This window comes from Lutra lutra, chromosome 6 (genome assembly GCF_902655055.1).
Source record: "Lutra lutra chromosome 6, mLutLut1.2, whole genome shotgun sequence".
Lineage (NCBI taxonomy): Eukaryota > Metazoa > Chordata > Mammalia > Carnivora > Mustelidae > Lutra > Lutra lutra.
This window is the reverse complement of record NC_062283.1, coordinates 68,495,681-68,779,455: the sequence shown is the minus strand read 5'-3', so window position 1 is coordinate 68,779,455 and position 283,775 is coordinate 68,495,681. Positions and strand designations below refer to the sequence as shown.

The 283,775-nt window shown below is 49.0% G+C and overlaps 6 protein-coding genes and 1 non-coding gene across 19 annotated transcripts; 4 read left to right on the top strand and 3 right to left on the bottom strand.

The window, feature by feature from the left end:
• Nucleotides 1-3,679: 3,679 nt before the first annotated feature.
• Nucleotides 3,680-3,752, bottom strand: TRNAR-CCU (transfer RNA arginine (anticodon CCU)). Its single transcript has one exon. It is a non-coding gene; the product is annotated as a tRNA-Arg (tRNA).
• Nucleotides 3,753-25,473: 21,721 nt separating this feature from the next.
• Nucleotides 25,474-33,726, top strand: CDKN1A (cyclin dependent kinase inhibitor 1A). 5 transcript variants are annotated; one of them, XM_047734214.1, is made up of 4 exons: nt 25,474-25,566; nt 27,220-27,514; nt 29,991-30,446; nt 32,164-33,726. In XM_047734214.1, the coding sequence occupies exons 3-4, from the start codon at nt 30,002-30,004 to the stop codon at nt 32,211-32,213; spliced, it is 495 nt and encodes a 164-aa protein (XP_047590170.1). In that variant the 5' UTR covers nt 25,474-25,566; nt 27,220-27,514; nt 29,991-30,001; the 3' UTR covers nt 32,214-33,726. The 5 variants fall into 5 exon arrangements, with proteins under 5 accessions (XP_047590170.1, XP_047590171.1, XP_047590169.1 ...); XM_047734215.1 differs by lacking the exon at nt 27,220-27,514 and having other exon boundaries at nt 29,997-30,446; XM_047734213.1 differs by lacking the exon at nt 27,220-27,514.
• Nucleotides 33,727-45,958: 12,232 nt separating this feature from the next.
• On the top strand, nt 45,959-79,704 carry RAB44 (RAB44, member RAS oncogene family). Of its 3 annotated transcripts, none has more exons than XM_047734209.1 (14): nt 45,959-46,032; nt 50,785-51,002; nt 61,678-61,789; nt 62,979-63,153; nt 64,450-64,596; nt 65,249-65,339; nt 65,677-65,772; nt 67,631-67,845; nt 68,396-69,843; nt 73,234-73,315; nt 74,582-74,696; nt 75,794-75,895; nt 77,442-77,518; nt 79,085-79,704. In XM_047734209.1, the coding sequence occupies exons 2-14, from the start codon at nt 50,796-50,798 to the stop codon at nt 79,173-79,175; spliced, it is 2,958 nt and encodes a 985-aa protein (XP_047590165.1). In that variant the 5' UTR covers nt 45,959-46,032; nt 50,785-50,795; the 3' UTR covers nt 79,176-79,704. The 3 variants fall into 3 exon arrangements, with proteins under 3 accessions (XP_047590165.1, XP_047590164.1, XP_047590166.1); XM_047734208.1 differs by having other exon boundaries at nt 68,387-69,843; XM_047734210.1 differs by lacking the exons at nt 45,959-46,032; nt 50,785-51,002 and adding an exon at nt 61,321-61,438 and having other exon boundaries at nt 68,387-69,843.
• Nucleotides 79,705-83,498: 3,794 nt separating this feature from the next.
• Nucleotides 83,499-84,566, top strand: LOC125101609 (allatostatin-A receptor-like). The gene has a single exon (XM_047732000.1). The coding sequence runs from the start codon at nt 83,499-83,501 to the stop codon at nt 84,564-84,566; it is 1,068 nt and encodes a 355-aa protein (XP_047587956.1).
• Nucleotides 84,567-87,156: 2,590 nt separating this feature from the next.
• Nucleotides 87,157-176,617, bottom strand: CPNE5 (copine 5). 3 transcript variants are annotated; one of them, XM_047735045.1, is made up of 22 exons: nt 175,948-176,617; nt 161,070-161,110; nt 160,225-160,271; nt 139,354-139,457; nt 137,918-137,957; nt 137,387-137,463; nt 135,591-135,650; nt 133,417-133,467; nt 133,060-133,123; nt 121,448-121,551; nt 116,772-116,876; nt 109,651-109,692; nt 107,539-107,614; nt 101,701-101,754; nt 98,070-98,131; nt 94,076-94,122; nt 92,417-92,598; nt 91,468-91,595; nt 91,119-91,221; nt 90,475-90,532; nt 89,967-90,040; nt 87,157-88,820 (listed from the first exon to the last, which is right to left on the bottom strand). In XM_047735045.1, the coding sequence occupies exons 1-22, from the start codon at nt 176,040-176,042 to the stop codon at nt 88,602-88,604; spliced, it is 1,833 nt and encodes a 610-aa protein (XP_047591001.1). In that variant the 5' UTR covers nt 176,043-176,617; the 3' UTR covers nt 87,157-88,601. The 3 variants fall into 3 exon arrangements, with proteins under 3 accessions (XP_047591001.1, XP_047591003.1, XP_047591004.1); XM_047735047.1 differs by lacking the exon at nt 133,417-133,467; XM_047735048.1 differs by lacking the exons at nt 116,772-116,876; nt 121,448-121,551; nt 133,060-133,123; ... (6 more) ...; nt 161,070-161,110; nt 175,948-176,617 and adding an exon at nt 110,174-110,230.
• A 12,981-nt stretch (nt 176,618-189,598) lies between these two features.
• On the bottom strand, nt 189,599-209,606 carry PPIL1 (peptidylprolyl isomerase like 1). Of its 2 annotated transcripts, XM_047734630.1 has the most exons (5): nt 209,326-209,606; nt 208,264-208,352; nt 206,591-206,745; nt 191,370-191,438; nt 189,599-190,815 (listed from the first exon to the last, which is right to left on the bottom strand). In XM_047734630.1, the coding sequence occupies exons 3-5, from the start codon at nt 206,742-206,744 to the stop codon at nt 190,595-190,597; spliced, it is 444 nt and encodes a 147-aa protein (XP_047590586.1). In that variant the 5' UTR covers nt 206,745; nt 208,264-208,352; nt 209,326-209,606; the 3' UTR covers nt 189,599-190,594. The 2 variants fall into 2 exon arrangements, with proteins under 2 accessions (XP_047590586.1, XP_047590585.1); XM_047734629.1 differs by lacking the exon at nt 208,264-208,352 and having other exon boundaries at nt 209,326-209,605.
• Nucleotides 209,607-216,833: 7,227 nt separating this feature from the next.
• C6H6orf89 (chromosome 6 C6orf89 homolog) lies at nt 216,834-265,467 on the top strand. Of its 4 annotated transcripts, XM_047734626.1 has the most exons (9): nt 224,114-224,213; nt 231,449-231,561; nt 236,759-236,966; nt 238,048-238,261; nt 252,202-252,356; nt 252,497-252,636; nt 253,921-254,050; nt 256,846-256,969; nt 260,056-265,467. In XM_047734626.1, exons 3-9 carry the CDS (start codon nt 236,778-236,780, stop codon nt 260,148-260,150), a joined length of 1,047 nt encoding a protein of 348 aa, XP_047590582.1. In that variant the 5' UTR covers nt 224,114-224,213; nt 231,449-231,561; nt 236,759-236,777; the 3' UTR covers nt 260,151-265,467. The 4 variants fall into 4 exon arrangements, with proteins under 4 accessions (XP_047590581.1, XP_047590580.1, XP_047590582.1 ...); XM_047734625.1 differs by lacking the exons at nt 224,114-224,213; nt 231,449-231,561 and adding an exon at nt 216,834-216,934; XM_047734624.1 differs by lacking the exon at nt 231,449-231,561 and having other exon boundaries at nt 224,084-224,213.
• Nucleotides 265,468-283,775: the final 18,308 nt, after the last annotated feature.

The window sequence follows — 283,775 nt, the reverse complement described above, 5'->3', positions numbered from 1 at the left end:
CTACTATGCATGGGATTTGGTTAGGACTCCAGACCGTTTGCAGTCTCATTGTTTTGCAGATTTTTAGGAGTCAGAAAAAGAGTGACGGTAGCTTTCACTGTTGCAAGGTGCAAAGCCCTGAAGCAGGAAACTCCTTAGAGGGGGTGAGTAATGGAGTGAGAAGCCTTTTGACCTCTGGTCACAGAATCTTTGTCCCAGCTCATCTCACACCCAAGGGGCAGGGAACTCCAGCTACAAGGCGGAGGAAGAAAGGAAGAACACGTTTAGTGAGCAGTTGCGATGAGCCAGACCCTGTGTTAAGTACTTAACAGAGTTCTTTCATTTAATTCCCACCTTCCCCCTGCAAGGCTGGTACTATTATCCCCATTTTACAGATGATGAAATCAAGGGTTACAGAGGAGGAGGGTAATTTGTCTGAAGTCTCACAGGTTTCAGATGAGCTGACCTGGAATTTGAGCAAAGTGTGCAGGATCCCAGAGACTCTGTATGTAGGAGACCACAGAGCCTTCAAGGGGAAATGCCACCTGCAGGCTTTACCGAAGCTGGCAGGTCCCATTATTTGCTCCTAGACATGGCTCCTCTTCCTCCTCCCTCGTTCCTGATCCTTTCTTGGCAGTTCCTTTTTTTTTTTTAAGATTTTATTTATTTATTTGACAGACAGAGATCACAAGTAGGCAGAGAGGCAGGCAGAGAGAGAGAGGTGGAAGCAGGCTCCCTGCTGAGCAGAGAGCCACGCAGGGAGCCTGATGCAGGGCTCAATCCCAGTACCGGAGCTGAAGGCAGACCCTTAATGACTAAGCCACCCAGGAGTCCCTGTTTATTTTTCTTTATTCAAAAACCAACGAACAAAAAATGGTTTCAGTGACAAAAATAGGTGAAGAAATCACAAGAAGGGTTTCCATATGCCTACATACATGGTTTATCTACAGGAAAAAAAAAAAAACAAAACCTGTTATTGCTTTTCGTCAATATGATATATTGAAGGAATTCCCATCATTAAAGCTCCTGTGCATAACACTGAGCAGCCATCAACCACAGGACAAAAGTGTTGCTTTCCTGGTGGACCCCCCCCACACCCAGCAGTAACTTCCTAAGACTCCCCTGTGGGCCTCCTTCCGTAGGCTGCAGAGAGCAGAGTGGAGCGCTGTGGGCATTACTGTGTAAAAGACCGGTATCACAAGGGCAAATGCAGGCGAGAATCCAAAGTTGGCTTTAGAAACCCAAAACTGCCTGTGTCAACAAATGACACATCGGAGAGGCAGGGCAGGCTGGTGGAGGCGGCGTTGCTGAGGCCAGTGGAAAGGAAGCAGGTGGATGCTATCATCGACTCGAAGATCGCCACCCCATCACTCCGAGGTCATTGTGGGAGTGGGAGAGCTTTGGCAACCCGGGGACATCTGGGCTCGAAGTTCCTGATTCTGTGCTGCTCTGTCTGGAGCTCTCGCTTATGCCCAGTGTCAGCCTTCTGTTTCTGGCTAGAAGGAGTTAACAGCCTCGATGAGGGGGTGTTCTAGAGACGTCCTTTCCTGTATGCCCCAGCCACACCCCTTCTGGGGGACTTCTTCCCTGGAAACCCGCCCCCCAGGGTCCTAGCTGATGGCTCCAAGGCACACACCTGACCAAGGTCAGTTCTGCTGTCATAAGTTTCTGCTTTGTGGGGCCTTGCTTAGTAAAGAGGAGCTGTTCCAATCCACTCCGTTTTGAGAATTGGGAACTGGGAATTCCAGGAACGACCTCTGAACACTAACGGCACTTGAATTACAAAGGTTGTGATACAGCCAGGGCCTAGGAAGTAGGAAGAGGTAAAGAGCCGCTTCTGAATGGATGAGTAAGGAAAGCAAGCCTACGGCATTAGAAAAGAGTAAGTGTGCAGAGTGGTGGGAAAACGAAATGCCTGTGTAGGGCAGCTGCAGTTTCCATGAGGCCGTGAAAGGCAGCGGTTCCTGGTCTTGGACTCCCATGAGCCTGCAATTTCCTTTCATTAAAACCCCTTTTTCCTGAGACAAACTGAGTGGGTTTCTTCTTTCTTGAAACCAAAGAAGCTTGGTCTGCAGCAGAAGGAAGTAATTTACAATGTCTGAACTTCCTGACAGTTGGCAAAGGACACCTTTGGGTTAAGGCTCCCAAAGATCGCTCCAGCCAACACCTGGAACAGCTTTTAAGCAGGGTCTGAAAAGTAGTGACACGGTTTTCCCGTTATACTGCTGTGAATACCATCCCAAACGAGATGCGTAAAACAATTATTCATTTGGCTCCTAAACCCATAAACAAGACCAATTTGTTTCTGTTCCACCTGGCATCAGCTGGGCTGGCTCGCAGTCTGGGACCAGAACCACTGGAAAGCTCACCGGCTCACTCAGATGGTTGGAGATTGGTGCGGACTGTTGCATGGGGCTCAGATGTCTGCCACCACCCATACATGGCCTCTCCATGTGGGTTTACCCCTTCCTTATGGCACGGCATTAGGTTCCAAGAAGAAGCATTCCTCGAGGGCTGAGTGGAAGCTGTATCATCTTTTACGACCTTGTAAGTCACATAGCATCATGGACCCACTCAGATTCAAGAGGAGAGAGCATACAAGACAGGTGGAAGGTCAACATCAGGGACACCTGGGTGGCTCAGTCCATTAAGCGTCTGCCTTCAACTAGGGTCATGACCCCGGAGTCCTGGGATCGAGTCCCACATTGGGCTCCCTGCTCAGCAGGGGAGGTCTGATTCTTCCTCTCCTTCTGCTGTTCTCTCTCTCTCTGTCAAATAAATAAATAAAATCTTTAATTAAAAAAAAAAAACAAGGTCAACATTACATTGTAAGGAGAGCTTGTTGGATGGGATATGTTGTAGTGTCCACTTATGGAATAGTCTGCCAGATTATATAAGTGAGCTATAGACTTAGTAAGATAAAGCCCTCAACCCATAATCAAACAAATGCATATTAAATGCAGCAACAGATCAAAAGGCTCAACAAAACTGTTTCAGTGAGACAGAATTATTAAAAAACAGAAGCATAGAGCATAACAATGTGGGATGATTTATTATTTTTTTAAAGATTTTATTTTATTTGAGAGAGAGAGCACAAACGGGGGGTGGCGGTGGGAACAGGCAGAAGAAGAAGGGGAACCAGACTCCTTGCTCAGCAGGGAGCCCCATGTGGAACTTGATCCCAGAACTCTGAGATCATGACCTGAGCTACCCAGGCACTCCAGTGTGAGACCACTTAATGCAGATGCAAATAGCCTAGCAGACCTCAGTAACTCCTAGGAGTCTAAGACTAAGGAGTCTACATTAACACATTAGTGTTGACTAGGGAGTAGTGTTAATGTTGAATCTGAACCTTCTGTTAAGAAGTGAAGGATGGAGGGATGCCTGGGTGGCTCAGTCGGCTGAGCAGCTGCTTGTAGCTCTGGTCATGATCCCAGGAGCCTGGGATCGAGTCCCAGTATTGAGCTCCTTGCTCAATGGGGAGCCTGCTTTTCTCTCTCCCTCTGCAGCTCCCCCTGCTTGTGTTCTCTCTCTGTCAAATAAATAAATAAAATAATAAAATAAATAAAATCTTAAAAAAAAGAAAAGTGAAGGGTACGATGATATACTTTGGAATGAGTTCCATCAGAAATCATTAAAATAATGTTTTTATTTTTATTTTCATTTTCAAAATTTTTTTAAAGATTTTAAGTAATCTCTATGCCCAATGTGGGGCTTGAACTCACAGCCCTGAGATCAGGAGTCACATGCTCTACGAATTGAGCCAGCTAGGCACCCCTGTTTTGGTTTTAATTTTTAAAGATTTATTTATTTATTTTGAAAGGGGGGCCACATATGTGAGTAGGGAAAGGGGCAGAGGGAGAGAATCGCAGACTCCCCACTGACCATGGAGCCAGATGGGGCTTGAACTTACAACCCATGAGATCATGACCTGAGCTGAAATCAAGAGTCAGATGCTCAACTTGACTGTGCCACCCAGGTGCCCAGTTTGGTTTTTAAATAGTTGATAACTTCAGTAACACATTAACTTTCCCTCATCATGATATATAAATATTACTATAGTATCCTACAATTATTTTATGTTCTACCTTTCATTAAGCAACTTACCTTAGAATTCTCTTGGAGATATCATTCCATTATCTTCCAGTCTCCATTGCTGTTGAAGAGAAGTCTGCTGAAAATCTATTTTGGGTCCTTCGTAAGTTATCTGTCTTATTTCCCTGGCTGCATTTAAGATTTTTTTTTTCCTTCGGTGTACTGTATTTGCTCTTATATATATGTCCACCTGTGAAATTAAAAAAAAAAATTCTTCTTGGGGCACCTGGCTGCTTCAATTGGAAGAGCATGCAATGCTTGATCTCAGAGTCATGAGTTCAAGCCCCCAGTTGTGTGTAGAGATTACTAAAAAAAAATAAACTTAAAAAAAAAAAAAAAACTCAGGGCGCCTGGGTGGCTCAGTGGGTTAAGCCTCTGCCTTTGGTTCAGGTCATGATCTCAGGGTCCTGGGATCGAGGTCCACATCAGGCTCTCTGCTCAGCAGGGAGCCTGCTTCCCCCTCTCTCTCTGCCTACTTGTGAGCTCTCTCTCTCTCTCTCTCTGTCAAATAAATAAATAAAATCTTTTAAAAATATTAAAAAAAAAAACTCTGCTTAGGGTTTAATAGGATTCTCTAATCTGATGACACATGTTATATAATAAAAAATTTGGTCTTTGTCCTGGGTTCCTGGAAAGGAGCTTATAAACACTTCCCAATTTTTCTGGTGGAGTATCTTTGTTAATCATGGTGGGGTCCTTAGATCACATCTGAGTTTATGTTAATGAGTGACGCTGAATGGGGGCTGTTCACACCAGAAAGACTAACCACGTGATTAAAGGGTTGGGTATTTTAGCCATATGATATTAGTCCAACTTCCTCTCGGGAAGGGAGGGGGCTGGAGAGTTAGCTCAATCAGTCACGTGTATATAATGAAACTCCACAAAGATTGTGGGCAGCCCTGCTGATGTGCTGGGAAAGTGGCATGTCCTGATTCCATAGGGAAGGGGGCATGAAAAGTCTCTGTTCGGGACCCTTCCAGACCTCACCTATGAGTCTCTCCATTTGACTGGTTCTGATCTGCATCCTTTATAACAAAACCATGATTAAGTATAGCCCCTTCTTGAGTTCTATAAATCATCGTAGCAAATTAAGGATCCTGAAGGGGTCATGGGGACCTCTGAATTTGTAGCCAGTTGGTGAGAAGTGAGGATGGTCTGGGGACCCCTTGAACTGGCAGTTGGGGTCTGAGTAGCGCAATCTTATTTGGACACTGCGCTCTTAACTTATGGAGGCTGTGCTAACCCTGAGTGATTACTGCCAGAATAGCTTTGCAGTCTTACACACATCTTTCTTCACTCTGCAAAGATTTCAGTGTTGCACACCTGTGGTCATCAAATACTATACTGGCTTATGAAAGAGCAGTAATGACTACCCAGTGCCTATTGTTCCAAGTGGAGCAAACGGTGGACCCTCTCTCTGCCTGGCATCAAAGGCATGCCATTCACCACAGAAGAAACAATGCCATGCCTCTGATGTAGAAATAAGACAGTGTAAGGTAGAGGCAGTGTGGCCAACGGCATTAATGTTTCTTTAGTGGACCTTACTGGAGCTCAGATCTCTTTTCAGATTCTGGTCCTTCTCTTGATTTCTTTGTGACCTTGTTTCTAAGAGCCACACACCTGAGACTTTTTTTAAAAAGATTTTTTATTTATTTGAGAGAGAAATCACAAGTAGGCAGAGAGGCAGGCAGAGAGAGAGACGTGGAAGCAGGCTCCCTGCTGAGCTGAGAACCTGATGCAGGGCTCGATCCCAGGACTCTGAGATCATGACTGGAGCTGAAGGCAGAGGCTTAACCCACTGAGCCACCCAGGTGCCCATCTGTGATTCTTTTTAAGGGACTGCTCCTGGGCTGCTTCACCCAGGTTTAGAAAGCCAAAACTGCTCCATTGCTTATGTCCCCTGGGACCAGCCCTTAGCCAACGACTGACACCTGTGGAAACAGGCAAGCCTTGCTCCCTGCCTTGAGTTGGGATAAACTCTGAGGCATGATTTATACTCCAGAATCCCCTGCAGAGTGAGGCTCAGCCCAGGACTTTGCCTGATATTATATCCTTACTTAGCTTTGTCTCATTCTCTGTTTTGTTCACCTACTCCTTTTCTGGATTCTCCTAGGAACACTCCATAGTAAATCACTTACCCACAAATCCTTGACTCAGAGTCTACTTCTGGGGAACCTAACCTAAAATAGCTCGCAATTATTCACTGCCAAGAATGCCTGCCATGTGACTTGCAATGCCTGGGGGGAGGGTAATCTATTTTTCAGTCTCCATTGAGTCAGGCTTGGCCATATGATATGCTCTGGCCAATGGAATGTGATGAGAAATAATGTATGCTACATGTTACTTGAATCTTAAGAATTATCACATGTAACTACTAGAATTGCTCTTTTCTCTGGGGAAAGGCCAACATAGGGGTTGCTCCTTCAGCCTGGGTCCCAGAACAAGACATGGGAAGAACCACAGCTGACACATAGCCAACATGTAACATGAGCAAGAATAAAACTTTACTATTGAAAGACAACAATGGGGCGCCTGGGTGGCTCAGTGGGTTAAAGCCTCTGCTTTCGGCTCAGGTCATGATCCCAGGGTCCTGGGATCGAGCCCTGCATCGGGCTCTCTGCTCGGCAGGGAGCCTGCTTCCTCCCCTCTCTCTCTGCCTGCCTCTCCGCCTACTTGTGATCTCTGTCTGTCAAATGAAATGAATAAAATCTTTAAAAAAAAAAAAAGAAAGACAATGAGATTTGGGAGGTTTTACTGCAGCATAACTTACCAGCTAGAATATAGGCAGCGTAACATAGTAGTTAAGAGCATATGTCCTGGTGTTAAACAGCCTAGGGTTAAAGCCAAACTCTACTGCTATCTGTATAACCTTGGCCAAGTTGCTTAGCCTCTCCAAGCCTCATCTTCTCCATTTGTAAAATAGGGAAATTAATGATATCCACTTCATAAAGTCATTGTGGAGATCAAATGAAAAAGTGCTTCAAACAGTGCTTGGCACATGGTAAATGCTTGATAAATATTAACTAAAGTGAACTATAAATATGAACTGTGGATATCTCATCCCCAATTTTTCAATGTTTTCTCCCACAACCACTGAGTTTGTTCGTTTCCTCCCCAGCATACATTCCACTCTTCCCACAGTCTTGATTTCTATCTGAAGATCTATCAGGTCCTGGGGAAGCTGATTTCACTGTGACTTCACTTGGCCCAAGACGAATCAGTGTGTTGGTAAACTGGATCCCAGAAGGGTGGGGAGGGAAGGCAATTTCCACAGTGTAAATACACCCTACATAGTCAATTTCAAGCTACCAAGGGAATTGGCTTGCAAAATTCTTGAATATTTAACAATCACCTGGGGAGCCAGGACTAGTTGGCCCCAGTCCATCATAAGCCACCCCTCTAGCCCTAATACATAAATTCAAGCTGCTCTAATCTGTGAGAATCTCAGGATTTCTGCAACTCTAATCAAACATAAATAATTCGTGCTGTAAAACAGAAAAGAACTTTCCAACATGTATTATGTTGAATGTAAGAAATTGCCAATATTTAACTAGTTTTGATCTACGTGAGGGAAAATTTCATGATTCAACTTAATGTAGAGCGAATACACAGGAAAATATGGCAGAAGAGCAAGGAATGAGGAACGATGGAAGGAAAGAGGAGGAGGAGAAAATGGAGGAGGAGATAAAACCCATCAAAAGAAATAAATGTGAACTATGACCATGTGGCGTTCAAAGAAAGATGTTAATTCTTCACTCCACAATGGGTATTAAACATAATTTTGGATAATCAGCTTCTTTATTATTGAACTATAGACACTCTGGGAAGTATCCTATTTTACCTCACAAGCCTTTCCAACATCTTCATTCTTCCCTCTTTGTTTTTATGGTACTTAACCTAGACGCCCTTTCCATCATGGGCTAGAAATTCAGAAAAGTATCAGGAGATATTTTGGCCAGTACCTTGCGGCAGGTTTGGGGGCAAATCAGGTTTACGCTCTGCAGAGAGTTCCACTTCCCTATGGCGTTTTTCTCGCTTCATGTGCCTCGAGTTGGGGCGTGAGGGACCCGAGTGCGGGCCAGGTCCTTCACCTGCCTGAGTTTCAGGTCACTTCCCTGTGCGGTGGGGAGAACTCCCCTCGGTGGTGGGCCGTGAGGACTAACCAAGGAAATTCAGGTAGCGGGCAGGGAGCTCGACCACGAGCCGTCCTTAAATAGGACAACGTAGTCACCCCGGGGATGCTACAGCGCTCAGCCCCCAGCAGGTCAGACCACCAGGGCCAGGGACCCAATGCATTTCCAGAGCGCCCGCCTTCGCCGCTTCCCAGCATCCCCTGCGGTGGGCGTGGCCCCGCCTCCCAGAAGGCCCAGCAGATGGGCTCGGACGCGGCCACAGAAGCGTGAAGTCCCCTGGGGGGCGTCAGGTCCGTGGGACCCCGGCCCCGCCCCCCCTTCCTACCGCGCAGCCCCCAGGGGCAGCACGCCCTCTGGGCACAGATAACACTAGCACACACCTCTTCCCACGACAGCGGGCTCTGCTTTCTGCCCACGTATTGACACACCTCTCCCCCATGCTGAACGAAGGTACCGCATCATGGCACTCGGGGCATGCGCACACCGCAGCACGGGGCATGTGCATACTGGTGGCACTTGTCAATCCCCGACGCCGATCGCAGTATTTGCTCAGCTCGCGGAAGACGACATAATTCACACGACACAGCACACGCAACACATACGTTAGCACACCAGTTACACAAGCACACGCTGCAAACACCATGTTTTTTTTTTTTTTTTAATTTATTTACTTGACAGACAGAGATCACAAGTAGGCAAAGAGGCAGACAGAGAGAGAGGGGGCAGCAGGCTCCCCACGGAGCAGAGAGCCCCATGCGGGGCTCTATCCCAGAACCCTGGGATCATGACCAGAGCTGAAGGCAGAGGCTTTAACCCACTGAGCCACCCAGGCGCCCCCAAACACCATGTATTTTGCAGAGATTACACGAGTCACTCCCATCACACACAACAACACACGTTCCCTCCTCACATAGATGACATGTGTACATTGCACACTACACCAAAGACAAAATATATGCTTTTTTTTTTTTTAAACATTTTATTTATTTATTTGAGAGAGAGCATGAGCGAGGAGAAGGTCAGAGGGAGAAGCAGACTCCCCATGGAGCTGGGAGCCCTATGCGGGACTCGATCCCGGGACTCCAGGATCATGACCTGAGCCGAAGGCAGTCGCTTAACCAACTGAGCCACCCAGGCGCCCGACAAAATATATGCTTAAACCTCTGATTAAAAAAAACACATGATTACACACAAACGACATGCATACTACCCACACCACACTAAATAAAACACATTACACAAGTCCTAAACATAACCCACGCATCTTACAAACACATACACCATAGCACAGCTTCACACACTTAGCAACATGCACAGGACACACAAGACCCAAATGTACCGGTAAATCCACAGTGCACCCACCTAATATGAATAATCACACACACTCTCTAGGAGCAGAGAGATGGGGACTGCGGAAGCACAGAGCTAAGGGGACTCAGGTGTGGCTCTCTGAGCGCTAAGTTCCATCCTCTGACTTGTCTGTAAAGGGAAATGCAGCTGGGGGGAAATGCCTAGCTCTCTGCACCTTCAGAAAAGAAAGAAAGAGAGAGAGGAGGAGAGAAGGAAGGAATGAAGGAAAGGGAAGGGAGGGAGGAAAGGAATGGAAGGAGAGAAGGAGGGAGAATCTAACCACACCTGACTTTGGGGTTTTACCCTTGGCCAAACACTTTTACTGAAGTTATCTCATCTTACAAAACCTGTGAAGTAGGTAGCGTAGGTGCTATTATGACAGTGATGCTGGAGTAGCACGGGCAGCTGCCTGAGGTCACAAAGCATAGGTCAGGCAGAGCAAGTCTGGAAGCAGCCCCATCTCCCAGATCACCCCACCCAGGCTTCCCCCTCCTGCCAGCTGTCTACACAGCCCCCCTCCTTCCCCTATCCTGGCTGAGACACTGTGGCTACAATCAAGAAGCCACCTGTCTTGAGCCACCGCCTTCAAAAGCCTTTCATTCCGTCCTAATGGGGCAAGGCGCCCAGGCCGCCCCACCCTTAGGGTGGATTAGGCCTCCGCCTCCCTGTTGGGGTTTAAGGTACATCAAAAGAGCTCCCAGCGCCAAAATAGCTCTCACAGGCCCTGTCTGGTAGCTTGAAATCACACCATGAGAGATCTCGTTTAGGTAAAGTCATTGTGCTTGGAAGGCCCCTGCTCCAAATGCCCCCTGTGTCCCCGAGACAGCCTCCCCCACTGCAGCTTCCAGGACCGCCTAGCTGCTGTTGTCTTTCCTGTCACTCTGTGCATTGCAACAGACATTGCCTAACACCAGCTTGCCGATGGGACTGGATTGTTTCTAGCAATCCTGTGGGAATGGGGCACAGGATGGAGAAGTTTGATCCTGGGTGAGGGAAGTGTGAGAAAAGTGCAGAGTGAGTTGGAGAGGGGAAAACAGGATCCGATGGGTATGGGGACAGGATGGAGAAGATGGGGACACACCCTTGGGAGGAGTGGAGGAGACCCTGGGTCCAAGAGTCAGAGCGAATGCCATGAGCTTTCCGGAGGGGGTGGTGGTAAAAGAAGGTCGAATGTATATGGTGGGCAAATGTGGGGGATGGGGAGGTTGATGGGAGAGAGCTATTTGTGGGGGTCACTCTGGCTCATTGCTGGCAGCACCCCAATCAGGACACTTGAACAATCATAGGTTATTCCTCAATGGAAGTTGCAGAAGAAAATGTAAGTTCATGGGAAAATGTTTGTGATATATTGATAGTGAGAAAAAAGGAGGTTTCAAAACAGGAGGTAGAATGGGGTTCCTATTTTGTAACACTGGCTGGAAAGATATCAAAAAGTTCACCGTGGTTATCCTTGCTCTAGGGAGGATGACTTCGCATTTCCTCTTAGACCCTTTCTGTATTTTCCAGATTTTCTACAATGAACTTGGAATATGACTGTTGTCCCTATCAGAAAGAGTTATTTCAGATGAAGGAAGACTCACTGAACCCTTACAGAGTGCTTATTAAATTCTGCAGTGCTGGCACCCCACATAAGGCAGAGAAATCTAAGCCATGACCGCTGTTCTCAGATTACCCTTAAGTACAGTCATAGCACAGGGATTCAGTTCTGTGCACAAAAAATGTGGCCTCTGGAACCAGACTGCCTGGGTTCAAGTCCCTCTTCTGTAGCTTCCTAGCTGTGTGACTTGGGGCGAGTGCCTTGACCTTTCTGTGCATTGGTTGCCTCATCTGTAAAATGGAGTAATAATAATACCTGTAAGAATTAGTTGAACTGATCCACGTGAACCCTTAGAAGAGCAGCTGGCAGTAGCTAATCGCCACGTAACTGTGAGCTGTTATTGCTATTAGTGGATAAGAGCTTTGCCTCTGGAGCCAGCCTGTCTGTATTCAAATCCGTGTTCTGTCTCTGTCTGGTTTGGGCAAATGATTTCATCTCTGTTTCTACCTCAGTTTCCTAGTCTTTAAAGGGGGGATGAAAGTGATGGTTCATAGAGTTGTTAAGAAAACTCACTGAGTAGCTATGGATAAAGTGCTTAGAACCGTACCTGGCACATAGGAAATACTTAATAAGTGTCAGCTGCTATAATACTATTGTTGTTATTACCACTGGGGAGGCGGGGATGGGGGCACCACCAACCAGAGCGCTGCAGGTAGAGCCAGTTGTGGGGCGGTCCAGGGTACATGAGATGAGCTGAGCTGAGCACTGAGGATGGATAGCCCCATCCACTCTCTGGCCTCTCTGGTATTCTCCTGCAGCCCATGTTATTCTGGCCTTTAAGTTTTATTGTTTTATTATTTTTTCTTATTAATGATTTTTATTTACTTATTTATTTTGGTGGGGGTGTAGAGGCAGAGAGAAGCAGACTCCCTGCTGAGCAAGTAGCCCAGTGGATTGGGGGGGGGTTTCCATCCCAGGACCCTGCCTGAGGTCATGACCTGAGCTGAAGGCAGATGCTTCACCGACTGAGCCCCACAAGCACCCTGGTCCTTTAAGTTTTAAAACTGTACCCTGCCTCCCATGGTGCCAGTCCTTGCACATACACCACTACCTCCCTGAGATTTATTTAGCTATAAACACTGTAGATTTATGATGAAGCTGATGAAGGGAGGCTTTCAGGACTTATTTGCATGGGAAGGGCCTGACAATGTTATATTTATAATTGTGTGTTCTTTTTCTTTCCATCATTACATAAATTTCAGCCCCACCTGGATCCTCCCTTCATTTTAGGAAGGGGGCTCCTAATTCAGACTTCTGATAAAATCCAGTGCCTTTCTTTAACTGGGCCTGGTCACTGAGAACTATCCGGGTGGGATTTTTGTCCATGGGAAGCTGTTTTCCTTTGTGACTGGTGCATACTACTTTCTATTTTTTCCTGCAGACAGAGCCTCTACCTGTGGTAATGTCATGAATGAATGAATGGATGGATGCATGCGTGCATACACTCTAGGTCTGTTTTGTTCTCAAGGAAAACCAGCAGAAAATGGCTTTGTTCTTGGAGCAAAGCCCCTGGCAGACAAGTGAAGCTGGAAGGCTTTTCGAATCTCTGTGGAACAAAAAGCCTCTGAAATCCCAGAGTGGCTGGCAGCTTAGGAATTTGACCACAGGTCTAGCTGGGAAAATGTGTTAAGTCTGGAGACTTCCAGAAGCTGAAATTGATGAATAGTCACAGGTCAGGGAGAGAGGATTCCTATCATACCTGCGTTCTTTATAGAGAGCTCGTGTTCTCCTTATATGTAGGCTTCATTAATACTGCTCGGCTGGGCCACTTTATTAAAGATTTATGTTGTAATTTAAAAATGAGCAAAAGCAACAGGAGAGGAAGCTTGCTTGTCTGAGTATTAGGCATGAATTTCCAGTGTATCTCTGGCTTTCTGGACTGTGTTTGAGGGGACTTTGTCAGGCCATGCTCACAACCTTGCAACTAATTCCATACTGAATGCTTCGCAGTCTTTGTGATCGTTTTGTGTCCCCCAGCTTTATCTCCTCTGTGACTGTTAACTCTGGGAAGGTGGGGACTTTCACATCGTGTCCTGGACAAACACTCAAAGCTGAAGAGTTGGGGTAATAAATAGGAACGATGTTTAATTTTGTATCAACTCAGTAGCCACCTGTTTGGTCAAACAGCAGTCTAGAAGTTGCTGAGAAGGTATCTTTTAAACGTGATTACCACTTGGGGCACCTGGATCGTTCCATGGGTGAACCGTTTGACTCTTGATTTCAGCTCATGTCATGATCTCAGATGGTGAGATCAAGTCCCATGGTGAGCTCTGTGCTCAGTGAGGAGTCTGCTCTAGATTCTCTCTCTCCCCCCACCTCGCCCCTCCCTCTGCTTGTACACACTCTCTCTCTTAGAATAAATAAAATCTTTAGATGTGATTAACATTTAAATCAATAGACTTTGAGTAAAGGTGATTATCCTCTTTAGTTTGGTGGGGGAGGGGGACTCCTCCAGTCAGCTGAAGACCTAAGAGAAAAGATGGAGGCTCCCACCCCCACTCCAAGAAAGGAATTCAGCCTCTGGAGGGCCTTCCAACTGGAGACTGTAAATGGACTCTTGCTGAAATTGCCAGCCTGCCCTACGTTGTGGACTCAGTTCCCCAAAAGCATAAAACCCCAATACCTTACAATCAACCTCTCTGTGTCTGCCTGTCTCTGTATATATATCGAGAAAGTAGAGAGTTTTTATTCAAACTTTTATAAACTGAAATGGCATAAAGCAAAGAAGCAACTTTCACAAACTTATATAGAAACATTTTTTAAGGTTCCCAAACCCCCTGATAAACCTCTCTTAGCTTTTCTATGATATTAGGACACATCTTGCTAGTGGATGCACAAAATAAATTGAGATAAGGCACAAACGTTCACAGTTCAAAGCTAGGACAGCTTGATGCTGAGCAGCTGAGTGTAGTTCCCAGGGGAGGAGCTTGGTGGCGCCATTCTCGCTGCTTCCTCGCGAGGCCTCTGTGACCACAGGTTGCAGAACAAACACAGAGCGCTGTTTTCACTTTTAGCCTCTTTTTCATAAAAGCGATAGTCCTCTTCAGATTTCTCTTGGCTAGCAAAAACAGGTACAAATGTAGGTCTTTCATAAAAACAAAGTGCGGTAGGACAGACTTTTGAAAAGGGAGGGATACCTGCCTATATATTTCATACGTCTCTAAAATTTGGTTCTGTTTCTCTAGAGAACAATAGTACAATAGGTCTGAAGATATGTTGTTTCCTTGCTCGGGACAAAATCATTCTTAATACCCCTTCCTTCCTTCCCTCCTTCCTTCCTTCCTTCCTTCTAGCAGGGAGTCTGCTTCTCTCTCTCTCTCCACCTCTCACCACCGCTCATTCTCTCTCAAATAAATAAACAATAAATAAATAAATAAATAAATAAATATCTATAATTAAAAAAAAAAAAAAGAAGTGAAGTTAGTTCTTCCTCAGCTATGCACCATGTAGTTAGCCAAATCTAAAACTACGTGTGTCAGATGACTGAGTGGCTCAGTCGGTTAAGCATCTTAGGCTCAGATCATGATCTCAGGGTCCTGGGATCCAGTACAGAGAACCACATCGGGCTCCTTGCTCAGCAGGGAGCCTGCTTCTCCCTTGGCCTGCCTCTCCCTTCCTTGAGATTGAGCGTGTGCTCTCTCTCTGACAAATAAATAAAATCTTTTAAAATAATGGAAAATATTCCTCTAAAATAAAAGACTACGTATGTTTGCAATGACAAAAGACTGTGGAGACAGCCAATATGTCCAACCACATGATGTAGTACCGTGCAATGGTCAAGGGAATGGGGGTCCTTCTCGGGACTGATGTAAGATACACTGAGCGGGGGAAAAAAAGCAAGGTGCCCCGCACTGGGTTTCTATTTGGATGGGTGATAGGAATCTATGCATACTTGCTTACAAGTCCACAGTCCCTCTTCCACAATCCCCAAATCCAAAATCTGTGAAAACCAAGTCTTTTCTTTGGTTTGTGGCAAATTTGCGTGGTAGCAAAACCGGACCTAAAAGGATGTGAAGACATTTGTGGTTGTTCTTTATTCTGTTATCGTCCTGTTTTCCTGGGACTGACAGGGTTCCTTGAGCAGAGCTGGAACTTTCAGTGCTCAAACCAGGATTATGAGTCATCCTATACAGAACCTATAGAGAGGGTGGGGGAAGGGGGCATAACTGAGTACATGTAGATGTTTGTCCTTATCTGTCTGAAATCAGAAAAGCTCTGGATTCGGAAACCGATCTGTCCCCAAGGGTTTGGGATGAAGGACTGGACCTGGACGTTGATGGTCTATCTCTGGCAGGAGACACGGGAACCAGCCCCAGGGCCTGGGAAGGAAATGGGTGGGTGCAGGGCGGAGATAGGCTGCAACATTTTCCCCCCGCATATTATTTCGCATCTTTTGACTATGAACCATGTGAAGGCATCATCTCCTAACAAAAATAAATACAGGAAATTATGGAAAAGCAGAACTCTCTGCACGTTTGACTAAACTACAAATAGAATCTGAAAGATTTGGAAAAACTGAAATCTCGGTGCTACCGTGGTGGGCGCCGTCCGAACAATATTTGTCTTTCTGATTCTGCTGATTCCAGCGTATCCTGTCCTCAGAGCCACTTCGACCACGGAGCCCGGGTTTGGGAGTCCAGACACTTGCTCTTAGTTTGGTAAACTAGGAACGCTGAGTGCGTCTCTCTCTCGCTCCGGGAGCAGCAGGTGGCCCAGGGCTCTGGCTTCAGGAGCCGGCTCCGCAGCCCCGGGCGATTTTTTTCCTGGTTAGTAGTGGTTATTATTATTTTGAAAAATCAAGAACAATCGTGCAGAGCAAGTAGAAACAGGCTGGGTCAGCTGAAAAAATGCCCACACGCTGCCGCCCCGGGTCTCTGGGTGATATAATTAGCCGGTTGTATCCAGCGGTGAGTGGGCGGCTCGCTCCCCCAGCACCGGCAAGGCCAAGGAGATGATGTAACAAAAGGCTAGCCCGGGCAAGGCCGAGCCTGAGCTGGGCCTCGGAAGATGCTGACGCGACGCTCTGTGGCGGGAGCGGGAAGAGAATGGCAGAGGGGGGCGGGGGACGGGGGAGAGTGGAGCCGGGGCGGGCGGGGGTGGGGGGTGGGAGTGGGAGGCGGAGAGCGGGGGGGGGGGGGGGGGGGGGAGGGGGGGGTGGGGGCGCGGGTCAGGGCTGCAGGGGTGGGGGTGCTGACGGCCCCGAAAGGGAAAGCCAGTCTTCTGTTCCACCCAGCCTTGCGCACCCCTCCTGCCCCCCACCCTTACTTGTCTCATGCTCACCCGGGTGGAAAGGTCTGACCAGAGCTTCTGGAGCCGAGGAGACTGGCTGGACTTCATCCGGGTTCCCAAAGCTGTGAGGGTGGAGAATGGGGATGATTCAGCCACCGGGGAGATTTTTCAGAACACCTGTGAACTTGTGTCACTGGCTGCCCCTCGCCCAATTTTAATTCCAGAGGTTCAGATAGGACCAGACATTGGAATATATTTTTTCATCGTAATATTGACTATTACAAAAATATATTATGAGGAATCAACCTACCTTGCTTCCTAGAACCCCCTGCCCAGGGCGGGGGGTGGGAGGAGGGCAAGCAGGCGATACACAGCACACCTCCAGGGAACACGGTCCACACAGACCCTGGATGTGGGTGACACAGTCCTTGTTTATTGTGTCTTCTTCCAGAGAAAGCCCGTGTGCTTGTGGGATCTGAACATTTTTCAGAAGGGGGTTCCCTTTCCTCCCAGTCTGGAGGTTGAGGCACACTGAGCTGAAAGGAACAAGTTCTAATGGGGGGTCTGGCCTCTACAGAGTGATAAAGGAGGAGTGGGTTCTTCTTCAAGTCTTCCCACAGCAAGCTCCCCCCACCCCCCACCAGGTCAGGTCCAGGCGGGGCCCACAAACCCTGGGCAAAAACCTGTCAGGGTCTCTATATCCTCATTTCAGGCAATAAAAGTCCCTCTCTTAGTAATCCTCCTAGGCCCTCAGGCAGTTTTCAGATGGATTTGCTGAGTAAGGGTTTTTCCTGCATTTCAGTGTTCTCAGCAGACTTTGATGTTGACTAGTAAAAACAAAACAAAACAAAACAAACCTGTGTACCAGAGAGGGGAAACTGGGTCCTGCTGTGCGGCTTTAGACAAGTCACACTGTCTCTTTGTGTCCTGGTTTCCTCCTTTGGAAACAGAGGTACGTCAGGCCTACCTCATGTTTTTTCATACTCTCAGGGAGGTTGGAAGATCACGGATGTGAAAGCACCCATTTTACAGATGAAGATATTGAAGTCCAAGTTAATGCAGCTCAGAGGTGGCACTGTTCCTCTTGTGGTGAGATCCAGAAACTCGGCAGGAAAACATCCTCTTATAGGAAGATGGGAGACAGAGCGAGGGGCTCTGATGTGCCTCTGTCCCCTGCTATGGTAGAGACAGCCTGCAGGTCATCACCAATCTGAGCCCCCATCCAGCGACAACATAGACTCTTGCATCTAGGCAGGGATGCATGACAAATTCTCACCTATGAAATATGGGTGGGAAATGTTGCATGTCACTTCAGAGCCAGATGTGAAGAAATGCATAGGCCTTCTTCCTCCTTCCTCCAGCTGGAAGCAGAGATCCTGATGTCCTAGAGGATGGTAGAGCCAAGGGCCAGAAAGAGCCCGAATCCCCAAATCACCTCATGGAGCTCGGCTACTTGCCAACCAGAACACCTTAGTTGTATTCATGTGTGTGGGAAAAATAAATGTCTCTGGGTTGTCTTGAAAATCAATTTGAGGGGCACCTGGGTGGCCCAGTCTGTTAAGCATCTACCTTTGGCTCAGGTCATGATCCCGGGGTCCTAGGATCCAACTCTGTCTTTGGGCTCCCTGCTCAGCGTCTCCCTCTCCCACTGCCCCTCCCCCTCACTCTTGCACTTTCACTCTCTCTCTCAAAACAAATAAAATCTTTTAAAAAATCAGTTTGAGAGTTTATCTGTTACCATGGCTAGTGACATCCTCATACACACCCCCATTTTCTTCCTAAGCCCAGCCCTGAGCTGCTTTCATGTACTCAGGAGGAGACATGGACAATTTTTCCTTCCAGCAAGGGCAGGGTTGTTAGAAACCACCAAGTGTGGGGAAAGGAAGACGTGGTCTCCTCTTTAGCTCTGAGATTGGGGCCACCAGGATTTGGGGCCTAGGGGTTGCAGCTGTTGGCATTCTGCGATGGCTCTGGTGACATTATGACCATGGTTGACACTCAGACACATCCCAGGGAAGTATAGACAAGGACAAGCAGCTGATGGGAGGGTGGGGCCGCAGCCAGAGCCTTGGATCTCCCCCTCAGCCCCAGCCAGCACCTCCTGGGACCTCCATTTACCCCATCTGTAATATGAGTCAAGGAATGAGGAGCAAGGGAGGGGGGATGGTGGGGAGTGAGGTAAGAATCTGAAATCACTTTCTAAGACTCCACACTGCTGTGCCATCCAAAAAGCCAAACCCAAGACCCTTAGGATTCTGATTTATGCAGGGGATATTCCTTGGAAGGTGCTTAAAGATAACTCATTAGGGAAGAAAACAACGGAAGGTCGCACAATTCCGACTCCTTGGGGAATCATCCAGAAGGTGATTCTAAGCTAAGAGGCCTGGGAGACGGGTGGCTTGGGGGCATTGAAGGCCAGCTTAGAGGACCGAACTCTGTGTCAGTGGGCAGTTCCCCTTGCCATCATATGCCTACTCTCAGGTGTCCAGTATCTGAAATTCTACCATTAGTGCTTCATTAATTTGGATGCTTGTTTGTTCCTCCACAAAAATGCAAGCAATGATAATCCCCAACATTTGTTCCATGTCTTAGATTTGTTCCAATAATCCTGAAAGAGGCCCAGACATTGGGGGTGGCATTTCTTAATCACTTCCCCTGACAAGAAGATGGCGGGCAATTCTACTCCTAGGTGTATATCCAAGACAAACGCTTCCACAGGTACTCCCAGAGAAATGGTTAAGGATAGTCATAGCAGGGGCGCCTGGGTGGCTCTGTCTGTTAAGCCTCCAACTCTTGATCTCAGCTCAGATCTTGATCTCAGGGTCGTGAGTTCAAGCCCTGCGTCGGGCTCCACGCTTAAAAAAAAAAAGTCAGAGCAGCCGAGTGCTTGATAACATAACGTTGGAAGTAACCCAAGTGCCCCTTGAGAAGCAATGGGGACCACTGGATGTTAAAGAATGGTGAAAATGATCAAACCCCATTTTAATTAAATATTACGACACAACAAACCATGCTACAGCATAGTGACAACCACAATCTTTACTTTCTCACAAGTCTATAATTTAGGCAACAGCACATTGGGAATGGCTTGTCTCTACCCCACAGGCCTTTGACTGGGGAGGCTCACCTGAACGATCAACTTTCAGGATGGTCCCACTCACAAGGTGGGTCCATCAAGCCTGGCCGTCAGCCAGGAGATCAACTGGGGCTATTCGGGGAGAGTGTGTGTGGCGGGGGTAGGGGTGGGGGAGGGGCTCAGGGATCTTGCACGCGCCTCTCCACATTACTTCTCACAGCATGGTGGTCTTAGAGTCCTCAAATGTCCCACATTTATCTCAAGACTTCAAGAATGTAAAAGCAGAAGTTGCTAGATCTCCTTTCAGGCTTAGGCCTGGAAGGGGTACAGGATATTTCTGTCCCATTCTGTTGGCCAAAAGAGCATGAAACAGACAGATTTAAGGGGAAGCAGCTACAAAAGAGTGTAAATACCCAGAGGTGTACTTTGCTGTGTGCCACAGACTTCTATGAACTGCAACTGCCCAGAGCCACATGGATAAACTTTTTTTTAAAAAAAGATTTTATTATTTATTAGAGAGAGAGAGACAGAGAGAGAGCATAAGCAGGGGGAGGCGCAGAGGGAGAGGGAGAAGCAGACTCCTCAGTGAACAGGGAGCCCCACACAGGGCTCAATCCCAGGACCCCAAGATGATGACCTGAGCTGAAGTCGGACGCTCAATGACTGAGCCACCCAGGTGCCCCCCAACCCCATGGAGAGATTGTAGGTAGGTTATCGTGCAGTAACAACCTCCACATTTCAGTGGCTATGCAATAAAGGGGTATTTCCTTCTCACATACATTCCCCACATGAGTCGGAAGGTCACTCTGTTCCACATGATCTCTGAGGAACCCAGGCTGCTGGAGGCCCCACCATGTTGACATGGCATCATCTGGGACATGAAACCTCACCTTTGCCACAGCCATGGAGGCCAGAAAGCCTGGAGAGTTTCACTTGGCCTCAGCCCTGAAGAGACAAAAGTCACTGAAACTCACATTTCATTGGCCAGAGCAAGTCACATAACCCTAACATTCAAGGATGGGCTGGGAGCACATAGAACAGTGGACCGGCATGACTGTCTTGGCCACATGTGATAAAACTATGGAAAACAAAGGAAAGTTCAACATAGAATTCAAGGTAGTGTTTACTACAGGACAGGGAGGGACTCACAGGAAGGTGTCAGTGATGTTCTAGTTCTTATAATGTTCTAGTTCTTGGGGTGAGCAATGAGTGTTAATTGTGCGTGTGTGTGTGTATGTGTTAATTATATATATATATATATAAGTGAATGAATGAGTGAATACATGAATAAATAAAAAGAAAGGATTCAGAAGCAGTGACATTGAAGCCTAATCTCAGAGTACAGGCTAAAAATGGCACTTTCGTAAATATTCAGTGAACTCTGGCTGAGGCTGCTAGGCCTCAAAGGTACAAAGATGAATAAAATATGGGCTCAACCCCTCCAGATTCCTGGCTCAGGGAATACAGTTGGCACACAAACCAAGCAAGCCAGCAAGGCCCAGTGGAATGGATTGCTCACCAGGAGCTCTGGGAGCCAGAGGGAGCCCTGAGAAGGCCTCCCTCTGAGGGGTCATGTAGGTTGGGTCTTGCAGCTTGGGTCATGCAGGATCAATAGGAGTTCAGCACGTAGAGAAAGGAGTGGAGGTGGCGTAGGTTGGTGAGGAACAGGGAACAATATATGCGAGGCATAGTGAGCCCTTCATTCCTCAGGTGGTCTGTGTTCACAGCACTTCCTGTGCCACCCAGAACCCTCTGCAGGACCCAGACACTCATTCTCCCTGCTGGTTGTTGCTAATGCTTACAGGAATCAGCCTCAGATAAGGGAGCTCTCTCACCCAAGCTCATCCCATCCCCTAATTCAGGGGCAGCCACATCCAAATGATTGGTCAAAGCAAGAGAATAAAGGCCCAGCCCCCTTGCTTCAATTCAGGGAACTCTGAAGGACATCCCAAATCCAGAGCTCCCTGTGGGATCAGCTGGAGCCTCTCTAGGGCCTCTGATCTCTATCACAGCCCAACTCATCTCTCTGTCGGATCCTGTTTCTTTTACATCCCCACAGGTGTTGAGTGGGGATGCACTCCCCAAGAAACCTCCTTCAAGCATATCTCCACTTCAGAGTGTTTTCTAGGAAACCTGCCTAAGATACTCACTAAAGTGTAAATGATTACTCAATTTCAAGGGATGCTTTCCTGAGGGTGCTTGTATAGCAATCAGTAATAATAGCTAATCATCACAGAGTGATTTCTATATGCTAGGCACTATGCCTATATGAGCTTATTTAATAAAGAAAAGAAGGAATCATGCCAAAGGAATGAATTTCTAATGGTGAAATTTCAGACTTAAGGAAGGTGAAATTGTCAGGTTAGACAGACTGGAAGTGTTTGTGTGACCCATATTCTGTCACAGGTTTCTCTGTCTCACTGTTTAATAGTCCTGATCTTTTGTACTGGTTGACTGGCTGGGCAAAGCCCCCAGCAAGTCAGGGTTGGGGCTCTCAAACTCATTCTTCCTTAAAAAAAAAAAAAAGAAGAAGAAGAAGAAGAAGCAGGACTTCTCCTCAGTAGTGCAATAAATATTTCTGTTCTGTCTTTTTTCTAGGGTCTCACTTCTTAGGAGCCTGTGTGGAGGTGAATTCCTCTGAAAGCCTAGTACCCCTATTCGGGACTCCCCGGACATGTTCTGAGAAATGGCGACATTGTTCCTAGTACTTCCTCTCCCTTCCTGGGCAGCTCCTGTAGCCACCCTTACATCTTCCTTCTTTAGACTTGGGCTTTCCAGCTTTCCCTTCTGTTATTACCTCCCTCCTGGTGGAGGGGCTGACCTGAAACCTCTTGCTCTCCAGGCGGAGCCTCCCTCCATCCTTAAGCCGACACCTTCCTGGGGAGCATGCCCGGGCAGCAGGCTATAGCCCCGACTAGCCCTCCAGTCCTCAGGAACATGTCCCAACATGTTGAGCACTGGCCTGGAAGGGGGTGGTGGCTGTTCTGTCTTTCCGGCTGCCAGCTTTGGGACAAAGGGGCAATGGTAGGACACAGGAGACCCCCAGAGACCCCAAGGAGACTTTGGTCTGAATTTCTCTAAACAGAAATATGAGGTTTGCAGCAGATCCCTTGGGACTAGCCTGGCCTGGGATCTGGTGTGTGTGTGTGTGTGTGTGTGTGTGTGTGTGTGTGCGTGCACACAGGCAATTTTTGCATTAGATCTTGTGTGTGACTTCTAACAACCTGCTCTCTTGCCCTCTTCATGGCAGAAGTCCTCCTTTAAGGACATACCTGGCTATACACTCAAGTGTATGGTTGGAAACTTTTTTTAAAAAGTACTGAACAGCATTAGATACTTAGTAGGTACTTAATAAATATTTGTTGAGTTCTGTTGCAGTGGTGGTGGTGAGCTAGAAGTTATAAAAAAAAAAAAAAAACCCACAAAATTCACTTCCCAACAGCAACAACAAAAAGAATTATTTCATTGTGAAGTTCAGTGCCACAAAACTTTAAATAATTCAATACAAACCTTCATTAAAAAAAATTTTTCCCCCAAAGTAAACAGACAGACAATATCGAGTCTATTTGAAGTGCTTGAAAACCAAGGGGATTCAAGGCAGTTGGAGGATATGCTTGTCTTCTGCTGGACATTTGACAACCCAGCTTTTGGGTATGTGTGTGTTTTGGGGATGGGGGCGGGGAAGGGATTGGTCCTGGGGTCTTGGCCTTTGTGAGGCCCTCCTGATGTCCAGGTATAGTCCTGGTCTGAGTCCAATATCAGGCAGGCAAGGGAGGCTGGTGCTATGCCTTCCCACCCCTACTGGGGCTCCTATGCCAGCAGCAGAGAAGACCTGTCCTCCCTGAGGGTCAGCTGCGTTAGAGGAAGAAGATGGGGCATGTCTGGGCAGAGATTTCCAGACACTGAACAGTCCTAGATGTCAGTAATTGTAGCTGCTCCAAGCCTGGGTTCTATTTTTTAGAGGGATTTCTGTTCAAAGTAACATTCTGTTCTCTGTAATTAAAAAAAAAAAAGATTTTATTTATTTGACAGAGAGAGAGAGAGAGATCACAAGTAAGCAGAGAGGCAGGCAGAGAGAGAAGGAGAAACAGGCTCCCTGCTGAACAGAGAGCCCAGTGCGGGGCTTGATCAGAGGACCCTGAGATCATGACCTGAGCCGAAGGCAGAGGCTTAACCCACTGAGCCACCAGGTGCTTTCAAAAGATTTAAAAATTTATTTTAGTGTTCTATTTTTTGTTTGTTTGTTTGTTTGTTTAAAGTAAGCTGTATGGGATGCCTGAGTGGCTCAGTCCATTAAGGGTCTGCCTTCAGCTCAGGTCATGATCCAAGGGTCCTGGTATAAAGTCCAACATCGGGCTCCTCGCTCAGCAGGGAATCTGCTTCTCCTTTTGCCTGCTGCTTTCCCCCTGCTTGTGCTCCCTTGCTCTCTCTCTCTCTCTGGCAAATGAAGAAATAAAATCTTAAAAAAAAAAAATAAAGCTCTATGCCCAACATGGCCCTTGAACTCAGACCTTGAGAGAAAGAGTCATACATTCTCCTGACTGAGCCAGCCAGGCACCCACCCCTGTTCTCTGCCATTTTTTAAAAGCAAAAACTACAAATGTTTTAGGTGAAAGGAGGAAACAAAAATGGGGTGCAAGAGGGGCTAGTGGTGGGAAGTGGGTGGGAGGAAATGGTCACCTCACTTGCTTCTGACCCACCAGTGAGAAGCACAAGTGGACGTTTCCAGAATTATCTTTCATCAGTGTCACCTCTGTACACTGCCTGAAAATGAGGGGTGCTGGGGCTTCCCTTTCTAGATCCACTTTTAATAGAGAGGGCAACTAGCAGAGAGCTGGGGGAGGCAATAGGCCTATGCTCCAGTCAGAGCTATTTATTTACTGTGTGACCTGAGTCAGGTCACTGAACTTCTCTGAGCCTCAGTTTCCCCAGGAGTGTAAGTGAATTGTTTGGGAGAAAATCCAGGAGATAATTTGCTTACGAAATCCTCTCCCCTTCCTAGCCAACAAATCTGTAGCAATCAGGGGCATCTGGGTGGCTCCGTGGGTTAACCATCTGCCTTTAACTCAGGTCATGATCCAGGGGTCCTGGGATTGAGCCCCAAACTGGACTCCCTGAATCAGCGGGGAGCCTGCTTCTTCTTCTCCCCTTCCTTCCCCTCTCCCCTTCTCTCTCTCCCTTTTCCCCTGCCCCTGCTCTTGCTTCTCTCTCTCACTCTCTCTCAAATAAATAAGTAAAATCTTTAAAACAATCTCTTGCAATCATAGAGATCTCTGCTGTTCAGGTGAGGAGGAGGTGGATGTGGGCCTTGAGGAGGAGGGCATAGGGAGGTTAGTTAGTTCAAGGTATGATTTACCCCATTTCCTGATTTCCCGTAGAAACCTGGTTGGCCCTTTTTTGAGAAGGATTCCCAAATCCCTCCTTCCTTGAGACTTTTGACAAGCAACAGCTTCACATTCCTTTAGTTCTGAGGACCTTGATTTCCTCACTGTGAAATAAAGGGGATCGAATCCTGTTCTGGTCTCCAAGATGCTTTGCTGGGTGTCTGGGTTCTTCAGGTGGTGCTTAGGGAGGGGGTGTCCAGTGAGGGATCCGTGGGAATATCGGTGCTAGAGTGGGCTTTTCCGGGAATTGCAAAGCGAGGTACATCCTTGTTATTATTTATGGAGTTTTATCTATTAATGTCATACCTCGTGTTTTCAGGGCCTGAGAAAGGGCTCACGTCCTAAGAATGCCATCGCTTCGTGGGGAGTGCCAACTCACAGCCCAATTCAAACAACCCGGATTTGGGGCTCCATTGGGGGTGACATGTGTCAAGCACAGAGGCCCAGGCGCGGGCTCGGGGGAGGAGGGAAGCGCCCGTCTGCAGCACGCGACGTTGGCATCAGAGCTCAGAGGTTTCAGAGCTCTGGCGGGCTGCGCCTGGTGACCCGCGGCTGCAGAAGGGGCGGTCCCCGGCCCTCGGTGGGCGGAGCCCTCGGACGTCAATCCTATATAAGGGCAACGCCGGGCGGTGCCAGCCGAGGTGTGAGCTGCTGCCCGAGACCGTGGCTTGGAGAGCGGGAGCCAGGCGCTGATTCACCGAGCCACCGAGACCCTCCGAGGAGGTGAGGGAATCGTGGCAGGCAAGAGCGAACGCTGGGCTGGCGGCTCGGAGCGGAGCGGAGGGCGTCCGTGTGTGTGTGTGTGTGTGGGGGGGGGTCTTCACAGGTGAACGCCGTGCGTGGGTCTGTGCGTGGGTCTGGGTTTTGCTCCCACGGGTGTCGCTGTACGGGGCGCTTGTGACGGAGGTCGGGCTGTGTCGGAGACCCCGGCCGGCGAGAGACAGGGCTCCGCTGAAACCGAGCAGCGGTGAGGGGAGGCGTGGACCCGCGCGCCCCGGACCCCCGCGCTGCTCCCTGTGGCGGCGAGCGGATGAAGCCCCTGAGCGCCGAGCCCCGGGAGGGGCGGGGAACGCCGCGCAGAGCAGGTTCACTCGCTATCGGCTCTAGGATCCAATCGGCGCCGTCTCCGCCCAGACCCCTGAGGTCTGGGTCCCCAACGCCTCCGTGTCCGCCACCGGCTGGGCGCTGAGGTCAGCGCGGGCTGTGTCCCTGGTCCTTGGGAACGTGTTGGGACAAGTCCTTTAAGGGCAATCGAGGAGGTGACTCACGGTGACAAGGAGACCCCGGGAAACTGGCTGGGTGAGGTCAGAGCTCCGCCCCTGCTGGGGGACAATGGCCCCCCAGAAATCGGCTTCGCGGCCCTCCGCGGTCCCTGTCCTCTCGTCAGCACAGTGACTGTTTGGCTGGCAGCCAGTGTTCTCAGGGAAGCCGGGACATCAGGAGGGCCAGTACTGGTGTCCGGTCCCCGCCTCAGAGAGCGCCCTCGAGGTCCCAGAGTTGTGGCCCTGCGCGGGGTGGGCTTGCGCCAGGAGTCAGTTTGAGAAGAGCAGGAGTGTGACACACTTCTCTTCCATCGCGCCCGCAGAACCCCCGCCCAGCCTGACCTTGGGTCTGGGCGCCGTACTCCGCCGCAGGAGCCGAGCCCTGCACTGCGGGGCAGCGGGGCGCGCAGCCCACGCCCGGCGAGAGAAGACGCTGAGAGGTCACATTGGAGGGTGGGACTTCGGGGGGCGCGACGCTGCTCAGGGACTCTGACAGCCGCGTCCGGTAGCCCCCGGTGTCCCCCATCAAACTGCCCTCTCCGAGGGCGACAGGTCTTAGCAGAGCAGGAGGACGAGTCGTTCTTTGGGCGCCGCCGCCCAGAGCGGGCCACAGTGCATCCGCCCTGTCGGGGGCCCTCGGGGGACACTGGCGCCCTCTTTGTGCGAAAAAGAATCTGGGAATTTGGTTTGGCACTTTAGGGTGCCCAGACAGCTACCCCCCCTTCCCTCTCTCCACGTCGCGTTTCGAGTAAGACTTTGGAGCGGTTTTGTTTTCCTTGCTTTCGTCTATTTTTAATTTCCAGGGATCTGACTCATCCCGTGCTTTGGGCGTGGAGATAAGGTGGAGGGACCAAACCTCCGCGCGGCTGTGCGTGCGGAGTGTGTGTGTGTGTGTGTGTGTGTTTCTGTCACAGAGGAGCGCGCGATTTCCCAACAGTGGCGGGGCTTTCGGAAGCCTGGCTAGCTCAGCGTGACGTGTTTGCGGCCCCCGGCACCCCCCCTTCGCCCCTCCCTACCCGAGGGTGACGCTGCAGCCGAGTGGAAGCGAAGTTTTGGCGGGCGGGGAGCACTTTGCAGGAAACTGACTCATCACAACTCCCTGCTGCTGTCCAAGTCTCTGCCCACGCACCTCCGACCCTGCGCATGATTTCCTGGCGACCAGCGCCCCCTTCCGGCCCCGGCGCGAATAGCAAGCACGCCTTCCCGCGGAATGCCGCTTCACCCGCCTTTCCTTCCCGCCTCGCTTCTCCTGGGCTGAGCGGCATCTGCGAATGCCCCTTGAAAAGAGTACCCATTGGTTCAGCAATGTGTACCGAGTTCTTACTGTTTACTTCGGAATTAAAATTGGTTGAAGTCTGAGGCACGAAGGCTAACAAAGGAAGCTATTCTCAGTTACCTGTAAAACAAGGGTTTGTGTTTCAGAGTTTTTCCTGTACTGGGAGTTATGATAATGGGAGTGAGATCAGGTTTTGATGGGAAGCCTATGAGAGCCATAAGGGCAGGGATGGTAGGAGAGAGGATCCTGCCTGGATTCGGGTCCAATCTTCAGCTCCTAGAAGCCAGGGAACATCCAGCTTCCTGAAAAAATTCTAGGCAGACTCCTCCTCCTAGAGCCAATGAGGCACTGAGACCCAGAATGTCCATTTGGGCCATCCTGTGTATCTCCCTTGAATGGCACACTAAGAGTGCCCATCTGGGAAACTGCCAAACACCTGCTTAAATCCCTTTTAATATGAGTTAAGTTAATTTGGGGAGAGAGGAGCCTATCAATCTGTATTTTTAAAAAGCTCCCTAGTGATCCTGCTGGGCTGAATCACAAAAACCCCTTCCTGGGCTAGGAGCACAAAACTAGAGAGGGAGTGGAGATGAACACCAGAGCACAGCTGGGTTCAAATCCTGGCTGTGCTGCTGCTTGTGAGCTGTGTGACCTTGGGCAAGTTACTTAACTTCTCTGAGGCTTAGTTACTTTTGTAAAAAAAAAAAAAAAAAAAAAAGGAGCAAATATACCCCTTCTCAAATATATCCACTCCTTTAGGAAAATTAATATTGGTAAACTTATTAGAACGGGCCCTGGCACATAAAAATATATAAATAAATCCTGACCCTTGCCCTGAAGAGAGTGGGTGAAGGTTATTTGAAGGTTCTGCCCACTGCACTGTGTAACCCCTCCATGGGGCAGTGGCCCTTGGCCTTTCTGGTTTTCTGATTTAGGGGCAAGCTTCATATCTCTCCAAATTCTTGCCCTTTAAACTTGCTCTGAGGTCACCTAGTGCCTCCACCTCTCCCATAAGCTGTGAGAGGTGGGGTAGGGAGGGGTAACTGTGGCAAGAGTCCCAGGCTTCCTGACCCAGGAGATCACTCAGCAGAGCTTTCACCCTCCGACCCTGCAAAGCAGGACTTGTCCTCAGGAAGACCCAGTCCCTGCCAAGGTTGCCCAGCCGCTCAGCCCTGGCGTCTGGCCAGAGCAGGGCAGGTGGGGGCCGGCGCCTCGTCATGAGCACACTCACCCTCGCTTTTCCCTCTTCTGAAGTGGGAAGGGAGGAACCCAGTAGACCGGCCACCTCTAATTTTCTTTGCCTGCAAAACGGGTTCCTGGGACATAGCAAACGTGGGGCAGGGGCTTCCAGGCTGTCTAGACTACAGATCACCCAATGTGCCTGGCAGGATGTGGCTCAGCCTGGGAGAAATCCTCACCCAGCCCTGTCCAGCCCTGCCCCTCCTCACCCCCAGGCCTCCTGCCTGAGGACATCCTTGGGAAAGGCCTTCAGCACATAGCACCTGTCAGCTGGTGTCTGAAGGAGCTGGTGGCCAGGGGGGAGCGACGTAGAAAAGGCTCGGGAAGAACTGAACACAGAAAGAAATAGTAACACTTCTGTTTTCCAAGCCCTTCCACATCCAGGTGCTTCTCTAAGCATGATACCTACAGTAACTGAAGTTAATCCTCACGTCTGTCCTCTGAGACATGCAGTTACTGTCTCCATTTTACAGACGAGGCAAATAGAGCCCAGAGAAGTCAAGCTACTTGTCCAGGGTTACCCAGCAGAGCCTAGATTCCAACCGAGGCCATCCTGATCCAGAGCCCTGGCTCTTAACCACAAAATACAGCCTCTCACCTCTGTTCTATTGCCTTGCCTGAAGGGACTCCCTGACCGATTGCTTGAGTGTGCTTCTACAGTCCCTTTTTATAGATGAGAAACCTGGGGCCCAGAGACATTAAGTGACTTTTAATTTTTTTAATTTTTAAAAAATTTTAAGGGATTCTTTAAAGTTTACGTAGAAAGCAGCAGAGCTAGGACCACTAGGTGCTTTTTTTGTTTTGTTTTGTTTTTTGTTTTTGTTTTTATCCCAAAGACCAGGGTACTTTTGAATTTCAGAACAGTTATGCCACATGGACATCTGGGTGGAGGGATTCAGGAGCCCAGAGGAACTGTCAGCCTGTCCTTTCCCTTGGGACCTGACCTTTTGCCCAGTGCTGGGGTTGGGAAGCTGCTGGACTCTGGCAATTCACACGTACTTGGGGCATTCACGCCCTGAGGGACACCTCAGGGGGCAACAAATTGATTTTAGCTGATAATACCTGGTAGTAAACAGGACTCTGATCCCTGCTATTGCAATAAACTTGTCTTTGTTGACATAACTTGTCCTTCAGCTGCCCACTCCCCCAGTGATCTTGCGGTGCCAGGATGGCTGAGTTCTGTCCCCACCCAGTAGCTGTTGACTGGGGGCTGGGGGCGGCCTCTGGGAAGGAGATGGTAACAAATCAACTGGAAGGAGCCAGAGAGACCTCATGTTCTCATAGGAAGGTGTCCTGCGAGCTTGCATAGCAGAGCATGACCTGGTAAGATAGGGCGTGACCTCCCGAGTGACTGGGGCCTTGTGTCTCAGCCACAGGTGACATGGAGGAGCCATCCAGGGAGGACCGGCAGATCCCTCGGGGCAGCACAGCTTGCCGCCGGCTCTTCGGCCCAGTGGACAGTGAGCAGCTGCGGCGAGACTGTGACGCGCTGATGGCCGGCTGCGTGCAGGAGGCCCGGGAGCGATGGAACTTCGACTTCATCACTGAGACGCCACTGGAGGGCGACTTTGCCTGGGAGCGTGTGTGGGGCCTGGGCCTGCCCAAGCTCTACCTGCCTACGGGGTCCCGGGGGGGCCGGGATGACCTGGGAGGGGGCAAGCGGCCCAGCCCTTCGTCTGGCCTGCTGCAGGGGACTGCTCAGGAGGACCATCTGGACCTGTCGCTCTCCTGCACCCTCATGCCTCACTCCCCTGAGCGGCCAGAGGGATCCCCAGGGGCGCCTGGCACCTCTCAGGGCCGGAAACGGCGGCAGACCAGCTTGACAGGTGAGGATGGGTGCAGGGAAGGACACTGAGGGGGCCTCTCAGAGTTTATGGTGCAGGGGGCTGGCCTGTCTGGTCCAGCTTGCTCACTGGGCCAAAAGGGAAACAGGCCCAGAGAGGGGAGGCAACTTGCCTGAGGTCACACAGCAGGTTTGCAGCCAAGACCAGCTAGCTAACATTTATTGGGAACATTTAATATATGCCAGTTCCCTTATAAAATAGTCTTTCTTTCGTTCATTCTTTCTTTCTTTAGATTTATTTATTTATTTACCAGAGAGAGAGAGAGAAAGAGAGAAAGAGAGAGAAAGCATGAGCAGGGGGAGGGGCACAGGGAGAGGGAGAAACAGACTCCCCACTGAGCAGAGAGCCCAACATGGGGCTCAATCCCAGGACCCTGGGATCATGACCTGAGCCAAAGGCAGACGTGTGACTGACTGAGCCACCCCGGTGCCCCTAAGGTGGTTTCTAAGGTGGGTTTCATTTAATCCTCATAGCAGGCCTATACCATATGGCATTCTTGCCACTCTTTTATAGGAGAGGAAATAAGGCTCTGAGTGGTGGAGTGGTGGAGTCGTTTGCCTAAGGTCCCACAGCAAATTTACAGTGTAGAGAAAACTAATGAGAGCAGTCTCCTGGCTACTCTATCCAAACCTAACTCACCGTCCCCATCACACACACACTTGCCATCTGCCTTCCCAGCCTAGTTTTTTTTCTCTTTGGCATCTTGTTCATTTGTCTGCTTTTACTCTCAACAGCTACTGCCTTATCTGGGTGTTGTCCATCTCTCTCATGAGCGTATTATCTCCATGAGAAAGAGATCTGCATCTCTCTTGTTTGTTGCTGAATCTCCAGCACCTAGGACAGCGTCTGGCATATAGTAGGTGCTTGATTAAAAAAAAAAATGAATGAGCAATGCTGACCTTTGAGGCACTTCTTATGGCAGGGCCCAGACCAAAGCCATTAGAGCATTTCATTCGGTCCTTAGAGCACTCACCAATGTCAGCTTCATATTATACATGAGGAAACAGGCTCGGAGAGGAGAAGTCAAGAATCCCATGGCACCTGGGTGGCTCAGCTGGTAAAGCATTTGACTCTTGGTCTCGGCTCAGGTCTTGATCTCCGTGTCATGAGTTCAAGCCCTGTGTTGGGCTCCATGCTGGGCGTGGAGCCTTCTTAAAAAAAGAAAGAATCCCATGGAAACTTGCAGCTGGATCAGAACTAAGAACACGGACCATAATAATACTAGCTCACATTTATGTGGCTGAGTCACTGCAAAGAAGACTTGCCATGGATTATCTAACAGCATTTCTGGAGCAGTGCTGTTTAATGGAATTCTGTGATGATGCAAATGTCCAGTGCCAGCGGGCACAAATAGCCACTGAGAATTTAACATGTGGCTGGTGTGACTGAGAAACTGAATTTCTCATTTTATTTTATTTCATTTCATTTAACTATATAGGGCTGCTGGCTGCTTTAGTGGTGCAGGTCCACGCATGGAGGTCTGGTTATTGTTGGCCACTTCTGTGAAGGGTGGTGGGAGGCTCCCTGTAATGCTCTCCTGGGAGGCAGAGTGGAAGTTTCCAGAGTCCTCCCCTGCACTTGGCAATGTGTCCCTTTGGCCCTAGGGAGGGGTCCCTGCCCCCTCTGTGTGTGCTTTAGGTGGATAGCTCAGCTGGGCCCTCTGCCTCCTGGTTGGCTGATTTCTGTTTTCTCTTTCCAGATTTCTATCACTCCAAACGCCGGCTGATCTTCTCCAAGAGGAAGCCCTAATCCGCTCACTGGAAGCCTCAAGCTCCTAGATATGAGAGTTCCATTCCCGACCCCCCCATAGCCCCCCTACCCTCCCCTTCTACACCTTTTGCCTTTAGCCCTTCAGTTTGTGCGTCTTAATTATTATTTGTGTTTTAATTTAAACTCCTCCCCTTGTATATATCCTGCTTACCACCACCATCCCCCAACGCCTCCCCAGCCTTTGGCCTTTAGAATTATTTAAAAAACCATTAGACAACAGAACGATAGGCTTATTAGAATGCTAGGTATTTAAGATGTCTTCATCTTATGGGGAATGAAGATGTCTTCCTCCCCATTTCCGTGCTCCCAGAGGTCAGGTGGGGCTGGCCTGACCCTCCCCTGCTGGGTGGTGCTCTCTGGAGGAGCCCACTGCCTCTGCTCACCGCCTCATAGGTGTTATAAAATCCCACCCCTTTCCTGTATTCCCAAACCTTATAAAATTCTTTATAATTTGAGAAGTAAATAGCACTTTGAAGGGGGCTCCACAGGATGGGAGCATCATCAAAACTTTGAAGTCCCCTCACCTTCTCTAAGGTAGGACAGGGTGACCTTAAAGTGGGCATAGCCTGGAACATGGCTGGGGACATGGCACTCTCCTCGCCTTTGATGCCCCACTCTGTCCTGTGAAGGCCTGGGAGAAGGTAGGGTCCTGTAGCAAACCACCCCACCTCCCCTTACCCCCTCTGCCACCACAGGGGAGCCAGTCTCAACATTTGGCCTCCCTTGCACTTTTCTAGAAGCCCTAGATGCCTCTCTTTTCCAGCTGGGCTTTCAGGTCCCTCTTTGCCCCCCCCCATACCCTTTCCCTCTAGTACCTTCTCAGCCCTGGGTGGCAGCTCTGGGGTGCCTATCCCCCCAGCTCAGTGGATTGGGAAGAGAAGGGGTATGCTAGAAGTAGGGGGTCCCTAGTTCTACCTCAGGCAGCTCAAGTGGCGATCATCTCCTCCTCTTGCCTTCTGGGGCAGAGGTCTGGGGTGGTCGGACAGGCCTTCTTGAGTGGGGATCTCTCGGTCAGGGGCATGTTGTTGGGGGGAGCAGAATTTTCTAGGAAGGCAAGGGTGACCCCAGCCCCTGGAACTCACCTGAGGACTTTTCCCACTGCCCCCCTCTCTTCCCCCATTTCATTGCACTTTGAATAGCAGCTGAACAAGGAGTCAGAGGTTTTAAGACGGTGGGGGTAGAGGCTGTGGATAGGGCTTGCTGAGTGGGCTCAGATGGGCCTGGGAGCTGTGAGCTGTTGTCTTTCCTGGCACAGAGCCAGGAGCCCCTGGAGGCCCCAAAGCACTTAATCTGACCCCAAACACCTTAAGCTCCCAAACATCCTGGCCTGGACTGTTTCCTCCTAGCCCCTTATGTGTCCTGGTTCTCCTGTCTCCATCTAGACTGTAAGCCTCTGAAGGGCAGGAACAAGTCCTGTACTGCTCTGTGTCCCTCACAGCCTCTCCCACAGTGCTGGGTATACAGCAGGTGCTAAATAAATATTTCTTAGTGACTTGACTTGTACTGTGATCATTATACCTCATCATTTGTAAAACCGAGTAGGTGGAAGTTTTTTGGGTTATTGCTACAGTTCTAACAATCGAGCATTTCAAGTTTAAAAAAGGCAGACAGCTTAACAAACAGAAAGACCACGAGGCAAAAGACACAGCAAAACAAAAACAGTAAACATCCACACCTTGGCAAAGATCATCCCGGCCAATATTTGGGTTTATTGTTGGGCCTTTTTAAGTAAAGAACATACTGTTAGTCACCAGGGAAATGCAAATCATTACTCACTGGGGGAAACGCACATTAAAACCACAATAAGATAGCGCTGTGCACCTACCAGAATGACTAAAACAAAAAAGACTGACATTGCCAAGTGTGGGCAAGGATAGGGAACAACCGGAACTCTTAAATCTTATAGACGGAAGTATGACCTAGCTCACCTACTTTAGAAAACTGCTTGACAATACCTTCTAAAGATGGCTCCCCTGGGCACCTGGGTGGCTCAGTTGGTTGGGCATCTGCCTTTGGCTCAGGTTGTGATCCCCAGGTCCTGGGATCAAGCCCTGCATCTGGGCTCCCTACTCAGTGGGGAGCCTGCTTCTTCTTCTCCCGCTTCCCCTGCTTGTGTTCCCTCTCTCACTGTGTGTCTTTCTCTCTGTCAAATAAATAAATAAATAAATCATAAAAAAAAAAGATGGTTTCCCTCATGTCTGCTGTGTGACACAGGAATTCCATTCCTAAGTTTGTTCTCAAGAGAAATCAGTACATATTTCTACCAGATGACATGTTCCTAGCAGCGTTATTCTTGACAGACCCAAACTGGGAACAACCCAAATGTCCATACAAGAATAGATATGTAGGGGGGCCTGAGTGGCTCAGTCAGTGAAGCATCTGCCTCCAGCTCAGTTCATGTTCCTGGGGTCCTGGGATTGAACTCCTCATTGGACTCCCTGCTTAGCGCGGACAGCCTGCTTCTCCCTCTCCCTCTGCCTGCCGCTCTCCCTGCTTGTGCTCTCTCTCTCTCTCTCTCTCTCTCTGTGTCAAGTAAATAAAGAAAATCTTAAAAAAAAAATAGATGTATAGATTGCGGTAGCTTTCTGTAGTGAAGTACTACACAACATTAAAAAGAACAAAGTGACCCACAACTCTAATCTTCAGTGAAGCAGGAAAGAATATCCAATGGGAAAAAAACACAGTCTCTTCAACAAATGGTTCTGGGACAACAGGACAGCTACAAGCAAAAGAATGAAACTGGGCTACTTCCTCAAACCAAATAAAATAAACTCAAAATGGATAAAGGTCAGATGTGAGATGGAAATCCATCAAGGTCCTAGAGAAAGCAGGCAACAACCTCTGTGACTTTGGCTACAGCAACTTCTTACTAGACGTGTCTCTGGAGGCAAGGGAAACAAAAGCAAAAATGAACTACTGAGACCTCATCAAGATAAAAAGCTTCTGCACAGCAAAGGAAACAATCAGAAAAACTAAAAGGCAGCCTATAGAATGGGAGAAGATATTTGCAAATGATGTATCTGAAAAGAGCTGGTATCCAAGATCTATAAAGAACTTATCAAACTCAACATGCAAAGAACAAATAATCCAATCAAGGATGGGGCAGAAGACATGAAAAATATTTTTTCAAGGAAGACATCCAGATGGCCAACAGACACATGAAGAGATGCTCAACATCACTCATCATCAGGGAAATACAAATCAAAACCAGGATGAGATGTCACCTCACACCCACCAGAATGGCTAAAATTAACACAAGAAACAATAGGTGTTGGCAAGAATGCAGAGAAAGGGGAATCCTCTTAGTGACTGTTGGCGGGAATTCAACTGGGGCAGCCATGCTGGAAAACAGTATGGCGGTTCCTCAAAAAGTTAAAAATAGAGCTACCCTATAACCCAGCAATGGCATTACTAGGTATTTATCCAAAACATACAAAAATAGTGATTCAAGGGGGCACATGAACCACAATGTTTATAGCAACATTATCAACCATAGCCAAATCATGGAAGGAGTCCAAATGTTTATCAACAGATGAATGGATAAAGAAGATGTGGTATAGATATTTATATACAATGGTATATTATTCAGTCATAAGAAAGAATGAAATCTTGCCATTTGCAACAATGTGGATGGAACTAGAAGGTATTATGCTAAGCGAAATAAGTCAGTCAGAGAAAGACAAATACCATATAATCTCACTCATATGGGGAATTTAAGAAGAAAAACATGAACTTAGGGGAAGGGAAGTAAAAATAAGATGAAAACAGAGAGGGTGACAAACCATAAGAGTCTATTTAAGAGAACAAACTAAGGTGAACCAGGGTGGCTCAGTCAGTTAAGTGTCTGACTCCAGATTTTGATTCAGGTCATGATCTCAGGATTGTGAGATCAAGCCCAGCGTCAGGCTCTGCACTCAGTAGGGAGTCTGCTGGAGAATCTCTCCCTCTCCCTCTGCTCCTCCTCCCAACCCATGAGTGCTCTCTCTCTCTCTCTCTCTCAAATAAATAAATAAATCTAAAAAAAAAGAGAATAAACTTCAGGTTGTAGAGGGAGGGTAGGGGGGATGGGCTAATGGATGATGGGCATTAAAGAGAGCACATGTGATGAGAATTGGGTATGCTACATAATTGATGAATCACTAAATTCTACTTCTGGAACCAGTATCACACTATCTAGAATTTAGATAAAATTTTGAGGGGTACCTGGGTGGCTCAGTAGTTAAGCATCTGCCTTTGGCTTAGGTCATGATCTCAGGGTCCTGGGATCAAGCCCTGCATAGGGCTCCTTGCTTGGTAGGAAGTCTGTTTCTCCTTCTCCCACTCTCCCTGCTTATATTACCTCTCTCACTGTCTCTGTCAAATAAAGGAATAAAAATCTTAAAATAAATAAATAATAGAGTTTTGAAAAAATAAAAAGAGAACAAAGTAGTTTACATGCATGTTCTGATTATTTATTCATAACTAGCCACTTCAAGACTTTAGTGGCTTAAAATGATAATCATTTATTTGCCTCTGATTCTGCAATTTGGCCAAGAACTACTTTTCAAATGTTGGATAATTCTCTGCTTTTGGGTGCATGGCTTTGTTCCAGAACCCCAGTGGTCTGAGTTAGGGCTCTCCCACTGGGGCATCTCAGAGACTTCACACTGTCTACTCATCTCCCATGGATATTTCTAGTACCAGGGGATACACTGGCTCGTATGTCCCGAGGGCTTGTCCTATCGCAGGGACTTGGCACGGAGCCCTCTTCTGTTCTGGACTCCACTCAAACATGGCAGCTCCCATGTCATCCAGCCACTTGGCCGGAGTGGTAATAGAGAGCTTTCAAAGCCCAAACTGGCTCACAAGTGCTATGCCTCTTTTTAGGGGGAACATGTCCACAGTACAATGACTCGTCCTTTCCTCTAGAGGGAATGTCCCAACATGTTCCAGTTCATCTGACCACTGAAAACATTATCTGGCAGGTCTCTGAATTTTTGTAGGAAATGTGAACATGACCCTTTTTTTTTTTTAATCCCCTTTACTGAAATAGATTGGAAAGAATGCACTGGCCATATTATGAGCTTCTTCCAGTCAGAGGCCATGTAGACTATTCTAGCAAAGATACCATATCTGATACAATATCTGCAATTAGGGCTACCATGTGGGTAGCTGTGGATTGCCATGCTTCACTTGCAGCATAGGGAGGACTGAGTGGGGGTCTGATGGGGACCTCCTGGCATACTCTAGGGCTTTGAGAGTAATGCTCATCTCTGCACTTCTGCTTGCTCTGTGGTATTGCTTCCTTTTTTTTTTTTTTAAGATTTTATTTATTTATTTGACAGAGAGAGATCACAAGTAGGCAGAGAGGCAGGCAGAGAGAGAGAGGAGGAAGCAGGCTCCCTGCTGAGCAGAGAGCCCGATGTGGGGCTCGATCCCAGGACCCTGGGATCATGACCCGAGCCGAAGGCAGAGGCTTTAATCCACTGAGCCACCCAGGCGCCCCAATGTGGTATTGCTTCTAATGTACCGTCTTGACTCCTAGGATAATTTTAGAGACTTCCACTCCATCCTTCTTTCCATAATGGTTCTTCCATAAAGAACCAATCGTGAAGGTTCTGCCAACTGCTAAATATATCTGCCCCAGTTTGCACTCAGGGGCTGGGAGAGGAGCACAGAGTCAGTCCACCAGCCCCCCGAGACTCTGAGATGCACCTGGCTGGGACTCCGTTATCACCCAGCCTCGCATGTCCCCCTCCTCCAAAAGGAGGCTAGGACGGTATTTTGGGTCACCCGGTACTGGTCTAAGCTCAGACTCTGTACCGAATAGACCTCAAGAGAGCTTTTCCACACCGTGCAGCTATTCTGGTAAATAGCCAGAGGGCACGTTGAAGGGAAGAATTGAGGAAATATTTTAGTATACTTACAGTGATCTTATAGGTCTTTTTCTTCAATCAGTGAGTCTGGGTATGAGAACGGGCTCATACTTGGCAACTGGGTGAGAGATTCTGATTTTCTGTCATGGCAGCTGGTATCAGCTTCTGCTCACTGCCCCTCCCCCCCATCAGGTGGTTCAGTCAAGCAATGTTCCATTAAATACTCCCCTCTCTTACCCCTGGAATGCCCCCCTCCGTCCCCCGCCACAGGGCTCTGGTTACCCATCAGGCCTTGCATCTACCTTGCCTCTGATGATTAAGTGGTTCCATGCAGCCTCTGCTCCTCCCGAATCTTAGTGTGTCCGTTGACAGTGGCCCCGGCATTCCATGACAGCATCTCCAAGCCAGCACCGAGATGCGTCCTTTATTGCTTTGAGAAGGGAGGGTCTTCTGGGGGGATGACAGTGAGCTGGTGGGTCCTCGCACACAATAAGTCCATTCTATCTTGGCACTTTCTAACCCATCCCTGCTCTCTTCCAAGGCGTTTCAGCATCGCCCCCTGTCCAATAGCAGGCCATCGCTCTGTCAAGCTTTAAGCACTAGCCAACTCCCCCCTGGTTTAGGACCAGCTCCAGGAGGCCTTGCCAGGATGTTCAATCTTGAATTAAGAGAGATTGGCCTCCATCCAAGCTCTATTTACCCAGCCTGTATTCCCCATAGCCTTGAGATCACCCATGTGTGTTTCCCTGGCCCTACCCGTACTTACTTATTAGCCAGACTGTAGCCTTTTTTTTTTTTTTTGGTAAGTGATTTCCTCCAGTGATTGAGCCTATACTTTCCTGGTTCAGCAGTGCTGAGACCTGACTCTAATTATTCATCTAGAGAAGGGGGAGCAAAGCACAGCTCTGTGAACCGGCTACCTGTTTTGTATGAAGTTTTACGGGAAAGCAGACATGCCCACTTGCTAACCCTGTTGCCCGTGGCCGCTTTTGCCCTATTGTTTTAAGGCGTGCAAAAGCTGAGCTGAGTAGTTGCACAGAGACCACGTGGCTCACAGACCTAAAATATCTGCTATCATGTCCTTGATGAAAACATTTGCTGCCTCTGGTCTAGAAGCCAGAGGGGAGGTGGGATGGATCTGGGGGAAGACAGGCATCACCTTGTATGGCACTGGCCCCCAGTGAGTCCTTTGTGTGGGCTGCAAACGGGGAGAGCCTTGTCCTCTAGCAAGGGAGGGGTGCTTTCGCAGGCCTGGAGGGCTCGGGGGGATACGGGGTACAGTTTCCTGAGGGCATCCGTCCACATATCTCTATTCCAGGTCTTAGGGCACCCCCCTCCCCTACTCTTCCTGCTGACTGGGACCATGCATTGAGTCTCCCTGTAGCTCCTCCACTTTATGATGAAATCCTGGGCTGATTATCAACACAACCAGCCCGTGGGTCACAGAGATGAGGGCCATTTAGAATGCTCTGATGGGGGGCACCTGGGTGGCTCAGTCAGTTGAACATCTGCCTTCTGCTCAGGTCATGATCCCAGAGTCCCAGGATCGAGTCCCGGGATCAAGTCCCACGTCAGGCTCCCTACTCAGCAGGGAGTCTATTTCTCCCTCTGCACCCCCCGCATCCCCCCCCCCGCTCGTGCCTGCTCTCTCTTGCTCACTCTCCCTCTCAAATAAATAAATAAAATCTTAAAACAAAACAAAACAGAATGCTCTTAGAGAGTTCTCCCATCTCCCACAAAGTGCTCTAAGTTGAGCAGATCATTCTCTTTCTCCAAGACCTCTGGGGCAGTTAATCAAAACCAGCCGAGTGCACGCTTCTGGTTGTGACCACCAACCCCCCTCCCCGCCCCATCTTTCCAGCGTTAGACCCACCGCATAAGTAAGTCAGTGTTGCCCTGGAATCCCACCTGTTCCCCATCCCAATCCATCTCACACAGCTGATGTCGGTCTTCGTGCGGCCCCGGACTACGAGGGTGGTCACCACCCTGCTCCCCACCCGCAGTCCTGTGCCCCTTGTTATCTCACTGGCAAGGGATCCATCTTCAGAAGCCCATCCTGTTTCTGTCATTTCTGGTACCAATCATCTTAGATTTTTTTTTTTACCCTCAAAAGGAACCTGAGACAGGGACTTGTGTGCGGAGGAGTTTCCTGGAAGCACAAGGAGGAGAGAAAATAATGTGAGAAAGGGAAGGGAAAAGCCACTAAGGTGCTGGTGAACAGGTTCTGCTGTGTAGAGCTGGGACTAGACCCACCAGGGAGATCGGAGGAACCGTGTGGAACGTACTGGAGAACTGTCCCTCTGGGGTCCTTGTCTAGGTAGCTGTGGGGTACTTCACTGCAGACTTGCCATCTAGCATTGCCCAAGGGCTTCCCCAAGGGCAAGTTTGGGTGTTCCCTCCCAGATGGCGCAGGTCCCCCTGATGCCAGAGCAAACTGGAAGGACATCAGCATCTGTATCACTGCCAAGAACCAAAGCTTCAGGTGAACACAGATGTGGGTCTAGGGGACACGGGTGGCGCATCAGCAGCAGCTTCTGGAACTTCCCTTCAACTGACTTCATGCTTAGAGGAGCCTGTTGGCAAAAATCACTGCGGCTTCCCCTTCTCCCACCAGCCCACAGAAATGTGAGCTCCACAAGGGGAGGACCATGTCTGTTTTATTTGCTGCTGGATCCTAGCACCTAAAAACCACCTGACGAAGGGCAGGTGGCCGTTAAATATTTGTTAAATGAATGAATGATTCCCTGTGGCTTGAATTTCCTGCCTGCCCCAGGCATTCATCTCTAAAAGCCCACCCCAGCCCTACCGGCTCCCAGAACCCAGGTCTCCGCCCCTCGTGGCTTGACAATCAGTCTGGCACATGGACGGAGTCATCTGCTAATTGGGAGGCTGGACAAGCCGGAGCTTCTCTAACTCAGTGTCATTCTTTTAACAGCCATAAAAATAACAACAGCTACCACTGGGGATCACCCACCTAACGCGGTTTCCCAACGCTTAGTGTGGTTTCCAGTGTTTAATCCTGACCACAAGCCCACAAGGTGGGCACTGCTATTGCCCTTGTTTCACAGGTGAAAAACTGAGGCAATAAACCCTAAAGTTGCTCACCAGAGGCCACACCTCTAGGAAGTGGCGGGGAGCCGGAATATTCACACTGATGACCCAGGTCCATAAACCAGAAAGGGGAAGTGCCTCACCCAGGGCCACTACCATGGTGACAGTTCTGCGGAGGCTTGTGGGCACCTGTCTCCCCGGGGGCCCCCTCCTCCATCTCGGAAGTAACTCAGGTTTTCTCAATCATATGTGAAGTGTGTTTTATAAACACAAATTTGCACCAAGCTCCCTGGCCCCAGTTCCCTGCTCAGAACGGCCAGCTGCTAGCTCTAGAAGCTCTAGTTTCTCAAGCTAGTTGGGAGCCCGCAGCTGGAGGCAGGGGAGCCCCAGGTCTCAACTCCACACCTCAGCAGATAGCATTTTGCTTCAGGGCTTACTGACCTGTGAAATGAATTCAAGCATCTTTTGGGAATTGAAAAACAGTGAGTGCAAAACGTTCCCATTCATAAAATAGTCTCCCAGTCTTGGATCCTGGTTCATTCATTCAGGTTTTGAAAAATATAGTTTCTGAGCTCAGGGTTTTTAAGTGCAGTGACACTGTATTTTAAAATTAGCTCCCCCGTTTCCAAAAAGGCCTGGATCTAACATTCTCCTCGGCACTTGGCTACAGGCTCCGGCCAGCTGGCTCCTGGGCAGATTCTCTCCTGGGGCTGCCATGGAGGGTGGCCAGGCTGAGCTCTGACCACTCGGGCTCCAGCAAGGAGGGCTGGGATCACCCCTGCCTCCTCCGTGCCCCCTTTATGTCCATGGTGAGGAGGTGAGTCGTGGGGATGGGGGCGGGGCAAATGAACTGAGGATGCTTTGAGGTCCTGGAGGCTGGGTCTTAAAAATCCAGCCTCATTCTGCTTCCCAGGGAAATGGTGAGAGCCCAAGGTCTTAGATTTGTTGTGGTTGCCCTATCCGGCAGCAGACATTGTTGGCCCTACTTCCAAAATATATCCATAGTCCTCTCGCCGTCACCTCCACCACTGCGCTCCTGGTCCAAACCATCTCTTCTTGTGTGAATTATCTTACCAGCCTCCTCAGTGGTCTCCCTGCTTCAGCCCTTGCCTAGTACAGTCTGTTATCCACAATGAAGGATCATGTCACCCTCCAAATGGCTTCTACCTCACAATAAGAACCCAGGTCTTCACGTGGCTTATAGGTCTTGCTCTGTTACTTCTGGCCTCATCCTCTCTACTTTTCCCTCTTCCATCCATTACCTGCTCCAGCTACACAGGTCTCCTTACTGTTCCTCAGGGACACAAAGCATGCTCCTACCTCAGGGCCTTTGCACTCCCTGTCCCCTTTCTCTGAACACTCTTCTTCTAGATCTTCTTCTTCATATTTTCTCTTCCAATATCACCTCCTCAGACAGGCCTCCCTCTCTCAGCCACCCCATCTAAAGTATGTTTCCCACCATTTTATGTATTCACTTTGCTTTACTTTTTCCATTCACTTATTGCTACCAGACATCATATGACATATGGTGTGTTTTTTCCCCTCAGTTTTGTATCCTCAGTGCCTAGCACAGTGTCTGGCACATATTAGGTGCTCAATAAATATTTTTGAATAAAAAAATCAATGCCTTCTTTAGTTCAAGAAAGCTATAGAAACTCTCTTGAGTATCAATTTCCTCAAGCCATGAAAATGGGGTAAAAAGGATGGTTTGTTGGGAGAATATATATTACTCTAGAAATTAAATTTATTAAATTTCAAAATTTTTGTTTTGAAATAACTTCAGATACACAGGAAAGTTGCAAATATAGTAAAATAATTCCCATATTATACCCTTCACCAATAGTCATTACATGTGAACGTTTTGCCACATTTCCCACCTCATTCTCTGAATACATACACATTATTCTTAAATTTACTTTTGAGCAGATAATGTATAAAGATGGTACAAAATAAACAGTGGAACATAAACTTCCCTCCTTCTCCATCCCACTTCATTCTGGCCCAGCTGCTACCATTTTCTTATATATTCTGTCAGAAATATTTGGTGTGTTTACAGCCATATAGGAAAGCACATGTATTTGTAGAGCATAAACTTCATCCACACACTTTTTTTTCTTCATGCAAAGCATACCAGACTCACTGTTCTACCCCTTGTTTTTTGTTTGTTTGTTTGTTTGTTTGTTTACGTAATCTCTATACCCAATGTGGGGCTCGAACTTACAATCCTGAGATCAAGAGTCCCACAGTCCACTGAATGAGCCAGCCAGGTCCCCCTGTACCTGGCCTTTTTTTTTTTTTTTTTTAAAGATTTGATTTATTTATTTGAGAGAGAAAAAGAGAGAATGAATGGGGGAGGGGCAGAGGGAAAGAATCTCAGGCAGACTCCCCACCAAGCATGGAGCGTGATGAGACCTGATTCTATGACCCAGGAATCATGTAAGCTGAAACTGAGAGTCTGATGCTTAACCGTCAGGTTGAGCCAGCCAGGAGCCCTTGCATCTTGCTTTTTCTATTCAACAATGTATTTTTAAGGTCTTCACACTGGTCCACCTGTATGTTTCTCCTCCTTTTCTTCACAGCCTCATGGTAGGTCCCATACGGACATATTTGAGCTTCTCTAACCAGATCCCCATTGATGGAAATTCAGGTTTTTTCCAGTCCTTTGCCGCTATAGACAATGCAGTCATGAAATCCTGTCATGTTGTCATTTGGGGCATCACCGGCAGGACAAATGACTAAAAGTGAAATTGCTGAGTAAAAAGTTCTCTCCTTTTCGATGTGGACAGATATCACCATGTTGCTTTTCAGGAAAGCTGCACCAGTTTATGTTCTTACCCACAACATGTGAAAATGTTTTCCTACATCCTTTATAACACAGCATGCTATCAATAATTTTTTGCTTTGACAGTTGGAAACTTAAAATATCACACTGCAGTTTTATTTTTGTTTCTTTTATTATAAGTGAAGATATTTTTCACATGTTGAAAAGCGATTGATACTATTTTTTATGAATTGCTTACTTATATGGTGGTGATTTCTCTAATGAACTGTTGCTTTTTCATTGATCTAGAGGAACTCATGATCTATGGAAGAAATGAGCTTGTTTTCTGGAACATGTGAATTTTTTTCACTGTTTGTTTGCCTTTTGACTTGTCAATGGTGACTCTTCTTTTTTTGCCATTCATTTATTTATTTTTTATTTCTATTATTTTTAAAGATTTATTTATTTATTTGAGAGAGAGAGAGAGAGAAAGAGAGCACGAGTGGGAGGGGCAGAAGAGAGAATCTCAAGCAGACTCCTCACTGAGCACAGAGCCAGACTCGAGGCTCCATCCCATGACCATGAGATCACCACCTGAGCTGAAACCAAGAGCTGGACGCTTAACCAAATGCACCACCCAGGTGCTCCTTCAGTAGTTTATTTTTTACTCAAAAACTTCTGTATAGTCAAATGTGTCAATCATTTCTTTTATGGCTTCTAATGCTTTATGATAAGGCTAGAAGGTCTTAACTGCTCCAAGATAATTTTATTTATTTATTTTTTTAAAGAGCTCAGATTTTTTTTTCCAAAGAGATTTTATTTATTTACTTGACAGAGAGATAGACAGAGCCAAAGAGCACAAATGGAAGGAAGGGCAGAGGGAGAGGGAGAGGGAGAAGCAGGCTCCCCACTGAGCAGGGAGCCCTACCTGGGGCTCGATCCTAGGACCCTGGGATTAAGACCCGAGCCAGAGGGAGATGCTCACCAGACTGAGCCAACCAGGTGCCCCTCCTTATCTAGTTTTAAAGTCTATTTCCTAAAAATTTTATTTATGTATTTATCTATCTATCTATCTATGACAGAAAGTGTCCTCACAAATGGGGTGGGGAGCAGAGGGAGAGGAAGAGCGAATCCCAAGCAGGGTCCCGCTCAGTACGGAGCCCAGCACAAGGCTGGAACTCACTCCCTGAGATCATGACCTGAGCCAAAATCAAGAGCTGGACACTGAACCACCTGGGCACCCAAGATCTTACTTATTTTTAAGTAATCTCTATGCATGACGAGGGGCTCAAATTCACAACCCTGAGACCAAGGGAGCCATCTAAGTAGCCCCAGCTGGGATTATTTTAAGAGTTAGAGCTCCAGCTTTGCTTTTTGCAATTCTTCATATGGTTTATTGAATAAACTATCTTTTATCCGCTGATTTGAAATGCCACTGTTAACACATGTTAAGTTCCCATATGTGCTTGAGTCTGTTCTTGTCACTTCTGTGCCATTGCTCCTTCCCTGTATATTCATGCAAGGGTCCCACTCTCTTCGGATGGTTGTAGCTTTCCAGCATATTTTGGTATTAAGTTAGACTATGTTCTATAAGATGATTTGGATGTAAGCTTCCCCTGGTTTTCCTCACCACCTGAGGGTGCAGACCTGAGGGAAGGCATGGTGTAAGGTTACCCCAAGACAGTCTGTATACCCAGCTTTAGACATAACGGTGCCTATTGACACTTTGGCTGGGATAAGGCATTGCATCATGCTGGCAACCAGAGACTCGGGTCCAAGTTCTGGCTTTGCCACTGAGAGCTGAGTGACTTTGACCAGCCCATCTTGCCCTTCAGAGCCTCTCCTTAGAGAAGGGCCTCCCTCTCATTTCCAGCAGTCTCCAGTTCTAAGAGCCTAGGGTGAGGGGCCTGGGGAGTACCAGGCAGGATTATGAAAGGACACCCTGTGCTCACTTCTACAGGAAGTCCCATAGATAACACAGGAGATTGGCTCGCTGGGGAACGGAAAGAGCCATTAAGCAAGAGACAAGACTGTTAACAGTCCCAGAGCTCGTGGGTTCTTGGGGGCAGCGGTTGCCCCATCACCAGGTCCAGGAGGCCAGGACTGTGTGCACGACTGGGAGTCTTTGAAGGTGGGAGCCCTCTGGAGTTGCAATGCTTCTTTTCTTTGGAGGGGTTGAGGATGGGAGGAGGAGTTGTCTGGGTCCCCATCTGGCTCCAATGACAAGGCTGAAAAGGTCTGAGCCCACTTTCCTCAAGAGTTTGGTCTAACAAGGGCACTTGGGCAGGGGACTGGGATAGATTGCCTACCTTAAATGGCCCTGTGACCTTGGGCAAGTCACCTGGCTTCTCAGAGCTGTGGGTTCTCTACTGAGTTAGGGGAGGAGAGAGGGTAACTAGGCTAGAGCAAGGCAGTAGGTGGTCTCTCAGACCCACCAGCTTGGACAACCTGGGTTCAGTGACCATCACGATTACTTGCAGTTAGTAAAGTAAGTGGAGTGAGGAGCAGACCCAGTTCCTTGCCCCTTTGGTGAGACAATGAAGGAATTGGGGGAAAGCCCAGCACAGTTGTCCCCTACCCCATTTTTCTTATGGGCTTTCCACTCCCTGACTCCAAGCCTGTCGTGCCTGCTCCCCTAACCCAGTCCCACAGCAGGGAGCTGGGATTCCCACAGTTGCCTGGGAGTAGGATCTATTTGCTCTCAAGTTTGGCTCCCAAATTCGTATGCTTTCTTGGGCAAGGAATGCGGGGAGAGGTGGGTAGACTTAGGGTGGGATGTGTGTTCCTGGTCACAGGGGCTTTTAACTTCAAGGGTGTGAGGCCACCTTGATCCAGAGAGGGGAATGTGGTGGAGGATGGAGGGGTGCCCTTGTGGGCTGGCTCCGAGGGGTGTTGCTCTGAGCAACTCTGAGCGGGCAGGGACCTTCGTACATGTGAACGACCTGTGAGGAATTGTCCTGTCAGACCCGTGAAGGGGTGGTCGGTGGTGGGAGCTGGCTGAGGAGGTGTGTGTGTGTGTGTATGTGTGTGCACCCATGTACACACATGTGAGGAGGGACTGAAGTTGTCCCCACTATCTCTGGTTAGTCATGCTTGGCCATGAAAAGGTGCAGACTATTTTTAGGGTATGCTATAAGGCTGTGAAGGGAGAGTTTGCTATCCCTGACTGATGGTGTTTGCACTTTGAGGCAGTGTTGGTGGTAGGGTACCTGCTGCCTTTCCACTCCAGGCCTCCTAACAAGCAAGGGGTGCCTCTGAGTGGCCCTCCAGGGAAAGAAGGACTGATCGCCGAGGCTGTGGAAGGGTGGGAGCCAGTGAGGTGTCCAGAAGGTCCTCCTTCTCTCCCTTCCTTCTTTCTTTCCTTCCCTCCTTCCCTCCTTCCTTTCTTGGAGAGAGAGAGAGAGAGAGAGAAGCAGGGGAGGAACAGAGGGGGGAGAGGCAGAGAGAGAGATAATGTCAAGATTCCTTGCTGAGCACAGAGCCTGACATGGGGGTCGATCTCACGACTTGGAGATCATGACCTAAGCTGAAACCAAGAGTTGGATGCTCAACCGAATGAGCCACCCAGATGCCCCAGAAGGTGCTGCTTTCTTATGAAACGCCAGCAGACTATTAGAAATGGGCTGTGGAGGTGCAGCCCGACCAGGAACTCCCTGAAAGACATGTCAAGAACATCCCATATCCTGGGATATGGCCACAGGGAATGTACTTTAGGATTCTAATTCCCTTTACTTGTGGGAGCCTGGCAGACTCAGTTATATGGCACATATATCATTATGAACTCTTCCCCCAGGGCTTCAGTTCTAGAAGCTTCTGTACTGAGAATCTTATCTTGCTGCCTCTTGTATGTTATCTCCAGCGGAAGTACATGTGCAACTTGAGTTTCCAAGCCTTTTTCCTTTTTTAAAAGATTTTATTTATCTGACAGAGAGAGAGAGAGAGAGAAAGAGACTGAAAGCCCAAGCAGGGAGAGGGGCAGAGGGAGAAGGAGAATCAGACTCCCTGCTGAGCTTGATCCAGGGACTCTGGGCTCATGACCTGAATCAAAGGCAGGTTCTTCACTGACTAAGCCACCCAGGTGCCCCGAGTTCCCAAGTCTTACACCAACAAGCAAAGCAGGCTCACTCCGCCCTGCTCCAGAAGCCCCGTCCCACACATGCTCTGTCCCGCATTCCACACAGGGGCCTTTGGCCACCAAGGAGGTCCCTCTCCAGGAAGTGGTCTTAGGAGAGCCTACGCCAGTTCTGCTACTGAGCCTTCCTCCCTCGGTTTCCTCACAGGTCAAGTGGGAGGAAACTTTATCTGCACAGTACTCAGCTCAGCTTTGCCGAGGCTCCAGTGGAATGTCACGTGCCCCACACCCCCACCCCCGCCATGGGATGACCACCATTGTGAATGCCAACTTTACCCAGCAGACCCTGTGTGGTGGAAAATTTACAAGCTAGACGAATAACACACTCTCTGAGAACATGACTCATGCTAAGAAAAAGCAAAGCGGGAAAGGGAGGTCGGCCATGCCGGGAATGGGAGGTGGTGTTTCAACTTCAGTGATCCGGTCCCATCCTCACGGCAACTCTGTGGGGTAGATATCAGGCCAGTGTTCCCGTAAGGAAGCCAAGAGGCGGGAAGGTTAAGTGACTTGCCCAAGTTCACACAGCTCGCCAGAGGCAGACCTCGGAGAGGCAGAGGTCTGTCTGACACAGAGCACTGGGACTGAAAATCCCTTCCTCTCTTGGGCCTCCTTTCCCACATCCATGAATCAAGATGGTGGGATGGACTGACAGGGAGAAGGCACACATCTTCCCAATTTATCTACTGGAACCAGTGTCTCATAGCAGGATGGCTCACTGCCGTGCCGGCATTCAGCTGGTACTCAGTAAATGCTTGTCACTCAAGCGCACATTAGATCATGGGAACGGTTTGGGCAGAAGGACGTCTTTTTGGCGGAGGTATGCTGTACTGCTAACTGTTCTTTGTGGGGGGAGAAAGCCCTGATTTGTAGTGTTTGCTGGCTTACATGGTGCAAATACTCCCATGGCGGCTGAGCTAGGAAAAAAGGCGCAGAGTTGGCTTTTGCAAAGCCCCTCAGATCTGGCTCCTCAGTTTTCGTCGGTGATCTTAAAACTGCATCTGGGGGTGCCTGGGTGGCTCAGTTGGTTAAGCATTTACCTTCGGCTCAGGTCATGGTTCTGGGGTCCCGGGATCAAGTCCCGCATTGGGCTTCCTGCTTGGTGGGAAGCCTGCTTCTCCCTCTTCCTCTGCCCTTCCTCTGCCCTGGGTGCAGTCTCTCTCTCAAATAAACAAATAAATGAACACTTAAAACAAAAAAACCCTGCATCTGAAACAGACTTGGAAGGCTCCAAGAGAAACAAAGAGACAGCAAGTTGGAGAGAAACAGATGGAGAGATCAAACACCCAGGAAGAACCGGAGAGAAAGACTGGTGGAGAGAAAGAGAGAGAGACTCAATTTCACTTTAAAGCTTGGGGGGGGCCTCCACAGGCTGAGGGATTGCTTTAGTCAAATCCTGTGCACCCTGTGCCCCAGGGGAGGCTGGACCAGTGGTGCCAGAGCCCAGGGAGAAGCCCATCATCCCTCCCAGTCAGCCTGTCTGTGACCTTTCACCTCAGCAGAGAAAGCCGGGAGGGGTCTTCTTGTTCCTGCTGCCTCATGCCGCACATGTTCCTTTGTGCAAGTTGTTCACTGCTTTTAAATCCTACCTGCCTTCCTTAGGGCTTGGCTCCCGCCCTGGGCCATGCTGGAAGCTGCCTGCCCGTGGGCACATCAGGCCCCTCCCACTGCCCACTGTTGTAGGTGCCCCCCTTCCCCGCTTATTCCCCTTCCCCACCCCAGGGCAGGCCCAGAGAGTACCTCTTCCAGCCTCCAGCCTCCCTTTGTTCTGTCTTTGGGGGTCTCACCTAGACAAATCTTTATCCATCAGAATCCTTATCAATAGACCAACCTAAGACTTTCCGTAAGAGTTGGGAGGACCCCAATTCGTGAACTGGACAACGCTTACATGAGCGCCTACTGTGTGCTAAGGAGTGGGGAGCAATGGAGACCAAGCCACACAGTGACATCCTTAGGGGGAGCCCAGAGCATCATGGGGCCACAGTCTAGGGGGTACTGAACCCTGCTTGAAGCATGGGGGTGGCTGCAGGAAAGCCTTCTTGGAAGAGGTGGCCTCTTAGGTGAGGGAGGAAGAGGCATCAGCTGGGTGGGGGGATAAGAGAGTCAGGGAAGTTGGGGCAAAGGGAGCAAAGTAAGAGAGGATCTGATATTCCAGGAATGGAAGTGGTTCAGCAGGCTTGATGGGTGTGGGAGGGAGCAGGGTAAAGCAGGGGCAAGGCCGTAAGACCCACTGATTCCCTCCTGTGTGTGTCCAAGGAGCAGTCAGATGGTGTTGAGAAAAAGAGGACTGGAGGTCAGGTGAGAGGGTGGTGGGGGGCGGGTGGGGAGGCAGCGGTGGAGGGATCCTCCAAGGTGAGATTGAGGGAATGAGCTGGAGGAGTGGCAAGAGAGACAGCTCAGACAGTGAGACCCTGGACAACCCTGTGTCCCCATCCTCATCTCGAAACAGAATCAATCCTGCACAGGGCTCTTTCATATAACGGCCAAGGAAGACTTTTGATGAGCAAAGATCTAAAAGAGATGAGGGCACGTGGATAGCTTGAAGGAAAAGCATTCCAGACAGAAAAAACAGAAAGGACAAAGGCCTCATGCTGGAGGCCAGGAGGTGGGAGAGTGTCACGAGGTCCGAGAGGCCAGCTGGGGTCCAAGCAGCTCATCAGCTATGGCGTGTTTTCTCCAGGAGACCTGGGAGGGTTTTCAGCAGAGTGACTGTGTGCAGCACCCCACAACCCCTCACTATTTCTCTGTCCCCAGGCCCAAAGAGCATGGAGAGTGGACAGAGAGTACCCCGGAAGGGCCGCAGGCTAGGCTCCAGCCGCCGGCGGCAGATGCGAGAACCAGCTGACGGCCAGGATGCCCCCGTGGCCCCAGAACCGGAGTCCTCGTCCTCCCTGGCAGCCGCTGAGCTGCAGCGTTTCTTCCAGGACTGCGGGGCCAAGGAGAGGGGCTTCGTCACCCGTGAGGACCTGGCGGTGAGTCGGAGTCCCCAGCTCTTCCCCTAAATCCCTTTTTGGTGGCCTCCTGAGACTTCCTATCCCATAAAGCAGGGGAGGCCTGCTCTTCCCCCTTTCTCCCATCCAAAATATGCTCTCAAAGAGGAACTCCCATGCATTGTCCTTGGGAATGCAGACTGGTACAGCCACTGTGGCAAAAGTATAGAGGTTCCTCAGAAAATCTGAAATGGAAATACCATACTAGGGATGTACCCAAAGGAAACAAAAACAGTAATTCAAAAAGATATATGCAGCCCTATGTTCCTTGCTGTGTTATTTACAATAGCCAAGATATGGAAGCAACATAGTGTCCATTGGTACATAAATGAATAAGGAAGATGTGGCATATATACACAATGAAATATTCCTCAGCCACAAAAAAGAATGAGATCTTCTATTTTGTGACAACATGGATGGACCTAGAGGGTATTATGCTATGTGAAATGAGTCAGACAGAGAAAGCCAATGCTATATGATTTCACTCAGATGCAGAATCAAAAAACAAATGAACAAACCAAAGGCAGAAACAGACCCATAAATGCAGAGAACAAGTGGTTGCCTGAGGAAGGTGAGTGGAAGGACAGGCAAAATAGGTGAAGTGGGGGACACAGACTTTTAGTCGTGGAATGAGTAAGTCATGGGGATGAAAGGTACAGTACAAAGAATATAGTCAAGGGTACTGTAGCAGTGTTGTATGGTGGGAGCTACACTTGTGAGCACAATGTAACATACAGACTTGTCAGATTACTATGTTGTACACCTGGAACTAATGTAATACTGTGTGTCAATGATACTTCAGTTAAAATTTAATTAATTAGGGGCACCAGGGTGGCTCAGTTGGTTAAGCACCTGACTCTTGGTTTCAGCTCAGGTCATGACCTCAGGGTTGTGAGATTAAACCCCATATTGGGCTCTGTGCTGAGCATGGAGTCTGCTTAAAATTCTCTCTCCCTCTTTCTCTCTGCTCCGTCTCATTCTCTCTCCCTCTCTGGAAAAAAACAATAACACCCATTAATTAATTAATTTTAAAAAATATAAAGATCAGTAGGCAAAAAGCATAGTTTGCATATTGGTGTTTATGCTCCTCTGCAAAGGAATATTCTTTGTGTTAAATGACAAGCACACATGTTTTCTGAGACAAATCAATAAATGTCATAAAATTTGCCCTCAGATAAGTTGAGGAATTTGTTTATACTAATATGTAAATGGCTGATAAGGCAGTATGTGTTCTGCTCTTTCAGAAACATTTGCATTTTAACAAAGGAAAGGACTTCAAGCCAAAGAAGGAACTTGCAAGTGATACAATTCTAGGCCTATGGAGCAGGGAAGTTTATCCTGGGGAGCAGAGTCCTGAAAATCAAACCATGTCAATGACTAGAAACATCAATGACAAGACCAGCCATGGTTGGTCCCTATAAGGAGTCTTAGGCTCTGGCCCAGACCAACATTGACCAATTTTTCTTTGGTTTTTCCTCATTCTCTGCAAAAGGGTCTATGTGGGTTGCTGGAGTCTTCCTGGGCCTACCGTCTCCTCTGGATACTGCTCCATGCTCCAGACTTTGTCCTGCCCCCATCAGAACTGAGTTTTCCTGTGGTCTGTCCTCGGGGCCACAACAAGGAACCAATGGATGTTGTTGAAATAGAATTTTCAGGGGTGCCTGACAGTGGAGCATGTGCCTCTTTATTTCAGGGGTCATGAGTTCATGTCCTATGTTGGGCATAGAGATTACTTAAAAATAAATAAATAAAGAATGACTTTCTCAGAGGGGCCTTCACCAACTCCCTTGAGCAGAGGGAGCAGCAGGCTGAGGCAGAAGCAAATTGCCTGCTGAGTGAGGAGCCCGATGTGGGGACTAGATCCCAGGACCTTGAGATCATGACCTGAGCTGAAGGCAGACACTTAGCCAACTGAACCCTGCAGGCATCCTTATATATAATTTTCAAAAGGGTAAAAAAAGTAAATATAAAATCAAGTAAGTATAAAATCAACACTTACCAAAGGTTTTATCTAATTAATTTTTATTACTAATTAATGAAGGAACCAATAAGATGTTACAACTGGCCCAAAAAACTAGCATGTGAGAAGCTAGGCTACAGTATTTAAAGGCAATTTGACAAGAGACTGTTAGGATAAGATTGCTGAGTTCAATTTTTAACATGGCTGATGTCCAACAGGTCGTAAATCTTTAGGGTTATCTGTTGTCCTACACAAAAATTTTCATCTCTCCCAGGCAAAAATCTGCAAGTTAACAAGTAACTTCAGCAAGTCTGGGACTTTAATTAAAGATAAACAATGAGATGGACTGAGTGCATTCCTCTAGTCTAGACAATGCTTGAGAGGACATGCTCTCTACCTTTTGGCCCAGTTTCCCAGTTTCCAATTATTCAGATAATTTTCTGTGATGATAAATGATCTCCTGATATAAAAAAGCCTATTCTCATTCCCCCTATTTCCATCAGCTCAGCATCCTTGAGTTTGCTCTACAAATCTAGACTTTGAAAGTATGAAGTCATTTTAGCTTCTGTCCCTAAGTTTTCATACAGAATCTTAGCTTAAAAACCCCTGGTATTTGCTCTTCTACCTAGAGTGAATGTCTGTTCCAGTTTGCCTCAGGCTGAATGGATGCCTGGGATGTGGAACTTTCAGTGTTAAAACTGGGAACATCTGGGGCAGACTGGGTCCAGCTGGCCACCCTATTTCTATCCGCAGGACAGGAAACTAAACCCAAGACTCTTCAACTTTCACCTGTAGCCCCTATAAATGCAAAGGGTTTCCTTTCTTCTTGAGAGTCCCAATTTTTCTAAGGTTCTCTTCCTGCCTGGAAGCAGCCTTCCTTGTCAATTTTATACTTATTCGCCAACCTTCTGGGCCAGGCTGCTGGGATAAATAAAAACTTATTTAAAACCATCAACCCTGCTGGGAGGGTTTTGCAGACATTGGCTCCATGGCTGTTCCTTACAGCGGACTTGTCACATCTGATTAAATGAGAATCATTCTTCAATGTGACACTCTAGTTACACAATTGATTCATCCAACTATATCCCAGCAAAAAAAAAAAAAGGACAGATTCTTATTGAATCAATAATTCTATCTCCATGGAAAGTCAGGAGGCCAGGAAGTGTCAGTTTCTGAATCAAGAGTGGGTCAGTGAGATTCAGATAACATTTACAATGTTTAACTTCAGTTTACAAAAGCAGTCAACTACCAAACTGAAGGTTAGAGATGGTTCAAGAAGACAGAGAAAAAACTTCCTCTTTGATCCATAAAGGTAGAACAATTAAAAAATAGTACCAGTTCTATCCCCGACAAATATCCACAACTCCATTTCCTTGAACCATTCATTCAGCTCTATGTCATTCGTTCCTGTTCTGTTGGATATTGAATGAGCTGGCCGTTTCTGGACTCAAGAGTCCTGGAAATTGTCAGTCTGCCAGCTTGGCTAAAGGTCCGCTAACATCAGCTCAGAATCCTTGTATCCAAGGGAAGCATCAATAGCTCACAGAACTGGGTCCAGTCCTTTTCTGCAAGGTGTTGGGTCTATCCCTGGTGGCCTGCAGCTCTCAACTGAGACTTTAGGCCAACATAGGAAAGGAGAAATAACTAGTGTTGGTGGTGAGAATGTAGAGAAAAGGGAACACTCGTGCTCTGTTGTGGGAATGTAAATTCGTGCAGTTACTCTGGAAAACAGTATGGTGGTGGCTCAAAAAATTAAAAATAGTTCTACCCTCGGGAATCCAGCAATCCCACTCCTAAATATTTACCCAAAGATAACAAAAACACTAATAAGAAAAGATAATCTGTACTGCCATGTTCACTGCAGCATTTTTTACAATAATAGCTAATGCACAGAAAGAACCTAAATGTTCATAGTCCTTCCAGGGTAGGAAACATTTTTGCTAATGAGACTGAAAAGCTGTGGTTATTTATTACATCACTAATAATATCAGAGTGGAAGAGAGTGAAGTTCTCTGTTGGGATACAACACAAAACTATTTTGTAGGGTTTGATTAGTGTTTCTCCTGAAGATAAGCACATATCATGGATCAGCAAACACACTGAGCAAACTCCAGGCCTTCCCATAAAGCAAGCAGTTTCTGAAATATTTATATGAATCGCATTTTATCTATGGAAACTTAGCCTAGGAAAGCCTGAACATCTCTGCTGATTTGACGGTTCTTCCCATGATGTTTTTTTCTCAACCCAAACCATATGTATCATATGTATATAAATATACATATGTAAAAATATATATGAGGTTAAATTTTAAAAAATTTTTATTTTTATTTATTGAATTTATTTTATTTTATTAAAGTTTATATTTATATTTAGTTTTTAAGTATATATATTTAAAAGTACGTATATAGGGGCGCCTGGGTGGCTCAGTGTGTTAAAGCCTCTGCGTTCGGCTCAGATCATGATCTCAGGGTCCTGGGATCCAGCCCCACATCGGGCTCTCTGCTCATCGGGGAGCCTGCTTCCTCCTCTCTCTCTCTCTGTCTGCCTCTCTGCCTACTTGTGATCTCTATCTGTCAAATAAATAAATAAAATCTTTTAAAAAAAGTACATATGTATACTTTATATATATATATATACTTTATATATATTTATGTGTATGTGTGTGTGTGTGAATATATATATATAAATTTAACCTCCACCCTCCTAACCCAAGCCATATACAACATTAGATTTTGTTACAGGTTAAACCCTCAGTTTTTTTTTTTTTTTTTAAGATTTTATTTATTTATTTGACAGAGAGAAATCACAAGTAAGCAGAGAGGCAGGCAGAGAGAGAGGAGGAAGCAGGCTCCCTGCTGAGCAGAAAGCCCGATGTGGGGCTCGAACCCAGGACCTGGGATCATGACCTGAGCCGAAGGCAGCGGCTTAACCCACTGAGCCACCCAGGCGCCCCTAAACCCTCAGTTTTTATTTTCATCTACATGCAACAAATACAGCAAGATTTATCTTTAGCGATAATAATCAGCTCATTATCTTTTAGGAGCGGGTGTTAAACGTAACACAGTATTTAATCCTTTTATCATATTAATAAAACTTAATGAGCTTTTAAAATACGTTGTAAGTTATCTATATTACCCAAAAGAACATTAGAAATAATTCAGCATCGGGGATTTGAAGAATTTCCTTATAATTTTTGAAAATTATTTTTTCACATATTTTTTATTGAGGCATAATTGATATAATATTATATTAGCTTTAGGTATACAGTGTCATGATTTGATATCTGTCCCTGCTGCAAAACGATCACCACAATAAGTCTAGTTAACAGCCTTCACCATACAGTTACAAAATTTCTTTTCTTGTGATGAGAGCTTTCAAGATTTATTCTCCTACTTTCAAAGATGCAATTCAGTATTATTAACTATTGTCACCATGCTGTACATTACATTCCCATGACATATTCATTTTATAACTGGAAATTGTACTTTTTTTGACAACCCCCCCCATCCGCCTCAGGGATTGCCCAATGTGTTCTCTGTATTCATGAGCTCTGTTCTTCGGTTTATTTGTTGGTTGGTTGGTTGGTTGGTTGGTTGGTTGGTTGGTTTTAGATTCCACATATAAGTGAGTTCATTCAGTATTTATCTTTTTCTGTCTGGTATAATTCACTTAGCACAGTGCCCTCAAGGTCCATCCATGTTGTTGCAAATGGTAAGATTTCATTCTTTTATAGGCTGAGTAAGGTTCCATCCTGTATATATGCCATATCTTTATCCATTCATCCTTCTATGAACATTTAGGTTCTTTCTGTACATTAGCTATTACTGTAAATAATGCTGCAGTGAACATGGCAGTACAGATATCTTTTCTTATTAGCGTTTTTGTTATCTTATGTACATATTTAGGAGTGGGATTGCTGGATTCCCAAGGGTAGTTCTATTTTTAATTTTTTGAGCCACCACCATACTGTTTTCCAGAGTGACTGCACGAATTTACATTCCCACAACAGAGCACGAGTGTTCCCTTTTCTCCACATCCTCACCACCAACACTTGTTATTTATTGCCCATCCTGCTCTTATAAGTGGTGAAGTATTTAATAGATACAGAGGATATCCTAAATTTTTTTTTCTAGATTTAGGATCTTATATTGGGAAGGCAAAATCAGAAGAGCTATCAGAGAACATTTTGGCCACTGGATTAAGATAGGATCATAGGACTCCTCAAACTCAACACACACAAAACAGACAATCATATTAAAAAAATGGGCAGAAGACATGAACAGACACTTCTCCAATGAAGACATACAAATGGCTATCAGACACATGAAAAAATCTTCATCATCACTAGCCATCAGGGAGATTCAAATTAAAACCACATTGAGATACCACCTCACACCAGTTAGAATGGCCAAAATTAGCAAGACAGGAAACAACATGTGTTGGAGAGGATGTGTAGAAAGGGGAACCCTCTTACATTGTTGGTGGGAATGCAAGTTGGTGCAGCCACTTTGGAAAACAGTGTGAAGATTCCTCAAGAAATTAAAAAATAGAGCTTCCCTATGACCCTGCAATTGCACTACTGGGTATTTACCCCAAAGATACAGATGTAGTGAAAAGAAGGGCCATCTGTACCCCAAAGTTTATAGCAGCAATGGCCATGGTCGCCAAACTGTGGAAAGAACCAAGATGCCCTTCAACGGACGAATGGATAAGGAAGATGTGGTCCATATACACTATGGAGTATTATGCCTCCATCAGAAAGGATAAAAGCCCAACTTTTGTAGCAACATGGATGGGACTGGAAGAGATTATGCTGAGTGAAATAAGTCAAGCAGAGAGAGTCAATTATCATATGGCTTCACTTATTTGTGGAGCATAACAAATAGCATGGAGGACAGGGGAGATGGAGAGGAGAAGGGAGTTGAGGGAAATTGGAAGGTGAGGTGAACCATGAGAGACTGTGGACTCTGAGGGTTTTGAAGGGGCGGGGGGGTGGGAGGTTGTGGGAACCAGGTGGTGGGTATTAGAGAGGGCACGGATTGCATGGAGCACTGGGTGTGGTGCAAAAACAATGAATACTGTTACGCTGAAAAGAAATTAAAAAAAAAGAAAAAAGAAAAAAAAAGATAGGATCATAGGAATCTGAGAAATAGTACTTGGCTACCTGTTGAATCAAAATGACAATAAAATAAAATATTTTGAGATAAACATTGAAGAAGGTAACATGATTACAAGAATATTTAGCTCTTTTATAAGAGAGGTGACTTCAATTTTTTATTTTCATTTTTTTTTTTTTACTTGAAAACATGATCGGGCGCCTGGGTGGCTCGGTGGGTTAAAGCCGCTGCCTTCGGCTCAGGTCATGATCCCAGGGTTCTGGGATCGAGCCCCGCATCGGGCTCTCTGCTCGGCAGGGAGCCTGCTTCCCTTCCTCTCTCTCTCTGCCTGCCTCTCTGCCTACTTGTGATCTCTGTCTGTCAAATAAATAAATAAAATCTTAAAAAAAAAAAAAAAGAAAACATGATCAAGCCAGAATAAAGTAGAGAAATTTACTCTGTTGACATAGGGAATCATTTATTTGGGCAGGCAATTTACAGAAGATAAACAGTAGCTTCTTTTTAACTCTTGCTAAGAGCTCTATGATCAATTTATCATTTTAATAGAGATAGAGCTGAAATCTAATTTTGCATTAAAATAACACGTGGCAGTAAAACATTCACAATTTTAAAAAATTATTTAAAACCATCAAAGCTGAGCCAAATTTGGCACTTGGTAAAGTGTTAACATGTTTCACAGCTTATTTTCAGATTTAGGTCTTATAAATCAAGGCAACTAAGATTCCCTCTCAGCAAACCCTCCACAACGGTCTCTATCCAATTCAGATTTGCATTTTCATCCCTTTTCATGTTCTAGAACAATCAGACACTTATGACAAAACCACCTCCTTATTCTTTGGAAAGTCAAAATGTATCCCATTTTCCTCGCTGTATCTCTCTGTCCCTGTTGGTCCTGGTATAGTCTCAAACATCTGTAGTGATTGTAACTTTCAAACAAAGAAACCAACCTCTTTTTCACAGAAAGAGCTGGGATACAAGTGAGCACTGTCTGTGTCATTCAAGCATTTTAGTAGACTTAGCCAAGCTCACAGACATAACACAACATTTTACAGTCACACATATCCCTTGCACAAGTTTTTAAAAGGTTGTCATAAAAGGGGCACCTGGATGGCTCAGTCGCTTAAGCATCTACCTTCGGCTGTGGTCATGATCCCAGGGTCCCAGGATCAAACCCCGCATCAGGCTCCCTGCTCAGCAGGGAGTTTGCTTATCCCTCTACTTCTGCCCCTACCCCCAGCTTGTGCTCTTCCCCGCTCCTGTCTCAAATAAATAAATAAATAAATAAAATCTTTTTAAAAAATTGTCATAAAACATACATAACACAAAATTTGCCATCTTAAACATTTTATGTGTAGAGTTCAGAGGCATTAGGTATATTTTACAATATTGTGCAAGCATCACCACCACCATTTCCAGATCTTCTTCATCTTCCCCATCTCTGTCCCAATTAAACACTAACTCCCATTCTCCTTTCTCCCCATCCCCCAGTAACCCCCATTCTCCTTTCTGTCTCTATGTATTTGACCACTCTAGTCCCTCGTCTAAGTGGGAAAATATATTTGTCTTTTTGTGACCAGCTTCTTTACTTAGCATGATGTCTACTTAGCATGATGTCCTTAATGCTCATTCATGCTGTAACAGGGGTCAGAATTTCCTTCCTTTTTAAGGCTGAACAAAATATTCCACTGTATGTGTAGACCACATTTTGTCTTTCCGTTCATCCTTCAGTGGACATTCAGGTTCCTTTCATCATTTGGCTACTGTGAATAGTGCTGCTATGAACTTGGGTATGCAAATATCTCCTTGAGTCATGAGTCTCTGCTTTGCCTTGCACAACCATTTAAACAACAACAAAGATCAGCAAATCAGAGTTTCTGTTGCTTCTCAACCAAAAGACATTAGGTCTCTATCATGCATCCCACAAGGACCACCAATGACCAGTCCATAAAGTTGAATTCCCCACCATTACTGTCACCAAAAATGAAAACACAGTATCAGCAAGGAAAAAAAGGCAGACAACAACAACAAAAGAAACAGCAAACCCAAAGTTCTGTCACACATGGGATTCTCCCCAAGAGCCAAGGGAGGAAGGGCTTGGGTTTCCTGAAGCCCACGAGGGGCCCTTCTTCAGCATCCATGTTATTTGGTTCTGAATGGCTGAGTTTAGTGGGGCATCTCTATGGAACCTCCAAAACTCTTTTTTTTTTTAAAGATTTTGTTTATATATTTGACAGAGAGATAGAGAGAGAGAGAGCACAAGTAGGCAGAGAGGAAGGCAGAGGGAGAAGGAGAAGCAGGCTTTCTGCTGAGCAGGGAGCCTGACGTGGGGCTCGATCCCAGGATCCTGGGATCATGACCTGAGCTGAAGGCAGCCGCTTAACCGATTGAGCCACACAGGCACCCCCAAAACTCTTTTTTAAAAGATTTTATTTATTTATTTGACAGAAGGAGAGAGCACCAGTGAGAGCAGGAGCAGGGCAGAGGGTCAGAGGGAGAGGAAGAAGCAAACTCCCTGCTCAGCAGGGAGCCCAAGGCAGGGCTGGATCCCAGGACCCCAGGATCATGACCTGAGCAGAAGGCTGATGCTTCATCGACTGAGCCACCCAGGCGCCCCACCAAAACTCTTAAAGTATAATTTTCAAGAAGATAAAATCAGGGGTGCCTGGGTGGCTCAGTGGGTTAAAGCCTCTGCCTTTGGCTCAGGTCATGATCCCAGAGTTGTGTGATCTCTGAGCAGAGAGCCTGCTTCCCCTCTCTCTCTGTCTGCCTCTCTGCCTACTTGTGATCTCTGTCTGTCAAATAAATAAATAAAATCTTAAAAAAAAGAAAGGAGATAAAATCATGACCCTTGGGCAAAAATAAAATAAATCCCACTCAAAGATTTTATTTAGCTCATTAATTAATGAGAGATGCCGTGAATGGTTGAAAGAGCATTTACAAAAAATACACAACTGGATATCAAAGAAGTGTTTAGAACGAGATTGCTGAGTTAGAGTTTTCAAAGCTTGTTAATGTACAACAGGCCATAAATCTATGAGGTTATCTATTCCAGTAGACAAAAATTATTTACATCTTTCCTGGACAAAATCTACAAGTTAATAGGTGACTTCATTTAGTCTGGGACTTCCAGTGTGTCCCAGGGGATGAAATGAAGTACATTCCTATGGTCCAGGAGATGCGTGGATGGCCTTTGTCCCTGTGGAATGCTGAAAGAACGTGCTGTCCACCTTTTGGACTTATTTTCAAGTTTTAGATAATTTGGGGGGGATACCGATAAACATTCTGGGGAGGATTAGCTACTGTCCTTTATTAGGATCCTAAAGGGATGAGACTCAGAACAGGTAAGTTTTGGTGTTGGATGGAGGAAGAGGAAAGGCATGGAGGGAGTTCGGGACCCTGCTGAGAGGGCCATCTTGGGTAGGGTTCCGGAGCCTCCAGTGTAGGTCCTGGGTCAGCTTGGGCTGGGACTCCAAAACTGGGGAGAGGGGAGGTAGGAGTGTCTGAACCCCTCTCTTTTTTGGAAGATGACCCCCAGGGTCTTCCCCAGTGAGAATAGTGCCAATTTACTTCTTCCTTGCAGGTGGCCAAGTTCAGCTTCCTGGGGAGTGAGGAGGAGCTGGAAATGATCTTTGACTGGGTGGATGTGGAGCAGAAGGGACGCCTCTCCCTGGAAGAATTCAGCTCTGGGCTCAGTATGTCTGTCCTGGGAGGGCCTCTGGGAACTTGCTGCCCAGCCAGACATCGCATGCAGCATGCCTGGCTCGGGGAGGCTGGGCTGACAGGAAATGCAACAGGGGACCTCCACAACACCCCCAAGAGCCGTTCAGGGCATGGATGGTGGTATGGTTTATACTGGTGATGAGAATCTAAGCCTGCGTGGGCAGGCAGTTGGTTTAAGACCAGGCTGGGGGACGCCTGGGTGGCTCAGTTGGTTGGACGACTGCCTTCGGCTCAGGTCATGATCCTGGAGTCCCAGGATCGAGTCCTGCATCGGGCTCCCGGCTCCGCGGGGAGTCCGCTTCTCTCTCTGACCTTCTCCTCGCTCATGCTCTCTCTCACTGTCTCTCTCTCAAATAAATAAATAAAATCTTTAAAAAAAAAAAAAAAAAAAAAAGACCAGGCTGGGCCTTAAGACTCTAGCCCAGGAGACCGACTTACTTCCTTTCCAATGAGCAAGAGCAGTTCATTGGCTGGGGGGTGGGGCAGAGGGGGTCCTATTAGCATCCCCCTTCTCCAAGGAGGCCTCCAGGCTTACTTTCTGATGCCTCACTTGTCTTCTCCCCAACAAAAGTTTCTCCCTTGAGCAAGAGCTTAAGCAAGTCCACATGCCTTGTTTCTGCCTGAGAAAGGTCACATTCTGGATTTGGTGAAGGGAATTCCAGGCCCCGGGAAGAAGTGAAGGGTGATATATAGTGGTTAGGGGCTTCCCAGGCCCTATGCCGCACTTTGGGCAGGGCTACTCCAACACCTGCTTCTCAACACAGGCCCCAAAGGACCTAAAAAGACCAAGGTCAGCAGGGCACAATATTTCCACTGATCTTCTCGATTCGGGGAAGGTGCGATGTCCTTGCCAAGACCCTGCAAAGTACAGCTCAGGCTCAAACTGCCGAGCCAACCAGAGTTCTCGGGTCTGCCAAGTCTCCAAAAGTTTGGGGGACAACGGAGAGGGAGGCCAGAAATCTGCACTTACAGCTCGTAAAATAGGCAGAATGTCTACCTTGAGTAGATTCCCAGGGACGATAGGATGAATGTATGAACATGGTCCTTTATCTATGTGACCAACACAGAATTATTTCCCCAAGGGCCAGAACTGGGCAAGATGGGAGATCAGGGGGCCAGGCCAACCCCACTCTGCTGCCTTTTGTCCCCTCTGTCCCACAGAGAACATCTTTGGCTCCAGCCTGAGCACCCACAGGCTCCACAGAAAGAGGCCACTGTCCTCCAAGAGAGAATCCGCAGCCGCCAGCTTCCCAGGGCTGGAGGAGGCCGACCCGGAGGAGAAGGAGGCATTCTTTGCCTTTATCCAGCAGCTGGGGGCAGGCCACTTACTTCCGGAGTAAGGCCAGCACTGTGTATGGAGGGGTGTGGGGGTGGGAGGACAGGGGCGGGCCATGCGCGGGCAGTAGGGTGGAGGACTCGCCTGGACCCGTGCCCAGCTGGGAGGCCACTGAATAAAGCTGGGAGCATATCCCGGTTTGGCCACATGTTAGCTGTGTGACTGTGGGCAAGTGGCCTAACCTTTGACATCTGTCTTCCAGCTGCAGTGCAATCGTAGGGACAATTATGGGATTCATTGGAATCTGTGTGGAGAGTGTATGCTCTCCAGGAGGCCCTCCTGCCCTTACTCGCTCTCTCCTCGCCCCCATCCGTCCTGCCCTATGTGATTGCTCCCCAGAATTAGTGGGTTGGGGTATCAGCCTCCCAAAGGTACTCATATTCTTAAAAACACGACTGCCCTAGGGTACCTTTCTTAACCAAAAAAGATGGAGTGATTCAGGTAGAGCAATGCCCTGGGCTGGACAGGTTTGGAGGAGGGGAGGGCATTTCCTCCAAGCTGTCTCAGGCTCTGGGCTCATGGGGTTCACTCATGCCCAGAGAAGAGGGAACTCTGCCTCTCCTCCCATACCCCCCAGACCCCTCTGGGTCTCTTAGTGCCAGCAAGGGACTCACACTTGCCTGTGTACCTACAGGCTCTGCCGGGACAAGCTCTCAGAGGGTGGGGCCAGGTGTTTGTTGTAGGACACGCCTGCTGGGACTGAGGGGACAGGCTGGAGGGGCAGGTGTGGTGGGGAGTCACTTACCCACTTGGCAGCTTAGCCCTGGATCAGCCCTCTGGCACCTGTCTTCATGACTTAATTAAATCCAGGTGAAAGCAACAGTAATTGAAAGTCAGCCGTGTGCCAGATCCCATGCTGGGACCTTCACTGGGCGTGGCTCATTCTCAATCGAACTTACCTCACCTGGCAGGTGACCGCCTCCCCACTGTACAAAGAAGCCCAGAGAGGGCACAGGAGTTGCCAGAAGTCACACAGCTGCAGAGTGGGAGAAGAGAGAAGGCCAATGGCAGTCCTGGGCTGTCAGGTTCCCAATCCTTACCCCTCCCCCTGGCATAATTCATCACCACATCACGGAGCAACAAAGTGCTGTGGGGGTTCAAGAAGGGAGAGGGTACATCTGGAAAAGGTTCCTGGAAGAGGTGGCAACTCAAGCTGCACCTAGTAGAGTATAAACAGATTTTTGTGGCCCAGGTGCCCATGTCTCTCAAAGTGTTGCCATGAAAGCGGAGAAGGTCTCTCTACCCCACTTCCAGGGCCCACCTCATACCTCAGGTCTGGCTGTCCCCCTTCCCCAGGCAGAAGGAGCTCTGGCAGCTGTGGAGGAAGCTGCGGCAGGAGGAGCCCCAGCTGGCAGGCAACCTGGAGGGCTTTCTGGCCAGGATGAGCAGCCGCCTGCAGGAGGCACGGGCTGACAAGGAGTTTCTGGAGCTGACCCTAAAGAAGTGAGTGGGGCTGGGCCGGGAGCGGGGGCACCTGATGTCTGGCATGGAGTATGTGCTGCTTACCTTTTAGCTGAGCATGAATGGAATTCCCTCAGGTCCAGAAGCCTGGAGCCCAGGAGTCCGAGGCAGACCTGGGGAGCTGGTTGGCAGGGCTGAGCTGGAAGGAGGGATGGCTTAGGAGACCTGTGGAGGAGGACAGAGCCGGGCCTTGAGGGGCAGTGGGAATGGCAAGTCCTCCACACAAGGCACCCACCTCAGGGGGCACTGCTCATGTAGATTACACCTGGTGACCCTGGGATGGGCGTGGACAGAGCACTGCCCCAGGTGGGAGGGTCTGTTTTAGGGGGTGGAGGATGGAGACAGTAGGAAGTAGGGACAGAGTGATGGGGCAAAGGGGACCATGTGACAGGGGAACAAATGTCTTGGTGATGGTTACAGGAGTCAGCATGGTGGGATCCTGGTGACCAATGTCAAGGGGGTACAAGTCAGGGACTGTTATTCGGATAACCGTTCTCAGGTGACAGGGTGACCATTGGCAGAGTGAGGTGAGCAGCGGGATGGACCCCAAACCCAGGCCCAGATCACCCCTGCCAGCAGCAGGGTCCCCAGGTACTCACCGGCCCCCCGGCCCCCCCACCCCCACCCCTTCCAGGCGGGACTCTGACCACCATCGAGAGGTCCAGCAGCTCTATGAGGAGATGGAACAGCAGATCCGCCGGGAGCAGCAGCAGCTGCAGGCTGAGGTGACCCCCCACCAGCAGCCCGACCCGACCCCAGCCCTGGGCTCCTCTGCTGGCTGAGTAGTGGGGCTGGACACTGGCCAGTGTGGGGCAGCAGGAGGCTGCTGGGAGTGGGCTGTCTCCCCGCCGACCAGCTGGGCCAGGTCTCACTCTCTAGGCCTCCACTGTGTTGCCACATCTCGGCCTGCACCAGGGAAGTGGTCCTGAGATCCAGCCTCGCCAGGACATCCCGGACCCCAGACCCCAGGCCTGGGTGGAGGTGGAGTGTGGGGAGGGCTGGCTTGGCTCTGCTGGGACTCAGAGGCAGCAGCACGGGGGCTGAAACCTCTCTGCTTCCCAGAGTGACTCCCGGGGCCTGGCCTTCAGCTCTCAGATGCAGGAGGTCTTGGAGGCCAAGGAGCGTGAATTTCAACGGCTGACGGAAGGCCAGAGGGAGGTGAGTGACAGCGCTCGCCTGGGAGCCCAGTCTCTGAGGAGTCACAGTCTGACACCCAGCTTCTGAGAATTCTGAGGGGGGCCGTTGGACTCCCATAGGAGAGTAGCCTCCTTCTCTGAGATGAGGCGAGGTAGTGCAGAGGGGCCACTGGAAAGGTCCAGGTTCAAATCCCTGCTGTTCCAATTAAGAGCCATGCAGATCTGAGGCAATAACTTGGCTCGTCTTGGCCTTAGTTTCTCTATCTGTAAAATGGGATGAGCTACATCTACAGTCTCTCCTAGGCTAGTTGTGTCAAATGAGCTAATAAAGGGGAAAGCACTTGGAAACAGAAAGGCACTGGGCCAACGTGAGGTCCCAGGATCGGAGAGGCTTAGGGTGAAGGTGGTAGTCAACTCTTGTCTCCAATATCAACTGAGTGACCTGGGGCAGGTTTTTAAGGTCTCTGAGCCTTGGTTTCCTCATCAGGGAATTTGATATCAGAACCCTTGCCCTAGAAGGCTACTGGGACGACTAGAGATACCCTGTTTTAGGGCCTAGCACGGCGCCTGGCACACAGTAGGCGCTTTATGCATCACAATTTGTACTGTCTCTGAATTCGACCAAGCTCCCTATTGCCCCAAAACCCCAGATCTTGTAGCCCATAGTCACTGCCAGTTGGCATTGTGGCTAAGTCTTTGGGTCTGAGACCCTGCCCCACCATCTCTTCCTTTCTCAACTCCCAGACCACTGACCTTAGTAAAATCACCATCTGATGGAACCAAGGCAATTGGCTTTCCTTCAGCACTGGACAAGGTGCCTGGAGACTTTTCCATCATTGCCTTGCCAGGCTCTGTCACCAAGTCACAGCTTCCCGTCATGGGCTGATTTCCAGATGCCACAGCTCCTCCTCAGAAATGGAGGCTGTCCCCACCAGCCAAGGGAGGAGACTGGACTTTCTACATGGGGCCATTTTGTTCTGTCCCCGCAGACATGAAGCCTCTCTCCTGAAGTTATTCATTCCTTCGCCCAGTGATTATGAATAGTGTGCCTACTAGTGCCTGGCACTCTTCTAGGTCCTGAGGAACACGACACAAACCCCGGCCCACAGAGTTATAGGCTTAGTCAGGAAGATGGATGATAAACAAAATAAGCGAGTAAAATATAGAACATGCTGGCGAGTGAAGATGCTAAGGAGAGTGAAGGGAAGCAGGGTAGGGGGTAGAGGGTTTTGACAGGGGAGTCCAAGAAGGCCTCACTGAGTTGCTGACATTGGAGTAAAGGCCTGAAGGAGATGAGGGGTGGGCTGTGTGATACCTGGGGAAGGGCAGTCCAGGCGTAGAGAACAGTGAGTGCAAAGGCCCTGAGGTGGGTGTGTGCCATGAAAGTTCCAGGAGCAACGAGGAGACTCGTGGGCTGGAGAAGACGGAGAGAGGGGAGAGGAGTGGGAGAGGAGGGCAGAGACACCTCCTGGGGTGTGAAGGACTGAACAGGGCACTGGATGCCACTGTGAGGCTTTACCTTCCCTTCTGAGTGTTCAAGCCATGCTCTGTCTCTGAGTCCTGTGCCTGTGGACCAGATGGGGTTACGAGATGAGCCCTCTTTGCAGAGCCCTGAGCAGAGGAGGGTGTGATCCCATCTACCTGTGGGGCCCTTGTGGGGCTGGACGTCTGTGTGTCTGACTCAGTACCTTCCATTCAAATGTTTCTCCCGGATGGGAGCTAACGGAGCTAATTAGGCCACAAGGGGTAACCACCCCACCACAATGCTTTGTGGTGGGTCTCCAGGAGCCTGGAGTCGAGACCCCACGGTGGCCTTCGGGGGCTGGTTGCCCTGGAGAACATCTGGGCTTCCTTCCCCCTCACACTCCTCCCTCCCTCAGCTGGAGGCCCAGCTGAACCGCCTCAGCAGCACCCACCGGGAGGCCAGCTCAGAGAACCAGCAGCTGCGGGAGGCTGAGCGAGACCTTGTTGGACAGCTGGAGGAGGTGCAGGGACAGCTGCAGGTGGCCAGGGGCCATTTGAGTGCCACCAGGGGCCATGCGTGCTGGCTGATGGAGGAGGAACCAAGACAAGGAGCTGCCACCCCTGGACTAAGGTGGGGACCGGGGCTTCCTGAAAGGGAGGAGGGAGGCTTTGAGTTCTCTGAGGCTCTGGTCTGGACCCAGAACACACCTAGAGTTTCCCTCCTTAAACCTCACTACAATCCTGCCAGGCTAATGTGCTCAGGGCCACTTCTCAGACAAGGAAACTAAGGCACAGAGAGAGGGGAAAGGTCATCATGTGCCCAAGGTCACACATTTGGGATTCAAACACACACACACACACACACACACACACACATATGTGCACATATGCATGTGCAGGGGCTAGTGTAGCAATGGATCCCAGGAAGGCCCTCACTCTACCTGTTACAGCTCAAAGGAGTGAGATGAACCAGAATGGTCAGGGAAGGCTTCCTGGAGGAGGTGAAGTTTCATATAGGTCCTGAAAGATGGCAGGATTGGAGGAAGGGGGAGGAATGGGGGTGCATGCGGGGTGAGAAGGACTGCCTGAGCAGAGACTGGGGGATGGGGTCAGCTGTGGGGTTATTGATGGGGAGAAATTCCCTTGACCTTCACTTCCTAAACCCTTCCTAGTGTCCCCAGAACAGGAGACGAGAAGGCTCCAGATGTCCAGGCAGTCTCCTCTGAAGAGGCTCCCTTGCCCAGGCTGTTTGGGGAGGAGGATAACTGGGACCAGCTCCTCAAAGACTTCAACACCTCCTCACACAGAGCCTTGCAGCTCTCCTGGAGCCCGCCTCCAACCCCGAGGACGCCCTCAGGCCCCCAGACACCCCGAGTAGTCAGGCAGATCTCCATCTCAGAGCCACACACTTTGCTGCTTGGTCAGAAGGCACCTTCAGATCAGGACAGTGCTCCAAGGAGCCCCACTGGGATGCCCCCCAGGGCCGAGGAAGGCAAAGGAGTGGGCCTGGATGGGCAGGAGAGCAGCCCAGGGCAACCTGTCCAGCCTCAGAGCCTGGAACCTAAGAAGGAGTCAGGGCCTGGCCCCGAGGCCCCCTCCCACTGGAGCTTCCCAGGGGCCCCAACTAGAGAGTCAGGGAGCCTGGTGGCGGCTGCCCTCAAAGTGCTTGTTCCTTTGGAGGATGCACCCCCTCCCCAGGTGACCTCCCCCCATCCCCAGGCCCCAGCTGGGTCCAGAGAACAGCTCCAGGCCTCACACCCAGATGACAAGACCCCTGGGACTGAGCCTGTCCCAGACAAGTCGCCCAGGCAGAGCGAGGCCCTCTGTCAGGACCCGCATGGCCCTGGATCTGAGCCAGGACTGGGGTCACCAGGGGCCAGAGCCCTCATGCCAGGGGTGTCTGGGCCCTCCCAGAATCTGGAGCCTGGAGGTCAGCCTCCTGCAGAGGGACCAGAGTGGGCCCAGCTGGGCCCTGGCATGCAGGAGGGGGCGCCAAGAGAAGCTCATGGCCAGGCTCCTGGTCCAGATGGGCTGCCTGCCCTTTCCCACAAGCATCTAGAAGAAGAGCCCAAGGTGGAAGAAAGGAAACAAGTGGGCCAAGGAGGGCGAGACCTCCGTCCAGAGGAATCAAGTGAGGCCCATGGTCTGAAAGCTGGGCATCCAGAACTCTCCGAGCAAGATCATGGGCCTACTCCTCTCGCGTATGACATATCATGGGCTGAGGCTGAAGCAGAAGCTCGTAGAACACAGCCACCTCCCCGGGACACTCCCCAGGAAGAGGCTCAGCCTGGGGGTGGAGCAGGACCCCAGGAGCACACGCAGAGCCCCCCAACCATGGCTGAGCTGGAAACCCAACCCGTGACCTCACCTGCAATTACTCGTGCAGAAGAACAAGGCTCCCTTCGGCCCACGCAGCCGACAGCGGAGAACGGGCCTCCAGACCCAGGAACTGACTCCAGGGAGGCTGTGCCGACCTCACCCCCAGGGTCTGCCATTGGCAGTGAGCCTCCTGCCGACCCTGATTACCTCTTCCATGTCATCTTCCTGGGAGACTCAAACGTGGGCAAAACATCCTTCCTGCACCTGTTGCACCAGAACTCTTTTGCCACCGGGCTGACTGCCACCGTGGGTAAGAGCCCACCTGGGAAGGGAGGTTGTGGAGGGAGGGGAGACCCAGGGCCCTGGTGCCAAGGAGCCGGAGGGGGGCCACAGAGAGCCATCTCCCCCCAGGGAAGCTGCAGATTCTGTCCTGGCCATAGGCCCTGCATTAGACTTTATGTTATATAGGCATAATCTTACCATTTTACTAATTATCTCTAATTATAGGTAATTTGCTTGCCGCATTGATCTGATTAGCTTATAATGTGCCCCATCAACAAAGCACCCTGCAATTTAGGTGCCAGAGCCAGTTGCTGGCGAAAACAAGCAAGTCCCCACCCACGTGGCCTGTGGGCAGGCCACCGCAGGGTCCACGGTCCTATTTGCCTTTGTCCACAATTCCCCTCAGCCCTCTCCGCTCCCCAGCCCTGTCCACCAAGCTGGGGCAGGAAGCTGCCTCGGGCAGGCTGAGTAACTTACACAGAATGTATTTCTAGAGTATGGTAAGTTAGGAACTCAGAAACCTGAGTTCAAATCCCATCTCTGCCACTGACTAGCAGGATGAACTTGGGCTGATTATTAACCCCTCTGAGCTCCCAAACCCTCACCTGCATGAGAGGGACAAGAGCACTGGCTTCCTAGAATAGTTGTAAGGATGAGTCAGTTACTACATGTCAAGCTTTTAGAATAGTATCTGGCATGTGGCACCGTCTCAATAAATATTATTTTTATTGCTGTTATTATAAGTAAATATTTGATCATGTCTAATTCAGTGGCCTGTGCCAGTGAGATGTCACCAAACACAAAAACTCCTCTCCCTAAAAACGTTGGGATCTGTGACCACTTGGCAATGTGTAGACCCGCAGAAATGCAAGCTCAGGAATGAAGAGGGGCTCGCTTAGGCACAGGTGGGGGGGGGTATCTGTGTGTTTGTGTCCTCAGGGTGCATGCCAACTGGAGACCAGGGCCAGACCCGTGGGTAAATGACTATCTTCATGCAAGAGAGGCTCCAAGATAGGTTCTCCGATCTTTCTCTAAGAATCCTCACCTGGGGAACCAGTTAAAAATTCAGTGTCCTGGGGAACGAGAACCCATAGCAGGCCTAGTCTGCTGTCGGGCAGGGTCACAGCCTCTGCAAGGCCACCATTATGCATCACTGAAGGTCCTGGTTACTGACCACCTACAGCGCACCAAAGCATCTTCAAGCCTCCTTCCTTTCAAAAGCCCTCCTTAGATAACTGACCTGCCCCCATTATTATGTGATAAGAAGTTTCCACAAAATTCAATCAAGAAAAACACAGGTTGTGTAATTGTAAAAAGATGGGACAAGCCTGCTCGATCTGCTGACCAGCTGGGCGTCGTCTCTAGGATGGACTCTGGGGGGCGGTGTTTGAGGATGGTGGTGAGCCACGTCTGTCCTGGTGCCAGCTGCGGTTTGGCGCCTCCTGGTGGCTATCATCCATTCAGCTTCATTATTAATAGGGTGGATTCTGGTTTCCCCAATGGAGAACATTTCCATGATTGGCCTCACCGCCTCCATTCCCACCCCCTCTCTCGGAAGATAAGAACTCCAGCCTGCTGGCATTCGAGAATGGGGCTGGGTGGAGGACCAGAGCCAGAAACAACTGAGTTACAGGTGAAGGTGCATTTTTGGCCAGGCTTTTCCATATCCCCATTTTACAGATGAAGGAAACAGATCATTGAGGACCTGGTTAAGGGTCCTGCCCTCACTGGGGTGCAAAGTTCAGACCCATGGTTTTCTGCTTTCAGGGCACATGCCTCACCCCAGAAGAGTTAGCCTGTGTTGATTTCAGCATGATTATCTCCCAAGGGCAGCTCATGAACGCTAGCAGATTCCTTGGGGAGGAGATGACTGTTATATTTTTAGCGATTTGCGTGGTTAAGTTCTAACATGTTTTGGGGACAGCACAGGGGCCACATGGCTGGATTGGGGAGGGGGTGGGCAGGGAGGTGGGACGGTAATGGCAGTGGGAGTAATGGCAGAGTTAGGAAAGGTGAGGCGTACTTGTTAGAGTCCTTCATACACTACATGGTAGGGAGTTAAGCCGAGGCTGGATATTATGGGGCAGGGGGGCTGGGTCAGATAATCTCTGGTTCCTACAGACCCTGGGCTTCCTCAGACGTCCAGGAAAGAGGGCAATAAAGGGAAACGGATGCTACAGGCAAACTTCTGCTTCACCATTTTGCCAAGACAGGTGCCCACGCTGCCACTTCCTGTGGAGGGCATGGGGGGTGGGGCAAGGTTTCAACCACTGCCAGGGGCCGCAGCAGGTAGAAAGGTCTCTACCCAGCTCAGGGCTGGTATGAGGAGGCACCCCGTTCCCCCAAGCTGCTCTGGGGCCTGCCATGGGCTATGCTGCCTCAGGCCTCCCATAGGAAACGGAGTGGGGATGGGGAAGAAGTCCTTCTCCATCACTCCCTATTCTGCCTAAATTCTTTGGGGGTTGTCAGGAAGGTGCACCCCCAAAGCTTCTAAACCCTCCTGGGATTTCACTATTACCTTCCTATTTCCAGGGACAGGAAGGGTCTGGAAGCATGACCACGGTGGGGTGGGGGACTGTGAACCTTGAAGGATTGTGGCTCAGGGAGAAGAGAATAATGATAAAAGGATCGCCTCCAGAGCACCCCCCACCCCAAGCCAAACCTCAAACATGGGTCATTCAGTCCTCCCCTGCAATGTGGCTCTTTTTATTTTATTTTTTTTTTCTTATAGATAGTTCTTAAATTTATTTTATTTATTTGAAAATAAGCTCTACCCCAATGTGGGGCTTGAACTCATGACCCTGGTCTTTTTTATATTGTCACTTTGAGAATGAGGAGGGGAGGCTCAGAGAGGTAAAGCAACCTGCCTGTGGTCACACAGCTGGTACAGCAGCAGTGGGTAGACAGCTCCCAGCACCATCGGTCATCCCTGAAGCCAGTGCTCTCCCCACCCTCCCAGGCTGCCTGTTTCTACCCTGCTGTCTGGTTGCAAGGGGAAGACCCAGGCCATAATCAGGAATGAAGCAGGGAGTATTATAAAAATAAAATAGTGACATTTATAAAAATAAAATAATGACACTGGTTGTCCAGAGTGACCTGAGGAATAACCGTTGCTGTGCAGTTGGGAAGACAGCTATGTTCACAGAGGTCAAAAAAATGCAAGGTGCCTCGAATTGGCACTGACCGTGAGGGGGTGGGAGTGCTGCAGGGACCGTGAACCCCACAGGCTAGGGGTCAGGATAGGCCTCTTGGAAGATATGGGCTCTTGAGTATGGATGGGATTTGGAGAGCCAAGGGGAAGGAAGCCCAGCAGCCAGAAGGGCTGGTGTCGGGGACGGGTACATCCTGGGGCAGGTTTGGGCTGGAAGTCCTGGTTGAGAACTTAGAAGCAGGCCTGATGCTCCTCTGTGTGTCCTAGGAGTGGATTTTCGGGTCAAAACTCTGCTGGTGGACAACAAATGCTTCGTGCTGCAGCTCTGGGACACAGCTGGCCAGGAGAGGTAACGGGTACCATCCCCAGTGCTGGGCCCCCAGGCTGAACCTGAGGCGCAGAGGGATGGAGGGCAGCCCTGATCTTGAAGACTCCAGCATAGGCAAGAGATAACCAAGGGCCCAAAAGGCATCCACCCCCTAAGGACTGAGGAGTTTGGGGAGGCAGCAAGGAGGGCTGACCAAGGGGGCAGGAGAGCCAGAGGCCCCTTGGCCTAGCATCCCCACATAGCCCTCAGGGGACAACTGCCGGATCTCCTATCCTTCCAAAACGCTGGCCCACCCCTTTCTAGCTAGGCAGTAGTGGTCAAAATTTACAAGGCACCTTTTCTTTGACCCAGCAGTTCCACTTCCAAAAATTCATTCTGATAAACTCATCCATGACTGTAAGAGCAACATGGCCACAGTAGCGTGGTTTTATGTTGTGAAGCACCAGGAATGGTCTAAACAGGAGGCCGGGAAGACCCGCCGAGTCAGGGTCTAGTTGCACAATCCACAGAATATTAGGAAGTCACAAAGAAAGACTGTGGACTTTCTCTATGTACCAACAGGGAAACCCCTCCAAGGCATTTTGTTTTGGTGTTTTTTTGAAAGGTTTTATTTATTTATTTGAGAGAGAGAAAGAGAGAGAGAGAGCATGAGTGGGGAGGGGCAGAGGGAGAGGGAGAAGCAGGCTCCCTGCTGAGCACAGAGCCCCACATGGGGTTCAATCCCAGGACTCCAGTATCATGACCTGAGCCGAAGGCAGCCACTTAACCACTGAGCCACCCAAGGGCGCCTCCAAGACGTTTTATTAACTGGGAAAGGCAAAGTACAGATTACTGAGTATTAATGATACAGTGAGTGTTTTACACGGCATTTGTGTTTAATGGGAGGAAAGGGTCTGTGTGTAGATGTGTGTATGTATATGGTGTGCACGGACGCATACATACATTTATGTATATTCATAAATTTCCTCTGCAAACTGGTATCACTGGGCTGCCTCTGGGGAGGGGGGACTGAGTGGTGGGGATGGGAGGAGGTGGGGTGGGGGGGAGGGACACCAGAATTTTCACTGGGTACTCTTGGGTACCTTTTGAAATTCAAGCCATGAGAACAGTTACCTATTCAACAATCATACTGTGAGAAGGAAAACGTCTGCACACTCTACGTGGGTAGCAATTAGAGGCAGGAAAGGTTAAGCCTCCCACTTTGCAGATGAAGTAGCTGAGGCCCCAGAGAGACCAGGGCTAGGGATCCGCCCACCAGGCATAGCCTCAGGCAGACTGTCTGGGCAGATACCACAGCATGACTCGGCAGCTGCTCCGCAAGGCAGATGGAGTGGTCCTCATGTACGACATCACCTCCCAGGAGAGCTTTGCCCACGTGCGCTACTGGCTGGAATGTCTCCAGGTAAGCGGCCATCTTGGCTACCTGCAGACGGCTGTTGGGGTTGGCCCTGGTTTGTGGAGTCAAGAAGGAACTTGTACCCTTGCCCTTGCCCCCTTTTTTCCCAGGATTACAAATGACATGACAGACATGTGGGTGATGTGACCCACTGAGGGCATATGCGGCAGGATGAGCTGGCAGCATAGTCATAGGAAGAAACCACAACCGCAAAGCACAACCTCCAAAACAAACTACTTCCTCTATCCTCTGAACATTTCTTTCCTGTATACAGCAGCTTGGTGATGTCTCCTTAACACCTGGGGATAATGTATGTCTAGTACCACTCTAGGTGACAATTCCTCTGTCTCCACATCTCTAGTTCTTTCCCTCATGTACTTAATTGATATATATACTGAATATTCAATAACATATACTGAAATTCTGCAGTATGTACTAGCACAGCAGAGGGGTATGAAGAAAGGCATGTTGTCTTCTCTCTGGAAGTTTCTAGTCTAGTTGAAGAGAGCAAAAGCAGAAGCTACTGAAGGAGCCTGGGCTTTGGGTCTGACAGGACATAGGTTTGAATCCCAGCTCCCCTGCCCCAGCTCTATCATCTTGGACAAGCGACTTAATTTCTCTGAACTTCAATTTTCCAACTTCTCTCCTACAGTTGTTAGGATTAACTGATAAAATTGTCTTGAGAACAACACTGGGTATACAGTAAGCACTCAGTAAACAGAAGCTAGTCGTAATAGTCACTGTCATTGCCATGAAACAATTAGGAAACGAGCCAAGCCAGCCTGTGTAATCAAGCGCTGGGCTGTTCAGCACAGGCAAGAAGAGAGGAACATGGGCAGGAACAATCCTGGAAGGCTTCCTGGGGAAGGTACCTTTGAGGCTGGCCTTGGAAAATGGGTGACATGTTTGCAGGCAGAAAGGAGGGGCAGCCTTACTGTAGCTTGAAGGGAAAAAGTCATGGGTGGGGAAAGGGTGTGGAGTGAGTGTGACACGGAAAGGTGGCGGAGGGGGTGTGTACCCTGTCAGCTTCCTGGAGGGCAGGGCCTGGCACAGCAGAGCAGGCCCTCAACATGTGTGGCTGAGGGCGTGTGTTCTATACACAGGAATCAGGGCCCGACGGGGTGGTCATCCTTCTCCTGGGAAACAAGATGGATTGTGAGGAGGAGCGGCAGGTGCCGATCGAGGCCGGACAGCAACTAGCCCAGGTGAGCACCTGGACATCAGCCCCCCACCCAGCCTGGACTGGGCGGACCCCTCCCTGGAGAGTAGTGAACAGGTTTCCCTCGCCTGGGCAACTGAGAAGGATCCACTCTCCATTCCTGCCCCTCCCTGCCAAAGGCCAGGTCAGAGTGGACAGCAGCCTGGCCATCTCCACCTCCCACTCTCCCTGATCTCAGACGCAAACATGAGGCTGTCCTGGCGAGCATGACATTGACCTCACATTGAATTAGCAGATCCCCATACAACATTCTGACCTATATAAAAATATCTTCAGAGTAAAAAAAAAGGTTTTAAAAGCTTCACTTAAAATTCCCAATCAAATCTTCATTTTCTCTCCGGTCTCTAATTAACATCACATTCCTTTTAATTTATTCTATCTTGGGACCCAAATTCCTCCCTGACAAGATTGCATCAAAAGCCCCACCAGTACGGCTGCCCCATCCACTGGGGCAGACAGTGGATACTATTTATTTATGAATAGAAGTTGGCCACATTCCAGAAACTCTGGAGAATAATAAGGAAGGAAAAAAGAACCCAGCCCTTACCTCACCCCTCTGCCACAACCCCTCTTGGCATTTCCATACTGTGTATCTTGCCCCTTCTCCTCTCCTTTCTCATCATCGTGGCTCCTTGGTTGGTGGGATTTTTTTTCCCCCTTAAATGTAGTGGCTCATCTCTTTGACACAGTAATTCCTCCTCTAGCAATTTATCCTAAGGAAAGAATCAGAAGTAATAATCCCTAAGAGAACAGCATAATGGATACCTGCGTATAATGTATAATCAAGCATGTTTCCAGAAGGATGTTCTTTATAGTATTATTTATAACAAACATTTGGCAGTAGTTGGTGGTTATGCTGTGGAGGTTCATGTGAGAGGCTGGCATTTGCCATCAAGAATTCTGTCCTGGAAAAATATCTGAGGGCGTGGAGGAAATGCTTACCATGAAACATGAAGTCAGAAGAGCAGCTGCAAGTCCAGGTTTAGGTGGGGTTGAACCCCATGAGGTCGCTGATGTTCCACCGGGGACTGCCTGAGCCCCAGGTTCCTGGACTTTAACCCAACAGCACGATGACCTGGAGCCCACTCACCCCCCAGGAAATGGGTTCTGTGAAACAGAATGGAAATACACATCAAACGCTAACAGGAGGGGTTTATATTTTGCTCTTAACACTTACTGAATGCTCTATGTTCCAATATTACGTCCCCCTCCCCAGTTAAGTATTTTCGAAATTAAAAAAAAAAAAAAACACAAAACTAATAGTTTAAAATGTCCCCAGGGACATTTTTCCAAGTCGGGACACAGGGCTTTCCATGGTCACTCTGAGAGGGGGCTGTGGAAAGTCTCTGGGGTGGCATGTTTGACAGGTGGCCAGCAAGGCCAGTGGAGGGCGGGGGGCGCCGGGGAGGGGCTGGCTTCCCCGGGGGTTCGCGGAGGGGCGCATTGGGTGGGGCTCCGTCTGATGGCTGGGGAGTGGTGGGGGGCTGCCGCTGGGACAGTCAGTGGGCTCCCACACGTCTGTCTGTCTGCAGGAGCTGGGGGTCTTCTTTGGTGAGTGTAGCGCCGCCTTGGGTCACAACATCCTGGAGCCCGTGGTGAACCTGGCCCGGTGAGTGCCACCCCACTGCTCCCCACCCAGAGTCCCCCTGGGCAGCCTCCAGAGCCCTCCTGTGAGAAGGGAAGGCCTGCTCTGAGGAAGCATCGTGAAGCCACAGGGCTCACCCTCTGGGGAAGGAGAGAGAGCACTGTGGGGAGAGTCTGAGTGGAGCTCTACAGTCCCAAGGACAGTATCACCTCCTGAAAGCTTCACCCCGCTTTCTCATCTGCGCAGTCCGGCGGGACAGAAAGGGTCCCCTTCCTGCTCTCCACCTTCTCGTAACTTCCACTAGATTTATTAATTTTTTTAAGAAGTTTTTATTTTTATTTATTCACTTAAGTGGTCTCTACACCCAACGCAGGGCTCGCACTCATGACCCCGAGATCGCCAGTTGCAGCCCTTCTGACTGAGCCAGCCAGGCGTCCCAGTTTCTACCAGATTTAGAATAAAACCAAATGCCTGGAAATGGCCCTCATGGTTGGAGGTCCAGTCGTTTGTGCACATGCACACTCACTCAGCTTCAGCCCCTCGGAGGGGCCCTCCCTGACCACTCTCCATCCCACCACTTTTCTGGATCCCTGTCCCCTGTTTGTGTCCTTCAAAGTCCCTTTGGACAAATTGTAATTATACATGCAGCTGTCTGGTTTCTGGTTGCTGTCTGCTGCCTGCCGGGGACTGTGGTTCTAGGAGGGCCGGGCCGGGTCTGTTTTGTCCAGCCCTCTCCCTCCACACCCAGGCCCTGGCACATACTGGGAGTCCAATAAAAGATGGAAATGAGTAAGGTGGAAGGGACCCTAGATCAGATGATCTGGAAGCCCCTTCTCTGACAAAGCAGCAAGGGTGAGTCTGGGAAACCGCTCACCTGATCACAGGATAGCCTCTAATGGACAACTGCTGGATAGTTTCCCTTTGCTTTAGGACAAAAGCCCAAGTTCCTGAATGCAGCTTCCAGGCCCCCAGGGCCCTGAGCCCCTATAGCCTCAAGGCTTCTTTCTGGCCAGTCTTTAGGCTTTGTGATTCTACGCAGTGGCCCACACTCAGTAAATCTATCATGAATGAATGAATGAGCGTCTTTTATTTCCCCAGCTTCCAAGCTCTCTCTCTTTCTCACTGAGCCTTTGCCCTCTGCCAGGAATGCACCCCCCTTTTCTGCTAGCGAACCCTTATCCACTGCTTGGTCTCATCTCTGACACTGTCTCCTTCCTCCCTAAATCCTTCGAGAAACTTCGATGACACGTCCCTGTGTGTGCTTCCTCATTCCTGGGTTCTGACGGCCCCTTCTCTCTCTGTCGCCTCACCTCTCAAGGCAAGGACATGCTGGCCTTATTGTCCTATTCAGAGTCCCTTGCACAGTGGCCAGCACACAGGAGGCTGGAAAGAAGGCTAGGAAAGTGACAGGCCAAAGTCTCTGTGGCCCTGTTTTTCGGGTGCCGTGTGGGATGCAGCACTGGAGCAGGGCAAATGGGAAGAGAGGAAGCTGGGGGGAGCAATCCCCCAGTACCCCTGCTGCACCCACGGGCCCCTCCCTGCTGCCCCTCAAGGTGAGACAGAGGATTGATATGTGGTGTCGCCATACAGGTCACTCAAGATGCAGGAAGACCGCCTGAAGGACTCCCTTGTGGAGGTGACCCCCAAAAGGCCAAAGAAGAGAGCTGGCTGTTGCTTCTGACCCTCCGGCCCAGCCAGGGGTGGGGGAGATGGCCACCCCCGGCATTTCCTGCTCCCCAGCTCCTGTCCCACCTTGCCTGGATGCAGCAGTGACAGAGATGGCCAGTTTGGAAGTTCAGGGAATCCCCCCTCAGGTCAAGACTTGGATCCCAGGGCAGGGGCTGCACTAACTCTGCCCTCTGCGCTCTGAAGAAGGATTTGAGGGGGTGCTGGGTCATGGCAGTAGTGCTTAAAACTCTCAAAAGAATGGAAAAGTTGAGAAAAATGAATTAAGGCAAACACACCATATCATTGGCCACACATCTCTGTGGGGGGATATTATAGGGTGAATGTGTGGGGGTGTCATTACCCTTCTGATATGTATTTGTATTTCTAGATCTTCTGCAGTGCCTAGGTATTCCTTATAGAATGCAAAATAAAAATAAACTTCAAGGGGAGGGAAAGAATCTTCTCGAGGAGCTTGCTTTGGAGCTGATTACTAATTGCTACAACCTGTTAAGTACAAAACACTTTATTAAAGCGGTCCCACTCTTCCGTGCCTGCTGAAACTTGTGAATCTTGTCTCACTCACCACCTGTTTGCAAGCATCAAAGTTCTTGCGAGCAGAATCCGATTCCTGGGGAAGAACAGTGTTCTGATGGCCCCCTATAGGCCCCATTTCCCCTGTCTCTCCGAGCCCTGGCTCCACTCCCTTTCCCCTAAGATCTGCCTCTAAGGGGTCATATTTGGGGATCCCACCCCCTGCTCCAATGCCACAATGTTGCCTGTGCAGCCCTCTGCCCCAAGGTGCAGCCAGGAAGGTGGCTGGGGTGGCCGGGGGAGAAGCAGGGAAACTAGGTTCAGATCACTTTGGGGCTCCTCTTCAGAGCTTTTGTTGAAGTTCCCAGAACTGCCTACCATTCATCTCCCGGAAGGTGGCTGCCCTTGATAAGCTGGGATGGGGTCCTCAGTGCCCTTAAGGAGCCTGCTTTGAGAGCCTTAGGGTGATGGTCCCTCAGAGTTGGACTATCTTCTGTCATGTACATTTGCTGCCACTGTTGTCCCTGTCATCTTACTGTTAACCACAATGACGCTCACCAGGGCCTGCAGTCTGGTGCGTGGAGAAGGCTGAGCTTGTGCTGATTACTTTGTAATCAATCATTCAGCACTGGGGAATCAGAGGACACCCCGGTTTCACAGAGACAAGCAGAGAGAGTTCAAGAGAAAGTGGTACAGAGCGAGAGACTGCACGAGAGAGAAAGGGCAGAAGGTGAAGACAGAGGCTTCCCCTGGCTTAATTAGTCTCCAATCTGCGCCCCATCCCTTCTGCACAGTTCCAAAAGGAATGCCTCTGCAGCAGTGAGCTCTTTGTCATTAGAGGCATACAAGGGGAAGTCGGGGGACACTTTGGCAAGAGGCAAGGTAGAAAAGGTTCAGACATCAGAAGCGACCAGAGGTTGGATCAGATGCCCTAATGGACCCCATTCAGCCTCTAGTCAACATGCAGGATGATTTCCTGATCTAGCGAGTTCTCTTACTGGCTTCCCTCACCGATTCTTTCTTACCCCCAATATCTTCTCCCTTCCTGGATCCTCTCCGTCAGCCCACGAGCTTCCCCCTGCTCTGAGCAATTTCTAGGCTGTCATAGGTTCTAAGAAAGACAGACAGGGAGAGGTAGGCTGGAGTGAGTGAAGCCAGGCCACTGGTGAGGGAGGAGGGCAGGTTCTGCCGTTGCTAATAGCTGTCTCTGGGGTCTGGGGACCTGGCAGGCACCAACATCTCTGTCCTGTAGGCCAGCGAGTTAATGAGGCAGGTAAACAGGGTGTGATTCCTGGGGGAACCAGGAGAGAGGATAGAGCCCCTGGCCTTCAGGGGGACCTGGTACAGAAGTGGCCCTCAGGCCTGCCCTCTCCCCATCTCATCTGTGCCCCAGCTGTGGGCAGCCAGCTCAGTTTCCTTAGAAGCGGGGTGCGAGAAGGGACCAAACACTTGCCCAGAACCATCTCTTGGCTTTCTCTGGCAAGATCCAGTTTCTGTGCAGAGCAGAGGTGTGGAGGGGCCCAGCCTTTCCCGGACTCAGCAAGCAGGGCCCAGGAACCTCTGAGGAGTGCAAGGCCCTTGAGGAGAGGAGCAGGAGGGACTCAAGGTGGACTTTACAGTGAACTTCCAGACAAGTGGTGAGTTCTCAGGGCATGTCTGCCAAGGGGTCTCTGGTCACACCTTAGCTTGAGGCTGATTGAGAAAAGGAGGGTGGGACTGGGCTGATGAGGCTCAAGATGTGGAGGGAGAAGGGGAGGGCAAGGTGGACAGAATGGAGCCTGGACAGAGGTATTAGGCAAGAGAGCTTTTGGAGCCGAGGATGGGCAGGAGCAGAACAGCCCTCATTTACAAAGCACTTACTTCACGTCAGGCAATACTCCGAGCACCTAACGTGTACGATTTAATCCTCACATCAACCCTGTGAGATGGGGCTTGTTTATCCCCATTTTACAGATGAGGAAAAGGAGGCACAGAGGATAAGTCACTTGTCCACAGTCAACACAGCTAGCAAGTGGTGTGGCGGGGCTTTGAACCCAGGCTCCAGCCGCCACAAGCTTCACCACCAAGTTAGGGGGCTTCTTACAGGACGGTATGGATGCTTAGGTGGTGCAGGGACCAGGTCCCAGATCCTTTCTTTCCCTCCACTCCCCTCTATCATGTCATCGGCAGGCAGGCCTGGGCCAGGTGGAAGAAAAACAAAACAAAGCAAAGCAAAAACAAAGAAGAGTTGCACATGCTGAGAGAAGGACATGATTGTAGCATTTATCCAGGGCAGTTAAGGTTTGGGGCTGGTCCCTTGGTTCCTCCGTCCCCCGCAGCCCCTGGAAGGTGCAGGAGACCCCGAGAGGTAGCAGTGGCAGAATTTGCCCTAGCCTTCTCCTGTCTCTTCTCAGCTGCCCTCAGCCAAGTTGCTGCCCTGGGACCCCAGAGACCAAGCAAGTCTCCTCCAGGTGGGGCTCTGCAGGAGGGCATCTGTGGACCCCCCAGCCTAGGCTCCAAGCCAGCTAGACAGGGGTCTCTCCAGACTCCCCTTCTTTAGCTTAAGAGAAAAGGGGATGGGGACTAGAATCAGGACTCCACAGGGCTGTTGTGCTTGTTGCTGGCTCAGGGTAAATACTCGGAAATATTTAATTATTGAGTCAATAGGCAAGTCTCATCCCAAGAAAGCTAGGGACTCTGGTCCCGGTCTGTGGGGTGGCAGGTGGCGACGCTGGTCCCTCGGCTGACTCTGGAATGTCTAGATCCCATTTCCCAGCCTGACTCCTCTCAATCGGGGTCTCCCCAGGTCCTCAGCATGTAGGATGAAGGGGGGGTGAGGAGGAAGGTAGGGTGATCACTTCCCCCAACCCTGCAAGGTAACCAGCACAGCACAACCACAGAGTGCAGTCCGTCCCAAGCTGGTCTGCCCTGGACAGTCCTCTGAGATCTTTCAAAAATGCCAAAGCCCAGACCAGCTAAATCCCATCCCTGGGATGGGACCTGTGGATCAGGATTTTTGAAACTCCCCAGGTAATCCCACTGTGCAGACAAGCTTGGGAACCCCTGGGAGGGGCTGCATGCCGTCTCAAAGCCCCTGCATATCTACTTCTTGCTTGAACCTCTAATATCTGCCTATTTTATCGGCAGGCAAGGTTTTGTTTAAAAAAAAAAAAAATATATATATATATATATATATATGCACATACACACACATACATATAGGGGCACATGGGCGGCTCAGTTAGTTGAGCATCTGACTCTGGATTTCGGCTCAGTTTATGATCTCCATGTTGAGACTGAGCCCGTGTGGGGCTCTGTGCTCAGCAGGGAGTCGGCTCCTCTGCCTCTGCCCCTCCCCCAACTCTCTAAATAAATAAATAAAATCTAAAAAAATATGTGTATGTGCGTGCACACATGCATGGATACACACACCCCAAATTCAATTTGTACCCCCTGCAGAAACTGTAGAAATAATTACAAAGAGGAAAATGAAAATTACCTGAACCTCACGCTTTTGTAGCAGTCACTGTTGACATCTGTTTTCCTTGATTTCCTTCCTTCTTCATGGTTGAGGAAACTGAGGTAGGGAAACTGGGTAACTTTTCCCAAAGTCACAGAGCTACAAAGTATCAGAGTCAGGATTTGAACCTGGAGCCCTGACGGAGCCCGTCGGGTCGGGCTGTCATGAGGTCTCAAGGGACTAATCCCGGGCAAGGGCCCCCACTGGACGTAGGGGGCTGTGAAAGGGGAAGATGCTCTACAGGGAAAGATGAAGGTGGCCCTCAGGCTGGTTTTCGACACTGTCCTTGTGTGTCCGGGGCAGGGGATGGAGCCCAACACCACGTTCACAGCCACCGGACTCACAGCCACACCTGAGCGATGGCTTCGACTCCTCTTCGCCGGGCTGTGTGGCCTCATCCTGCTGGTGGGGTTGCCGGCCAATGGGCTGATGCTGCTCGTGGCAGGCCGGGACTTAGGCACCTCCCGGCCACTCCGCACCCTGACCAACAGCCTCATGGTGAACGTCACACTGTCCGACCTGCTCTTCGTGACCTGTGTGGTGCCCGTGCTACTGCTGAGCTTCCTGCGGCGCGACTGGTGGCTGGGCCCTGTCATCTGCACTGCCAGCCAGGCCACCAACAATGCTACCATGTTCTGTACCTTCTATAGCATGGTGGCCACGGCTTTTCTGCGCCACGTGGCCGTGGCCCGGCCTGAGGTGGCCCTCTCTGCTGGCCGGGGCACCCGCCTGCTGCTCTGTGGGGCCATGTGGGTCCTGGGCGTCACCGCCTCATTGCCCAACTGGCTGTTCCAGAGAGTGGTGGTGGAGGAGGGGGCAGTGGGGACCCGGGCCTGCCTCCTGCTCCTGAGCCCTGCTGGGACCTCCTGTTACTTCACCCTGCTGGGAGCCCTGGCCTTCCTGCCTTGTGTGGGGGGGCTGGGCTGCTCTTTCAGCCACGTGGGCTGGCTCATGCGGACACAGCCTCGTGGCCCCAGTGGGGAGAGCATCCAGGAGCACAGGGAGAACACAGCATTCATCCTGGTGGTGCTGGGGGTCTTTGTGCTGATGTGGGGGCCCTGCTCTGTGCTGGGCTATGTGGCAGCTGTGGGTGGCCTGCCTGTCACGCCAGCGGCTTTTGTGGCAACCAGCTTCTGCACTATCCTGGCCTACTCCAATTGTGCCGTGAGCCCCATCCTTTGCTTCTACCTCTCCCGCCCCTTCCAGGCAGGGCTCAGGGATATCTTCTGCAGGCCCACAGCCGCCAGCCACCCTGAGGGTGTGGGCGGGGCCAGTATGGTGCTGGAGAGCATCCAGCCGGTCCAGGACAGGGCCCCAAGAGGCCTATGGAGTCCGGGGGGAGAGGTGGAGGGGGGTGCCGGTCTGAGGAGATAGGCTGATGGGAGAGAGGGCTGAGAGTCAAGAAGGGTGGGAAGATGCTTAGGGACACTAGAGCCTATCCCCTCCCTTTTACCAATGGGGAGACTGAGATCCAGAGAGGGCAGGTGGCCCAACCAAGGAGACACAGCAACCGAAATGGTGACTGGATTGATGCTCCCTTCCCACCTTGGGACTCAGATCCCTATAGACTCTACCACTTTCTAGTTGTATGATCTTGAACAAGTCCCTTCACCTCTCTCTAAGTCTTTTCTCTCATCTGGGGTAGTGATCATTCCCTTCTTCATAGCATTGTTATAATGACAAACCTAACATATAATGTGCTTAGAAGGCCTGGTGTTTCGTAAGCACGTATGAGTTTCATCATTACTATTACCATTATCATTTTATTTTTATTAATTCAGGGGCATTTGAGGTGAGGGGACAAGAGGTCGGTAAAGGGATTCCAAAGGCAGAGATGTGGGTATAGGAATGACCCAGAGAATAACAGCCTGGGGTCCTTAATCCTGAAGGCCTGGAAAAAAAATGGGGTGAGGGGAGGGGACAGCTGCTGCCAGGGTAGGGGCCCTGAGGCCAGGGGAGCCTGTTAGGGACCTCTCCCCTCTTTGCCTGCCCTCCGCCAGCTGGGTCACATACACCTCTCGGCCCAACAAGCGAATACAAGGTCAACCTTGAAGCCGTGAATTTCTGAATGCCTCCTTTCTTCTCTGTGATTTCTCTTCCCAGTGTGGCACACACCTTCCTTCTTCCCAGAGCAACTGAAGGTCTCCACCTCTCCTACCCCATCTCCTCTGAGAAGTTCCCAAACTCCAGGCCCTCCCTCCGGCCTCCTGGAAGCAGGCCTCGGCATCTGTGTTAGTTTGGTAACCAGGGGAATTGTCTCTACTTAAAGTCCCAAGACATGTCAAAGACCACTGGGATTCTCTGAGAGGGGCTCGGAGTAGGCAGGTCCCCAAAATCCATGTGAGAGAACCAGCGTTCTGTGGAACACACCTTGAGAAATAACCCAGGAGGGAAGCTACACTGTCAAGCACAGTACAGATGACCTTAGCTCCCTGGGGCAGTGGCTCTGAGACTTGATTCCCCTGCCCGGTGGGCATCTCCTCTTGACGCTTTCTCATAGGCACCCAAGGTGAGGCAAAATGGGTCATTGGTTCTGGGAACTTCCCTCCCGAGCTATGACCCCACCCAGTTCTTACTCAAAGCATACTGGAATGCAAGTCAGTGGGGTAGCTAATTATAGGGACAGCCATGAATCAGCTCTAATTTACTATAAAATCATAAGAAGTAAATAAGTCCCAAACTTTGGTATAATTAGTCTCAGATTTCTTGTGAAGTGCAGATTGGAAATGGCTGGCTGAAGGGCTAATCTGACCGTGAGCTTGCCCAGAGGAGGATGTCCCCTTTCCCCACGGTCCTGGGCTCTGAAGGCCACAGTGATTTATATATGAAGAGGGAACAGGAGGAGAGAGATTACCATCCTCCTCAAGTGCATCCTGGCTGTGCACCTCGCACACTTGATGTGGGCACATCTGTAGGCCCACAGTCTGTCCACACACTAATCCCACCAGAAAAGAGAAGTGGTCCCATCACACACAAGCGCTCCTGGCACCTGGCCTGTGGGTCGTCCAGGCTGGGTCAGGAGCACCCCTTTGGTGCCCAAGACGCTGACCCCTCCCATGGGCTTAGCATGGGTAGCCCAGGGTGGTAGGATTTCTTTGCTCACTGCTCCAAAGCAGAGGTCATCCTTGGAGGGTGCAGCTATGTGTGAATCAATGTCTCCAAACCTGAGCCGGGCCTGGCACCGGTGCTCAGTAAATGCTTGTTGAGGGATGAGTCAGCGATCAAATGCAGTAAAGTGACCCACTTGTTTTCTAGAGAATAATCTGATCGTGTTACTCACCTCTCTCACCTCCTCGCTGGCTCTGTTGCACTCACAGTAATCCTGAAGCCCTTACCATGGCCTACAAGGGCCTACGCATTCTGGATTCTTCACCTCCCTCATCTCATCTCCTGAACTATCCCTGGCCCCTGCCCCTCTTCACACAGCTCCAACCATATAAGCATCCCTCCTGCCCTTCACGTGAAGTATCCTCTTCCCTCAGGGCCTTTGCACTTGCTGTTCCTTCTACTTGGAGCCCTCCTGCCTTGGATACCAGCATGCCTCCTTCTCTCGTTTCCTTAGGGCTCATCTCCACCTTCACCTCCTCAGAGGGGCCCGCCCTGACCACCACACCTAAAACACCACTCTCCCTTCTTCTCCATTATTTGTCTTTGTAACTCTTACCACCACCTGAAATTAGGTTATGTACCTATTTGTTTATGTGCTTCCTGGGTTTTCCCATCTTATTTGTGTGTCTGTTGTGAGCTCTGTGCGGAGACAGGGCAAGTGTTTTGTTCACTGCTGTACCCTGAGCACCCAGCTCAGGCCCTGGCACATTGTAGTTGCTCAGGAAATCCTTAATCGAACAAAAGAATAGAAGAGAGATAGAGAGAGGAGAGCTTGGATTCTGTCAAACAGCAACACACTTGCTGTTTTTCACAGGAGAAAGGAAAGCAAGGAACTTTACTAAAAGAACCCAATTTACTTCAGTTTAAGGCAAATTCCACACAGAGACTGTCTCAGAGACGGGCACAGGACCAGACAGCATAGAAACACCACCATCATGCATGACGGGAAGGGAAGTGGTGTTGGGCAGTGGACAGGTTGGGACGAGGCATGGGACGAGTCGTGGGCTGAAGGGCCCCATGCTGTGGGAGGGGCTGGCATGCATGACTTGCTCCCTGTGTGGGTAAAGGCTGGGCAGCTCGGGGGACCCAGGGGTGAGATCACCCTTCCCGCCTTCCCACAGCAGAGGCAGCGGCTTGGGCTCAGACCCCACAGCCCAAGGCTGAAGGACTAGAGTGGATTTGAGGTGACAGGAGGGAAGAGAGTGACCCTAAGGGCCAAGACGGCCTGGAGTAAGGGGGTCACACTGCTGAGGCGTGGGATGGGGAAGCTGGGCATGGCATGAATGGACTCTCAGGACACCGGAGCTGAAAATAAACCTGGAACCATCTGGTCAACCCTCTTGCCCTACTTCTGAGTCCCAGAAGGCGGAAGGGGCTTGCTTGGGTTCCCACAGGCTCAAACCCAGGACTCCTGTCTCCTATCCCTGTGGGAAAGAGTGGCGACGTGAGAGTGCTGGGGCTGGATGGCTCCTTCCAAGGCCTCCAGAGGAGCAGCAGAGGACTGGGCTCCAAGGGCCCTGGGCAGCCTTGGCGGGAGGAGAGGGTGCCTAGAACCAGGAGTCAACTGTAGAGGTGCCTGTGGGCCCACACCAGGGACAGGCCTATGGATCTAAAGCCAGCATCCTTCTGGGCCCGAGAGGCACCGGAAAGGACTCTGTATCTAAAAAGCCTCCATTCCTAGCCCATCATGTGGCCTATGGCCCTCCCATCACAGTCTCCCCTTCATGGGCCTGCTGGGCTCCCATGGCATGCAAGTGTCCCTGGGAGGGGGTCACATGTTCAGGCATCCCTGCAGACCCATCAGCCTCACAGGGTTCACTGGAAATAGGGATGGGGTAGATACTGCGGAGTGAGAGATCAGGGGCCAAGTGTAGGAGTATACGGCACAGGAGGGCGGGGTATCCTAGCGCCCCAGAGGGGAGAGGCCCAGCTCAGGCTTCAGGGCCACGGAGGAACAGATGGGCTTGCCCAGGTGGACTGAGGGGGACCCCAATCCTCCTGATCTTTAACCCCTTCCTGTCTGGTCTAGAACCAGGTATTGGGGGGACAGAGAAGGGCAGAGGCCCAGAACCTCACCCCCACCACACGTACCCTCCAATTCCCCGGGTCTGGGCCACGAGGCTAGGAAATGAGAGTGGAGTCTTCAGGGCCCCGTCCCCCGCTGGCCTCCCAGGCACACACAGTTACAAAGGCTAGGCCTGGCATATTGCAAGGGGGTCTGGGGACCCCAGCTGTGCTTTCACTGCCCCCCTCCCCCCAGGGAGCCACCCACCACAGGCCAGAGACCTTCGGGAAGAGCGCTCAGATGTGTGTGTGCAGGGGGGAGGCAGGGGGAGTGTGGGCTGGGGACCGGGGAGGCGAGGACTCTGGGGCTGCAGGTGGGGGGCGCGGGCGGATGCCTTGGGCCTTCATGTAGGACACCAGCTGGTCAGGGATCTCGGCCAGCACATCACGGGCCAGGCGCGCCATGCTTAGCACGTGGTTGCCGGTGCGGTCCACGTAGTCCCTAAAGGGCACGAACTGGCCGGAGGAAAGGCACAGTCAGGCCAGGTCTCTGGCTGGACCCCAGCCCCTCCCCGCTCCCCAGTCTCCTGGCCAGGACCATGCCTCCCCCGCCTCTGCCCTCTCCATCAGCCAACCCTCTGCTGGTGAACCCTGAGGGGCTCTTCTCTCATTGGCTCAATGAGGTATCACGGGGCACGTATTCCATGCCAAGATGTACCCCTAAACAGGAGCCCTTTAGCTCCGAAGTCTTGGCACCAAGCACAGGGACTCAGCCAGTGATCAGAAAATGCTGGATGAAGACCCTGGCTTCTGGGAAATGGGCCTTCCCATCTCCCCCAACCTCTCTGTCTCCTTTGCTCTACTTCTCCTCCATCTCTGGGTGGACACCTACAGTCACGCTCCTCTGGCTTCCTCCCAGAGGGTGACCCACCCTTGAGTGCCTCAGCTCATGTCTGCCTCCAGGCCTTTCCTTACATAGGTCCCCCCCTCCCCCGGCTTACTCCCAGAACTGCCCCTGTTCTGGGGTCTAGCCTCCTGACTCTGGTCTCCAACCTTGGAAGGACCCCAGGGGGTCTGGGGAACGTCAGTCTTTACTTCTAATCTCCTAGGAGGTTCACAGACAGGAGTGCTTACTAAGGTGCGTTCTGAGGCTTGACTGGGCAGGGATGCCTGGAGGACAAAGACCTGTCTGCTCACTACGTGTGCCATCCTACATGAGAGGGTAAGACACAGATACAAAGAACCAGGCAATGCGCATTCCCAGAGAGGGCTTCGGCAACACTAAAGACGCCTCCTCCGCTTCCAAGGGGTTTGCCATCTCACTGGGAAGGCAGCCCCACTGAAGACACTGGAAAGCGCAAGGATTGGGCCTAAGCAATCTGCAGGAAACCATGGAGGCCTGGCAGTTCAGGGAGGCCTTGGCAGACCATTCCTGTCAGGGCAAAAACACTGGGGACAAGTCTCAGACATGGTAGGGAGGGGTCCCGCCAGGGGACAAGTGTGACCCAAGGACTGATTCCTGTTCCCTTCTTTGGTGACCAAACCACTCTGGGGCTCCCTCCAAGGCCCCTTTCCAGAGAATTTTCTAAAAGGGGGTATGAGGTTGGCCTGGCTAGAAGGCCTTGGGCATTTTCCTTGGGACAGGCAGGATTTGGGCTTCACCTGGACAATGTCCCGCTCTGCCAGCTTCCCCCGTGAGGAGATCCGCACATCATCGCCATCCAGCTCCACCATGGCTGTGTGAAAACAGGCATTGGTGGTACACTGAATTAATGGTGGGCACCCGGGCCTGGCAGGACAGTGGGCTTGTCCTCCAATCCCGGGCCAATCCAGGACAGAGATGGTCAGACCAGACCCCCTCATTAGAGATGAGGAGACAGCAGGAGCCCAACATGGTGCGTCTCTAACTTCTAGCCCAGTGCTCCCACTCCCCCACCCTCCGTTCCCAGGGTTGGAGGAGGGAGGATGGACTGGACCGCCTCCCCACAGCCTTGGGATATGGGTATGGGTGTACACCCTGACACACCCTTCCCTGTACAAACAAACACACCCTCACACCCTGCCTGCTCACCCAGACAGTCACACCCACCCAGGAGCTCTCACTCTTTGGGGAAGGGTCATTCCCAAGGGCCTGACGCCTCTGGGGAAACATCAGGGGGTGGGGACTTACCATCGAACTCTGCCTGGCCCACTCCGATGATAATGATGGACATGGGGAGTTTGGCAGCCTGGGAGATCAGGAGGAGGGACAGAATGGGGTGGGTCCATGGAAGAAAGACAGAAGGACAGAGAAATGGAAGACAGAAGGATGGAGACACACAGAGAAACATACGAAAGGGCCAGGACACGAACCAAGGGAAATAGCCGTGGGGCACCGGAGAGGAAGAGAGGGTCAAGAGGGGGAAATGGGTCCCAGGTCTGCTTCTGTGAGATACCCCCCATCCCCTCTCCTGTCCCTGCATCTCCATCAAGTGGGACATCTTTTATGTGGGCATCCAGAAGTGGGAGCTGGGGCTGCAGACCCTTATACTGGGAGCCCACCCAGTAGGGGGAGTCATGTTCCTGGGCCTCCCCCACTCTGGGCTCCCACTTCCTCCTGGCAGGGATGGGCTGGAGTCTGGGGCAGGGGTCCAAGAGACAGATTAACAAGGAAGCCACAGGCATCGGGAGGGAATGGCCCATGTGGAGGGTGGGTGTTAGATACAGAGCTCATCCACAGGATCCTTCCACTCCCCAAATCTCACTGCCCGGGAAGCCTCCTCCCAGGGGTTTCTCTAAAGAAGTGGGAAGTCATGCCCCCCACCCCCAGCTCACATTGACGATAGCCTCCTTGGTCTGCGCCATGTCCGAGATGACCCCGTCCGTGATGATGAGCAGCACCGAGTACTGGGAGCCATCCTGCACTGCGGCCGCGGTCCTGGGGGGCATGGGGGAGCGGGGGCTGCAGTCTGTCTGGCCCGCTCTGCACCCCTCCCCGCCCCCATAACACTTTGCAGGGGGTGGGGGGGATAATTCTTTGGTGGGAGGAGAGTCTCTTTAGGGTCAGGGCTCCCTGAAAGGTGAGTGAATGGAAGAGACGCCCCTCCCATGTTCCGGAGAGGACAGGTGTGGACGGACGCCGCGTGAGCCTCTGGGATGGGCATCTGGGGACTGTGGCACTCACCTGGCCACGTGGGTCACCACTGGGGCGAAGTTGGTGGGGCCATAGAGCTGCACAGTGCGCAGGCTGTGGTGGTAGGCCTCCAGGATGCCGTCGATGCCGCAGCAGGAAGGGTTCTCCTGGTTGCCATTCTGGGGGCGCCGAGGAGAGGGAGGCTGAGCCCAGGAAGAAGGGAGGAGGAGGAGGGAGGGTAGCCGGGCCTGTGCACAGCCAGGGTGGGGAAGGCCAGCTGTCCTGGGATCTCCATGACTCCTCCCTGGTGGGAGGTAGTGGGCAAGGGAGGGAGATCCGCAGGCAGCGCACACTCTGGGGGAGCAGAGCCCAAACCCGCTCCTTGCCCCACTCTCTGCTCCTGCTCAGACAGGCCCCCCTGAGAGCCCTGGCTGCTCCCCTGAGGAAACCTTGGGCAAACCACCCCATCCTCCAGTGACTGCCAGGTCTGAGCAGCTCTGGAAGGACCAGCAGCTGATCTGTCTTGTATCTGGTGTCCAACACCGTGCCTGACATGACGGAGTGCTCCCAGCTCATGGGAGGGAGGGAGAGGAGGTGGCCCCCGTCTCAGCACCAACTCAGGGAGCTCCTGGGACCATCCGCAGTTGCCTTATCCCAGTGCACACCCCTTTACCCTTATTTTGGGGGCCTTGAGGGGGAGAGGTAGTTCAAGCACATCTCCACTCCACTCTCCTGGGTCTTGTCAGGGAAAGGAGGCCAGAGCCCACAGTGGGTGGCATCAGACACGGAGGGGAGGTGCTGGTGAGCAAGGTGGGGAGTGGGCTTCTGGGGGCCCTGCTATGAGCTCACCCACCCCCCAGGAGGCAACCTACCCACCCTGCCTCCAAAGGGGGCACTGACTGTCCTGGGGCAGGGATGATGAGCAGTGCCCTCCACCCCAGGCTTGTCGCCAAGCCCCGAGCCTGGTCAGCCCTCGGTCTGACCTCCCAGGACCTCCTACCAGCGGGAACTCATGGGACACCCTTCCGTCGGGTGGCAGCTTGGCCCCAAAGCCAAGGGCAGGGAACATCTTGTCACTGTCGTAGTGCTGGATGATCTCCCCGACTGCAGTCAGCGCCAGCGCGTAGGCGTTCAGCTGGTAGGGGCTCATGTAGTGCAGGGACGTGGACTGCGACGGGTTCCCTGCGACACGGGACATGGGAACATTTGCTGCTCCTGACACTCCAAGCACCGTGGGCTCAGAATGCAGAGGGGGGTCTCCAGGGACACCCGTGATTTTATCCTTGACTCTTTTCTTTCTCTCTTGCCATACCTTCAATCCTTCAGTAAATCCTGGTTGCTAACCCTTCAAAATACAGTCACCCGCTCACCTGCTTCTCCTGTGCTCTGTGACAGCCCCATCCCCTTGCCTGTGGTAGGGCGGCTGCCCAGACCATCTCTCAGCTTCCGTCCTTTGCCTGGAGTCCGGCCCAAGGAATGAGGCCATGCCTCTCCTCGGCTCTGAAGGCTCCCATTTCACCCAGAACCAGACCCACAGTCCTTACGGGGGAGCCCACAGGCTCCTCGGGGTCAGGCCTCCAGTGACCTCCCTCCATGCCTCCTGCCAGCCCCTCCCCTCACTCAGGCCCAGCCCCTTGCCATCCCTACCTCAGGGCCTCCGCAGGGGCATGTCCCTCTGCCCTAGGACACTTTTCCGCATAGGTATGTGTAGCTTGCTTCGGCTACTCAAGGGTCCCCTTCCCAGTGTGGTCCCCTTCCCAGTGTGCGTCCTGAAAATCATAGCCTCCCCCAATACTCCCTTATCCCTCTTGCTGGCTTACGTCCCCCCCATAGCCCTCGTCCCCACTGAGAACGGCCCACATTTTACTTATTGATTCATCCAGGCATTACGTCACAGACTGCCAACCAACAGATCCTGTCTCTCCCTGCGACCAGCTGTACGCTCTTCCCGTGGGTCCTTACCTCTCAGTCTCAGGTCCTCGTGTGTGCAGCGGGGGTGACAGTCCCACCTCATGCGAGTGTTGTGAGGACAGAGCAGGTGGGATTCTTGCAATGCCCCTCCCAGCCCTGAATCCTACCACCCTAGGACTCTGTGGCCCATCCCACGAGTTCCAAACCAGGGCTGCTCTGACAGGCATGAGAGTAAGCACGGAGTACCGCCAACGAGGGTCCAGACTCCAAGGGAGGTGGTGACGTTTCCAATGGTGTGAAATTGGGCACTGGTCACTCGTGGTGAATTGGGCAGAGCCCCACCCTGGAGAAGGTCCCCAGTGGGAAGGGAGCTGGGGCGGCCCCAACAAAGCTGGGAACTGGGATTCCTGCCCTCACTGATGACCAAAGAGCTCCCCTCCAGCCTGGGGACTAGGCTGTGTGGGAGGATGTGAGATTTGATCCCATGAGGAAACATCTTTTCTCCAGCCCTCCTCATGGGCCCAGAGCCCAGATTTGTTAGTGACCACAGTCCAGGCTGGGGACACCTTCACCATCTTGGTAATCCCTTTGGCTCCCCAAGCCCTAAGGACCTCCTTTTCAGTGAAGATGAGGCCAGAGAATATGGGAGAGCTGGTCCCAGCTAGGACCAACTACCACAGCTCTGAGAAGCCCTCCCCACTCCAGCCTCCAGCCCCGCACCAGCTCCTCTGCCCATCCCCCAACTCACCATTGGAAGCCGTGAAGTCGATGGCCACCGTGAAGTTGATCTGGGTCCTGGAAGAGGAAGAGCAGTAGGGGAGTCACCTAGACAGGGAAAAATCCAGCCTCCACCCCAGCCCCACAGCTTGCTGGACACGTGGCCTTGGTGAAGTCGCTCATCTTCTTCCAGTTCTGGAAAACGGGGATAGTCATGCCAGCCACAGCCGCCCCACAAAGGACTGTTGTGAACCTAAGAGGAAGGCAGTGTCTGAAGCTCTCTGAACGGACTGTGTTCTGTGTGGGCACATGGTGACAATTAATTATTTCCTCCCAAAACCCTGCCCCTGGGCCCACCTGAGTCCCGTGAAGTTCTCACTATGTTTCCCACTCAAATTCAGTGTCAGATGCAGGGTTAATGCTTATTTGGCAAAAAAAGAGAGCCAAAGAGATATCATGCATCTCTGAGGGAAGAACAAAATACCACCCATACTGCTGTCTCGCCAAAAACTTGAACCTGAGGGGCGCCTGGGTGGCTCAGTGGGTTAAGCCGCTGCCTTCGGCTCAGGTCATGATCTCAGGGTCCTGGGATCGGGTCCCACATTGGGCTCTCTGCTCAGCACGAAGCCTGCTTCCCTCTCTCTCTCTCTCTGCCTGCCTCTCCGTCTACTTGTGATCTCTCTCTGTCAAATAAATAAATAAATAATCTTAAAAAAAAAAAAAAAAAAAAAACTTGAACCTGAATCCAACTGAGCTTCCAGAGCTCTCTCCCAGTTGTGTACAGGAAATACAAGGGACAGAGGAACATGTTCCATGACAGCCGGGGGAAGCAGCCAGTAAAAACCAGTCTGAGGGAGCCCCCTCCCCCCTTCAGACCTTGTGAATCTGAATCCCTTGGTGGGGAGCAGGACTCTGTTTTAGCAAGCCCTCGTGTGCTTAGAGGAATCAACAGATGAAAAGAGAATTAAGGGACAAATCGACCAGTCGCAATATATGGATCTTGCACGGATTTCTGATTCAAATAAGCTAATTGAACAACTTTATAAGAACACTGGGGAAATCGGAACACTGCCTAGATATTTGGTATTAAGGAACTATTTGATGTTTAGGTGTAATTATAGTAATTATAGTATTGCGGTTGTATTTTACAAAGAGAACGTCCTTATATTTTAGAGCTATATCCCTAAGTATTGGGGGGATAAAATCTGATGACTGTGATTTGCTTCATTTGCTTCAAAATAACTGAATGAAAGGGAGCATGCGTGGAAGGAGACTAGCCAGGAGTCAGTTAACTGTTGAACCTGGGTGAAGGGTGCCTGGGGGTTTGTTATACCTTCTCTCTACTTTTGAGTGTATTTAGAAATTTTCCAGAATAAAAAATCTTGGTTTTGAGGATTCAGGTTCAGGGTTGAAGCTTTCTGAGGGTTTGCTGCTCTCGGGTCCATGCTAGATACTGACAGAACGAAGCTGACAAGACAGGAGCCCCTGGATAAAGTCTCGTCTTATAGGCCTCATTGTCCAGTAACCACAGAGCTGGTCGGTGACCAGGGAGCTGGTTTAGAAAGAAGAGCCCAGGGCCGCACTCCCAACGATGCCAGTTCAGTCGGCCTGAGACGGTGCCCCAGAGTCTGCTTCTTCAACAGACAATCCCTGCCCTCCTCCACAGATGGATTCTGAGGAGCGGTTCTGGGATCACAGGTGGGGACGCTCTGTTCCGGTGGTTCCGAGTTGGCCCGATGTAAGATCAGCCACAGCCCTCTCTCCACCCGACTATGCATGAGCTCCTGCTCGTGGAACCATTGTCCCCCAGGAAGGGAGAAGGACATGGTGAGCAGGAGACCCAGGGCTAGGTCTGCTGGCCAGAGCGGTCTGGCCCACGCCCTCTCCCTGGGTCCCTGACTGATGGTGCGGTACATCTTCCCACCCACCTCTGCCACCCCATGGATAAAAAATAAGCGTTTGTTTGTATTAAGCCTTGAGGTCACGGGATTATTTGTTATAGCGGTTGACCTGTCCTATTCATCTACTGTTCGTTGTCATCTCTTGCTGGGAAGTAAAGAGATTCTTGTCTTTGCTACAGGGAAAGAGCTCTGCTCCCAGGGCCACCATCGGGAGGGCGGTTCTGGCCCATGGGACCACAACTGAGGACAACACTGGCCGGGCTCTTCCAAATCAGGGTGAAGGAAGAGGTAAGTCTTACCCCTTAACTGGTCTTCCCCTGCTCTGGGTTCCAAAATGACTTGGGGAAGGAAGGGGCTAGAAAGCCTCCCTGCAGGCTCTCCATGCCCCCCTGCTTTAGGGCAGAGCAGGGCAGAACACAGCTGGGGCCCAGGTGGCCATTCCCACTCTCCCGGGACAGGCGGGCAGGGGAGGGAGGCCAGGGAGAAGAGGAGCCCGAGACAAATGCCTCCATCAGCTGCCTGCCTGGACACGCAGGTCGAGCAAGCTCTCGATCCCTGGAGCCTGCTCTCCGGCTCGGGTCTCTGGTGAGGACGAAGAGGTGTGAGCGAGGCCTGGGGTTGGCGCCAGCGCCAAACCTTCCCCGGCCTTGCGGCACCGGCTTCTCGGGGAAGGCCGGCCTCTGAGGGCTCCTTCTCGATGAGACATCCCAGCACCCAGTCCTTCCACCCCGCTGTGTCTGCCGGCATCTCGGCCCACCTGGCTGCTGTGAGACAGGCAGGGCCGGGATGACTCACGACTGTGGAAGCAATGCCGCACGTGAGGCCAGGAGGAGGCCTGCCGCTGGCTGGGCGTGTGGCCACCAGCAAGTTATATAAAATGGACATAATCATCCTCGCCCTGCCCACTGGGTTCTGTACATGAGGGGCGCCTTGCAAAGAAGAAGGATAAATAGGATGTGCACTGTTTGAAAATTAGCAGGTGTTCTAGAATGTAAGTGCAGGCTGCTTCATGGGGGAGGGAACGGGGCGGTTTTGATGGGGGAAGGGAGCCCAGGCAGGGTCTGGAGTGGGCTCAAAGGAAGGGCAGGTAGGGGCAGTGGGGGCCCCCGGGTGACTTGAAGAGGTGTGTATTCAGCGGGTAGAAAGAGAGTTTGCAACCTGGAAACCAGTTTCGAGGCAGCAGGGTGTGGTGTCATGGGAGAGTATGTGTGGCTTCCCAGGGCCCGACTTTTCCCTCTGCCCTGGAAAAGGCGGCAGCCAAGTGCCCGCTTGGCTGGGATGAGCCTTTGGCACCTGTCCTGCCTGTCTTCTTTCCAGACAGGTGTAGTCACTCACCTGCCTGCACCTGTGGGCTTTCGGCTCCCCACACCCTGACCTGGCCCCTGTTCTGGCACAGAGCACACTAACCTCAGTTCGCAGTCAGGCTCTCTTTCCATGAGCTGTGGGCTACAGCCTGCGGGCTCTCCTGTCTGCCTTGGCCTGGATGCCAGCCCTTCTGGTTCTTTCTGCTCCTTAAGCTCATGTTTGACCACCTGTTGGCTGTGGGACCCTCTGATGGCTCATCCCCCAGCGCCTCTTGCCCCCTATAGGTGGTCCCTGCTGTCACTGGGCAGGTTAATCAGTGCCCCCCACCCCCACCAGACCAGACATCAGAAGCTCAGAGAAGGAACGGCCATTAGAATTCACTCTAATCTCTGCATGTATAGAGGAGGAAACTGATGCTCAGGGAAGGAAAGTGACCTGCTCCAAGTAATCTAATCTAGCAAATTCATGGCTAAGAAGCTCCTAGAGCCTGGGCCTCCTATTTCCTCATCCAGAGCTCTGCCTCCCTAAGCCCTTGGTTCTCTTTGTCATGGAGTCCCTACCACCTCGGGGTCCCATCCCTGCAAGAGGACAGATGGGACCCAGGCTGGCCTCCATGGCTCAGGAGCACCCTCTGTAGCCACTCAGGATCCAGAAGCATCCAGGGCTCTGGGCAAGTTGTCTGAAGCCAGATACTAGAGTTGGTTCAGGGCTCACAGGCTATGTCCAGAGCCTCAAAGAGGCCAGAGCTGCTCATGCTTATATGTGGGGCCCCCTTCCCTCTCCCCGAAGCCAAAGAAACCAGGCTGGATCTCTTCTCACCCTCCTTTGATGTAGTCAAGAAATGTGCACTCAGACTCCACAGCGAAGGAAAGCAGCGTGACCTTGAAAACAAGAGGAAGCTTGGTCAGTGGGGAGCTCAGAGCTGCGGGGAGATGGTTTGCTGCAAGTGAGGAGCACGCAGCACCGCCGGCTTTGCACACTCCACTGCATACAGTACCCACAACAACCCTGTGAAGCACAACGGTTATCCCATTTTCTAGCCAAAGAAACTGAGGTTCAAAGAGGGAGGCAGTGTGCCCGAGGACACTGCCAGGACCTGGCGGAGTGAGAAGCGAACTCAGGTCTGACTCCAGAGCCTGCCCTCTTGACCTTGACCCCACCTGCACCCCCACAGGGCCCACCCTCTGTCCCCGAAGCATGGAGGCTCAAGCCAAGAGCACGAGTTTCCCCCAAGTGGATACCGGCATGGAGTGTGGAAGGCGAGGGGGTCTTCCCGACATGGCACTACCAACCTGCCAATGTTGAGGAGCTCCCTGTCCCACGAACCATCCATCCGAAAAATATGCCCCTTTGGTCTGTCCTTGTATCTTCAGTCTCACTTATCCCAACTCACCTGTTGGTATCTCTTGATCTCTACCTTCTCGGACCCAAGATCCTCATAAGCAGCCTTTTCTTTCCCGGAAGGTAACCGACCTGGGGCCCCTGCCCCAGAGCAGACGCCTTTCCACCCCTGCCCCCTGACGGCTTTGGCATTGACTGTGCCTAGACAGGCAGCTACCTGGCGGCTCACTACAATAATGATTTAGGATTGTGAAGACAAGTAAGTGAAAGCCCGGCTGCCAAAATCAATTAAATGGGGCAAGGCTGGGGCAGGAGACCTTTACCTGTGTCCGAGAGTTCTACCCTAGAATTTGGGGAACTCCCTACTGCTGCAGGCTCTGCTATCTTTACAAACTCTCTGGGTAGGCCAGAGAGGGCCTCTGCTTGGCATCAGCCCAAATAACGGGAGGGTTTGTGGGTGCTGTGCTGGGCCCTGGAGACCCTACCTGCTGTGGTTAGGGTGTTAGGCGCCTGGATGGACAAAGCCTCCTTTTGCTAGGAGGAGACTATGGCCGTGGCCTCTACCCTGACCAATGACCACCAGACTCCCTGGGGAGCTTTGAAAACCTCCTGCAGCCTGGGTGGGGAACCCAAACCAGTTACATCAGTTTTGGGGGTAGGGTTCTGGCCTTGGATCTTTTTTAAGCTCCTCGCATGAGTCTAACCTGCAGCTGGGGTTGAACCTCAAGGCCCTGGGATGAAGTAATTCCCTAACTTGCCAGACCATATGGATTGAGCCAGGATCCTGCTGCTCAGAGTGTGGTCCCTGGACCCCCACCAGCAGCACCAGCATCCTGATGGGGGCTAAAAATGTGGACATGCAGGGGCGCCTGGGTGGCTCAGTCAGTTGAGTGCCAGCCTTTGGCTCAGGTCATAATCCTGGGGTCCTTCAATGGAGCCCCACATTGGGCTCCTTGCTCAGTGGGGAGTCTGCTTCCCCCTCTGCTTGTGCTCTTTCTCAAATAAATAAATAAATAAATAAATAAATAAATAAATAAATAAAATCTTTTTAAAGAAAGAAAGAAATGCGGGCATGCAGATTCTTGGCATTTTAACAAGATCCCCAGAAGATTCTGCACATAGTAAGGAAGGTATGAGAAGCACTAAACACAGCTTCCTGGGCCCCAGCCTAGGCCTCCTAAAATGGAACCCTAGGGAACTGGACTCGGCATATGCATTTTAATAAGCATCCTGGACCAGGGCACCTGGGTCGCTCAGTCCGTTGAGTATCTGACTCTTGATTTCAACTCAGGTCATGATCTCAGGTCATGTGCTCAGCAGGGAGTCTGCTTGAGATTCTCTCTCCTGCCCCTCCTGCTCATGTGAGCTCTCTCTCTCTCTCAAATAAATAAATCTTAAAAAAAAAAAATCAGGGACACTAACTTTTTATGTTGAAGACTGGCCTGAGACAAATCGTGTCCCCTCTCTGGGCCTCAGTTTCCTTATCTTCAAGAAGACTGAAGAAGATCAGTGGTTTTCAAGCTTTTCTTCTTTTTTTTGAGCTGTACATCCAGAATTTCTCAGCTGGGGAAAGTGCTGCCTCCCCCAGGGGCACGGGAATATGTGGGAAAGTTTCGGGGGTCTGCCAGCCATTACAATTCGTCTCCTTGGAGTGAGCAGAGAACTTCCAGCCCTCTGTCATAGCCAGCCAGTGCAGTAAGCAGGGTAGGGATGATTTATGAACCCATTTTACAGATGGAGACAATAAGGTACCTCAGAGGAAGCTGCAGAGCTCCCTAACTAGGACCTCATCCAGGTCTGGAGTTGCAGTTTGCTTAAATCCAATGACTAACTGTGGTCCATTGGCTGCTGGGGCTTTGGACCGCTACAGTAGGGAGGGACAGGAAGGGTACAGCTCTGAATATAGTTGCAGGGGAAAGATGCTGGCTTGTCTGAGACAGGCACAGTGGCCTCCACCTCAGGGCCTTTGCAGCACATGCTGATCCCCACAGCTAGAATTCTCTTTCCCCAGTAGCCCCAATACTTGCTCCTTCACCTTCGAATCTCTGCTCAAATGTCACCTTCTCAGAGAAAAGCTTTTCCTTGACTACTTAATATAAAATAGTTTTGTCTCTGGCATTCCCCAACCCTTTACCTTTTTTTTTTTTAAGATTTTATTTCTTTATTTGACAGAAAGAGAGAGAGAGACAGCGAGAGAGGGAACACAAGCAGGTAGGGTGGGAGAAGGAGAAGCAGGTCTCCCGCTGAGCAGGGAGCCCGACACAGGGCTTGATTCCAGGACTCTGGGATTATGATCTGAGCCGAAGACGTACGTTTAACTGACTGAGCCACCCAGAGACCCCAACCCTTTACCTTCTTATACTTTTTCCCACAGCACTTATAACCACCTGAAAAATACAGGTATATGTATGCATATGTATTTGTTTTCTGTCTCCCCCACTAAAATGTAAGTACTAGGAAGGCAAAGATGTGAGTCTGTCTTGTTCCCAGCTATAACCCTCATGCCTAGAACACGGCAGCATTCAAGAAATGTTTGTTGGATAAATGCATGGATGTCCTGAAGAGCAGCCCCCCAGATGCCGCGTGGCTCGTGTAATCCTAGGATCGTCGTGGCAAACAGGCACTGACTGCTGTCTCCGCTCTAGGACCTTGGTTGTGCCTCTCTGGCTCTGTGACCTTAGCTGAGTCACTTCCCTGCTGGCAGCCTTGGTTTCCTCTTTTATGACAAGGGGATGATAATGTCTGCCTCTCAAGGAAACAACCTGTGAAAAGCACCTCGGTGGGGAATTTCCCAGAGTAAGGGCCCAATGCACATGACTCCTTTTCCTCTCCCTTTCTGCAGGAAGTCCCCATGGGAGTTCCTCTCTGGGATTTCTCATTCTGTATCACAGCGCCTGTGGTGTGGCCCATCTACCGTCTACACGGGCTGCCCACCCCCACCCCGGGGCTGTGGCTCCATCTGCCCCACCCTTCCCACCCTCAACTCTCCAGGTCGGGCTTCCATACCCCACAAGAGCCCACACAGACACGCACAACTCCTGACAGGGCAGACCTAGCTCCGGACTCAGGATGTCCACACCCAGCTACAGAGAGGGGCGTGGCTACTCACCGTGCCAGAATTCACGTATTTCTTCTTCTTCATTTTCTTTTTCGGGTTTACCACCTGCAGGAGAAAACAGGTACTAGGTCAGGAGCATTTCCAAGCAGTCAGGGGTGGGCTCCCAGAGCTTCTAACGACCCCTGGGTATGGCTCCAGCCTTAGTAAGCAGAATGGGGTGTGTAAGACTGGGGGTTCTGGGGGAGGAAGCTTCGGGGAGGTTTTGTGAGAGAACTGGCATTTAGATTTATGCATTCCTGATTAGATCCAGTGTTCCACAACCAACACACCAGGAATAATATTTATTTAACCTTCCTCCCCACTGCTCCCCCAACACGCCCTCCACCCAATGCTGCCAAAGGAGGCTCGATGTCGCAAAGGGGCCCTGTCTGTGCCTGCCCTTGTGTGTTGGCTCAGGCAGCTCCCCTCACCCCGAATGCCTCCCCCCCTCACCAGTTCCCATCCTCCCTGCTCCTCCTTGGAAATCCAGCCCTAGGGCTGCCCTCGGGCCTAGGGGGCTGCCCTCGCCACTTCCCCCCACCCACCCAACATAGCAGTTAGAACTTCCTTAACTGTTCCTCATGTGAAACCTTTCATTCCAAACCAGACCTAAGCACTTATTTAGTACATGCTGAAAAATCGCTTGTGGGTGTGCTTAACTCAGGGATCTCAACTTCCCCCCCACCACTCCCACATATTTGGCCACGTTTGGAGACACTTTGGTTGTCACGACTCGGGGAGAAGACAGAAGCCAGGGACGCTGCTGAACACCATGCCATGCTCTGGGCAGCAACCCCCACCAAAGAATCTTCGAGTCCAAGATGTGGACTCGAAGCCTCAGCGTGGAGGCTGAGAAGTGAGACCTCTTCCCCATGAGCCTTCCAGGGCCTTTTACATGGGCCAGAAGCCTCACTGGGTCTTTTGTTTCCACGGGGGACATTCAGGCCCAACCTTGTCCTCATCTCCCATCAAAGGAAGCAAGGTTGATTTTCACACCCTCTCTGTCCTCTCTAGGCTTCTGGTGAACTCATGGCCCCTGCCCCCCATCCCCTGTTCTTCTGCAGGGGGTGGCCGGCTTTGTCATCAGCAGAGGCCTCTTCTGTCTGAATGAGTGTTAATATCCATTCCTGGAGATCAGGAAACTAAGACCCAGGGACAGAAGCCTTTTCCCCAAGGTTACACAGGGCTCTGCGTAGTGACAAAATTAGAAACCAGGTTCCTGCCCTAAGGTCAGTGCTGCCTACCTGGGTGCCACCTTGACAACAAATACGAACACATTCCTTGACAAATACTTATGGGTGGGAGTGGGGGACACCAATTCTTCTCTTCTAGAATCTTCACTCCAGCTGGAGAAAGATATGTCCTCAGGAGACAGAGGACAAGAGGCACCAAAAACAGGGAGCCAGAAACGTGAAAGGAGTTGGAGGAAGGAAGGACCATTCCCGGCCGCTGAGCATCCGCGAAGGCTCCCCAGGACAGGTGGCACTGATGGCAGGTGCTGACGGCAGGAAGGGTTTGGGCATGGGGAGCTGGAGGGAGGGCATTCCAGTCCGAGGAGATAGTTTGGAGGAGAGGAGACAGTTGCAGAACAGGACAGCAGAACCGCAAGGTGGAAGAGCAAACTGGGCTGGCTGGAAGAGAGCCTAGAGTGCCAAGTTAATGTCTGAACAACACTCAGCAGCCAGCAGGGAACTCTGATGACCTCTAAGCTAGGAGGGGACCATGATCACAGCAGGCTCTAGGATGCCGGGACCTGGCAGAGATGAGCATGAGCGGAGAAGGAGAGACATCAGGGGCATGTCTACCTGCCCGGTTCTGCCACCTAATGGCTGTGTGACCCTAGGCAAGTTACCTGACCTCCCTGTGCCTCAGTTTCCTCATCTATAAAATAGGAAGAGAAAGTACCTACCTTATAGAAAGGTTTGGGTATTCAATAGGTCAATACAAGTAAAGCATTTAGGACATGGTCTGGAATGTAGTGAACACTATTTAAGTGTCAGCAGCTATCAATTTTTACTACTACCACTCCTGCCGCCTCCACGAGTCCAGGTAAGAGGTAATGAGGGCCTGGGGGTTGTTGGAACAGGTACTGAGCTATGGCAAAACAGCACTGTCAAGAAGTGACCACAGACCTCGCGCCCAGGGCGCGGCTGCGGGGGCTGGAGGGAAAGGGGTCAGGGGTAACCACATAGACAGAAGGAAGAGCTGGATTTGGGGGCTCAGGTGGGAAGTTCAGGTGAGGAGAGCTGTCAAGTTCTGCAGGTGGAAATCGTGTACCCGGGGAGAGAAGCCCAGAACAATCTCAGAGCCCCCACAGACATGAAGGCCGCCCTGATGATGTGGTATTCACAGACAGCTTTGTGAAAAGTTCCAATGCCGCACAGTGCCTCAGTGTCCCAATCTGTCCCATGAAGATGTGGAACTTTGAGAACTGATTACATCTCAAACTTGTATTCCCAAGTAGCCCTCCCAGCTGAGGAGAATAAACATGGCCTCCTGGGGGTCTGGGTGTCGCCCAAAGACCTGGCCACAAGCACATTTCTTTGAAGTCTTCTGTGTTAACTTTAAATTAGCCTGTATTCCACATTTCCACTCTCTAATTATAACTGTTTTAATATTAAAGCCATGTTTTGTTCTCAGATCCTCATGTGAAGTGGGCACTGAAGAAACGCCCTGTTTATTCTGAGGTTTCCAGCACTCCCAGCTCACATCCCCACCCCCACCAACTAGCCTCTCGGGGCCACACCCTGAAGTTCCACGTAGGGCACTGTCGCCCCCTGGGGGCCAGGCCAGGAACTTCCCAACTCCCAGGCTGGAAAGCTCAGCCTTCTCCTTTCCCTCTTCTCACACCCCCAGGGGCCCTAAGGCCTCCAGAGTAGGTCTGGGGTAGGCCCTCCAGTGCAAGCAAGCCGCAGAGCTGCTCCCAGGGGCCAGGACTTGTGCTGGCTTCGGGAATACAATAGTAAGTGAGAAACACCCCCCACCCTTATGGACCTCATGGTCTTTAAGCGGGTGAGAAGTAGGATAAACAGGTAATAATAGCCAGGGGCATGGGAGAGGCATGGGAGGGAGCAGGCAGGAGGGGTATTTACGCCAGACTTTGTAGGTAGAGCGAGTGTGCGGGCAGAGAAGGCTTCCTGGAGGAGAATCATACCCAAAGGGAGTCCCCAAGGATCCAAAGGCCCAACCAAATGAAAAAGAGCAAAGGGAGCCCCAGGAGAGAACCATGGAATGAAGCACAGAACTGAGCCAGCAGGGAGGTTCAGAGAGCCTCGGAGAACATAATGGGGCTACCAGTGGTGGTGAGCAGAAAGAAGGGGCCGGGGCAAGACCCCAGGGGCATGCTAGGGGTGGGAGGTGTGGGTCTGCTCATACACACCCACTGGTTGCCACAGACTGTAGGCTGCTGGGGGTGCATGGTGCCCATGGGGAGGAGCTCGGACTCCACCTTGTAGGTAAAGGGCCCTGCAGGATCTCAGCTGGAGTGGGGGCGTCATTCTGAACCTCCTCTCCGCCCCTCTGTGTGAATCCCAGCCAGGCAGTGGGTAGGCTGCCCAGCCAAAGGTTAAGCAGGGAAGCCATGTGATCAGTTTACCATTTTGGAGGAGGCCTTGGAGTTCTGAGTGGAGGACGGAAGGAGGGGGCGAAAGGCCATTAGGGGGGCTGTTGCAAAGCCCCCTCCACCTCCATACAGGTGACATGATGGCGGTGGGGGTGGATGAGAGTGAAGGGAACAAATGTCAGAGTCCGTGGACAGAAGGAGGAGTGGGATTCAGTGGAGTGGGTGTGGGGGGATGGACAGGAGGTGTCAAGGATGACTCCCAGGCGCCATGGCTGCCATGATAGCAGCCCAGGAGAAGGAGCCAGCTGGCCAGGGAGAGGGGATAGCTGTGGGGAGGCTTCAGCCTGTGTCTTCAGTCTGGGAAGGCTGAGTCCAAGCAGTGGCGGGACGGACATACGAGTCAGACACCCAGAGTGACGACACCAGGGCCCAAGATGAGGGTTTTTCCCAGCAGAAGCCTGTTCTCTCCTCAGGCAGTTTGGACTCTAGTAAGGCCTACCAGTGACACTACCCACAGGGCAAGGCCTGCCTCCCCTCCCACCCCCTGGACTGCCAGAGTTTCATTCCTTTTCTACCCAATGGCGTTTTCCAGTGAAGAAGAGGAGTCAATCCAACCTTTCCCACTTTTAGCTTGAGAGATCACAGCCTCTTCTGAGCCTGTCAAGCACTCTTAAAAGCCAAACCCCGAGAGAGAATCCCTTCCCTAAAAATCTTCTTAAAGGCAGCCAGAGAAGGCTGGAGCCTGCTTCCCCCCCACACACAATGCCTAGGTGCAGGAACAAAGACAGCCCTTCCCTTTTCCGATGCAGAAAACAAAGCAATTAACTGTGAGGATAGGAGCCCTTTCAAAGAAATGCACGTCATGCTCCATCGTCACAATGGCCTCGTTCAACTGAATTCAGGACATGCTCGGACCATCAGCACCTACTGGGTGCACACAGGCACTGCAAAACCCTTGTGAAGGGAGGCCCCAGGAAGGGCTCCCCCCCCCCCCCGTCTGCCCTCAGGGAGCTCCCGTCCAGCGGAACTCGAGACCGGCCCACTCAGTACAGAGACCTGGGGTGAAGGAGGGAGAGTATGGAGTGGTCCAGACTCTGCCATGGGAGTCAAAACCGACTCCTCAATGTCACTAGCTGAGTGGCTGCTCCTGTGGGGAGAGAGCCCATCTCTAGGGCTGTTGTGAGATGTCACTCTCCTTGCCCTCCACAGAAGATGCTGGAAGACAGCAGTGACGTCATGCTCACTAGGGGCCAGACACTGTCCTAGTGACTCCTTTCACTCTGAGTGGGCCTGGCACGGAGTGGTGCAGAAACAACCCAGGTCACAGAGCCAGTCCATGGTAGCAGCAGGGTATGAACCCAGGCAGTTTTTAGGGTTTGAAATATCTGTGGTTGGGGCCCCTGGGTGGCTCAGTCAGTGAAGCGTCTGCCTTCGGCTCAGGTCATGATCCTGGGCTCCCTACTCAGTGGGGAGTCTGCTTCTCCCTCTCCCTCTGCCCCTCCCCTCGCTCGTGCTCTCTCTTGCTCTCTATCTCAAATAAATAAATAAAATCTTAAAAAAAAAAAAAGAAGAAGAAGAAAAAGTATCTGTGGTTAAGTGGGTCTAGCACAGACTGTACTGTCCATGAGGCTCACATGGGGAAGAAAGCACGAGACCAGAGTGCTGGGAAGGCCACCAGAGGAGCTGGAACTCAAGCTAAATTTGGAAGCTGGGAGGGCATCTCGGGATGGTGAGCACACACAGGCGAAGACTCAGCGGCAGAAACTGTCCTTGGAGGGCAAGCACTATTATCTCCAGAAAGACTGGCAGGGTGGGGAGAGGCTTATCCAGGTTGTCCAGATCCAGATGGAGGCTACCTACGTCCTGTTCCTCTGTTTCTTCCCTTCCAGAAACAGTAAGATATTCAGCAGGCCCTGAAATTGTTCTGATTAAAGGCAGAGAGCCACCTTGAACTCAGGACCTTGGGTCTCCCCAACCCCCACCTTCTGTCCCACTGGAACCCCTCCTCCCCCATCTTGTTGGAAGAACGCTTTGTGGGGACACTGTAACTCAATGATTCGGGGAGCCAGGCAAGCCGACATTGTTTGCCTCTTGATTCTGCCACTTACTGACCCACGTGTCTTTGGGCAAATTCTCTTGCTTCTGCTTCTCTGAGACTCAGACAATAAGAGCCACATCCCAGGAGAACACGAGAAAACCCCAGCCCAGCACATGGCCCGCAGTAGTCCTCGGTGGCTGGAACTTGGGTATAATCAGAGCAAACCCCGGACTTCCGGTGTCCACCTCACCTCGTAGATGTTGAACTGGCTCTGTCCGCGGGCCAGCTCCCGGTAGCTGGTGGTGAACTCCCCAATGAAGTCATGGCTGCAAGAGAAGGTCTCTGTGAGACAGTGGCCCACACTGGGTTCTGCCTCTGCCCATCTCCCTGCCTCTCACACCCCTGCCCCTGGCTCCCGATTCTGCCCGGGGCCTCCACTCCAGGGGTGCACGCCAGCACACAGGCTGGGCCCCTGGGAAGAGCCCCGTGTCCCCTGTGGAGCGGGAAAGCCAGCAGTCACCTAGCCAAGAGCAGGGCCCCAGGGAAGGGGGCCCACTTCTACTCGGAGTCTTGTTTGAACAAAACCTGCAGGGCCGGGTCTTTCAGAGAGGACAGGAGAAATTTAAATATGAAATGAATATTAGACGGCATTCAAGAATTATTGTTCAACGTGTCAGGTGTGATAATGGCATTCATGGTTCTGTAGGAAAATGTCCTTATTTTTTAGATGTTCTCAATGAGATATTTAGAGGTAGAAATGCCTTGATGTCTGTAATTTAAACTACAGCAGCAAAACATAGAGCAAATGTGGCAACATGTAACACTTGTTAAATTCAGATGATAGGCTTAAAATCCTTCATTAGACTCCTCTTTTTCTGTGTATTTGCCATTTTTCCAGTAACAGTCTTTGAAAAGACCATTTGCGTCATGTCCATCGAGGTAGCTGGAGATTTTCTGTGGTGGCCACACTTTCTGGGACTCTGCCCCCTCAAGTGTGTGTTCCTGTTAAGAGCAGCAACACCTGTCCGCAGAAGAACCCCGCTCACCATCTCTCCCACATCTAGCTGCCTTTCGGGGTCACCACCCCCGAAAGAGGCAGCCTGGGGGGACCTCCAGAGCAGCTGGAGAGTGAGGCCTGGGAGGTGTCCCTGGAGGCTGCCTCTGCCTGGAGGCCACTCTGGATTTTGACTATGTATTTTATAGCTCTCGGGACTCAGACTACAAGCTCCTTGATGGCAGGATGCTATGAGAGCTGGTGGCTATCCCCAGTTTTTCCCAGTGAAGGAGAAGTATGGGGAGCTCTGGGGTAAGAGGAAACATGGAACTGGTAAAGAGGAGAGGACGGGGGACAGAGCGAGTTAACAGAGGTTTGGTGGCACTGGAATCCTGTCCCAGAAGGCCTCAGGGGAAGGTGAGACACCTGGACCGTCCAGGATCTACCTTGAGTTCTGTTTGCACAGACCTTTACAGTACCCCCTATCGGCATCACAGACTTGAGGGGTATGGATGGAGATTACGGGGCAAAAGTCCCCTTACAACACCCCTCGTAATGCCACAGAATGGAGGGAGTCCCAAAAGTCCAGAGGACATATTGGGTGTGGTCCCACAGACAAGTGGGAACCTGTGAGGTTTCTGGAGTAGAGCCAGGAGAGGCCCATTCTTGTCCTCATCTATGAATTCCCAGTGACACTGCTCCGTGGGGGCCCTTCCAGTTGCAGACAGGGAGGGTACTGGGGCCTCCCACAACCCAAACGGAAGTGTCCTCCTCCTGGCCCGGCTTGACCTAACTCAGGGACAGCCTCATGGTTCCAGGGACCCTTCTTGTGCATCAAAGCTTACCCTTCCCCATAGCCCACCCCCTCAGGGCCAGCTCCCTACAAACAGTTCCTTTGATGCACCAGCCCCCCACACACACACACACAATTAGACTCGGAGGAGTCTTTCTGAGGACTGAGCTTGTCTTCTCCATCTCGGTCACCCACAGCACTTAGCCTCACGGAGAACATGAATGCTCGGGGTCACCTGAATCTGTACATTCAAAGAGGCACATTTCAGAAAATCCTAATTCTCCCAAATGTGATGAGGTTTTAGGCACTGGCTGTCTGCTAGGTGGTTATCTGAGGAAAAGAGGCCTCCCGTGCCTCTGGAACCATGTCATGCAGGACCGAGATCCTCTGGTGCCTCACAGAAGCGGGGCAGGGACAAGCCACTGGGGCAATGGACCCCGACGACCCTGGAAAACCCAGGCTCCCTTACCCCCAGAGCTGCCATTGGCATCGCTCTCCCCCTTTGAGGGGAGGGCCCAACCACCCCTTGGGGCTGCTCTCATCCCCGCTCACCTTCTGTCCTCCTGCTTGCTTACCTGCCATCCCGATCCCAGTCGTACACCTCCACCTTGATGGTCCTGCAAGGCAAAGGGCCTGTGGTGGGGTGGGCTTGACCCCGCACCTGCGTGGCCGGGAAGTCAAGGCCCCTCCCATGCTCCTGGGCCAGAAAGGTGCGCTGAGACAGCCACCAGGCTCTAGGGCCCTCAAAGGACACACAACAGCCCCAGAGACAAAGGAACTATCTTCAGGCCCTTTAGTAAAGGTCTTAGGGACAGAGGCATCCTCAAAGCTGCCTAGGGACTTGCCTGAGTTTCAGGAAGGATGTGGAAAAACAGTCTCAGACTTCAGTTCACCCCACCTTCTCCTTGGCCACCCCAGATGGGACACAGGTCCCAGGAAGAAGCCATAGTGTGGATTTATCAAGGGGGGGGGGGGGCGGTGGTGGGACCCTGGGATCTCAGGCCAGAGCGACTGCGCTCTCCTGGGGAGGGGTAACAAGACTAGGAGCTGGTGGGACCCCAGTCCGAGGAGTCTGAGCAATGGGGAACCAGCACAGACCGGCAGGGAGGGGCCCAGGACCTCCCGAGGTCAGGAATGGCCTGCTGAGCTTTTCCATTGCCACGACTGGCTCCTGAGTGAGGGTGTAATTATCTTCATATTTTAGCCTGGCTGCTTTAATTAGTTTGTTTTGACTCCTGTGCAGGGGGCTGGGCTTTGGGAGCCCATTTTATTTTTAGCCCGTTTCCATGGCAACAGGCTAGCAGACCAGAGGTGGGAGGAGGGAGGTGGAAGACCGCGGGTTAACCCTTGGTGCCGGTGGTCCTCCAGGGAGGCCCAGGGAAGGGGCAGCTGCCAGGGTCTCCCTGCAGGCTCAGGATCGGGGTGGGGGGGGTGGAACCTGAGGCGTGGGGAGCCGGGGTCTCCAGCCTCGGTCCGAATTGGGGCTCGCAGACACAGCTGCCTGGGCCTGTCTTCTAGTTATAGATCATCTCGCCCGGGGCCGCAGCCGTCTTTGTGGGTCTTCGAGAAGTCGGCCTCGGGGTGGCGCGGCCCCCAGCAGGAGGCGCTGTCTCCCCGTAGATGAGCCTTCCCAGGGCCGGAGGGCGGGGGTACGGATCTGCCCGCCGCAGGTCACCAACTGTCCCCCCATGGAGGAACGTCTGGGAGGTCGTGCACCACCCCGGATTTTTGTGACCATCTAGGTAAATGGGGCAGGCATGGAAGTCCGTCATTTCAAGGAATCCTCTTAAATTCTTAGGAAAAACAAAATACTGTGTCTCTCTCTGGAGTGAATCGTGGGGTAAAAAATCTAGAAAAAAATCTAGGTCCCTGAAGTGGGGGGGAGGGGGCTGGTGACTGGAAAGAGAGGAAAGAGGCTGGAGTGCAGATGCTGTGGGACCTGGAGAGGTCACTGAACTTCTCTGAGCCACAGACCATCCTTTTCAAGGAAGGATACTAGTGGAGTTGGCAGAGCCCACGGGGCGCACAGGTGGGTCTCCGTAAAAATGCCTCCTCCTCTCCACTCTGGCATTCGGCCACACTTGGATTGCTTTTCATAGGAAATTTACTTAAATCAGGGACGCTCCCGCCTGGGTACCTGGGCTCTGCAACTTCCAGTTCCTGGAATGACAAGGCTGGAAGTAACCTCAGTGGTATCCAAGCTTGGCCATGTAGCTGATCACCACTGAGCCTGTCAGACATACACAGCCCCAGGTCCGGTTCCTGGCATCTCTGGGCAGAGCCTGGGATCTAGTTTAAAGTTTTCCCCCACACACACCCCCCACGGCCCTGCTGTGCGCACTCATTTTCAGCTGGGGAAGCCAAGCCCTAAGGGATGTTCCCAGGGTCACAGAGCTGGCCAGGGCCGGAGCCAGGACCCTGACGCACAATGCCAAAGTCACCCAGTCCTTCCCAGACCCATGTGGCTCTGTAGGGGACTTTCGGGGACCCCAGCAAGGAGTGTCTCTCCTGAGACCACCAACACCAGCCACTCAGGCGACTGGATCAGGGACAGCCACAGGCTCAGAAACTACAGGAGGACCCCAGTTACAGCCACAGCCTTGGATACCCCCAAAAATCACTAAGGAGGTTTTTGGGTTTTGTTTCTTGTTTTTAATCCCAGGGCACAAGGGCTTGATTCAGTTGGCCTGGATGGTACTCAGGCTTGGGTAGTTTTGGAACGTCTCCTGGCTGATTGGAATGCCTGGCCAGAGCCACCGACCTTCTCTAGAGGAGAGCGCTGGGCTCCCCCCATCATTTGCACACTGGATCCCGGGCACGTATTAGCAATCCTGACGCCAGCAGTTCAGAATCAGTTGGTCTGGGGTACAGCCTGGGCAGGGGGCGTATTAAAAACTCCCTGGGGAATTTTAACTTGCCGCTGAGGTTGAGACTTCCAGGGGTGAGATTCCTGTGCAAACTCAGCCCAGCCATCTCAAAGGCCCCAGGGACTCTGTTTATCCCTTTGTAAAATGGGATCATCACACCCACTTTGGCGTTGTGAGAAGTCAACTACATCATTCACATGTCATTCACACCAGGACTGGACACATGTTCTGCTCCATCTAAAACACTCCAGCCTTTCGTCCCTGTCTCCCAAGCAATTGCTATTCACCATGAAAACGTCAGCTCCTTGAGACCAGGAAATGTGGATTATTTCGTTCCCTGCTGTAAACTTCAGCTTCTAGAACGGTGCCTGGCATATAGTAGGTAATATAAATATTATTAAATATCTGTCGTCTGAGATCTCACAACTCTGTGCAGTTACCATGCAGTGACAATTCCCTCCTTCCACAAAATCATGAAGGGAAGCCTGGCGCGTGGGTGGGGGGGCGGAGGGGAGGCTTTCCCCAAATCAAGCTGTGAAGCCAGGCCTGGGGCCAGGAGCCAGTGTCCTGTGGGTCTCTGGATGCCTGGGGCTGAGGGGACAGAGCTGGGTCTGTGTGAGCCTTAGCAGGCCAGTGGGGCCAAGGGAGGCCAGCAAAGACTGCAGGCTTCTCTCTCTGAACCCCTGCACACCGACAGCTCTATCTACAGTCTCCTTGGAACAGAGCTGTGTCTCTCTCCTAATGAGCTTCTCCAGGGCAGGAAGAGGTACTAGGCTGACAGGTCTCCAGGGGTTGGCCCTAAACTGACTGAGTCAGCCCATCAGTCTTAGAGGCTTCGGGGAAGAAGACGGGTATTGGGGTTCAGGGGGACAGGCAGCAACGCTGAAAGATGGAGCTCTGTGTAAGCACAGCCACACTGCAGAGGCTTTCCCTCCTCTGCCTTCAGCTTCTACGTGTGTCAGCTGGTCATATGCAGTGGCTGGGCCCCCTCCCAGGACTCAGCATGCAGTAGGGTTCAAGGGCGATGTATTTCCCTTCTCCAGCAGGCCCACAGAAGTGTGTAGCTTCTGGGATATGAGAGCCCCCAGTCCTGGGGAATCGTCTCCCCTCTCCAGGGGAGGGCCCAGTAAACTTACCCTCTTCACATCCACACATTCAACATTAAGGTGTGAGTGAGGGACAGCAGCCTGAGCGGGAGAATCTGGCTGGCTCAAGGGGGAATAGATCCTCAAGTTGCAGAATGCCGAAGGCCAGAGCAGAGGGGTTTCAGGAAAGGCCGGGGAAGGGCTTTTTGTCATCACCCATTTCACCCCACGGGAGGGCTGGACCACCTCTGATCTTGACGCCAGCCCCGCTGTCCCCAGCTCTGCCCAGCTGGCTCACTTGGATTTGAACTGGAGACAGCAAAGATGGGGTGGACCTCTGCCTCTAGAGAAGGCAGTTTCTGGAGAAGGGAAATATACCTTCTCCTTCCTTGGGCAAGATACATAAGCTCTAGTTCTCTGTTTCCCCATCTGTGAAATAGGCATGTCCTTAGAACCCAGCTTCTAGGGTTGCTGTGAAACTTAAATTCACAAAATAGGATAATGTATTTAAACCAATTAGGGCACAATTTGACCCAACTCTGTAAGACTCAGTCATCTTAACTGGTTTCCACCCCCTTATTCCAAGTAAACTCTCCTGCCTCACAGATCCCTGCTTCTCGCCCTCCCAGCTCTCTCCTTCATGGGAGGAGTTGATACTTCTATTTGGATTCTTCCCTGAGCCCAGGGCTCTGCCCACAGCTGCCCTCTCCCAGTACCCTCCTAGCTCTCTGACCATCTCCATGTCTCTCTCCTGCTCCCTACTTGTGCAGGACCTGGGACATCTCACCTCTGCCAGCTCTCTGTTCTCCTCTCTGCATGGCAGAGCACCACCGTGACTGTCACACAGCTGCCCCCTCAGGGTCCCTGTCACTCTTCCATTTCTCCCTTTCAACCTCAGCTCCAAACACAAATGTCCTCTAAATCCCTTTTACTCCCAGATGTAGGCAGATGGCCAGGCCTTCAAGTCTTCACCTCCAGGCTCCAAGCAGACCTGCCCCAAGTCCCTGGTCAAGCCCTCCACCAAATGTGCCCCACTCATACCCGTCTTAGCCATTTGGCCCCAGAGCACAAAGGACACGAATACAAATTCTCTAGGCAGCCTGCCTGGCTCCAAATCCTGGTTCTACCACTGATGGGCAGTAAGATCCTAGGTGAGCTGTTAACGTCTTTGGGCCTCAGTTTCTTTACCTGTAAAATGTGGATAGTATTAGCACCTTTTTCAGAGGAAATTGTTGGAAGAATGAAATTAGCTTACATACATAAATGACCACAGAAGTGCTACCAGAGCATTTACTACTACTACTACTACTATTACTACTATTACTACTACTACTACTACTACTACTACTACTACTACTACTACCATTATTACTATGACCTGTCTCCCACTCTGGCCTGGGAGTAACCTAACGGGGAGGCTCGGATCTGATGTCCACTATGCCCACAGCACCCAGCAGCATGTCCGTTGCCTGGCTGGCTTGGAAGACACGGCTGCTAGATTAAACTGAATGTATTTTTGTGAGTTTTAAGAGGTACCTTGGGGGGAGAAGGAAATGGCTTTGTTTTCCTACACAAACCCCTCCCTCTCCTACCCTGTGAGGGCCTTCCAGACACTCGCACCTCCCAAGTGGCTGTTGGGTACATAGGTCACCCTAGAGCTCAGTGGCAGAGGGGGCGCGTGACAGGCCTGGCCCCCTCCATTAACTGTCAGTCACGTCACGGTCAGTCTGTTCCCGGCTGTGGAGAGGGTCCTGGGCTGCCTGGTCATGCTGGAGGGAAACCAGTCTGGGGCTCAGCCTGCAAGAGGAGGGATGGGGGCGGGCTCTGGAGGTGTTCCCATAACTTCACTTCCACTGGTGGCTGAATGGAGAGCCCCGCTGTCTGAGCCCAACTGCCTTCCTCACTGTCCCTGACAAGGCTGGGTTCTCAGGGTGCAGGGTTGTCAGGGGTCGGCTGGGCCCCCAACAGCCTCTGGGTAGTGAGGCCAGAGATGCCAATTCCTCCCACCCTGTGAGACTTAAACTGCTACGCTCTCCCATCCCCCAACCTCCAATTGCCCCTCCTTCCCTGTCACCTCTGCTATCCCAACCATTCTTCCAGCAACCAGAACCACCCCCCCACCGTACCTCCCAGCCTTCCCCAAGTCTCCTTCTCACCCTCCTGCTCCAACCAGACCGTCCTTCCACTCCACAGCCCCCAGAAGCCCCAGGACTGGCCAGACATGTAACCGGGCTTCATTTGGTTGGAATGTCTATTTTTGTCTCCAGTCTCATTTTGCACAATTATCTAGCTATCTAAAATGCAGATGTGTGCACATCTGAGCTCCCTGTGGTCAGCCTCGAGGCTCCCTAGAGATGGAAATGTGGCTATATTCCCTTGAAAGCCACACAGCTGCAGGCGAAGCATTGAGCACACATCGTAGGTACTCAGCGACCCCCTGTGGAACAGACTGGCGGATCTGTCCCAGCTAAGAGGCAGGAGAAGGAGTCACCTCATCTCCCGGATCAGCAACCTAACAGGGCCGCCTGAGGGTTTCCTGGAGGGAGACAGGGATGTCTGAAGGCCATCCGCACTGTCCTTCCCACTCCTCCCCACAACATGTACCCAGTCAGGAGACACTGTGAGCAGGGTCCCAGGGAGCCCTTGCCAACGGCATCAGCCAGGATCCCCTGCAGGGTCCGTTGTGATACCCCAGTGCTCCTGTCCGGATGGCCTGTAGAGGGCCCGTGTCCCATCCCATCTGGCAGCTCATCCACCGGCAACAGCGATCAACGGGAAAGCAGGCCAGGTTCTCGAAACTTCACACAGACCGATGCCATCCTACTCCCCCCGACTCCCCGGCACTCAGCACAACATGCAATTATCTGTTTCTTTGTGTGGTGATCAGATTCATGTCTGCCTCCCCCACAAGGATGTAAACTCCACAAGGTTGGGCAAAGGGTGAAGACGGCGTGTTTGGTCTCCTGCTCAGTACCCAGCATCTAGCGCGGTGCCCAGCACACCGTGGTAAGTCAATAAATGTCTGTGGACAAAATGCGGGATTTGGTATTTTATGCAAACCAGGGCTTTCTTGCGTAGGTTGAAGTTCATGGGAGCTTCTAAACAGCACTTGAAGGTAGGTGGATGCTTAAAACTCATTCTACAGATAAGGAAACTGAGGCTCAGGCAGGTCAAAGCTTGCCCAGGTTGACAGCGCTTTTTATTCCCAGAGCCAGAGTTAGAAACCAGGTCCCTGGTACCTACACCCAAGAACCTACACTCAAACAATGACGGTGAGAGCCAACGGACATGCGATTAGGATGGGCTGCCGCACATCAAGAAAGTTTCACGAGTTCTCCGTACTCTGCCCCTCATACCCCATTTATCTTGGGATCCTGACTCCCCAGAGTCCATCTACTAGGAGTTGGGGCTGGCATGGCCACCTCTGCCTGCATCGAGAGCCCCCATCCTGCCCCCGCCCACCCCTCCACTGGAAATCACAAAGAGACAGGCTGCAGAAGCTCCTGGCTTCCCATCCCCCCAGGCTGGGCAGGTCCCCCACCAGCAGTGGGCTGCCAGACCAGGGGGATGGTGGTGGGGCGTGGTGGGGAATGGAGGCAGACACTGCCCAAGGAGGCAAGGGGCAGGAACAGCACAGCTCTGGGGGGCTCTGCCCCCACTGCCCAGACAGCCAGCACCTCTACCCTACACCTTATCCCCTACCCCCTACCCCCTACCCCTGTGAGGGGCAGTGTCTCATCTCACCGGTCGTAGTCCCCGTTGCAGAGTGCTCTCACAGGAATGGAGAAGGTTTGCCAAACTGGGTTTAAGGTGTTCTTCATGACCTCGGTCTTGTGGCAGATGGTGAACCTGGTGAAGAAGAGACGGAAGGTGTCAGGCTCCAACCGAGGAAGGCAGAATCCAGGTCAACAGAGAGGCCACCCGATTAACCTCTGCGGTTGCCTGACAGTGGAAGCCAGAGCTTCAGGAGGCGATGAGCTCCCTGTCACTAGCAGCATCCACACACTACCTGTAGCCATTTTTTTTTCCCCTAAAGATTTTATTTTTTTATTTGAGACAGAGCGAGCGAGCGTGCACAAGCAGGGGGAGGAGCAGAGGGAGAGGGAGAATCAGGCTCCCCAGTGAGCAGGGAGCCCAAAGCAGGGCTCCATCCAAGACCTTGGGATTGTGACCTGAAGGCAGATACTTCACCAACTGAGCCACCCAGACAGGTGGCCATTTCTTGGTGACAGTTGAGAGAGATTCCCAGGGGCAGGTGGGGAGTGTCAGGAGATAATGCGTTCTGCCCCCCTAGCCTCCTCTCTGTGTGACCTTGAGTAAGCTGACCCCTCCCCTATAAACTCAGGGAGTTGGCTGCTGTCAGACGTTCCTCATCTGAGATCCGCGGAAGGATCTGTGGATGGGATTTAAGGGTTTGTGAACCCCTAAAATCGGGGTGAACTTGGTGCATGACTTTCATATATTTGCTGTTCCCCTGCCTGGAGCATTGTCTCCCCAGATTCCCATGTTCATGGCTCACTTACTTCCTTTCGGTCTTTACTCAAGTGTCACCCATTTGATAAAAGCACCCGCCTTGATATAAAATTTATTTAACCCCCGGTCCCCTGTCTCTGACATCCCCTTGTCCCCTTCCATGCTTTTTTTCCATTTTACCTGTTATCATTTGACATTTGACACAGTCTATGTTTCTCCTTATTTATTTGTGCGGTTTGTCGGTGAAACACAAGCTCCGTAAAGGCAAGGGTTTGTTTGGTCTTCCTGGATCACTGGTTTATCTCTGGTGCCCAGACCAGTGCCTGACACTGAGTAAGCGTTCGCTAAATATTTTTTTGGAACCAACTAATGAATAGATGTATGTCTCGCAGGAGAGTTTCCACAGCTTTCCCTGCCATTAAAGGCCATGAAAGTGAGGCCCCTGGCTTAGACAATCTCTTAGACACTTTCGGCTCTCCCAGTCTGAATCCACGAGCCTCCTTTGCAAACTGAAAGTGTCGGACTGGCTTACCCCGCTGGGCTCCAGTCCAGCGTCCCTGCCCACTCCCCGTGCGTGCCTGCTGGCCGCATCCTGGCAGCCTGCCCTGCCAACACAGAGGGGCAGCCAGGAGCCAGATTGGGGCCAGGGGCACAAGCTGTCCCCCTGTGATTTCCCAGCCTCCCCACCCCCACCCCAGCCACCTACCAGCCTAGAAAGGTCACCCAGGAAAGCGCCTGGGCCCCGCCCGTGCCCACACAGCCTCTGCCATTTCTTCTCTGGCAATTTTCAAGTCAAAATGTCATTCCTGTCACCGCGGCTCAGCGTTTCTCTTCTCTGCTCCTTCTCGCCCGCCCACTGGAGTGTGGAGATACATGTGGGAGACCTCCCCACACACCCTGGAGCTGGTGACTAGGATGGGAATGAGGACGGGGACAGGAGGGGGCCATGGCTGCCCAAGCTGGGGCAGGCAGGTAAGGCAGGAAGACAAAAGGGTTGGGGAGGGGGGTGCGGGAGGTAGAATCAGGAGCTGCCCCTGGGCTGTGAAGGGAGGGAAGGTCGCCTGCGCAGAAGCCTGGGGCTGGGCTCCAGAGACCTCCTACCTGGAACAGTCACACCCACCTTCTGTGGACCCTCCCAGCCCCTCCATCTCTTTGGAGCCCCGGACTTCTCTGTTTCTTTTCCCTTGCCAAGCAGTATCCTGACCAGGTCTTCTGCACTATTAGCCTGATTGCCTCCCTCTGGGCTTCTGATCTGAAGCTGCTTTTTTTTAAGGTCCTCTAAGCCCCTCATCACCAAATCCACAGACCCCTCAACTCCCTGCTGCAGCTGCCCTGGGGCCAGGCCCTGGCATGGAAATGGTCCTGCAGACATCTCATGGCTCAACTCAATTCACCCCGATATCCGCTCAGGGCGTGATGTGGGAGACCATGAACCCGCGGGGTCCAACAGGGGAAGCTCCAGTCCCAGGGCCCCTGCTACCAGCTGTGCCTCCCTGAGCAAGAGACTTTCTCTGAGCTTCCCCTTCATTGTAAAAAGATTGGGGGGGGGGGTGGATCCAGTAGCTAATACTGCCACGCCCTTTTCTAATGACACATATGAACTCACTTGGTCCTCACAGCAACCCTGTGAGGAAGGTGGTAGGATTATCCCCACTGTACATACCAAGAAACCGAGTTGGGGAGGTGCACTGTCCAATATGGCAGCCACTAGCCACATGGGGCTATTTACCTTTAAATTAAATTTAAATTAAGTTTAATTTAATTAAAAATTAAGCTCCTCAGTCACCCTTTTCACATACTCAACAGCTACCTTAGCTAATGGCGACTGTATTGGATGGCAAGACACAGAACATTCCCATTTCCAGAAAATTCCATTGGGTTAAGAGACTTGCCTAAAGGTACACAGCAGGCAGCCTGGCGGAGCCGGAGGGGTGACCAGGACTGAAGAAGACAAAGTAGGTACAGCACCAGCAGCAACATGGGTGCTCCGTGGGTGCTTCCTCCCCTTTCCCCCCAGGACATTCTACTCCCTGGGTTCCCTCACTGACCTTCCTTCTGACCTCTTCCTAACTGGCAGTGTCACCCGAACCTTCTACTGGTCTCTCCTCAAACCTTGGGTAACCACCCTGCTTCCACTAGGTCAGCCTCTGACCTGTGCCCACAGACAGGCCCACCCTCTGGGGGGCTCTGGGTGGGTTTCTCCAGCTGCCCTTGGAGAGATCCAGCCCATGCCTCAAGGGAAACTCACCCCCAAATAAACTCCCATCGCCTCCCCCATTTGACCAGCTCCTTTGCCATTTTTAACACTGGGTTTCCCACAGCTCCACTGCCAGGGAGGGGCTCTGACTTCAGGGACCACCCCAGTCCTGCCCTGTGAGGTCTGCTCACTGTCCTTTTGCCCCGCCCTCCCCTCCCCACTTCCTCCCTGCATTCCCCCCAGCGAGGCTCGCCTGCGCGCAGCACCTCCCACCTGTTCACGGTGTCAGTCACGAGTCTCTCCCTCTTCCCTGCCCCCTCCCCACCCATCCTACACAGGCTCTGCTAGAACAATCACTGGCAAACACTTTGCAACACACCCCTCCCCTGCTCCTAAACCCCAATCCCTCTCTCCTGGCCCCGCTGGCCTTCACCTCCGAGACAAACCCAGCCCGACCAGGCATTGCCTTTCTGGAGGGGACCTGTGTGGACATTTCCGTGGGCGCCCGGAACATTGCTGGGCCCTTTCCCTCCCTCCCTCAAGTCAAGTCAAAGTCAACAAGAATTATTTAAAGAAATCCTGCTGGGAGTCCTTTGGTGAGACAAAGACTCCTTTTGTTATGCAAATGATCACACCTAATTTCCCTTGTTTTGTTCGTTCAGGTTTTAAAATCAGTTTTCTCTTGAACTGAAACACACCTCCTCCTACTCCTCCCTGCCCCCCAACACACACACACACACACACACACCGTTCCAGAATCCAGGGGAACTGGGCGGAGGCCTTTCTGCCCTCCGCTCCGGGCACACCTGCTTTGCGCCCTGCTTTTCTCTTGCCTGTTGTTCTTCCCTTCTCCTTCCCCATGGATCCATTTTCTCCCTCTCCTTCCAAACCTGCTTCCAAGTTCCCCTTCTCCAGCAGTGTCTTTCTAATTAACCTCCCTGACCCCATGGCTTCCTGGTTCGGCAGCATCCCAGCTCAAAGTGGCCACAGCCTCCCAAAGCCATGCTGCTTCAAGAGACCATGGAAACTGCCTCATCCAACTGGCTCATTTTCCTGATGAGAAAATAGGCCCAGAGAGGGGGCATAACTTGCCCCAGGTCACACAGCAAGCTGGTGGGGTGGACAGAGGTCCCCAGACCCTCAACCTGGAATCTGAGCATCCGTGTGCACAGCTGACCTACATTTGCCGCCGCGCTGTGTGTGTTTCCGTCATATTGTGGGTGGCTTCCAGATTAGGGAGAGGAGAGGAGGAAATGGGGGATTTAAAGACGGCGTGCAGTTTTGAATGAAGCCTTTGGCAAGGTGTGGGGCTGGGCAGGTAACAGGGTCCTGATTTGCCATGCCGGGCATGTGGTAGTTGGGTGGGGGGCGCGTAGGGTAGTGGGGGTGTTCCGAGGGCTGCAGGTGGAGGAGGGGTGGGCTGGAGATATGCGCTGACTTGTGCGGAAGAGGAAGGGGCTATCGGAGGAACCCTTCCTTCCCACCCTAGCCCAGCTTTCGCCCACTCCCCTCACCTCCAACAACCATGGCTGAGACACTCAGAATGGCACCGCTGGCTTCGGGGCTGCCCTTACCCCCCACTGGTCCCAACCATGTGTCAGGGTACCACGGGAGCCCCTGACTTCCATGCTCAGCAGGAGGCCCAGGTACCACTGTGAAGAGGCAAGTCCAAGCCCCCATGCCTGGCAGGTCGCCGCACCCCTCCATCCCTGATGCTGGAAAGGGGGTGAAGTGTGGTCAGGGAACTCACGTTCCATCCTCATTGCTTCTGTAGAACACCAAGAAGGGGTCGGACTTCCCAAAGAAATCTTTCTTGTCCAGCTTGTTGGCACAGAACTGCATTGTGGCTACATCCTGGTGGGAAGGAGGCAGAACAAGAGTGTGAGGCAGGAGAAGGCTGGAGGGCGCCCCAATCCCCGTGGAAATACAGCCCCAAGGCCCTGGAAAACAGGAGGATTCCGAGCACCAAGCTGGTTAAAGGACAGCATGTTTTGTTTGCCCTGCACCAATGAAGGGCTGGGCCCTGGGCTAATACTTGGGGGATCTCATTCCATCTTCAAACAACCCCACTGGGCGGGTCTGATGGAGCAGTGCAGGGTAGGGGGCAGAGGCTGGAGGTGAAGCAGGGGGATTCTAGAACCTGCTGCCCCAGTTTGAATTCTGGTTCTAAACTTTCTAGCTGTGTGACCTTAGACAACGGAGGCAACTCCTCAGTGCCTCAGTTTCCCCTCTGTAACACAAGGCTGATCACAGCACCCACCTCAAAGGGCTGTTGCAAGGACTAGAAGCAAAGCCCTTGGCAGAGTGAAGTCACGTCAGTGTTGATGTGCCTCAGTCCGTTTTTTCACGCAATGGCTCAGAGAGCTGAAACAGCTCACCCAACAGCTCCTCTGAGCTGGGTCTGCCAACCTCAGAGCCCTCACTCTGTCCACACTGCCTCATCCCCTCACAAACTGGGTGGCTCCCAGCAGACGGTCAAGATGAAACATCACTGGGGCTCCTGGGTGGCGCAGTTGGTTAAGCGCCCCACCCTTGGTTTCACCTCAGGTTATGATCTCAGGGTCAGGGGATGGAGCCTCTGCGCTGAGCTGGGGGTCTGCTGAGGGATTCTTCCTCTCCTTCTCCCTCTGTTCCTCCCCTTGCTCACGTGCTCTTTCTCTCAAATAAATACATCTTTTAAAAAAAATGAGGGGCGCCTGGGTGGCTCAGTGGGTTAAGCCGCTGCCTTCAGCTCAGGTCATGATCCCAGGTCCTGGGTTCAAGCCCCACATCGGGCTTACTGCTCAGCAGGGAGCCTGCTTCCTCCTCTCTCTCTGCCTGCCTCTCTGCTTACTTGTGATTTCTCTCTGTCAAATAAATAAATAAAATCTTAAAAAAAAAAATGAGACATCACTTTCACACCAACTAACCCATGAGAAACCCACCCAACTCTCCCAAGGTGAGGGGCCTCAGGCTCAAAGAAGGGAGTGACTCCCCCAAGTTCGAGAAGCAGAGCCCTGAGTATCTGACTGCCCTGACTCAGCCCAAGAGCACATAGAAGTTACCCAGGCCCTGGAGAGGACTGCTGGACCCCTCCGTGGCCCCCTGTCCCTCAGTTTGCTGCGGCTGACAGGGCCCTGGGCAGAAATGCCCGCACACCCTCCTCTCCAGCCATCCCCATGTGGCCTCTTCATCTTGAAAGGTCTGCATCCTGACAAATCAGCTGCCAGGTGGCCAGAGCTGAGAGCTTTGTCATCAGGTCCCTGGGGCCCAGCTTGCCCTTCAGAGCCAGGGCCTGTCGGGAAGTCACCTAGCTCTCACACTGCCCCCTTCCTCTCACTGGGGGGCCGGTCTCATGAGATCAGTGTCCTACAGCCCTGTGAGGACCCAAATGGTGGCAGAGATGAAAAGGTAACTTCCTCCAAGTTTGAAGGACATGGCCAAAGGTTTGGTGGTGGGTATAATAGTATAATGGTTAAGGATATGATTGCTGGGAGGAAAAAAAAAAGAATATGGCTGCTGGGGCCAGGCTGCCTGCTCCAGCTCCGTCCCTTTCTAGCTGTGTGACCTAGAGCAAGTTGTTCACCTCTCTGGCCTCAGTGTTCTCATCTGTAGAATTGGGTACTGGCAGCCTACCTCATAGGCTTGGTGTGAGGTTGAAATGAGTCAGTATGACGATAGTGCTAGAAACAGGGTATGGCGCACACCAGGGGCCTTGTACTGCAAGCTATCATGGTTATTTGTACTCTTGCCCCTCCCTGTACCCTCTACAGGGGTGGACTCTGTCCCCGCCCCAGCCCCACCCCCTCACACACCTTCCCTCAGGACACCTGACAATAGCAAACACAAAGCAGCCCTCCCTTCTCTCATTCGTTCATTCAACACACATTTATTAGACACCGTAGGCATGGCCGAGTCACTGAGCTCCTCATCACCTTTAGCCCTTGAAGTAATCCTCTGTTGCTTTTTTATCAATGAGGAACCAGGAGGTGGAAGCAGCTACCCTGGCCAAGATCACCAGTGGGCAACTGGTAGACCGGCAATTCAACATGTATGAACAGATTTCCAAGTCATGTCTCTTCCGGCACCCCACTCTGCTCCCTGAGAGAGAGAGCACTGTCCAGTTCATGGGGCCTGCTGCTCTGGTTTCTTCAGACTCTGGAGTGGGTATGGACAGGGAGGGGCTGGCCTCTGGTTAACCTGGGCCACAAGTGCCCCCTCAAGGGAGGTGCTGAGAAGGGGCCGTGCTGAGGTACACAGAGGGGCCCAGGTAATGATGGCTTTCCTCATGTCCCTCTTCATGGCCCACCTGAGAGGAAGAAGGAGCTGGACTGGGGGCTTGCAAGGCCTAGGAGCCCCGGGAATCTTAAGCCTCCAGAGAAATCTAGGACGTCAGACCTGGAATAAGAGACCGACTTCTCTATTGAGCACTTACTACATGCAAGTCACTGTATGAGGCCTTCTCTTTATGCACATTATTTCACTGAATCCGCATAACAACCATATGAAGTAACTCTGCTACTCTCTCCATTTTACAGATAAGGAAACTGAGGGTTTAAAATCCTGTCCTGTGTCCAAGGTCACACAGAGGGTCACCCAGGCAGGGCTTTCCCCCTCAGCCTTGCTGAAAGGTCTCTAACCTTCTACACCTGCCCCCTGCAGTCACTGTATCTCCACAGCAGAAAGTTCCAATCCTATCCTGTGTTGGAGGGAGGGAGCATTTTAAATGCCTCCTTGAGGAGCTCTATTCTGTGGCCTAGAAAAAGGAGGAGGCCTAGAACCAGGTGGGCTCCCAACACTGGCTATAGAATTGGTGAAGCCCATGACAAACGGGAAATGGGACAGCAGGCCTTTAAACCAAGCATAGGCAGCATAGGCCCTACGGGACTGCACAGCTCATGGGCTCACGAAGCCGGCCCTTGCTCCTCCCCATGGGGGCAGGGGGCCGTGGCACCAGAAAACACTGACCTTCAGAGTCTGCTGAGGACAGCAGGGGGCACAGCCCAGCAAGGCGCCCTGAGTTCTGGGCTCTCTGCCTCAGTTTCCTTATCTGTAAAGTAACCTGCCGGACGGTGGGGGGCGACGCTGTCTTTTAATGCCAGGCGATTTAGGCTTCGGTGTTGATGCCTCAGGGAGCATATGGGGACGGGGGTGGCAGTGGAGAAGGCTGGCACTCAAGAGTCCAGAGCCTCTGCAGCTTCCCCAGCATATGCCTTGTCTGGAACTCCAGGTGTGACCCTTCGCATCTGGAGGTCAACCGAATGAACACAGGCAAGCCACATGCAGCAACCTGCAGTGACTGACTCGAAAATTATTACATATATTGAAACAGCCAAAAGCAATGCCATAAAGTCCAGGGGCCAAAGCTCTTATTGGTGCTTCCTAGGAGAAGCCCTCAAAGCCCTGAAAGGTTAGGAAGGGAAGGAGGAACAGTTGATGCAGAACGTTACAGCTCATCACTCCCAGGACCACTCAGTGCTCCCCTGGGAGGTCCACTGTTCCCCACACCACACCTGACACAAAACAGTATGCAGGAGCCCAGGCTATCTGCTTGGAGCCACACTTCTGCCACCTATCCGCTGAGCAGCCCGTGGCAAGCGATGTCACCTAAGCCTGGGTGGTCGCCTCTGGAAAAATGGAGTAGGAATGCCCCCTGTGACTCCGTCGGGGGTAGTAAAGCAAAGGGCCGATGTCAAACACCAGTCCACAGTGTGGAGCATGGAGCTGCTGTCAGAATGGGAATCAATGCCAATGTTCATAGCAGCAATGTCCACAATAGCTAAACTGTGGAAAGAGCTGAGGTGTCCATCAACAGAAGAAGAGATAAAGAAAATGTTGTACATATATACAATGGAATACTATGCAGCCATCAAAAGAAATGAAGTCTTTGCCATTTGCAATGACATGGATGGAACTAAAGGGTTTTATGCTGAACGAAATAAGTCAATCAGAGAAAGATAATTATCATATGCACTCACTGATATGAGAAATTTGAGAAACAAGACAGAGGATCATAGGGTAAAGGAAGGAAAAATGAAGCAAGACGAAACCAGAGAGGTAGACAAACCATAAGAGACTCTTAATCTCAGGAAACAAACAGGGTTGCTGGAGTGGAAGGGGGTGAGAGGGATGGAGTGGCTGGAGGATGGACACTGGGGAGGGTAAATGCTATGGTGAGTGCTGTGAAGTGTGTAAGACTGATGAATCACAGACCTGTACCCCTGAAACAAATAATATACTAAATGTTATTAAAAAAAAAAAAAAAGAATGGGAGTCGACGCTTGTGGACCGCCCATCTACTCCTGGGCTGAACCCTATGCATCTGCAACGATTCACTGGTGTCTACCTACAAAAATGGCAGTAGAATATGGCTCTGCCTGCTCTGTGCCCAGCATATCCTTTCATGCCTATTGGCTCCTTTAGTCCTCTCACCAATCCCATGAGGCAGAAACTATTATTAGTCCCATTTCAAAGATGGGGAAACTGAGGCCCAGAGAGGTTAACACCCTTGCCTGAAGCCACACAGCAATCTGGAGGAGAAGCTGGGATCAGAACCAGACGATCTGGCTCCAAAGCTTAATAATTGAGATTTCACACAATGACCCCACATCATCCTGATAAGTTTAATTATGTTCTGTAGCCTCAGTCTGAGGAGTCAGAAAAGTGTGAAATCCATTTTAGAAAAGGCCTCCTCCGTGCAAACTAGTTAAAATTACAGGGGAAGGAAAAAAAAAAAAAAAAGCCTGGCTCTGAAATTCAGCTAACTGGAAAAATCCTCTGGGGAGCCACACCTCATTCCCACCAGTGGCAAATCCGTGAGGTGTTGCTGGCCGCTCATTCTGCCGCTCAGCCTGATCCGCCCTCCCTAACGCGGTCTAGACCTGGAAGCATTCACCCAAAGCCCTTGTGATCGTCAGTACAGTTGTGCCATTGCCGTATCCACAGGGATAAAACAGACCTGCCTGTGAGACTTCTGGGGTGTGACCAAGGCAGGCTTCTTCCCTCTTGGGTGCACGGACCCCATGGGGAGTCCTTGAGACAAGGCCCTGTAGCCGTTTGGGGACTCTGCTTTTTTTCGTTTTATTTTATTTAAATTCAATTAATGAACATAGAGTGTATTATCAATTTCAGAGGTAGAGTTCAGCAACTCTTTAGTTGCTTAGAACACCTAGTCCATCACCATGCAGACTCCTTAATGCCCATCCTCCAGCGCCCTCCCCAGGGACTGCGCTTTTGAAGGTGGCTCTGAGTTATGTCAATAGTCATATCATATGGACAAGGCTTTGACCACTGCTTTGACCGCTCCCCTTAAAGGCAGGTTGGTGAATGAACCCCAGGAAGAGTGTGGGGAGTGGCGACAGATGGACTGGGCTCCCGGGATTTGGAAGCAGCCAATCCAGGCTGAGGTCAGAGGTCCCACTGTTGGAAGCTTCAGCTGGAGGGTGGGGCTCTCCAAGCACGTGAAATGCTCTTCCCAAACCAGAACCATCTCTGGAATCCACTGTGAAGATAAACAACTCCTGCAATATATAATTTCCTGCAATTTCTGCCTTTTCGCCCTGTCGTTTTAAAAAACATATTAAGTTCTTCTAAAACAGCAGGATTGCCTCAATTTGCATCTTTCTGCATGTTAATCAGGCTGCTGGGGAGATTACAGCAAACAGCCATTCATTTCCGGATGGCCAGGCCTACTGTAGCTTGTTAGCTGTCCCTGACCCAGAAAGGGGCCCTGCAGGTTAGAGTTCAGGCCCAGAGGTCAGCTGGTGGGCTGAAGGCCTGGAGAGGGTAGCAACACCCCGGGGTGGGGGTTGGGGGATGGAAGCTGGGCCTTGCTGACATGCTCCAGGATCAGAACAATAGTAAGGGAGGTACAAAAATTTAAAAGGCCCCCAAAAGCTCAGTCATCAAAATCAAGATTTTAATGTGAATCTTGAAAAATCAAAATCAATGCAAAAACCCGTGACAAATAAAACATCCCCAATTCAAATAAAAGCCAGTTTTACAAATGAAGAAACAGGGGCACAAAGAAGTCAAGTAACTTGCCCAGAGTCACACAGCTAGTAAGCAATGGCATTTGGTCTGGATCCAGAGCCTAAGCTCTTAACCACCCTGCCCTCCTGCTCACACGCTACACCCTAAAAAGAACTTTTCGATAGATGGTGGAAACACGGTGACATTTATTGGCTTCTTTTCAAAGTTTGCCAAGAAAAAAAGATATCGATTAAAATGAAGAAGAATCGTCAGCCCCAACTCTGAAATTCAGCACGCCAGCAGGAGGGAACACAACCCAGAGCCAAGAGTGATTCTGTGAGCTGCAATCTCTGGGAGGGCTCCCGCATTCACAGAAGGGTCCAGAGCCCCAGACTGTCAGGATAAGACTGCAGAAGCACGGGGCTTGGGGTGCTTGGGGTGCAGGCATTTGGGGATATCCATGAAGACCCCGTAGGCTAGAGCTGATTCGAACGCAGATGGTAGGTGTAGGAGTTGATCTAGGAGATCGGGCCTGTAGCTACGCATTGCCTATAATAACCACGTGGGGGTCAAGCTGGTCAAGCTTGGTTTTCTCTGCCGTCTTCATGACTGACTTCTCAAACAACCTCATCAGCTGTACATCTGTTGATTTGGTCATTCAGACGCTGAAAACCCCAGACTGACCGTTTTCCCTCCCACACTTGGAGCCTATGTGTCTGGGATACCAACCAAAATCCATCAGCTAAAGTTCAAAAGAAAAATGGAACAATTTGGCTAGGAGGATGTTCACGGCAGTGTAAATGAAACTGTTTCCTTTAAGAGAACAGATTTAATAAATTACAGCCATCCATATGATAGAGGAAGAATTATATAGCTATTAAATACAGGTTTTCAAGGAATATCTAATGACATGAGAAAATAAATCTGGATACCATATTCTACTAATTAGAAGGAAAAAAGCTATATACATAAACGCCTAGAAGAAAGGAGGAAATGCAGCAAATACACCGAAATGTCAACAATGATTCTCTTTGTATTTTCTATCATGTACACTGTGACCATGTTATTTTTTAGCATCAGGAAAAAATGTTTTGTTTTGTTCTCTCTCTTTTTTTTTTAAACCAGAGGGATGATTTCGAAGACAAAAAAAAAAAAAAATTACAAACTAACTTGTAAAGGGTGGTGTGTGGCTGCTGGTTGTGGATTACACAGGACACTTCCATCTCTGGTAGCCACAACACACATCTCTCCCAAATATCAACCTGCATACTTCCGAGTCTCAGAAAAGCTTCACCAGTTTGCCTCTTTCTCCTTATCTTTCTCCCTTTCTCCCAGGACTCTTCCCTCGGCCCCATGGAGACACTGGGCTCTCCCTGATGTCTGTCTTGAGAACAGCGAGAGTCCTGACTTTATCAAGACTCAAAACTGCTAAGCAGGCCCACTACAAGCTCCTGCACTATCTGGACCCCATTCCCACCTACTCTCTCCCCTCTCTAGTGTCACTCATCACTATCTCCTTGCCCCAGGGCCTTTGCATAAGCTGTCCTCTTTGCCTAGACCCATCTTCTTCTAGGTAGCTGCAGGGGCTTATTCCTTCACCTGAATGTATTTGGCCCTATTATGTGGTATTATCCATGGATTTCCCTTCAGGACAGTAAAGAGTGCTATAAAATACTGGCTATTAAAAAAAAAAAAGCAATGGGTCTGATGAAGTTAAGGACCCCTGCTATACTGTGATTGCTGGTTGGCATTTCTGTCTCTCACACTAAATTAGAAACTCTGGCCGGCTGGGAGGGCAAGAACTGACCCAAGGCCTATTTGCCAAAACAAATAAATGAATACATGAGCAGGCTGGTGATCTCTGGCGGGGAGCAGCTAGGGGCAGTTACTGGTGAAAAGCTTTGATTTCCCTGGCTTGTGAGAGGTGAGCTGCTCTCTTGCCAGTGTGTACAGGGAGGGACCTGACTGGAAGGCCCTGAAGATCGCTATCTGGCCAGGAACTCTCTAGAAACCCAGCCACTCACCACACCTGCTGAAGGCTCCTGGCTCCACAAAGATCACAGAGCCCATGGCTATTCCATATACTGTAAAGCTTACAGCTTCACCGTGGGTAAGGGAAGTGCTCCCTGAGAATTAGGAGGCCACAGCTCAGACCTCTGAGGCTGGCACTTCGATGTGCCAGTGAATGAGATATAATACTCTGTGTATCTCAATGAGATACACATACCCTCTATATCTGTGGGCTGGGATCCCTCACTTCTCCCCACCTCCCCGCCCCATGGTTGAGGATCAAACAGACTTCTAACACCAGGAGCTCAGGTCAACTGTGTGGACTATGAAAATGTCGGTCAGCGTGACAGGGAACAATGACCGTACGGAACATAATTAAATCTTTGGTGACTCAGAGGCCCTTCAAGAGCTGAAGCTCATCATCATCCACATCAAGTATCACTGAATAGTATTTTGGATCAAATTCTGATTGTTGCAACTTTCTCGGTATTAAAAAATCTCGATGAGCAAGGCTTTTTCTATAACCTATCGAAGCATGCGGGTGACCCACCGGAGTCCACTCTGGTCCTTCGCTCGTCCCCAACCACCCACACGGTCCCTGCGGTCCCTGCGGATGGAGAGAGGGTTTGTCTACTTAGGCAGAACCATTCACTTGAGCAGAAAGCCCTGCTCTGGTAAGGATGGGGGGGAACAACCCACCCCTCAGACTCCACCCTCTTCCTTTGATCCTCCCACTGAATGCCGGGCTGGAGCACAGAAGCGAAGCGGTTCAGATGTAATTATTTTCATTCAGCCAGATGCTGGGAATTAGTCTCTTTTCCTTGCAAGTATTCTAGGGAAAGACAGAACGCAGCCAAAGGCACCCCAAAAGAAAAGGAGCTGACAATCTCAAGAGGAAGGAAGGGAGCCCACCCCCCACCTCCTTGCCTTGGAATGGCTTAGACGAGGAAACCAGCTACCACCCCTGGATGAAGCGGGGGGAGGGGAAGGAGGAGGAAGGGGGAGACACCTAATAAATACTAAACACGGGCTGTTTTGCCAATCCCAGAAAACCAGACCGAGGACAGCACCCAGCATGGTCTGGAGCTTTAGAATTCCCAAAGCACTTTCGCTTCTATTACCTGATTTAATTAGAAACTAGAGAGGAAGTCACGGGCTGAGCTAGAAGTTGGGGGCAAACCCAAGTTAGGCTTCAAGGAATTCAGATTCCATCTTTCTGCAGACACCTGTTAGGCCCAGCCTCCTCCACGAACCCCTTCAATCCTCACGGCAGGCACCCCATCAGCCCCAACATACAGGTGGAGAAACTGAGGCGTAGGGAGCTTAAATAGCTCTACTATATATGTCAGCTGGGTTTCCTCTTCCTTGTCTCAACCCCAGTAACTTCCAGATGGTCAGCATACACACTTGTAAGAGTTTCCACCATCATCTGGTGCTAACCATTTGGTCATTCATTCAGTTGCAGATTCCTGAGAGATCCCTGTGAATGTCTACCTGCACACCAAGCCCTCGGCTAGGGCCAGGCATCAGGACTGGTGTGGCTCTGCCATCAAGTTCCCAGATCCACCAAAATAAACAGCCAGAGAAGCCAGAAGAATGAGCACTTGGGTATAAGCTGATGTGGTCATCACTATACTGCGATTCTGCATCTTACTTTCCTGCCGGAAGCCCCCGAAAGCAGAGTTGGGGACCCCACCACCTGGCAGTTAAAGACCCTGACTCTAGGACCAGACTGCATGGGTTCACATCTCTTCTACCCAGTGACTAAGTGACCTTGGGCAGGTCATTTAACCTCTCCAAAAAATAAAAACTGTAATAACCAGATATGATAATATCTCATACAGTAAGACCTACAGTCTTATATCACATATTATAATAATACAGATAAATCAGTCAACCATGTAAACCACTCAGCATAATTGCTCAATTAATCTTGGCTAACAATTTATATACCCATAGTAACAGTTCTTGAAGTATGGACCAGGGACCCTCAAGGGGTGGTCTGTGAGGCCAAAGCTATTTTTGTAATAATATCAGTAAGACATGGAAATTTTTTAGAAGTTACCTAACACTGATATCACAACAGATTGACTACAGAAACATATATGACACTCCAGCCCTCTTCTGTTCAGCCTGACATTAAAGAGATTTACCAAAAGTCCAAAACAAGGCCACTCTTCTCACTAAATGACTTTTGTTTTGGAAAATACAGTTATTTTTCAAAAAAGTTGTTATTTATGTTATCCTATAATGGGTTAAGCTGTTGTGATTTTTAAATGAGTTAATATATATTTTTTAATTTATCGATTTTATTTTCTAATATGGCAAATATTTACGGTTAACAAATAACCATAGTTGCACTAACTTCCCTGGAAGGTCAGAAAATCTTGTTTCTCCTCCTCCCTCCTAGGCCCTCTTACCTGAGCCCAAGATGAATTTGGGTTCCCAGGTTACCCAGGCTCTGGCTACCTCGTCCTTCTCTCCCGAGGACACACCCATTCCCACCTGAGTTTCCTAATCAACCAGAGAGGTGTGCAAGGCTGGGAATGAGCCTCCGTTTTAGAATTGGGTTGACCCGGATTAGAACCGTGACTCTACCACTTACTGTCTTTGAACAGATGGTTTAGCTTCTCTGAGCCTCAATTTCCTTATTCATACAATGGGAATAACAACAGTACCTACCTCTTGGGATTGTTGTTGGGAATAGTGACAACTTACACAAAACACCCACCCCTTGACAAATGACAACTATCATCGTTACTGTGTTTCATCGTTACTATTAGCCATCCGGTCCCCCAAGCCCCTCCTGGGTGTGCTCAGCTGCCCCTTCCGCTGTCCCCAACTCCCTCTTCTCCACAGTCCCACAGAAGGAGCAAAACCAGGGGCTGCGTGGGATTGCAGCCTCTGGCTTCGCAACATGCACACCCCAACCACGCGTCCTCACTCCCTCAATCCCAAGCAGGGTGTCACCCTACTCCAGAGCTAAAAGTGAAACATGACAGCTAACTGCCAAGTGCCCAGGCTCACGACTGAAAAAGCCCTCTGCTGCCAGGGCTGGAGCCAAAGCAGTTTTGGTTCAGGGAGAGAGGACCATGACGAGGAATGGAGGCGCCCCAGCCTAGAAGGCCGGGGACCAGGGCCCCAGCTGGCTCTGCCACTAATTGTGGGTGAGTTCCATCCCTTCTGGGCCTCAGTCGGCCCAGCTATAAAAGGAGGAGACAAACTTCTAGCTCAGATGTTACAGAATTCTTGGACAGCCAGGTAAAACTGGGGAGCCCTGACTTCCCCAGATCCCTCTAAGGACACATGTGGCCCTGGGGTCACAGGGAGCGCAGCCTGCCCTCTGCCACGGCTCCACCCCCACCCCCACCAGACCCGGTCCTGAGTCCCTCTGCCACTCACCCTACAGTTGCTCAGCTCCTCAGCGGACAGGATGATGGTGCCACATTTCTTCCCTGGGACCCCACTGGGAGAGGAGAAGATGAAAGAATGGAGAGCCAGACAAAGACAGACAAAGCCTGAACACTCCCTGAATGGGCCCTCCTCAGCCTCCCCCTTCCCCAACCAGCAGATCTGCCCAGAGCCCCTGAGAAGACAGAGTCTCCTGAAATTCTTGTGGCAGTGTAGCCTAGGGCACTTGCTTCCTGGGCCAGGGCCCCCAGGCCTGGAACTACCCCGCCCCCTGCTCCCCCAAGAGCCCGCCAGGAAGTATAGTGCCTGCAATGAAAGTCCTAGAAGTGGAAAAGCATCCAGACTCACCCGGAGGCTTCCAGACCAGTGGTTCTCAAACTTTCCATCCAAAGACCACTTCTGTGGGCAAAAGACCTCGTGGGCCAGCCACCCCACCCTGCACCCAGCTGACCCCCAGAGTCCTGGAACCTTTCAGCTCTGAGCCACTCTGATTGATCATGGGTGGGAGAGCAAGCAGCAAGAGGGAGTTAAGCAGAAGGGCTGGTATCCTCCCAGTGGTAGCTTGTCCAGGCTCTCTCCCATGGCTACCTCCCCTTGAACATCTTGGCTGGGGTCTCTCGGGAAGAGAGATCCCATGGCCATTCATGCAGCTCCTCAGTGAGGTGGGCAACCATGACATGAAGTCGGCCCACCCAGAGAATCCCCACCAAGAGGTAGAGTTCCCAAGCTGGGGATTCCCCCAGGGAACCTGGACCACCTCCCCCCTGGGTCAGGAGGGCCCCCTCTCCTGGGCACCAGCCCATTCCACTCCAGTGTTTGGGACAAACCCGGGGTTGTGGGTCTCCGGTGTGGCCAGGGGCCACTGGGAAGGAGGGAAAAAAATGTCATGCTGTCCAGTAGCTGTTTAACTTTGGACTCATGATGGTACCTCTCCAACTTCCGGCTTCCTTGCCCAGAGAATGAGTATGTTTGTAGGCTCCATGAGTAAGAATGTGCACACGCAGCGCATGGCACCAAAAAAGGCTCCCAAGGAGCACCATTTCGCTCCCTGCCTCCTTTCCTTCACAATCTCCCCAAGCTGCTAAAATCCAGCCCCACACCTCAGGCCAGCCTTGAGGCTCCCAGCCTGCTGTCTGCAGAACACACTTTGAGAACCACTGATGGAGCTCTCCCCAGTGCCAGCTTCTGGAGGGAGAGGCTCTCAAGTACAGGAGGCAGGGGCGCCGGCCCCCGAGGCTGAGACAGCCCAGGTCTCTCCACATCAAGTGAGTAGAGTAGGGTCCCCTGCCACAGGCCTGCCAGCTTGTCCCCTTAGACAAGGGCCGGTGAGCAGAGTGCCCCTGCTCTGGTCTGGCCCTCCCGGGTATAAAGACATGATTTGTTTGACCAGAGAGACAATCCTCACACCATCCTCCTCCGCCAGTGTTTCTCCATCTGTTCCTCCCTCTGCCTCTGGGCCCTGGGCCCTTCTTTGATTTCCCATCTTCCCTTCCCTCCACTCCAGACCCAATCCGCTCCCACCTGCCTAGGGCCTTCCTTTTGCTCCCCCATTGCCTTTCCGGCCCTCCCTCGCTGCTTCTCTCCCAGACTCCTGCTCCATCTCCAACTGCTGCTTCCATAACTCTCCGTGAAATAAGCATCCACACCCTTCCTGGGCTGTGAGCACCCAGGGCCCCCAGAGGCCCCTTTCCCATATCCAGCGGCCCCAGCAGCCAGTCCAGCGGCCGGGACCCTGGCTCCTAGGAGCTCTCAGCAAGGAGAGGGGAGTTTTGCTTACTCAGCCAAAATACTCAATGGTGTGAAGCCCCTCCAGGCTGGCCCCCCACCCGGAGGGGGGCAGATATTCCCTATCCTGCCCCACCCCACACCCTCTGATGAGGATCTTCCCTCCAACCAGGAGAGAGGGAGTGGGAAGGAGCACCAGGGCGGGGGAGTGGTGTGTCTTTGTTGCATGTAGTTGCATGAAGCCCGCCAAAAACAGATGGTTGGGGTGGAGGCCAGGGGAGCAAGCAAGGCAGGCCCACCAGTGACAGGGAGCAAATACAGAAAGTAAGGATTTAGCAGAATCTATTCTGAAAGGAGGCTGACATCCAGCAGTGGAAGCAGTGGGGTAAGAAGCTAAACAGAAGGGAGGGACAGAGGGAGGGGAAAAGGGCAAGAGGTAGGAGGCGGAAAAAACCAGGACAGGGATAGAGGCAGGGCAAGTGCCCAGCTCCTGCTGGCCACTGGAAGCAGCCCCTACCTCTGCTCCCCACCCTGCTCCCAGAAGTCCCATGAGCCACTGCGGTTGGGGATGCTAGAGCTGCAGCCGGGTGTGGGAGGGGCCGGCTGCAGAGTGGCACTTGTGCACACTCAGTGCACACTCTCTCTCTCTCTCTCCCCAACCCCCCATCCCCACCCTGCCTGACCGGGGCTGAAGGCACAGTGGTGGGAACAGGGCCCAGGCCTGGACACTGAGGCCCCCTCTGCAGAGCCGGCTGGATGTCTGAGGACTCCAGGGCCAAGGATGTCTGTTGACCTACCCGTTGGACACAGCTGGCATGGGTTTGCCTGTCCTGGAATTCAGGCTAAATGCTCCTATCCTGTAGAGAGAGAGTCAGAGAGAGCATGTCATGAGTCAAGCCCCCAGTCCTGAGAGGCCATAGCACTTGGCATCAGAATTCTTGGAGACAGGTATCTGTTCCACATCAAACAGGACCAAGAGCTGCAGGCCGGCCAGAGGAAGGAGAGGTGTTCCTCCCAAACCTTGCTGTGAGGTGCTGGGTGACTCTACCTCGGGGTCCTCAAAGTGTGATCTGGGGCCCAGCACCGTCAGCATCCCCAGAAAATGTGTTAGAAATGTAAGTTCTCAGGCAGCCCCACAGACTAAGAGGGGGGCAGCCGAAGGCTGTATGCTTTGAGGACCACAGCTCTACCTCTAGACTGTGAAATGGGGAGACTGCTGAGAGAATCACGGGAGATCAGAGAAGCTGATGTCAGTCTAGTCCTGAAGAGATGACCCAGGGAAAGGGAGGTGTTGTGTGTGGGTCTAGCAGGGAGACGAGAGACAGACACACGACATTTTCAGTATGGGAAACAGATCCCCCTCCTTCACCAATCCATCATCTCCAAGATCCTGCTGGCCCCCCCAAAGCTTGCCTCCCCAGCTGTCTCCTGAGGAGGTCTTCCTCAATTCACTTAGCAGGTGTGCCTGTCCACCATGGGTGGGCTGGGTGACAGCAGGGAAGAAACAGACCGGAATGACAAGTGGTCTTTTGACCCACATCTGGGAGCCAAGATGGGCAGACACACACACTCACTCTGGGAGCCCCAAATTCTATAAACATCAGAGCCCTCCAAACCTGGGTGTTTTCCCTATTCTCAATAAATGATAGCATATATCACTATTCTCTGTGAACCCAGAGAAGGAGACCTTTTCAGGGACAGAGAGGCCTCTCCAGGGGCCCTGAAGTTAACATACAGTTAGTGGGAGTCAGAGACCAGGGGCTGGGAGAGAGACCCCCGTTCCTGACCATAATGCATTCTGCGCTTCTTGGTCACAGCGAGGGGATAGCACCCAGTTCGAATTTAGCAGAAGCCAGCAGGGAGTTGATACCCAGCCCAGCCTGCTCTCCCCTTCCTACCCATCCTGCCATGTGGCCGGGACACCTGTCCCAGTCTGCAGGCTCCTTTTGTCTGGGTTCTGCCCCTAGGGCTTCCTGAGAAATAGGGACAAGAGAGGGCAGTCTCACTACCCAGCCAGCCTTGGTTGGTCCCTACAGCTGCCTGCAGCTTCCACCAGAAGAAGCCTTGGGATTCCTCATCCCAGAGCCTTCCTGGAAGAATAGCTTTCCCCTAAAAGCACTTACAGCCCTATAATGCAGATTTTCAGGGCAGGGTAAGATGAGGAGGACCTCACCCTACCCACTTCTGGCCTACAGTAAGAGGTGAATAATCTGAGGGATATGCTATGTGAGGAGAACCCCTGAATTCAAATCCCAGCTCTCCTATTTCCTAGCTGTGTGCCCCTGAGCAAGTCACTTTTCCCTCTCTGGGCATTGATTTCTTCCCTTTACGTTGGCAAGGGTGGGAAGTACGAGTGGACTAGATAGTGTCTTACGTCGTCCCAGGAATATGGGGCTCTAATAACTGAACCTGGGTCCCTCCAAGTTCACTGGGTTAACGGCCCTGCAAGGTCTCCAGGGTCTCCTTATTCCTAATCACCCTGCATGAGTGGCGGCTTGCTGCGCCCCTACCCTGAGCTAAGTAAGGGTGGGCGGGAGGTTGGCCCATCCCCAGGGAAGCAACCCAAACAGGCCCCACTCCCCTCTACACTTACGTGAGGGGCTTCTCCAGGCGGCTCCCAGGGGACCCCACGATCTCTCCGAGGGTGCAGAAGGCCTGGCCCAGGAAATCCTGCATGCCCAGGGTACAAAAAAAAAAAAAAAAAAAAAAGCCAGTGTCACCCACTCTACCCACAGCCACCCCACCTCCCCCATCACCCCGTGCCTAGAAGTAGGCAGACTCTGAGATAACCAGAAGCAGCATCAGACATATGGGTCTGTGTCCCAGGGAAGCTCGAGGCTGACCCAGACTCTGGCACTGAAGAGAGTTTCTAATATTTTTTTTTTAAAGATTTTATTTATTTGTCAGAGAGAGAGGGAGAGAGAGCTAGCACAGGCGGACAGAATGGCAGGCAGAGGCAGAGGGAGAAGCAGGCTCCCCGCCAAGCAAGGAGCCCGATGTGGGACTCGATCCCAGGACGCTGGGATCATGACCTGAGCCAAAGGCAGCTGCTTAACCAACTGAGCCACCCAGGCGTCCCTGAAGAGAGTTTCTGAATCTCTGGGCAGTCACTGGCAGAACTCACATGTTTGGATAAATCCGGGCTCTTCGAGTCAACGTCGTAACTGCAGGGAACACACAGAGATAGTAAAGACGGCTGGGGCATCCTGTCCAGAACTTCTGGGGTCCCTGATCTGAGTCAAGACCCCCATATCCCCAAATACAGGCTCTGAGAAGGTAGGATATTTCTGGGAGTAACGACTGGGAGGCCCACATGGGAGCCTTGCAGGGTACTGGCCATATTCTGTCTCTTGATCTGGCTGATGGTTACATGAGGGTAAACAGATACAAAATGCTTCATGGGATAGACTCTAAAGATTTGTGTACTTCACTATATATGTGTTATACCTCATTAAAGACTGAAAAACGAAAATAAACTTGCTTGGCAACCCTGGCTGGTTGTCAGGTGGCTGAGCCGCCTTGCCCTTCAAAGCCCATTCTCCCATCTTCCCAGCTAAGGCGAGGTGCCCTTGGAGCTTAATACCTTGCCTTTGAACCTCCTGATGGCTTCACCTTGCCCAGGCCTGCCCAGCTTGACCTGGGGCCTCCTCACTCAAGAATGAGGGAGGCATGAACACTTTCCCCTCTTCCATCTGTACCTGGGCCCCTCCCTTGACCTGGAGCCGCTCCTGCAGCCCCTTTTCCAGCATCCCCCGCCCCCGCCCAACCCCACTGGCTGTCCAGGCCCCAAAGCCTCCCACTGAGGGGCAGTCCTTTTTACTCTACCCCTGCTCTAGCACTTTCTTTCTCCAAAATGTCCCCAAATGGTGTCTTCTCTATGATGCACTATAAGTCCTCCCTCAGTCCCTCCAAAGTCATGTCCTTCCACTGCATTTTTTTTCCCTCTGCTCCTGCAAGCTCCCAACCCCCTTTTGGCCCACTCTGTCCACAGTCCTCTGCGATACAGTCCTTTCTAACCATCCTCATGCCTAGGAAAAACAACGAAACAAGGCTCCCCACACCCGCTCACCAGACTGAAATCCCATCATCGTCTTTAACCTCAGCAGAAGGGTGGTCTGCACCTTTGTGGAACACATGCACATGCCCTCTGCAGGAGGGGAGACCAGAGGGCACCCCTCTCCCAGAATAAGCTCCAACAGAGGGAGAGGTCAATGGGGAAGTTCCCATCACCTGGGGAGAAAAAGGCTCCCGAGAAGCCCCCAAGATCTAACCCCCAGAGTCAGGTGGCTTGCTCAGGGTCCTCCCACACTTAAGGGATACAAATGGTGGGGAGCCTCTGTTCTCTCTTCCCACCTCTTTTCCGTCTCCTGATGAGGGTGGGTCTGAACTTGAGCTAATTGTTTTTCTCCCAGACCAAACCTGAGATCCCTCTAATGTCACGGCACCCATCCCCTTCCTTGGTAAGAGAAACCACTACCAATCTCAGGTCCTAGAGCCCCCCCTCCCATCTATGGTCCCCCCGCCCCTACAGACCCATCCTCAGCACCAGCTGCCACTTACAGATCAAAACGGAGGTTCTGCTTCTCCTCAAAGAAGTAATCCACAATGAATTTGCGCACAAAGTCAGGGTTGAGTGTATTGTCAATGACTTCAGTGCGTCCGAACTGCAAGAGAAAATAGGGTGTGGACCTCAGGACCAGGCTGTGGGGCAGGCGAGAGCACGGGGCTCCAAGTTCCTCAGTCTTGGCCCCAGTAGGAATGGGAAGCCTTGCCTTCTGGCCCCCATCCCCTATCCCCAGTCAGGGCAAGAGCTCTTCCATCTAACAACGGAAACCATCCCCGATAAGCCTCCAACTCCAACCTCGGCTTTCTTCTCCTGACCTCCATCTAGGCTCCACCCAAGTTGCAAGGTTTTGATACCCGAATACCTGAGCAGGCCCTTCACTTCGGCTTTCCCTTTTCTGCCAGGGGCATGTCCTCCATTTCTTCAAAATCCTGTTAATGCTGCCTCCTCCAGAAAGCCTTCCTGATTCTTCCACCCAGAGAGGTTTACTTCCCTCTGAACCACTGCTGAACTTGGGCTCACCCCTACGACCACCATCCTTCTCTGATTCCACAGTTAGGTGACTAATTATTTGATGTCACCATTGTAAATGAAAGGGAGGAAGAAGGGATTGTAGGAGCTTTTAAGATCCCCACCTCCCACCCATGCGCACTCCCCTCCCCTTGAAGGTGGGCTGGACTTCACAACTCACTACTAATGAATAGAATAGAGCACAAGCCACTGCCCAAAATATGTTATAAACTACCATGACTTCTGTCTTGGGGACCCTCTCTCACTCTCTTTTGCTTGCTCACTTCAAGGAAGCCAACTGCACTATGGAGAGGTCTGTGTGGCAAGGAACTGAGGGCAGCCTTGGGCCAACACCCAGTGAGAAGCCAGGCTGTCAGCCAACCTGCCTGTAAGAAACTGAATCTTCCCAAAACTACCAAGGGAACTTGGAAGCGGACCCTGCCCCAGCAGAAGCTCAAGACAACTGAGACCCTGGCCAACACCTTGACCACAGTCTTATAGAAGACCCTGAGGTAGAGGACCCCACAAAGCCACACCCAGATTTATGACACTGTTGTTTAAGTTGCTCAGCTCTGGGGCTAATTTGTTACACAGCAACAGATACCTAATACATGGACTTAACTTTCTCCACATCCCCTGCAGCAGACACTCTAGAATTTTACACACAGTAGGCGCTCAATAGTTGAATCCCCTTAAACTCCCTAAATGACTTAAGGCAAGTCACTCCGAGGTCTGGGCACCAGAATCACTTGGAGGGTTTGATAAAAGACCGATTATAGGCCTCACTCCCAAATATCCCTTTGACCAATATCCCTTTGACCTCCCTTTGACAACCCTCGGGTTCGACTGTGGTCCACAGGGTTCTGAGCTACTCGAGGTCTCCCTGCACTACAGAGGAGGGCAGTGGGGACATGTTTCCTGGCCATCAGGCCCATCAAAACAGCTCTCTCTTACATCTGTTGCTTTTTTTTTTCCTTACATCTATTCAATACACTGGACATTTCTGGTGACATTTTGTTTAAAAAAAGGGACACAGGGCTAAAAGATCAAGTGTAAAAGCAGTGTGCTCTGTGTTCCATGAAGTGAAGGCATGATACCAACCCTACAAAGTGAATAAGACAGACAGGTGAATGATAAATATTTTAAATAAGTTGTGAATATTTCTGAATACATAAACATGTTTTTTTCCACGTGGGCAGTAATTGCCAAAATAAAAAATGAATCCCAAGTATTAGCCCCCCTTAATGGGGTTCTGCAGCTCAGAAAAATGCCAGTACACAGGTCCCTCTCCTGTGCGGTGGGCAAGATCTTCTTCTCTGGGACTTAGCCCAGCACTCACTTGTACCCTGATTTAAGTTAGAAAACTGCAAAGAGAACCTCCCACCCAAGGACGTGTGGGGTCATCTGAGCACTCCATCTGGCATCATCTTGCCTTTACTCCCTATCAATTTCACCAACCGAGCCTCTCTCCTTTCCCCCTTACCCACTTCCTCCCCTGTGACCTCGGCCAGGGCTCCCCATTTTCTGAACTCAACCCTTGCCATAGCCTCCTAGAGGGCCCCCTAAGTGAGAACACTGCTAATGCTTGAAGACCCAGTCCCCGGGAGCTCCTGCTCTACAACTCCCAACCCCTCCCCTATGCTCCCATAATGCACCAGGTGTTCCTATGGCTGCACTTAGTATGTCCCCTGACAACAACCTACTGAGGCTCTTCCCACCCCACTAGAGCTTCTCGAACAGCCAAGGATCCAAGTTCCCCTCATTTTTGCAGCCCAGGACCAGCCACTGTTTAACAGACTCCCATTCTCGTAGTCACCAGTGCTTATAAGTATGAGGAACCACGTGACACATTTTGCACCGTATTTACCTTATTTCGTCCTTTTATGGTAGGCTTCCCCATTTTATAGATAGGAAAACAAAAGCACAGAAAAGCTAAGTTATCTGTCTAGGGTTCCACAACTAATCATTGCTGAGGGCAAGTCACAACCTAGGCATTCTGGCCCATGCCTTCCATGCCCCAGGTGCTCCCTATGAGGTCCCTCTCGAGGGCAAAGGCTGGTCACTGCTCTCAGTGCCTGGTATGCACTGGGGACTCAGAAACCATTGAATGAAGTAAGGTTGAATGAGGAAAGGGAAGAGCGGGTTTGAGTCGCAAGCTTATCACAAGCTAATTGTGGGACTTGATTGAAGAAAGCTTCCATTTCCTCATCAGAAGATGGGAGAACACTACGTGTCCTGCTTACTTCTTAGAGGTATCATCCAACTCAATTACCGATTCAACAAACAGTTTTTCAGCACTTACTATAGGCCAGACAAAGAGCTGGTGCTGAGCTACGAATATAAAGAGAACGTGAATCCTTTACTTAAGAATTTCTCTGTCATTGGTGAGACAACTCATAAACAATAACCGTAACACAGTGTCACAACAGAGCCATAGACAAACATCTACAACAGGGTCTTCCCCAGCTACACACCAGAAGCCCCCCGGGGGAAATGTGAAAGATGTTGACACAAAGACAGATTACTGGGTGTCCTATTTCACAGACTGGTCCAGGCATCTGACTTCACCGAGATCTGCACCCCTCATGATTATTGAGCTATTCTATAACAGAAAATTGCAGAAAGCACATCATAATGCAAACAATTCTTATCCGTAGAAATGTAAATACATTTGGCTCAGTAGAATGCAATTATTTGATTATTGTCCTGTTGATACTGACCAATTTTGCATCTATTTTTAAATTAATTTCAGCATTCCTGGTTGCCTGTATACAGCTGACCTGCAACAATGCAGGGGTTAGGGGAGTGGACCTCCACACCCTGTCGAAAATCCAGGTATAACTTTCAACTCCCCCAAAACTTAATAGCCAACCTACTGTTGACTGGAAGCCTTGCAGACAACAAGAAGTTGATTAAGAAATATTTTGAAAAAATATATATATATTTTGTATGTTATATGTATTACATACTGTATTCTTACAATAAAGTAAGCCAGAAAAAAGAATATTTTATTAAGAAAGTCATAAAGAAGAAGAAATTTATTGAAATGAAAAAAAATTATTTACTGAAAAAAATCTGTGTATCAGTGGACCTGTGCCAGTCAAACTTGTGTTGTTCAAGGGTCGATAGAATGTGTGTTGAGTCATCTGAACCAGCTGTAACATCTTACTAGTTCCTTCATTTAATTAACAAGTTAAACAAATCTTTACCATGTGTTCATTTTACCTTTAGAGAAGATGTATCCTTTAACAGGAGCTTTTTAAAAATACCCAGGCTCAAAATCCTGCCACAGACCAATGAAACCCAGTCTCCCTGGGTGGGACCTGAACAACTGTTTTCTCAGTTTCCCAGGTGATGCTAACGCACAGTTGGAGTTGAGAACTACTGATGGAGGAAGAACACTAACATTTACTGAACCCCTTCTGAATGCTCACTAGATCAAGTGGATCATTATCTCATTTGATTCTCACACCGCCACCCCCACCCCACCCCATCCCCGTGAGTAACTACCCATTTTCCAAGTGAGGAAACAGAATCAGAGAGGTTAAGTCACTTGCCAAAGGTCACACAGCTAGGCAGAGGGGGGATCTAAATGCAGGTATGTGTAATCCAAAGCGCATTATATTTTTACTTCATCTAATGTTCTCAAGCACTATGAAAATCAAATAAAGATGAGATTTACTTCACAAATATTTAAAAGAGCCCCACTGTGTACATGCAATGGGGTAGATATTGAGTCAAATAAGACTGGGTTCCTGGCATAGCCCCTAAATTCAGTGACAATCTTACAATGTATAATCCATCTCTTGTTCTAAGAGAATTCCTGCATTTTCCTCTTCTGCTCTCATTCTTAATACCTCTAGTCTTCAAACAAAAGGAAAATTTCTCCTAATGGCTTTCTTGCAGAGTATTCTGGGTAAACACCCAGGTGTGAGAAAATCCTCCTTTAAGAAAGGGCTCTACCTCCTCTTCAGTGTACGGCTCCCTGAAACATGTTAAACAATCCCTCTGGCTGGATTTTAGATACACCCCAGCCCAGAAGGAGAAAGCATTTGTGCTGTCTCTTTCCCACCCGACTCTCAGCAGAGACTCCAAGGAAAACACCCATTAGGGAAGATGACAGCGCCGCTTTTACTTGAAGCTTCAATAGAGGGGAATTCCCTAGAGATTGATCTCTGCCAGAGAAGAAAATGGAGTTCCCCTGGAAACAGGACTTGGAGTGGGACTGCAAAGGCCCCCAAGATCTCCTAGAGAGGAGAGGGGGCCATTGAGCCAGGGTGGGCAGTGATGAATTTCCAACAGGCAGAGGTAATTCACATATGCCAGGCACAAACAACGATGAAATCTACAATCAAGGAGGGACTTACCAAAGATGTTTTATAGCCTTCATTACTTGGGCTAATCACAAAGGGAACAAAGACAAAAGACAAAAAGCTTGGATTTTGAAAATCCAAGAAGCCGATAGGTCTCTGTCAGTTCCAATTTTATACCCCTATTAATGACAATAGGAAACAACCTAACTGATGTCTTTTAAAAAAATCAATTTATTTGTTGTATTTCATTCCACATAGAATTAGTTTCCAAGCCCGAAGGGACTTGGACAGATGAGGTGTTAGCACGGAGCAGTGGGAAGCATATAGTCTGAATGATGTGTGGCAAATAGGGCTTGGGGGCGAAGGGGAGAGGGAATTAACCATTTGCGCCCATAATCATGATGGGAGCTGAACCATTGCTGAACGCTCTTCCAGCACCCTGGAAGTGCCTGTCCCTCCCTCTGGTCCATTCTGAACTCCTCCGTCCACACTCCAGGCTCTGAGAATGGTACTGCTCACGGTCTGGGGCATAGGCCACCCAACACCAGTGGGCACAGGGATTTTCTGATCAGCAACATTGGAGAGAAACCCTGAAATCTTTGTTTTACCAAGAGATTCTGATACGGACAGCCTTTAAGAACTGTTGTTTATGGGGTAAGTGCAGACTAGTGAGGGCTTGGTGTGAAACTGGGGAAAGGGCTGAGCAATCAGAAATAAAAGTGAGGGGGACTTCCCTGACCTCAAGGCCTGGAACAGCCTCCCAGGAGGGGAGAAAGAAAGAGAAAGTACAGATGAGTGCGAAACCTGGAAATCAGGACATTCACCCTCTCCAAAGCCCATGTCTCGTTCCTGGCAACAAAACCCAGTGGGAAAAGCTCCTAACGCGTCACAAAAGATGCTCCCGAGGGCTCCTAAAACCTCTATGACTAAGCCCCAAGAATATCAATTAAACAGCATTAATTACATATCATCAGTTCCAGGGAGACCCTCAAAGGGAAAGCAGACTTGAAACTTCTTTGAGGACTAAATTAGATGGCTCCCCGGGGCTCTGCTACACACAGAAGTTGAGATCTATGGGGCCGGCTGGGCAGCGGTCCTGCCAAACCGCCCTCCGGACAAGGGATGCTGCCGGGCTGGGATGGAAAACCTGGTTCAGGCAGGTCTCCCTGCCTGAGACCCTAAGGTCTCCCCATTCCACATCCAACTAGGAGGCCAGGACTGGGGGGATCCTCTGTCAAGACATGGGCCTCTTGAGCTGCAGTGAGGCACAGGGCTGGCAGTAAGGCCTGGATGGATCTGGAAGCTTATTCTCTGTGCCATAGGGTCTCCCACGGCTGCCCCCAGCCCATCCAGCTCCTTCTCTGTCCTGCTCTACACTCCAGGGGACCCGGTTTCTCTTTCGAACCTCATCATCCTGGTTCCCTTGCTCTGCGGGTTCCAGGTTGGGTTTGGTCAATGGGAGGCACCAGCAGATGGGAGACGGGTAGAGAGAGAAGGGAGGGTATTTCTTCCCACTCTGGCCCAGCCTTGGCCCCTGGGTTCTGGCAGGGGCTGCTTCTTCTCCCAGAACAATGGTCTGCCTCTCACTCACAGACAAGAGCACTGTCTCCTCTCACTGCCCCTTCGAGCCCTGAGTGAGAGCAGCTACTTGCTGATGCTGGGCCCTGGGTGGGGGGCGACCTCCTGCAGATTCCCTCCACCTGACCCATACCTTCGAAAGAAACCCATCAAATCTCCTCAGTTAAACCAACTGAGGAAACTTGCTCTCCTGCTGGGGCCCTGACTGATCTATTTTCTCTCACACCAAACATGTTCCTAACACATACAATTGCCAACTCAAGTGAACATAAACCAAGAACAGTCCCCACCCCCCTCCTTCTGCTGAAACACCGTGGAATGCTCTTGTCACCAATAAAGTGCATGACCCCCGCTTGTGCGGCCAAGACACCCGCTGTCCCACGACCACCTTCTGGGACGCCAGGTCTCAGCACAGCTGTCCCACCCTAAGGGTGCCCGTGGGAGCTCTCCAGGATCAGGGGTCCCCACACCAGCGTCCGTGACTTTCTATAAAGTGGCCACCTACCTGATTAGAGTCAAGGTTTGACGCCTTTAATCAGCTCTAAGTGGGTCTGTGGCTCCCCGAAATCGAATGAAATGTCTGTCTGTACGTGTCTGCATTTTCCGGGGGAAGGAGCTCTGGTTTCCATCAGTTTCTCCAAGGGAAAGCATGCCTACAGAAACCTTTAGGAACCTATGATTCTAGCTTTGAAGACACATCTTAGGTTTTCCCCCAGAAAGCAGTAAATAGTGAAGTACAGAGAACAGAGTCTGGGGCCCAGCTTCCTGGGTTCAAATCTGGTTTTGCAGTACTCATTGGCCATGTGACAGGAGAAATCCCTTTCCCCCACTGTGTTTCAGTTTGCTCTTTTGTAAAATGGGAACTACAATTTATCCATACCTTACAGGGCTGTTGAAGGCTTACGTGATCCGATTTATGTAGTGTACTTAGAAGGCAGCCCGGGGCCTAAAACAAAGTCTAAATTAGTGATTCTACACTCTGGTCCTTCCTGTACCCCAAACCCTGGCCCAGGCACCCAGGAGGAGTGTCTTTCCCGGGTCGCTGAACTCAGCCTTATCTCTAAGAGACTCCCGGCAGGGAACTGCTGACGCTCTGCTCATCCTCCACGCTCAAAAGGCCCCAGCTCTGAGTGGTTTCTCTCCAGACATCTTCCACACATAGGCAAGGCTGAGAGGAAAATGCAGGGCTGTCCCTTTGCTCTTACCAAACAGCTACTCCGTTAAGATCTAGGCTCTGCCCTGCCCATGGGCTTCCCACAAGCTTGGGTCCAGCAAAGCCCAAGGCCTTTGTTAGGGGGGAAAAGAAAAGGCAGTAGAATGTGTAATGCTTGCGTAGAGACCACCCAGGCCTGGAGAAGAAAATTCACTCTCTTGCCACTGGCAGGAAAGGTGAAGCAGAAAGACCCCTTGGGCGAGAAAGCTGCTTAGTGAGGGTAGGGAGGGAAAGAGAGCCCTTGACCCTCTCAGTCCCTGCTCAGACACACCGACTACTGGGCTAGGAGGCACAAAGCAAAGCAGCCTAGAAAGAAGCTTTCTCTGTTGCTTCTAGATTTGTAAAGTCTGGACCCCTCCTTCCACACAAGCCTCCGGTAACTCCCTGCAAATGCCCACAGCTGGAGGGCTCTGGGGTCCAGAGCCAGGGTAGAGTAGAGGGGTAGCTAGGCATGGGTTTAGGACCCCCTACTGGCCAGGGTTCTGTTGCTAATTATTTACAGGAGGCTACCTAGAATAGCTAAGAGGGTGCATTTCCCCAACTGCTAAGACAGAGAAAATCATTCCCTCTCCAGGGCAAGGACAGAAGGGAACGTGCATGGAGTGTGACCCAGAATGTCTGCTACTGATCTTCAATACTGAGAATAATCCTCATGTAGCCCTAAAGACATCCAGGTGCTAAGTGTTTTCCACATTTTTTCCTCATTCAATCTTCATAACAGCTTTATGAAACAGGGCTGTTATTCCCATTTTACACATAAGTTAACTAAGATAAGGCTCAGAGAGCTGGAGTGACTTGCCCAGAGTCCTATAGATGGTGGGTGGGAGAAACAGGATTGGAACCCAGACTCTCTGGTCTGGTTCCAAATCAGTAAGGAGTCGATGTAGTCACTAACCAGTAGGAGGTCAGTACTGTGAATGAGGTTTGGACTATGTCCTATTCAATCTTTATTCTTGTTCTTTTCTTACCTGCAGCCAAACCTCTGAGCTTCTTCAATGCTAACTCTCTCTTCCACTTTGCTGACTCTTCCTGTTGGTGGGGGCTTTAGGTCACAGGGCACAGGTGAGTGCCCCTGACCTATTCCTTTGCTCACCCCCCACCCACATTTCCAATCCCTACAGACCACACAGGCACTCCTGGCCCCTCCTATGATTTCCATAAAGATTTACTGATTGACAAGTTGACCTAGAACCTGAAGATTCTGGAACTGGAAGGAATCAAATCATCTCAAGCAATGAGAAGAGAGAGGCAGAAAAGAGGGGTGGGGGGACCATGCTTTGACACATGTCACATGGCTAATTAGGAAAAGGGCCGTGATGGGAGCCCAGGTCAGGTCAGTTCCCACCCAGAGTGGTCCCCGTTTCTCCCAGAAGCCTGTCACCCCCTCTGTCAGGTTTCTCTCAGGTCTTCCTTCCATCAAATCCTCCTCCTACCTCTTCTTATAGTGACTCCTCATCTTCAAAACACCTTCCACACCCGTGATCTCATTCAGCCCCCCTACCAGTGACCCCATGGAGACGTTATTACTGTCATCCCCATTTGACAGAGGAGAGAACGGAGCTCCAGGAGGCCAGCAGGACCTCCCAGAGGCACCCAGTGGTGGGGATGGAGGACCAGGGCTCCCAGGAGTGATGGAGTCGTGGCTTCCCATGGTGTTCACCGAGGTCCCCTACCTCAGTAATGAGTGGGTTGCTCTGCAACCTGAACGACGTTCACGGCCCCAGATTTAAGCAGCTCTGGCCTTTTTACAAATTACAGCTGGATGAAGCTGCAGAGACCTCCCCCCAGCTGCAAAGCCCCCAGTGGCTATGCCTCCTGGGACAGAAGGAGGCCAGCGCTAACAGACTGCTCTCCACCTCGAAGCTGCCCACCCTTCCCCAGCCGGAGCTCCCCTATAATTTTCATATATAATTGATGGCTCCTTAATTGGGGATTCTAAAAGCCCTGCTAGAGAGCCCAGCCCTGGCTCCTCATGAATCATGTTCACTGGGATTAAAATTAGAGGCCAGAAAGCTATCTGACTCAAATAGAAACTGGAAAAGGCAGCAAGCTGGGTGCTGGGAACAGGGGTCCAACTGGGTGCCTGAGGCTGGAGAATGGCCTGAGGTCTGGGCACCAGGAAGGAGGACCCAGGTTTCAAGGAGGAGCACAGAGGACCTAGTTCCAGGCCAGGCCTGCATGGTCTGGGGTCTGGAAAGTTCTCTGAGGTTCCCTCATGGAGAGGCAGGCGCAGGAGTCTGTAGCCACCCTCCCCTTGGAGAGTGAGGAAAAGCAGGCCCAGAGAGAGGGGAAGGGGCTAGCCTAAAGCCAAGCAGAGTGAACCATGACTTCTGTGGCCTGGTACCTTCCAGACCACTTCCTATTGCGTTAAGGCCTCTAGGTGAGGAAGGGCAGAGGTGAGTAAGGAGAACGGAGGCTCTAAAGGCCTTCTCCCTGCTCAGGCCTGGACAGAGAATTTTCCCTCTCTGGCCCCAGACATCAGCAGCCGCAGCCAAGCTTATAATGAAAGACTTCCTGACAAAAGGCTTAGTTCCTAATTAGCCATTGTTCCAGATAATCTGTTAAAATGTCCCAGCTCCTGGGGGAATGGCCCTTTTACCAATGAGCCTAGCTGCCAAGTAGCTGGCAAAACACTCCACCAGCCCGTGCCCTGATCTTGCCTGGGCAGCTGAGCCAGGGTCCAGCGGCACCTGTGCGGGGAGGGCCCCGAGTGAGCCCTGCCCTAGAGGCACTGGTCCTCCAGGGCACTCCAAAATGTCTGTGGCTCCTGCGGAATGGCATAACGGTGTCTGAAGGGATACCCCCAATGGTTGTTTCCCCCAAGTGAAGCCCTGGTTTCTCGCTTAAGGCCTCCTTCTATGGAGTCACTGTTGCGCATTGTTTCCTGCCAGGCGCTTTACCAAAATTAGCTCCTTTACTCCTCACAGCAGGCTGTGAACTGAGGCACTTGCCCAAGAGCCCCAGCCGAGGAGGTGGTGGCCCGGATTCAGACCCAATCACCTTAACTTTGGAACCCACGCTCTCAGCGGCTCCGCCACAGGTGTAAAGGACGGGCACCTGGACGTCCACACTGAAGAGAAAAGAGACTTATCAGCTGCCAAACAACCTACTTGAGAACCTCAGGGTTTACCAGAAAAGCAAACTCGTTCCTTCAGATGAAATCTTGGGCTCCTGTCGAATGTATTACACAGAACTCACAGAACCGCTCTGGTTGGCTGGGGGGAGGGCTGGTAGGAGCCACTCACAAGTTCACAGTCAGCCCCGACACACCACATCCAACCCCGGATCTAGAAAAGTCCACTCTGATAGCAGCCTGGCCAGATGGGCGGACTCAGAAGACCATAGCACACTTCAGCTCCACACTCTCTAGCTGAAGCGCTGGGCCAAGGGGGACCCCTCTGTGCCTCTGCTTACTCATCTGGGGTGTGGTGAGGGCTAAGGGGAGTCATGGGGTACTGCTGATGTAGAGACCATACCAGCGCTAGGAAACGTCATCCCTGCTACGGAGGGAGAAGCAGGACAGGGGGTACAGCCTCTTCCCAGCTTTGACAGGATTGCATAATAATATTTCCAAGTGTCAAGCACAGCCAGGCACTGTGCTGAGCGATTCTGTCCTCAAGTTCCCACCACAGCCCAGGGAGTAGGCGTCGGGGTCCCATTTACACAGAAGGAAAAAGAAACTACAGCTCAGAGAGTTTAAGGGAAGTGACAGAGTCAAGATTTCAAGGGGCACAGTGACAGCACCTGGCTGTGCCAAAGCAGATTCTAAAGCCCTAACCCTAAGATTATGAGCAGGTGCCTGTGACCCATCTGGTCCCCAAAGTCAGGCCTCGGTCCCAGGCTGCCTGCTCCTGCTGACTGCAAGGGAGGGCCCTGGAAATCCAGCTGCAGGACAAGAGCGAAGGCCACGAGAGGCTGCTGCATGGGCCCTGAGGCTCAAGTGGGACCTTTCCCTGAAGAGGCAGACCCCTCTCTCCAAAAATGGGAGAATCCAGAAAGCCAGCCCCAGGCTTGCCTTGGCACCCACCTCCTAGTGAGGCTTGTCTCCTGCTTTGAAGTTTAACAGTAATAATGATCCATTATAAAACAGTGATAATGATCCATTTGTTCCTTTTGATAGGGAAATCTTTTGATAGAGATCTGTGTGGTGTGGCTGGGACTGGGTCCTAGGTTGGTCATCAGGGATCCCAAACTGGGCTCAGAGTATGGTGGCAGAGGGTGAGTTCATTTCACATTTAAACTCTTGACCATTGAACAAAGGATCCCCACTGCCCTTGCCCACTGCTGTCTTATACCAGGAGCTCCACAAGACTGCAATTTGTCTTCCTGTTTCTGTTCTTTTGCCTGCAATCTGCTCTGCACATGGTGGCCAGAGTTGTCTTTCCAAAACATAAATGGGGCTGCATCCCTACCCTGCTCAAAACCCTCAGATAGTTTCCCACAACACTCAGAGCAGTGTTTGAACTCCTACATGGCCTATGAAACCCTAGAGGATTTGCCCACAGTCTTCATTGTTCACAGCACTCAAATTATACAGAATTTCTTTTTGTCCTTTGAGTGCACTGAGCTTGCTCCCACCTCAGGGCCTTTGCACCTGCTGTACCTCCTGCCTGGAATACCCCCTCCCAGACATAGGCATGGTAACACTCAGGACTCAATTAGAGTCACCTGTCCTTCAGAAGGGACTCCCTTGACCCCCTAACGAAAGCAGTCCCCTCCACCCTGGTCACTATCTCATTATGCTGTTTTTTATCTTTGTCACGGCACTTATCAAACAATACCTGAAATTATCCAACTTCTTTGCTGATTAAATAAGCCTCTCCAGAGTAGGGACTCTGCCTGTCTTATTCTCCACTATATGTCTGAATCGGTAGGTGGCATATGGTAGGTGTACAATAAATGCTTGCTCACTGACTGCTGACTCTTTGGAAACTGTGATTAAATCGAAGGCCTTATATTCCCAGGAGGGTTCCCAATGGGGCACAGCCTTCCCTTCATCAGCTCATCTCTCCCCTCCCTCCAACACAGCCCGGGCCATAGCCAGACTGAGTCACCGCCAGCTCCCAGACGTTTCCACCACCAGGCTTCGCACATGGCAAGCCCCGTTCCCAGAATGCTCTTTCTTCTCCCCACTATCCTTCAATTCCCAAGTCTGGTGCCACCTACCCTTGGAAGCCCTTCAGGCCCTCCCGGCCCTCTCCCAGCTGTGAAAAGCTGAGAATTCACATCTAAACTGCTTGGGTGGCTCCTGGCCTAGCTACCTTCTGGAACTTGGGGTCTTTGAGAGGATCTGCCACAACACTCTCATCAGAATGAAGAAAACAAGGCTTTTAGTTCCTTCCATATCTGTGTCTGGTCTTCCCAGCTCCCCATAAGTTCTCTGAGGGCAGGGACCTTGCTGCTACAGCTTTGTACCCTGGAGGATATCACAGTCCCTTATTCAAGTTACTTTGCCTCTTTGACTCCCTGTTGCTATCTATATATAGAAGGGGTTACCTGGGATGGAGGTGCTACGTTGCCCCACACCCACAGCCCATCAATGGTACTATGAACAATAGCTACCTCTTACCAACCGCCTACCTGTTTCCTCCACCTTATCCTATGTTCTCTCTAACACTTACAAAATCCAGCCAGTAAGTATTGCTAGTTGCCCATTTTACAGGTGAGAAACAGAGGGTCCAAAAAGATAAGCGCCTAGTTCAAGGTCACACAGTTCTAAGACCAAGGTCCTGACCCAAACCCAGGAACTGCCCACGACACCACCCCTCCTCTGTGATTCAATAGGGAGAGAACCCTGGTTTCCTAGCCTTGTCACCTGGGCCAAGTTCCGTCACCTCTCTGAGGTCTGGAGATAAAAGCCGTTCTAAGGATCGGGAACAAGTGGGAGATGTGATGTTAGGCACACACCAGGAACATTCTAAAGGAATTCTGCTGTAACATGGCAGATTTTTCAACCATCTTGGCTGATTCTTTGAGTACCTTAAACCATCAGAGTTATTGGGCCACCGTCTTGGCTGCTGGGATAGGGTTGCCTGAGGGTGCTCAGAGAGGGCCGAAGGTGGCTCAGAGTCGGAGAAAGGCATTTCCTCTAGAGGAACAGCATGAGGGTGGAAGCAGGCCAGACTCTGAATGTCCGGGTGCAAGAGGAGGGACAGAGCTAGGGAAGAAGGCAGGGGACACACTGTGAGGTGGGAAAAGCCTGGAGTCCAACAGCTTGGCTTTTGGGGTGCCTGGGTGACTCAGTCAGTGAAGGGTCTGCCTTTGACTCAGGTCATGATCCCAGGGTCCTGGGATCGAGTCCTGCAGGGACGAGCCCGTCCCTACTCAACTGGAGTCTGCTTCATCCTCTGCCCCTCCCTCCACACCTCCCTCTGCTCGCACTCTCTCTCTCCCTCTCTAATAAATAAGTGAAAAATCTTCTAAAGAAATAAAATAAAGTAAAAAAAAAATTTTAATGAGTTTCATCCATCCTAGGGAGGCTGTCACATTTGAAAGCCCAAACTAGGAGATGTCATCTCCAATACATTATCTCCCGGGGCACTGGAGAACCCTTTTCACAGAAGGAGGTTACTAATCATTTTTCACTGCCAACAGGAAGGTATGGAGAGACACACATATGGCTGAAGTGCCTTACAAGCCTGTAAGCACTTGTACAAACACGGTGTGAGAACCTGGAGAGACCTCATGCCTTGGGAGTGGGCCTGGGCTTCTGACACCCCAGGGCTCTCCTGCCAGCGGAGGCTGCCTGACCCTCCCTGGTGCCGGAACATCAGCTCTCATCGGCCGGCCTCCAGTGTGCCTTAAGGCAACAAGCAGGCCCTGGGACCTCACTTTGCTGATAAGGACAAGCAGGTCACTAGGGGCCACTTGCTAATATTAGATGAGAGCCTAACCTGACCATCAGATGACATGAAATTGCCAATTTTTCCCCCAAATTTTCAAACTGCAAATCCATATGGTTCAACTTAGCCAGCGGGTGCACACGGCAGAAGTCAGCCTGAGTCCGGCTTTCATGGTTACGTGGGCTCCAGGGTCAAGGTTGTGTGGAAGCAGAGCTGGTACCCCCAAAAGGGCTAGCAGCTCTGGACAGCCATCCAGGCTTAGGTGGCTTCCACACAGATGTGAATCCCAATCCTGAGCCAATTCATAGCGTGGCCGTGGACAAGCCGCTTCAACCTTCCTGGCTTCAGTTTCCCAGCTGTGACATGGACCCATCGCAGCTCCTCACAGAGGCTGCAGCCTTAGGGACAAGCCAGGAGCGCACCTGCTGGGGCTCACTCCATGCCAGTTCCTCCATACAGCCAATTTTGGGGTAGCCCAAGTGGGAGAGGTTTGGACACCAAGCTAAGAAGCTGATGTTTGTCTTCCAGGCTTGGGAAACTGCTGAATGGCCGAGCTGTGATTTTGAAAGCCACTGGAACCATGAAAAGGCCCTTTTCTGTTCAGGAGAAGCAGAAAAAACGCTGGCTGCCGGGGGTGAGCATGGGGGTGAAATTCAAGGCCAGAGCCAGGGAGGAAGACGGGGGTTTGGAAGGGGGCAAGAGCCAGACAGGCCACCACACAGAGACGCAGGGTGTTGTGGGCAGACTATGAAGAGACACCCTGGGACAAAAGCACTAGAGGGACAGGAAGTGGGGGTCCCCCACTGTGCCAAAGTGCCACACAGCCATGCTATTTGGACACAGCACAGTGACAAAGGCCTCCCTCGGTCCAGCATTTCCTGGAAGAGCCCCTCCTGAGGAAGGACCCCTCCCACACAAGGATGAGATGTTTCCCTTTTCCTGGAAGCCCTCACTCCTTAGAGCCAATTGGGTCCTGGAGCCCCAGACTGAGAAGGGGACTCGGGTTTGGTAAAGTCCACAGGGTCTCCACATACGGCTGTTCCCACTGTGACTGAGCACTTGGGTGCTTAAGCTGGGTAATAGCACATTGCCATTAGTACTTCCGGTATTTTTCAGAAGCGTTATTTTAGCTGGTCTCCTAAGGAGGACTCTAAGTCCCATTTTACAGATGAGTAAGCTGAGACTCAGAGAAGATAAAGACCTCACCCATGTCCCATAGTAAATCTCAGAGCTAGGATGGGAATGCTGTGTTCTAGACGTCAAGTTCAGGCCCTCATCTGAGAAGGCAAAGGACGGTTATCAAGGAAGCGCTTAGAGAACAGATCGAGAAACGCAGGATAGATGATAACCAGATCATGTAGCTCCTCGGTGGCTGAACAGCATACCTCCAAGACCAACTAGAGAAATGAGGTCCATTTGGGACAAGGGCTCCAGTGGGGGACCACAACACTCCATCCCACGCAATCCCTTATCATTCGCGTGGATGGCAACCACAGCCAACCGGGGTCTAGGAGGCGGAACCAAGATGCCGAATGCATGATCGTAATTCAACACAATCTTCACAGCCAAACAATAGACGGAACCTACCAAATGACAAGTCTACTATGTAACGAAGATAAACATAAAATCTCACACCGAGGGTCAAAAATCCAATCATGAAGTCTGAGCTGGGGGAATCCTGTCTGGACAGCAGTTTGGACAAGGAAGTGGGTCCAGCTCTGGGGAGAACACTGACGTGTGGACCCGGGTTCCAGGGCATGTAACCCGACAGGTAAAGGGACAAGAGAGAGTGATAGAGGAAGGACTGATGGAAATGGTCACCTTCTAAATCTGCCCAAAAGTTGGGGTGCCTGGGTGGCTCAGTGGTGAAGCGTCTACTTCCAGCTCAGGTCACGATCTCAGGGTCCTGGGATTGAGACCCCGCATCGCACTCCCTGCTTAGCAGGGACCGTGTTTCTCCCTCTGCCTCTGTCCACCCTGCTCCTTGCCCTTACCCCCTCATGTGCGCTCTCTCTCAAATAAAATCTTTATAAACAAATAAATCTGCCCAAAAGTGGACTAACAGGGCTGTGTGAGCTGTCCTCTGATATTGAGAAAAAGAACACGTGGAAGAGAAAATCAGCTTGCTCTGTGCACCTAGGGAGGGTCGAATTTGGGATTAGTAGAATTTTGCCCTTTATATATAACTATTAGAGATCCTACAGCATCAATGTTCCAGAAGTTCCTTTCACATTTAAATTCTCTCTGCTTCAATTTCCTCCTCTGTGAAATGGGGCCAATAATAATAATAGTAATAATACCTTCTGCATGATATTTAATTAGTGCATTTAATGCACTAATTAATGCATTTAATTAGTGACTACATGTAAATACTTAGAATCCGTGCCCAGAACATCACTGTTACAGCAGTGTCTGCTACTAGCATTCCTTTTTTTTTTTTTTTTTAAGATTTTATTTATTTATTTTAGAGAGAGAGAGAACATGAGCAGGGTGAGGGGCAGAGGAAAAGAGAGAAGCAGTCTTCCTGCTGAGTGTGGGCCAAACAGGAGCTTGACCCCGGTGATCAATCCCAGGACCCCGAGATCATGACCTGAGCTGAAGTTAGACACTTTAACTCAGACACCTCTGCTATTAGTATTCTTATTGCTGTTCCCTAATTGGTACCTTCCTGAACCCAGAGGGAGTTCCTCTGGTTGCATGTGGTCCCCCTTTGCATCCCTGGCATTCTATGGTGGCACACAGTAGGTATCCACACATTCTTGTTGACATTTAGAGATGAACCGTCCTTCCCAGCGGGTTTTGAATGTTCCAGGAACTGAGGTTGCTCAAAAATAGTGCTCTGGGGGTGCCTGGGTGGCTCAGCAGGTTAAGCCTCTGCCTTCAGCTCAGGTCATGATCTCAGGTCCTGGGATCAAGCCCTGCATCAGGCTCTCTGCTCAGCGGGGAGCCTGCTTCCCCCTCTCTCTCTGCCTGCCTCTCTGCCTACTCGTGAGCTCTCTCTCTCTCAGTCAAATAAATAAATATTTTTTTTAAAAAACTTTAAAAAATAAATAGCGCTCTGGCAGGGATGTGTGGGCATGGTCACTGGTGACAATCCCCACAAGCAGTGTGGGTCCAGCAGCGGGACACCCTAAGATTCTGTAATATCCATCTCCTCGTTTCCAAGGGGCACCCCCGACCAGGACAGCTGTCTGGCCAGGCAGGGGCAGGGATCTCCTGCCCACACATTTTTCAAATGCGGAACGTAGAGACGCTCCCCATTACAGCCCTCCTCCCTGTGAGAAGGTTTCTAGGACCCTTCCTATCTGGTCATCCTGTCTTCCCTGGGACATGCAGAAGGCCCTGGCCAACCCTGATGCAAATAGTGCTCAATTTCCTGGGCTAAAATTACATCTTGAGTCAATTTTCATAAAATGCATTGACAGATTTAGGTGCTGGAAGCTGGAGCTTTCTCAGAAGGCATTTTAAATGACCCAAACAGTTAAAATCAGCTGAAACCCCACAGCCAGGGGCTGAGAGAAGAGCTTTCATCCCTCCGCAGCCTGTGCAAACCCTGGGGTCTGGACCTTGCCTGCAGAAACTGCCGTGCCCGCACTTGACTCCTCCTGGTCACAGGCTGATTACCTCTCGGCCAAGGTTCTGCTAACAGACGTTTTGCAATGAACTAACAGGTGGGAGCTGGTTCCTGTTTACGAGCAAAAGCAGTCTTCCACCCCAGGGGTAGTTCCAGAGATGGATTCCGGATTTTGCTTTAAATTTTCCATTCTTGATACTGTCCTCTGTGGGTCATAGAGAGAATCAGGCAAAGAAACAGGGCCCCAATATGTCTGAGTGCATCTTCCCTTCTCCAGAAAGAGCTGGAAGCCTGAGCTCAGCCACCGTTACCCCTGAAGGCTGTGCGTGACATTGGCTGTCCATGGGGCTGGGACCCTCCTGCTCTGACTGACATTCTGACCCCATGGTCCCAGTTGTCCTCAGCCTGACAGCGGCCAGCTCCCTCGGTCGCCTCTTCCTCTCTGTTGCCCCACCTCGATCATCTGCTCACTGTTCCTTCTGGACTGTCCCTCTTTGTCCCTCTGGATCCACTGGCTTATCCACCCTGCCCTGTGCCCAGGAGGGATACCCTCCGCTGGGACTCCCAGTGGGGTTTATACCAGGAGGAGGAACCGGCAGGAGAGCAGAGGGTGGAAAGAGAGTGAGGTTGCCCGGGCTCATCTTGGGAGGTCCCCCTGGGATTCTAGAAACCTCGGCCTCCATGGACCTCCTCAGGCCTGGAGTAGTAATGGCTTTCTACTGTTGCCAGCCTGGTGATTTGTCACCCCTCATGGCTTCCCTAAACCCTGAGCTCTCCTTCATAAATAGCCCCTTATTACTTCACCCAGCTACCCAGGCGCTGGACTGACCTGCTCCTTTTGGATCCCCCCTCGGTGCTGTCTCTTCTGCCACCAGCTGTGCTGCTGGACCCCCAGCTTCCCTGCCTTGCGTTTCATCACATGTGATTTGTGATAGTCCAACAAGCTATCAAAGTGCTTTGGCTAAACATGGCGTGCTGGCCAGAACGTTCTCTCCCGTGAACCCCCCTCATACTCTCACTGATACTTCTCTGCTCCCTGTTTCCTCTGTTAGGATTTATTCACACAGGTGACTCTCCCCTTCCAGGTGGCAAACTCCAGGGCCAGCTCACATTTTTGGTGAAGCTCTGTTCTTTTGACTACCTCCTTCTTTCCCCACTGCACCTGGTATGTTGCCTGGGACACATCAGTGCTTACTGTTGCAAATATCAACCCATTGAGGGAGTGACTGGGAGGCCCCAAACGTTCTGGATGATGCAAGCAATGCGATTTACCGAGCAATGACTACACAGCAGCCACCTTCCATCCATCGCCTTGTTTCACCCTGGCCACAGGAGTACCAGGGCAGTGTTATCCCCATATTACATACGGGGAAACTGAGGTATAGTGAGAGTAGGCAACTTGCTCCAGATTCCACCTCCAGAAAGGGCTAGAGCCAGCAGCAAGACCTCCTGCCTTTCGTCCACTCTGCCCCAATGGTGCAGGTGGTGATGACGTCTAGGGGACAGTCAGGGACCCTGACCCGAATGGGGACAATTATGACATTACTGAATGTCATTAATGGCCAACAGAGCAGTGTCTTCTGAAGAGGCCCTTCCAGACTTTCCTGAATGAATCACTCTGACATTAACACGCTGCTGCTTTCTATGAAGCTTGGCCAAAAGGCCTCAAAAGTAATTAGTTCACTTAAGTAGGCTAAACGTTTCCTCAGCAATCTGGTTTCCGCTTTAATTGGCTCAGAGTCTTGGAGAAGGCGAAGAAAGTAAACTTTAGCCCGGTCCCTGTGGAAATATTTCCCATACATTTTATGGATAAAATTCACCCCCTTTGGCCACTTGCTCCTGCCACACCTGGGGGTAAGGATAGGTGATGCTCTGGCCAAGCCACCGACAAGGAAGATGAGGTTACTAAAGTCTGGGTTACTGAAGCTTTTTTTTTTTTTTAAACATTCCTTTTTTTTTTTTTTTAAGATTTTATTTATTTATTTGACAGAGATTACAAGTAGGCAGAGAGGCAGGCAGAGAGAGGAGGAATGAGGCTCCCTGATGCGGGGCTCGATCCCAGGACCCTGAGATCATGACCCGAGCCAAAGGCAGAGGCTTTAACCCACTGAGCCACCCAGGCGCCCCTGGGTTACTGAAGCTTTACTGGCTATTCTCATTCTGGTCGTGTCATCTGGGAGGGACTCCCCAGGCTCTTGGCAGAGCTTAGAAGCCCCGCTAAAGAGCTGGGACTTGATTCAAAACGGAGAGGAGTCACTGAAGCTTTCCAGGCAAGGCAATCTCCTAACTGAAAGCTCACGTTGGTTGGAAACCAAATGAAGGCCAGGGTAGATAAGACGGGGCACCAGCTGCTATATCCAGTCTTAGGCCACCAGAGGAGGTCTTTTTTGTTGGGTCTGGACTCCCTTTGTCTCCCACTCAGACTGGGGCTCCCTGAGGGCAGGGCTGTGTCCCCCCTCAGACTGGGGTTTGCTGAGGGCAGGGCTGTGTCTCCTGTCTCCCCCTCAGACTAGGGTTCCCTGAGGCAGGGCTATGTCTCCCCTTCAGACTGGGGTTTGCTGAGGGCACAGCTGTGTAACCCCCCCTCAGACTGGGGCTCCCTGAGGCAAGAGCATATCTCTCCCTCAGCCTGGCTTACAGAGGGCAGGAAATTTCCCCTCCACCATGCTTCTTCCTACAATAGCAGGGATAAAACTGCATGTTCTTCCCACCTTACTACCCTTCCCAAGGGCCTAAATGCTGCATTTCAAAACACATCAGGTGGGATGTCTCCAGAGTCAGACAAACAGACAACGAGGAACAGGCGATGTGTCTGGGATGGGGAAAGGACCACCTACCTCCCGCCACTGCTTGTTCTCCATCCCTTGAGTATACATAACACATACTGTGGGGAGAGGAGAAAAAGAGGGTTAAAACCCCAGGCCAAGAGGAAGGTGGGTGCTCTAGATGGGGAGATCTCTGGAGGGGAAGGGCACCTCAGGAGACTCTGGCCTGGGCAGCACTGTTGAGTCTGGAGTTGTGGGGGGGTCAGCTTGGAGAAGGGGGCCTAGAATATAGAAGGGGACCCTCCTCTTGAAGGACCCTCGTGGAGGGCGTTGAGGGTCATTCACATCTAGGCCAGAACATGATAGAGGGCACGTGGAGGACTGAATTGCAGAGATGTGGCAGGAGAGAGTATCTGAAATCCGAATCAGTCATCCTTTCAGAGCCCAAGGCAACCTCATAAAGCCTATTACTATCATCAGCCCCATTCCACAGATGGGCAAACTGAGGCTCCGAGGAGGCCAACGACCTGTCAAAGGTCAGAGAGTTGAATGGCATTGCTCAGGGCTAGATCCCTGGACTCGAAAATCAGTGCTCGTCAACCTCTCAGACCACAGCCAGTTGGGGCTCTGAAATATATTGCGTTTTGGGACTGAGAACTTCTGGCCCCCAGGCACCCTGACCCCCACCAAACCCCCTGGTTGGGCTGAATTTTCACAGGTTCCTGCGGCCTGGGAAGGGTCAGAGCCCCAGTTCTCCTTCTCCAGACAGTATTAGTGAGACAATAAACAGCCTGGATGGGCCCGGAAAGGGGCCTATGCCTCATTAGAGCTCAGGAAGGGCTCAAGTGTGTCACTACCATCCGTCACCATGTCATTGCTGTTGTTGTTACTGTTATTAGTGTCAGAGCAGGACTTACGTGGGTCGGACTTGGAAAACATGTCTTTGTCCAAGAGATTCCTAAAAGAGGGGGAGAGAGAAAGAGTTAGCACAGCCAGAGGAGAGAAAGGTCTCAGGGGAGTCAGGCCTGGGGTGAGACCCAGAGACGGCCTCAGGCCTGGCCGCAGGCAAAACAGGAAGAGAAGTTTCCTTGGGCACACATCTCTTGGGTGCTCATTAAAGCAGGCACAGAGGGGGCTGTGGAGGCCCCTCAGCCCTGCTTCCTGAGGAGTGTGGCTGTCCACTCCTACCCCCCAACCCGTGCCATGCACTCTGGGTACCCCACATCCCGCAGGACCTCACTCTCGAGCCACATCTCCATCTGCCCAATGGCTTAACCTGTTCTAGAAATTCTCCCCGTAAGACATCTCTACTTCTCAAAAAAAAAAAAGGTAAAACAAACAAACAAAACTTAGCCACTTAGTGTCCCATAATTCCCTGCGGGCTCTAGGTAGAGCCAGTTTATTGCATCTGTCACCTATGTTGGTAGATGAACCAGTGAAACCTCCCACAGGATGCAGACTTATTGGAACGGGGTCCTTCCATGGTCAAGGCCAAGGCCGGAAGCTAACACGTGGTCCTGATCATCAGACTTGGAAGCACGGCAGCAGGATGATGGACACGTTGAGGGACTGAGAGGTGTTGAAGAGGGGGCTCGCTGCTCCTGCTCTACTTCCATGTAATCACAGCCCCTGCTCTTGAACCCCAGGGACAGGTCAAGCACGTAGCTAAGCGTTCTGCAAGTACTATCTCCCAATTCTCACACAGTCCTGCAAGGTCAGTACGGGGCAGGCATCATCCCATCTTACAGATGTGGAAGTGGAGGCACAGAGGGATCAGGCAGGGCTAGGTCCAGCACCTCTGGTGTCTTCCATTCCACAGTGACATGCTGCTGTCACGAAGCAACACAGCCCACTGGAAACTCAGTTTCAGGCTGGGAAGTGACTCCACTTCTCTGAACGTCTATTTCTTCATCGTACCATAGAGCCAGTCCTAAAGATTGTGGACTCCCTATCCTATCTCCTCAGCCCTTCTAGTTCCTGGACACACCCAGGGTTTCCTCCTATGCCGCTTCTCTCCAAAGGGCTCTTTCCAGCAAGCCAGCTGCAAATACCAGGAAGTTTATCCCCTCCCGGGGGCAGGAGCTGGGGGATAATAACCAGTTTCTTGTTGCTCTCCCCACCCCCGAACCCGGGCAGCTGCCAGGCATCCTCCATTCACTTGTTTGGCAATCTTCCAGAAGGACCGAGCTCCAGAGGCCCAGAGGGAGACCTGCTCATCAAAGACCCTTGTTGACTCATGCACCACTCCAGCCCTAAAGGGGACTTCCTATGAGCCCTCCCACCTGTGCGAGTTCCTGACTCCGTCCTACGAGTAAGCTCTGCCCAGAGGTTCCCAAGGGTCTTCTTCCTCCTCCCTCCACTCCACATGAATTTGAACCCCTTTCTCAGAAAGAAGAAACAATTCTCACTAGTCTGTGTGTCTCCCTGACTGCCAAACTCCAACTGTCAGAGCTGGCTGGAATGCTCTGGATCATCTGTTTCATCTTCTCCCCAGAGAAGGGGGAGACTAAGGCCCAGGGAATGGCAGGGAACAAAAAGAGGTAGAGCCAGAAAGATCTATAAGGAGTCCTTATCCTGGCTCCTGCACCAGAGCCATCAAGAGTGACAGCCTATAGGGCAGTTTGTCCCCACAGTCAATTCCTGCCCCCCATCCTGAGGTGGGAGCCAAAGACCGGCTGATGGACAGACAGATGCAATTGCCACCTGCTGCTGGGGAGATCCCGATTGTGTTTACGAACCACCCCAGCTTCAGTCCCCAAGATTCCCAGCGGTGTCTCTGAGAGGGGGGATCCCGAGATCCCCAACCTCTGTTCCACTTTCTTCTTTCAGGGGTCTCTTCCCAAAAGGCAGCCTCCCCCAGCTAGCCCTCCGTGACCCCAAGACACACACCCCCTCTGCTGGTCTTCACCGCTCCTGCACCAGACCTACTCCCAGCCAGCTGTCACTTTGGAAACCATCTGATAAAACTCCCAGGCCCCTGCAGGGAGCAAGAGATGAAATGACAGGCAAGGTGGCTGAAGGGGTGGGTACGGGGGTGCAGGGACAGGTAAGATACCACTTTCACACATGCTCAGTCATACCAAAGAGGGCTGACGCGTCCTCCTCCTGCAGGATGCTAAGTTAAGGGACAGAAGTGCCTGTCTTGATTTCAGTAAAGGACAAAATGCCTTCACCCCAAAGAGGAACCTCTATTCTAGTGAAACCTGAGGCAGGGTGAGGAGCTGGAAGTAATAAAGAAGGGGGGGCTGGGAATTTATTAAAGAGAGTGCAGGGGTTTATCTTTGTATTCTATAATGAAATTCTATAATTGCTCAAAAGCTTAGAACACTCAAGCTGGAAGGGACCTCCGAGGTCACTTTTTCCAATTCTTTTATAAATCAGGAATGTGAGACTCGGGGCACCTGGGAGGCTCCGTCAGTTAAGCGGCTGCCTTCGGTTCGGGTCATGATCCCAGGGTCCTGGGATCGAGTCCTACATCAGGCTCCCCGCTCAGCTGGGGGCCTGCTTCTTCCTCTGCCTGCCCCTCCCCCTGCTTGTGCTCTCTCTGACAAAAATAAAATAAAATAATTTTTTTTTAAAGGAATATGAAGGGCGCCTGGGTGGCTCAGTGGGTTAAGCCTCTGCCTTTGGCTTGGGTCATGATCTCAGGGCCCTGGGATCAAGCCCCGCATCAGGCTCTCTGCTCGGCAGGGAGCCTGCCTCCCCCTCTCTCTCTGCCTGCCTCTCTGCCTACTTGTGATTTCTGTCTGTCGAATAAATAAATAAAATTTAAAAAAAAAAAAAAGGAATATGAGACTCAGAGAGAGTCTCTAACTTCTCCAGGGTCTGGCTCTGGAACTCAGGTTTTGTCACGTTCAGGCTAGTGAGACCCTGGATTTCAAACTCTGTGTGTGTGTACGTGTGAGAGAGAGAGAGAGACAGAGAAACAGAAGACGATTGACAGAGAGACAGAGGGAAAAGGAGAGAAGGGGTCCTAGCTTCAAAAAGAAGCATGCAGGGATTTCCCTGGCTCTGCCCACCCTCCCAGCCGGGCGAGAGGGACACATCTGGAATGAGAAATAGAATGAGCCACGTAGCTTCAGTGGCTCCCTGCCCCATGGCCTCAGGCCTCTCACTGGGTCCTGTGGCTTGGGTTAGCTCGCCACGGCCCCTGAGGACGCCGAAGACCCCAGTCCCTCCGCCCTGCTGAGATGATACTAATCATCCTTCCAGACTCATTCCAATCTATCCTCCTCCATTCTGCCTGCCCTGAACAGGCCCTGATCAACAACCATCTCTCCTCCCCTAGCCTGAGTTCTCTTTGGCCTGTAGTGCACAACCCCCTGACTGGTAGGACCCCACGTCCCTGCTCAGCACACCGTGGGCTGCAAAATGAGGGGCGTGTCGATCTCTCACACCGGCTGGGTGCTCCTCCATGCTAGGGACCTCTGCTGCAGGCCAGCCCTGCACCTGACTCAGAGCTGGGCGGGGGCGGGGCCAGTGGGCTGGCCGATGGGATGGATGAAGGAAGACCAAAGGAATGGCCACAGGGCAGAGGGAGGCTCTTGTCTCTCCACCTGTGTGGTGTCCGATCGCATTCAGGGACGGCCCCTATACTTTCTGTTAGCTGTACAGCCTGATGGCTAAGTGCCTGGGTTCACATCCCGACTCTGGCCAAATGACTCGAGTTCCTTGTGCCTCAGTTTCCCTGTCGGAAAACACAGACTAACACAGTTCCTCTCATCAGGACTGCTCTGGAGCATGTGCGCAAAGTGGGGCTATTCAGAGGACTGGTCATCCCTGGCCTGGTGCTGAGCAGGGCAGTCTCCCTCATGGGGGGTGCTCAGGTTCCCTTAGTGAGAAAGGACACACAGGGATGGGTAACACAAGCCACCTCTGCCCTCACCTGTCCAAAGAAGCTCCCCCCACAAGCGCATATGCCCCCAGCACCCCACTGCCAGTCTGTGCTGAATCACCCCACTGGCCAACAGGAACCCTGCTCACCTCAGCCTCAGGCTCCTCCTTGGTCTCCTGTCCTCTCCCCTGCTAAGCTTTGAGGCCCTTCTGCCCCTTTGCCTAAGTCCCTGCATCCTACACCCCTCTCTGGTCCCTTACTTCACACTTGCCCCTCTCTGTGCCTCACCCCAGTGCCTGTCCCACCTGAAGCCCTGTGGCCCGCTGAGCCTATTCTCATGGCCTTGAGATGATGAATTCCCCCCTCAGGAGCCTCACTTCCTGGGACTCGCCCCTGTCCCTCCTTGTAAAAAGGCAGATTCTTGGTTGGGCCCCATGCCCAGGGTCCAGTTTTGCAGGTCTGGATGAGGCCCTGGAAGTCAGGTTTCAACTAACTTCTACACCATACACACCCACCTTCATCCCACACACACCCAAACACATCATGCTTCTGATGGCAGCCGTCTTGAGGACCTCAGTTTCCCCCACTGCAACAATGTACACCCACGCAGCACCAGAAAGTTCTTCCGTGACCCTCACCCCAACACACTGAGGACTCCCGGGCCGAGAGACAGTGGGTGAATTTCCCACAGACACACACCAGTAAGAAGCCGAGGGTAAGGAAACCAGGTCTTCTGGCCCGAAGCAGGGCCCCAACCACAGGGCACAGACACATCAGACCTAAGTGCTTTTTCTCCACTTTCTGTCTTTGGAGAGCTCAAAGAGAAATTTTTTCCAACAGGCAAATGTATTTTTTCCCCAAAAGAGCATAAAACCCTTCAACTGTCCGCACAGCAGCCTGGAGCTTAGCTTCTTTTGTTCCTTAAATCAAGGCCAGGAAACGGAGCCTAGGGCCCCTTTCCTTCTTGCTTTCCCCCAAGGAATCATTTTTCAATTCAATGGCAGCAAGAAAACAACCATGCACTGGGGGCTGAGGTCAGAAGTCTCCAGGACCCCAGCAAAGGGAGAAAGCAGTGGAAAGGTTATAATAAGACTTCTTTGTTGGTGCTAAAGGAGGGAGCCTGAGAGTCCCGCACTCCCATCTGGGAAGCTTACAAGAGTAGGGAGTAAAGTAAAGGCTGGGACTCTCCAGTCAGAGACTGGAGAAGATATGGCTGTGTCCTCAGGGAGCTGAGTCTGAAGGGGGAGACAGAGCCCTGCCTTCAGGGAGCCCTAGTCTGAGGGGGGGAGACACAGCCCTGCCTTTAGGGAGCCCCACTCTGAGGGGGAAGACACAGCCCTGTCCTCAGGGAGCCCCAGTCTGAGGGGGGAGACACAGCCCTGCCCACAGAGCAGTTCAACCTCAAACACTCTGCCCTGCCGACACCACAGGCAGGCAAAGAGCATGGGAGCAGGGGACATTCATCACAGATACAGTCTACACCAAGTCTTTTGTTGGGTACTTAACCCTTGACACCCCATTTACCCTATGTATCGATGACAGGAGGTAGGCATCACCTCATTCTAGAGGCCAGGAAGCTGGGTCTGAAAGATACGCACAGTACCATCCAACTTGTGGGGGGACATGCGGAGTTTGAACTCTGAAGCCCAAACCCATCTAGAGGTGCCCATGGGAAGTGTCTGCATTTCCAAACCCAGGCTCTCCCAAAACTCCCATTCCGACCAGCAGCGCCCCTTCCCATTCTTACTCTCCCATGTCCTGCGCCCCACCTCATCAGGGCTGCTCCCAAAGGGAACAGCTGCAGAGAGGAACTGGAGGGCTGACCATCGCCTCCTGCCCTGCTCTCCACTCAGACATGCAGAAGCCATCCACGAAAAGGAGGGAGCTGGGGAGGAAAGGGATGTTGGCGCCCAGCCCCTGGCACTCGCCCATCTCCCCTTTCAGATCCTGCTCCTCATCCGCAAGCTCTATCTCCCTGCCAAGCCATCTCACCAAGGTCTAAAAAGCAATTTGCACATGGTTTCAAGAGCTCTCCTTCCTGAGGCTATTTGCATTATTATTATTATTATTATTAATTACTGCAACAATCATCCCTTCCATGCCACGTGGCCGAAGGAAGAGAGCATGAGCCCTGGCCTCAGAGGCATCCACGCTAAATCCCCCCGCATGGCCACATGGTAGCGCTGTGACCCTTGACAAGCTACTGAACCTCAGTTTCCTCATCTGTCCATGGGGTCATGTCCCTGCCTTCCGCCATTGTGAAAGCAATAGCTTAAAACAGAAACGCAGGAAGTCTGTCGGATTCCTCTCGTCCTTATGCCCCCTCCTGTCCTATCCATCAAGTCTTAACGGTTTTTCCTTCAAAAACACATTCCAAATCTGTCCACTCTCCCCCACACCACCATCACCATTGTCTCTCCCTTGGGTGCTGCGGTGGCTTCCGGCCTAGCAACAGTCTTCAACTCCTGCCTCTCCCCACCCTAGCCTACCCGCCAACAGCCATTCTCTTCACAGCAACCAGAGAAAGTTTTTTAGAGAATGAATCAGATCAGGGCGCCTGGGTGGCACAGTTGGTTAAGTATCCGACTCTTGGTTTCAGCTCAGGTCATGATCTCGGGGTCTTGGGATGGAACCCAGCATGGAGTCTGCTTGGGACCCTCCCTCATTCTCCCTCTGCCCCTTCCCCACCACTCTCTCTCTCTCAAATAAATAAATAAATCTTTAAAAAAGAAAGAAAGAAAATGAGTCAGATTGCATTACTCCTGTTTAACAACCCAAACCCCGAAATGCTGTTAGGACATCAGACTCCTTAGCATGGGTCACAAGGCTGTGACCCATACACCCCCACCACACCGCTCCCCCAGCCCCCCGTTTCCTCTCGAACCTCATTCTCCTTCCCTTCGCTGTCTCACACTACTCCAGCCACAGTAGCCTCCCTGCAGTTTTGCAAGCATTACCAGGGCCTTTTCTGCTACAGGGCCTTTGCACTTGCTGTTCTCCCTATCTGAATCTCCTTCCCTCCAGATCCTCCCCCAGCTGGCTTTCTCATCCTTTGGATCTCAGCTCAAGGTCACCTGCTTGTCCTGTCTAAAGTGTCCCCATCAACCCAAACTTACTTGCAGAGCACCTGTCCCCATCGGACATCATTGACTTAATTTTTTTTAAAGTATGTATTTGTTATATTACATCACCACACCATTGTGAGTTCTCTGAGGTGGTCTGTGTGTCCTGTTCACCACTACATCCTCGGCACTTCAAACTGTGAAGACTCTCAATAGCAAATAAGGATCGGTGTTAACTACTGAAGGAATGAATGTATCAGTAGCATTCAGTTATTGGTACCTATTGTCATTATTAATTTTATTTAGCACACTCCAGTTTATATAAAACTTCGACAAATATAATCTCTTCTGTCTTCATAACAACCTTATAGAATGTGGACAGGACCAATATTTCCCCCCATTTTACAGAACGAGACTGAGGCAGAAGAAATAATGACCTGGCCAAGATTTTAGAGAGGATAAGCCAGGAATCGCATTGACTTTCAGTGTCCTGCCCAGGATTCTTCAATGTCCAAAGGCATAGAGCTCTCCTACTGGGACCTTTAGGCACTGTGCTAGGTCATCAGAAGTGAGTAATAGTAGAGAACAGAGGTACCCTTCAATGCTTTGTTCATGAATGTTTGCCAAATTATCACACTAAGTTTTTAGTGGTTTTTTTTCTTGCCCAGGAAACAGGAAGAGAGGTAGTCAGGGATCCAGCCAAGCTATGCTTGGAAAATAAGTCCCTGGTCACCTAACATGGGCTGTCAACTGACCACAGAAAAATCTGAAGAGCTAGTCCTCAGAGACACCAAACTCTAGGCCCCTCATACCCCCAGGGAGCTCAGGTAGCCTGTGGATCCCTTTGAAATTCTCCTGTGGCAGAGGCCACGGCTGTCCACCCTGCAAGCATGCCTCACTCTCTTCCCACTAACAGAATCTACATTGGTTCAAGCGTCTGGTGAAAACACTCAAAGTCCTAGAGGGTAGGTTCCTGTCCCTTGATGCTATCCACTGAATTGTGTACCTCCTAAAATTTATATATTGAAACTCTAATCCCCAATGTCACAGTATTTGGAGACGTGGCCTTTGGAAGGTAATTAGGATAATTTAAGCTCAGGAGGGTGAGGCCCTCATGATGGGATTAGTGCCCTTACAAGAGAAGACACCAGAGAGCTTACCGCTTTCTTTCTCTGTCATGGAATAGCACAGTGAGAAGGTGGCGATCTGAAGCCAGGAAGATAGTCTCTTCAGAGCCTAACTATGCTGACACCTTGGTCTCAGCCTTCTGTCCTTGAGAACAGTGGGAAATAAATTTCTGTTGTTTAATCCACTCATTCTATGGTGTTTTGTTATGGCAGCCCTTGCTAACGAATGTGTTAGTCTAGGTGGACATGAGACCTGGCTTCAGCCACTGAAATAGAAGGGCAAATGTGGTGAGAGATTTTGGGAGGGAGGGCATGTTTCAGATAAAAAGAACTTATCAAAGAGAGGGCTTTGGCCCTCTGTCTTGCTTCCTACCTTTGTTGTTATTCTTGGTTTTTTGGGTTTTTAAAATATTTTATTTACTTATTTATCTAGAGAGAGAGAGAGAACATGTGTAGGGGGCAAAAGAGGGAGAAGCAGACTCCCCACACCCACTGAGCAGGGAGCCCAAAGCAGGACTCAATGCCAAGACCCTAGGATCATGACCTGAACCAAAAGCAGACACTTAATCCACTGAGCCACCCAGTCACACTCCTTGCTTCCTATCTTTGGATGTGGTTGTGATGCCTGGAACAGAGACAGCCATTTTGTAAGAAAGAGGTCCACCATTTGGGCTGATGGCAGAGTAGAAATATAGCTAGCTGGGTCCTGGACAGCAAAGTGAGCTGACAAACGCACACCGAGACAATCTACCACCAAACTCACCGTGATCTGAGAAAAATAAATATATTTTGGGTTCGAGCCACTATTTCTGATATCTATAGCCAAAGCATTCCTAGCTGAACCTGACTCCTCTGTGCTCCAAAGCTTTCCAGTCTTATTCCCCTTACCTCCACCCCACCCTCTCTTCCCAATGGTAGGTCATCTCTACCAATGGCCTTGGGTCTAAGCAGGGAGAATTGTGAGCTGGGAGAGAAGGGATGGTAAGCTACATGAAAGCTGGCTGCCCTCCCATGACTCTCTGGTCTCTGCTCCCTGGGGATTTCTCCAGTTCTGGATTTGCCACCCAGAGCCAGAGGCCATCACTGAGTAAGGAAATCCTCTCCCATCCCTGGAGAGAGAACACCAACTCTTTGGTGACCACTACTATCCTTGGTACCCAGGCCCCTACCATGACCCTCATGGAGACCCCAACCCCCAACCTCAAGAAGCCCTCAAGACTTTGAAGTCTGAGGAAACTGGATTTGGGGCCCTTTCTCCAAAATATGCTAACTGTAACTTTGGGCAGGTCCCTTAACCTCTCTGAGCTCTGGTTTCCTAATCAGCAAAAAAAGAAAAATACCACTCCCTACCTTATGCGATTGTTGATTGTCAATTGTGGTCAGGTTAAAAAGATACAGTAACTGCAGGAAAGCAGAAATCTAAGATGGTGCCCGAGAGTTCTACCCTCCCACCCCCATACAAATCTGCATAATCCCCTCCCCTTGAGAGTGGGTGGGACCTGGTAATAGGGTGGACACTCACTCCTGTGATTACTGTTACTTAGAAAGGATCCTGTCATGGCAGACTGGGGAGCCTCTCCTAATGGCTCAAGAAGGAAGCTGCCATGTTTTGAGAGGCCCACATGGCTAGGACCTGAGGGCGGCCTTTAGGAGCTGAGAACCTTCCCGATCCAACCACAAGCAAGAAAACAGGACTTCCATCTCACAGCTGTGAGGAATTGGATTCTGCTAACCATCTAAATGAGCTTGGCTTGGACCCTGAGCCTCAGAATGGGATCACAGCCCCTGCAGACAGCTTGCTTTCAGCCTAGGGGGACCCTGAGCAGAAAGGCCAGATATACTTCTGACCTACTGAAGCCGTGAGATTATAAACGGCTGTTGCTTTAAGCTGCTAGCTTTGTGGTAATGTATTATGTGGCAATTGGAAATTAACATCATAATCTCAGTTTGAACCAAATTGCTAATCAAGTAGGTCAAAAACAGCTGAATATAGGCAACTGCATATGGTTCAGCCTAATACAGATGTAAAGCGCCTAGCATGTAGTGAGCACTCAATAAAGCCCACTGTTTCCATTCCCCCGGTTCAACTAAGAAGGGCATGGAATATTCAGTGGCTGGATGGACCTTTTTTTTCCTAGCTCTGGTTTTGACAGCTGTCACGCAGTGCCCATGCTCTTTCTTCCCCAAAGCCACTCCCCAAGCCTGTCAGAAGAAAGCATTTAGAGCCCATTCACACCCTGTTCTGAGAGGCCCAGGGCACAGCTCCTGAGCTAGGCTGCCTCTCAGGCCCCAGGGCAGCAAACCGCCAACCTGAACAGACAGCTGAAAATATCTTGGGGGCAGAGATGACAGCTGCCCACCAGCCCCGCCCACAGGCAGGGACAGGGCAGCTGCTTGAGGGATCCCAGCAGGGCCCAGCAACTGCCCACCTCTGGACCCTCCCCTCCTCGACCTCCCGATGGGTCTCAGGAGCCCCACCATGTGAAACTATGCACCCCTTCTTCCAGCAGGACCCTGTGGAAGTGCAAAGGTTTCCTGTTACATAAAAAATGCAAATCACTCTTTCTAAGCCACACTCTGCTGGTCCAGATCCCTACATAGAGAGACCTGAAAAACAGTGAGGACTTTGGGGAATGGCACACTGGATAGCTTGACTTCTGACTGGGTCTGGCGGGGAGGCTAAGAGTCAGGAGAGGTCTGGAACAGAGGGCCAGAGGGAGGAGAAGCTTGGGGCTCACATTTTCTACAATGTCTGCTGGTATGTGGTTCCACAAACCATCTATCCTACTCACTCCCAAAAAACCCCTCAGAAAATCTAAATGTGCACAATATGTCAAATATATCTCAATAAAGCTAGTGGGGAGGGGCAAATAAGAATCTCTCGATGGATCAGATCTCCAGGACCCACACAAACCTTGGGACCCAGCTAGAAAGACAGATTTTTTTTTTTTTAATTTACTTTCAGGTGTCAAATAATAGGCAAATTACCACTGGTGGATGAATCCACTTCACCCTCATAGCTGTGATAAGAATTAGTGCGCATCTGCCTTCTGCTCGGGTCATGATCTCAGGTCCTGGGATCGAGCCCCGCATCGGGCTCTCTGCTCGGCAGGGAGCCTGCTTCCCCCCGACCTCACCCCCGCCTTTCTGCCTGCTTGTGATCTCTCTCTCTTTCTCTCTGTTAAATAAATAAATAAATAAATAATCTTAAAAAAAAGAAAAGAATTAGTGCGCATCTCTTATAGATGAGGAAACTGAAACACAGATGAAGTCATTTATGCAATGTCTCAAGGACAGGGCTGGGATTTGAACCCAGGTAGACAGACCCCACAGCCCACGTTCCTAACCATTGAGCTAACCACCAGAAGCTTTACAATATTTGACCCTGAATCTACCAAAGTTGCTAACAACCACTGTTTGGGAGTGGACTATATAGATCTTCAGCCCAAGAAATACTCTACCCAAAGCAGGGACACAAATACGTCCCATCCCACAGTGTCACATGCTTTTAGCAGAGGTTTGGCTGTGCTGGGGCTCAGACGTGCCCCTCTACCAGGCAGCTGGGCTCAGTTAGGAGTGCTGTAGGCTAGGCATGGCGGGGGGTTGGGTCTTCTCCGAGGCAAGTGCAGAGATAGCCTCCTGGGGCTGCAGGGGTTGGCAGGGACCTTCCTAAGAAGCAGAGCACAGCAGGATGGTAACCGGCTCCCAGAAATGCTAGTTTCCAGTTACCTGAAATGTTGGGCCTCCTCAACCGCAGCTGCCCATTCTAGAGCCCCCTGGAGTTGTCACCCCACCAACCCCTCTGCCTGCCTTACTATTTTTTTTTAAGATTTTATTTATTTATTTGACAGACAGAGATCACAAGCAGGCAGAGAGGCAGGCAGAGAGAGAGGAAGGGAAGGGGGCTCCCTGCTGAGCAAAGAGCCTGATTCGGGGCTCAATCCCAGGACCCTGAGACCATGACCTGAGCCAAAGGCAGCAGCTTTAACCCACTGAACCACCCAGGCGCCCCTGCCTTACTATTTCCTGCCCAACCTGCATGTGGCACTTGGATGCCCAGGGCAGGGCACCCCTTAGCCTCCTCTCCTGGGACCCTGTCAGGATCATGGGATACAGTGAAGGAAGACTTATGACCATGGAGTGTAGAATATGCTGAAGAAAGCCATTCTGCGCAGTCCTCTCTCCTCCCCATGCTCCGCTTCGCCCCCTCCCCCTTTTCCTTCTCTCTCTCTCTCTCTTATTCTCTCTCTCTTCTAGAACCCAGGTAGTTGGGCCTTATTGAGGCAAAGAGATGGATTTACAAACTCAAGCCCACGCAAACTGTTTTCTTGTCTCCCCTCTATTCCAGGTGACTCCTGCCTCCACATTCTTCCTCCCAGAACCCACTTCCCACCCCTGTGGCTTTCAGGAGAACCCCCGAGGCAGGCCCTCCTCAGGCTGATGGGTCACATCTCTTGAGAGGGAAGAGATCCCAGGCTTGATCCCAAACCACTTTCCCCAGGCACTCGCAGGCATCCATAGGTACTTCTTGAGCAAAAGGTTGAGTCCTTTGGACACCTCCACTTTCAGAGAGCAAACAGGAGGGACCAAGCACTACTGCCTTACAGGAATCATCATAACCAGTTACTGAGCACCTACCACATGCCAAGCTAGTGCAAAGCAGTGTGCTGTGTGCTTCTTGACCCTCGATTCCTGGAAGTTGATTCCTCCAAAAGTATTTGTTGAGAATACATGCCAACCACTCTTCTAAGCACGGGAGCTCCCTCAGCAAGTAAGATTTCTCGAATGCAGGTTCATTGTATGCCCTTGTCAAATGGGGGTGATGGAGACTAAAAGTTTGTTGCAAAGGGTGAAGCAGCATCAATTTCATGGTGTCGGACCCCGAAGCCACTGTGCCATGCACTCTCCGCCTTGTCTCCTCTCCACTACAATGGAGGGTTTGTGGGTCAGAGCCAGGGTAGGGATCCCTGCCTCAAATGCTTATTTTGTACAGTTGTTTTGGGGAAGGAGGGATGAAGTCTATACCACCTTCAGAGGCTGAGCACTCGGTCTGTGAGTAACACCCCTGACCCCCGGCTGAGGACTCAGGACCCAGAGAACACAGAAGACTATGTGATTCAGTCTGGGTGTCTCATGGGTGAGAAAGATGGCTGGAAGTGTGGGGCATGAGGCTAGGGTTTTCAGGATGGGGGGGACACAAACTGGTGGAGATGAAGGGGGGGTGAAATCAGGATGGGGAATCAGCTGCTCAGAGCTCTGTGGTGACAAGGATCCAGAGGACAGCTCTGACAGGAGCCTGACAAGCTAGGAGGGAGCATCGGATGTGTGCTTCACAGGGGAGGGAAGGCAGGCCCTGGCAACTGTTGATGGCTGAGGAGGTGAGATGAGAGCTAAGGGGCCATCAGGAATCTCCCAGCAGCACAATGGCAAGATGCAAATGGTGTCGGGTGATAATTCTGATAGGGATGTGCAGGACCACGGCGGAGACATGTGGGAGCTATCACAGAAGACCCAGGAAGGGCCCAGCATGAGTGGGAGTGGGGGGGCTGTGGTCCACCTCACCAGCCCTCACTCCCACTCACCCTCAAATCCCCTCAGTCCCTCCCTTTCTCAGACATCAGCCCAGTACCTCTGGCTCGGTTTACGCCCCCCCCCCAACACACACACACACACACACACACACACACACATATCAGTGCCACAACTTTGGAAAAGAGGGTTGCTGTGAGGGTGAGTGGAGGGTCTGACCAGAGAGGGACCTGGGCAAAAATGAGGTGGGCGATTTGGAACAAGCATACAGCCAGGACTAGGGAAATGCTGTTGGTCACCTGAGGAGGGAGGAATGGCATCTCCAGGGGAATGTCAAGGGGGCTATGCCTGGGCCACAGTACCCCTCACAGCCCCAGCCAGGTAGTGACCATAGGCCAGCCCAAGGCCATGACTGAACTAGAGAAAAACCCCCCTTCTCCACTAGTACCCACTTACTGCTTGGGGCAACCTTCCCCTAAGATAGGAGAAACAGGGGGAGATAGCCCCAAAGTCTGTAACATAACTGAGGATTTGGGGGTGGTAGCCCACAAAAACACACCTCCCCTCCCCTACTGGACTCTCAAATTCCACACTCAGTGCTGTAATCCTTTCACTTAAGATTTTGTACCTAAGTTATTGTTGTTGTTGTTTTTTAACGATGCCCCTTGAAGTTATTATCAGTTATCCACAGCTCAGTATGAATGAATCAATCTGATCCCTTTCCATGAGTCAGTTTTGTTGTTGGAGGTGAAGAAAAGCTTTAAATCTTGGGGTCTAGGACACTGGGTGGGCGGGGAGGAGAGGAGGGTGGTGGGGCAAAGGAGCAGGGAGAAGAGAGGAGAGAAGGGCACAAAAGGCAGAGGCTGGTTATGCCTGGGAAGGATGGGGCAAATCACTCACTTCTCCATTTGGGGAGGAGTTGATCAGAAATAGCCTGGGATAGCCTTTCACTACCACCTTCTCCTTCCTCTGGCGTCTGGACCCTTGTTCCTGTGTCTGTATTTCTCCTCTCCGCAGCCGCCTGGAGTCCAAACTTTCTGCGATACGACCCCAAGCCTGCCTTCCCATTCCGCCGTCACCACCCATGGCTGGGCAGGGGCTCCCGCTGGACAGGCAAGGGGGGTTCCTGGAGGCAAGGACACTCTGAAAGGGGGCGCGCGAGGGTAGAGGGTCGGCGCGGCGAGGGCCGCGGGGCTCTGGGTCCAGGGGCGGGGCAGGGGGACCTGGCCAGCGGGCGGCTCACCTGCAGGACACGGTGATCTCCACCTTGGTGGCCGGGATGCTGCCCGCCAAGGAGTCGAACTCGCTCAGCGACGCCATGTCCTCGGGCTGCTCCATCGCCCACCGCGCCCCCCACCCCCAATTAGTCAATCCCTGCGCGATTCACGCCTCCTCCAAAGCGACTGAAACCCTGGGCTCTCCCCCAACTCCGGAGCCGGTGCTGGGCGGCAAAGGGAGGAGAGAGGAGCGCGAAGAGGGGGCGTGGGAAGTGAGAGAGGGAAGGGGGGGCGGAGGGAGCGGGGGCCGCGGATAGAGGAGGGGGTGCGGGTGACGCGACGAGGAGGCTGGGGGGCCGGCAGAGAGGGGCCAGGTGCCCAGGGAGCTGGGGCACAGCGGAGAGAGGCGGAGGGGCGCGGGGAGAGGACACCGGGAGGGACGCGCGCGGAGTCGTGGGGAAGGGTATGGGGAGAGGGGCGTGCAGCTTCGGGTGGGGACCGAAGGCGTGAAGGAGAGGGAAGAGGGAAGAGGGGCGTGGGGGGCCGGATCCGGCGCGGGCGGCGGGGGTGGCCGGACGCCGGCAGCGCGGAGCCCGGAGCGCCGAGGCTGCGCCGCCTCTCCCTGGAGCTCGGCGCGGGCGGCAGCGGGGCCGGGGACCCGGTGCGAGGGCCACCTCCTCGGCTTGGGCTCGGTCTCGGGCTTCGGGGCGCCCAGGCTGCGGGAAAATCAAATCTGCCCGAAACCGCCGCCTCCCGCTAGCTGGGGCGGGCTGCGTGCCGGGTCCGCGAGCGCCGGAGGGGGCGCCCGCAGGGGCCGGGGCGGGGCCGCGGGCGGGGTCTGCGCACGGGTGTGAGTGTGTCTGTGTGAGCGTGAGTCTCTGTGTGTGCGTGTGTGTGCGCGTGTGTGCGCGCGTGGCAGGCGTGGGGATACGGTTCCAGATGCTGGGAGCCTGGGGGGTGGTGACACCCAGAGACGGTCCGGGCGGTGAGCGGCTCCCTCTGCGCCCACCCCCGGCACCTCAGGGGTTTCCGACTGGAAGAGGCGGGGGGGGGGGGGGGGGGGTTGAGAACCAAGGGGTGTCTGTCTGAGAAGGGTCAGTGCGGGGCTAGGTGGGAGCGATGTGCGCAAAAGATACATCACCCCCCAAGAGGTTTGGGGGTGCTCTTTGCTGAGGGTGCGCCCCACCGGGGGTGGGGGTGGCAGGTGTCAGCCTATAAACAGAATCACATCTCTTCTGGAGGGGTATGGGGACCACCCCAATGGCTCGAGGGGCCTCCTCGGTTTCCCGGGGAGGGCCGTTAGGCCTAGGCAGGGTCTGTGCACGGGCGCTCCTCCATACTCCTCTGGCTCCCGCGGAGCCTGGCCACCCGGAGCCAGCCACATAAGCCACACGTCAGCTCCCTCCCCATCCCCGGCCAGTCGTGACCACACAGCTGAGCCAGCCCCTGGGGTCTAGAAGCTTCCTCCACCAGAGTGAGAGGGTGGCCGGATTAACCTGGGCTTCTATCCAACCAGCACCGAGTAGGCGCCTGCTGTGTGCCGGGCTCTGATCCCTCCCCTGGGAGCAAGGGGACAGTAGAGGCACCTCTCAGGTACCCCCAACTCCCAACCAAGTCCTTCATGGCCTCAAGGCGGGACAGGCCCCACCCTGCCTCAGCAAGGCCCTTCCAGACCCGGGGGGTCGCGGCGCTGTGGCGTCTCCCCGGGGGCTGCACGCATAAACTCGTCTCCAGAAAATCCCCCGCAGCCCCTCCTCAGTCCCCCTGCAAGCTTTGCTGAGATGGAGCCCCTTTTACCAACACCCCCCCCCCCCACCGCCCTGCAGCCCGAGAGCCTGAGGCTGGACCCGGAAAAGCCACGCCCTCTGGTCCATGCCTTCAGCCGCTGGCTGAAGTCAATTCTTAGAACATGAGAAACAGCCAGAGTCAAAGATGAATATAAAAGCATATTCCTTGGCCTAGGTTAAGTGTTTCCCGTTTACCCACGGCTTGGGTTGAACTGGACTCCTTCTGCCACCCTGGACGGACACTAAGGGGGCAGGGGCAGCCCTGGGTCCAAAGGCCCCACTCTCGGTTTGAGCCTGTGGCCCTATCTCCCCAGAGATTAATTCCGGCCTCCTTTCCTGAGAGATGCAATTCTGGGCTTGGAATTTCTATGCCCTCCACCCTCCCACCACCCACACCCTCTCCTAGACGATTTTCCAGACATACTTGTGGAATATGTTATCTGTTCATTCCAGCCGTACTTACTGAAGACCTACTGTGTGCCTGGCCCACTGCCAGGGCCACTTGGGAAACTTCTTGATAACCACCATTCAATTTTCAAAGAGCCTACCCTTCCTAGATTCCATGCTTAATTTTGTTTTTTTAAGATATTATTCCCATACCATACAATTCACCATTTTAAAGTATACAGTTCAGTGGTTTTAGTATATCTCACAATGACCATATATGACTTTAAATTCTCAAAAAATAATTACAGGTGTGAGGCATTACTATCTGCATTTAATAAATAAGAAAGCTAGTGGCCAGGGAGGCTAAGGAACTTGCCCATGAACCTCCAGCTGGGAACTGGTAGAGTGAGAATTTGAACCCTGGTCATTGGAACCCAAGTTTGACTGCCTCTTGGGATGGGGCCAGCTGATGGTCTTAAAAACCGTCTACGAAATCAGGGACCTACTCCCAACCATAGGGAGCCACTAAAGGTTGTCCATTAGGTGAGTAGTGAGACTGAAATTCTATCATGTTACCTTGCAATGTGACAGCACCAGGGAGAGCAGCCCCAGGGGCTCTTTCTCAAAGGATTCTCTACTTGTCTGTTTCTCTCCATTCCCTCTCAGTCATTGTATTTCCACTGCTGGGTTTTGGCAAAACATTGTTTTGGGTACCTGTTCTGTGCCAGGGGGTGTCCTAGGCTCCAAGAATATAGAGGCAAGAAAGACTTTGTCCCTAAAGAGTCTGCAGGCTAGTAGGGGTCCCAGGACTTGCAGACATTTAAGCCACAATACATCATGAGGGGTGTTGTTGAAGGAGTTATAAAGGCCCTGGGAATGGAAAAGAGTGGCCAACAGTTCTGCCTCAGGAGTGGGAACAAGGGACAGTCAGGGGAAACTGCAAAAAGAGGTGGTCTGGGGATTCCCCAGGGGGCTCAGTCAGTTAAGCATCTGACTCTTTTTTTGTTTTTTAAAGATTTTATTTATTTATTTGACAGAGACCCAGAGAGAGACCCAGAGAGAGAGGGAACACAAGCAGGGGGAGTAAAAGAGGGAGAAGCAGGCTTCTGGCCGAGCAGGGAGCGTGATGCGGGGCTCGATCCTAGGACCCTGAGATCATGATCTGAGCCAAAGGCAGATGCTTAATAACTGAGCCAGCCAGGCACCCCAGCCTCTGACTCTTGATTTCAGCTTGGGTCATGATCTCAGGGTCATGAGACTGAGCCCTGCGTCAGACTCCGTCCTGGCCAGGGAGCCTGCTTAAGATTCTTTCCCTCTCCCTCTGCACCCCTTCCCTCTGTGAGCAAGCGCTCTCTCTCTAATAAAGGTGATCTTGAGTAGGTCATTGAAGGTGATGTATGTTTGGTTCCCCCAGAAGCAAACCCTGAGAGAAAGACTGAAGTGTGAGTGGTGTATTTGGGAAAAGAAGGAAACACCTGGGGGGAGAGTACAGAGGTGAGACTACAGGTAAGCAGGCAATACGGGTGGTTTACCAAGCCGGTGATCCCTGGGCACCTAGGGCTCATCCCTACTGAGGAGCTCTGGCAGACTAGGTAGAACATGCCTCAAACTTAGTCCGCCAGAGGGTGACAGATCAGGGGTGTTTATGCCCCAATTTTTTGGTCAGTCGTTGGCTCAGTGGCTGACGATTGCTATTTTGTGGCAGTGTGGCTGGAGGACAGGGTGAAGGGGGAGGTGGTAGAACGCAAGGCCAGGGGTGAGGGGCCACGATGCAAGGCCTCCTCCAGGCGCAGGAGCTTTTCTGAAGGGGACACCGAAGGACGGCTGGTGTCTGGAAGACCTCCCCACCCAGCTATAGGGCCAACAGAGTGAACCCCAGAACGCAAAGCTTGCTGATCAGGCCCAAGGCCAAATGCTCACACTCCTTGCTCAGATGAATCGCTGATGGTTCAAAAGCAGCCAGAGGCATGCCATCGGAAGGGTCATTTCTTCTTTGAGGCATCAGCTAATGCCAAGTTGCTGAGGTCACCTGTCATGCTCAGGCAAGCTGGCCGCCAGGCCAGCAAGTGCTGCAGACGTGTTGTCTGGGCCCGGCAGCCAGATTAGAACTGACCATGGCCCTGCTCCGCCCACCCCCCCCACCCCCACCCTGGCCACATAACCACTGCTCGTCCCTCTGATTAAGAACTATGAGCACGGAATGGGCCATGCCCAGAAGATCTGGAATAATCAGCATCAGCGCTTTGCCTTTGCCATCCAAGACTGCAAACATGCTCTCGTCTGACCTAATCCGCGGTGTTAATGACGGCAGAGCAATTTTGAGAGGCAACTCGCAGCATTGATAAGAAGAGGAAAAGCACCACGGGGTTTAGGAGGCAGAAAGCCTCAGAGAGGAGCCAGCTGCTGCCCACCCTTCTCAAGACACTTCGTGTGAATGCTGCCCTCAGATCTGCCTTGGGTCAGACTCGTGATGATAGGAGGAAAGGGACACAGAAGAGCAGAAGAAGGGCTCTGCGTGGGACAGGGCAGTGAGGGCTGTCCATCCTGCAACTTAGAGCAAACTAGAAAGATGTGTTCTTTACTCTGGGTAAATGAAACCCTGAGCTAAACAGGGCACATGGCTCATTGAGCAGAGTGTGGGCGGGCTTTGAGCCTCCACTTACTCCCTTGGCTGTGTGTCCTTGTGCAGTGAATACCCCCCACTACTGTACATGGCAGCCCTGGGGAGAAGAGGAAAGATAGAGGACATGACAGAAACCTGAAACCACCATGGCAGTAGGGAGGTGGGAGAGATGGTAGTGTCTGATTCCATCCATTAATAGAAATGCTAGAAGGGGCTTGGTTGGAGACCATCGAGTTAAACCCCTTCTTTAACTAAGAAGCCTAGAGAGGGAGAATGATGGACTCAAGGTCACCTGAACTCTTCCCCTGACAAGAAATGCCACCAAAAACAGCAAGGTCAGGAACCCACAAACAGCGAGGACCTGCCTGAGAAGTTGTGGGGAGAAGCCATGCTCTGTTGGGGGCAGAGGAAGAAGCCACAGCTCTCTACACCTCCAGGTCCCATTCTTCCCTGAGGGTGGCAGTCTTCCAGCCAGGCGCCTACCATCCCAACCAGAACCCCACACTGTCTCTCCCTTCCGCTTCTCTCCAGATCATAGCACCAGCTAGCTGGGTCCAGCTGTCATCAGGGCAGAGAGAAGCCCCAGGGCACTTCTGCTGTCCACCCAGCAACCTTTCTTGCCTTCGGATCTGCCCCTCTACCTCTCCCTGTCCTGGCATCTGTGGTGGCCCAGTGAGCACTCGCTTCCTCTCTCCCTTCTCCTGCTCTCTTTTTCCTTCCAGCCACTCAGGCTTTTCCAAGTCAGGGGAGCCTACCACCCCACACAGCCTAGCTACTGGAATGTTCCCAGCAGCATGGGATCCACTTGAGACCAAAGTCAGGTTATGGCTCGGCTCTGCTAGAGATCCTTCCCTGGTTCCCATCTCACTCTTTGGTAAGAGGACTTACTGCCTATGGGCTCAGTCCCCTCCCCTCCCTGTGACTTCTTTGACTTCCTCTCATTGTTCTCTTCTCCTCACCGACCCCATCTCAGCCACACCGACCTTCTTCTCATTGGCCCTGCATCTCCTATCTCAGGGCCTTTGAACCTGCTGTTCCCTCAGTCCAGTCCCTTGGGTCCCTGCTCAAATGCCCCCTCTGTATGGAACCTTTCCTGACCACACCACCCAACACAGCGCCTCATTACTCTCCTCCCCCGACCCACTTTACTGTCCCTTATACCATTTTCCTTGTCTGTGTCCCACTAGGATGTAAATTTTATGCAGGCAAGGACCTTGCCTTGTTCAGTGTTGCATTCCCACCCCTAAGACAGTGCCTGTGACAGTGTCGCAGGTGCTCAGCTTGTCAAATGACTCAATGAAAAAAATCCACCCCTTCCCTCTGAAACATCGGCTCATTCAGGAGGACCCTCGGCCTCCACCTACCAGTCCCAAACAGGGGGGCAGTCTTCCCCGCCACACACATCTCATCTAGCCTTCTTCTGTCCAGCAGACACATATTAAGCATCTAAAATGACTTTGGTCATTGAACTGTATGACGACTGTCAGACCAAGAATCTCTGGGCCCCTTGGCCGGTACTACAGAGATGGGAAGGGATTTTTATTTATTTGTTTTTTACGGAGAACCTGCCATAGAATAGGCGTAGCCGGGAAAATTAAACATGTCACGCTTTTTTAATCCTAACTCCGAGATGCCGTTGTCTCTCTTGGCAATTACTCCTCTGTGCAAAGCAGCTGGTGCAAACTAGCCACACTAGTTCATCACCAGCGATAGAGCAATGAGAGACAGCCCGTCTCCTCAGAGGGTGTGCGGTGGAATTGGAGCACGCGCTTGGGATTAATGTTCTAGAAACCTGCAGAATAATGGGCATTATCTGCTCCATTTTACAGATAAGGAAACTGAGGCCTGAAGTAGTTCAGTACCTTAACTTGCCCAAGTTCACACAGGCAAGTGATAACAGGATGCAGCCCCAGGACTGTGTGGGTCCAAAGCCCTGTCTTTAACCAACGCCATGCGGCATCCTTCCAGGCCTCGTTCAGGGCTTGACCAGGAGCTTCAGCCACTGCCATCATGGCCCAGGCCCCTAGCCCCTCACCAGTCTACACTTGATCTGTGTTTGGGGCCTTGACCCACTTCTCACTTTGTCCAGCATAGACATCATAGTCTGTCACCCTCCCCAAATAGTTAAATCCAGTATTTAGCTCAGTATTGTTAGTGATGATATTAGAAAGCTCCGTGCTGCTGCCTTTGAAGATAACTCGACTTAGACTTTATAGGTCTGGAAACTGAGTCCTCGAGAGAAGAGATTGGCCCAAGGTTGTCCTACCAAAAGGCAGTAACTAGAAAGAAAAACTAACAGGAGCTCTGATTAGAATCAGTCTCGGGGGGCGCCTGGGAGGCTCAGTGGGTTAGAGCCTCTGCCTTTGGCTCAGGTCATGGTCCCAGGGTCCTGGGATTGAGCCCCACATCGGGCTCTCTGCTCAGCGGGGAGCCTGCTTCCCTTTCTCTCTCTCCCCCCGTGCCTGCCTCTCTGCCCACTTGCAATCTCTGTCAAATAAATAAATAAAATCTTAAAAAAAAAAAAAAGAATCAGTCTTGAGAATCTTCTCTCACCTTGGCTCCTTCAGGAAGAGATGGGCACCCTTGACTTTCTGTTGATCGGTAAACACAGATGTGCCATCTCTGGGCCTTCCAGAATAAAAGCCAAGGGGATTCCTCCCCATACCCACCATCGGGCTTTTATGCCAAACCAGAACCAGCCGCACTAGGCTACCCTTAGCCTTTCCTCCTGCCACTTCCTCTCTGCCATGCCCAAATCCTCCCCATCTTTCAGGTCCTAACACTTTTGAGAAGTTAAAGTGGATTCTCCCAACCTGACAGAGTTTCTCCTTCCACGGAACTTCCAAAACTCTTTTCTTAGGTGGATTTTTTTTTCTCCTCTCCCCACTAGCAAGGGGTGTGCCTTGCAAGCCTTGGGTCTTGGTCCTCCACAGCCTGGCTTTTCCGGGGCCTCAGCCTCCCTCTTTGTTTTCACTGGACTTAATTGTATTTGAATACATTACTGCCAGTCAGCCAGTCTGCTCCCCAGCCTCCTGGACCCTCTCTCCACTTGATCTAAGCCCATTTCCTCTTGTTTGAGCATCTTGGGAAATGGAGGGTGAGTCCTCACATTTCTTCATGAACTTAAAAGCAAACTGTGTCCCTCCCTGAAGTCCCAACCTCTAACCAACACACCTGTCACGTTCCAGAGTGGCATGTTCATGCCCGGATGAGGGACAGAACAGCCTCATTTGTACCTGGGTGGCCTTGATGGATTCTATTCCCAGAAACCTCACTCCCCCACCATTGTCCCCTGTCCCGGTTGCTGTGAGGGCCTGCCTCGGCCACGGCACTCTCTGCCCCTCCCTACCTCAAGCTGACGGGCTCAGGGCTGCGGGGTTGCCCCATCCCTCAGATTCTGTCACCACTCTTCCTTAGTGTCTCCCCTGGCTGCACCTGGAGTGGGGCGGCCTAAAGAGCCACTGAGAATCAAACACTTTTTTTTAAGGCCTAAATTAATTTTCATGCCAAGCTGCCTGTGTTTGCCTGCCTGGCCGCTGAAGAAAACTGAAACGTACACGAAATGCCACAAGACTGGCTTTGTGTGGCAGCTCACGTCCCTGCAGCCCTGCCCCTGGAGCTCGCCTGCTTGCATCTCCAGCTGTCTGCCGTGATTTGCCTGGGTTTTATTAACTCTGGGCCCTGCCCTGGAAGAGGAGCTCATCAGACACACTTCACATCTTGCTTCCCTCCAGCCCTGGCTAAGAAAAGTTGCCCTGATTATGGGAAGTATGTGTTCCCCAGTTCTCTGATAATTCTATCAGGAGCCAGGGTGAGGCTCAGGTGTCAGGCTCCCAGAGCTGCTGCTGATGGCCTCAGCCTCGGAGGCTGTGTGCATGCATGTCTGAGGGGCTGGAGGCAGACTGCCTGCTTCTCCATTCACGCTGTGACCTTGACCCCCTCCCATTACTTTTCTGCGTGGAAATAATACCCATACTACCATTCCCTCTAATAATTAGATGAGAATGTGCTGAGAGCGACCAGGGAAGAAAAATACCATCATCAAATCATTGAGGTTTTGAGACCAGAGTGGGGAGCTAGTCCTCAGTCTACAGACAGAGGCTGGGCAAAGGAAGCTGCCATGGGTGTGCAGTGACCTGGTTTGAAAACTAGTTTCCATGTTTTTTTTGAGGGGAAGGAAGAGGGGGCAAATGTAGAAACCGAATCTATGGGAGGTTAGGGTAGGGCAGAGGGAGAGAGCGGACCCCCAGCTTGAAGCTCAGCCCTGCAGAGGCCCAGCCCACTGAGTGAGGCCTTCACCCATGGAATGGATGCTTCTGTGAATGGGGCATTATGATGCCTTGTTCACAGGCCTTTGGAGAGCTTCAATGGAATAATATGTGGAAAGCATCTGGCACCTGGTATGTTCCCCAAACACAAGTTCCTTCCCGACTCTTGTTTTATCTTAAACAGCATCACAAGTGCTTTCAAAAAGGGAGGCACAAAGAGAACATTTTCTCTGAGCCGAATGTTGCCGACGAGACAATCGTGAACCTCGGATTCCCTTTCCTTCGGGGGTTTTTCCTCTACAGTGAATGTGAAATAGCCATTTTCCCTGTCAGTGTAATGAGGAAGTAGAAATATTGCTTCTCCCTCCTCCCCCGCTGCTTCTGCTCTACAAGAGCTTCCTCACAGGTACACGTGGGCCAGCAGCTTTTAATGGAGCTGCGGCTAGATCCTCATGGAGAGGAAAGTGATTTCTGGGAGATTTGCTGAGTTGTGAGGCTAATACAGTTATGATCCAATAAACACACTGGTTAGGGTCATTCTCTCCCTGCTTCCCTCCTGCTGTGCCTCCATAGGCCTGGTTCAGGCTGCTGGGAGGGAGCCCTGAGATGCTAAGCCTAGAGCTTCCCCCAGCCACCTCCGCCTGGGGACACCCTAGGATGCAACGGTCAGATTGGACAGGCCACCTGCAAGGCAAGAGATTCAGGTTCTAAGCCCTGCCCCACCACCAGATCATTCTTTTTGTGTATGTCATTGTCCTCCCCCATATGCTAAAAGTGGAAATAAGAGGGCTGCACTTGGGATCAGGAGTTCCCAAGCTCAAGTCCTAGCCCTGGCCTTTTACTAGCCATGCAACCCCGGACCAAATATTATATTCATTCATTCACTCTGGACCAGATATTGTATTCATTCATTCAGTCCGTACAAGGCTCTGTGCTACTTACTTTCGGTTTCTGGGTTACTCATCTGCAAATGGGCATACGAAGGCTGACCTTAGAGACTGAGGTGGGGATTAAGAGAAAAATACAAACAAGAAGCTTCCATGGAGCAAGGAACAAGGGCAACAAGAACTTTTCATGGTAAGCTTCCTTCTGTTGACTTTCTGATTCTGTAAAAATATTTTCTATTGCTGGGTGTCAAATCGGCGCTCCAAGATTAGTTGCTGAAGGAATGAATACAGTTGTAAAGCAGACTATTAAGCAGCTAAACGGAAAGTGCCTCTTTATACTGAGACATGCTACAGAACCAGGCTCCGCAGTCGCAAGGCCTCGGCCTATCCTGCCATCTAGACAGGAACGAGGGTTGGTCGGCATGTACCAAAGGACATACTTACTGCCAGGCTGACATCTCAGTTCGGGCCCCTTGCAGTCTGAATAGTTAGTTGCTGGTTTTCCCCATCCAGGGTTGGCAGGCCCCGGTTAGTAACGTCCTGAGACGCAATGGTAGGCCTGTCCTCCTGAAGCAGCTGCAAGGCTAAACTGTATTCACAGTGGCCCCTAGTGGCAGACTTCGAGAACAGCATGATAAGCGGAAATTTGGCAACTGAAGGAATCTTCTCAGAATGACCTAGATTTGGAAATTGAGGGCTAACGGGGCCTGGTTCTAATCTTCACTTGACAAATAAGGAAACCAAGTTCCAGAGGTAAAGTGCTCCACCAGAGGTCACACAAAAACTCACATGTGTCTGTCCACAAACTGCCTCAAACTGTGCATCTGTGGTTTGGGATGTAGTCAGGGATCATGAATCTTACCCATTTGGAAGAACAAGAGAGGATCCAATTTCTAAAACCAGACCAAGCCAACCTTAGAATGAGACCATAACAAGTTTTCTTCTCCTGCATTTTGTTTCTCTCTTATCGGTAAAAGAATGTGCCTGGAAAATCCCTATTCTGGTATTGACCTAGAGTAGTAACCTACTCTAGAGGAAATGAGGCTCTGAGGCCACGAAGCCAAAGAAGTAGACTCTGCCACTCAAACAGATGTGCTTTTCAATGTTTCCTCCTCCACATGTCGCAAGAATGTGGTGCCAGAAGGGGCCACAGGGATGGCTCAGATTGGCTTGAGGATCTGGGGGTAGGAATCATTTCCCTTATGTGGGGAAAGCTATTTTGACAAATTCTGGAGACACAAATCCAAAAATAAATCAAGCTGAGGACTTCCAGAGGGCTTAGTGGAAAGGCTTTGCTGCCATACCAGCTAAAGCCTGGCTTTAGAGATGGGGTAAGGCTATTTCAGCAAATGGATCTTAATCTTTTCCTGACAGAGAACAGTTTTAAATGATTCATTCAGCAATAACTTAAAGAATTGCATAAGGTGCTGAAGGGGCTCCCGGTGGGGAACAAGACAAGGGCTTTGCTCTCAGAGGCTAGCCCGGTGGGAGGGAGAAGCTATACAAGGTCAGTTTGCTGACAACGTTGGGATAAAGAGGCAGGAGAGGTGTATGGTGGCTTCAGGGGCCACGGTAGTACCACGGGCTGTTTTCTAAATGCTGGTGCTTGTTCTAGAGACCTGTTCTAGCTCATTTAAATCTTTACAATAACCCTGTGAGGTCAAGACCATAATCCTCATTTTATAGTTGAGGAAACTAAGGTACAGAGAACTTAGGAAATTTGTCCTTCACACTGCTGTCAAGTGGGATCTGAACCCCAGTCTGGTTCCAGAGCCCTTATCCTTCAATGTCATAATTGCTGATGACCTCTCCCCTGCACTTTCTGTGATGTCTGTGACCTACACCACCGTACCCACCCTGGTGTCCACACAGGATCTCAGTGCCATGCAGCACGGTCTCATGTCCCATGTACAAAGGTGGGAATAAATGGCAGAAGGGCAGGGGCACCTAGGTGGCTCAGTTGGTTAAATGTCTGGCTTCAGCTCAGGTCATGATCCCAGAGTCCAGGGATTGAGCCCCTTCCTTGTCAGGCTCCCTGCTCCGTGGGCAGTCTGCTGCTCCATCTCCCTCTGCCCCTCCCCTGGTCATCATGCTCTCTGTCTCTCTCTCACTCTAAAATAAATAAATAAGATCTTAAAAAAAATTAAAAGGCAGAAGGGCATTTTCTAAAAGCTTAATATCAGCCGCCAAAGTCAGAAGCAGTTAAAGCTCATCCTGTGCTTTGAATTTCTTCACTCTTCCAAGGCCACCACTGGTTGACAAGGCTGAAGGTCAGGTTATGGTGCTGACCGCTCCATGCTCTTAGGAAAATCTTCCCCACCCCCAATGTCTTGTTGGACAAACATCACCTCTGGGATCTCACTACTCAAAGTGTGGTGTCTGGATCAGGAGCCACCATCTCTTGGGGGCTGGAGAGAAACTCAGAATCTTTGGCCAGATGCTGAATCCCGATCTGCTTCCTTGCAACCTCCCCCCGCAATTCCTGCGTGAGGTCAAGTACACCAAGAGTAATGTACTCAGGTCCTTCTTTTCCTTTTCAAAGTAATAACAGTACATTTCCACCACCCCCAAGACCTGGGTGAAAATGGGCATTTTTAGGATTATGACTCTGGGAGATAAGTGGATGGGTATCTTTTTTTTTTTTTTTTAATTTATTCAAGAGAGAGACAGAGTGAGAGAACATGAGAGGAGACAGAGAGAGAAGCAGACTCCCCATGGAGCTGGGAGCCTGATGTGGGACTCGATCCCAGGACTCCGGGATCATGACCTGAGCCGAAGGCAGTCGCTTAACCAACTGAGCCACCCAGGTGCCCCAAGTGGATGGGTATCTTATTCTTTTCTAGAGGTGGATCCAATTTTGTCTACCCAGTCCAGGCCAAAAGAAGTTTCTATTTCCCCAGAGTCTAGAACAGTACTGTGACCAACACCACCACTGAAAAGTTACAAAAGTCATTTACATAGTTTGTTGTTGGTTTTTGTTTTTTGTTATTGAGAGAAAAGTAAGAGAAGGATGGAAAGAGAGGCTGAACCTGGGAAAAGCTTGGGGAATAGAACTTTTTGGCCATTCCATACAGTCAATCATCATTTCCCAGATTTATGGACCGATAAATAAGAACATTAAAGCTACAATCCTCTCTTCAGTCAAGGAGATATCAATTTAAGGAAGGCACAGTACATACCGCCTCTGGTTCTGCAACCACAGGAAGGTAAGATTTCCTGCAAGTTCAAGGGATGCTTTAGGTCTCTTAGCACATCCGCCTGGCTCCTGTACGGCTGCTTCTCCCTCTCTCAGAACTGCCAACCGCCATCACTTAGATTCTGTCTTTGGTATTGCCTTTTTATTTTTTATTTTTTAAATTAAAAAAAAAAATTATGTATCTGTGAGGGAAAGAGAGAGAGAAGAGCAAGGGCACACACGAGCAGGGGCAGGGGCAGAGGGAAAAGCAGGCTCCCTGCTGAACAAGGAACCCAACATGGGGCTTGATCCCAGGACCCTGAGATCATGACCTGAGATGAAGGCAGGAGCCTAACCGATTGGGCCACCCAGATGCCCCTAGCACTGCTTTTTTAAAGTCAGACCTGCTCTTGAATAGAAGTCCACTGGAGATGCACAAGCCGAAATTGGAGTCTTGAAGCTGAGCCGTGCAACACTACTTCAGATGGTTTACAGGTTAAGATGACTGCTAAAGCTTCATACAGTATTTAAAATCAGACCACAACAGCAATGTCAACCATCAATGGCATTTTATTTGGGAAGTTTCTATGTATTCCATAGACATTCACTTCCTTTCAATTACCACTCTCCCCACTCGTAAAAAAAAAAAAAAAAAAAAAATCAGAAAGACTTAAAAAAGTTAACATAAAAAATCTCTTATCTAGTTTCTCTAGTCTTAGGTTAAAAAATCTTCAGTGGGGCCTCCCCTTTATGACAATACTGCTTTTTAAGGAGAATTCATAGTCTGTCCTTAAGCTCGCTACAGATTTCTACTCCTTCCTGGGGAAAAAGTGGTCAATGTTTCTGCTGCCTTTTAATAAATTCCTTTCTTGATTATTACACATTATCATTCCCCACTTGACACCTTCTTAGAAACTTGATTGTTGGATGCATTTTTCATTTGGCAAAAATTCAATGTGGCTTTGCGTGGGATGTCTCAGTGTCAGAAACAGCAGTGTTGACGTTCTGGTTTTGAGAGGGAAAATATATATAGAGATGCATACATTCCCGGAAGAACAAATGTAGGAGACTGAAATAGGGTGTGCACAGAGTTAAGAAGGCTGATAGACACTACTTGGTTCTGAATTCTGTGGCTGTCAGCCACCAAAGCCTGCGGTGTAGGCCAGAATAGAAATCCCTGCAGGAAGAAGTTTGGTTCGGGACTATGGAATGACAGAGTCGGCTTCCTCTTGTTCCAAGTGCATCAGCACAGACACGCGTGAGGAGGAGCAGTATATGCTCATTTACAATGAGCGGTTCACTGTAAGTGATCACTTATGAGCATTTCTGCAAACCCTCTGTCAAACCTAGGCACTGGGGAAAGAGAAAAGAAGCATCCTCTTAAAATATACTTCCAGCTCTAACTCACCCAAGACCCCAGGTCTCCTTAGCTCTGTGATTCGCAAGGCCAAAATGAAGTTTAAGTACATGTCACTCTAGGTCATCCAGAAGCTGGTTCACTGGGGCCATCCCGGAAGATCCAGGCGTGCCCTCAAGAGCAGCAAGCCTACCCAGAAGGGTACGCCTTAACGATCTTCACATCGTCCACAGGGCGGTCCTGGGAGTTTGTTTCCACCATTCCTACTCGATTCACCATTCCTATACCTTGGCAGACGCGGCCAAAAATGGTGTGCTTGCCATCAAGCCACTGGGTAGGGGCAAGCGTCACGAAAAACTGGCTGCCGTTGGTGTCTGGCCCTGCATTGGCCATGGCGAGGATTCCAGCCCCTGGTGGGTAAAGAAAGAAAGTAAGAATAACCCCCAGAGCTCTAGCCGGGCGCATGTCCCACCATCCCAGACTTTATTCTGGCCTCCACCATTAACCACGGGACCCGAACACTCTTCCCCCGAGGGCAGGCCCTGCCTTTACCCAACGGCCTGTCACCGCCCTACCCCAACAAGTGCACCTTCCTAGTCTTGGCCTACTCCCCAGTTTCTCTATCCATGATGATCCCCGCTAACCGCTGGACCATGTCCCCGATGCCCTGCAAAAACCCAGCAAGGTCTCCGGCTTCCTTGAGGACGCTTTCGCTTATCCTATAGTTTGTAAGAGCAACAACATTCGACCGAGTCTAGAACATTCGGACCAGCACTGTGAATTACGCAGGAGAGAGAGGTGTCACTCTCTCGAACCCACCAGGGCTCTTTGTGGTGCCACAGCTGGGCAGCTCTGTGGCACCCTGCCACGGTGTCAGGCATGACCCCAGAATCACAGCCAAGAGTGAGCTTTTCAAATCCACTCCCCCTAACCCCCACCCAGCACAGCCAGATTACACACTTACCCGTGAATTTCAAGTCTGGGTGAAGTTCATCCTCAAACTGCTTGCCATAGATAGATGCACCACCTCGACCTGCCAGATTAAAAGATGAGAGACCATCCGTCAGTCCCATGGACTCCCTCTCAGCAAGAAGCAGTGAGCATGCCTAGTCCCCCTGCGAAGCATATGCTGCAACTACAGAGCCCAGCGGCGGAGTCAGCACTGGCACGCCATATTCGAACCCCTCGTTTCGTTCAGGTAAGAGGTTTCCTTTCAAAATAACACCAAGAGTGTTTTCTCCTGGGTATTAGAGTAATACATATTCACTGTCAAACATGCAGAAAGCATAGAACATTATCAGAAGAACATTAAAGTTCCATAGAATCTAACCATCTATAGACAACTACCATTTTTAAGTGGATGTATTGATAGATTTCTGAATTTTTAACTTTTTAAGGAATATTAAATTAATTAATTAATTTTTTAAAAAAGATTTTATTTATTCGGCAGGGAGAGACACAGTGAGAGGGAACACAAGCAGGGGGAATGGGAGAGGGAGAAGCAGGCTTCCTGCTGAGCCCCAATGTAGGGCTCGATCCCAGGACCCTAGGATCACGACCTTCCTGAGCTAAAGGCAGATGCTTAACGACTGAGCCACCCAGGTGCCCCCTTTTTAGGAGTATTTTAGACAGGAGTGCCCCAGGACTTAACTATGTGCCCATCACAGACACTGTTCATCAATCAGCATTCCTCACCGCTGAGCTTCCATCTGTATCCCACCAACTCGGAACTCCAGGCAGCCATTTTTAATGGATTAGAGATGGCACAAGAATTAAAACCTATTTGCTGTCCTTGATGTCAATGAAGGAAAACAACATTCATTTTGGTCAACGATATCCAGCTTAAGGAGAAGAGAGATGGTGGCCAGTGGCAAGTGGCAAAGAGGAATCCTATTACAGTAGGTGGAGTCTATTGAGAGGAGAGGTGGTACATCACAAGGAAACCGTGAGGAAACATGGCATTCAGAATGATTTGCTGGCAACATCGCCACCACATGCTATTTATATTATGTCCACAAGAGTGTGGTGCTGTGCACCCAGGTTCTGTTCTCAGCGCAAAATGATATAACAAATACAGTTTTCCCAGTGGAAAAAAATGTCCTAACAGGAGACAACTCTTAGTCAATTATTTAGTAAAATAAATATGACTGGTTGAACTACTTTGGTTTCTCCAAGATGACAAAACAGCCTGGAACAAAATGAACACTGCGTTTATCAGTGTTCTCAGCTTGCAAACAGCCTGGCCACAGGGAGCTCCTCCTTCTATAGCCTTCTGTGAAAGTAGGATGTGAAAAGCACCACGTCCCCCTTCTCTCCCAGGCCCTCCCAGTGAAAATCCTTGCATTACCTTTTAGGATGTTCCACCAAAGACAGCCTGTCATAGCCCCAGATTCTGGAAGAAAACACTTTGTCTTTTTTTTTTTTTTTTTAAAGATTGACCCTGGGATCACAACCTGAGCCAAAGACAGATGCTTAACTGGTTGACTGAGCCACCCAGGCGCCCCTAGAAGAAAACACTTCTAAGAGGTGCCTGGATGGCTCAGTTGGAAGAAAACACTTCTCACGTGAAGAGGAAGTAGAGGTGAAATCTCCCGCCTAGCCCAGCTACCTACGCTTCTGGAAAAGTACCCAACTACCGAACTTTGTAAAAATTCATTCCCTGGGCGCCTGGGTGGCTCAGTTGGTTGAGCAACTGCCTTAGGCTCAGGTCATGATCCCGGACTTCCAGGATCAAGTCCCACATCAGGCTCCCAGCTCCTTGGGGAGTCTGCTTCTCCCTCTGACCTTCTCCTCTTTCATGCTCTCTCTCACTCATTCTCTCTCAAATAAATAAATAAAATTTAAAAAAAAAAATCATTCCCCAAATTCCAACCTGCTAGCATACTTCTAAACAGCAATTAGGTGACCAGGACATGCTCTCTGACTACGGAGTTCCTGCCTGAGACTGGAGGCAGAAGGGGTGGTGAGTGAGAGTGCTAGGGCTGAAGATGAAAGAGAAAGCTGAGGGGGCCAATGTGTTCAAGCCCTAAGCCTGGGGCTTGAGTGAGCAAGTGGAGGGTGAAGTTCAGGAGTGGGCTGTCCATTGGGGGCTGAGCCTTGGAAATGTGATCCCTGTAAGCTGGGGGCCACCGGGATGAAAGGGCAGGGTCCCTGCCCTCTAGGTACTCAAAGCCATCAAATAAACGGCCCTGTGAACAAGAGGGCTAAGGGATGGGCCAGTCAGGAGTCACAGACGAAGCCGGGGGTTTGCAGTCAACAGGAGATGGGAGGAAGGGCCCAGAGGTCCCTCTGTACTCACTAGGAAGAGTCGGACCAGCTGCAACCAGTTCGGGGGGCTCTACAGCACCATTTCTACATAATATGTTATGGTTTCATAACCTAATTCAAGTCAGTAGTGTCTGCACTAGAATGTCAGAAAGACAAACACTTATAATCAAAACACTCCTCTGGGTGCATGGAATAGGGAAGAGATGGGAGCGGGGCCGCAGCGATCTAAGAGTTTGACCGTGTGGAGAGGGCTGTGCAGATGCCAATGAACACATACAAAGCCGACCATCTGGAGGCTTCGCCATCAAAATTTCACCATGTGCCTCGTATGGTGCGGGTATGACAGGAATTAGGCACTGATCGGGTTTCTGAACTCTGTACCCTGGAAGTTCTTTTATTCTTCTGTCCCTTGTTTTTGACACTTAGTCTCTGTACTTAGTGTTTCAGACCTACGAAGGAGACAAAGAACATGACGAACAACGGCACCTTCCCCTCAGGGAACAGTGTAGCAAATCCAGTCCCAGAGCCCATGTCCGTAGCCCCTGAACTCTGTGCTCCCCTCATCCCCACAGCTAACAACGGCCTCAAAGAATCACATCTTGGCCTCGGGGAACCACTGTGGTGACCAAGAGTCTGTCACCTCCATGCATTCTCCCTTCTACCACCTATGTATGTGTCCCTAAACAAATGTATTGTTGCTCTGCATGTTTTTAGGGTTATACAAATGCTATTAGACTCAATGTGTTCTTCTGCAATGAGCTTTTCTGTGTTCACCGCTCTAAGTGATGTTTACGCATTTGGCTCCGAGCAGCTCTCTCTAGTATTCATTCCACTACACGACTGTTAACACCAGTCTTCTCTATGCCAATGGATATTCAGGATCCTTTCAGGGTGTTTTTGCTGTTATGAACCATGCTGCAGTAACCACACTCGTACTGTCTCCCAGACGCACATGCAGGCACTCAGGGGCTACGCCTCATGGCGGACAGGCAGGGTCACAGCTTGAACAGTTCCCCATTATGACATGTCCTCGAATATCTTACCAGAAGTGGCCTATCCACACTGCTCACTCTTACTGCTCTAGGTCCTCCAGCCACACTTTCTAATATTCGTCAGCCTAAGAGGTGTCAGATGCTTGTGTTTTAACCTGCATGTCCTTGAAGGTGTGCAGAATTTCATGTTTACTGACTATTTACCTTTTGACCTCTGGGAACAGCCACTTATCTACCAAGTGGTTTGACATTTATATATATATATATACACACACATATACATACACATATATATGTATGTATGTATGTACAAATACACACACACACTCACACATACAAAATTGGTATATTATTAGGATTCGTATTCTGGATACTAATCCTTGGTCAGTGAATGCTTTTGCAAATACTTTCTTCCCAGTGGATTTTTTTTCACTCTTTTTGGGGTCTTCTGATGCACAGAATTTTTTGCAGTTGAAATTCGTTTATCTTTTTATGATCTGTGCTTCTGCTCTAAAAAAAAATTTCTCTTATCCCCCGGACTCCTCTGAGGTCTCTTCTTCCTGCTCACTACCTGTGGAAACCTCTCACAATGAACTGGAGTGGCCCCTAAGCCATGCACAGTGGTCTCTCACACAAAGATTACCACACTTGGTGCTACTTATCCCCACCGGTCCCATGCCACAGCTGATGGGACCACGGATTAATATCTAGCCCCAAAGTGGTCACGGCTGGGCCAATGAGCCACTAGGAGGCCTAGGTGAAAGCTCTGCCTGAGGCACCCAACACCAGAAGGCCATTAACCAAACCAATCAAAAATCTCTCTTCTGGCTAGAGAGCATCTAACTGCAGATTAGCTGTCCTCTGAGGATTTCTAACACCTTCTCCATGGCCTGCCTCAACTTCAGAGACAAGGGAGGCAGGTACTAACCAGTTCCTTTTGCAGCTAAGAGTGGTCAGATGACCCAGCTCCGACCTACTGAAACAAAGAGAAGCCTGCTCAGTAGTTTCTGGGAAAGCTACAGCTTTCCTGATAAAAAGGGACAAACACACTTCTGTTGTCTTTCACCCGTAGCTCTTTCCCCATCTTGCTTCTTTGAAAGCAGAGGTGATGTCAGGAGCAGCAGCAGCCATCTTGCAACCATAAGATAAGTTTGAGATCAAAGGCAACACATTCACAATGGTGGAATGGAAAGACAGAACAAACCTGGGTCCCTGACAACTCTGCTGGGCAGCTGAACCAATGCCTGAAACTACTCACCTTCAGACATTTGTTATGTGAGGAAAAAACAAAAGCTCTCTTCCTTTAAGCCCTTGCTGTGGAGTTGTGTTACTTGTAGCCAAAAGCATCTCAAACTGATACAATCTATTAGTACAGAGTCTTCAGAAGGGGAAACTAATTGGTGGAGCTGCTGTTGGGTTTACCAGGGCAAATGCCAGATACCAGATCTACCACAGAAAATGATGCTACCAAGAGGCTTTGTAGTTCTTAAGAGTACTCTCTTCCTCACTTGCCCGTGGGGCCAAAGAGATCCAGATTTCTCTTCCAACTCCATTATTTACTGGCTGTGTAACCTTAAGCAAGATACCGACCCTCTCCAAGCCTCAGTTTCCTTATCTGAAAAATGGGAATAGCGGTAGTGCCTCTGTCTCACAGGCTTGTTAGGAGATCGTTAAAGGGAGCTCATCATCACTGATAATACTGCGTTTGCTTCATGTTTTACACTATGGGGATTTCTGTGCACTCAGATAACCTAGGCATCTTCTGGGAGAGGGAACTGCAGATAGAGGGGAACAGTTCACCCTGGGGTCTGGCCTGCCTGGGTTTGCTGCAGTTCCTCCGTCGGCAAACTTCCACCACTCCCTCGCTCTCCCGGCTCTGTGATTGTAACTCTGCTTCTTATCTTACTGACGCAAAGGCAGAGGCCTCTCACCACCAAATCCACTTCTCTTCCTACCCGTGCACCCATTTACCATCCTTCCTCCCTTATTGATACATTGTATGAATTTGCTGTTCATCCAGCCAACCCATCACCATGTCTCACACCAATCCCATTCACCTTTAAGGAACTCTGCAACTATAATTCCTCCCAGTCCTGAATCAAGTTTTCTTTCTGGTGGATCATTCCTATCAGCATTTAAAAAAAAGTGGTATTAATATTCCCTGTCTTAAAAAATAAACATAAAGCTCCATCTCCAAGTATCCATCCCCCTATGTCTCTGCATCCCTTCACAGAAAAACTCAAAAAAAGCTGCCAGCACTTAGTGTCTTGGCTTCCTCTCCTGCCTCTCAACGTTCACTCTCCGTTCAGACTTTTGCCCTCAATGCTCCATGACCTGGCTCTTGTCAAAGCCATCAGTGACTGCCATGTTATTAAATTCAATGGTCAATCCTCGGGCCCCACCTTGCCTGCTCCACGAGCAGCATCTGACAGCTGATGTCACCCCTCCTGAGATCCCGCCTTACTGGTGGCTCCCCCTATTCTCTACTGGCTTCTTCTCTTCTGCCCCCTTTCCTTGCATAAATTAGACCTGCATTGATGTCTGAAGACCTCCCCTTCTAAACCTGCTCCCTTGCCCCTTTAACTTTCACGGTGTTACCCCAACCAATGTCCTGAATGTCTAGCTCTGTCTTCGCATCTGCTTCCCAGAGGACCAAAACCAACAGAAAACACTATCACCCTAGTCCAAATACAAAAAGCTGTGGCTTTGACAACAATGAAATCTCTCAATTGATCTCCTTGCTTCCAGGCTTGTCTCCTCCTTTCCATGCCAGTTGATTCTCCACGTGGAAGCCAGGAGGATTCTTTTAGAACAAGCCTCATCAGAGCAGTCCTCTGCTCAAAATCCTCCAGTGACATTTCATCACAATTAGTACAATATCCAAAGTCTTCATGACAATGTATGAGACTCCAAGACCTGGTGCTCTGCTACCCTCCAAAGGCGTCTCTTACCACTCTTCCCCTCATTCACCTGCTCTAGCCATACTGGTCTATGCTCTTTCTTTCTTTTTTAAAAGATTTTATCTATTTATTTGACAGAAAGAGACAGTGAGAGAGGGAACACAAGCAGTAGGCAGTGGAGAGAGAGAAGGAGGCCTCTCGCTGAGCAGAGAGCCCAATGTGGGGCTCGATTCCAGGACCTGGGATCATGACCGGAGCCGAAGGCAGACACTTAACAACGGAGCCACCCAGGCACCCCTGGTCTGTTGCTGCTTCTTGCCAAGCACACTCTGCTCTAAGGCCTCTGACTGCTGTTCCCCCTGGAGTGTCCTTGCCCCTGACACTCTCAGGCTCACTACTTCACTTTATTCAGAGCTCTGCTCAAATGCCATCTTATCAGAGAGGTCTTCCCTAATCGCACTATCCAAAATAGCACCTCTCTCACTCTCTATCCCAGGGATTCTCAACTCAGGGTGACTTTGTCCCTTACGAACATGTGCGGAGACATTTTTAGTTGTCACACAGAGGGGCTCTACTGGCATCCAGCATGGTAAGGTCAGGAATACAGCTATACATCCTACAATGCACAGACAGCCCTCTACAGCTAAGAATTATCCAGCCCAAAACGTCAATAGTGCCAAGGCTGAGAATCCCTGCTTACACAGTATTTCTTCCATATCACGTGTCATGACCTGATAGTAATATGTACTTAGTTGTTCATTGTCTCTCCCGACAAACGTGAGCTTCACAGGGGCTGTCTTATTTACTGTTTTCTCTCCCCAGTTCTTAGAACAATGCCTGGAATATGGCAGGAGTCCAAAAGACATTTATGAAATAAGTTAACAACCAAAATAAATAATAAATGACATCTTTTTAAGCTCCTATTTTGTGTCGAGCCTGTAGTGGCCATTTTACAAACACCAGCTCATTCATGGCTCACAACATCTTCATGAGGTGCACATAACCAAACCGCACTCTGCATTTATAGCTCAGAAGGCTCAGTGATTTACGTTATGTCTACATTTAATAAGTGTTCCTGTGAAGTTCGGAGTCAAGCCCAAACCCACCAGGCTCTGCAACCCAGGCTGTTCACCCCATGCTATGGGACCTTGCCATACACTACTGCTGAGTTACATTTCCCCACATATTTTTCTTATCCCAGACTCAAGAAACTCTGGAACCCAAAGCAGTTCCAGAATGATGTTAGATCAAATCTGAACTCTTGCCTGGGTGTCTCCATGAACTGGTCTGAGCTTAGGCACCATGCTAATTACTCTCTGCACTTTGTCCCCAGTTGCACCTTAACTGTTTCTTAAACATGCAGTTCAGGAACCTTAGAAATTGCATCATACACATTTGTCCTGGACATGAAGAGGTGGCTAGATGATGTCACAGAGCCAGTCTAGCACGTGAGACACAACATGTGGAGTACTGGGCTCTCCTTCACCCTCAACAGGTCTCCCTATCACTTGTGCCTCTGCTCTGTATTCTTTCTTTCTAAATCTAAAATGCCCTTTCCCTGTCCTCCTAAGAGTTAAAATTCTACATTTCCTGGGTGCCTCAGTTGGTTGGGCAACTGCCTTCAGCTCAGGTCATGATCCTGGAGTCCTGGGATCGAGTCCCACATCAGGCTCCCTCTGCTCAGTGGGGAGTCTGCTTCTCCCTCTGACCCTCTCCCCTCTCAAGCTCTCTCACTCACTCTCTTTCTCTCTGAAATAAATAAAATCTATTGAAAATTTTTTGAGAAAGAAAAATTCCACATTTCCTTCAAGGCCACCTCACACTATGCCTCCATTCCATGCTAATCCCACTCTACTGTACTTTTTCTCTTTTGATGAATTAGTCCAATCTCTGTTATATGCATGACCCAGAGCGTGCCGCCATAAATTTGCATAGCATATTATTACTTTCGAGTTGTTTCTTGTAAGAACTATCTTGTCTTCCTGGCAGAGAAGGGAACACTACAAGGAAAAGAGAATGCCTTGGCTTCTAACGCTTAAGTTTCTTCATGGGACTTAGAATAGCATAGGATACCCAGCGGACTCTTAGCAAATAGTCATCAAATGAATAAAATTAACAATGAGCTTGCTGTTCACCACGTTCAATCTCAGGTGTTCCCAGGGCTACCAAGAGGAAACGTGAAATCAGAGGGAGGGCAATGCACGACATAATCAGCACGGGATTAATCATCACAACCACACCAGCGGGGGAGCACTGAGAGCCAAAGCGCAGAACACGAAAAGCCAAAGGAAGGGCTTGACAGGCTGCCACATCTTACAGGGAGAGAAAGCGAAGAAGTCAGTAGAAGCACATAAAAAGATATTTGGACAGTTAAGGAAAAAGCCGGCGTACAATTCTTATAAGTAGAGAAATTTAAAAGTGGGAAAATGGTTTAAAATCCAGCAAGCAGGGGTACCTGGGTGGCTCAGTGGGTTAAGCCTCTGCCTTTGGCTCAGGTCATGGTCTCAGGGTCCTGGGATCGAGCACCGCATCAGGCTCTCAGCTCAGCAGGGAGCCTGCTTCCTCTCTCTCTCTCTGCCTGCCTCTCTGCCTACTTGTGATCTCTCTGTCTGTCAAATAAATAAATAAAATATTTAAAATAAATAAATAAATAAAATCCAGCAGGAAGTCAAAGGTATTCGAATTGAGAAAACCCCTGGCAAAGGCATAAATAAAAAAACTGTGGAAAGAACGGCTGCAGAGTAGCCAGACAGAGGGCCAGGTGGGGACAGAAACAGTACACTGGCTTGCTGATGAGCCCAGGATGCCTCATGCTGCTCATCTGAGATGTTTAGCAAAAAACGTGTCACCTAATCAGTGAGTGGTTCACATCAGTGACCCAGGAGGGCCTAACTCTTGTTTGCCTTCTACAGCAGACCCGCCAGCTCCATCATTCATTATACTTGAGGCTGGATGCAATTACTTGGAAATCTTTTGACTGATTCAATCTCATTAAATCTGCATCATGGTGGGGCGCCTGGGTGACTCAGTCGTGAAGCGTTTGCCTTCAGCTTGGGTCATGATCCCAGGGTCCTGGGATTGAGCCCTGAATCAGACTCCCTACTCCATGGGGAGCCTGCTTCTCCCTCTCCCTCTGCTACTCCCCCTGCTCGTGTTCCCTCTCGCTGTGTCTCTGTCAAATGAATAAACAAAATCTTAAAAAAAAAATGCTTCATGGAAATGTGACATTATGAAGGATTACAAACCGATTATAGAAATATAGGGGAGCTCTGCCATGAGCAACTTACATTGGAAGTCACTTCCAATTCTTGTACCCTCATCATGGACTCTCTCAGCTTACCGGTGTTATGAATTAAAATTTTATCTCATGACAAGGGAGAGGAAGAAGACAAGAAAGAAACACATCAAAGTGTCTACAGGACACTTTCAGATAAAGAAGTGGAGTGAAGGGCCACCTAGGAGACTCAGTCGGTTAAGCGTCTGCTCCGATCATGATCTCAGGGTCCTGGGATCCAGCCCCCTGGGCTCTGTGCTCAGTGTGGGGTCTGCTACCCTCCCTCTCTCTCTCTGCCCCTCTCCCTCCCATCCCCTGTGCGCTCTCTCTCCCTCTCTAAAATAAATAAAGAAATCTTTAAAAAAAAAAAAGGTAGAGTGAGGCAGGCTTAGCCCCCGCCTCCCCAATACCTGATGACACAAACACACAAAATTCCATCTGTTTCCAAGCCCCAAATTCACCAGCATCAACCAAATAAAAAGGAAACAAACTTATTACAAACATCCTGAAAAGAGTCACCAAGGAAAAAAATGAGAGTATCTTCTTCCTGCACTCCCTAAAAGTGGCAATCAGGAAAGAAGGAGAGTAACCCAGAGGATTCTTACAAATATCTTCCCATGCTGAGAAGCCAGCAGGAGGGTGGATGGGCTGGCGAGGCTGGAAAAGTTAGAGCAGTCCCTGAGGGCAAAAGCCTGTGCATACCACCAGGGCTCCGGAGCAACATGGCAGGCTACCAGCACCAGGCAACTTGTGGGGCATGGGGGAGCCCTGGGCCGTGATGGAGTTCAGGTCAAACTACCCCCAAATATGGTGCTTTGGCATACTGACTGTCAAGTTGAAGGAATCTGAGAAACATCAGGTACAAGAAGGACATTCCGACCTTCCCCGGAAGTAGGTCCTAAGACCCTCATGTGAGAGGTGCTGTCCCTATACCTGGGGGAAGAGAACATCTCATCTCTAAGACAGAAGGACCCCTGGAGGAATCTGAAAGAACAGGCCTTGCTGCTTCCCTCAGTTTATTTTTTTAGACTCCCTTCATCCTATCACATTTTCCCACAAATTTCTACTCTTCGTCAAACCTAGCACAAAAACACTCAGGTACAGCCACTTCTTTGGGTCTTCATTTCTTTATCAAGGCCACAGTGTCATCGAAACTTACAGCAAACAGGAGCACCTGGGTGGCTCAGTCGGTTCAGCGTCTGTCTTTGGCTCAGGTCCTAACGTCCTGGGATGGAGCCCAGCCTCAGGCTCCTTGCTCAGCGGGGAGTCTCCTTCTCCCTCTCCTTCTGCCCCTCCCCGCTGCTTGTGCGCAAATGCCTGTGCACACCCGTGTGCTCTCTCCCTCTTGCTCTCTCTTGCAAATAAACAAAATCTTTAAAAAGAAAAAAAAACTTAAAAGCAAACAGATTTGTGTGCTTTTCTCTCATTAATCTGTCTGGTTACAGAGACCCAATTATGAATGAAAAAGGGTAGTAGGATCTTTCTCCTCTACCACAGCTATTCTCAGGGGACCACCCAGAGTTCCAGGTTTGGGGAGAGGGATACCACTGGTTGGTGGAGGAGACCCAGGGACAGGACTTTAATGGAGGCTGGGAAAACCAGAAGCTAGCCCTCCCATAAGGTACGTTCGGCCTTAGCTCTCCTCCCCACCTCATCAGGCTGGAATAAAATGGAAAGAAAGCAACCTAGCATCTGGAATGGGGAAGACAGTTGTCTTCCCCACCCCGCCCCAACAAAGCTGGGGACAAGGACAAAGAGAATCCACTTATACTGTATCTGAGCAGATAAAAAGTACGTACAGCATCAGTGCCGACATTAAGCACGGATAAGATGAAAAGAGATGGCACAGAAACTATGCAAACATATTACAACAAATGGAAGGAGAAAAAGAAAGCGTGTAAGTAAAAAACAAAACACACACCTCAGAAACTCAGTCTGGGAGAAAAGAGAGTCCACAAAGGGCTTCTCTGCAGTTGTCTCAAAACTAGAGATGCTTCAACAGAAATAAGAATCCAGCGGTGCCTGAGTGGCTTAGTGGGTTAAATGTCTGCCTTCGGCTCAGGTCCTGATCTCAGGGTCCTGGGATCGAGCCCTGCATTGGGCTCCCTGCTCAGTGGGGAGCCTGCTTCTCCCTCTGCTTCTGCCCTACTCGCTCTGCCCACCCACACCCCACTCTTCTTTCTTGTGCTCTGTCTCTCTCTCTCAAATAAGTAAAATCTTATCAAACGAAAGAAGAATCCAATAAAACAAGAGCTCAAAGACAAGATAATAAATCAACAGATCAAGGTGAAAAGATTGCAGAGCTAAGGAAACAGTGAGAGCCCAATGACAGCAATACGGAGCTAATCAATCACACAGAGCAGTAAAGAACAGAACAGACGTGACTAAAAAGTTGAATAAGGCACAGAGTAAAGGTCTGACACTAATTCAGTGGATGCGGGGGGAAAAAATAAAAAAAATCATCTCAGACCCTCAGAAGAAATGTAATAGACAGGGAAGGCAGAGGTCATGAAACAGAGAATAGTTGGTTTCCTGAAATACAAAGTCAGAGCAAGTAACAGAGAAAATACTCAAAAACACAAATCAAAACATTTTCCCTGAGCTGAAGGAAGGAGTTACTCTGGCCTCAGTATTCTCCAAAGCCACGCTTAGAACCAGAAGGCAACAGAGCAGAACTGCTGAAAACAATCTGAGGGGATGAGCGTGGCCCAAGAACGGCAGACCCAGTCATGGTCTTTTTCAAATTGTCAAACCGGACTGAGTTACCAAATGTAACATCCCGCAGCCCTTGCAATACAAACCACTCACCAGGAAATTCTGCCCTCCAGCACCTGGGAACAGAAAAGCCTAATGGTGGGCACCGAAACCTCGGAAATGCAGGACCCGTACTGCAGCCGAGGGAATCAAGCACAGGGTGGAAAATGTACTCTGACAAGGAAAAATAGTAATGACAAAAACCGAGAGCAAGGGAGAGTGTGAGGTAATACAAGATATACGGATATATCTACATGGATCTATATGCCTGTCCCTGGTTCACGGCAAGGAGCTCCTAAAACTCTTGTCATTTCCTAAGTGATAAGAACACTAGGAATATCTGTGGTTCTCACATTTAGTCTTTGACCTGTCCCTGAAACAGGGCTTCTAAAACCCTTCTGAAAAAGCATTTTTTGTTCTTTTTTTTTTTTTAAAGATTTTATTTATTTATTTGACAGAGAGATCACAAGTAGGCAGAGAGGCAGTCAGAGAGAGGAGGAAGCAGGCTCCCTGCAAGCAGAGAGCCCGATGCGGGCCTCGATCCCAGGACCCTGGGACCATGACCTGAGCCAAAGGCAGAGGCTTTAACCCACTGAGCCACCCAGGCGCCCAGCATTTTTTGTTCTAATGAGGCAGGTAGACTCCCGAATGGCTCCTGGGTGGGGCCTGGTCACCAGAAAGACCAAGCCACAATTAGAAGCTTGGAATTTTCAATCCCCACTACCCTCTGCTTCTCCAGAGACGGGAGAGGAGCTGGAAATGGAGGTAATGATCGGTCACAGCTACAAGAAGCTGCCTCCGCAAAATCCCAAGAGTACCAGGTTCAGAGAGCTTCCAGGTGGGCAAACACAGCCCTATCAGGAAGATGACACACCCAAATTCTATAGGGACAAAAGCTCCTGCCCACAGGACCCTCCCAGATCTCACCTTATTCATCTCTTCATCTGGTTGTTCATCTGTATCCTTTACCATATCCTTTAATAAACTGGTAAACATGTTTCCACGAGTTCTGTGAGCTGCTCTGGCAATTAATTGAACCCAAGGAGGGGGCTGGTTATTGGAACATCTGATAACCTAGGCTTGAGACTGAAGTGGGGTAGGGAGCAGGGGGCAGTCTTGTGGGACTGGGCCTTAACCTGTGGGATCTGATGCTATCTCTGGTTAGATGGTGTTGGAACTGAGCTAAATAGTAAGACTCACTTGGTGTCACAGAACTGCTTGTTGGAGGGCAAACCTCCATGCATTTGGTGACCAGAAGTGTCAGAGGTGAAGTGATCTGTGTGAGTAGTAAAGGAGACATGTAAGAGAAAAACACAAAAGGGAAGAACTAGGTTTCTCCCAACACAGAAGGCAGACAAAATGGAGTTTTCCCTAAACAACAAGAATGAGTAGAAATTTAAGTACTAATTGCCCCATCCTTCATAGCAGAAAACCAACTTTTTTTTTTTTTTTAAGATTTTATTTATTTATTTGACAGACGAGATCACAAGTAGGCAGAGAGGCAGACAGAGGGGGGCGGGGAAGCAGGCTCCCTGCTGAGCAGAGAGCCCGATGTGGGGCTCGATCCCAGGACCCTGGGATCATGACCTGAGCCGAAGGCAGAGGCTTTAACCCACTGAGCCACCTAGGCGCCCCCCAACTTTTTGATTATATATATAAATAGCATGCATGACATAGCCTATTCTCTTGAAATTATTTCTGTTTAGCTAGTTATCCATCCATCCTTTTGACTAGGTATCTGAAAAGAAAAATGTCTAGAATAATGGCCACCAAGAGTTAACACTAATTGTTTCTAAGAAGTGGGAATGTTGGGGCGCCTGGGTGTCTCAGTTGGTTAAGTGTCTCCCTTCAGCTCAGGTCATGACTCCAGGGTCCTGGGATGGAGGCCTGCATCGGGCTCTCTGCTCAGCGGGATGTATGCTTCTCCCTCTTCCTCTGCCCCTCCCCCTGCTCATACTCTCTCTCTTGCTTGCTCTCTCTCAAATAAATAAAAAAAATCTGAAAAAAAGAAAAAAAAAGAAGTGGGAATGTTGCAGAATAATCAATCACTAATAGTGGTTAGAAATCTTTAAGAAGTATATTTATGAGTGTTCTTTTTTGTAGTTTCCTATATATACTTTATTTTCAAAAAAGATTTTGCTTATTTATATTGAGAGAGAGTGATCAACCAGGGGGGCAGAGGGACAGAGAATCTCAAGCAGACTCCACTCAGAATACACAGCTTGCATGGGGCTCAATCTTACCACCCGGAGATCATGACCTGAGCCGAAATCAAGAGTCTACTGAGGGGTGCCTGGGTGGCTCAGTGGGTTAAGCCTCTGCCTTCAGCTCAGGTCATGATCTCAGGGTATGGGATCTAGTCCTGCATTGGACTCTCTGCTCAGTGGAGAGCCTGCTTCCCCCTATCTCTGCATGCCTCTTTGCCTACTTGTGATTTCTCTCTCTCTCTGTCAAATAAATAAATAAATAAAATCTTTAAAAAAAAAAAAAAAGTCTACCAACTGAGCCACCCAGGTGCCTCTACACTGTACTTTTTACACAGGTCCATATACATTAAAGAAACTGAATGCCTCTGGTCATAAAGGATAGACAGAGAACAACTGACAATGACAAAGAAGAAGAAGAACAAGAAAAAAGACTGCCACAGAGTATCAAATTTATCTAAAGGCAAAAAAGCAGGAGCAGGAATCAGCGGAGAGAAGATGCAGACTGAGAAGCAAGGGGCCTTGAAACTAACGTTAGCATCCACTGATTTCACTAATAAATCCCATCTAAATGACAATAACTCCCAGATTTGGACCTCCATCCCAGACCTTTCCATGAACTCCACACTTGTATCCCCTTACTTATTCAACATCTCTACCTGAAGATCTGACAAGTATTTCAAATGTAATGTATCCAAAACTAAAACCAAATTCTTGATTTTTCCCCTCTGCACGTGCTCCTCTCTCAGCCTTCCCTATTTTGCTGAATTCAGCCAAGGTCGGCTTAATTATACCTGTTCCTGTTGGGTCACCTCCCTGGATCATGAAGTCTTTGATGATCCTGTGGAACTTCGTGCCATTGTAGTAACCTCGACGTGCCAACTCAGCAAAATTCTTACAGGTCTTCGGAGCATGCTTCCAGTACAACTCCAGCACAATGATCCCCATGCTGCAGGGGGAGAGGAAAGTAGAGCTCCAGTCAGGAACAAGGTCACAGCAACAGTAATGTTATGGGACTGATCCAGGACTCTCTATTTTCAAGCTTATATTAAGTCATGAAATTGTAATACACATTGGATTTCATGCTGGGCAAAGGAAAACATCACAATCACAATGTAAATAACATAAACACAGATATCTTCTTTGAATAAAACACACGGGAGGTTCTGGTACTTCTTTTAAACAAAATAATTGTGGACAACTAAAAAAAATTCAAACTAGCTTTATATATTAGAAAAATCTTTGATCGTGGGAAACCAATATAACCAACTCTTAAATTAGGGGGAAAATTACACTTAATTTGTAATTTTTTTTTAAGGAGGACATTAACATTATCAGGAATTTATACTTATTTATACATGCATGAGTTTCTGGGTCGAGGTAGAAACTGGGTAATGGGAAACAGGAAGGCTTTCAATGAATATCTTCTTTTAAACTTTTGTATTTTTGAAACATGTAAATATATTACCTATTTGTAAAAATTTTAATGCGGAAAAAAAAAAGTACAGTTTGTGTGTGTACTTAGTGCAACAAACGAAAAACCTAATTATTTCAAATCTCTAACCTACCAAATGGGATGAGCACCTTTCCCCATGAAGTACAGCCAGGGAAAAGGAAAAAGTAAAAGACTTTAGACAGGTGCCTTCCCCTCCACTCCATCACTCACCTAGATTTTAAGCTCCAAGAATGTGAAAATTGAGGCAACTCTGGATAGCCTGCATACCCAGCGCCAAGCACAGTATAAGCACTCTGTAAATGTGTGTGTGTGTGTGTGTGTGTGTGTGTGTGTATACACACACACATATATAAAATGTGCTAGAACATAGGTTTCTAAAACCCTTTCTACCAGCAATTCATCCTTCACACTACTAAAATTCAACAGGGATTAACACCTACTCTGTACAAGTTCTAGGTGCTTTTGCCCTCATAGAGCTTATATTCTGGTGCCAATTTTTTTAAATACAGGGAGTAACTTTTTGGAATGGCAATCAGGAAATACCTACACAACTCTGAAATCTGCATACCTGTTGGCAGCAATTTCAACTTCAAAGTATTCTATAGCAAATCCTACAGATGTGCCTAAGGATCCAGTATGTGCAAGGGTCTTTATTTACCCAGTATTTATCATAACAAAAACAAGAGGCAATTTAAGTGTCTCTCAAAGAGGAAATGACTAAAATACAAAATAGCAATAATGTGGGAAGCCATATTAACGAGTGGAAGGAAAGCAAATTATAGGAAACATATATACGGTATGATCACGATCCAGTTTTTAAGAAACAGAACATTAAAAAAAAATGTTTATACATTCGCAGAGAAAGATGTAGGTCATCCAAAGAACTATTAACTATTTCTACAGGAAGAGGTGGATTTCATTTATTCTACACACTTCTACACTGCTTGGATTTAAATTTCAATTTATTTTGTAACTTAAAAATGTTAACAGGTGAATTCAGAAATTACTTACAAGTTGAGGCCTGAAGAAGTAGAATTTTGCCATACACGGTGGGGAAGATGACCAGAGAGCAAAAAAAAGCAGCACCTGAGAACCGTGTTCTGTGGGAAAACAGCATGGCCAAAAGCAGAAAGTAGACAGAGAACTAGGGCCTGGACCTAGGCTACTGGTGTGGGGATGGCAGAAGATGTAGCTAGAGAGCTAGGCAAAGGCCAGATGAGAAAAAAAAAAAAAAAAAAAAAAAACCCACCTTGAATGTCAGACTACGACTAATCTGATATTGCTGTAGCAGTAAGAAGTTACTTAAGGTTTTGTCCTACTTCCGAAACATAGGACTATCTCCAAAGAGGCAATGGAATCAGTGGGGCTAAAGAACCGAGCAAGTGAGGCAGACAGACCAGGCTCCAAATGAGGTTCCCCTACTTACTAGATATACGGGTTTGGTCAAATAATTTAATCCGTGAATTCTGTCGTTTCCCCTGCTAAAATGGGAGAGAAGGTGGAATAACACCTGCATGATTTGAGTTGCTAAGTGGATTAAAATCAGTGAGATGCTGTACGTCAGGGGACGGGGACTAGAGGGGCTGATGCTCAATGATACCGCTCCTTGACAGTGGGGAAATGTGCTTCTTCCTATGCCTTCCTAGTAATTTGTTTATCCTGCTGAACTATTTACTACGTTAGTAGTTATAGATCTGCCCCTTTCACTACACTGTAAGGTCCTAAATGCAAGGCGGCGTGTCTCCTGCAGCTATGTCCTGATTCCAGTCCCGACGTCGCCTCGTTGTAGACTCAACACACGCTCGTCGAAAGAAGGGATGAATGAACCAGGTGGTGGAAGGAGGACAACCAGGCAGCTGTCGCTGAGATTTCAGAGCGAGCCGGTGCGGAGCTCCGACGAGGGCGGTGGCGGTCCCCATTCAGCCCACAGGCGGCCCCCACGGCCGTCCCTGCACGCTTCCCCACGAGTAGGCCGTGCTCTCGGGGGAGCGCACGGGGAACCCAGCCCCGCGGCAAAGCCCGGGCTCCGCGTTGCCTCAGCCAGCCGAGCCCCAGAGGTCCGACCCCTCTCACCTGGTCTCCAAGTATACGTTGGGAGGCTGCCAGGAGTCTGGGGGGATCGCCGCCATAGCGCAGCCGACGGAATCTTGCAGCAAAGCTACTTCCGGTGTTGGTTCCGGGGGACCCTCCGCTGCTGCGCACACTTCCGGTCTCCGTCGTTCAACCTTTGCGATGCCAAGATTTGGGGGGCTGAGACAAGGATGAAGAAGGATCCCCCTTCCAAGGCCGGGAAGCTGGGATGCGAGGCGAGAAGAAGCTGACGGCAAGGACGGAGAAAAGTGCAAGCTCCATCGTAGAGGTGGTCTCTAGGTTGAAGAGACCGCGACACTCTCCGGACGCTCTAATTGGTTCGTTTAGGCGTGGAAGGCGGGAACACCAGCAAATCTGCACTCCGTTTAGAGTTAATACCCTAACTTTCAATTGGAATGATTTCCTAGTTCCACAAAAGGGCAAGGTCCTGAAAGGGGATGGGAATGAGTTGCTAGTCTCTGACATTTTTAAGGCGCTGTACAATTTGCGTAACACTACACTTTACTCTTATCTACTCCACAAAGCAGTCCTGTAAAGAAGATAATATTGTTCCCATTGTTCAGTTGTGAAAACTGAGACCCAGCGGTGAGATGACTTGCTCATTTGTCCATAGCCATACAGCGAACCCGAGCCTCCAGCTTCCAAAGAGTCAGGGAGAGTGGAAGGGGAAGGGCCAGGAAGAAAATGAGGAGGAAAAAGAGACAGGAGAACGAAGATCAAAGGGATGAGGGCTAAAGCAGGGCTCAGAGTGACTGGCTGGGATAGATGGGGTAGAAGGTTGTTGGGAGGGTTTGTTCAGGACTAAAGAGAGGCAAAGTAGAGGTCCTGCGAGGTTTGGAGGAAGGACGAGAAGGAAATGGGGTAAGTAATCATATGTTTTAGATGCTTTGCACACTGGGTAATAATGATGTTAGCCAATGAATTCTTACTTTATGTCAGGCATCGAGTTAAGCACTCGTGTGTACTTTCACATGGTTAAAATAAAACACAAATGGCGACCAGACTTGAAAAATCTGAGCAGGCAAACTAGTTTAGTCATATAAGCCATATAAGTCATATATCTTTTTTTTTTTAAAGATTTTATTTATTTATTTGACAGAGAGAGATCACAAGTAGGTAGAGAGGCAGGCAGAGAGAGAGGAAGGGAAGCAGGCTCCCTGCTGAGCAGAGAGCCCGACGTGGGACTCGATCCCAGGACCCTGAGATCATGACCCGAGCCGAAGGCAGCGGCTTAACCCACTGAGCCACCCAGGTGCCCCATAAGTCATATATCTTAATTTAGCTTGTTCTGTAAAGTAAGCAAAACTTATCTTGGACCACTTCTTGTTAACGCCTCTGGAAATCAAAAAGGAAACTTAAAATGTTCTCAAAATGGATGTGAAATAACTTCTTGTAACTCATCCCCATCACTAGGGAAACTCTAATATTATAACCGATCTGAAGAGTAAAAAGCCACTGCTTCCTCTCACCATATGAAGTACTTCATGATAATATACCTCTGAACCTCTCATCCCATGTTCAGTTTGAGTGGTTCCAGTTTGCAAACTTTTTGTGCATGATGAACTTTTCCTAATTACTATTTCAGTGGTGCAGTGGTTTTCCTTCTATTTCTGAACTTTTGACAACACTTCAAAATCTTATAAGGTAGATATTACTATTCTCTTTTTCCTTTAAGGAAACTGAATCTTACAAAGCTTAGGTAACTTGCTCAAAGTACTACAGCTGTGAGCCCCCGTGTTTAACCACAGTTCAACCCTAGCTCCCTTCGTTGTCAGGTAGGAATAAGGGTATATACAATGTCGTAAAGATCAAATTGGACAGTGAGCAAGCCGGGCCCCCTCCATCTCTGTCCCCTTCTCGCAGAGTACTAAGAATAGGGTGTTCAGGTTTGTCAAATGAATAATGGGCAGAAAGTGACATTTTAAACTGACGAGTGCTGGATAATGTATGGTGTAATAAATTTTACACCTTCTGCAGTCTTGTGTTCATATCCTCTTTGTGACCCTTGAGCTGGACAGAAAAGTGATCATCATTCGTCTGTTCTGTCCTCTGTTATTTGAGTTGCCTTTCTCTGGGCCTTGTGTAGTTCCTTACTATATATTTTGCAAGGCTTAGGGCACAGTGAGAATGCACTAGGATTATACACAAGAATAGGTCAGTGTCTTGCTGTCTCATTCCAAAGCCCTTCCTCAAGAGACTCAGTATTTGTTGGCCTTTTTGTCCCCAAGAGAACATTGGATGACTATAGGGAAGAACTGACAAAGATTTCTTTTCTGAGTTATAACCAGTAGTACACATGAAATTACTCAGAGTAGCTTACATGTACTTCATCTAGTCTGTTAAGCTTAGTGTGTCTTCTGAAGAAATGTGCTTTATTAAAAACAAAATTATAAACTTCTACAGAAACATTACTTTTTGGGCTAGAGAACTGAAGATCATCCTCTTTCTCCTCCCTATAAAGGATACATCATCAAGACCTATCAATTCTTTTTTCCCAAGATAACCCAAAGTATATCCCTTCCTTCCTATTCCCACTGATGTTTCAGACCTTTAACATCAGGATTATTTTAGAAGCCCCCTTGTAGGGTTCCCTGCCTTTTGGCTTTTCCCCGCTAACCCATCCTAAGCACACACAGCAGCAGCCAAAGCTTTCCTCCCAAGTTATAGTATGTCCCTTCTTTGCGACAAAATGTTAAATGGCTTCCCTATGTCTATTAAAATAAAGTCCTAAATCACTTGGCCTGGGCTTGAAGGCCCTTGGTCACTGGCCCCTCAATGGCTTCCCCAGCCTGATTTCCTGCCATTTCATCCATGTCTTAACCAACTATACCACCCAGGCGTCCCTTATTTCATCCATGTCTTAAATGTGCCAGGGGCATTCCCACTTCAAGACCTTTGCTCAGGCCATTCCTTTCCTTGCAAAGCTTCCCAAACCTCACCCATGCCTTTGTCCCAAGTCCTTCAGGAAACCTCTCTCCCCTTCCTGTCTCTAAGTAGACTTTCTCCCATCTTGGTTTTTAATCCTGTGCCACCTTTCAGATTTATATGGCCATAATAAAACACTGATCATGTCACAACCCTGTTCAAAAACCTTCAGTGGCTCCCCACCACACACAGATCAAAGTCTTAGCATCAAGTTCTTCCTGGCTATGCCAAGCTGATCTTTAAACATTGTTTCTTCTTCTATATGTAGCCTTGGCCTCACTCAGATTAACATTCTAGGTTCTCCAGATGTGCTCTTGTCTTCCCTCCTCTGAATCTTCTTACTCCCATGTCTTAATGCCTGAAATGTCCATTCTCAGCCTCCAATGTCTGAATCATTACAGCCACTTCCAAGATCACTTTCTCCCTAAATCTTTTCCTGGAGCACCTACCAGCCACTAGGCACTGAGGAAAATAAAGGTGGGTCACAGACATTGTGCGGCCCCAAAGGAACTCACATCCTACGAGAGACAAATACAGCTACAAGGGAGTGGAATGAGAGTTATAATAAAGAAGCACATGGTACTTCCTGAACTCTGGTTGTTCCAGAGCTGGCTTTGCGTAGTCAGAGATTTTTCTATGAGTGATAAACTGAGCTGAGATCTGGAAAATGGTGGAGTTGGCCAGAAGCCAGGAGAGTTCTTTTTGTAGATCTGAAACTTTATAAAGAGCTTGGGAAGTCAGAGAGTTTTTCTTGGGCCATCCTGCAGCTGAGTGTGAGGGAATCATAGAGGATCTTAGAACTTGATTCTGAGGCAATAGGGACATGTGAAGTGGCAAAATCAGATTTTGTACATTGAAAGTTGTCACTCAGGCTGTGGTATGAAGACTGGCAGGAGGGGCCAGGAAAAAATGGGCTTTCTTGAGCCAGTGGGCTCCCCAGAGTATTTTTAAGATTTTATTTATTTGATGGGGTGCCTGGGTGGCTCAGTCATTAAATGTCTTCTTTTGGCTCAGGTCATGATCCTAGGTCTGGGATTGAGCCCCACGTCGGGCTCCCTGCTCTGTGGGGAGCCTGCTTCTCCCTCTCCCACTCTCCTACTTTTGTTCCCTCTCTTGTTGTGTCTCTCTCTGTCAAATATATAAATAAAATCTTTCTTTAAAGATTTTATTTATTTGAGAGAAAGAGAGAGCATGAGCGGTGGGAAGGAGCAGAGGGAAGGGGAGCAGCAGACTCCCAGCTGAGCAAGGAGCCTGATGTGGGGCTCCATCGTAGGATCCTGAGATCATGACCTGAGCCGTGAGGACAGATGCTTAAGCACCTGAGCCACCCAGACACCCCAGAGTATTTTAAGTAAAAATTTAAATTCTGAATACATTCAGAAAAGTGGACAGATCCTGTGTGTAACAGTTCAATTAATTATTATGAAGTAAACTCACCACTAAATCAAGAAATGTTTCCAACTCCAGGGAAGCGCCCCCTACCAATCAGTACCCCTTCCCCGAGGAAGGTAACCACTTTCTAAGTCCATAGATTATTTTTCTCTGTTTTTGAAATTTACATAAATGAAGTCATGAAGTATTTTTTGTGTGTCTGTCTTCTTTTGCTAATCATTTTTGCAAGATATTACCATGTTGTATGCAGTGGCTATGTAGTATTCTGTTGCATGAATATACTACATGCCTTACACATTTCATTCCTTCTTTTTTTTTTTTTTTAAGTAGGCTCCATGCCCGGCATGGAGCTCAGTGCAGGGCTTGAACTCATGACCCTGAGATCAAGACCTGAGCTGAGATCAAGAGTCGTATACTCAACTAAGCTACTTAGGTGCCCCTATACATTCTATTCTTAATGGGCACTTGGAATATTTCCAGATTGTGTCTATGACAAACGGTGCTGCTATGAATATTTTTGTATGTATCTTGGTGCACTGTACGTGAATTTTTTGGAGTATATACGTAGTAGAATTGCTGGGCCATAAGTTATATGTATATTGTAATTAACAGTTAACCAGACTGTTTTCCTAAATGGCTATAGCAATTTACATCCCTACCAGCAGTGTGTGACTTGCTTTGCTCCACTTCCTCATCAACACCCAGTGTTGCTAGTCATTTCCGTTGAAGCAATTTTGGAGCGTGTATAGATCTCATAGTCATTTCTGTAACAACTAATGATTAGTGAAGTTGAACACTTTTTTTTACACGTGTATTTGCCATTTAGGTGTCCTCTTTTGTGGTATTATCTTTTTGTGTTCAGATCTTCTGCTCATTCTTCTATTTGGCTGTCCAGTTGTCTTTTTTCTTATTGGTAGTTTTTATGTATCCTGGACACAAGCTCTTTGTTGGTTTCTTTCATTCTATAGGTTATCTTTTTCATTCTCTCAATTGTGTCTTTCAGTGATCAGAGGTGGTTTTTGTAAATTTCATGTGGTCCACTGTGTCTTATCTCTTACAGAACATCTCAATTCTGACTAGCCACATTTAAGTACTCAGTAGTCACTTGTATGGCCATGGTATTGGACAGAGCTGCTCTAAAGTTTTCTTGTTTTGCTTTTCTCATGTAGAGCTATAATGCACATAGAACTTAGGTTGGTGTGTGGTGTGAGATTGGAGTCAAGTTTCATTTTTTCCTATATGGATATCCAACTGACCAAAAGCAATTTATTTATTTATCAGAACTATTTATTGAAAGCATTATCCTTTCCTCACTCCTCTGTTGTACCTCTCTGTCATAAAGCAAGTGTCTATAGATGCGTGGTTCTCATTTTGGTCTCTCTGTTCTGCTTAATTAGTTTCCCTATCCCTGCATCAGTATCACACTGCCTTTATAGTTAGCTTTATTAGTCTTGTTATGCCCCCCAAAATGGGTCCATGATTAAAGGAGTGAGACTGATATAAAGTGAAGGTTAAGCAAAGCTTTATTTCGCACCAAGCATCAAGAATCATACTGACCGGCCAGGGCCGCGCCTCTTACAGAGAGGGGCAACCCTTCTCTGTTTCACAGACTAGCTTTTAAGGGCAAAGGCCTGGCCATGCACAGGTGGCCAATGAGATTGTAACACACACAGGAAACTCCACAGAGATGCTAGGTGACCAACTGAATTACAATTTACCCTAGTAGACATTTGAATCAGCCTATCTCCTTGGTCAGAATTGGCGCCCAAAAGGTGCCCAAAGGGCGGGGCCCATATTCCTTGGTAACTAGGGAGACTATGCATCTCCCCACTGATCGGATGTCTCCACCTGGCCTGACTCACCCCTGTATTTGGGCTTTGTTACCTGGAGCTGGTTTCCGGGACTTGTTTTTAAGTCAGTCCCCTGGGGGAAGGGGAACAGGGACAGTTTAAGGGATAAACAAGGTGGTTGTTTAACCTTAATGGAAGTCTCTGGTTAAATAGGTCCTTACAGTCTGGACTCAGTAGCATTTTGGTTGCAGATCTCTAATAGAAAGCATTTAGGATCTTGGCACTAAAGACGGGGCAAAATAAGGAACCTGGGTTCACACCACCCTTTGTGTAATCTTGAGCAAATTAACCTTTCCATAAACCTCAGCTTGGTTGGTATGAGATAAATGTTGGGCATCAGGAAGAATTTACTTTGCACTTCAAGGTTCTTCCAGCTGGACAAAGAATCAAATTGACCTGCAACATATTAACGAGGAAAATCAAATTGAGTTTCATATATGCAGGGCGCGCGTGCGCCCGCGCGTACACACACACACACACATACACAGGCACACACACTCCAAAGACAGCCAACATAAGGCTTATAGGAGACAACCTGAGCTAAGGAGAGGGGCAAGGATCTGGGGATACAAAGAAGAGAAAGGCCCCGTTCTATTAGCAGGAAGGGTAGAGGAGATGATTGAAACAAAAGTCCTGTAAATTTCTCAGATAAAGAGGAATCTACGTTAATAGCTATCTTCTAGCTACAGGCAGGCAGTTGACGGGGTAAGTGGAGAGCTTTTCCTAAAAGTGCTGGATTCTAATTGCTTTTGGTTCAAAATAATCATAATGCTAAATTCCCCCATCCTGTGGTGGCCTGACCTTGGCCGGTACAGAAACTATTTATATGATAGAGTAGTTGAATTGGTTTCACGAATACAAAGGGCTTGGTAATGTCTGGCAGAGTAAGCGTCAATAAATATTCAGGAGTGGACTAAATGTGTGTTAATTTGAATGATTGCTTGTCTTTGTTTTAAACGAAGAGCTCCCGGAGGCTTTAAGGACTTGCCCCCCATTACCTAACCCTCCCACTCCAGCCCCTTAATGCTTAACACGCTGCTCGGCACGTAGTAGGGGCCTCAATAAAAGCTTGTTGAACGGGATCAGCACAGCTGCGAAGCCCCGGTTGAGCGCAGCCACAGGACAGACCCTGGCATGCAATGAAAAGAACCCGCACGGCAAGAACCTGACGCCAGGGGGAGCAGGGACCAGTGCTCTCCAGATATCGCGGGAGTTCGCGCGCGCGGCAACGTCACTGGTTCTGTTTCTGACGGAAGCGCGGGGCGTGAAGAAGGAGCTGCCTTAGGGCGCGCGGCCTCGCCGGTGGCGCGGGAGTTGCTTCCGGGTTACGTGCCCGGAAGCAGGAAGTTGTCGGTTTACCCTCCTCGCCGGGCGGCTGCTGTCCCCGAGGCGGGAGGAGCCCGAGAGGGGCGCGGGCCCCGCATGTGAGTGACTGGGGCCCGAGGCCGGGAGCGGGGGAGGCCGCGCTGTGACAGCCTTACTGCCGGGCCCGTCTGTGACATCCTCGCGCAGCCCCTTGCCCCTGCGCAAGCCCATTTCTTGAGCCTCAGGTGTTTCGCAGACTGCCTGCACCCCCGGCAACTTTCCCCTCATACCACCCCCCCCCCTCCCCCACCAAGCCGAGGTTGACTCCTTTAAGACCTTTTCTTTCTTTGGCTCCGAGAGGCCGAGCAAAGTGAGGTCGACCCTGCTTGAACCTGTTTCGCAGGCGTCACGTTGTGTCCAAAACACGACTGGCGCCTCGAAGTCTTGATTTCACTGCCCTTTTGACGGACTTCTGATTTTTCTTGTATATTGGGAGTAGATTCCCCGCCCCTCTTCGAAACATCTTTTTGTAATTGTTACCGGTGGAAGCTTGCCCTGTGTCAATGGAAGGCCCTCTTCTTGGATTCCCCACAAAAGATTTAATACATGAGGATCCGCAGTGGAATAAAAACAGTGAGAAGAAAGGTAGCAAGCACAAAGCGGTTTATCAAAGGACAGTACACTCAGAATGGAGTGGGCAAGTCCGGGATTGGCAACTGCCCCGAGGCTACCGGAGTTTTTTTTCCCTTTTAAGTGGGGTCAGGAGTGTGGACAAGGTAGTTTTTAATGGAGACTCCTCCTACCGGTGGGGAGGGAGAACTTTTGCCCTACAAGGTTCCTGCTGGACCGGTCTTCCCTTACCAGGGTGGGCAATCCTGAATGCAAACGTAATATGAATTCTGGGGTTACCCTGGGGCAGAAGTTGAAGAGCAGAGCACAAGCTCTGCACCTGCTGCTCTTGTTCTTGTAGTCCTGGTAAGTTGGAAACCACAAAACCAAGATGTTTGCCCTCAGGTCTCTAAATGTAACCCATTTATTGCTGCCCTTGCCTCCAGCTCATATGTAATAGCCTACTCTGCCATTCCCCCTTCAAAGACGAGGTCCTGAAATCTTTTAAGTCGAGGGCCGAACTCAACCTTCTGTAGCTGCTTCCTTCAGAACACGTCAGTGTTTTCGTTAGAGTCCTAATCTTTGCTCTCTGTCTGGGGCATCAGGCAGTGGTAGGAGATTAAGGCGGACTGGGGGCTTGTGTCCTGGTCTTAGAAGGCTTGACTACTCTGGTCCAGGGCTATGGTAGTTTTGATGTTCACTTGATAGGGGCTGATACCCTTGTTGCAGTAAGAGCTGAAGTTGGAGCTGTCTAACATGAAAGGAGATGAGCTGTGTTAAAAGGTGAAGAAGACACAGTCCAAAAAACAAAAGAAGGATCATGCAAAGGAGAGGTCCTGGAAGAAGGAAAATATCCATGACCTAAGACCAAAAGAAAGGAGGCGGTGGATGTACCTGATAGGAGATGTGAAGTCTTTTAATACTTCTTGAACAAACCCTGATTGTTTGACATAAAAACATTATTCTTAAGCTAATGCGCATATACCCCCTTGGGCAGAAGCAAGTATATTTAATGCCCTTTGATTTTGGAGGATTACCCCTAAGTCCTCCAAGGTTGCCAAGATTTGCATACTTTTTTGAATGGATTTGCTTAATTCTTTTTTTTTTTTAAGATTTTATTTATTTATTTGACGGAGATCACAAGTAGGCAGAGGGGTGGGGGTGGGGGGGGAAGCAGGCTCCCTGCTGAGCAGAGAGTCTGATGCAGGACCCTGGGATCATGACCTGAGCCGAAGGCAGAGGCTTTAACCCACTGAGCCACCCAGGCGCCCCGGATTTGCCTAATTCTTGAGAGAATTGGGGAGAAAGGACAGTCCTAGTGATCCCTGTGGCTGATCCTGAGGCTGTTTCCAGGAGGGTCCCTAGTAAGAGGAGTGTAAGGACCGCCTGCTTTGGATATGGATGTTTCAGTTACAATAGAGTGGGAAACTCTTTGAGTACTTCCTATGAGGGTTACATCTGGAGCTAACCAGGTGAAAGAACAAGTGCCCTTCCATCCATTTGGAAGGGCTAGGTATGCCTGAGTTCCACAGAGTCCCTTCTGTGGACCTGCATACCAGAGAGGATGCAGGTAAGCCTTGGTTACGATAGGAAATAGGGCGCCTGGGAGGTATAGTTGGTTGAGCGTCATACTCTTGGTTTTGGCTAAGGTAGTGATCTCAGGATTGTGAGATAGAGCCCTGCACTGGCTCCATGCTCCACTGAGTCTGCTTGGGGTTCTCTCTACCTCTGTTCCTCGTCCCCTCCTCAACTCAAATAAATAAGTCTTTCAGGGGGGAGGGGGAAGAAAGAAAATAAAGGGACTTCCTCGGAGGGAGTTCTCCGAGGTCTAGCAGTGGCCCTAAAGGGGACCGAAGCCAATATGAAGGCAGGCAAGGGGGTCATGACTATACAGTTGTGTTGGGCTGTTCAGAAAAGAGGTGGCTTCAGTGAGGATTCCAGAATATGTTCTAGGAGTTTTTCCAGTGGGAGGGCTGTTGGTAGGTCGTGTTGAAGGAGGAGGAGATTATTTGGGCTGATGGATGGCCCTGACATTATTGAGACATGGTGGACCCAGTGGGGAGCTTGATGGTGAATTTAGGGGGAAGATTAAAAGTGGGGTATTTTAACAGTGTTAAAGTAGTGATCAGAAACACTTTCCCACTTTCCCTGCCGAAGTTAGGTTGAAATGCAAGGCACTAAGAAAAGGGAATAGAACCTACTGGAGTCCCAGATGATGAGCTAGCACTAACATAGATTGGGAAGGTCATATTAAAAAGTTTGAGTTGAGTATGCAGCAGTCCCACAATAGAAGGTATTGGGAGGGGCCTCTGAGCATTTAGGATTTTTCTGCTGTGTTCTGTGACCTTTCTTTGGAGGTTTCTTGCACTTACAGGGGGCTGCAAGGTCCATGTTTGTGTCCAAAGACAGGTATAGGTGAAACTAGTGGGGCTCTTGTTGGTGGCCCACAATGAAGCAGGTACAGGAGTTACAGTGGCTAAGTGGGGTCCCACACATATCCAGCAAGAGGAATTGGTGGTGTTGAGATAGCACTGAGCAGTGTAAGTGATGGGGCTAAGGGGTCAGAAAGTTGCATTCTTGTGTGGTCCAGGGCAGTGTGAGAATTATCAGGCAGAAGAAGTGAGTGTGGTCAAAGAGGTACCCATGGATTTCTTTAAGGGTGTAGTCTTAGAAGTCTCCTGGAGGAACTCTGACCACACTAAGGTATTGGATATAACAGAATAGAGAATTTTAGGACTTATCTGAGATGCCCCCTTTTTGAAGAGTATGTTCAGAGGCATCGGGGTCATCCTCTTTGTTAGAGGTCAAAGCAGGCTTGGCTCGGGAGAGATGGATCCAACTGGCAGTTTCTGGGACCTTGATGACTGACTATAGGGTAGGGCTGAATAAAAGAACAGTAGAGGGTCCCTTCCATAAAGGAGTTAATTGGGATCCAGGAGATCCATCTCTCCAGGATTTAATTAGGACCTCATCTTCTGGTTGGAGTGGGGAGGTTGGGTTTGAGTGGTGCGGCTTTGGTAGGATCTGTTTTTCCCATAGAGCCTCTCGAAGGCACTAACTGAATAGAGCCCTGTCCCAAGAACAGATGAATTTTAGCTTGGTGAGTAGGCCATTCACTCCCATAACCAGATAGGAGTTGAAGGAAAGCTTATACGTAAAAGAGGTTAAGATAAAGTAGGTGGCTCCGTGTCCAAAAGAAAATTAATTGTCCTACTTGCCCCATCAAGGGTCACCTGGTCCCCACTGCAGTGATGGAAACAGTGAGTGGGGGAGCCTGTTGGTGCCCTAGGTCTCCTCCGAGTGACAGCTAGTGGGGATGGTGGTGACAGAAGGGATTCTGAACTTCTGGTTCTCCCTAGAAGGGGCAGTCTCTCCTCCAATGTCCCATTTGAGGACATTGAGAACAGGCCATGTTATGGACTTAAGGACATTCATCTCTCCAGTGTTCCATGGTAACAGGATCCTTTTGGTGTCTCCCTTTTGAGGGGGTGACCCTAAGGTGATGACTTGTGTTGCAAGGTCACCAGGAATTGAGCCTGTCTCCGATCCTTATGTTTTTCTTTTCCCTTTTTTCCCCTCCTGGTCCTGGCTATAGAACACCAAATTGATCACCTTAAGGAGTTCAGAGCTTGGGGTGTCTCACCTTAGGGATAACTTTTGGAGTTTCCTCCTTACATTGGGGGTGGTCTGAGTGATAAGTCAGCCATTAAGAACTATAAGAACTGGGATCAAGGTTGGTATGTTTAGTTAGTCTCTCTTAGTCTTTCCATAAAGGCTGCAGGGTTTTCTTCCTTTCCCTGGTTTATGAGAGCCAGCTTATTATAATTAATTGGCTTTGATTGGCATCTTTTCATTCCATTTGTTAGATAGATTGTAAGATGGTCTCGGGACCATTGTCCTTGTAGAGTCTCATAGTTCCGATGATAATCGGATCTGTGCCGGATCTGTGACTGGCACTGCCATGGTATCTGGCAGAACTGTAAAGTTTATCCCCAAATTGGGTGGCAGGCTCCCCAGTTCCATCTCAGTCTGCCTTGGAGAGAGTCTGATTGAGAATGACCACTGTGTCCTTCAGGACAGATCAAAAATTAGTGCCAAACTGATATGTAGGTGTCAGGGTCCACAGAAAAATCTCCCAAGTCCTTTTGGACTTGGTGGAGATCACTCATAGAGAATGGAGTTTGCACCCACATGGTGGTTCCAGTTGGACCAGCCATTTCCTGGAGGGGACACAGAATTGGAAGGGGCTTATTAGGACCTGAGGGGGTTGGTGGTCCCAGATATTGGGATACTGGATCATTGTTTTGGGGCTATGGTAGGGTTTGGTGGGGCAGTGGGGGCTTTGGGAAGCCTCCTCTGATGGTGGGGGAGGGGGCTTACGGCTTGGGTCTGTGAGGAGAACTAAAGAGGACAGCTCAATATTGCAGGTTTTGAAAAGCCTAGGGTTTGTTAAGGAACATGAAGTCTTGGATCTAAGGGATCTGAGACCTCTGTCCTTAGTCTCTACAAAAGAGGTCTAGCTGTAAGATGGTGTTAAAAGATTTTCTTTTTTTAAGAGAGCAAGAGAGAGAGAGCATCAGCAGGGGAGAAGGCCAGAGGGAGAAGAAGCAGACACCCCGCTGAGCAGGGAGCCTGATGTGGAGCTCGATCCCAGGACCCTGGAATCATGACCTGAGCTGAAGGCAGATGCTTACTGACTGAGCCACCTAGTAAGATGATGTTATAATCCATTGTCCTATTGTGGGGCCTTGTTGCCCCATCTCATAGTTTATATTGGGGCCATGCTGTATGCAGAAAAGATGAACCATTTCCTCTTTAAAGTTTGGGGGGTCAAACATTCCAGTTAGCAAGGAAGCATTCCGGGTACATCTGACAACCATTTTCCCATCTGTAAGGGGATAGCAAAGAAGGAGAAGTAGACACAATATTCCAAGAATGTCCCCATTGGAATGTTGTGTATCCGGAAGGGAGATGGCCTTCCTCCCTGTCTTTTTTTTTTTTTTTTTAAGATTTTATTTATTTATTTGACAGAGAGAGAGAGAGATCACAAGTAGGCAGAGAGGCAGGCAGGGGGGAGGGGGAAGCAGGCTCCCCACCAAGCAGAGAGCCGGATGTGGGGCTCGATCCCAGGACCCTGAGATCATGACCTGAGCCGAAGGCAGAGGCTTTAACCCACTGAGCCACCCAGGTGCCCCTTTCCTCACTGCTTTGAAGAGCAACCCTGAGGGTGTCCCCCTAAGAGAGGCCCACTGCCTTAATTAATATTACTACAGCCTCTTGTTTCTTTACCTGCCTCCTCGCAATCGATGTGCCCATGAGGGAGGGCATTGGTATATTTTATGGTCCCTAATGAGTCCCCGAGTGCCAGGATATATGCCCTGGCCCTCAACATCTATGTAGTTCCATTTACGGATTTCATCCCAGGCCCCTCTCAGAAGTATTAACTTAAGTTTGAGTAGGTACAAAGTTTTGCCCTTGCCTTATTGGAAATAAATTCCCATACGATACCGTGATAATCATGCACCCACCTGGCATTTAAGTTTTAGAGGCTGATTGAAACCATCTTACCAGAAAGGGAGTGGGGGGCACGTGAGGAGGTCTGATATGAGGCAACAGAAAAAGTAGAACTCTTGGTTAGATGGACCATCCAGGAAGTTGAATGAGTATGAGGATGGACGGAACTAGCAGGTGGGACAGCATGTCCTCGGGTTTTGAGGGTCACACAGTGAGTGATGGCAGAAGAGGTGCAGGAGGGGAAGAAATGCAGACAGTAGTAGCCAAATTGCAAAGTGAGTGAGAACTGACATCCGAGAAAGTAAATCAGACATGGGTCCTCTAGCCCCAGCGGGGTGAGGACTATCTTACCTTGTGCTGGAGTTACCGGTGGAAGCTGGTCTTGTGTCAGTGCAAGTCTCGGTTCTTGGATTCCCCTCAAAAGATTTGTATGAGGATCCGCTCTCGAATAAGGACACTAGGAATGTACCAAGCACAAAGCATTTTATTAAAGAACAGTACACTATCAAGATGGAGGAGAGGGGGAATTGACTACCGCACGGCTGTAGGGAATTTTTCCTTCCTGTGGCGTAAAGCTGTGGAGGAGGTCGTCTGTAATGGAGGTTGCGTCCGACTTTTTAGAGACTCCTCCTACCCGTGCGGAGGGAGAAATTTTGCCTCTAAAAGTTTTCTACCGGAACTGTCAAGGCCGCCTGCCCCGCCCCCGCGAGTTAGGCAGCGGGTGAAACAGCAACGCAAACGCATCACAATGACGTTTGGTCTGCTAACCCGGTAAAGTTGGAAGCCACAGTGTTTGTCTTTGTTTTAGACGAAGAGCACCGGGAGGCTTTAAGGACTTGCCCCCCATTACCTAACCCTCCCACTCCAGCCCCTTAATGCCTAACACGCTGCTCGGCACGTAGTAGGGGCCTCAATAAAAGCTTGTTGAACGGGATCAGCACAGCTGCGAAGCCCCGGTTGAGCGCAGCCACAGGACAGACCCTGGCATGCAATGAAAAGAACCCGCACGGCAAGAACCTGACGCCAGGGGGAGCAGGGACCAGTGCTCTCCAGATATCGCGGGAGTTCGCGCGCGCGGCAACGTCACTGGTTCTGTTTCTGACGGAAGCGCGGGGCGTGAAGAAGGAGCTGCCTTAGGGCGCGCGGCCTCGCCGGTGGCGCGGGAGTTGCTTCCGGGTTACGTGCCCGGAAGCAGGAAGTTGTCGGCTTACCCTCCTCGCCGGGCGGCTGCTGTCCCCGAGGCGGGAGGAGCCCGAGAGGGCGCGGGCCGCGCATGTGAGTGACTGGGGCCCGAGGCCGGGAGGGGGGAGGCCGCGCTGTGACAGCCTTACTGCCGGGCCCGTCTGTGACATCCTCGCGCAGCCCCTTGCCCCTGCGCAAGCCCATTTCTTGAGCCTCAGGTGTTTCGCAGACTGCCTGCACCCCCGGCAACTTTCCCCTCATACCACCCCCCCCACCACCACCAAGCCGAGGTTGACTCCTTTAAGACCTTTTCTTTCTTTGGCTCCGAGAGGCCGAGCAAAGTGAGGTCGACCCTGCTTGAACCTGTTTCGCAGGCGTCACGTTGGTGTCCAAAACACGACTGGCGCCTCGAAGTCTTGATTTCACTGCCCTTTTGAAGGACTTCTGATTTTTTGTGTGTATATTGGGAGTAGTCCCCCCGCCCCCGAATATCTATTTCTAATAGTTGTTAAGGAGTTTTCTTTAAGTGTGGACTTGGTATGTGATAACAGTAGCATCGTTTCAGAAAGTTGTATGATTTGGTTTATTGACCCGATGAGCTGTTTGTAATCACCTTTTAGTACAAAAATCGTGTTCCGTAGTGTCTTAAGACCGTTAACCCTGTTGGCACACCTTTTCATGTTTAAGAGCCTGCATAGCCTTGGTATTCGCGAGTACATTTAAAGTGTATAGTCATCACTTTATAATAGAAACTACTCCCGGATACTTAACTATTCTGACTTCTTCAGGGTGCTCATTTGGTTGTTCCCATGGTGGAATCTTCTCCCTTAATAAAAGTGTGTATTTGAGTTTATCACAGTTTTTTTCTAAAGAACAACAGAAATGCAACTTTTGCTACATTGAAGTTTTGACTGAAGTTCACATAGTCCAACTTGCATACCAAAGAGTAACCCTGTTTGCCCTCTTAGGTCTTTCTGCTTTGGACCAAAACAACTTTCAAGACCCACTTTGAATCCCTAGTTCTCTACAGCTGCCCCACAACACCACAGATTATCTAAATGGGAGGTTCCTAATCTCATCTAAATCCTCCTTAGGTTGGTCTATTTTTAAGAATAAGAAGAATAAAAGGTAAAAGGAATCAAGTATTAGATCAATTAGTTTGGGAAAAGAATGACCACTTTAGGTCCTTTCTATAAATTTGTTTAGTAGACATTGATCAGTTTTCATGTCCCTGAGGTGAATTTCATGTGTGTTTTTAGTTTCTTCTGTTTCTCCATTTATCTTTGCTTTCAAGTGTTAAATAACAAAAATTCAAATGAGCAAATTTTAAAGATGTAATTGGCTTTATTAATTCATTAATCAGGCAGCATCCCATCTAGCAAGTAGAGGGGAGCTCCTAACGGTTACAGAAAAGGAAAGGTTTTTTTTTTTTTTTTTAAGATTATTTATTTATTTATTTGACAGAGATCACAGGTAGGCAGAGAAGCAGGCAGAGAGAAGGGGGGAAAGCAGGCTCCCGCCGAGCAGAGAGCACGACGTGGGGCTCAATCCCAGGACCCTGGGATCATGACCCGAGCCGAAGGCAGAGGTTTTTCTTTTCTTTTTTTTTTTTTTTTTTTAATGATTTTATTTATTTATTTGACAGGGAGAGATCACAAGCAGATGGAGAGGCAGGCAGAGAGAGAGAGAGGGAAGCAGGATCCCTGCTAAGCAGAGAGCCCGATGCGGGACTTGATCCCAGGACCCTGAGATCATGACCTGAGCCGAAGGCAGTGGCTTAACCCACTGAGCCACCCCTGCCCCCGAAGGCAGAGGTTTTAACCCACTGAGCCACGTAGGCGCCCCTAGGAAAGGTTTTCAAACATAGAGGGAGCACCTGGGTGCCTCAGCTGGTTAAGCGTTCAGCTCTTGATTATGGTTTAGGTCATGATCTCAGGGTTGTGAGATCTATCCCTGTGTGGGTTCCACACTCAGCAGGGAGTCTGCTTGAGATTCTCCCACTCCCTCCCCCCCCCCCACCAACGCATGCACACATGCACGCTCACTCTCTCCCTCCTTTCCTCCCTCCCTCTCAAAATAAATAGGGGAGCCTGGATGGCTCAGTCAGTTAAGTGTCTACCTTCTGCTTAGGTCATGATCCTAGGGTCCTGGGATCAAGCCCCGAAATCAGGCTTCCTGCTTATTGGGGAGCCTGCTTCTCCCTCTCCAGACTCCCCGTGCTTGTGTTCGTGCTCTGTTAAATAAAAAATAAAATCTAGGGGCGCCTGGTTGGCTCAGTGGCTTAAAGCCTCTGTCTTCAGTTCAGGTCATGATCCCAGGGTCCTGGGATCGAGCCCCACATCAGGCTCTCTGCTCAGTGGGAAGCCTGCTTCCTCCTCTCTGCCTGCCTCTCTGCCTACTTGTGATCTTTGTGTGTCAAATAAATAAATAAAATCTTTAAAAATAAATAAATAAATAAAAATTTAAAAAATAAAATCTGAAATATAAATAATCTTAAAAAAAATAAAGGTAGCGTAGAATAAAGGCTATTTTGGGGGGGGGGGGGCAAGGTCATTTACCTAAGGGAAATGGGAAAAGTTTTATCAGTAAATTTTCTAGCACTGACCAGAAATTCCGTGTTAAAGTTAAAACCAGTTAAAGCTGGTTAAAGTTCTAAGGGGTTTGAAACTGCAGTTAGGTTAGGTGTTAAGTCTTGGTTTACTGACTTTACCTAAGGACACCATTTTGGGCCTGTGATTTTCACCCCCACCCCTTTTTTTTTTTTTTTAAGATTTTATTTATTTGGGAAAGAAAGAGCATGAGCAAGGGGAGGAGCAGAAGGAGAGGGAGAAGCAGACACCTTGCTGAGCAGGGAACCCCCCCCCAATGTGGGACTTGATCCTGGGATCCTGAGTTCTTGACCTGAGCTGAAGGCAGACACTTAACCAACTGAGCTACCCAGGTGCCCCTGTGATTTTCTTTTCAAGGAAAACAATGTAGTGTGAGGAGACATGGAAATAGGTATAATATAGAGTGATTGAATTGTGTTTAAGGTTCAAAGGACAAACATCAAGGCTGGAATAAGGAGTTCACTCATTGGGAATCTATGGGAGTTAGACTTTATAGCAGAGGAAATTACTTGTGCAAGAGCAAAAAGATGTGAAATGGTATGGCAGTGAAGCATGTGAAGAAGGAATGGGAAATGAGACTGAACAGATAAGCAGTTGACCAGGTCATAAAGGGCCAATGCTAAGTAATTTGGGCTTCATCTTATGACATTTACTAAGTATTAAATTTGGGTATTGGGACACTTTTTTTTTTTTTTTAAGATTTTATTTATTTATTTGAGAGAAAGCGATCACAAGTAGGCAGAGAGGCAAGCAGAGAGAGAGGGGGAAGCAGGCTCCCTGCCCAGCAGAGAGCTCGATGTGGGGCTCGATCCCAGGACCCTGGGATCACGACCTGAGCCGAAAGCAGAGGCTTTAACCCACTGAGCCACCCAGGTGCCCCTGGGACACATGTTTTACATTCATCATCTATGATCCCTAAACAACATTTTATAAAATAATGAAAACTCTGAGGCTTAGATTAAGTGGTATTGCTATGGCTACACAGTAGATGGAAGATCAAGTAATTATCCATCTTTTTCCAACTCCATTTGCCTTCTTAACCCACTGTCTACACTTTTGCATAGCAGGTCTTGGGGATTCAAGGAAGTTGCTTTATTTTATTTATTTGTTTGTTTATTTGAGAGGGGTAGAGAGAATCTTAAGCAGGCTCCACGCTAGGCCTCAGGTCTTGATCTCACAACCCTGAGGAAATGACCTAAGCCAAAATCAACAGTCGGACACTTAACCAACTGTGCCACCCAGGAACCCCCTCAAAGAAGTTGTTTTATTTGTTTATTTATATTAAAGATTTTACTTGTTTATTTGACAGAGATCGCAAGTAGGCAGAGAGGCGGCAGAGAGAGAGAGGGAAGCAGGCTCCCTGCCCAGCAGAGAGCCCGGTGTGGGGCTCAATCCCAGGACCCTGGGATCATGACCTGAGCAGAAGGCAGAGGCTTTAACCCACTGAGCCACCTAGGTGCCCCAAGGAAGTTGCTTTAAATAGATGAGTAACATGAACTAATTTGTGTTTCAGAAAAAATAATTTGTGGAGAGAGTAGAGGACGGATTGGAGAGGAGGAGGACTGGAAGTATGGAGATAAAGTATATCTTTGTGGTGGTCCAGGGAGAGATATTGAGGGCCTTAACTGCCATTAATGTAGAGCTAAAGGGAAGATGATGAAGGTGGGAACTATACAGGGGGTGGAATTGAGGATTTAGCAATTGGTTCATTGGTGGTGATGAAGAAGGTGGAAGAGAGGTTTTAAATCTGGAGAACTGGTGTTTCTGTTAATTACAAAGCAATATAGTAGGAGAAATGGGTTGCAGGGAGGAAAATAGTCAGTTATGGACACATTACATATAAGAGATAGTAGGAAATTTCGGCCATGGTGTCTGGTAGGTAGGTAGATGGATGGGTCTGGAGTTCTGGAGTTGTAGACCAGAGAAGAGATTTGGAATCACTAATAGATGGCAGTTAAAGCCATAGAGGGGTATGAGAAGATCAAGGACAACTATGATAAATACCACATTCAGGGGTATAGTCTCTCAGAAAAGAGAATTATGCCAAGGTTTGAGAGCACTTGAGAGAGAAAATACATAGCAACAGCAGGTTCTGCAGAGAGGTCAGGTAAGGTGATAGTTGAGAAAACATCCAAAACTTTTGGACTTGGCATGTAGAGAGCCACTGGTGGCCTGAGTGAGAGCATTATTGGTGTGAGCAGGGCAGAAATATAATTTCAAGAGGTTAGTAAACAAATGGAGATCTGAGAAAAAAGGTGATGTGATGCCTTTTTTTTTTTTTTTTTTTTAAGGAACTTGGCTCAGAAGGGAGGGAGAACATGAGCACTGGAATTCTAGAGAGGAAGGGTTTGTTGTTGTTTTAATGATAGAGAAGGTGAGGATAGGACCAGGTAAAAATAAGTTTTAAAATGGGATGGGGGTTACTGCTTCAAATATTTTCCTATCATAAAGGACAAAAAAAAAAAAAAAGGCCGGGGCACCTGGGTGGCTCAGTAGGAAGGGAAGGATATATGTTTATTGTAGTATTTCATTTTTCTGGAGGCTTACAATTTTTCAAAAATAAGCAGCTGGAAAAAGTGGAAGAGACATATTTTCAGTGAGCAAATTAAGTGTCAGACTCACCAGGTTTCACTGGACAGAGATGTCCAGAAAGAGGACTTAGTCAAATGATGATAAAACTGCAAAAAAGTAGGTGTGCCTGCGTGGCTCAGTTGTTTAGCAGCTGCCTTCAGCTCAGGTCGCGATCCCAGGGTCCTGGGAAGGAATCCCGTATAGAGCCTGGCATTGGGCTCCCTGCTCAGCAGGAAGCCTGCTTCTCCCTCTCCCACTCCCACTGCTTGTGTTTCCTCTCTCGCTGTGTCTCTCTCTCTCTTAAATAAATAAAATCTTAAAAAAAAAACTGCAAAAAACTATTCCGTCAGTTGTACATTTTGAGCACTTTTTACATTTTTAATTCCTGCTCTTTTAAATCCTCTTGTTTTAATATTCACCAACTATTTTTTCTTTAAATATTGTATTTGTGGGGTGCCTGGGTGGCTCAGTGGGTTAAGCCTCTGCCTTCTGCTCAGGTCATGATCTCAGGGTCCTGGGATTGAGCCCCACAAGGGGCTCTCTGCTTAGCGGGGAGCCTGCTTCCCTCTCACACTCTGCCTGCTTCTCTGCCTACTTGTGATCTCTGTCAAATAAATAAATAAATTCTTTTAAAAAAATACATTAAAAAAAATAAATAAATATGATGGGGTTTTTTTTAGTGGTTTTTATTATACCAAAGGCAGCATTTTTTTCATTTTAGTAGAACTTCTTCAGTTAATGGGAATCACTGGATAAAATAGAATGGAATTTGTTCGTAACACTAAGGAATGGTTTTATCATACTGCATAGCTAGCACTAAAGAACCTGGTGCTGAAAAAAGAAAATTTAGTATTACTCGAGATATTGTTCCCACTTTTGAAGATTATGACATATTTATTTATTTACTTATTTGTTTATTTGACAGAGAGAGATACAGTGAGAGAGGGAACACAGCAAGGGGAGTGAGTGGGAGAGGGAGAAGCAGGCTTTCCGCTGAGCAGGGAGCCCGATGCAGGGCTCAGTCTCCGGATCCTGGGATCATGATCTGAGCTGAAGGCAGATGCTTAACAACTGAGCCACCAGGCGCCCCTGGGACATATTTAGATGGGCTTTTGAAACTTTCTTTTTGAAATACAGCATTTTCCCTTTGATGTTTTAGCTAGATGCATCAGTATGGCATCTCAGAGTTGCCTAACTGGCACAGCTGTTTAGTTTGGTAAACCGAGACCCTCCAGGGTGATGTCAAATCAGTGCTTGGTACATATTTATAACTCTAAAGGAATTCTGTATTAGGACAAAGCAGAAGTTGACATTAGGTCTGACCTCTTTTTTATTTTTTTTTTTTTTAAAAAGATTTTATTTGAGAGAGAGAGTGAGAGAGAGCACAAGTGGGGGGGGTGGCGGGGAGGAGAGGCAGAGGGAGAGGAAGAAGCAGGCTTCCTGCTGGGACCCCTATGTGGGGCTTGATCCCAGGACCCTGGGATCATGACCTGAGCCAAAGGCAGATGCTTAACTGACTGAGCCACCCAGGCGCCCCTTACTCTGACCTCTTAACCTGTTTTCTACTTTAAATATTTTTGTTGCTAAGTTCTGTCAGGGTCATTCTGTCAGCTATGCCTCTGTCCTGTTTTTTTCCTAGACTGAGACCTAGAAGGAATTGTGAAGAACATCTCATCAGAGCTGTCAGTGGCTTCCTTCTCTTCCTGAGATGCTCCTTCAGAAGCAAACAGCCTCCTGGCTTACCTCTCCCCTCACCTCCACCCCGGCCTCCCTTGAAAGGAGAATTTCTTAACCTCAGCACTCTTAATAGTTTAAGTGGGACAGTTCTTTGTTATAGGGGGCTGTCCTTGTAGGATGTTTAGTCTTTACCCACTGGATGCTAATGGTGCCTTTCCAGTTTTGACAATCTAAAATGTCTCCAGACATTGCCACATGTCCCCTGGGGAACAAACTCTTCCCCAGTGGAGAACTGCTGGCTAAAGCAGTGTCTTGTAATTGGGGGTGTGCCTTTAGTCAACAGGGAAGAGTTTGAATACTTCTGCACCTGGATCCCGCTCCCAGATGTTCTAGCAGTTCCTTCTGTCCAGGGTGGTGCATGATACCTTGATTTTCATAATTTTGCTGGTGACCCTGCCTGTGCCATTGCAGGTCTGTTAGGAGTCAAGCCTCCTAAGCCACTGTTAGGAGTCAAGCGCACTTGGAACTTCCCTCTGTGGCAAAGCTCATTCCTGCCAGAGTTGGATCTCTCTTTCTTTCTGGAGGTAAAGGAATTGCCATCAAGGCTCAGCTGATTTCAGTCAGTCCCCTCATGCTTGATACTTAGCCATGACTATGTGTTTGATTTTTTTTTTTTTTTTCCTTAGAGGACAAGATTTTTTATTATTATTTTTTAATACAAATCCTTGTGTGGAGGACTTTCAGATCACAGCAAGGAGCTGCTTTGCTAGTATGAAACCCAACCCAAAGGGACATTTTATGTGTATGTTTAATTAACATATTTGCTAGATGCCAGTACCCCTCCAGTGTGACCATAAAAAAAATGTCTCCAGACTTTCCAAATGTCCCCTGTCCTGAATCGCCCCCAGGTGAGGATGACTGATCTAACCAAAGCCAAAAGGAGGGCTTATTATGAAGATCCCCATATGCTCTTAGAAACTTTATGAAATTATTAGTAATAATCCATCCCATAACTTGGGAAGTGTGTCAGAATCTCAAGGAAGAAGGATGTACAGTTAGCAAAAATATATTCAGCATTGTAATATCATTGTATACTTGAATTACAAAGAAAACCCTGTTTTTACAATACAAACTCTGGGTTTGGTGAAATGTTTATGTGTATTAAAAGTAAGCAGAGGTTTAGGGAAGGTTGTGAAATTGTCATCAGAAATGATGGTTGTTAGTTCTCCTCACTTGCGCTTTTGTTCCTTTCAGAGATCTCCTAAAGGCACAATAATGTTCTCTGTTGCCTGAGGGCTACCTACATGTGCTCCACCTTCCAACACTTTCAGATTTTTTATTGGGATTTTTTCTCGTATTCTCACTGCTCTCTTTTCTGGCCCTTTACTAAATTTTAATGGATTTTGACTGGATATTGTTGGGTAATTAATTATGGTTTGTTTGAACATTATCCTTGCTTGCTTAGAATGTCTGTTAATTTCAACAGAAAAATTCTGTCTCTGGAATCACTAGTCACAAAATCACAATGTAAAAAATACTGTTATAAGTTACTGCTTTATTTTTCCAGGAATCATTGTAGTTGCTCACTTTTCCAGTTCTCAGCCACTCAGTTGTGATAATTGAGGGACACGGTATTGCGGTTTCTGTACTGCCAGCTCAGAGTAGGAAAATACTTGGTAAGGGAGGCAGCATGCATAAAGGTTAAAAGCATCAACCCTGATGTCAGGCACACTTGACTTCACATCCCAGCAAGTTATGGAACCTTTCTGAGCTTAGTTTCAATATTTGAGAAATAGGATTAATCACACTTACCTTTTGGCAAAACTGAAAGCAAAGAGAGACAAACCAAGGAACAGGCTCTTAACTATAGAGAATAAACTAACGGTTGCCAGAGGGGAGGTTGGTGAGGGAATGGGTGAAATAGGTGAAGGAGATTAAGAGTACACTTACCTGTGGTGAGCACTGAGTCACATATACAGTTGTTGAATCATTATATTGTACACCTGAAACTGATAGAACTGTATGTTAACTATATTGGAATTAAAATAAAAAACTTAATAAAAAGAAGTCACACCTACCTTCTGGGATTGCTGTGATGATTTACAAAGATAATGTTTCTAGAGTGTTTAGCATGATGCCTAGGACATAGGATGGCATAACAGGAAGTGGGATAGCAATGCAATTTGGCATAAGTCCTTAATTTCTAATGAACTGAATTTTTTCTAGTTCCTGAAGTCTTCATCTACTCTTAAAATTTTAGAGCTAGAGGGGACTTTGAAAACCTCCTACTTCACAGTCCTTTTATTTTTTGGATGAAGTAGACCAAGTGACATAGCCAGATCATAGCAGTGTAGTGTAATAAATGCCACAACAGGCATATGTTGAAATTCTATAAATACAGATTTTAAAAATGTCTTTTTGGAGCTTTAATTTATATGCCATGAAATTCACCCATTTGAAATGTACGATTTAGTGTACATTTTTAGTATATTCACAGAGTTGTGCAACTATCACCACAATTTAAGTTTAGAACGTTTTTGTCACTCTAGAAAGAAACACTGTATCTACTAACAGTCACGCCCCATTCTCCCTTCCCTCCCTTGGATAACTACTAATGAATCTACTTTCTGTCTCTATAGATTGCCTCTATTCTTGACTGTTTGCATTTTATTAATGAAGTCTTATGTTATCTTTTGTGACTATCTTCTTCCATTTAGCATAATATTTTCAAGTCTCACCTGTGTTGTAGCATGTATCAATACTTTATTCCTTTTTATTGTCCAATATTTCATTGTGTGGGTATACCATATTTTATTCATCCATTCAGTAGTTCATGGACATTTGGACTGCTTCTATTTTTGAGCTATTATGAATAATACTGCTTGGATACTTATATGCAAGTTTGTGTGTGGAAATATGTTTTAAATTCTCTTGGGTTCACACTTACAAGTGGAATTACTGGATCATATAACAACTCTGTTTAAATTTTGAGAAACTCAAACTTTTCCAAAGCAGCTGTACCATATTCCCACTAGCAGTGTACAAGGGTTCCAGGTGCCGAACATCTTGCCAGCTTATATGATTTTTTCATTATAGCCATCCCCGTGGTTGTGAAGTAGTGTCTCATTGTGGTTTTGATTTGTATTTCCCTGATGGCTAATGACGTTGAACATCTTTTCATGAATTTATTGGCCATTTGTGTATTTTCTTTGGAGAAATGTCTATTCACGTTCTTTGTCCATTTTAACATTGGGTCGTTTTATTATTGAATTGTACTAATTCTTTACTCTGAATAGCAATCTCTTATCAGATATATGGTTTGCATATGCATTCTGCCATTCTGTGGGTTGTCATTTCACTTTCCTAAAAGGTATCATTGGCAGTACAAAAATATTTTAATGTAGTCCAATTTAGTTTTTCTTTTGCTGCTTATGCTTTTCCTGCCATATCTAAGAAGTTATTGCCTAATCCAGTGTCGTGAAGATTTTCCCCCACGTTTTCTTCTAAGGGTTTATAATTTTAGTTCTTAAGTTTATGTCTTTGATCCATTTTGAGTTCATTTTTGTGTATGGTAGAAGGAAGGGTCCCATTTCATCCTTTTGCATGTGGATATCTCGTTGTCCCAGAACCATTGGTTGAAAATACGTATTTTTTTAAAGATTTTATTCATTTATTTGACAGAGAGAGAGATCACAAGTAGGCAGAGAGGCAGGCAAAGAGAGGGGGAAGCAGGCTCCTTGCTGAGCAGAGAGCCCGATGCGGGGCTTGATCCCAGGACCCTGAGATCATGACCTGAGCCAAAGGCAGAGGCTTAACCCACTGAGCCACCCAGGCACCCTGAAAATACACATTTCTAAATAGAGTTTACCCATCCTTTTATCTGAACCTTGAAATGAAAGCCTGTATGGCCTATTAAAAACACTGAGCAAGAGCAAAGACTTTGGGGAAGGGATTTAGCCTCATTAGGTGTGGGGAGTTTCTCCCCTCCCCCAGCCAGTTCCTCAAAGTCTAGATTCCCTGCCTGTTAATTCACCATTAGAAGTCTGTTTCTGATTTAATTGGTTAGGGTTGACATCCTGGTATGAGCGTTCATTAAAAACTGTCCGGGGGAGGGGGTGGGGGCGCCTGGGTGGCTCAGTGGGTTAAAGCCTCTGCCTTCGGTCAGGTCATGATCCCTGGGTCCTGGGATCAAGCCCCACATCGGGCTCTCTGCTCAGCAGGGAGTCTGCTTCCCTTCCTTTCTCTGCCTGCCTCTCTATCTACTTGTAATCTCTGTCTGTCAAATAAATAAATAAAAATCTTAGGGGGAAAAAAAAAAAACTGTCCAGGTGATTCTAATGTGTAGGCCCACTTCATAACTAGTGAACTAAAGGGCTAAGAGTCATAAAGAGCACCAGTCAATCAGTCCCCCAGAGGCTCTGCTGGAAGGGGAGATAGGCTGAGGTGCTCGCTGGCTGGTGGCACTGTGGGCCTGCTTTTCTCTGCTGACCTCCAGGACTGTTGTCCTCTGCTCTACAGGTGGCAGCATCTCCTTACTAAAAAAAATAGAATTGTATCCTGTCAGTGCTTTTTGGGGTTAGAAGCACTTTGGGGATGAGGTATGTGAGATAAGAGGACCTCTACATTGAAGGTGGAAAAAGACCAATAGAAGAGAACATAAATCCCAAGCCCTATTTTTCCTTCTTTTTTTTTTTAAGATTTTTATTTATTTATTCATTTATTTGACACAGAGAGACACAGCAAGAGAGGGAACACTAGCAGGGGGCGTGGGAGAGAAAGAAGCTAGTTTCCCGCTGAGCCGGGAGCCCAATGCTGGGCTCTATCCCAGGACTCTGGGATCATGACCTGAGCCTAAGGCAGATGCTTAATGACTGAGCCATCCAGGCGCCCCTCTGTTTTTCCTTCTCTAAATGAAGGAAATACTTTTTTTCTTTCTTTTTTCAAACACAAGCAGTCTTTAAAAGAACTATTTGACTGCATTTTACAAATGTTACAAGAGAGTATTATACTTCGCCACTTTAGTTTTTACCTTTTATTCTATGGCTACTGTGAAACAGTTTGGCTTTGAAGAAACTATGAGAACAAATTGAATTTTGAAATTAAAGATCTCAGGTCTTTTAAGTATATAAAACACGAATAAAAGGCTCTTTATTTTCTAAAGTTGTGTTTGTGGAAAAGCATGAGGACTGCAATGTACAAGGTCTGAAGACCCAGTGCCATGGTTTCCGTGTTGCCTGAAATTCTTGCTCTAACAGTAACAAAGAGTATCAGCATGTTACGCACAGTAAATCTTGCTTTCAGTGATTAGTTCCTCCTCCTGTGTTGCTAAAAGGCGTATCTGATGTAAATGCAAAGAAATGAGATCAACAAGACTCCATGTTGTGTTTCTTTTTTATTTAAGTAAGTTACTGGTAACAGACCTCTTGTGATTGGTTTCAGAAATCATTTTGGTACTAGTGTTTCAGGGTCCCATTTGATTTATTTATTGTGCTCTTAGACTAGCATTCCTCAGAGTGTTTGGGAACCAGTACTGGTCTGTAAACCATTTGTTACTACCCCACAATTAAGAAACACCTAAAAGCTGTATGCCACTAACTTGACATTGTCTAGACATCGATTTTGTTTTACAAAAACATTGGCCTGCAGTGGATTAGGAAAAACACAAAGCTGGTCCTGCCCCCCCCAGATGGTCAGGAAGCGCTGTTCTAAAGGAAGGAGCTTTGAGGAGGAAGTACTTGAAAGAAACCATCTTTGTTTTTACATTTATTTTCTTTCTCCCAGGGATTTTGTATTGGAAGACATGGATCTCGCCGCCAGTGAGCTCAGCATTTATGACAAACTTTCAGAGACTGTTGATTTGGTGAGACAAACAGGCCATCAATGTGGCATGTCAGAGAAGGCAATTGAAAAATTTATCCGACAGCTCCTGGAAAAGAACGAACCTCAGAGAGGGCCACCCCAGTATCCTCTCCTGATAGCTATGTATAAGGTAAAAATGTGTTCTGATGTGGAGATACCTTATAGAACACAAATTCTTCAACTTTCTCTCCAAAAACTACTGTCCTCTGATTCCACCACTGAACCTTAGTTTTTCTGTGAATAATTTGGCCTTTGCTCTCATTACCATGTGTTACTAGGAAATTTGACTATTTTGTTAAATATCCTAGATGGGGGGCGCCTGGGTGGCTCAGTGGGTTAAGCCGCTGCCTTCGGCTCAGGTCATGATCCCAGGTCCTGGGTTCGAGCCCCACATCGGGCTTTCTGCTCAGCAGGGAGCCTGCTTCCTCCTCTCTCTCTGCCTGCCTCTGCTTACTTGTGATTTCTCTCTGTCAAATAAATAAAATCTTTAAAAAATAAAAATAAAAAAATAAATATCCTAGATGGAAGCTATATGTTTATAGTTAAACTGTATTTGTGTGTATTTTAAACTTTTTTTTTTTTAAAGATTTTATTTATTTATTTGACAGAGAGATCACAAGCAGGCAGAGAGGCAGGCAGAGAGAGGAGGAAGCAGGCTCCCTGCTGAGCAGAGAGCCCGATGCGGGGCTCGATCCCAGGACTCTGAGATCATGACCTGAGCCGAAGGCAGCGGCTTAACCCACTGAGCCACCCAGGCGCCCCTTAAACTTTTTTTTGTATAATTTTTCAAATGATAGAAGCTTGATGAGCATTGCAGTCCTCATGGTTCTCAAAATCAGGCTTTTTTTTTTTTTTTTTTAAGATTTTGTTTGTTTATTTGACGGACAGAGATCACAAGTAGGCAGAGACAGGCGGGGGGCGGGGGGGAAGCCGGCTTTCTGCTGAGCAGAGAGCCCAATGCCGGGCTCCATCCCAGGACCCTGGGATCATGACCTGAGCCAAAGGCAGAGGCTTTAACCCACTGAGCCACCCAGGCACCCCTCAAAATCAAACTTTAAATGCTTTCAGAAGTGGATGTAAATGACTTGTTTATGAAAATGGATTAGTTCTAAGGCATATTGGAAATAATAGAAGAGGCGGGGTTTTTTCTTGGCATTAAAATATTTTTTTGCTGGTACAATTATTAATCCTTTCCCTGTCTTTCCTTGTAGGTCCTTGTAACCCTGGGATTAATCTTGCTCACTGCCTACTTTGTGATTCAACCTTTCAGCCCATTACCACCTGAACCAGTGCTTTCTGGAGCTCACACCTGGCGCTCACTCATCCATCACATCCGGCTGATGTCCTTGCCCATTACCAGAAAGTATATGCCAGAAAACAAGGAAATTCCTCTGCATGGGGGTGATGAAGACAGACCCTTTCCAGGTAGAATGCTGCATTTTACTACTTCTGAGAGACAGCTTTATTGACAGTATATGATGGGAAAGGAAATAATGTGTATTGACATCTAATGAGAGACCACTTTCCCTATTTTGTCTCATTTAATTCAGTGGGGACTGATGGGTTTTATTGTCCCTGTTTTTCAGATTGAGAAACTGAGGCTCAAAGAGATTAAGAAACTGAACAGAAAAACACTTCTGGGGGAGCCAAATTTCAACCCCCTCCAATACCAAAGCACACAAGTGGAGATGAGTGTTTCTGTTTATAGAAAGGATCTGAATGTTGTATTCTACCCTATTCTCTCCTGTGCTCCCTGTTCATAATAGGCATTTTAATAAATAGCTCTTGATTTACTGAAAGCATGTGAGTCAAGCTTGCTTTTAACCATATCCTCTAATAGTCCTTGCCTGTTGGACTAGGTTTTTGTCCCAGTTTGTCATAGTCTTTTAGTTTAGTCTTTTCTATCTCACAGTATGCTTATTTCATGCTTCTAAGTGAGTTCTGCCAATAAGTTGAATTTATTTATTTATTTATTTATTTTTTAAAGATTTTATTTATTTATTTGACAGAGAGAGATCACAAGTAGACAGAGAGGCAGGCAGAGAGAGAGAGAGAGAGAGAGGGAAGCAGGCTCCCTGCTGAGCAGAGAGCCCGATGTGGGACTCGATCCCAGGACCCTGAGATCATGACCTGAGCCGAAGGCAGCGGCTTAACCCACTGAGCCACCCAGGCGCCCAATAAGTTGAATTTAAAAAGCACTTAACTTAGTAACGGTGCATCATTGATGCCACAGGAATTTCTGGTCTGACGCACCATTTGAGCACTTTCCTTCTGAGAACAACATAACATGACAAGACTTGAAATTTACTCTTTGAGAAACAACGAAGGGGATTTTGTTATTTTGGCGGTGTTAATCTTATTTGCCTGTATGAAGGAATATGTAAATTAATTTCACAGATGGATTTCAGAACTTTCTGTTTAACCGTGTTCTGAAACCTTTAGGTTCCAGCATAACTGTTTAGGAAGTATGTTCTCTCTTCATTTTGCTTTCAGCAAAAATTTCCTAGTGGAAACTACACTTTATAATGCCCCTATTTAAGCCAGGACCTAATCAGTCATAAAAAATCACTTGGATTGAGTCTCCTTTGAAAGCTATTTTTGTACACTTGAGGGAGGAAATTATGGAAAGATTTCCAAAATTATACTAAAATCAGAGGAAGGGAACATTACAAAACAAAAAGCCTCGTGAGGGTTTTTTTTTTTGTTAGCTCATGTATAGAAAGTTTTTAATTCCAGATATAACTTCCTTGTATTTATTGGAAGGGTTGTTTTTGAAATGTCACCATCAAAGCTTAAAAAAAAAAAAAAAAAAAAAGCGACATTTCCAATACCATATCACGGAAGGTCCAGAGCACATGGGGGAAAGATCCAGAGAAACTTGTTAATCAGGCCAGCCTGTGCTGCATCCTCACATTCATCAGCCTCCTTTCCAGTCTTCCTCTCACTGCCTCCCTCAAGGCATCTTCTGCTGTTTGGCACACAGAGATGAAGTCAGCAGTGTTTAGCCCCAAATTGATGGCAGTTTCTTTCTTTCTCCCTTTCCTGTAAGAGAAATTTCCATAGGCTATTGAATTAAGAAGTGAGAGTCGTTGGACCACAATTGCTTATTCTCTAAGTCAGAGTCTAATAATTCAAGAAACCTTAGTGTCTCATCCACAAGCCTAACTATTGGGTCCACTCCAAATGAATATTTGCCTTGCAGATGGAAATAAAATGAGTCCTTAGAGCTCAGTTGTAAAGAGAGAGCATTGGCAGGGTGGGGTTTTAGCTCTCTAATGTTGTTGACTCTATTAAAGTGCTCCTTTTACTTGTAAATGTGGACATTGATGCACCATATTTTCCTGTGTGTGATCATTCTGGGAAGCGGTGGCCATGTAGAATGAACAGCATTTTGCATAGCATTCGGAAGGAAACTTAAGAATGCATAATATTGTGGGGCGCCCGGGTGGCTCAGTTGGTTAGGCGACTGCCTTCGGCTCAGGTCATGATCCTGGACTTCCAGGATCGAGTCCCCGCATTGGGCTCCCAGCTCTTTGGGGAGTCTGCTTCTCCCTCTGACCTTCTCCTCTCTCATGCTCTCTCATTCATTCTCTCTCAAATAAATAAATAAAATCTAAAAAAAAAAAAAAGAATGCATAATATTGTAAGAGGTAAATAGAAACATATTGGGGAGAATTAGGCACAAGAAATAGGAACTGCTGGGCCTGTAAGAGGGCTAGAAAAGGAATACAAGGTATCATTCCTAATGTCATGGTACCAAAAAACAACTGCCTTTTATTCAGGATTACTTAGTGATACCTTTGAAGTAAATGTAGAGAGACTGGCAGGGCAGATTCTGTTCCTGAAGGAAAGCCTGCTGGCATATTGGGGCTGCCCTGTCTGTCTAACTTGTCATCTTCCCCCCCCCCCCAGTCCCCTGACACTCCTTGCAGTGGCACCTTGGGAATGACTGAGGGCAATGGTGGGAGCAGTGCTGATATGCCCCAGGTAGCACTACCAATGGTGCTAGGTTTCCTCCTGACCTCTGGCACTTTTTCCTCTTGACTCCACCCAGGAAACAAAAGGCAACAGAAGTGGGATTCTTTTTCTAGGTTCCAGCCTTGGATCGGAAACCCTACTCCTGAATCCTCTTGATGGGAAGAAGCAAAGTGCCTCTCCAGTGACTCATGTCAACCTCCCACTCTGCAGCAGAAAATAAATAAGCTGACACTTCCTTAGTACTTAACGGATGCCAGGCCCTGTTCAAGGGTTTTCCATATATTGCCTCATTTAATCTTTACAATTTTCCTGTGAGGGAAGTTCTGGTTTTATGCACGTTTTAAAGGTGGAGACACTGAGGTACAGTGACATTAGGTCACCTGCTCAAGGTCCCACGACTAGTAAGTCACCAAACCATGATTCGAACCCAGGCAATCCTATTCTCAGAGTCTAAGCTCTTACCTTGTGCTGGGAGTTGTGTGTAGCTATACAGTGTACCTGAAGAATCTAGCTTTAAGTTTGATTTGGGGGGAAAAAGAAAAGTTTGATTTTGGAGTTCTGTACTCTCTCTTAGCTCACCAGACGCTTCCTCTCAGCTCCCTAGTGCCCGGAACAAGGTTTTACATCTGGTACTGCAGATCCAAAGATAAGCCAAGCTCTTGGTGCTTTAGAATTTTCCTAATCTAGTCTTTTCCTAGGTATTCAGCCCCGCTCATCTTCCTGGTCTGCACTCTTATGGGTAATATTTCACTTATTGTTTGACTGAATCCTTTATCTTACTAACCCATAGTTTTCTTTCACAATCTCAGTCTTAGTTCTTATTTCCTCTCCAGCCTCATATCTTTATATTCTCGCGGCAACCATCAGTTTGTTTGCATTTATGGGATGATTTTACCAGCCATCCTCTTGGCTTTGACCCTTCCATGGAATCACGGAGTCTTAGAGCTAAAACGGAACTTTAGCGTTGATCTAGTGCATAGCCCCATTTTATAAAGAGGAAATGAAGGACAAGAGAGGTGAAGTAACTTGCTTACCCAGCTAAAAATACCAAACTGGCACTTGAACCTTTGTTTCTTAACTCTAGTGTAGCGTTCTTTCCATCACACCACACTTAGTGCCTGCTGTCTCTGCCCTCAGCCAAGCCAGGCTCCTGCATGTTAGGTCCAATTACTTTGTTTACTTGGAACATCTATAATTTTTTTTTAGATTTTATTTTTAAGTAATCTCTACATCCAACATGGGGTTCAGACCTACAACCCTGAAATCAAGAGTCGCACGCTTTCCTGAGTTGAGCCAGCCAGATGCCCCTAGGCATCTATAATTTTTAATTATGACACCCATTTTTACTGAGGAGGCCTGGGATAGTTCCCATATACAATGAGAAAGTGTCTCTCTGGATCTGTACTGCATAATTGGAACTTCATGACTTCATGAACTTCCAAGGGAAGGTTGAAGTAGATCCAGCAACATCAAGGAGTTTTGAGAATAGTAGATCATTCATGGACTTAGAACTAAGGACCTAATCAGAGTCTAAGCCAGTGCCCAAAGATGAAATTCTCAGACCTCAGGGAATGTCCCATCCTCTTATTTGCAAATAAATTTGAGGTGATAATAGCAACTGTGTGAAGCACTTTCTGTATCAGGCTCTGGGCCGTGTATTTTCTCAGTCATTACAGCAATCACAGAGTGGTTACTGTTTCTATGTCCATTTCTTTTTTTTAAGATTTTATTTATTTGACACAGAGATCACAAGTAGACAGAACAGCAGGTGGGGGGGGGGGAGCAGGCTCCCTGCTGAGCAGAGAGCCTGATGCGGGGCTTGATCCCAGGACCCTAAGATCATGACCCGAGCCAAAGGCGGAGGCTTAACCTGCTGAGCCACCCAGGCGCCCCTTTATGTCCATTTCAAAGATGAGGAGACGTTGTGCCCGGGGATTGACTGTTCTAAAAGTCTCACAGTTAGAGACCATGTTTTTAAACTGAAGTCTAGTTGACACACAATATTACATTAGTTTCAGGTGTGCAGCACAACAAGGAGACAAGTCCCTATGTCTTGCTGTACTCACCACAAGGGTAGCTACCATCTCGTACCACACAGCACTGTTACAGTACCATTGACTACATTCCCTAAGCTGTGCCTTTCCTCCCAGTGACTCATTCATTCCATAACTGGAAGCCTATGTCTCCCAGTCCCCTTCACCCATTTTGCCTATCCTCCTTCACCCTCTTTTCTCGCGGCAACCTTCAGTGTGTTTGCATTTATAGGTCTGTTGCTGCCTTTTTATTTTTTCCAATTCCACATGTAAGTGAAATCTTATAGTATTCATCTTTGCCTGACTTACTTCACCTGGCATAATGTACCCTCTATCTGCGTTGTTACAAATGGCAAGATCTCGATCTTTTTTTATGACTGAGTGATATTCCTCTGTGTGTGTATTTGTGTGTGTGTAGTACTTCTGTCATACCTTTTTAAAATATAAAATAGCTAGTATATAGCACCTGGGTGGCTCAGTTAAGAATCTGCCTTCGTGGGGCGCCTGGGTGGCTCAGTGGATTGAGCCGCTGCCTTCGGTTCAGGTCGTGATCTCAGAGTCCTGGGATCGAGCCCCACATCGGGCTCTCTGCTCAGCAGGGAGTCTGCTTACTCCTCTCTCTCTCTCTGCCTGCCTCTCTGCCTACTTGTGATCTGTCAAGTAAATAAATAAAATCTTAAAAAAAAAAAAAAAGAGTCTGCCTTCGGCTGAAGTCACGATCCCACGGTCCCAGGATTGAGTCCTGCTGAGCAGGGAGTCACCTTCTCCCTCTACCACACCCCCTGTTTGAGATCTCTCTCTCACATTCTCTGTCTCTCAAAAAATAAAATCTTCAAACAATTAGCTAGGATAGGGAGGTTATTTGGAGTAAGGAAACCTTAGACATTAAGAAAGTTAGGAAGTGACTATCCAAATTCCACAGGGGTTTATCTGGTGCTGCAGGGAGGGGATAGAAGAGAGGACTGGAGAGAGGTGAGATGCAGCATGTAAGGGGACTGAAGAAGAGCTGTGTACTGGAATGGCATAGAGTGGTCTGCTCTGTGCTGTTGGCTATTTTCCAGGGTACGATTTTGCTCACTTTGTGGTATGATGGTTCCAGCCAGTTGTATAGAGAACACATCAGATGAAGCCTTTTCAGGTAGATGGAGGCCAAGTGGGGAGTCTAGGTACTTCTCCTTTTGTAGTTGGGGATTTTATAGGAAGGGGAGGAAGGAGCCCCAGCCGTGCACCCCCACATACACCCAGACAATTTACTACCTGGCCATTCGTCAGTCCCTTCCCACCAAAATATAAGCACATTCTTTATCCACCTTTGGTGATCTCAAGGCTGTAGAGATATCAAAAGTAGCTCTCCCTCTTGAAGTTTGGCTCCCCTAATTCAGATGGATGGCATAAGCTACCCCATTCCAATGATCCATTTTTCCTCATCGTTTCCCTTCTTTCTTTGCTGGCCACCAGCTTGGCCAGTGTCTCTGCTCCTGTCAGGTACCACTCCAGAGGCCTGCCTTCTAAGATGACCGAACTCTACATTTCGTAGTTGATACTCTCAGCTTAAGTTTTCATGGTCTCCAGCAGCATTTTTATTTATTTTTATTTATTTGGAAAATATATAAGACACATACAAAGACAATAAAGGGGTATAAGATTTTTATTTTTAGAAATACAGTTTTAGGGGATCCTGGGTGGCTCAGTGGGTTAAAGCCTCTGCCTTCGGCTCAGGTCATGATCCCACAGTCCTGGGATCGAGCCCCTCGTCAGGCTCTCTGCTCAGCGGGGAGCCTGTTTCCTCTCTTTCTTTGCCTGCCTCTCTGCCTACTTGTGATCTCTGTCTGTCAAATAAATAAATAAAAATCTTTATTTAAAAAAATACAGTTTTAGGGGTGCCTGGGTGGCTCAGTGGGTTAAAGCCTCTGCCTTCGGCTCAGGTCATGATCTCAGGGTCCTGGGATCGAGCCCCGCATCGGGCTCTCTGCTCTGCGAGGAGCCTGCTTCCCTCTCTCTCTGCCTGCCTCTCTGCCTACTTGTGATCTCTCTCTGTCAAATAAATAAATAAAATCTTTAAAAAAAAAAATACAGTTTTAATAAAGAAACTTCTCTCAATCCTTCTAACTCCTCCTCCCACCCAACCACTGTTAATAATTTGGTATACATACTTGTGAATTTTTCCATGGCTATACAGATAGGTACACTTAACATATATAAGTATATTTTGGTACACACCCAGGAGACTGACTTATGTACGTACTTTGAGCTAGTACCATAGGTTGGGTGCCTTAATACAATAGAAATTCATCCTCTTCCAGTTCTGTAGGCTTGAAGTCCAAAATCAAGATGTTCGTAAGGCTCTCCTCCCTCCAGGGAAGGTTCTTGTTTGCCTCTTCCAGCTTTTGATGGTTGCCAACGATCCATAGTGCTCCCTAGCTGTGGTAACATTTCCCCCGTCTCTGCACCCACCTTTACTTGGCCATTTTTCCTCTGTGTGTCTTTGTGTGGTCCTCTCATCTTACTAGGGATAACAGTTGGGAGTAGATTTAAGGCCCGCCTTACTACAGTATGACTTCATCTTAGTTACATCTGCAAACACCCTATTTCCAATTGTGGTCACATTCTGACTTTCCAGAAGGACTTAAATTGGGGGGGGGGGGCGTTCCTATTCAACTGAGTATATATACTTTTCCAGATTTTATATTACTCCATTCTGTGAATATTCCATTATTTAAGTTTCTACAGAGTTTTTTTAATCTTTTTTTTTTTTTTTACTATTAAAAAAATGCACCTGGGACTTTCATATATATATATCTTTATATACATGTACTATTATTTCTGTAAGAGATTCTTAGAAGTCAAACAGCTGGGTCAAAAGGGCATGCACATTTTGAATTTTAATAAATACTACCCAGATTTTCTTCATAAACTTGTATCAGTCTATACTTTCATGAGCTGCATATGTACAGTGATATTGTCATTGTTTTGCCAGTTAGAAAAACCAAAGAATGATATCTTATTTAAAGTTACATTTCTTTGATTATTACTGGAATTGGATACCTTTTCATATGCTTTATAGGCCGTTTTATTTATTTTTTCTGTGAATTACTTGTTTTTAGTCTTTGCCTGTTTAACATTTTCTAATAAATAGAAGTTCATTATACATTAGAGATGTTCTTTGCCTCATATGCAAGTATTGGTTGAATCTGTCCATGTTTTCTTCATGGCATCTTGGTCTGTGTCTTGCTTAGGAAGCCTTTATTTTCTCCAAAAATTTTAAAAATCATATTTTCCTCTAATTATTTTTAAAGTTTTGTTTTATCCATTTAAGTCTTTATCTAGAATTTATTTCACTGTATAGTGAAAGGTAGAGATCAAACTTTATTTTCTTCCAAATAGGTGGCTACTTGTCCCAACATCATTTACTGTATATCCATCCTTTCTTCACTGAATTAAAACTGACCTCTATCATAAATTAAATATTCTCATTGTGTGTATGTGGGTGTCTCTACTGGATTTGTTGCTACATTCTTACTTGGTTTTATTACATTTTTTGTCTGTTTATAAGAACACAGTTCTCATTATTGCTATGGTTATGTTCTATAAAGTCCCTACAAATAGTGAATTAGTGAATATTGATCCATTGCCCTTAAGGGAAATCAGAGTTGTGCTCCTGAGAGTCTCTGGCCACATTTTCATCAATTGATGAATACTTGGCTTTGTTTTATGTATGTTTTTGTTTAAAGATACCTCATTTAATACATATATTGTTGATTCATTAACATTGAATTCACATTCAACAATGCTATAACTCATGCCTAAACAAAGCTTATCTAAGACATATATTTTCTCTGTAAGGCACATCACAGCCTGCTTGCACTTAAGAATGCTAGAACTTTAGCACTATGCTTGGAAGCCTTTTTTTTTTTTTAAGATTTTATTTATTTATTTGACAGAGAGAAATCACAAGTAAGCAGAGAGGCAGGCAGAGAGAGAGGAGGAAGCAGGCTCCCTGCTGAGCAGAAAGCCCGATGCGGGGCTCGAACCCAGGACCTGGGATCATGACCTGAGCCGAAGGCAGCGGCTTAACCCACTGAGCCACCCAGGCACCCCTTGGAAGCCTTTTTTTAAAATTAACTACTTGAGCAGTTTTGGGTTTGTGTTCACAGCAAAATTAAGCAGAAAGTACAGAGAGTTCCCATACACCACTGTCCCCACAGTGCATAACCTCCTTGGGAGCCATTCTAAACAGCAAAATCATCAATAAAAGTGCAAAAAAATGTAGCACCAAATAGCAAAAAGGACACTCATTTACAGTGTGAGAGGTGAAACAAAACGGCCAAGTGTCACCTTCTTGCATCTCAGCTAGGATTTGCCACTCTGCATGGCTGGGGATGACTGCGAAAGCATCACAAGAATTGATTGGGGTTACAAATAAATTTCAGGGAGTAGGCAGATTCACAGATCAGAATCTGTAAATAGTGAGGATTGTTCTCTTTTACAGTCACTTTATAGAATGCTACTATGTTCTTATATCTAGAAGAGCAAGATCCTTGTTATTTTTTTTTTCAAGAATTTATGTTAAAAATAAAATCATGTTCTTTAAGTTCAATAATAGAAAGACAAAAGAGGGGCACCTGGGGGGCTCAGTTGGTTGAGCATCTGCCTTCAGCTCAGGTCATGATCTCAGGGTCCTGGGGGGGTCAAGCCCTGTTTTAGTCTCCCTGCTCAGCAGGGAGTCTGTTTCTCCCTCCCTCTGCCCAACCCGGCTCCCCTGCTTCCCCCCTCACACACTCTCTCTCTCTCGCTCAAATAAATAAATAAAGTCTTTAAAAAATGGGCAAAAGATCTGAATAGACATTTCTCTAAGAAAGATATGCAGATGGCAGGAACATAAAGTAGTGCAGCTGCTTTGGAAAACAGTTTAGCTGTTCCTCAGAAAATTAAACACAGAGTTACCAAATGACCTAGTCATTCTGCTCTTAGGTATGTACACAAAAGAATTAAAAACACATGTCCACACAAAAACTTTTACGCAAGTATTCATAGGAGCATTGTCCGTAACAGCCCCAAAGTAGAACTGTCCAGCAGGAATAAACAAAATGTAGTATATCCATGTAACAGAATATTACTTGGCAATAGAAGGGAAAGGACAACTGACACAGACTGTAGCATGAATAAACCTTGAAAACACGAGGCTAAATTAAAGAAGCCAGACACAAATGACCATATATTGCACAATTCCGTTTATTTGAAATACTAGAATAGGAAATCCAGGGAGACTGAATAGTGGTTGCTTAGGGTGGCAGGAGAGGGGTTAGAATGGGAAAAGCGTCTGCTAATAGGTATAGGGTTTCTTGTTAGGGTGATGAAAATGTTTTAAAATTAGATAATGGCGATAGTTATTACAACTCTGTGAATATACAAAAGCTACTGAATTATAAAGTTTTTTTTTAAAAGATCTGTTGATTTGAGAGAGAGTGGGAGCGGGAGGGAGGGGCAGAGGGAGAGGGAGAATCTCAAGCACACTCCCCGCTGAGCATGGAACCCATCTCCAGACTCAGTCCCAGGACCCTGAGATCATTACCTGAGCCAAAATCAAGAGTCGGCTGCTTAACCTTGACTGAACCACCCAGGCATCCCTGAATTGTACACTTTAAATGAATGAATTTTATGGTCTAGTAATTATATCTCAGTAAAGATGGTTTTTTGTTAATGTTTTATCTACAAAGAGAAAGCAAAATAATGTCACTTCCCTCCAGTCCTGCTCCTCTTCATGCCCCATGTGGAGAGAAGCTTGAGCTGTCTGGTGACCCATGAGAGGTCAGGGGTGAGGGTCCTCAGGTCCACCATCTGCCCAGGGTCCGTCACATAGACTCTTACTGTACTCTCTAATGGTATCTGGGCCTTAGGGGGCCATCCTCCGTAGATCTGAAGCAGCGACCAAACTTTGTAGGTCATTTGTATTACCAAGGACGCCTCTGGCCCTGAAATTCTTTCCAGAGTTAATCTGGGGAGGGGATGGATTACTGCCTGTTGCTGTTCTCACACATTTACTCTTCTAGATGAACTTCAGAATGGGATTGTCACAGCCTCACCCCACCCCACCCCACCTTTACCAGTAAGAACTCTGATGGGAGACTATCCAAGTTCTGATGTTTGGGTAGACTTGGCCTCTTTTTAATATTTAGTCTTCCATCCTGGATCACGGTATGATATGTTTATTTATTCAGGTCTTATTTTATGTCCTCCAGTTAAATACTACAGTTTACCTTTTTTGTGAATACTGCTAGTTATGAATGAGGCCTTCTTCCATTTCAGTTTTGCAGTGAGAGGAAGAGGTAATTGATGTTCATGTGTCTAGGTGTGTTTACCTTACATCCTTCCACTTTATTCAGTCCTCTTTGTAGTACTCTAGTCTCTCTTTTTCTTTCCCAATTTTTCCTTCCTGGGGTTTTCTTCCTCTGCCTCTTTTTCAGGGCACCTCTACCTGGAAATCCCAGGAGTGTCTAAAGCTCCAAATAAAACTGAAATTCAGTAAGTCACAGCTAAAATGATCTCTCTGTGCCCTTAGGTTCAGAACTGCTCACTGCTAGCCCCTAGCCCTTAAAGCATGTTTGTATGCGTTAAGAGAAGATGCCCCTTTCTCTGGGCACTTGACTCTTATCTCCTGGAGAAATTGCCATAATTAATTCAGTTGGAATAGGATTCATGCCTGTAAGAACATGTCATGGTGAATCTGCAGTTCTCCAGTGTCTCCCGCACCCGGGCCCCCTTAGGCAAGGCGTGCTCCGGCAATCTCAGTGCACAGCATTCTTTAGGTCTGTAGATTGTGCTGTCACTGCCTCAGTTTACCTCTCATTATATGTTACCTCTCATCACAGTACAACCTTCGCCCCCCGCAAAAAAGGACAAAAACAAAGTACAATCCAATGTTCCTCTTCCCAGCCTCTCTCTTCTCAGACCCTCTAGTCACAGCCCAGAATAACCTTCCTAAAGCATTGGAAACCCCTACCCAAAGGCCTTTGCTGGTTCCTTGTTTTGGTCAGAGTCAGAAGTACTTCACTCCCTGGAGGCCCTCATCATAGCCATGCTACTTTTCCTTTCTGCCACCACCCGGTCTGTGGTCTTCCCACCACACTCTGGTGCCTTGGTCACTGCTGTCACCCTTCACTCTCTGCTTGCTCATCTGTAAAGGGAGAAGAGCAGCACTTCCTCAATAATTTTATGGTAAAAAGTAAAGATAGAGCATGTGAACATGACCAGCATGGGGCCTAGCATTTAACACGTCGATGTCCTTTCTCTTCCTTCCTTAGAACTCCCTCACAAGGACTTTGGAAACTGAAATGCTATGTAACATTATGATTACTTATGGCTCATTGTATGTCTGTTACCCAAAGTGCTTGTATTTGGGTAAGAATTCATCGTATTTGACCTATAATTAGGAACATTTGAAAATATTCCAGAAGAGGGGCACCTGGGTGACTCAGTTGGCTAGGTGTCCGACTCTCAATTTCGGTTCAGGCCATGGTCTCAGGGTCATGAGATCAAGCCCCACATTGGAATCTGTGCTGGGGCATGGAGCCTTCTCCCTCTCCCTCTGCCTGTGTCCCCCACTCATGATCTCTCTCTCTCTCTCCTCCTCTCTCTCAAAATAAAAAAAGAAAGAAAATATCCCAGAAGAAAAAAAGTCTAGGGGCACCTGGGTGGCTCAGTGGGTTAAAGCCTCTGCCTTCAGCTCAGGTCATGATCTCAGGTTACTGGGATCAAGCCCCGCATCGGGCTCTCTGCTCAGCAGGGAACCTGCTTCCCTTCCTCTCTCTCTGCCTGCCTCTCTGCCTACCTGTGATCTCTGTCAAATAAATAAATAAAATCTTAAAAAAAAAAAAGTCTAACTTTGTAGCCTCAGTTTGCCCCCTGAAACAGGTGCCATAGGAAGGTTCTTGGCTGTGCCTGGAGGCTCCTGGCAGTATAAGGATGCAGCAGAGGTCCCCTAGCTGGCAGTCTAGTCTGTCCACAACTGAGGCACATGAGGAGGGGAGGTGCCAGCTGCCTCAAGGAAACACAGATTCTCTCTGCAAGAGATGGAGGGGGTTTGGGGGGCACTCGGGAAACAAGCTGAGAACAAACGCAGTCCTTCCCTGGTGGGGGATTTCCTCCACCCCACTACTGTTGCCTTCAGAAAACAGGGAAAAAGCACTTGCCGCCGACTGCAGCAAATGTTTTATGATTAGGAGTCAGTTTCCAAGTGTGTTCATTGGTTCAGAGAATTGACTTCATTTCAGCCACATTTGGCTGTCTGTTTGTCTTTTGTTCTAGACTTTCTCCTGATTTGGTTTCCATTGGGTTTGAATCCGAAACCATCTGTGAAAATTTTGGATCCAAATTAGAGTTTATCATAAGCACATATCTCAGAGAAACAGATGAAACCCAGAGTGGAACAGAAAGCAAACAAGAAATAATGCAATAACATTAGAAGCAGCATAGTGCCAGAGGGAAGGAACAGAAGGAAACTGAGAAGAGCTGCATAAAAAGAGGGAGCCAACCTTTCAGCAGAGGACCAGCCAGAGAAAGGGTTCTGAGCTGGGACAGAGTACTGTCTTTTTTTTTTTTTTTTTTTTTTTTTAAGATTTATTTGAGAAAGAACCTGAGGAGGGGTGCTGGGAGCAGGAGCAGAGTGAGAGAGACAGACTCCCCGCTGAGCACAGAGCCTATCTCGGCCTGATCCCACAATGCCCAGATCATGATCTGAGCTGAAACCAAGAGTCCCACACTTAACCAGCTGTGAATCCAGGTGCCCCACAGAGAACTGTTTTAATGGGCACATACAATTTACTTTGTACCAGAGATGGGCCCATGAGAAGTCCTATTTCCTCTCCATCGCTTCTCTCTGCCTTCTTTCTCACTCTTCTTTCCCAGGGTCATCCTGACCTCCACTTGGAGAAGACATGCAGTGGGGCTCATCACTGATGGTGGGACCACCCTTCCTGCCTCCCCAAGTGCTGTAGACTTTCAGACGTTTGGGTCACTGGTTAGAAAATGGGAGAGCTCTATCTCCAGCCCCACATCACTGAATATCTTCTCCAAATGGTTGACGTTGATTTGACTTAGGAGATACATGTACATATTAAAAAATATTTTCCATGAAGTGTAGAAGAATATAGAGAGGAACATTCCTCTCCTGCCCACCCCTATCCCCTGTGCCCTCTATTCCCTCCCCAGAGGCTACTTATTCCATATGTACCTTCTCAGAGGTCATTCTTAGCTTTTAAAAATCATTACATCTTTGCTTTTTCCTTTTGTTGCTGAGGCTGAGGATTTACCTGCTGTGTTCTGTATCTGCCTTCTCCGTATCCCTTCCTCGCACAGACTTTGACCCTTGGTGGACAAACAGCTGTGAGCAGAATGAGTCGGACCCCATCCCTGCCAACTGCACTGGCTGTGCCCAGAAATTACCCCTCAAGGTAATGCTCCTGGAAGATACCCCGAAGAAATTTGAGAGGCTCCATCCTCTGGTGATCAAGGTGAGCAAGAAGCCTGATTCTCCCACTGCTAGGCTATTTATTTAATGGCTAGCAAGCATCAAGCTCTGTGACATACCTGAGAAGGAATCCCATGTTTTGTTTTGTTTTTTTGTTCCGCTTTTGTTTTCTGCCTTGCCAAGACCGGACAGCTCTTGTTGTCCAAGGAGCTTCAGCATTTTCTGTGCCAGTACCCTGAGGTCACGGAAGGCTTCAGCGAAGGGTTTTTCACCAAGTGGTGGCGCTGCTTTCCCGACCGGTGGTTCCCATTTCCTTATCTGTGGTGAGTGTGGGAAAGGGCACTTGGCCTGCATGTGGTAGGAAGGGGGCAGAGCAGATGTCCAAGCAGTACTGGCTACCCAGGCCCTCCCTAGCCTCGCACTGGGCAAGCACTCTTCAAGTCAGATGAAAGCATCCGGATTTATTTCTGAAGACATGTTTAGTGTTTGTGTTTATGCAGACTGCTTCCTGAGTGTGAGGGCTAGAGAGAAAGCATGAAGAACAGAAGGCCAACTTCATTTCCTGGCACTTGTTTGTGCCATGCTGTATGCCTTACTGCTTAGCGTCTCGTGCTCACTGGTGATGCTCATAATAGCTCTGGAAGTAGGCACTATCGTGGTCATTTTTCAGATCAGAAACGTGGGAATCAGAGAGGTTAAGAACCTTGTGAGGTCACCCAGCCAGGCTCGAAACCCAGATCTGTCTCCCTCTTCCTTCCTTTGTCCTGTAGAAGACACAGTCGGGGCACCTGGGTGGTATGTCAGTTAAGCGTCCAACTCTTGATACCGGCTCAGGTCATGATCTCTGGGTCTTGAGACTGAGCCTCCCATCAGGCTCCATGCTCATCAGGGAGTCGTCTTCTCTCCCTCTGCCCCTCCCCCTGCTCACACTCACGCTTCCTTAAAAAAAAAAAAAAAAGGTAAAGTCTAAAAAAAGAAAACATGGTCCATTTCTTGGGGTGAGGGTTGCTCTCTAGAAAAAAAGAAGGAAAGCCAGTTTCCATCTAGAACCATTCCAGAAGAGAATTAAAATTGCTTTTTTTTTTTTTTTTTTTTTTTTGGTCTTTTTGTTAGATAATTTCTCAGTGCTTTGGTCTTCTTAAAAATTTGCCATTTTTTTGCCTGATTGAATACTCTGGTTTAACTAGTCATCTTCCCACTGCATGCCATACCACCTTAGAAGAAAGTTCATGATTTTTGCCTCCTCCTCCTCCCTTCTGTTCTCCTGCCTGGCCTGCTGTTAGTTACTTCAGCCTCTTTTCCAAGATAGAATGAATGGACTGTTTCTTTTCTTCCTCTATATGTTGTTTTAGCTGGACTTCATAAACACCCCACCCACGTGTACAAATTGCGGCTGTGGAGTTACGTGTGTACGAGTGCATGTCACAATTAATTGATTTGGCATGACTCTTCTTCATGAACCTAATACTTAAGATATTGTCCTGATACTTTTCCCTGTTTACCTACCACCCACAGTTTTCCCACCCTTACTTAGCTCTCTGTTAGTCATGGAGATAGAGGCTGGCTTGCCCAGCTGAATTACTTTTGTCTCTTTCAAACTTTTACAGGAGAAGACCTCTAAACAGAGCACGCATTTTACGTGAGCTTTTTCCTGTTTTCACCTACCTGCCATTTCCAAAAGATGCCTCCTTAAAAAAGTGCTTCCTTCTTCAACCAGAACCTATCGTGGGTAGTAAGGTAGGACACTTTAAGAGGACTTGGGTCTAGAGTTTTCCTCTTTTGGCACCTGGGCTGATGTCATAATTCCTTGCTTTCCTGCATGTCAACTCAGAAGGTGAATTGAAGGGACACCCACATAATCTAAAGTTCTCTCCATCTGTTGCTAGCAAGGAGACCTGCAGTGGCCCACCCTTCCACAAAGACGTGCTTACAGAAAGTCTCCTTACCTCGCAAATCTGTTTCCTGCCCTTGACACCTGAGGTCAATCTACTTTTCTACATTAGGAAATAAAATCCTGAAATTTAAAGCGACCCAAGCATGCAGTTAGTTTGACTTCCCTACCTCAAAGTAGACAGCAGCAAAGCTGTAAGCAGCTCAACTTACTCATTTTGTGGATGGAGCCACTGAGCCCTAGAGACAGTGAGTGATTTGCCCAAGGACACAGCAAATTAATAGGAGGGCTCTACCCACCCACCCCCCATTCCCAGGTTTGCTTTCCCCAGAAATAAACAAATGAGAATCTTCAGGTGGAGAACCCGAAAAGCAAAAAGCTTGAGAAGTTTAGGGATGAAAGCGTTGCCAGATGTGCCCAAGGCAGGCAGACCAGTTTGGGTAGCAACACTTCTTACTCAGTCCATGGCCAAGTACCCAGAGCCCACATTACCTCTCTGGGGCCAGCTGTTTTGTGTTGTGTCTGTTTACTTTTCTCTGAATTGCTCTTTTGTTGAATCTTATTCCTGAGGAAGGTTTTTGAGTTTAGATTCGTTTGGAAGAATTAATAGGATGAAATTTCCCAAACTGTGACCCCTATCAACTCTGGGTTATGTTTTCAACCTCCCAGTACTATTGTTTGGCTCCAAATTTGCTGAATCGTGGTAAAGGAATTTCAAAGCCTATAAAAACAATCATTTTGTCTAGAAGTAAGAACTTCTGTCTGCCAGCATTAGGGTGGAGGTGCTGGGCTCTTGCCTCAGATTTTAAAGAAGATTATTCTGCTGTCCCCGGCTAGAACTCAGGGCCCTAGTATGATTTCATCTTCATAGTTATGATATAATTCTGGGCGAGAGGTTTTATCTTTATCTTGGTTTTCCCACTTGAATCTGAAGTTAATTTCACCAGTCTGCTTAACAAGAACACAGAGGATCCCAGCCAGAAGGTAAATACTAAGTTACTCAGATGCCTATCAGAGTCATCGTGTGGTTCACAAGCATGTTTTGGGAAGGGGAGTGGTCCAAAGAGGCAGAAATCCTGAGAGTCTGGTTTCTTAGAGCATCTGCTCCCCGCCCTGGCCCAGGCTTTCCTTTCTCTACAGCCTTGTTACTCCACCCTGTTGTCCACATCCCTGGGCCCTGGAGCCCGGTAAAGTCATATGTCTGTGGAGGCAGTCTTGGAATAGAAATTGGGCAGTGGAGATCTGATTGGAAGAGGCACTGGAGGAAAGAGGTGAGAGCCTGGCTTCCAGGCCCACTTCACCCAGTCCACAGTGTCACCTGGGGCCTGGCCCGCTCCATCCCGTTGTCTGTTTCTTCCCATCCTGAGGGTAGAGGCACATGGTCCTGCCCCCTCTCAGGCCCATATGAAGAAGAGCTACATCCACTGGGTTTTGGTGTCCTGGGATTTCTTCAAGACTGCAGGTGTCTGGGCCTCTGCCAGTGAGTCATAAGCCACTCATCCTCCTTAGTCCTCCTCCTGTCACGACACTGGCATTGAATGGCTCTGGTGTTGCCATGGAAACAGCATTCTGGCCAGGGCCTGTGGGCACAACAGAGAGACCAGGGCTGGGGACAGGAGAAGATAGGGCCCAAACCAGACCTCTGGAGGGGCCCAGTGCTGAAGAGAAAACCGGGATGTGGCCTGGAGAGTCGGACTTCAGATCCTTGTTTTCTGTGGGCACAGAAAGCCTTTTCCTGGAGGGGATAGAGAAAGGAGGCCCTAAGGGTTTTCTCTCACCATCTAGGTAGGAAGAAAAGCCTGAGCAAGACCAGCCTGACCTCTCCCTTTGTCTCTACTCCTTGCCCACTTCAACACCAGGGTTCACAGCCAGACCTGGCCCACAGCCTGTTGGTGGCAGTAGTCTGCCCTCCCAAGTGAATCGTTCCTGTGGGGGGCGCGGAGCCTGGCTGCCTTCTGAGGGTCTGAAATCTGAGGCCATTCTTACTGCCATTAGTTTTTCATCAGTAGTGTGATCTATCTGCTCACCCAGGTCTTGCCCAAGAGTGTAAACTTGAACTTCTTGCTGCTCAGTTCTCTTCCAGACCCTGGCAGTAAGAAGTACTATTCCATGGAACATTGCACAAAGGAAAGGCAGGCCATCTCTTTCTCTGAAAAGTCTGGATCCACCCAGACCCTCAGAATGTCGTGTACTTTGACCAGTATGTGTTGGCCTCTCCTAGACTTATTAAATCATACGTAGATGATTTGCCGTCTACCTGCTTTGGAGCTGTGGCTAGAAATAGCCGTGAATTATGAAGCTCATGCTAGATCTGCATTGCGGCTGGTGCTAAGGATGTCTCTTTAGCAGAACCCGCAGAAGAGATCTCAGTACCTGGAGATAGGGACGCTGAGTCCCTGGTCTCAATACCAGGAGACGCCAGGTTTAGGAGAAATTAGTTTGTTTTAATCCTTCGGACATAATTGTGAATGGTGTCATTGGTTCTCTTTTGCTTTTTGCTCAGGCTGCTAGAAAAGTCAGAGCCATATATATATATATATATATATATATATATATATATATGTATGTTAATCTCCCATGCCACTGGTTTTTATTTTGTTTCCTTTTCCTTCTCCCGTGTTTTTTTTTTTCTTCCCTCCAGATGTATAGAATGCATGACCTGTTCATCGTTGGCAGTGGTGAGGCCATGTTGCAGCTCATTCCTCCTGACCAGTGCCGAAGACACTGCCAGTCGGTAGCGATGCCCCTAGAGCCCGGGGATATTGGTAGGTGCCCCCGCCCCAGGTGGGGCAAGGTCAGTCACAGGATCTTTGTAGTTCTTAACTCAAGAACTGTTTTGAGAATTGACACAAAGTTTCAATTAGCTAGAGTCAAAAATAGCCTTCTTTTATGGACAGAGTCAATATTTATGCTTTAGGTGGAACACTAGGCTAAGGAAGAAAGGTAGCACAGAGAAATGCCTCCTTGTATATACATTTAGAATGCATGATGTGTCTGTCGGTCTTAGAAGTTTCCAGTTAGAAGGCATTATAGAAAATACTGAGAGCAATCCTTTATTTTTCAGATGAGGAGCTTGAGACCCAGAAAGGAGAGGTGACCATCCCAGGTTCCCATCAGCTAAGCAAAGCATTGAGCTTAATGTGTCTTCTGCAACAGAGTCAGGCCAGGGGGAGGTACAATTCTAAATTCGAGGAAACCCTTTCTGTGCCTGTTTTGTTCATAAAACAACACAAGCAGTGTGCAAGGGCAACAGCCTCATAGGGGAGTATTACCTTCCCTGTGGCTCCCACAGCCAGGGCCCCCCTTCACAGTCATGACTCATCCTTGGCTCCATGATTTCCCAACTGTGGCTTGTTCTGTGCATTATTTTCTAAAAATCTATTCCAAGAAAACAGGTCTGAATCAATTGCTGTCCATAGCAATCATTTTGGCGGTAGAGTTTTCTTGGCAGAAGCAAATACCAAGTGTCACAATTGCCCTCTCTGTTCCTCCTGCCTCACGAAGCCTAGGGGAAGCTTAGCACCCATGACAGAGCCCACGCTGGTTTTCCCAACTGATTCCTTTTCATTTTACCTCCACAGAAGACCCCGGTCCCTACTTCCCCTCATTTGGAAGTAGGGTTTAGACTGCAAACTATGACAAGCTTTAATCCACGTTACATAACTTGTTTTAGTTTAGAAATGAAAATAATGAGCAAATTAAGCATTAACTGATAATGGAGCACAGCTGGCCTGGCCTTTGGGAATTACTGCAAAAAAGAGGATTTTTGTGTAGAAATTGTTCTGAAGCTATTTTCCTGTAGTGGAGGTGACCCTTCCGTGAGGCAGGACTATTGCACAAGTCTGTGTGGCATTTGGGGTTGAGTGTGTAGTGATGTTTGAAAAAGCTTCTGTCTTCTGTTCTACAGAAGTCTTGACAGTTCAGACAACTACAGAAATACCTCAGTTATCCAAAGTTTAGGTTGCTGGAGCCCACAGACATCTAGAATGCCACTTACAGAATTAAGGGGAGTAAATGGAGGACAGGCAGTGACCAAAGAAGCTGTGAGCATCAAAGGCTGGTGGGAGTAGTGCAGAAAAGCCTCAAACCCAGAGCGTGATCACCTGCCGTGCTCTGACTGGCCGGTTTGCTGACCCAAAGGAAAGGAGGCCTATGAGTAGCAGTGTCCATGAAAGGCCAGCCACAGGACAGCAACGTGGGGAAGGGATGGGGGCTTGACTAGAACCAAAGGAAGAGGGCAGGTCTGGGAGAAGAATGGGGTGGTGGGGGTTGGGGAAGACATCGGGCTTCTGGAGCAGTGGCAGAAACAGAAGCCATAGCTGCAGCTGCCACAGTTAAAGACGAGGACAAGAGGGCCTCCTGGGTGGCTCAGTCGATTAAGTGTGTGCCTTCGGCTCAGGTCATGATCCCAGGGTCCTGGGTTGAGTCCTACATCAGGCTCCCTGCTCAGCAGAGAGTCTGCTTCTCCCTCTCCCTCTGCCCCTCTCTCTGCTTGTGTGCGGTCTCTCTCTCTCAATAAGTAAAGTCTTTATAAAAATACATAAATAAAGACAAGGACAGGAAAGCAGAACCTGACAGCAAAGGGGAATAATTCAGTGCTGCTTGTAGGATGGGGGCATCTCCAGCACCTTTGGGACCCTTAAGAATCGCACTGGTTTTCTGGTTTTTGACAAAATAAGCATTGTCCTCTGAAGGCTGAGGGGAAGGGGACAGGGATACATGTCACCAGAAAACCTGTGCTGAGAAGCATTTTCAAGAACAATGTAGGGGTCAGGCCTCAGAGGCTGACACTGGTGAGCCCGCACATGTGCTGTGATTGAGGAGTCACTGCCCATGATGACCTTTCTTGAGTCACCAAGTAGAAGTTAAATTCTGTTCAGTGCTCTCAGTTTTTTGTTTTTTTTTTTTAAGATTTTATTTATTTATTTTACAGACAGAGATGACAAGTAGGCAGAGAGGCAGGCAGAGAGAGAGAGAGGAGGAAGCAGGCTCCCTGCTGAGCAGAGAGCCCGATGTGGGGCTCGATCCCAGGACCCTGGGACCATGACCCAAGCCGAAGGCAGAGGCTTTAACCCACCGAGCCACCCAGGCGCCCCCAGTGCTCTCAGTTTAAAGATAGGTAAGGTACATCATACTCTAGAGATGTTTCCTTCGGGAGATTATTGAAGTGTTCAAGTTTTTAAAGCTTTTAAGTTTACAGCTCACATCAGTGTTTCCTGAAGAGTTCTTCAGATCACTCATGACCTGGGGATGGGAGCACGAGCCCTTTAGAAAGGCTCTTGGCAAATAGGGCTCTTGGGTCCTTTAATTTTGGGAACCGCCTATCTTGTCATTACATAGTACACGTTAGTGTACCAAAGGCTCCAGAAACCTTGGTGGAACCTAGTGTTTCTCAGACTGACTTGACTATGGAACCCATTTCCCTTGGACTATCTTTCAGGCTGATGCTGTTTGCAGAACATGATTTAGGACATGCTGGTTTGAGCTAATCTGGATGTTCTATCATGAGACAGTGTTAGAGATCACAGGAGGAGAATTGGACTGGGGGGGTCCCCTCGGAATTCATCCTGTCTTCTTGCTGATAAAGATGACATGGGCCTGAGAATTGATGCCCAGCTCCAACCTCATCCGGAACATCCTGCCCTTTTAAACTTGTTGAATTGAGTCCTCGTTCCTCCAGCAAGTGGTGGCGAGGAGGCACTTTGGTTCACAGTGACTCCTGCCAGATGTCAGTTTGCACAGAGGCCCGAGCACTGGGGGTGTTACTTGAGGCAGACCTGCCTTGCTCCTGCCCCCAGGTGTGCCTCGTCCCTGACATTTACCTGCTGTCCTGTTGCTCTTTCTCTATAAGGCTATGCCGGTGCCACCCACTGGAAGGTCTACGTGATAGCCAGAGGGGTCCAGCCTTTGGTCATCTGTGATGGAACCACCCTCTCAGAACTATAGGAAACAAGAGCTGTACAGAGGAACAACTTCGAGAACTGAAGATCAGATTGAAAGGGGAGAAATAAAAACGATGAAACCACTTTCCAAGGTCACTTAGTTACCTACCCTGTGCATGCGTGTATGAGCCAGCCATATGCTGGAGGCCATGGCCAGAGCCTGGCCCTCCCGACTCTTCCAGCCTAGTTGCTTGGCCAGGACTTTGCCAGTACCTACCTGTGAGAGATTGGGCTCTCCCATCTTCCACACCTTTTGGAACCACAGCCTCGAGGCTGCCCCTCAAGCAGGAAACAGGATTGGTGCCTTACCTTACTCGCATGGCATGATCCCTTCTGCTGGCTCCCTGGCCACAGAGAGGGCAGCCAGCAGGTCCAGACTTCAGAGCCGTCCCTCACCAGGTGGTCCTGCTTGTCCTGTCTTCCTGGCCACACCACCCTGTACTTCTTTTGAAAGCCATAGCTGATTAAAGAAGTCATTGCAGTTTCCCCAGCAGCACAGAATGTAGAACCCATGAAACAGGATTAAGTAATCTCATTGCACTCAAGAAAAGCACCGCTTTCCCAGTGTCCCATGACTCTTGGAGTCTCAGTGATGCCAGGTTGGAGTGTGATTATAATTGAAATGGTAATTCCTAAGGTAATACTTGCCTCCATTTGATCAAGTTCTTAGGCCTACCCCCACCCCAACCCCTTCTTGCTTGGCTTGCAGAAGCTGGACTCCCCGTCCTCCCTCGCTGGCAGGTCCAGAGCCCTGGACTGCTGAGGCAGCACAGCTTCTGTCAGCTGGGTTGGTTTACCAAGTGTCTTCAGAGGGGATGAGTTAGAGTCCTGGCCTGGGGAGAGGGTGCCTCCCCGGGTTTGATCTTTAGGGTCCAGCTTTCTGCAGGGAAGATGTTTTACAGATGTGTCAAGCTGATGTTGTAATATGGTTGGGGAAGGAACTCCAGACCCAACGTGTTTGCCAGCTGGGTGTGCGACTCTGGGATCCTCTGTCTTGAAATGATTTCTTTCTCCTGGGAAACAAGGTGAGGTATTTTTATCGTTTGTAAAAATATAAAGCTATGTTCTTTCAGTTGGGTGATTCCCTATGCTCACTGTTTTCTCCAAGTGCTTTTAATATGTATTAGTTAAATGGTGTAAATGAGGGCATACTTTTCTTCCTCTTTTTTCCCCCCTTATTCCTTTATTGATGCTGCTATTTTGATACCTGGCTTCTAGTCACGCTGTTGCCAAGCTGAAGAAAAAAGCCTGACTGTGGCCCTTTGGTTCTGAATCGCAGGAATCAGATGAGTACAGGGACCATGGCAGAGTGGACCAGAGCAGACAGTGGCGAGAGAAGGGGGTGTGACTCCTTGCAGGGTCCTTCCTCTGCATCCTTGGAGGTGGCCTTGGACCTTATCCCTGGGCTCTCTCTTAGCACATCTCCTGAGCAGCGTTGGGGATCAGCAAGGCACTGAAAGGCTTGTTTGTGGGTCTGTAAAGGACAAGAATGGTTCACAGAGCTCAGGGCGGAACTAATTGGCCTCTATGGACTTCAGTGAAATTAGGATAAATGGTACCTGAGGGAATTTTTCCTTAAACAAGTCTGTGCCTTGTGTGGGTTAATACAGGCAAAACAAAATTTTTTGTAGATATAAAAGTCATGCTGCTAAGCAGTTATGATTTAAGAGGTTTTATTTCAGAGGGATCATCTTGAGGCCAGCTTTGCGCAAGCTTTTAGGGCCTTTGCAGTGTCCTTACCCCTGCTGCGCATGGAGAATTATATGTAAACAAGTTCTTCAGAGTTTTCTTCATTTGGGCCCTTTGGGTTAACAAAAGAGAGGGTTCCCTAGAAGAAAAAGAAACTTTTGGTGACTGAGATTTCTGTTTTGTCTTTATGAATTACCCTGTGTTCCTTCTCCATTTCATTCCTGCCCTTCATACCTTCAATGTTCATAAAATATCCGCTTCAGCTCAAAACTTTGAAAACTTTGAAAACCCTTGTATGTGTTGCTGTTCTGAGGTCTCTCCTGGAAAGTCCCCTAAGCCCCTGAGCTGTCTACAGTTCAACCAAAAAAATGGTGTGGCAACAAAGAAGCAGAGATTTTTGTGCATTTCCTACTCTAAACTTAAAATCTATCCTGTTCAGAGTTGAAGGTCAATTTCTGTTAAGGGAGGAATTTTCCGAAGAGAGTTTTCCCCTCTTAATTACTGGATACGTAGAAGTAATTTGCCTTCTTCTCAAGGCAGTTCTGACAAGCAGAATACAGGAATGGCTCCCCTCAGGAATGGCCTAATTGGCAGCCCGAGGCCTTGTGTGAGGGTGCTGCTCACCCAGCTCTCGGCTTTTTGGGGAAGTGGCGGAAGTCCCTCCACATGACCCCGTGTGCAGAAGAGAGTCATCAAGATGAGGTGTAAGGGTGAAGGGCAAGTATACTTGTCCGATATTGGTAACACATTATACCTGTTCAGGCTTATAAAAAGAGGCAGAACTTACCCTCTCCCCACTCTCAATTTTTTTAGAGAAGGGAGGGAGTAAAATAATAGGGTTTTGAGCATAGAATCTAGGGGCACCTGGCTAGCTCAGTCAGGGAAGCATGCCACTCTTGATCTCAGGGGTTATAAGTTCGAGACCCATGTTGGGTGAAGAGATTACTTAACAATAAAATCCTAAAAATTAACAAACAGAATCTACGTATTTGGTGAGAAACGAAACAGTTTTAAGAAATGGGTAGGTTATGGGGCACCTGGGTGGCTTAGTGGGTTGAGCCTCTGCCTTCTGCTCAGGTCATGGTCTCGGGGTCCTGGGATCGGTCCCCACATTGAGCTTTCTATTCAGCAGGGAGCCTGCTTCCCCCTGCCTCTCTGCTACTTGTGATCTCTCTCTCTCTCTAGCAAATAAATAAATAAAATCTTAAAAAAAAAAAATGGCAGGTTTAGGCTCGTTTTCTAAGGATAAGAATGGTAATGTTTGTCCAGTCCATTCTAAGAGGGCCTCAGTCTCCGTGGTCTTCTTTAATTGTTACTCAGTCCTGTCGAGTAGGTGTTAAAGCCTCATTTTTCGGAAAACCTGGGCTTAGAACAGTTACCTGCTGGTCAGTAGGTTGTTGGTTTTGCAGCTCAGTTTCGCTGCCTCAGTACAGCCTGGTGCCCAAGAACCTAGCTGTGGGTTTAGTTGCCTGGGGCGTGTCCCCACTGGGTCAAGAGAACCTCGGGGTAGGGTCAGCAAGTCAGGAACTCTTCAGGGTTTGTTTTCAAGATTGTTTTAGACAGAAAGGGAACAGAAGAGGATCTAACCAGATGACTTTTATAAAAATCCTTTCACTTTCTCCCTCCCCATTTGAAAACTCTTTAGAGTGAGCGTGGCTGGAACACAACTGTGTCCAGCCATTTTCCCATCACACATGTTTCCAGATGTGTGACCAGAAGAGGGACTTTGCCCAGTTCCAGTTGTGGCTCCCTTTAGAGTTTACCTCACTTGTTTTTCAGCTCTCTGTTTTCTCATCCCTTCTTCCCAAACCCAGCATAGGCCTCTGTGTAGGAGCAATTTGTTTTTTAAAAAACTGTCAGTCTCCTTCTCTGCTGGTGATGGCCTCACTCATTTTAATATAGTCTGGGATGAGAGTTTGTTCCTTAACCAGTGGCTTCCATAATGAACATTCAAAAGCCCAAAGCAAATGTTCATTTTTCACCTAATCCTTGCCTGCAGGAGGCGGCCAAGTTGTAGGGGAAAGAGCCAGAGCTCTCTGGTTGCGTGGAGACAAGTGATCATGACTTTTTGAGAATCAGTTCTTGATCAGAAGGGTCTTTTAGGCTTTTGAGCTCTCCTGGTGATGGAGGAGAAACTCTCCTAAATTCACGAGTTCACACTCAGTAGCTTTAAGTGGTGACCCATCCCTAACTAAAACTGGTCAAAGGAAAGCAATGCAGAATGTGCTTTAGATGGCATTTCCCCCCTTTTTTTAAATTTTAAATTTCGGTTAACATACGGTGCAGTATTGGTTTAAGTGGCATTTTAGATTGGGATTCTGTGTTTGGAGCTACGCATGTTGTGCACAGCGCCGACAGGTGTTGGGACCAGGAGGCCAGGAAGGGGCCAGTGCTTATGGGGATAACCCTGTAGCGAATGAAAAATGGGAGGCTCTGGAAATAACGCTGTGTCGCCATCAGCGTGCATCTCCCCGGCCTCCCTACCCCCAGTCTCCCGATATCTTCCCAAAGAAGCAGCTTCTTCCACAAAAGCGTCTCCAAGAAGATGGACAGGTGCTTCCCTGTTGTGCACCACACCCAAGTTGGCCCACCCTTGGACACAGTACGGTTTTATGCGCTGGCCTTGGTGAGAAACCATCCAGCCAGCTTGTCTCTCGTCCAGGTCCCTTAGTGTCTGGTTTCCCTGCCCTGCATAATTTAAGCATTAGAGCTAAGTACATCTGTCATTTTCCTCTCTCCAGAGACTGGGAAATGTCCAGAGTTTTTCAGAAGAGTGGAGAGAAGAAATGTTATGTAACTCCTAGTGTAGGCCTGGAACTGTCCAGACATGGTGGGACTGGGGCTGAGCTGGAAACCATTCCCCCTCCACTTTGTGCGTCTTTTAGTCGGCGTGGATCCAAGCGTGAGCCCCAGCTGCAGATACCTGAGCAGAGAAGGGAAACCAGACTAGAGTCAGACAGAAACTGGGGAGTCAGGCCATCAGGGTGTGCCAAACTTTATTTACATTTCCTCACAACAGCTCTGTGGGGTAGGGGAGGTCACCCTGTGAAGCCACCTTTACTCAAAGATCAGCTGTGTCCCAGCCTCCAAACTCTAGCCCCTCGGGACACTTTTGGCCCTTTCAGGAACAAGCTCTTGCCCACAAGAATTCATGACAGGTTCAGACAGACACAAGGCATTCCCAAGAACCCTTAATCTCATCATGACCAGCAACTTTGCCCCCAAACTTCTTGTCATAGTGTCCCCCCTCAGAAACGTGCCAGCTGTGATCTCCTCTCTCCTGCAGAAGGGTCAATAACAGGTGTCTAGGCTGGGGGAGCAGACTGGAGGGCAGAGCTAAGCCAGCAACTCCTGCTCAGCCTCTTCCCTGCCCAGGGAAAGGTCTTGGGATAGCTGCTGTGCATCTTCAGGGAACCAGGGAAGGTCCTGATAGGCAGAGGGAGACGGATACCTGTCCCAACCGTGCATGTGTGCTGTTCTAATATGTATTCGATGCAGAATGTTGACGGTAACTTAATGTACTGCAAGCTTGTAAAGACTTCTGTCATGTAAAGAATGTATGTAAATTAAAGTTTTATGAAATGAAAGCTCTTACTTTTGCAATTAAAAGTGTGTATGTTGGTTGATAAGAACTTTCCTATACTTGGTGTCATTCTTAAATTTCCAGGTTTCTCTTTCCCCATAACTCAGGAGACATCTAGCCACATCGTACTCATTAGGCAGCCCCGAGGTGCCTTCAGGGGCCTCCCGGTCACCTGTCCCTGATGGCCCCGGTCCTCTCTAACATTCTCTCCCAACTTTCCCAGATTTCTCTTTTCTTCCTATCCCTGCACTTTGCCCAGAAATCAAATGAGACCCTGGGTGCCTTTTTCTGTCTCCCCAGCCAGCTGCACATGATCCAGATGCCATCACAGTGTCACCTCCCCTCTGGATGTCCTTGGTTCTTGAGGGAGGTCAGCCAGGCCTCTGCTGGCCCACAGGAGCCAGCTGCCACTGATCAGGGCCACTCTTGGCTCTCAGTTAACCTTACAGTGCAGGTTTGAGTTAAGTCATTTTGTTGTGTTCACATTTTTTGTGTGATTTCTTTTTTATCTACATACAAGCTTTATATAAATGCATGACTAGGACTATTTCTTGGGGCTCCTGGGTGACACAGTCAGTTGAGTGTCCAACTTTTGGCTTCGGCTCAGGTCTGACCCCTGGGTTGTGGGATCAAGCCCCACGTCAGGCTCCATGCTCAGCGCAGAATCTGCTTGACATCCTCTGTCCCTCGCCCTCTGCCCCTCCCACTCATGCTCTCTCTCTCCCACTCTAAAATAAATAAATCTTAAAAATTTCTTACATTACATGCTGCTTAATGTCCTTACTTTCCTGCATTGCTTGTAGCAGCATTCTCCCTCTCCCCCACATTGCTCGCCCCTTCCTGTGTGTCTTTTCACAGTTTCCTCCATGCTCTCTAATCATCATTAAAATCAAGATTTTTGTCATTGCTTTATCAAAAATCCAAACATATTACAGACACTTCATTTCTTGCTTTGCTTCCTCAGTACCTCCCAGAGTTCTCTTTAGTCAGCTGGCATAGCTCTAATCCTTTCTTTTAATGGTGTGGATATGCCATCATTTATTCCACAGTTCTCTTATTAAGGCTAAGTCACATCCTGCTCAATGATTATTTGGATTATAAGTCAAGAAGTTTGGAGTTAGTTTTAAAAACACTTGTTTTTAGGGGGCACCTGGGTGGCTCAGTCTTTAAGCGTCTGCCTTCAGCTCAGGTCATGATCCCGGAGTCCTGGGATCTAGTCCTACATCGGGGCTCCCTGCTCAGCGGGAAGCCTGCTTCTCCCTCTCCCACTCCCCCTGCTTGTGTTCCCTCTCTCGCTGTGTCTCTCTCTGTCAAATAAATAAAATCTTTTAAAAAAGAAAAAAACTTGTTCATTTACAAAATGTATATTCATCCTTCTTTGCTCCAGCTAATAGATGTTCTTCAAAAATTCAAAACTCCAGGGTGGCTGAGTGGCTCAGGCAGTTAAGCATCTGCCTTCGACTCAGGTCATGATCCCAAGGTCCAGGGATTGAGTCCCACGTTAGGCTCCTTACTCAGTGAGGAACCTGCTTCTCCCTCTGCACGTGGCTCTCCCTGCTTGTGCTCTCTCTTGCTCTCTCTGACAAATCTTTTAAAATTTTTTCAAAAATCATCACATTCCACAGTGCTATTCATTTACCTACTTGAAAGCTCGACTTCAAGAAAAAAGTGGGGAGGGCTTAATTGCATGTGGAAAGGTGACCAAGTCACTAGTTTTTAGTCCCCTTCTCTTTAGCACTTGACACTGACTCAGAGAAAACATCTCCTTCCCTTGGCTTCTTTGAGACTCCCTTCCTGAACCTTCTCTTTTCCACTTCTGTCTCCTTTGTAGCATTTTCTTCCGCCAGTCTCCAAAATGCTGGGCTCCCTTACTGGTCCTGCCTTGGACTCTCCTCTCTTCACTCTCCCTGGGAGAGATACTCTCCCTGCAAGATCTCGACTCCGTGTTGTCCTCTCCACCCAGGGTCAAGTCCTCTCCAACCTACGTGTGCAGCCCACACTTCCTGCCTGAGTCCTAATTTGTACACCTGAGTGTCACCTGAGTGTCACAAGCTCATTCCATTCCTGAAGCGCCTCTACTTCCCTGTGTCCAGAACGACTGTAGCAGCCTCAGAGGGCTCCTGTCTTTTCCTCTCAGCCTCTGCTTCTGATCAGGACCAAGGTCTGGAGAGTTCTGCCTCCTTGTTGCCTATCCAGCCACACTGCCACGGTCTCGGTTTAGAGCCTTGCTATTCCACTCCTACCTAGACTCTGCCGGTAGCTGCTTGTTTCCCATGCACATCCCACCCTCTCCATTCACCATCCACAGAGCTGCCACAGTGCCCTTGCTAAAGCACGTGCCCCCTTCCTCACTCGGCATTCCTCTGTGACTCCATTACCTACATGATACGTCCCGGCCATCCCCTCCAGTCTCATTCCACTGCTCCTTCACTGTGCCTCATCTCTATTGAACCATCTCTAATTCCTAGAAACATCTAGGCTGGTTTTTCTTTTTTTTATTTTATTTTATTAGAAATAAAAACTTTATTTTTTAGAGCTCACAAAACTTTATTTTTTAGAGCACTTTTAGGTTCACAGCAAATTTGAGCAGAAAGAGTTCCTATAAACCTTCTGTCTGCCCCTCCCCACTCCAACCCTGCCAACACAGCCTCCCTCACTACTGGTGAGAGTGGTACATTTGTTAGAATTGAACCTATGTTGACACATCTTTATCACCCAAAGTCCACAGTTTACACTAGGGTTCTCTTGGTGTTATACATTCTATGGGTTTGGACAAATGTATAATTACATGTATTCACCACTATAGAATCAAACAGAATAGTTTCATTGTCGGAGGATTTCAAAATCCTCTAGGCTCTTCCTATTCATCCCTCCCTCCCTGCTAACCCCTGGCAACCACTGATCTTTTTGCTGTCTCCATAGTTTTGCCTTTTCCAGGATGTCAGATAGTTGAATTTACACGGTATTTAGCCTTTCCAAATTGGTTCCTTTTCCTTAGTAAAATGCATTTAAGTTTCCTCCATGTCTTCATGGCTGAATAGATCACTTTTTTTAGTGCTGAATGATTATCCATTGTCTGGATGTACCAGGGTTCATTTATCCATTCACCTACTGAAGGACATCTTAGTTGCTTTGAAGATTTGGCAATTGTAAATAAAGCTGCTGTAAACATCTGTGTGCATCTCTTCGCATGGACATAGTTTTCAATTCTGTCAGATAAATACCCAAAGAAGCATGAAGAATGGATCATATGGTAAGAGAAATGTTTAGTTTTATAGGAAACTGCCAAACTTTCCCAAAACGGCTGTAGCATTTTGCATTCCCACCAGTAATGAATGAGTGTTCCTGTTATATACCACACCCTCACCAGCCTTTGGTGGTGTCAGTGTTCCAGATCTGGGCCATTCTAAGAGTTATGTAGTGAAATCTCCTTGTTGTCTTAATTTACAATTCCCTGTGACAGATGATGTTGAACATCGTTTCATATGCTTGCTTCCCATCTCTGTAGCTTCTTCTCTGAGGTGCCCATTCAGGTCTTTGGCCCACTTTGTAATCAGGTTGTTCATTTTCTTACTGTTGGTTATTAAGAGTTCTTTGTATATTTTGGATAACAGTTCATTGATTGATTGATTGATTCATTCATTCATTCATTCATTCATTCATTCATATATGCTCTACACAGAGTAGAGTCCAATGCAGGGCTTGAACTCATGACCCTGAGATCAAGACCCAAGCTGATACCAAGAGTCAGATGTTTAACCGACCAAGCAACCCAGGCACCCCCAGATGTATCTTTTAGAAACATTTTCTCCCACTCAGTGGTTTTTCTGCATTCTCTTGACCTTGCTTTCTGTACTACAGAAATTTTACATTTTAATAAAGTCTAGCTTCTCAGTTGGTGTCTCTCATAGATCATGCCTCTGGTGTACACAGAGTCCTCAATGTACCCGGGTCATCTAAATACTCTCATATGTTATCTTCTAGGAGTTGTATAATTGTGTGTTATACATTTAGGTGTAGGATCTGATTTTTCTGAAGTGTGTAAGGTCTGTGTTTAGATTCCTTTTTTTTTGCATGTGGATGTCTGGTTATTTCAACACCATTTTTTGAGAAAATTCTCACTTTATTGTATTGTCTTTGCCCCTGTGTCGGAGACCAGCTGCCTATATTCATATGGGTCTATTTCTGGCCTCTCTGTTGATTCTGCTGGTCGTTTCTCTTATTCTTTTGCCAATACCACACTGTTTTGATCACTGCAGCTTTCTACTGAGTCTTGAAGTCAGGTGGTGTCAGTTTTCTGACTCTGCGCTTCTTCAATACTGTGTTGGCGAATCTGGACCCTTTGCCTCTCCATATAAATTTTCGAATCAGGGACAGCTGGCTGGCTCAGTCAGTAAAGCATATGACTCTTGGTTTTGGGGTGGCAGGTTCAAGCCCCACACTGGATGCAGAGGTTACTTTAAAAAAAAAAATCTTAACAAAACTTTGGAATCAATTTGCCAATGTCCACAAAATAACTTGCTGACATTTTGGTTGGGGTTATGTGGACTCTGTAGATCAAGTTGCATCTGGGTTGCTGTTAGTTTGAAGTTATAATTCCTATCCCATGATAATATTTGTGAACTTTGGTATGTCCTTTCTATTGCTCAGTTTGAATTCCAGCTTAGTAGTGCACATTCCTCCAACATGACACATGTCCTTTAGGCTTTCTTAATAACACCAACTGACAAGCCTCCAGACACCATGTTGAAGACATATTTCATCACTCATTTTTTTCCAGAATAATGACTTTATTATTTTTGTCAAAGTGATACATTCTTCTTACACAGAATTGAAGATAATTCACATGATCATATGCAAATATCCACCCAGAGATAATTAATAACATTAGATGAACAGTATTCAAGGCATCCCTAGGATGCTTCTAGCTAGGTGAGACAGAAATGCTTTTATTAAAATGGAACTAGCCATGCTATTTAAAGAATAAAAACAATTTTATGTGAATCTAACAGAAGAAAAAGAAACTGAAGTTCATTTCTTCTCCACAAAAGAATGTTAGTTCCTAAAAGGTCTCTCTGAAGTTAAGATTATGAGAAACATCAAGAAACCATAATGATGTGTTGGGTGCCTGGGTGGCCTAGTTGGTTAAGCAGCTGCCCTCAGCTCTGGTCATGACCCAGGGTCCTGGGATCGAGTCCTGCATTGGGCTTCCTGCTCCATGGAGAGCCTGCTTCTCCCTCTCCTTCTGCCTGCCATTCTGCCTACTTGTGCTCTCTATCTCTGTCAAATAAATAAAATCTTTAGAAAAAAAAAAGTTTGAATCTTAAAAAAAAAAACTATAATGATTTTTTAAAAGATTTTTTTATTTATTTCTCAGAGATGGAGAGAGCATAAGCTGAGGGAGCATCAGGCAGAGGGAGAAGCAGGCTCCCCACTGAGTAGGGATCCTCATGTAGGACTTGATCCCAGGACCCTGGGACCACGACACAAGCTGAAGGCAGATGCCCAACCGACTGAGCCACGCAGGCATCCCAAGAAACTGGAATGATTTTTAGTAAGATTTTCTAATTGGGCTCCATGCTCAGTGGGGAGTCTGAGGATTCTCTCTCCCCCTCTCCCTCTGACCTTCCCCCTGCTCACATCTCTCTCTCTCTCTAAAGATAAATAAATAAAATATTTTTTTAAAAATATTTCTTTTTCAATGGCATGGCTCAAGGCTCTGAAGATGAGCAAATCGCTTATCTCACGCTTGCCTTTTCTCACCTTCTCCCTTCCTCTGCTTCTCCTAATTTGTGTTAATCTGTGTGTATATTGATATTCTCAAAGTCTACACATTGCCCTCTGCTCTGAAACGAATTCACAGTTATGTAGCATTCATCTTATACTGAAGCTGATTTGTGACTCACTAGTAGTACGTTCACTGTCATTTTTTCATCCTTGAATTGTTTTCAAACTCTTAATTGGCTACATTTCATCATAAAGTTCCTCAAGGATGGCTCACGAAGGCTGTATTTTCTGTGTTTGAGAATGTTTCTGTGGTTTTTATACTCGAATGCAACTTGGCTGAGTAAAATATTCTTGCATCACACTTTCTTTTGCTTGGAACTTGGGGACACCTCGCCACGGGCATGTAGCAGCATTGACTGTTGGTAGGGACAAGATGGGCCAGTGTCAGAGTCCCCCTTAAAATGAAGGTGATGTTCTTCCTCCTTTAAAATTTGTCTGCCTGAAGAAGTCTAGCTTTCTGGTTCTTTGTCAGTTTTTCCTGAAATAGTGTGCTCTTTTGAGTTGCATTTCCATTCTTTTGGGGGAAGATGCCTTGTATTTTTTTTTCTTCCAGTTTTATTGAGAAATAATCGAACTGCATCACGTATACATTTAAGGTGTCCAGCATGACGGTTTGATTTACAGATATTGTGAAATGATTACTACAGTAAGTTTAGTTCACATCCGTCTATCTCGTGTAGATACAAGAAGAAAAAAAAATTCTCCTTGTGATGAGAACTCTTCACGTCTAGTCTCTTCACAACTTGTATGTGTTCTTTATGAATACTTTTTCTTTTCCATTTGTGGGGTTTTCCATTTCAAACTCTGTGTTTATTCCTTTGTTTCACGGTCTTGATCTTTTACAACTATGGTGTTCTCTCTGTTTAATACTTTTTTTTTTCATTTCCCATTAATTCTCTCAAGCCTTCCCTCTAGATCCATTTTTTTTTCAGCCATATCCACTTTCTTGTTATTTCTGATGCATTAGTTTTATGAAAGTGCACTCAGTTTGTTCTCTTATCTCATTCTATCATTTCCTCTTTGCTTTCTTTCTTGAAATCATGTTGTTATTTAATTTTTCTATAGCTCAGCATGCTCTAGGGACTTTTTCTTTTTTTTTTTTTTAAAGATTTTATTTATTTATTTGACAGATCACAAGTAGGCAGAGAGGAGGAAGAGAGAGAGGAAGGGAAGCAGGCTCCCTGCTGAGCAGAGAGCCCGATGCGGGGCTTGATCCTAGGACCCTGGGATCATGACCTGAGCTGAAGCCAGAGACTTTAACCCACTGAGCCACCCAGGCGCCCCCTTTTTTCTGTTCTTTAGATGACATTTTCTTCTAGACTTGGTTTTCATCAGTTATATATGCATGTTCCTCTCTTTCATTTTTTTCCCCATGTATTTGTGTAGCTACCATACCTTTTTTTTTTTTCAATGTTTTGTGCTTAAAGTAGCTGCCCTGGCCAGGAAATCTTTTCTTTGTACTCTGGGTATATTCTCAATTCCAACAGCATCTGTACCCACTGCTAAAATTAACAAATGTTAACATTTTATCATATATTGGAGCGCCTGGGTGGCTCAGTGGTTCAAGCCTCTGCCTTCAGCTCAGGTCATGATCTCAGGGTCCTGGGATCGAGCCCTGCGTCGGGCCCTCTGCTCAGCGGGGAGCCGGCTTCCCCCTCTCTCTCTGCCTGCCTCTCTGCCTACTTGTGATCTCTCTCTGTCAAATAAATAAATAAAATCTTAAAAAAAATTTTTTTGTCATATATTAACCAAGTAGTGATCTACACAACCATTTAGTACTTGCTACAAAAGCCCCATTTTTACTCTTTCATCACTGAGGACTCTTCTCACCAGCTAGAGCTGAGACAGACTCTCCTTCCCTTCCTGACCTCAAGTTTTCTTTACTCTGTCCTAATCAGAACTCATATTTTCTTAACTACCTACCATATTCCATTTTCTTTTGTTTAAAGAGGAAAAAAAAAAGAATCTTGGGGCGCCTGAGTGGCTTAGTTCATTAAGTGTCTGCCTTCGGCTCAGGTCATGATCCCAGAGTCCTGGGATGGAGCCCTCAATTGGGCTCCCTGCTCAGCAGGGGGTCTGCTCTCCCACCCCCACACCTCTCTACCATGGATGCTCACTCTCTCTGTCTCAAATAAATAAACAAAATTTTTTAAATAAGAATCTTATTTTCCACCCACTCCCCAAGAGAAAGTATTGAAAAACGATGCTAGCAAAAATCTAGTAAATATAAAAAAATACAGCAAGAATACTTGGGTTCCCACATGATGTGTCTCCAGAAGAGAAGTGTGAGCCTTTAAACAGGCATTCCTGGTTATAGGCGTTGGTCTTTTGGCAGAGCCTGGGGAAGCCTCCACGGCAGTGACGCTAGGAGCTGAGGGCTAGGCCAGCGCTGTGGTGGTTGGTCCTCTCACCTCCAGTTTCCTTTTCAGGCCTCCAGGAAGCCAGCCAGTCCTGCCCCTCACTCCTGGTGAACGCCGGCCTTACCCACACACGCCTCCATTCCACAGCTGCGTCCACACTAAGCTGCAAGGGGAGTGCAGACAGCTGGGAACTGAGTGGACTGCAGTTGCCAGCAAAAACCAGGCTGTGAGCTCCCTGAGGGCAGGCTCTTCATGAGCATTTCCTGATGGATGCTGCAGAGTGAAAAATTCTCCTGGAGAAGGTGAGGCCCCAAGCAAGTCTCTCACAGGTATGAATGACTTCTGTATGTGAAGGAGGGGCAGGAAGATAGACATTCCAGCATGAGATGGGAACCTGACATGGAAAATGAAGGCACAGAGGTGGGAACAGCAGGATGTGTGCAGAGGATCAGAAGGAGGTTGGCAAACACAGTGTCATAGGGTAGGCCGGGTCATGGGGGCCTAGGTCCAAGCAGAGGAGTTGAGCTCTGATGGGACAGGTGGTAGGAGCCATTGGGTTCCTGAGAAGGAAAGACAGAAGGGAAAGTGGTGTTTGAGGATCATCAGCCTTTGATTTACTTTTGGATTTGATTTTTACTTTGATTTACATTTAGCTATTTAAACTTCAATTAATGAATATAAAACATGCAGTTCTTTAATCACACCAGGCCCATTTCAAGTGCTTGATAACCACATGCTGTTAGTGGCCACTGTTTTGAACAGTGCGGATGAAGAACACATCCACAGAGTCCTTCGGACAGTGCTAGTGTTAAAACATACAAACTGTATTCATGTGTGTAGATACGGAGTGTTTAGCAAAAGTACAGTGGAAATCATGCAAATAGCAAACAACACATTCAGACCAAGGTTATGTCTAGTAGGGTGAGAGTGCTTGCGTACAGAAAAGGGACGCTGGGGGCTTCCATGTTTTATCTCTGGAGCCAGATATTATTATCTGTACTTTAATTTATTATCTTTTCTATTACCCAGATGTGGGTAGTGGCTGTTGTGTTGGATAACCTGGGTCAGATCCTGCTAAAATTTGTTTTTCTCTTTCTTCCTTCTACCCTTCTTTTTTCTTTCCTTCTCTTTCTCTTTCTTTCCTCCCTTCTTTCCTTCCTTCCTTTCTCTTCCTTTCCTTCCTTCATTCCCTTCCCTCCCTTCTTTCCTTTCCTTTTCCTTCCTTCCTTCCTTCCTTCCTTCCTTCCTTCCTTCCTTCCTTCCTTCCCTCCTCCCTCCCTCCCTCTTTTCCTTTCTTCCTTTTACCTTTATTATCTTTTTTATTATCTATACTTTTATTTTTATATCTATACTTTTATCTATGCTTTATTATCTATACTTTTACTATGACCACGTCATAGTAAAAATTTTTTTAAGATTTATTTTTTTTTTAAAGACTTTATTTATTTATTTGACAGAGAGAAATCACAAGTAGGCAGAGAGGCAGGCAGAGAGAGAGGAGGAAGCTGGCTCCCTGCTGAGCAGAAAGCCTGATGTGGGGCTCGAACCCAGGACCTGGGATCATGACCTGAGCCGAAGGCAGCGGCTTAACCCACTGAGCCACCCAGGCGCCCCAAGATTTATTTATTTATGTATTTATTTTAGAGAGAGAGAGCAGCAGGGCGGGGCAGAGGGAAAGAATGTCAAGCAGACTCCCTGCTGAGCACGGAGCCCATCACAGGGCTCCATTTCACCACCCTGATACTGACATCATGACCTGAGCAGAAACCAGTCGATGCTCAACCGTCTGAGCCACCCAGGCACCCCATAGTAAAACATTTCTAAAGGAGCTGGGCTGGACATTGGCACACTGAGATGGAGACTGAGCGTAGAACAGAGAGGAGACCAAAATGGCTGGGATTTCTTGCCCGGGAGACTGGGCGAAGGGGCTGGTTGTGGAGACATCTGACCTTCCTCATCCTGTATCCATACCATCCCATGTGGGCCATTCGGCTGTTCCCTTGTCATCACTGGGATCCTGGCTTCATGGATACTCTGCTCAGGTGCTCTTGGCTGTGGTTACCTAGCATCCTGCCAGCTATGATGGGGTCAGGCACAAATGCCTGCACAGGCTGGCCTCCCCCTGGTCACAGACACATATTGGGTGTCCCTCCCACTTGCCCAGCCACAACCCCCACCACTCTGACCACATACCCCTTCCCACAGGCTCCCCAACCCCAGCTCCAAAACCAAACCAGGACCCATACTCCTAAGGATGTTACCCAACCCTGGGTTCACCTCTAGGTGGGTGTTGAGCCCAAAGACACAACAACACCGAAGAGTGGGAAAAGGAAGGGTTTTATTTCCAACAAGTCAGGAGGACACCGGGGATCTTTCCAAAGCAGTATCTCTGCAAACAACAACACTGGGGGACATTTTTTTTTTTTTCATTTAATTTTTTTCATTTAAATTCAATGAATGAACATATAGTGTATTATTAGTTTCGGAGGTAGAACACAGAACACAACACTGGGGAAGTGTTAAGCTAAGGGTGCATCCATATTCATGAAGGGGCTTGCACAAAGGGGAATTCAGCATAGAACTGGGGTAAAAGTCATCCTAAGTCAACAGGTTTCAGTTGATTAAAGTCATGAGGATCAACAAGGGGCAGCACTGGTTTCTGAGTGCTTAAAGGGGTTCAGATCCATTCTGAAGGATTGCAGCAGGTCCATCTTCCCATCCGAAACAGTGCTGAGGGGCACCTGGGTGGCTCAGTGGGTTAAAGCCTCTGTCTTCGGCTCAGGTCACGATCCCAGGGTCCTGGGATCAAGCCCTGCATTGGACTCTCTGCTCAGCAGGGAGCCTGCTTCCCCGGCTCTCTCTCTGCCTGCCTCTCTGCCTACTTGTGATCTCTCTGTGTCAAATAAATAAATAAAAATCTTAAAAAACAAACAAACAAACAAACAAAAAACAGCGCTGAGAGTTTTACCCCTGATTTCTTGTCTCTACTATGGTTAGGCTATCTCCTAGCCTGGTAGGGGCTATTTGTTCTTATGTTCCTTTGTTCCCTTAAAAGCCTTAACTACTGAGGTCTGTTCTTCTGCAATTTCTACATATCCCAGGAAGTTCTGCAAGAAACATGCTTAGGCCAGTAGTGCTGGTAGGGCTTAGATCACAAAATGGCCGTGGGCCTAAAATGACTTCTCCCGCCGTGTCTCGTCTTCCGGGGACCCCTAGCCCTATCTGTCTATGAAGTACCTCCTTGAGGTATATCACTCTTCCTTTTTGAGGGGCATCAGGCCGAAGATCATTTTTCTGTAGCTGCTTCCTGCTGAGAATGGTTGTGTGGTCTCCCCAGCTGGAATAGTGAGACTCTCACTAAAGCTGGACAAGTTTTCAGCAGAACAAGCTGAAGTTGCATTTGTGACAAGGTCTCCTGGGAGTCTGAAGATGCACAGGCCAAACAACGGAAGTAGGACAGTAGTGTTAAGTGTTAACAGGGGTCCATCAAAGGTCATAACCAGGGGCGCCTGGGTGGCTCAGTGGGTTAAGCCACTGCCTTCGGCTCAGGTCATGATCTCAGGGTCCTGGGATCGAGTCCCGCATCGGGTTCTCTGCTCGGCAGAGATCCTGCTTCCCTCTCTCTCTCTCTGCCTGCCTCTCCATCTACTTGTGATCTCTCTCTGTCAAATAAATAAATAAAATCTTTAAAAAAAAAAAAAAAAAGGTCATAACCATGAAAACCATCCCCCAAATAGACAAAGATTGAGTCCCAGGGCCACGGCTCAGTTTTTTCCTAATATTTCTGTATTTCCTTTCTTTTTTTAAAATGTATTTATTTCTGAGAGAGAGAAAGAGAGAGCAGGTGGAGGAGGGGCAGAGGGAGAGAATTTTCAAGCAGACTCCCCACTGAGTGAGGAGCCCGATGCAGGGCTCAATCCCACAACCCGTAGGATCACGACCTGAGCTGAAACCAAGAGGCAGATGAGCAACGGAAGGAGCCACCCAGGCGCCCCTATTTCTGTATTTCCTTTTATGCCCTCTAGGCTTTCTTCAACTTGGTGAGAGGTATTGATGTGGAAATAACCTTCTTCTCCCTGGAGAGCACAAGGACCTCCTGCCTGGGCAGGGATGACATTGAGGGCCCTTCTATTTTGGGATACTACCTAAGCCAGAGAACGGAGGGCAGTTTTCTGGGGTTCTGTTGTCACTACTATTGCTTTCCAAGATTGTTGAATAAGAATGGATATATATTTCTGATGGACTTTTCTAATTCTGGGGTCTCAATGAACCAAGAAAGGGCCTTACAGATAGTATGACCAAGACCGTTCTGGTCTATTATGGGGTTGTTTGTGCTTAAGATACCATCCAAGTCCCTTTTAGCCCAGACCCCCCGACCAGACTCCTGACGCATTTAGGGCGGGGTCTATGCATGATCCCAAGTTAGGGATAGGGGCTGTTGATCCTAGGGAAGTCATGTTATAAACCTCCAGCAGAATAAAGACCACCATACAGGACCCTCTCTATTTTCATGGGAGGGTAAGCAAGAGATTTCTTCCACAGAGGAAGAAGTAACCAGTACCCTTTAGGATGATTGCTATGGGGTCCCCTTGGGCCCAGATCCAAGTATGATTATTTTCTGAAGATCAAGTATCAGTGTTTACAGCAGGGTCCCTGGGCTTCCAGAGATCTATACCCTCTGTTTTTGTTCCAGGCATAGAGTCATCTGCACAATGGACCGGGAAAACAAGTATGGGCTCAGCCGCAGATTAGGGTAGAGCATGAGCTAAGGGATTGGACACGAATGGGTGGAATTGGTCAGGTCATATTCAGGGAACCATATCCAAGCTGCCAAGGGTTACCAGACTCTAGATTCACTCCCATTTGGATTAGTTCTGATGAACTCTGCTTCCCATTTTCCAGAAGAATTGTATTTTTTATTACCCGAAGCAAGGCTTGCAGTAGCCTTATGTTTATATTTACTGGAACTAGAGAGTGGTCAGTGGGATTGTACTACATAACTGCAAAGGGAAGCTGGCAAGGTCCAGGTGATGGTTCCCATCTACATAGACTGCACATGCATATGGCAGCACCAAAAGGCAAGGTGTGTACCATTCCCACTGCTTCGTGCTAAGTTGCATCTGATTCTCCTGTCTAGGGAGGGGATCCCAGAGGCGGCCTCCCCTTTACTGAGGAAGTTATATAGTTATATCTATTGGCTTAACCTGAACACTTACAAAGATCTCTAGTAGGAGGGATATTTCTATATTTGGCTCATTCCCAGTGTGATTCTGTTGAGCACGCAACAACAAGAGGAAAGGTTAACTTTCTTTGCTAGGCTTTCTAGGACTGGCGAGAGAGGGCCTCTGTAGTTTCCAAGATGTTGTCCCATTAACAAAATAGGATGAAAGGAGTCATTTCCCATGAAGACTTAGGCTATAAACTTACCTATAGTTTTCTCTTAGGAACTGAAATCCCTTTGAAGAGGGGCTTGAGATTTTTCTGAAGAGGGGTTTGAGAACCAATACTGGTTCACAGCTGTAGCTTGCCTGGTCCCCTTCTCTGCTGCCTCATGGAGGCTCAGCTGCTCTTTTGATTCTGGGATGGTGGATGCAACTGAAGGGAAGAGTGAGTGGCCAGCGGAGCCAGATTAGACCCATTCCATAGGGGCTTAGTTGAGCTAAAGCTGTTCCTATTTTCCACGTCTTTACATTTACCCCGAGTCCTAGTTCATAAGGATGAACTGGAGACTGGAAGCTTAGGTTGGCATGGCGACCTGGTCTGGTCACAACACTGTACTATTTGCTTGTCAGCATTTTCTGTTTCCATATCTACTTCAGGCCAGGCCCTGTTCATCCCTGGGAATGGTCTCCCATTCATCATTTCAAAGTGACTGAGTCTTTTCTTTCTTTGGGTTGAAGCTATGGGGTATTTATTGGGTTTAGCCACGGTTCATGGGATTCTTGGCAGTTTGGCCAATGTCTTTTTCAAGGTCTGATTAGCCTGCTCGGTTTTGCCTGAAGACTTGCAGCCTTCCAGGCAACATGTGGTTTCCTTTTTTTGTTTTTTTTTTTTTTTTTTTTAAGATTTCATTTATTTATTTGAGAGACAGAGAATGAGAGAGAGCATGAGCTGAGGGAGAGGCAGAGGGAAAGGCAAACTCCCCACTGAGCAGGGAGCCTGATGTGAGACTCGATCCCAGAGCCCTGAGATCACGATCTGAGCCTAAGGCAGATGCTTAACCGACTGAGTCGCCCAGGGGTCCTGCAGTTTCCATTTTATACCCAAGGAGTGAGAAACTCCCACCAGCACCAGATAAAGGCTGGCCCCACTGTCACTTAGAATTGTTCCAGGTGGCCCCAGCCTAGTAATACTATTCTGTAGGAGGGCTTTAACTACTTCCCCAGTTTTTCCTCTTCTGCAAGAGAAAGCTTCAAGCCAAGCCAGTAAAAGTCAGCCAGGATCAGGAGACATTTGAAGCCACCTGATGCAGGAGGCATCCCAGCAAAATCTTCTTGCCCACTTCCCTCTATTGGGATCCCCAAGGCTACACAGCCCTCTTGAGAGGTGAGGCAGAAGGCCTAGTATTGACATTGTCTTTCTGGTGGTAAGCACACTGGCTCATGAGTCTCCTCTCCGTCAGAGATTAAGTGTCCTTACCACCTGACCTTGGGGCACCTGGGTGGCTCAGTCATTAAGCATCTGCCTTCTGCTCAGTTCACAATCCCAGGGTCTTGGGATCGTGGGCTGGCATCAGGATCCCTGCTCAGTGGGAAGCCTGCTATTCCCTCTCCCAACTCCCCTGCTTGTATTCCCTCTTAAAAAAAAAAAAAAAAAAACCCTGACCTCTGTCTTAGATATCTGGGTCTTTGTCTTTTTTTTTTTTTTTTTTTTTTTTAAGGATTGATTGAATTTTTTTTTTTAATTTTTTTATTTTTTCAGCATAACAGTATTCATTATTTTTGCACCACACCCAGTGCTCCATGCAATCTGTGCCCTCTACAATACCCACCACCTGGTGCCCCCAACCTCCCACCCCCCACCCCTTCAAAATTCTCAGATCGTTTTTCAGAGTCCATAGTCTCTCATGGTTCACCTCCCCTTCCAATTTCCCTCAACTCCCTTCTCCTCTCCATCTCCCCTTGTCCTCCATGCTATTTGTTATGCTCCACAAATAAGTGAAACCATATGATAATTGACTCTCTCTTGGGTATTCATCCTTTCTTTCTTTCTTTTTTTTTTTTTTTTTTACAGCTTTATAAACATATATTTTTATCCCCAGGGGTACAGGTCTGCGAATCGCCAGGTTTACACACTTCACAACACTCACCATAGCACATACCCTCCCCAATATCCATAACCCCACCCCCCTCTCCCAACCCCCTCCCCCCATCAACCCTCAGTTTGTTTTGTGAGATTAAGAGTCACTTATGGTTTGTCTCCCTCCCAATCCCATCTTGTTTCATTTACTCTTCTCCTACCCCCTCAACCCCCCATGTTGCATCTCCTCTCCCTCATATCAGGGAGATCATATGATAGTTGTCTTTCTCAGATTGACTTATTTCGCTAAGCATGATACCCTCTAGTTCCATCCACGTCGTCGCAAATGGCAAGATTTCATTTCTTTTGATGGCTGCATAGTATTCCATTGTGTATATATACCACATCTTCTTTATCCATTCGTCTGTAGATGGACATCTAGGTTCTTTCCATAGTTTGGCTATTGTAGACATTGCTGCTATAAACATTCGGGTACACGTGCCCCTTCGGATCACTACGTTTGTATCTTTAGGGTAAATACCCAGCAGTGCAATTGCTGGGTCATAGGGTAGTTCTATTTTCAACATTTTGAGGAACCTCCATGCTGTTTTCCAGAGTGGTTGCACCAGCTTGCATTCCCACCAACAGTGTAGGAGGGTTCCCCTTTCTCCGCATCCTCGCCAGCATCTGTCATTTCCTGACTTGTTCATTTTAGCCATTCTGACTGGTGTGAGGTGATATCTCATTGTGGTTTTGATTTGTATTTCCCTGATGCCGAGTGATATGGAGCACTTTTTCATGTGTCTGTTGGCCATCTGGATGTCTTCTTTGCAGAAATGTCTGTTCATGTCCTCTGCCCATTTCTTGATTGGATTATTTGTTCTTTGGGTGTTGAGTTTGCTAAGTTCTTTATAGATTTTGGACACTAGCCCTTTATCTGATATGTCATTTGCAAATATCTTCTCCCATTCTGTCAGTTGTCTTTTGGTTTTGTTCACTGTTTCCTTTGCTGTGCAAAAGCTTTTGATCTTGATAAAATCCCAAAAGTTCATTTTTGCCCTTGCTTCCCTTGCCTTTGGTGATGTTCCTAGGAAGATGTTGCTGCGGCTGAGGTCGAAGAGGTTGCTGCCTGTGTTCTCCTCGAGGATTTTGATGGATTCCTTTCTCACATTGAGATCCTTCATCCATTTTGAGTCTATTTTCGTGTGTGGTGTAAGGAAATGATCCAATTTCATTTTTCTGCATGTGGCTGTCCAATTTTCCCAACACCATTTGTTGAAGAGGCTGTCTTTGTTCCATTGGACATTCTTTCCTGCTTTGTCGAAGATGAGTTGACCATAGAGTTGAGGGTCTATTTCTGGGCTCTCTATTCTGTTCCATTGATCTATGTGTCTGTTTTTGTGCCAGTACCATGCTGTCTTGATAATGACAGCTTTGTAATAGAGCTTGAAGTCCGGAATTGTGATGCCACCAACTTTGGCTTTCTTTTTCAATATTCCTTTGGCTATTCGAGGTCTTTTCTGGTTCCATATAAATTTTAGGATTATTTGTTCCATTTCTTTGAAAAAAATGGATGGTACTTTGATAGGAATTGCATTAAATGTGTAGATTGCTTTAGGTAGCATAGACATTTTCACAATATTTATTCTTCCAATCCAGGAGCATGGAACATTTTTCCATTTCTTTGTGTCTTCCTCAATTTCTTTCATGAGTACTTTATAGTTTTTGGAGTATAGATTCTTAGTCCCTTTGGTTAGGTTTATTCCTAGGTATCTTATAGTTTTGGGTGCAATTGCAAATGGGATGGACTCCTTAATTTCTCTTTCTTCTGTCTTGTTGTTGGTGTAGAGAAATGCAACTGATTTCTGTGCATTGATTTTATATCCTGACACTTTACTGAATTCCTGTACAAGTTCTAGCAGTTTTGGAGTGGAGTCTTTTGGTTTTTCCACATATAGTATCATATCATCTGCGAAGAGTGATAGTTTGACTTCTTCTTGGCTGATTTGGATGCCTTTAATTTCCTTTTGTTGTCTGATTGCTGAGGCTAGGACTTCTAGTACTATGTTGAATAGCAGTGGTGATAACGGACATCCCTGCCGTGTTCCTGACCTTAGCGGAAAAGCTTTCAGTTTTTCTCCATTGAGAATGATATTTGCGGTGGGTTTGTCATAGATGGCTTTGATAATATTGAGGTATGTGCCCTCTATCCCTACACTTTGAAGAGTTTTGATCAGGAAGGGATGCTGTACTTTGTCAAATGCTTTTTCAGCATCTATGGAGAGTATCATATGGTTCTTGTTCTTTCTTTTATTAATGTGTTGTATCACATTGATTGATTTGCGGATGTTGAACCAGCCTTGCAGCCCTGGAATAAATCCCACTTGGTCGTGGTGAATAATCCTTTTAATGTACTGTTGAATCCTATTGGCTAGTATTTTGGCGAGAATTTTTGCATCTGTGTTCATCAAGGATATTGGTCTGTAGTTCTCTTTTTTGTTGGGATCCTTGTCTGGTTTTGGGATCAAGGTGATGCTGGCCTCATAAAATGAGTTCGGAAGTTTTCCTTCTATTTCTATTTTTTTGAACAGTTTCAGGAGAATAGGAATTAGTTCTTCTTTAAATGTTTGGTAGAATTCCCCCGGGAAGCCGTCTGGCCCTGGGCTTTTGTTTGTTTGGAGATTTTTGATGACTGTTTCAATCTCCTTACTGGTTATGGGTCTGTTCAGGCTTTCTATTTCTTCCTGGTTCAGTTGTGGTAGTTTATATGTCTCTAGGAATGCATCCATTTCTTCCAGATTGTCAAATTTGTTGGCGTAGAGTTGCTCATAGTATGTTCTTATAATTGTCTGTATTTCTTTGGTGTTCGTTGTGATCTCTCCTCTTTCATTCATGATTTTATTTATTTGGGTCCTTTCTCTTTTCTTTTTGATAAGTCTGGCCAGGGGTTTATCAATCTTATTAATTCTTT

Coding starts and splice junctions, on each gene's coding strand:
- CPNE5 (XM_047735045.1), bottom strand. CDS start 176,042: ATGGAGCAGCCCGAGGACATGGCGTCGCTGAGCGAGTTCGACTCCTTG. Junction 161,111..175,947: donor GAGATCACCGTGTCCTGCAG/GTGAGCCGCCCG, acceptor CCCCTCTTTTAG/GAATCTCTTGGACAAAGACA. Junction 137,958..139,353: donor CAGAACCTCCGTTTTGATCT/GTAAGTGGCAGC, acceptor TGTTCCCTGCAG/TTACGACGTTGACTCGAAGA.
- LOC125101609 (XM_047732000.1), top strand. CDS start 83,499: ATGGAGCCCAACACCACGTTCACAGCCACCGGACTCACAGCCACACCT.
- CDKN1A (XM_047734215.1), top strand. CDS start 30,002: ATGGAGGAGCCATCCAGGGAGGACCGGCAGATCCCTCGGGGCAGCACA. Junction 30,447..32,163: donor GCGGCAGACCAGCTTGACAG/GTGAGGATGGGT, acceptor TTCTCTTTCCAG/ATTTCTATCACTCCAAACGC.
- C6H6orf89 (XM_047734625.1), top strand. Junction 252,357..252,496: donor TCCATCCTCTGGTGATCAAG/GTGAGCAAGAAG, acceptor TGCCTTGCCAAG/ACCGGACAGCTCTTGTTGTC. Junction 252,637..253,920: donor TTCCCATTTCCTTATCTGTG/GTGAGTGTGGGA, acceptor AAACTTTTACAG/GAGAAGACCTCTAAACAGAG.
- RAB44 (XM_047734208.1), top strand. CDS start 50,796: ATGGAGAGTGGACAGAGAGTACCCCGGAAGGGCCGCAGGCTAGGCTCC. Junction 51,003..61,677: donor TCACCCGTGAGGACCTGGCG/GTGAGTCGGAGT, acceptor TCTTCCTTGCAG/GTGGCCAAGTTCAGCTTCCT. Junction 74,697..75,793: donor ACTGGCTGGAATGTCTCCAG/GTAAGCGGCCAT, acceptor TTCTATACACAG/GAATCAGGGCCCGACGGGGT.
- PPIL1 (XM_047734629.1), bottom strand. CDS start 209,381: ATGGCGGCGATCCCCCCAGACTCCTGGCAGCCTCCCAACGTATACTTG. Junction 191,439..206,590: donor AGGTGACCCAACAGGAACAG/GTATAATTAAGC, acceptor TTAATCTGGCAG/GTCGAGGTGGTGCATCTATC. Junction 190,816..191,369: donor CCCAGACTTGAAATTCACGG/GTAAGTGTGTAA, acceptor TTTACCCACCAG/GGGCTGGAATCCTCGCCATG.